This window comes from Ascaphus truei, chromosome 18, assembly GCF_040206685.1.
Source record: "Ascaphus truei isolate aAscTru1 chromosome 18, aAscTru1.hap1, whole genome shotgun sequence".
Taxonomy (NCBI): Eukaryota; Metazoa; Chordata; class Amphibia; order Anura; family Ascaphidae; genus Ascaphus; species Ascaphus truei.
The window spans coordinates 9,487,722-9,718,319 of record NC_134500.1 but is presented as its reverse complement, the minus strand read 5'-3'; the positions used below and the strand labels follow the sequence as shown (position 1 = coordinate 9,718,319).

At 50.4% G+C, this 230,598-nt stretch overlaps 6 protein-coding genes and 2 long non-coding RNA genes across 19 annotated transcripts; 2 read left to right on the top strand and 6 right to left on the bottom strand.

The window, feature by feature from the left end:
• Positions 1–4,740: 4,740 nt before the first annotated feature.
• On the bottom strand, positions 4,741–19,309 carry PAQR5 (progestin and adipoQ receptor family member 5). 3 transcript variants are annotated; one of them, XM_075575445.1, is made up of 8 exons: positions 19,017–19,309; positions 14,175–14,315; positions 13,939–14,066; positions 12,019–12,224; positions 10,041–10,167; positions 8,209–8,305; positions 6,476–6,620; positions 4,741–4,978 (listed from the first exon to the last, which is right to left on the bottom strand). In XM_075575445.1, the coding sequence occupies exons 2-8, from the start codon at positions 14,223–14,225 to the stop codon at positions 4,746–4,748; spliced, it is 987 nt and encodes a 328-aa protein (XP_075431560.1). In that variant the 5' UTR covers positions 14,226–14,315; positions 19,017–19,309; the 3' UTR covers positions 4,741–4,745. The 3 variants fall into 3 exon arrangements, with proteins under 3 accessions (XP_075431560.1, XP_075431561.1, XP_075431559.1); XM_075575446.1 differs by lacking the exon at positions 19,017–19,309 and adding an exon at positions 17,934–18,069; XM_075575444.1 differs by lacking the exon at positions 19,017–19,309 and adding an exon at positions 17,199–17,335.
• Positions 19,310–27,023: 7,714 nt separating this feature from the next.
• GLCE (glucuronic acid epimerase) lies at positions 27,024–69,242 on the bottom strand. Of its 6 annotated transcripts, XR_012788876.1 has the most exons (6): positions 69,132–69,242; positions 49,220–49,299; positions 34,134–34,705; positions 32,187–32,429; positions 30,972–31,080; positions 30,379–30,510 (listed from the first exon to the last, which is right to left on the bottom strand). XR_012788876.1 is itself a non-coding variant. In XM_075575420.1 (5 exons), exons 3-5 carry the CDS (start codon positions 34,690–34,692, stop codon positions 29,486–29,488), a joined length of 1,827 nt encoding a protein of 608 aa, XP_075431535.1. In that variant the 5' UTR covers positions 34,693–34,705; positions 49,220–49,299; positions 69,132–69,242; the 3' UTR covers positions 27,024–29,485. The 6 variants fall into 6 exon arrangements, 5 of the variants coding, with proteins under 5 accessions (XP_075431535.1, XP_075431536.1, XP_075431537.1 ...); XM_075575420.1 differs by lacking the exon at positions 30,972–31,080 and having other exon boundaries at positions 27,024–30,510; XM_075575421.1 differs by lacking the exons at positions 30,972–31,080; positions 69,132–69,242 and adding an exon at positions 65,636–65,776 and having other exon boundaries at positions 27,024–30,510.
• A 12,920-nt stretch (positions 69,243–82,162) lies between these two features.
• On the bottom strand, positions 82,163–103,416 carry NOX5 (NADPH oxidase 5). The gene is given in 19 exon segments (XM_075575405.1): positions 82,163–82,346; positions 82,429–82,595; positions 83,947–84,046; positions 84,467–84,551; positions 86,987–87,111; positions 87,640–87,684; positions 90,569–90,721; positions 91,368–91,487; positions 91,489–91,505; positions 91,805–91,937; positions 92,341–92,523; positions 93,561–93,736; positions 94,938–95,091; positions 95,583–95,817; positions 96,374–96,584; positions 97,888–98,038; positions 99,285–99,408; positions 102,424–102,508; positions 103,290–103,416. Coding segments are annotated over 19 exon segments (2,481 nt in total). The 5' UTR covers positions 103,375–103,416; the 3' UTR covers positions 82,163–82,214.
• On the top strand, positions 85,632–94,040 carry LOC142468842 (uncharacterized). Its single transcript, XR_012788883.1, has 3 exons — positions 85,632–85,705; positions 85,929–86,033; positions 91,395–94,040. It is a non-coding gene; the product is annotated as an uncharacterized LOC142468842 (long non-coding RNA).
• A 3,687-nt stretch (positions 103,417–107,103) lies between the features above and the next one.
• On the bottom strand, positions 107,104–114,365 carry LOC142468831 (uncharacterized). The gene is made up of 4 exons (XM_075575447.1): positions 114,109–114,365; positions 111,032–111,063; positions 109,645–109,747; positions 107,104–107,967 (listed from the first exon to the last, which is right to left on the bottom strand). The coding sequence occupies exons 1-4, from the start codon at positions 114,182–114,184 to the stop codon at positions 107,219–107,221; spliced, it is 960 nt and encodes a 319-aa protein (XP_075431562.1). The 5' UTR covers positions 114,185–114,365; the 3' UTR covers positions 107,104–107,218.
• A 245-nt stretch (positions 114,366–114,610) lies between these two features.
• ANP32A (acidic nuclear phosphoprotein 32 family member A) lies at positions 114,611–152,504 on the top strand. Of its 4 annotated transcripts, none has more exons than XM_075575451.1 (7): positions 114,611–114,686; positions 138,167–138,316; positions 139,375–139,497; positions 139,758–139,983; positions 143,634–143,728; positions 144,116–144,179; positions 150,408–152,504. In XM_075575451.1, the coding sequence occupies exons 2-7, from the start codon at positions 138,167–138,169 to the stop codon at positions 150,479–150,481; spliced, it is 732 nt and encodes a 243-aa protein (XP_075431566.1). In that variant the 5' UTR covers positions 114,611–114,686; the 3' UTR covers positions 150,482–152,504. The 4 variants fall into 4 exon arrangements, with proteins under 4 accessions (XP_075431566.1, XP_075431565.1, XP_075431564.1 ...); XM_075575450.1 differs by lacking the exon at positions 114,611–114,686 and adding an exon at positions 114,732–114,892; XM_075575449.1 differs by lacking the exon at positions 114,611–114,686 and adding an exon at positions 129,301–130,402 and having other exon boundaries at positions 150,411–152,504.
• Positions 152,505–156,308: 3,804 nt separating this feature from the next.
• Positions 156,309–163,443, bottom strand: LOC142468844 (uncharacterized). The gene is made up of 2 exons (XR_012788885.1): positions 162,680–163,443; positions 156,309–161,020 (listed from the first exon to the last, which is right to left on the bottom strand). It is a non-coding gene; the product is annotated as an uncharacterized LOC142468844 (long non-coding RNA).
• A 2,618-nt stretch (positions 163,444–166,061) lies between these two features.
• Positions 166,062–212,717, bottom strand: CORO2B (coronin 2B). Of its 2 annotated transcripts, none has more exons than XM_075575426.1 (12): positions 201,471–201,617; positions 188,527–188,727; positions 184,917–185,033; positions 184,408–184,557; positions 181,181–181,345; positions 179,279–179,395; positions 178,144–178,248; positions 177,895–177,991; positions 177,304–177,416; positions 177,109–177,199; positions 168,495–168,634; positions 166,062–167,005 (listed from the first exon to the last, which is right to left on the bottom strand). In XM_075575426.1, exons 2-12 carry the CDS (start codon positions 188,725–188,727, stop codon positions 166,874–166,876), a joined length of 1,428 nt encoding a protein of 475 aa, XP_075431541.1. In that variant the 5' UTR covers positions 201,471–201,617; the 3' UTR covers positions 166,062–166,873. The 2 variants fall into 2 exon arrangements, with proteins under 2 accessions (XP_075431541.1, XP_075431540.1); XM_075575425.1 differs by lacking the exon at positions 201,471–201,617 and adding an exon at positions 212,525–212,717 and having other exon boundaries at positions 166,063–167,005.
• Positions 212,718–230,598: the final 17,881 nt, after the last annotated feature.

The window sequence follows — 230,598 nt, the reverse complement described above, 5'->3', positions numbered from 1 at the left end:
ACGTACTGACCCCCCCAGCACCTCCTCAAACACTGCCCCCCCAGCACCTCCTCACGTACTGCCCCCCCCCAGCACCTCCTCACGCACTGCCCCCCAACACACACTGCCCCTCCAACACACACTGCCCCCCAACACACACTGCCCCCCCAACACACACTGCCCCCCCAACACACACTGCCCCCCCAACACATACTGCCCCCCAACACCTCCTCACGCACTGCCCCCCAGCACCTCCTCACGTACTGACCCCCCACGCACTGCCCCCCCCAGCACCTCCTCACACACTGCCCCGCAGCACCTCCTCACGTACTGACCCCCCCAGCACCTCCTCACGTACTGCCCCCCCAGCACCTCCTCACGTACTGCCCCCCCAGCACCTCCTCACGTACTGCCCCCCCAGCACCTCCTCACGCACTGACCCCCCCAGCACCTCCTCACATACTGCCCCCCAGCACCTCCTCACGTACTGACCCCCCAAGGACCTCCTCACGCACTGACCCCCCAGCACCTACTCACGCACTGCCCCCCCAGCACCTACTCACGTACTGACCCCCCCAGCACCTCCTCACGCACTGCCCCCCCAGCACCTCCTCACGTACTGACCCCCCCAGCACCTCCTCAAACACTGCCCCCCCAGCACCTCCTCACGTACTGACCGCCCCAGCACCTCCTCAAACACTGCCCCCCCAGCACCTCCTCACGTACGGACCCCCCCAGCACCTCCTCAAACACTGCCCCCCCAGCACCTCCTCAAACACTGCCCCCCCCCCCAGCACCTCCTCACGCACTGCCCCCCCAGCATCTCCTCACATACTGACCCCCCCAGCACCTCCTCACGTACTGACCCCCCCAGCACCTCCTCAAACACTGCCCCCCCAGCACCTCCTCACGTACTGAGCCCCCCAGCACCTCCTCACGTACTGACCCCCCCAGCACCTCCTCACGTACAGACCCCCCCAGCACCTCCTCAAACACTGCCCCCCCCAGCACCTCCTCACGCACTGACCCCCAGCACCTCCTCACGCACTGACCCCCAGCACCTCATCACACTTTGACCTTCAAGCATTGACCCACAGCACCTCCTCAAACACTGACCCCCCCCAGCACCTCCACACGTACTGACCCCCCCAGCACCTCCTCACGTATTGACCCCCAGCACCTCCTCACGTACTGCCCCCCCAGCACCTCCTCACGCACTGCCCCCGCCAGCACCTCCTCACGTACTGCCCCCCCCCAGCACCTCCTCACGCACTGCCCCCGCCAGCACCTACTCACGCACTGACCCCCCCAGCACCTCCTCACGTATTGACCCCCAGCACCTCCTCACGTACTGACCCCCCCAGCACCTCCTCACGTACTGGCCCCCAGCACCTCCTCACGCACTGACCCCCCCAGCACCTCCTCACGCACTGACCCCCCCCCAGCCCTCCTCACGTACTGCCCCCCCCAGCACCTCCTCACGCACTGACCCCCCAGCACCTCCTCATGTACTGCCCCCCCAGCACCTCCTCACGTACTGACCCCCAGCACCTCCTCACGCACTGACCCCCCCCAGCACCTCCTCACGTACTGACCCCCCCAGCACCTCCTCACGTACTGACCCCCCCAGCACCTCCTCACGTACTGATCCCCCAGCACCTCCTCACGTACTGACCCCCCCAGCACCTCCTCACGTACTGACCCCCAGCACCTCCTCACGCACTGACCCCCAGCACCTCCTCATGCACTGACCCCCCCAGCACCTCCTCACGTACTGACCCCCCCAGCACCTCCTCACGTACTGACCCCCCCAGCACCTCCTCACGCACTGCCCCCCAGCACCTCCTCACGCACTGACCCCCCCAGCACCTCCTCACGTATTGACCCCCAGCACCTCCTCACGTACTGACCCCCCAGCACCTCCTCACGTACTGACCCCCCCAGCACCTCCTCACGTACTGACCCCCCCAGCACCTCCTCACGTACTGACCCCCCCCACCTCCTCACGTACTGACCCCCCCCAGCACCTCCTCACACACTGACCCCCCCAGCACCTCCTCACACACTGACCCCCCCAGCACCTCCTCACGTACTGACCCCCAGCACCTCCTCACGTACTGACCCCCCCAGCACCTCCTCACGCACTGCCCCCCCAGCACCTCCTCACGCACTGCCCCCCCAGCACCTCCTCACGCACTGACCCCCCAGCACCTCCTCACGTATTGACCCCCAGCACCTCCTCACGTACTGACCTCCCCAGCACCTCCTCACGTACTGCCCCCCCCCAGCACCTCCTCACGTACTGGCCCCCAGCACCTCCTCACGCACTGCCCCCCCAGCACCTCCTCACGTACTGGCCCCCAGCACCTCCTCACGCACTGCCCCCCCAGCACCTCCTCATGTACTGGCCCCCAGCACCTCCTCACGCACTGACCCCCCCAGCACCTCCTCACGCACTGACCCCCCCCAGCACCTCCTCACGTATTGCCCCCCCCCCAGCACCTCCTCACGCACTGACCCCCCCAGCACCTCCTCACGTACTGCCCCCCCAGCACCTCCTCACGTACTGACCCCCAGCACCTCCTCACGCACTGACCCCCCCAGCACCTCCTCACGTACTGACCCCCCCCAGCACCTCCTCACGTACTGACCCCCCCAGCACCTCCTCACGTACTGACCCCCCCAGCACCTCCTCACGTACTGACCCCCCCAGCACCTCCTCACGTACTGCCCCCCCAGCACCTCCTCACGTACTGACCCCCAGCACCTCCTCATGCACTGACCCCCAGCACCTCCTCACGCACTGACCCCCCAGCTCCTCCTCACGCACTGACCCCCCCAGCACCTCCTCACGCACTAACCCCCCCCAGCACCTCCTCACGCACTAACCCCCCCAGCACCTCCTCACGTACTGACCCCCCCAGCACCTCCTCATGCACTGACCCCCCAGCACCTCCTCACGTACTGACCCCCCCAGCACCTCCTCACGCACTGACCCCCCCCCCAGCACCTCCTCACGTACTGCCCCCCCCAGCACCTCCTCACGCACTGACCCCCCCAGCACCTCCTCACGTACTGCCCCCCCAGCACCTCCTCACGTACTGACCCCCAGCACCTCCTCACGCACTGACCCCCCCCAGCACCTCCTCACGTACTGACCCCCCCAGCACCTCCTCACGTACTGACCCCCCCAGCACCTCCTCACGTACTGACCCCCCCAGCACCTCCTCACGTACTGCCCCCCCAGCACCTCCTCACGTACTGACCCCAGCACCTCCTCATGCACTGACCCCCAGCAAATCCTCATGCACTGACCCCCCCAGCACCTCCTCACGTACTGACCCCCCCAGCACCTCCTCACGTACTGACCCCCCCAGCACCTCCTCACGCACTGACCCCCCCAGCACCTCCTCACGTATTGACCCCCAGCACCTCCTCACGTACTGACCCCCAGCACCTCCTCACGTACTGACCCCCCCAGCACCTCCTCACGTACTGACCCCCCCAGCACCTCCTCACGTACTGACCCCCCCCAGCACCTCCTCACGTACTGACCCCCCCCAGCACCTCCTCACACACTGACCCCCCCAGCACCTCCTCACACACTGACCCCCCCAGCACCTCCTCACGTACTGACCCCCAGCACCTCCTCACGTACTGACCCCCCCAGCACCTCCTCACGCACTGCCCCCCCAGCACCTCCTCACGCACTGACCCCCCCAGCACCTCCTCACGTATTGACCCCCAGCACCTCCTCACGTACTGACCTCCCCAGCACCTCCTCACGTACTGCCCCCCCCAGCACCTCCTCACGTACTGGCCCCCAGCACCTCCTCACGCACTGCCCCCCCAGCACCTCCTCACGTACTGGCCCCCAGCACCTCCTCACGCACTGCCCCCCAGCACCTCCTCACGTACTGGCCCCCAGCACCTCCTCACGCACTGACCCCCCCAGCACCTCCTCACGCACTGACCCCCCCAGCACCTCCTCACGTACTGCCCCCCCCCCAGCACCTCCTCACGCACTGACCCCCCCAGCACCTCCTCACGCACTGACCCCCCCAGCACCTCCTCACGTACTGCCCCCCCAGCACCTCCTCACGTACTGACCCCCAGCACCTCCTCACGCACTGACCCCCCCAGCACCTCCTCACGCACTGACCCCCCCAGCACCTCCTCACGTACTGACCCCCCCCAGCACCTCCTCACGTACTGACCCCCCCAGCACCTCCTCACGTACTGACCCCCCCAGCACCTCCTCACGTACTGACCCCCCCAGCACCTCCTCACGTACTGCCCCCCCAGCACCTCCTCACGTACTGACCCCCAGCACCTCCTCATGCACTGACCCCCAGCACCTCCTCACGCACTGACCCCCCCAGCACCTCCTCACGCACTGACCCCCCCAGCACCTCCTCACGCACTGACCCCCCCAGCACCTCCTCACGCACTGACCCCCCCAGCACCTCCTCACGCACTAACCCCCCCAGCACCTCCTCACGTACTGACCCCCCCAGCACCTCCTCACGCACTGCCCCCCAGCACCTCCTCACACACTGACCCCCCCAGCACCTCCTCACGCACTGACCCCCCCAGCACCTCCTCACGCACTAACCCCCCCAGCACCTCCTCACGCATTAACCCCCCCAGCACCTCCTCACGCACTGACCCCCCCAGCACCTCCTCACGCACTAACCCCCCCAGCACCTCCTCACGTACTGACCCCACACTGCTCCCCCGCCCTTGACCCTGACACACTGACCTGGTCACATGTCCCTGGGCTTCCTCTCTGTCGATGGCTCCCAGTACAAAGCCCAGGAGAAGCCAGCGATGACCAGCAGGCTGAGGGTCACCCCCACACTCCAAGCTCCCAGCGAGCTGGAGAAAGAAGGCGCTTCCGGCAGCCCCCCCCGGCGTAGAGTCATGTCCATGAGGAGCCCCTCCATCTGGAAGTGCGTGCCCAGGACTGCGCACACGTGGAACAGCTGGTGACTGTGGCCTGGGGACAGGAAACCACGAGTCACACACTGCTCCTCTCATCGCACCTTTAGATTGTAAGCTCTGCGTGGCAGCCATTCTCCTTGTGTTTCCAGCAAACCATGCTGCTTGGAGTCCCCTGCAATCCCAGCAAAAATATCTGCCAGCTGGACATAAGATGGCCACGGGGTCAGGCCTGCGGCCAAACTGATGTTGTGGCTTTATATACTGTAGGTGACCCCGCAGACATGGTTGTACAAGACATTCAAATCCCTTTATCCTGGGAACCAGAGCGCCCCCTAGAGGCAGGGGAACCAGGATAACCCCTGCTTCAGGTAAATGTTTAAATGTTTCAGTTTTTGGGGGATCCCTGCTTTAATGCTTTACTCCCTGCTTGTGTATACAACTCCCTGCGTGTAGGTATAGCTCCCTGCTTGTGTATACAGTTCCCTGTGTGTGTGTGTGTGTGTGTGTGTGTATATATATATATATAGCTCCCTGTGTGTATGTATAACTTCCTGCTTGTATATACAGTTCCCTGCGTGTATGTATAACGCTCTGCTTGTGTATACAGCTCCCTGCGTGTATGTATATCTCTCTGCTTGTATATACAGCTCCCTCCGTGTATGTATAACTCCCTGCTTGTATATACAGCTCCCTGCGTGTAGGTATAACTCCCTGCTTGTGTATACAGCTCCCTGCGTGTATATATAACTCTCTGCTTGTGTATACAGCTCCCTGCGTGTATGTATAACTCCCTGCTTGTATATACAGCTCCCTGCGTGTATGTATAACTCCCTGCTTGTGTATACAGCTCCCTGCGTGTATGTATAACTCCCTGCTTGTGTATACAGCTCCCTGCGTGTATGTATAACTCCCTGCTTGTGTATACAGCTCCCTGGGAACAGTCCCGCATTGCTGTGCTGTTTATCAGTTACTCTCTGGAGCTCGGAGCGCGTTACACAGAGCGGGCCTCTGACCACCATGTGGAGGCTTCTTTCAGGGAGATTAAGGATGGACCTTTCACGGACTGTATTGGGACGACAGGTTTTTATTTTATAATAATAACTTTATTGATATAGCGCTTTTCTCCCAGTGGGACTCAACGCTTCACAGTTACAGAAAGGAAAAAAGAAGAAAACATTTAAGGTTATAAAAGAGACCAAACACAGGGAAAGATACAATGCAGTGTGGGGCGGTGCTGTGGCTATTAAATGCCGGACAGGTTGTGGGTCAGTAATTAAATGCCCGGGTAAGCAGGTCGGTCTTGAGCCTGTTATAGATTCCCAGAGAGGGGCCTCTCGGGCCGTACGAGGCAGAGTGTTCCAGAGAGTGGGAGCAGCGCGGCTAGAAGCTCGGGCGCTAAAGGAAGTCACGGGTATTCTGGGAACGTTTAGGAGTCCTTCCCCTGCAGATGGAAGTGAGCGGATGGGGGTGTGGGGAACTTGAAGAGCTAGTTTCAGGGAGTCGCCCTTATAATTAGGGAGGTGCCGTTCAGCATGCAGACTGTGTCACTCACCAACATAATCAAAGCGCCCTGGGGCCAGCCTCTCCGGGAGGTGCGTGGCAAAGAGGAAAGCGGTGAGGAAGGCGAGCACGGTGTGCTGGAGGTGCATGGGGAAGGCGGCATTCTGCGTGCAGCCATCACCGGAGCACAGGAAGAGCTGCATATACCAAAACATATTGTTATATATTATATACAGACTGATAGATCTCTATAACGCGCAGAGCGATATATATAATGTGCAGAGCAATATATATCCATAACACGCAGAGCGATATATCTCTATAACGCGCAGAGGGATATATCTCTATAACGCGCAGAGGGATATATCTCTATAATATGCAGAGTGATATATCGCTCTGTGCGTTATAGATATATATCACTCTGCGCTTTATATTATATATATATTATTTATATATATATATATATATATATGCAAATATAGCTGTATGGTCATCTGCATGTCTTAGGCAGGTCTGCAACCCCACCTTTCCCCATTATCACCCAGCATACAGCACTTCCACTGCAGCAAGGGATTCTGGGAAATGACATGCAAATGAGCACACAGTGTCACTTTTTGCCTCAATAACCATTTTTAACATGGTTCCCTATAGGCTTAAGCTTGCTGCATGGTCACAGCTTTGAGCACAGCCAGGGTTAAGGTGCATACCCAGAAAACCACCCACAGACAGCTGTTTCGACCTTGATGGGTCTCATCAGTGTGGGGTTGATTTTACTGGGAATGCAAGAGAGGCTTATGGGATAGGCTAAACCATAATACTGAGTTAAGTTATGGTGAGTAAAAAAAGTGACAAAAACCCTCCACAGGAAAGCAAATATGCAAATATAGCTGTATGGTCATCTGCATGTCTTAGGCAGGTCTGCAACCCCACCTTTCCCCATTATCACCCAGCATACAGCACTTCCACTGCAGCAAGGATGCTCATTTGCATGTCATTTCCCAGAATCCCTTGCTGCAGTGGAAGTGCTGTATGCTGGGTGATAATGGGGAAAGGTGGGGTTGCAGACCTGCCTAAGACATGCAGATGACCATACAGCTATATTTGCATATTTGCTTTCCTGTGGAGGGTTTTTGTCACTTTTTTTACTCACCATAACTTAACTATATATATATATATATATATATATATAACGCGCAGAGTGATATATTTCTATAACATGCAGATCAATAGGGGCTGAATACATATATTGCTCTGCATACACATATATACATTGCTCTGCATACACATACATTGCTCTGCATATGCACACACATTGCTCTGCATACACATATATACATTGCTCTGTATATACATACATTGATCTTCACACACATACATACATTGCTCTGCATACACATATATACATTGCTCTGCATACATATATATATATATATATATATATATATATATATTGCTCTGCATACACACACATACATTGCTCTGCTTACACATATATACATTGCTCTGCATACACATATATATATATATATATATATATATATATATATTGCTCTGCATACACACACATACATTGCTCTGCTTACACATATATACATTGCTCTGCATACACATATATATATATATATATATATATATATATATATATATATATATATATATATATATATATATATTGCTCTGCATTATGTTGCAGGCCTCCTGACATTGAATGGCTTAAGTGACCCCAAAGGGTATACGATATTTGACACAAGCTTCCCCCCCAATATTTTGAGCTCTGGACTGTACCCTGTAAAATAAGGGAATGCTATCGAACAGGTAGGGATACGCAAAGGCCGCTATTCGCATGATCTTGCTGAGCCTGGGGGATGTCCTCTCCGGGAACCTGCAGGGAGAGAGATTTATTACCGAGTGTCAGCTCTGAAGCCAAGATCAACTTACATCCTAATCACAGCATAGGCTGTATTCATCCGAGTAACGGTACACAGGAGCAGTCTGGGAATGCAGTCATCATTCTATAAAGTATGCACCACATTGCACGGGGTGTGGCGGCGGCGGCGTCTCTGGCATTCTCCGGTATTCTTCTGCAATTCCCTCTCCAACTGCAGTGAACATGGCTACGTGACATCATGGCGCTACGCGGCGTCGCGTAGCGTCCCATTGCCATAGCAACGCATGCAGTTGAGGGGACAGGGGGGTTGCAGCAGGATGCCGGGAGATGCCGCCGCAAAACGTAATGGAATTTTTTTTTAATTTTCCCCCCGGGTTGGCCTTCAGGAGAAGGTGACAAGCCTGCCTATCCCATGGTGCAATCTGGAATAAGAGACACTGTCACTGATCTGCCTGGCAACACACGACAGGAGATACGGGATTGGATAACAAAAAAACGAATGTTGAAACAAACTGCCAGTTTGAGAGACACAGGGGAAGTCCAACTGCCATTTCTGAGACATACGCACAGAAGTAGGGAGTGCCAGTCTGAGACGCCTCACAGAGAGACAGCCCGACATTCACAACGGTCAAAGAGGAGACTTGTATGAGACTGCTAGCCAAGGCGAGAGAACGTGAGAGACAGCAGCGGGAACTCATTCTCTTCTACACACAGAGAAAGGAGAAGAGCCCAGAGCAAGAGAGATCCAGATACTTGCTGAGCTGTTAAGACGCCACTGGATAACAGACAGCCGGGAGACCTGTTCCTGCAGACCTGGGTATCACCTACCTCGCAGATATACCACCCCTAACAGGCCTGAGCTGGACTATCCACCATCCTAAGATAAGAGCTCCAACACCGTGCCGGCATTAACATTGGCCTATGTGGTTGCTACATTAGACACTGAGATGATCAATGGCGGCAGCGTAGCGCCCTCACTTGCTGTGTATAATATATGTCATGTGTGAGGGTGGGAGGGTTTCTCTCTAAAAGTGTGTGTATCTATCTATCTCGTCCGCTGGGTCTGATTATAGAGTACTTAGGCCTCGTCCAGGATGGCGCTGAGCGGGCGCTCACGCTGGACACGTTGCGACAATGCACGTGGCCTGCGTGGGCGGGCGCGCCTGCTCGGCGCTCAGCCGCTTGCCGAGCAAGCAAAAATTGATTTTGCTGCTCGCAAGAGCGTCACGTGAGCGGTTTGCCCAATGAGGGCGAACCAGCTCTGTGATGTCGTGGCCGCGCCCCCAGACGCGCGCGCACCTAGACGGTCAGGAATCGCACGGCCGAGCAGGGCGCAGCGCTGGAGCGCCAGCGCGCTGGTTTCAACCCTGGACGAGGCCCAAGGGAGGATGGACTCAGGCCCTGACACATACAGGGAGATAAGAGGGGTTACATACAGAAACCTGTTGAATAAATGCCGTATAATAATGTGGCACGATTGTATTTCCGGCCTGTATATAACTAGCACTGTAATGTTTGCAATATTTAGATAATAAGCTCTGCAGGACAGAGGTTAAAATTAAACCAGTGATTTCTGTTTAACTTGAGCTCCGTATCTTCTCTATCCCGCTGAATCTCTGTGGATTTGTCGCTTATTTCTGCATATGCTACGTACCCTGTGTCACTGTGTCACTGTGTCACTGCTGTGTCCCTCTGTCCCCTGAACACATGCTGTAACTCCACTCCCTACCTGGAGTAGCAGGACACCGCGGTACACATGACGGTGTTGAGCACAGCGCAGGCCACGTAGTAGCGGTGGAAGGTGCCGTTGACCCACCGATCCGGGAAAACGTACGCAGAGTAAGCAACGGCCGACCCTGCGAAACAAACCAGAACATCGGGTACGTGGAGGGAAAGCGCGGCCCGGAGGGGAAGAGCTTATACTGAGCAAGCAGACGGGGGCAGTACTGAGTAATGTCACACAGCACACAGGCAGCGTGCAAAGTAAAAACTACCGGCAGGATATACCAAACTCCTATATAATAACATGCAGAGCGATACAATAACACGCAGAGCGATACAATAACACGCAGAGTATAATAACATGCAGAGCGATACAATAACATGCAGAGAGATACAATAATGCGCAGAGAGATATAATAACATGCAGAGAGATATAACACGCAGAGCGATACAATAACACGCAGAGAGATACAATAACGCGCAGAGAGATACAATAACGCGCAGAGAGATACAATAACACGCAGAGAGATACAGTAACGCGCAGAGAGATACATTAACGCGCAGAGAGATACAATAACGCGCAGAGATATGTAACACGCAGAGAGATACAATAAAGCGCAGAGTGATACAATAACGCGCAGAGAGATACAATAACGCGCAGAGAGATACAATAAGCGCAGAGATACAATAACGCGCAGAGCGATACAATAACGCGCAGAGAGATACAATAACGCGCAGAGAGATATAACACGCAGAGATACAATAACACGCAGAGTGATACAATAACGCGCAGAGCGATACAATAACGCGCAGAGAGATACAATAACTCGCAGAGCGATACAATAACTTGCAGAGCGATACAATAACGCGCAGAGAGATACAATAACTCGCAGAGCGATACAATAACTCGCAGAGCGATACAATAACTCGCAGAGCGATACAATAACTCGCAGAGCGATACAATAACTTGCAGAGCGATACAATAACGCGCAGAGAGATACAATAACTCGCAGAGGCATACAATAACTCGCAGAGCGATACAATAACTTGCAGAGCGATACAATAACGCGCAGAGAGATACGATAACGCGCAGAGAGATATAACACGCATAGATACAATAACGAGCAGAGCGATACAATAAAATGCAGAGCGATACAATAATATGCAGAGAGATACAATAACGCGCAGAGAGATATAATAACATGCAGAGCGATACAATAACGCGCAGAGAGATACAATAATGCGCAGAGAGATACAATAACGCGCAGAGAGATACAATAACGCGCAGAGATATAATAACACGCAGAGTGATATAATAGCACGCAGAGAGATATAATAACACGCAGAGAGATATAATAGCACGCAGAGAGATATAATAACACGCAGAGAGATATAATAACACGCAGAGAGATATAATAACACGCAGAGTGATATAATAGCACGCAGAGAGATATAATAACATGCAGAGAGATATAATAACACGCAGAGAGATATAATAACACGCAGAGAGATATAATAACACGCAGAGAGATATAATAACATGCAGAGAGATATAATAACACAGAGCGATATAACAACACGCTGAGATATAATAACACACAGAAAGATATAATAACACGCAGAGATATACTAACACTGAGACTGATCCACTGATTGAGCCACCTGTGCTGAAGCAGGGATTTCCTTAAAACCTAGCCTGTTGGTGGCCCTTGAGGATATCAGCTTAAAAATGAATTTACAGGAAAATGTGTGTCTGAGTGCAGAGCCTGTAATGTGCTCCCCCCCAAGTTGTGGGTGAATGGAATAATCTAAGTGCTGAGTGAGGAGGTGGAGTCAGTGTCTCCATGGCAACATCATGAGCCAATCACAGTGCTCTCTATATGAAAGTGCTCGAGAGCTTTGCTGGATGCTGCATTGTGATTGGTTCGTGCCCCCAGCCCTGTTGTATGAATAGGGAGGGGAGGGGGGGGGGTCGGGTCACATACCCAGACTGTAGAGACTGACCGCTCCATAGTCCAGGAAGAAGCAGATGTGCCGGGCCTTGGCAGACATGATGTTGAAGGTGTGGGCACAGCTGGACATCAGAGGGTAAATGCAGCAGGAAAGCAGGAAGACTAAGAGGGGCCACAAGATGGGGTCATTCCAGGAGCCGGCAGAGTGCAGGATGGTCAGCAGCATCCATAGGAAGTACCTGCAGAGAGGGGGGAGGACGCATGACCAGGGGAACGTTCCCTCCCGCTAGGAGCTCACCAGCTGCGGGTCCAGAAAGAAAGGGGAGGAAGAGGGAGAGTTAGGTGGGTCTTGAAATTGGAGAAACCCCCACTCCCCGCATGCAGCATCGGGGAGAGGAGCCCACGTGGCATGGAGCGGCGGGGAGAGGAGCCCACGTGGCATGGAGCGGCGGGGAGAGGAGCCCACGTGGCATGGAGCGTCGGGGAGAGGAGCCCACGTGGCATGGAGCGGCGGGGAGAGGAGCCCTACGGGGCATGGAGCAGCGGGGAGAGGAGCCCACGTGGCATGGAGCGGCGGGGAGAGGAGCCCACGTGGCATGGAGCGGCGGGGAGAGGAGACCACGTGGCATGGAGCGGAGGGGAGTGAGTCCCATATGGCATGGAGTGACAGGGAGAGGAGCCCACGTGGCATGGAGCGGCAGGAGAGGAGCCCACGTGGCATGGAGCGGCGGGGAGAGGAGCCCACATGGCATGGAGCGTCGGGGAGAGGAGCCCACGTGGCATGGAGCAGCGGGGAGAGGAGACCACGTGGCATGGAGCGGAGGGGAGTGAGTCCCATATGGCATGGAGTGACAGGGAGAGGAGCCCACGTGGCATGGAGCGGCAGGAGAGGAGCCCACGTGGCATGGAGCTGTGGGGAGAGGAGCCCACGTGGCATGGAGCGGCGGGGAGAGGAGCCCACGTGACATGGAGCTTTGGGGAGAGGAGCCCACGTGGCATGGAGCGGCAGGAGAGGAGCCCACGTGGCATGGAGCTGCGGAGGGAGGGCTCCATGTGTTATGGAGTTGCTGGGAGAGGGCCACATCTGGCATAGAGCGGCATGGAGAGCAGCCCAAGTGGCATAGAAGGGCGTATAGAGCAGCCCACGTGGCATGGATGGCTGGGAGAGGAGCCCACGTGGCATGGATGGCTGGGAGAGGAGCCCACGTGGCATGGAGCTGCGGGAAGAAGAGACCACGTGGCATAGAGTGGTGGGGATAGAGCCCCCTTGTGCCGTGGAGCGGTGGGGAGAGGAGCCTCTTGGTGCAGTTTAAGTGTTGTGGGTGGGGTATGTCAGCCGTGCGGGGCGGCCTTGCTGGAAGGGCTCGGTCAGAAGGGTATTTAGGAGGGTATAGATAGGGTGCCAGGATCCAGGTGACCATGCGGACTGGTGCCGCTGAGTTGTAAGGTTACTAGGCCCAGAAAGGCCGGATTATCGTTATGTTAGTTGGTTGAGTATAGCTGTGGCCGGCAGTGGGGGGGGGGGGGGGGGGTTACTTGGTCATGAGAAAGATGATAATAGAAAGGAAGAGATGAAAGGGGAGTGAGGTGTAAAGTTAGAGAGAGCAAGTGACTGTCACTAACACAGAAGCGAGAGCGTCACACAGACGCGGGTGGGGGGAGGACAGTTACTGGACCTGTGCAGACATATGTACCGTAGGTATGGGTATATAATGTTGTGAGGGGGTACATAATGTAATGGGGTGAGGGGGTATATAATGGTGTCAGGGGGTATATAGTGTGGTGAGGGGGTATATAGTGTGGGGGTGTGGTGTGATGGTGCAGGGTAGAATATAAGGTGTGGTGTAGGATGGGTAATATGATGCGTTGAGGGTAGGGAGGTGGGTGATGGGTCAGTGACCCCTGTGGCTGAACCAGGGAAGGTCCTTCTGGGTACCAGGAGCCGCCTCTCACCAGGTAGGTATGAAATGTGTCCAGATGTTGAGGGTCTCATTGGTCATTTGGAAGAGGCTCAGGACGCAGGCAGTGGCCGAACTCCGCGGAGAGCGATAGCCACAGATGATGCTGTCTTCATGGAACACCTGGAGAAAACAGACACTTTGTATGGTCAATATGAGGGTATTATTAGTATTAAGGGACAGTGAGGGTCAGCGTGTGGCCCCGCTGTCCCAGCCTCCTGTGGCACTCACTCTGGGCACTTGCTGGACGGTCAGTAATCGGGGTAACTTCCAGCTTAGCATGGTCCTGGGTTGGGCGTCGGACTTCACACTCCTATGCTCCGCTCTGAGTTTGCGAGGTCCCCTAACGACCTCCCCCAGCTCGTTCGGCCGCTGCAGGGACATGGGGAGCACATGTAATCACAGCTGTTGGGCTCACGTGTAACCAGCTCAGAGCTGGATAAATTCTCACATGCTTAAACCATGTTGGTGTTAGAGCGCACATCACACATCGCACAACACATATCACACACTGCACATTACATTGCACAACGCACACCGCACACCACACCATCACACACAAAACATCACAACGCACACCGAACACCACATCATCACACACAAAACATCACATCGCACACATCACATCACACACTGCACATCACATCACACACTGCACATCACATCACACACTGCACATCACATCACACACTGCACATCACACACTGCACATCACATCACGCACCGCACATCACACACTGCACATCACATCACACACTGCACATCACATCACACACTGCACATCACATCACACACTGCACATCACACACTGCACATCACATCACGCACCGCACATCACACACTGCACATCACATCACACACTGCACATCACATCACACACTGCACATCACATCACACACTGCACATCACATCACACACTGCACATCACATCACACACTGCACATCACATCACACACTGCACATCACATCACACACTGCACATCACATCACACACTGCACATCACATCACACACTGCACATCACATCACGCACCGCACATCACATCACGCACCGCACATCACATCACGCACCGCACATCACATCACGCACCGCACATCACACACTGCACATCACATCACACACTGCACATCACATCACACACTGCACATCACATCACACACTGCACATCACATCACACACTGCACATCACATCACACACCGCACCGCACATCACATCACATCACACACCGCACATCACATCACACACTGCACATCACACACTGCACATCACACACCGCACTTCATATTGCACACGGCACATCACGCTCTGTGAGAAGTTTATTTTGTTTGTCATGTTTCTCCTTCCCGTGCCAGGTACAGAGCCGTGTGACTTCACAGGCTGAGAGTAAAGTGCCAGGTACAGAGCCGTGTGACTTCACAGGCTGAGAGTAAAGTGCCAGGTACAGAGCCGTGTGACCTCACAGGCTGAGAGTAAAGTGCCGGGTACAGAGCCGTGTGACTTCACAGGCTGAGAGTAAAGTGCCAGGTACAGAGCCGTGTGACCTCACAGGCTGAGCGTAAAGTGCCAGGTACAGAGCCGTGTGACTTCACAGGCTGAGAGTAAAGTGCCAGGTACAGAGCCGTGTGACTTCACAGGCTGAGAGTAAAGTGCCAGGTACACAGCCGTGTGACTTCACAGGCTGAGAGTAAAGTGCCAGGTACAGAGCCGTGTGACTTCACAGGCTGAGAGTAAAGTGCCAGGTACAGAGCCGTGTGACTTCACAGGCTGAGAGTAAAGTGCAGGGTACAGAGCCGTGTGACCTCACAGGCTGAGAGTAAAGTGCCAGGTACAGAGCCGTGTGACCTCACAGGCTGAGAGTAAAGTGCCAGGTACAGAGCCGTGTGACCTCACAGGCTGAGAGTAAAGTGCCAGGTACAGAGCCGTGTGACCTCACAGGCTGAGAGTAAAGTGCCGGGTACAGAGCCGTGTGACTTCACAGGCTGAGAGTAAAGTGCCAGGTACACAGCCGTGTGACTTCACAAGCTGAGAGTAAAGTGCCAGGTACAGAGCCGTGTGACCTCACAGGCTGAGCGTAAAGTGCCGGGTACAGAGCCGTGTGACCTCACAGGCTGAGCGTAATGTGCCAGGTACAGAGCCGTGTGACCTCACAGGCTGAGCGTAAAGTGCCAGGTACAGAGCCGTGTGACCTCACAGGCTGAGAGTAAAGTGCAGGGTACAGAGCCGTGTGACCTCACAGGCTGAGAGTAAAGTGCCGGGTACAGAGCCGTGTGACCTCACAGGCTGAGAGTAAAGTGCCGGGTACAGAGCCGTGTGACTTCACAGGCTGAGAGTAAAGTGCCAGGTACAGAGCCGTGTGACCTCACAGGCTGAGAGTAAAGTGCCAGGTACAGAGCCGTGTGACTTCACAGGCTGAGAGTAAAGTGCCAGGTACAGAGCCGTGTGACCTCACAGGCTGAGAGTAAAGTGCCAGGTACAGAGCCGTGTGACTTCGCAGGCTGAGAGTAAAGTGCCAGGTACAGAGCCGTGTGACCTCACAGGCTGAGCGTAAAGTGCCAGGTACAGAGCCGTGTGACCTCACAGGCTGAGAGTAAAGTGCCGGGTACAGAGCCGTGTGACTTCACAGGCTGAGAGTAAAGTGCCGGCTTCGTGTGTGTGCAGCCGGGTTATTTAACTCTGCGCGTTCTGTGGGATATGATGTAATATTCTGCGTTATCAGTAAGTGTGATACAGCTGGTTACATCTGCACATTGTAGAGACCCCTCACTCCCGCGGGTCAGCGTCACACTGTAAGTGGAGGTCAGCAATAACTTGTAAGTGTGGGTCAGTATTACCCTGTGAGTGAGGGTTAGCGTTACACTGTAAGTGGAGGTCAGCAATAACCTGTAAGTGTGGGTCAGTATTACCCTGTGAGTGAGGGTTAGCGTTACACTGTAAGTGGGGGTCAGCGTTACGGTGTAAGTGGGGGTCAGAGTTACGTGGTGAGTAGCGGTCAGTGGTACTCTGTGAGTGAGGGTCAGCATTACGTGGGGGTCAGCAATACGCTGTGAGTGTGGGTCAGCATTACAGTGTAAGTGGGAGGTCAGCGTTACAGTGTAAGTGGGGGGAGTGGGGGTCAGCATTACAGTGTAAGTGGGGAGGTCAGCGTTACAGTGTAAGTGGGGTGGAGTGGGGGTCAGCGTTATGCTGCAAGTGGGGGGTCAGGGTTACATACTAACATAAGGATCCCTTGTTCCCCCAGGCTGCCCGTATCCTACCTGCTGTGAAGCCCCCGACCCCATTTTGTGCCAATGCGGGGTTCAGCCGGCTGTGCCAGAGGCCCCTGGAGTTGCAGTAATACAGTCAGACTGCCCCCCCCCCCCCCCCTGTAATATTAATGTCCGGCCGGCAGTGAGACTGTTTGTGATTTAAAGTCACGTCCTGAGAAGATTTAAAACCTGGGGAAATATTTCAGTTGTTAATGAGTAACCAGCAAGGGATGGGTCAGTTACAGAGTAATCCGGGGAGCGGGAAGCCCTGACACACGCGGCCTTTCACCTGCACAGGCCCCCAAGTTCAAGGGTGGGAGCAGGGAGAATGGGGAGGCTCAGATAAAGGGATGAGACTCCTACCCCCAAGAGCTAACACTCTAAGCTGTATGTTGGTAAATGCTTTGTAATCACAGCTCCTCGGCTGCAAATTAGGGCTGAAAATTCACAGCCCAAAAAGTATAATTCCAGACCTATTTGATAGCGACAAAATGATCCCGCGGACGCGATGTGTGTGTCGCGGACGCGGTGTGTGTCGCTACCCGAATAATCTCCGCATTCACCTGTCGTGCATGTTCCTAGCAAAACATTCAACTCTTTTAATTAAACCCGCCCGTTGTACACACCCTAACAACCTACTAAAGCAGTCACGCAGAGAAAGGTGAAGCACAAGCAAAGAATCACCGCAGAAATCATGAAAACTTGCCATTGTTTCTGGGGGGTGGGGAGGAGCTGGGTGCTTACCTGCTCAGTGGAGGGGTGAGGGGACTCAGCAATTTCAGGTGTCACTATGTGTTCAGGAGCAGCAGCCTGAGCCCGGAGGAGCAGCAGCCTGAGCCCGGCAGAGGGACAGACCTGTCACCTGCACAGCAGAAAGGTCTCAGCACTCACAGTGACAGGAACTGTCACCCAGACACATGCTCTCCCTCAGCACCCTGCCACTCTACTACTACTTCTGCTGCACACACACGCACATACACCCTCACATACACACTCACACACATACACCCTCACATACGTACACACGCACATACAATCTCACAAATATATACACACTCACATCACACACATACACACATGCATGCACATACACCCTCACATACGCACACTCACATCACATACACACACACACATACACCCTCACATACGTACACACGCACATACAATCTCACAAATATATACACACTCACATCACACACATACACACATGCATGCACATACACCCTCACATACGCACACACACTCACATCACATACACACACGCACGCACAACACACTCGCATCACATACACACACGCACGCACGCACATACACCCTCACATACGCACAAACACACATCACATACACACACGCACGCACAACACACTCACATCACATGCACGCATGCACGCACATACACCCTCACATACGTACACACATGCACATACAATCTCACAAATATATACGGACACACATTCACATCACACACATACACACATGCATGCACATACACCCTCACATACCTACACACACGCACATACACACACTCACATACAATCTCACAATATATATGCACATCACACACACATTCAACTTCACATACACACAAACATTCAACCTCACATACATATACACACACACACACACACACACTCAAACTCACATAGAGTGTAAGCTCTTCGGAGCAGGGAATCCTTTTCCCAAATGTTACTTTTATGTCTTCTTCCCTTTATTTGTTATTTATATAATTATGTCCCGTGTATTACTTCTGGGAAGCGCTATGTACATTAATGGTGCTATATAAATAAAGACATACGCACACACACACACACAGTCACACAGTCTTACCTGGGCTGTACAGTGAATGCTGCGTGATGGTCTCTCCTCTGATTCTCTCTCTCTTCTCGCTTCGCTCAGTAACGGACACTCTCTTTCTTTCCCTGTCACCAACTTTTCCTTCCTTCCCTGTCTCAGGTCTTCCCTGTTCCTCCTCTCGCTCTCTCTGTCTCCCCTCCTCCTCCCGCTCTCCCGCTACCTCTGTCTCGTCCCTCCTTGGTTTCTGTTTGTTACCCCAAACACTTTGTAACCTGTCAGACAGGTTGAGGTGGGACACCATTCCGACACCTGAGCTGCCCCATGGTGACTCGGATGGCAGGGAAGGGCAGAGGGGGTAATAGAAAAGGGTGGCTCTTCATGACACTTTTGTTTTTTAATTTAAAATCTTAAAAACACTTTTTTTCTTAAAACAATTTTACTTAAAAACAATTTCCTTTTAGTAACCATTTTTCTGTTATGACCGAGGAAATGTATCCTAAATCTCTCAGCTTGGTTTATTAGGAGGGGGTGAGAGTAAAGTTCTGCTAGCTTTATTGGTTCTGGAGAAAAGTAGATTCAATGCAGGTTGTGATGCCCTTTAGTGGCCCAACATTACAGTTTCTTATAGATGAGGATATAGTGTACAGAGCTATCGATGCCTTAGAGGTTTGTTCTCCCAGTATACAGCGGCAGCAGTGAGAACAGGGGTGGACAACACCAGTCCTCGTGACCCCCCAACAGGTCAGGTTTTAAGGATATCCCAGCTTCAGCACAGGTGGCTCGACTGAGCCACTGATTGAGCATCTGTGCTGAAGCAGGGACAGATTGAGCCACCTGTGCTGAAGCAGAACCTGATTGAGCCACCTGTGCTGAAACAGGGATATCCTGAAACCCTGACCTGTTGGTGGCCCTTGAAGAGTTGCCCACCGCTAAATTGGCGAGTGAGTGGCGAGAAGGCAGATTAGCAGGAGCTCAGTATGGAGGTGTCAGAGGTGAAGAGGCGAGATAGGAAGCAGTGTCAGTCAGGCTGTGATGCTCGCACCTACTCTAAAACACGGGGCACCGGGTATATTACACGTCGCCATAACGTGCACGGATCCGGTATCCGGATGGAAGCCATTGTTTCTAGACTCCGGACATGGGATCTCTTTAATGTCCCAGTCCTTTCTTCCTGAGCATGTTTAACATTACCTTGCAGAATGACTACACGGCTTAGTCTGACCGTGTGTCCTGCTTGGGGAAAGTGCTTCCCCTCCGGAGCTCTTGTGTTGATATCTGACAGGGTGAATATATGCTGTAGTATCCTGGTCTGTTTGGTTCCTGCAACAAGTTGATATTGGTGCATTTTCTACATTGTATTAGATACACCACATGGATGGCCCCGTTGTGATGGGGGTGATCTGTACATAAGTTTGCATTTCTTCTGATGGCAGACGTGTGTTTCCTTCTTTCTGTGTTCTGCTCAGATGCCAACCTGTTTTTGCTGAGAATATTAGACAAGTTGGCAGTCTTGTTCTAGGTCAGTGGTTTTCAACCTTTTTTTGGTTAAGGAAACCTATGTGAAATTCGGAGGAAACCCAACCCTCTCTAATATAGCGTCTGAGATCCGATGCATTGTAAGGAACCCCAACCCTCTCTAATAATGCGTCTGAGATCAGATGCATTGTAAGGAACCCCAACCCTCTCTAATAGCGCGCCTGAGATCAGATGCATTGTAAGGAACCCCAACCCTCTCTAATAGCGCGTCTGAAATCAGATTCATTGTAAGGAACCCCAACCCTCTCTAATAGCGCGTCTGAGATCAGATGCATTGTAAGGAACCCCAACCCTCTCTAATAGCGCGTCTGAGATCAGATGCATTGTAAGGAACCCCAACCCTCTCTAATAGCGCGTCTGAGATCAGATGCATTGTAAGGAACCCCAACCCTCTCTAATAGCGCGTCTGAGATCGGATGCATTGTAAGGAACCCCAACCTTCCTAATAACGCGTCTGAGATCAGATGCATAGTAAGGAACCCCAACCCTCTCTAAAAGCGCGTCTGAAATCAGATGCATTGTAAGGAACCCCAACCCTCTCTAATAGCGCGTCTGAGATCAGATGCATTGTAAGGAACCCCAACCCTCTCTAATAGCGCGTCTGAGATCAGATGCATTGTAAGGAACCCCAACCCTCTCTAATAGCGCGTCTGAGATCAGATGCATTGTAAGGAACCCCAACCCCCTCTAATAGCGCGTCTGAGATCAGATGCATTGTTAATTGTTTGTATTTGGTACAATTTTAATATTTCCTGAAAATTACAGGGAACCCGTTATGCATGCCCGGGAAACCCGAGGGCTCCTAGGAACCCTGGTTGAAAAACACTGTTCTAGATTATCATGGCCCTGGGTGGTTCTGGGGAAAGTTTTCGGTCTTTCATCCCCGAAGAGCACGAGTTGCAGATCTTTGATGATACCTTTGAATTGTGTGAGGATGGGTTTGTAAATTATAACTAGAGGTACACGTTCAGTTTTCCTTTTTAATCGGTACTGCAGTAATCTTTCTCTTGGGACTATTTAGGGGCCGTGTCTCCTTGCTCTATAAAGGCATTGCCGAGATAATTGAGGCATTTGTCCCTCGTGTTGCTGTTACAGCACATTCTGTGGTATCTGAGGGTAGGGCTGAAAATGACAGGTTGTGTGTGGCTGGAATGACAGTTTGTTTAATGTAAATATCTCTTGTCAGTCTGTGGGGTTTCTGTGTAGATCTTTATGTCACATCTTCTTTTATGGGGATTGTTCACCTTTTGTCCAGATGATAAGTATGTCAGGTTTGTATCTAAAGTTTGTGTTGTTGATCTTTCAGAAATTCCTCCTAGCCATAAAGAGATTGGCACATCGTGATACCATTCCTGTGCCAAGTATTGGCAGAGGGGGTGAGAGGTACGTGTCTCTGATGCCTCTGTATTAGGAGGCGATGAGAGGTACGTGTCTCTGATGCCTCTGTATTAGGAGGGGGCGAGAGGTACGTGTCCCTGATGCCTCTGTATTAGGAGGGGGTGAGAGGTACGTGTCTCTGATGCCTCTGTATTAGGAGGGGGTGAGAGGTACGTGTCTCTGATGCCTCTGTATTAGGAGGGGGCGAGAGGTACTTGTCTCTGATGCCTCTGTATTAGGAGGGGCCGCGAGGTACGTCTCTCTGATGTCCCAGTATTAGGAGGGGGTGAGAGGTATGTGTCTCTGATGCCTGTGCATTAGGAGGTGGCGAGAGGTACGTGTCCCTGTCTGTGTATTAGGAGGGGAGATGTATGTGTCCCTGATGCCTGTGTATTAGGTGAGAGGTAGGTGTCCCTGATGCCTCTGTATTAGGAGGTGGCGAGAGGTACGTGTCCCTGAAGTCCCAGTATTAGGAAGGGGCGAGAGGTATGTGTCCCTGATGTCTGTGTATTAGGAAGGGGTGAGAGGTACGTGCCCGTCTGTGTATTAGGAGGTGAGATGGTGTGTCTCTGATGTCTGTGTATTAGGTGAGAGGTAGGTGTCCCTGATGTCTATGTATTAGGAGGGTGTGAGAGGTACGTGTCCCAACACCCCTCTAATTGGCAATGAGTTATCAAAATGGGTTATAGGATAAGCAGACCTGGCAGAGCTCTGACTCTGGTCCCACTTTAAGCTATCCTTCATGGGAGGATTTGGTAATACTCAGCACAATTATACAGTGCAGCCTGTTATTTGAGGACAATGGGAAGCAGGAATGCCGGGTGCAGATTAAATCCGGTTTCTCCTCCCAGGCACGTTGTCAGTAACCTGGTAACACTATTTGTACCAAATATGTTATAATTAACGTATTATGTTGATCTCAGCACCGGCCTGGAGGTGAGGAGCGCTCCGATGACACACCTGTGAACAGGTAAAGTCAGAGGCGTACTGGGTCCATAGCAGGGTCACAAGAGGCCATTGGCACTATCTTTTTCCAGCACTCTGGGCCATATTTACTAAGCAGTGCTATACCACAAGACCCCTTCCAGTGCTGAAAGACACGACTGCCTGTTCGCTGGAAAGGGTCTTCTGGTGTTGCACCGCTTAGGTAATATGGGCCGTATTGTCACTCTGGCACTGGAGCGCCTAAACTGGCAGGTTAGAGCTGGCGTCAGTCTGGTCTACCTAAGAAACGTGTATTTATTTCATTTCGCTGCAGGATTGTATCACAGACATTATATAATACACGGCACCCGTTGATCCTTCTGTATAATGGACGCACAGAGCAGCTGCAGTTGTCTCATCTGCCACCGGGTGGCACATGGGAGCCAGTTCACATGCCCCTTTGGTGGCTGTGGATGTGACATCCCCGAGTTCACTGGGGAACGTGGTGACGCACCCACAAAACACGCACGGGGTGAAGCTGTGAGATGTCTAACATCACGTGTCTGCTCTTCCCTAATACCCTTAACCCAGAGGTTCTCAACTCCAGTCTTCAAGACCTCCCACTCCCCCAAAGTCAGGTTTTAAGGATATCCCTGCTTCAGCACAGGTGACAGGTAGATTGAGCCACCTGTGCTGAAGCTGGGATATTCTTAAAACCTGACTTAGGGGGTGTGGAGGGAAAGGGTCTTGAGACTGGAGTTGAGAATCTCTGCCTTAACCCTTTCAATGATGAGGCGCTGAGAATTTGGCGAAAACAAACTGCTCAGCCGTAAATAAGAATCTTGTGGGTCACTTTAAATGTCCCCTTCCCGGAGCTTCAGGATATAGTGTGCTGCTGCTGTTTTCACATCCGCCTCCTGGCATCAGTAACATGACCCAGAATACACAGAAAACATTTATTTAGGAGGTTATTAGAGAACCAGCATCTCCAAACCCTCAGATGCCTAAGAAAACCAAAAGAAGGGAGAAATTGTTAAATAGACTATTGGAGCATGAGGCAGTTTAAAGCTATAAAAAGTGTTTAACATTTGCCTAAATCTGAGATAACGGAAGCATTAAAAAATGGCAGAGTCCAGTAGATTTTCACTTTGGATTAAGGACAGATCAAGAAGTGCAAGAGGCTAAGAAAACCAAACAAAACCAAGTGTGTCACTAAAGCAGGGACAGACAATACCAGAGCGTCTACTTCAGAATTCGAGACTCTAATAAAATAAATTTAAAAAAGCAACATATTCAATATTTTGTACAATTCTTAGAAATTATCTTTTGTGATTTTTGCACATCAAAGATCAGCTAAACCGTGGAGAAAAATCAATGACTTAAAAATTAAAATGAAGACCTGAGGACTCACTCAAATAGGAATGATTTAATATTTAATGCAGAGAGAATTTCTAACAAATGCTATTTATTTAGCTACGACTAAAACTCTCGACTCAGGCCCTCATTCTCTCCCATCACGATTACTGTAACCTCCTGCTGTCCGGCCTTCCTGCCTCTCACCTGTCTCCCCTACAATCTATCCTAAACACTGCTGCCAGAATCACTCTACTCTTTCCTAGATCCGCCTCAGCGCCTCCCACTCAAATTCTCCTCCTCACTTTTACACTCTTCTGCCCCTCCTTACATCTCAGCCCACTCAGAATTGAGTGTGTGATACGGGATTTGATAGGAAGCCGGGAGAGTTATTTCAGCAGGGGAGACGCTGAGACAGATTTAGGAAAGAGTAGAGCGATTCTGGCAGCAGCGTATAAGGATATAAAGATAAATATACATACATACTAGAATCTGCATACGGTAATTAAAAACAAAACCAAACCTGCAAATATTAATTTTTATTCTTGTAAGAGCTGCCAAGTGCACCGAGAATGCAGAAATAATGGAAATGTAGGATTCTAGCCGTGTAGAGCAAGGGTGAGCAACTCCAGTCCTCAAAAGCCACCAACAGGTAAGGTTTTCAGGATATCCCCGCTTCAGCATAGGTAGCTGTCAAAGACTGAGCCACTGATTAAGCCACCTGTGCTTAAACCTGAAAACCTGCCCTGTTGGTGGCCCATGAGGACTGGAGTTGCCGCCCCCCCCCTCCCGGCTTAGGCTAAGGCCCCGCTCCCAGAGTCAGCGCACCCGCACTGCTGACAGGCGGTGCCCTGAGATACACAGACCACGATATGCGGTCTGTAGGGAGCGGGAGCCGGAGCGGGAGGGGGGCGGGTTGACAGGGAGGGGGGGCGTGGCTTGAGCGGAGGGACCCGCTACTCTCCCCCCGCTCCCTCGGGCTGGAGCTGGAAAGTAAGTTTAAACACACACACGCAGGCACTCATTCATACACACACGCACGCACACGCACACGCACGCACACACGCACTCATACACACACACACACACACAGACAGAGGCAGGCACTCAGGCACACACATACACACACAGACAGGCACGCACGCACTCAGACACACACACAGACAGGCACTCACCTGCTTTCACTCCACACTCCGCCCCGCTCCCCGAAGCCTCTCCTCCTCCCGAAGCCTCCCCTCCCCATTGGCTCACAGCCACACACGTCACGCGTCAACGCTAGGAAACACCATTCTCTGGTGTCTCCAGCGGCTGACGCGCCACAGCGTGTAGTCAGCTGTGCCGCCAGGGGGGACCGGGACCGGCTCGCGAGGATTCCCCTGCTGGTGGGGAACTCGCTACATTGCCGCCAACGAGCGCAGCGGGACCCAGGCCTTAGAACCACCTATGATTTTTACTTACTCCGGTAACAAAGAGGTTAATGCTTAACTGAAGGGGGAGGTGGATATTTCCCCCACAAATCGATGACCATTCGGTGTGAAGAAATTGAAGTGGTTTGAGCAGATTTGATGCACTTCCTGCCTCAGGAGACAGCCCGCGGCTTATAGACAGACGGGCACAGATCACAGCGCTCCTTCCCCCATCCAGGTCTGCCTCTTTCATGAACCTGGCACCAGATAGAAACCCCAGCTCAGTATACCCAGCAGGAGGGCTCTGAACACAAGAACGCGATCTCTCTCAGGGGTGGCCAGCTCCAGTCCTCAAGGTTTTCAGGATATGCCTGCTTCAGCTCAGGTGGCTCAATCAGTCCCTGGTTCAGGCATCAGCCTCTGAGCTACCTGTGCTGAAGCAGGGGTGCCCTGAAAACCTGACCTGTTGGGGGCCCTTGGAGGGCTGGAGTTGGCTACCCCTGGTATAGAGGAATAATCTCGCTGTGTTCACGCTGCAAGAGCACAGATTTTGAGCAGAAATTGAGCAGAAAATGTTCACACCCAGCACAGAGCTCTTTACATTCTGCTCCATTTCCGTTTCACCACATTGCTTAGCGGGGGGAATCAATATTTGGATTTCAGAGTCAAATCCATCTCTGAAATAGAGGGCAGCATAGGACCGGCTCCCAGCTGGTGACCGAAGGGGATGGAATATAACTCCGTGACACTTCTACAGAAATCTGACATTTATCCATGCATGCATTTATACACGCACACGCATGCAGCAGAAGGATGTCAGGAAAACAGCCAGCTAACAGAACCGGAACCAGGAGAACCTCTGCAGCTCAACTGCTCTGTTGTCAGGTCATACTTACAGCTTTAGCCACCAGTCTTCTCCCCGGGGGAACAAAATGGTCATCGCCAGCCAATAGGAAGCTGCGATGACTGGCAGCGCCATCTTAAAAAAACCCAGGAAGTGCACCGGCAGTTAAAACTAAGCACATCAGGGAGCTGGTTCTCCGGTGCTGAAGATACAGCTGTTCCCCACTCCCCCAGGATCCAATCCGGTTAAAATAAAATGATTTTTTTTTTTTCATTTTGGGCACATTGCCATTTTGTCACCTGCTCCTATTTGTGGGAATTTTCGGAGTGGTGTTGGAGCGTAACTTAGCAAGCACATGTATATCCTACATATGCTTCAACGCCACCCCGAAAAATGTCTGTAAGGTCTCTTTGCTGAAGCGGCCTCAGAGAAGCGGGTGCATCTTCCACTTGGATCTTGAGTTTACATGTTGAGCACACATCATTATGTATTATTCACTTTATTATTATCACAGTATTGAGTACAATAGATGCGCTTGGGTTCTCCACGTTTTGTACTAGTTGTGGGAAGGCCAAAAAAATTAAATAAAAACCAAAACAATCATTTCATAAAATGTTTATTTTACAATCTTATAAAGCAGCTTTACATGAAGCATGAACGCCGATCTGTTTATCTGTTCTATAAACATAGGGGTAGGTACCTTAGTCTCTGCAAAATATCTCACTGTGTATAAAATGATCATGGGCACACTGTGCTTAAGAATACAAAGTCTATACAGCTTGTACAAAAGGACCGCCTCACCACAAGGCATCCGGTAAACAAAGTATTGCATATATATATATGTGCATGTACATATCACTGAAAGTACACACACATTCAGAAACACATGGTGTATACCCCACATGTAGACGATCATGGAGTCAAACAACGAAACACGTACAGATACACCCAGGGGATGTGAAGTAGCTTCTGCCCCTCCTGGCATGGCGTGCGCACGCCTTGCCTCTGGTACAGTGGAAATTAGGCTCTCTCATTGTTTGATCATTCCAGTACAGAGCTTTCATACACAGGACTGTATAACAGACTCAGACTGGTATTAATATTTATCTGTATCCACCTCTCAGGAATACATCTATTTCATCGCAAATTCATGGGGAAGTTAAACTTACATTGTCATTGAATGTATGAATACTTTGGGTCAGTCGGCTGTACCCCGAACAGGGCAGAATGAATGGGAGAGAGGGCGAGGGTAAGAGCGATACCTGCAGTGCACAGCCCTGGGAACACATTCTGCCCCGTGTGCGTCTGCCAGCGGTGTCCCCATGTCCCCCTTAGGGACCCTACGTGGGTCAGAGTGCTTGTTGGGTCGCAGAGTATCACAGTGACTCATTATCAGAGCACCAAAAATGTAGCAATTACCTCATGGGGAACTCGTGTAAACACAGGTTATTATATCAGCATTGTCCTGACAGAGAACTCCCGCTGACCGTCAGAATACTACGCTAAAAAGAACATGCGGTGCAGTGCAGTCAGGCTGGTTGTTGCAGCTCAAATAAGTAAAAAGTCTGATGAAAACCCAAAGAATTATCCACATTGTGATCAACCAAACAAGGCAGGGCGTGTCCAGCATCACTTCCTGTACTCCCCCATGTCTGCAAATACAAGAGCACGGACTTCTGATGCATGAAAACCAGGGGGCCCTACAAACTGGACATTCAAGCCGTGACTGCTCCTCCACCAACGCCAGTCCTCAAGGGCCACTAACAGGTCAGGTTTACAGGAAATCCCCGATTCAGCACAGGGCGCTCAGCCGGACTAAGCCACTGATTGAGCCGCTTGTGCTGAAGCAGGGATATCCTGAAAACCTGACCTGTTGGTGGCCCTTCGAGGACTAGCATTGACCACCCCCTGTCCTGGATGATAACCAGGGGTTAGCACTGTTGTGGGAGATCGAGGGAAGTCCTTTCAAAGTAAAAGAAAGGCAATAATAATAATAATAAAAAAAATGATAATCAATTGAATGGAAGTTAGTGCATCGTTACCTGTGCGTTATCAGCACCGGTCACCGTGTACTGCGAGGACCTTCGGTGAATGACACTTAAGCAGCATTGCCGCTTTAAGGAGCCCCGCTGATTGTGATGGCGCAGGGGGAGTCGACCTATACTTTTTCAGTTTTACAAACTCGCATCCCACTTTTTATTTTTTATAAATAAAATCTATATTAAAAAAATAACCCGGTATCTGGTTTTGTAGCGGGTACAAAATGAGCCGGAGAGAAGTGTCCCCCTTTGTTTTAAGCAGGAACAGACACAGCCCCACTAATTCTTACAATGACAGACCAGGGGGTGCACAACTCCAGTCCTGAAGCCACCCCCAACGGGTCAGGTTTTCAGGATATCCACCAGTGCTGAAGCAGGGGGGGGGAAGCTTGAGGACTAGGGGTTGAGCCCCACTGGAGTGTACATGCTCCAGGGGGGGTTCCCGTTTTTGGGATGCGTTTCTATGCCATAACGTGGTTAAAGTGCATTAGACAGGAAGACTAGTATTCTGTGTTTAATATTAGTTCGAATACGAAAAGAAAATCCAAAGAGAAAGGTAGATTTTTTTTGAAGTCCAGTCTGTGATGTCATTGAAAGACAACTACCCCACACGATTGTCATTACAACATATTTACACTACACTACCCTACATTTCAGTCATATTATTGGAAAATCTATCCCTTCTGCCCTCATTTTTTTAAATTGACATTTTTATACATTATAACGGCCTTCTTTGCTTTAATGACATCACAGGGTCAGCAGCCCCCAGGGAAATAAGGAATAATTCAACCCAAATCTTTGGAATTTTCATATAAAAGTCTCTGGTATCTTTCTAGGTTAAACAAACCCAAACTAATATTGAATATAAATACTAGCATGTTTAACACACTTTGAGATACAGGAGGGGGGCGGGGATTCTCAGGCGTGGAACATACAGAGGGGAGAGATTTTGTAGCCAGGCAGAGAATGCACCTGTAGTAAACATGGCAGCTTTTGGTTCCTTGCTGTGATTTTTCAACCTCTCTAATTGTGCTTGGCTCTGCCCCCTTTTAGGTAAGTCTTCCAGCGCCGGATAAAATCCCTGAAGATCGGAGACCCGTCCACGCTGGCAAGGAGCTGCAGCTGGTTGATGTGGGTGGTGTGGTAGTCCCAGCGGGCAAGGTTAGGGGCTGTGCCCAGCATGAAGTGTCTCAAGTCATAGATGCTGCCGGAGCCCGTGTCATAAAGAGGCAGCATGGCACGCAGGGACTCCATCCCCCGCTCGTACAGCAGCCGCGCCTCCTTCCCCTGCTTCTCCCCTGCGGTCTCCTTCAGGTCATACAGACCCAGCAAGGAATAGATAAACCCGTTCAGTACAAAGGAGCTGGGGGTGGTGGGGTACTCCTCGTACCAGTCGTATTTATTCATGAAGGTGGCTTTCACCCCGTGCTTCTCTGAGGGCAGCTTGAACGGGGTGGTCGCTCTGAGCGCGGAGTCCAGGTACCGCTGCTCCTTGGTCAGTAGGTAGGCACGGACTAGCGTGGATATGGCCTGCCCCTGAGCCATGGCGGAGTACCACCCCGGCTCCAGTGCCTTGAAACCCTCCCCCAGCTTGCGAGTCACCATGATTGGCCAGCCGCCCTTGGCATCCTGGTTCCTCACCAGCCAATCACTGGCGGCAAAGAACGCGACGGTGTGGGCGGTGGTTGATATGGTGACATTGTCCAGGAAGCCGCTGCCCTTCACCACGATCCGGACCACCTTCTTCGGCATGATCTTGGTTTGGCGCACAGCTTTGGTGTTGGACAGTCCAACCCCCTTCTTCAGGTCTGTCACCAGGTCACGGGTCAACGTGCTCCAGACTGTTCGGGATCCCACACCATAGTAGACATCACGGTCGTGGAAGGCGATGAGCTGCGAGTTGGTGACGTAGTGTACGGTGAACAGCTGGTTCTTCTCAGTGGTCTCCAGCACCACAGAGACACTGCCGTTGGTCAGGAACTTCAGATCCAAAGACAGGATGAAGTCTCTCGTGTTCCCCAGCGTCAGCGAAGCTCCCTCCGAATTCTCTGCGGGAAAAGAAAGATGGGAGTGGTAAAGAGCCTGCAACCTGGAGATTTCAAGTGAGTCAGCAAGATGCAGGAGGGAATGAAAAGTGCCGGAACAAGAGGCCATGGCTCTGCAAACTGAAAGGTGGGAGCCTCATGGGAAAGGAATTGCTTCTTCACAGAAAGAATGGCAGATCCATAGATTAGCCTCCCAACAAAGGGTCTGGATAAAACACAAGGGTATCCCAAATATTAAGAAAAACAAAGCATTTAACAGGGTCCGGGATCCACAACAGATAGAAAAATGGGCATACCGAGTGGACCAAGTGGTGCTGATCGGACATCAATGTTTGTTTATCACGCGTGTCCACATCTCTGCCATCCAGAAGATTTAGTCAATATGTGCCTGTGTGTTCTATTTCTGTGTGTATCCCAGTCACGCCAACACCCAGTGTAATATTCTGAGTGTGCTGAGCACTTACATTTATTACTTAATTTCCTCTGGACTTGGGGTACGTGAGGGGAGCCTCCTCCATATGTACTCACAGCACCCCCTATACAACAGGGTAACACTTCACCAGATGAAGGAGCCTATTTGCATGTGAATAGAAAAGTGAAATAAACCCATTAGAGGAGTCAGATGTTTAGCCTCTGGAAGAGGACTCTATTCAATTCTCCTTCCCCCCCGTCCCCTCTTCTCTGGTTTCCGCCTCCTGAGGCCTGTGCAGAACCTCCGTCCTGTCTCACACCTCTCCCATTCTGCCTCTTTAATAAGCTTGTAATGTACTTCTGCTCCGAAGATCAATACCAGTAAGGATTAACAAGTCAATTACTTTAGGAGACGATGAAGTCTCCTTTGTCCCTCCAGCAGAGACCCTAGTGGATAAAGCAAGAGGACCAGACCTCCCCCCCCATGTTATCAATACTTAGAACAACACAGAAGATCCTCGCTGCACTTTTGTTAAATTGGGCCATCATTAACCAATCAGCTCAGTCCTGCTTTGCCAAAACACACAGTTGCCCGGTGCTCCAGGTAACGAACACGCCTGGATCAGACGGAACAGAGAGTTTACCCGTTTATATGCCGAGAGTTGGAGGATAGAAGTGTATAGAGCTACTTTGCCATCATACAGTGGAAGATGCTCTTAGCAAAGTGTTGAGCTGCAATGTACATTTACCCTGCATTGTATGTTACTGTCCTGAGGTCTCGTGCTGCTGGACCCAGGAAAGCTTTCCAGAGGCGGCCAGCCTGACCCCAGATGAGCCAGGAGAACTCGTGCTAATGACACACTGTTACTAATATATCACGCAAGCCTTGGATTAAGATCAGTAACAGTGTATCACACATTACAGTAGAGCCCTGTATCTAGCAATGTATGAAGAGAGGGAGTCTGTGGATTATCTGAGCTGTGAGAGATGATCCAGGGATTTAGAGCGGCGGCCCACATTCTCTGTCCTTATTTGGCACATTAAAGATGGTCTAACATTAGTAACCGTGTCTTATCCTGTAACCGATCACGTGCTGGTGTATCTCGCTCGGTATCCATGCCCCTGTTGGTCTGGGATCGCAGTGTAACATTGTATGGTTATGGTATCCGTGCACCCAGCATTGCTCATTCCCGGCATCGCTCTGGCAATGGTAGAGGTTGTATTCCCATTCATTAAATCCCCCCTGGCCCTTGATCCCAGTCACTCACCTGGAACCACAAAGTGCTTGACGTGGCTGCCCCTGGTCTGGTCATACACTGCGGTGACAGAGGTCCCCTTGGGGACACTCCACGCCCCCACTGTTCCCCCGTTCCTTCCACCCGCCCTCTCGTACACCTCCACGTGGGGGGCTTTCTCGGTCAAGTTCTTGCTGTAGTGGCTCAGACCATACTGGGCAATCTGGATGGGGTAGAAGTATCCCTGCGGCCCCCACTGCGTGGATAAAGGTACCCCTGTGGGAAGGCAAGAGCACAGGGAAGTGTGAGGGGGCGGGGAGAGAGTGACCATGTACACAGCACTTTACAGAATAAGCACACACAGGTAATACACAGGCACAGATAAATATAAATACAAAAAGGGAGAACACAGGCACACCGATACAGGATCGGCACACAGGAGATTGGGGAAGTTTCTGGACAGTGCCAGCCCTTCACAAGACAGTTGGCCCTCCCCTCTTCTCCACACCCGTTCTCCCTTAATCTGCATAGTTATGTGGAGCGAAGAGACGGGCACAACGGATTTATGCAAAAAAAAGGATTTAACCAGCCAAAAACACCACGTTTTGGTTGCAACATGCTACCTTTATCAAGGTGAGGGATTTGCATGTTACATCCAAAACGGCAGATTTTTGGCCGATTAAATATTTTTTGCACTTGTCCCTTGTGCCCGCCTCGTCACTCCCACACTACTTTGTTGGGCCGTCCACGAAGGCCTTACGTGAGCAGGAGAACCACTATTGTTTGACTATTTTTCCCTGGTTGTAGAGTGGCTGGAGAACCACAACTTTTCTATTTGAAACCCTGGAGTGACACATTGACAGCTCTGCCAAAGACGCTGCACGTCCCCTGCTCTGCCCTCAGGACCTACTCCTCACCTCAGTAGTGGAGGGAACATATAACTACAGCCTTCTGGGAGTTATACGACAGTAGAGCGGCCTTTGTCGTCAACACAGGCACAGTCCGCACTAATTTCTACAGGGCCATGGACACCGTCTCTGATGGCTTTGGAATGACGTTTACCGTAGAGCACAGGTCCCCCCCCAACGCGGTGCCCACCAAGCCTTGTGGGAACCAGCGACGCAGTGCTGACGACAGCTGCTGCGTGCCTCTCTCTCGTGCACTCGAGACCTCCCCAAAGCTAAGTGTAGTGTGTAAACACGTTAATTGTTTGGTGCCCGCCACTCTCTCCTGAGGTCTCAAGTGTGCCCTTGGGGACCCCCGTCGTAGAGCATTGCGTGAGACCCAAACACGTCGGCCTCAGCATGGAGGTGGGTAAATGTTGGCTCTAGTCATCTAGATCACATTTGTACCTAAACAATGTTAATGGTGAATATATTGTATTTACAGTAGCATGAAAATAAGATTTCCTTATACTGATGATATCTCTATAATCAGTGGTCGACAAATCACCAAAAAAAAAATCTACTCGCCACCTAGTACCACACGTATGCTGCTTGGGCCAATAGGAGCTCGCCACGATGTTAAATCCACTCGCCCGGGGCGTGCAAATGTATAGGTTTGTCGAACACTGTCTATTAGTGACTGAAAATTGCAGATATATATATATAAATAAATGTTACCCGCTCACGAGTCTTACAGGCGGAGAGTCTCCTGGCATTCTCCTGTAACTCCCGTAAACATGGCTGCGCGGCGTGAAATGATGCTTCGTTACCATGACGCTACATGACGTCAAGACATCCATTAGTGTCCCGTTTTCATGGCAACATGTTGACGGGAGTTAGAAGGGAGACACGGAAGTTGCAGGGGGAGAAACAGGAGAATTCCAGGAGACGCCGCTGGTATGACTCGCCCCCCCCCAGGCGAGCGGGCGATTGCATTTGTCGAGCCCTGCATATACATATACGTCACTATGTATCCTCACGAAAGACACAAAGTATCACTTTTTTTGTGAGCAGACATCTCCGGCGCCCACATTACCTTCTATGCCGCTGATGCACTTCACCCGGTCTCGGACCTCCACGTTATACCCCTCAAAGGACATGAATACCCCATCTGGGTGATAGGGCCCGCGCTGGGCATATACTTTGGAGTAGCTGTGGGAGAACTCGAACCTGTCGAAGCCGTCGTACTGAGCAATTTTACCGTACACCTCGAAGTACTTTTCCACCCAGGAGAAGGGCATGTAAACCTCCGCCCCTTCCTTCCGGCACCGCACCGTCCGATCCTCGTTAATCACGCAGTCTATCTCCTCGAACCTCAGCCCCGTCCCTTTGCTCCCCACCAGGGGCGGGGCCTTCTGCTGCTCCTGGGGTGACGCCTCCTCCGATCGAGGCTGCCCATTGGCCGTGTTGCTCTCCGAAGCCACCGCCCGCTTCTCCAAGCTGTCTGCATGCACGTCCGTCTTGGGGTCCCAGGGGAGGGGGTAGGTGTGGTCAACGGAGGAGCATTTATTCCAAAGCAGGACAGTCACCAGGGTGAATAGGGAGCAGATAAAGATAAGAGTCTTATAGTTGACCCGAGCTGCCAAGCAACGCATGTTCAGACCATACCTGGGGGGAGGCAGAGAAGGGAGGGTTGAGTATGTGTGTGCAAAGGACAGACAAATTTACTGTGTGCGTATACACAACTAATACATACACACTAACCCAGTGCTTCCCAACCTTAGTGCCGCGATGGACAGGCACAGAAAGAAGGCCAAAGTGTCAAAATAGAAAAAGAAAGGGGTTAAAAATAGTGACCGTTTTCCTGCATCAATAAACCAGTTAATATATGCCACTATGTGGAATCCTTAATCTTTAAAACTGAGGATTTTTTGGGGGGGGGACGGGGACCTATTCCTAAACCGTGGACAATTTTACGTACCAAACACACAGAATGGGGGACAAGAGCCCAAACACTTTTTTTTGTGGCGCCGGGTTTTAAAAGGATTGGGAAGTACTGGCTATTTGATGCCGGAAGGGCTTTCGATGATGAGGATGAGGAGAAGAAGGAGAAGAAAGAGAAGAGTAAAATCTTATACATCACAGTGCACATTTGTATAAACCAAGGATCCCAAAACCAATCCACAGGACAGGACCAGCGTGCTAAGGGTTAACATTTGCTTGTACTTTGTGGAAACTCAACCCCACCCACTGGAAGGTTAATGAGCCAAGAGGACAAAGAACTTTTTATTTGTAGCTGCATTCATTCTGAACCCCTTCAGTGTACATCTGTGTCTCTCCAAAGGTGGACAGCCTTTGGCATAGCCTAAGGGCAGCAAAAGGCTGTGAGCCGTTTGCTGATGCTAAAGCTTCCCTATTTCAATCTGAAACTCACCAGCCCTTTTATCCCCTGCACCCAATTTTCCAACTATCTGTCCATGAAATGTCTGTGAATTGACTGTCTAACTGTTTTTTTAATGTAATCATGTATTGTTATAACTCTGTGCCCAAGGACACTTGAAAACGAGAGGTAACTCTCCAATGTATTACTTACTGGTAAAACAGAGAGAACAAAACGAAGACAAGTAACCCAACTTGTAGCACTCAAACCCCTCTGCTTATTGGTATATGAATTAAAATTAATCTTTAATGATCATAATATCTAAAATAATGGTGATTAAAATAGATAGACTTTGGACACAAGCTGCTGATCCTATGTCAAGTGCTGGAGGCATTCTGGATCACTTATTAAAACAAATAGTTGAGCTTCATTGAATCAACGATCTGAAAGGGGTCTGGTATACAGACATCCCTTGCTGAGGTCTGACTAGGTATATAGGAGGAGTTATGGCAATAGAGGCGTGTGCAAATGTCTCATATCTCAGTATCCAAGTGATAACCTAACTTCTGTAGCAAATCTTAAGCTCTTAATTAGTTGTACGCTGTTGGTGACATAACAGCCTGTATAACTATTCGAGCTCTCCTATCCGTTGATACATGTGGTAGTGAGCTACAGGGTACCGGCACTGAATAATAGAGTGTTCTATTGGGGTGTTGCTCTAATAACCAATATGGCCACCAGAACAAACATGTGGTACTGTGCGGCAGAGTGAATGTGCCCATTGAGCTCTTTGCACTCCAGCTCTGATCACACACTTTAACTGGTGACCAAGTTGGTCTAATGTTGAGCATGTGTAATCAGTACTTCTGCAGTAATAGATGAAAGTTAGTCAGCGGTGTGGTAGTTTGTATACCAATTGCCCATATTCATGAATGAGCACTGACCGCTATAACCCAGTCCTATCTGCTAAACCAGAAACTGTATTTAGCCAGTAGACTATATTATGTAGTCTATACAAGTAAAAGAACAAACCATACCTAGTGGACCTAAAAGCGGGAGACTACCACTACCGTATACTGGGGTTACGGTCTCCCTCTGGCAGGAGCAAGAATCCAGCATCGCCGTGCGAGCAGTGTGCTGCCTTTGTGTTTGATTCCTGCTCGTGCACGTGCATGAAAGTAGCCGACGCGCGCGTTCCGCGTATTGAAACGCTTTCTCAAGGTTTCAGTCAGGGGGCTGTTACAACTCTGCCTTAAGAACTGAAGTTTTGTGAGCCTAGTAAAATAATATATCAAAATATTAGCATGGGATGATCGCTACGAAATCTATAATAATATGATTAATAGGTTAAAGCAGCCAATCGCCTGCCCCTGCACAGCACCCACCGGTGCCTCCACCCCCCCCTGCACAGCACCCATCCACAGGCGCCTCCACCCCCCTGCACAGCACCCATCCACAAGCGCCTCCCGCCCCTGCCCAGCACCCATCCACAGGCGCCTCCCCCCCCTGCCAAGCACCCATCCACAGGCGCCTCCCCCCCCCCTGCCAAGCACCCATCCACAGGCGCCTCTCCCCCCCCTGCCCAGCACCCATCCACAAGCTCCTCCCCACCTGCCCAGCACCAATCCACAGGCGCCTCCCCTCCCTGCACAGCACCCATCCACAGGCGCCTCCCCTCCCTGCACAGCACCCATCCACAGGCGCCTCCCCCCGGCACAGCACCCATCCACAGGCGCCTCCCCTCCCTGCACAGCACCCATCCACAGGCGCCTCCCCCCGGCACAGCACCCATCCACAGGCGCCTCCCCTCCCTGCACAGCACCCATCCACAGGCGCCTCCCCTCCCTGCACAGCACCCATCCACAGACGCCTCCCCTCCCTGCACAGCACCCATCCACAGGCGCCTCCCCCCGGCACAGCACCCATCCACAGGCGCCTCCCCTCCCTGCACAGCACCCATCCACAGGCGCCTCCCCTCCCTGCACAGCACCCATCCACAGGCGCCTCCCCCCGGCACAGCACCCATCCACAGGCGCCTCCCCCCGGCACAGCACCCATCCACAGGCGCCTCCCCCCGGCACAGCACCCATCCACAGGCGCCTCCCCTCCCTGCACAGCACCCATCCACAGGCGCCTCCCCCCGGCACAGCACCCATCCACAGGCGCCTCCCCTCCCTGCACAGCACCCATCCACAGGCGCCTCCCCTCCCTGCACAGCACCTATCCACAGGCGCCTCCCCTCCCTGCACAGCACCCATCCACAGGCGCCTCCCCTCCCTGCACAGCACCCATCCACAGGCGCCTGCCCTCCCTGCACAGCACCCATCCACGGGCGCCTCCCCCCGGCACAGCACCCATCCACAGGCGCCTCCCCCCGGCACAGCACCCATCCACAGGCGCCTCCCCCCGGCACAGCACCCATCCACAGGCGCCTCCCCTCCCTGCACAGCACCCATCCACAGGCGCCTCCCCTCCCTGCACAGCACCCATCCACAGGCGCCTCCCCTCCCTGCACAGCACCCATCCACAGGCGCCTCCCCTCCCTGCACAGCACCCATCCACAGGCGCCTCCCCTCCCTGCACAGCACCCATCCACAGGCGCCTCCCCTCCCTGCACAGCACCCATCCACAGGCGCCTCCCCTCCCTGCACAGCACCCATCCACAGGCGCCTCCCCTCCCTGCACAGCACCCATCCACAGGCGCCTCCCCTCCCTGCACAGCACCCATCCACAGGCGCCTCCCCTCCCTGCACAGCACCCATCCACAGGCGCCTCCCCTCCCTGCACAGCACCCATCCACAGGCGCCTCCCCTCCCTGCACAGCACCCATCCACAGGCGCCTCCCCCCGGCACAGCACCCATCCACAGGCGCCTCCCCCCGGCACAGCACCCATCCACATGCGCCTCCCCCCGGCACAGCACCCCTCCACAGGCGCCTCCCCCCGGCACAGCACCCATCCACAGGCGCCTCCCCCCGGCACAGCACCCATCCACAGGCGCCTCCCCCCGGCACAGCACCCATCCACAGGCGCCTCCCCCCGGCACAGCACCCATCCACAGGCGCCTCCCCCCGGCACAGCACCCCTGTACTCAGAAGCCCTTTTACTAAAGCTGCTAAGATTTGAACAATACTGTCCTCATATTACTGCATGGAAGAGGAACACCGCACTGGTATATATCGGCACCTCTCTGAGCAGTGAGGACGGTCTTCCCACCTGGAATGTAAAGGGTTAAGAGCGATATATAGCACTAACCTGACCAGAGAGGTGGGACCACCCTCCCTGAACCCAGATGGATCTGAATATAGCTTTCCCTGATATAAACCCGAGCCCACACACTGCGCAGGCTGACACTTCCCTAACGCATTCCTTATCCGGGATGAAGGGAAGACAGAGGAGCAGCGTTACACTGTGAAATGTGAATACAAATGGAAACTAATTGGGCTGAGCTCTAATTGAATCCAGATCAGGGAACAGTGCACTGGCGGCAATAGACCTGCAACCCAATGGCAGCCAAGCGTCGGCATACGGCTGGGGAGGGAGAGATCCATGTGCCAGGAGGAGTCCTGAAGGTCCCCACATTCTCTCTCCCCCCCCCCCCCCCCCATCTCAGCCCAGGGAACAGACATGTTCTGGTAGCATTAAGCTTTGCACTGTCCCAGAAGGATGTGGTGTGAGGAGGGAACTCTACGACAGCATCACTCCATGTGTCCGACCCAAGCCATGGGTGCGACATGGTATCCCACCTGTGTATCCAGGGCTCACAGGTACAGCTACAAAGCCCCAGTAATATTACGTGGAAAATGTGTCTTAGTCGGTGTGATTCTTCCAAGACTTTTTGCTACAGTGGAGGCTGCAACAGATATCAAAAATATGCCCAGTGCCCCCCCCCACAAGCAAGGCGCAGGATTACTGCTCCCATTAAACCCCCAATGCATGTGCTCTCGCACGGCAGCGTCTCTCAGCAGCTTCTTACAGCTCACATTGTTCTCAATATTTCCTTGCCCGATTGGTGAAATCTGCTCTGCTGGAAATGCCATCATCATGATGAGAGCGTTTAGTGTGGAGCCCAATAAATCTGTTGCCTCGGCAGATGGATTGTTAATGACACACACAGACACACACACACAGACACACACACACACACACCTCAGCAGCTGGTTACACAGGCTGGGAATACACACACTGCTCCGTGCAGCTTGTAGGAAGAGGGACATGGGGTCTGTCCAATCATTGCAGGACAGCAGTTACTCAGACTGACTGACCCGGGGCCTATGTGTGCAGTAACTGCCCCTTCGGCTGAGAGATCCTGCACGGGGGGACAGGCATCTTCCACCAGAGGTAACATCCGATGACCACAGAGTACCACTCCTCCGGGCAGAGTATTTCCGGAGTAATGAATCAGATTTTGGAACCACGGAACCTCCACTAAAATATCATCCTCTACTAATATACTCTAAAAAGCTTCATAATTCTGCTAAACCGTACCTCTATGGATGATAAAGCCTTAGTTAGTGGGAAACTAGTATATGATTTGGTTTCCTGGTATTCATCATTACATTGTAAGATCTGAATGTAGAAATGTCCACTGCCTTCTGGAAGCACTTAAGATCATTTAACCAGCACTACTAAAAGGGCTGTGCTATATTCGAGAAATATTGAATTATGACTATTTAACACAGTTTGGAACAAAGACCACCCCCAAAATGTTTCACAGCACGCAACATGCCCACCTCAGGGGTGCGAGAGTCGGTACAATGGGGCTGCCCTCGACATGCGGTCGGTGCAGGGCGTATATTAATATAAATATAATGTTACCAGATCACAGCTCTCGGAAGACAGAGAGTGAAGCCGTTTGGTCTGTAACGGGAAGCCGCCGAGCAGGAGGAGGAGGCAGGAGCCAGTGACGAGAGCAGAGCAGTGTCATGACTGACAGATACATCAGCGATACTTGCATACCTGCAAATTATCCATTCCCTGCACAGCAATATAAAACAGGTGATGCAAAGCACTGAAATATCCAGCCAGCACCCTGCAAGCCATTAACCCACGCTTACAACTCTACTCGGACTGTGAAAGGGTTGAAGGCAGAAGCCCAATTAAATGTTATTTTAATTCACGTGGCCAGAGACGTGGATCTTCTGGAGGGAAGACAAAGGGCGGACATTCTGCAAATCAGATTTTCAGCGAACAGAGATCATGATTTTATGGTGAAAAAAAAAAGGATCAGCTCGACCTGTTCTATAAAAAGGCCTTAAAAACTGTAATTAAAATTGCTGATGCCAGACATAGTCTGGCTACCTCAGGGGTGGCCAAGTCCAGTGCACAAGGGTCACCAACAGGTAAGGTTTTAAGGATCTCTGTGCTTCAGCACAGGTGGCTCAGTCATTCTGACAGGCACCTGTGCTGAAGCAGGGATATCCCGAGGACAGAGTTGGCCATCGCTGGTATACATGCTGGAATTCCTCAGGGCTTCCAAAATCTAAGAGCGGAGGAAACAGAGTACAGTGCCACCCCTTCCTAGCACCCCTTTTTCAGGTAGCAGTGTCAGAATGCCACACCCCCTGTTACCGCTGCATTGCACAAACATACTGCAGTAGTGAAATTAATGCTGCAATGCATTGCTTGCCCCTCTGACCGCATGGGAGGAAAAGTGCGTAAGATCAAGGAGAGCAGCCTGGTCAAGGAAACCCAGTGTCAGTCAACCCAACTATCCACTCCCTGTACATGCCCAGTAGTTAAAGAGCTTTCGGCTTATCCACATCCAACAGGTCCGAATGTCCTGCTCCCGGAGGCAGCGCTCATATTTAGCGGGGACGAAGATTTATACCAGGGTCTCCCACTTCAGGCACACAGGAACGTTCCTGGTGCCAAGCCTTGGGGTGATGGCATGCTTAGATTTTCTGTCAGACTAAAAAGGGCCCAAGGCCCAAGCCCTACAGAAAAAGCCATAATTCGGAGAGATGTATGATGCCTAGGAGGAACACATCACTACAGAAACCAATAACCCGTAGCCTGATCGCTACCACCGAATCAAACGGTCATTCTAAGATCCGTGCGGTCTGACACGGAAGCGCCATAGACGTCGATGTGGTTTTTCGTGTCCGCCCGCAAGGATCGCCGGCGCTTAGAGAATCTGCCCCTTACAATGAAGGCAAACAAGTTGCTGAAGTTCGCTTTTTCTGCCTCCCAAAGTTGACATTAACACAAAATCTGTGTTGCTGATCCTTTGTTGACAAACTGTTTCCCGATAAAAAAAAAAACCAAAAAGATGATTATTCCACCCCCCGAGTGATGGAGTTCAGCACCTGGTACACAGCGGGACCCTTGAGCTAATGTAGACGCAGCGAGAGGTCACATCTGTAATGCGGCATTTCAGAGTTTGAGCGCAGATAATCCAGATACAAAGTATTAACTGGCCCCAAACTTCCCAGTTCTATGGTAAGTAGTGTTGCTAAGGGGACTGGCGCTGCTCAGCGGGTAGAAACAAAAACACATGGAAATGATATGCCAGAGGCATCCTACAATCCTCAGGGAATTTCCCCCCCGACTCCCTGCCTGCACCAAGTCGTATAATCAGGCAGGCGTGAGGCTCGTTACAATCACACACCGCCGGGATAATCACTCTTCTAAATGCTGCTCCCACCCGGGCCTTCCCCTCCCTTCCAGGGACACTTGTCACCAGCCTGAATCCTCATGTCACTGGCATCTTCCATAGTGTGAATTTATTTACAAAGGGTGCCAGCGGACCTGTGGCACCAGGGGATACCCAGCACACCTGAACACATGGAAGGTGCTGGGGAAAGGCAGCGGGAGGTAACGGACGACCATTTCAGCCATGTCTTATTTATTTTGGCAAACCCGTGGACTTCCAAAGTAAAAAAAAAAAAACCGCAGCGTGAGAAGAAAACTCCTGTCTGGAGGAGAAAAAAAAACAACAACACACAAGATCAGGGGATGGAAGAGTAGATCTGATGTACAAGACTTTGCATAAAAGTAACTACTTTACACAGTATTAGGGCTAAAGGTAGCAGCTCAGTGAGTAAAGACACAGAGTGAATCAGGGGAACATGAATCAATTCTCGTGGCAGCTCCTTGTGACTTTGGCAGTGGCAGTGGCGTAGATGGACATGCGTGGGCCCCAGGGCAAAAAAATTCAGGGCCCAATTAATATTAATGCTGACTGCTATTTTTTTTCTCCCTCTCCCTCACCATCCCTCCTCCTCATCATCAACATCACCTCTCCCCCTCATCATCACATCATCTCTAATAGAGACAGGCGGCGGGGTGATGGTATGCGGTGGCGGCAGATCCCCGGTGTTAAACAGAAGCCGGTAGAGAAATCAGCACTGGCTGAGCAGGACGGCACGTGGTGAGGAGTGCGCTCTAGCAGCAGACACCGGAAGTAAGAAAGACCTTCGGGTCAGACTGCTAGAGTGCGCTCCTCCCCATGCCGGCTATAGCTAGGGCCCTGAATCTTGGGTAAGTCACTTTATCTCCCTGTGCCTCAGGCACCAAACGCATGGATTGTAAGCTCCACGGGGCAGGGACTGTGTCTGTAACATTGCCATGTGCTGCGGTACCGCACACTATACTGTAACTGTGTAACAAGCCCTTTTACAGCCCAGACTAAATAAACTTATTAAAATGCAGAAACCATGGGAGGTAATGCAGTTTGTGTTGAAATGTTCTGGCCGCCGGTTACACATTACGAAATTATCTGCATTGATTTATTAATAAAAGCTCAGACAGTCACAAATGTGGATCTCAGCGTTTTGGAAGGAGTTAAATATTCTTGATTTATTGAGGTGTGAGTGTTTGTTCTATACATAGAGTCTGCACACGGTCTCAGCATGTACCAAGGAAGCAAAGGCATCACTTGTACCTGCAGCTGAGTCACATTCGAGAGACTAAAACCAAAGACCTCCATTTAGAAGTGGAACAATGTAAGCAGCATGGGCTTTATTTATTGAGTTTGGAGGCTTTTGTTTGATAGTCACAAGCAGCTTGGTAAAAATGTGGCCCCCGAAATTGGGGCAATAACGAATGCCCCTACACAGTGACCACGGGACCTCCCCTCCCCGAGCGGCGGGGTCAGAAAGGGGTTAGGTGGGAAGTGGAAGGAGCAGGGTAAGAGGCTGGGGGGGCTCCAGGCTCGGTAAGGAGACCGGTGGGTTAACTACAAGGGACGCTGAAGGCGGAAACCATGGCGGGTAGGCTTACAATGGAGTTGCAGGTCGAAGGCACCGGGGACACCAGCAGCAGGGGACAACGAAACAGCGGGGAGAGCAGCAGGCAAAGAGCTTCTTAGGTCAGGGGTGCTCAACTCCAGTCCTCACGACCCCCCAAACGGTCAGGTTTTAAGGATATCCCAGCTTCAGCACAGGTGGCTCATTAGTGGTTCAGTCAAAGACCAGCGTTTAGGCGTCTGCCCACTTGCCCAGATTGTTTAAGGTTAGGCTGCCAGTTTGAGGGCAATTTGTTGATTAATGCCTACCCATGGGGCACGCTGTGTCATGGAGGTATCACTGAGGCATTGAGCACTTCTTGTGAGTGTATCAACTATAAGCCTCTACTTTTATTGATCTATTAAAATTGGATCACACTACGGGAGAATGCGTTCTGCCTGCCGTTTGCCTCAGCTTTTTCGGCACATCCTGGGTTAAAAAAGGAGTCGTCCCTGGTCAGCAAACTCACAGACGGCGGTTTCAAGATTTTGGGTCTCTGTAGAAGGACGGTTACAGGCTTTGCAAAGGGAAGCCGATCGTGGTAAAAATAAACCTGCCACAAAGTTACGGCGAGTGTAAAAAAAAAAAGGGTGTTACTGTACAGCGAACGTAGGTTTGCAGACTATGCACTTTGACACACGCATAAGCTTATAGGGGCCCGTGCTAAAATGGATAAGGAGCAAGAAAGCGACTCACAATGTTTATTTGCATGTGATTATCCAGAATCCCTGGCTGCAGAGGAAGCATTGCACGCGGAGCGATTATGGGGAAAGGCCGGGTTGTGGACCTGTCCGAGACACATCAATGTGCTCAGAAGTGGGATTTATTCGCTTTTGAACATATTCCATGCCCTGGGAAACAGGATATTCGCCGATCGATCGGCAGCTTGGATAATTACATTGCCATGAAATGTGAAAGACTGCTGCATTTAGTAAAACACAAACGGCGTCCTTTCCAGAGCGCAGAGCCGCAGGGGGTGGCGGCACCAAGGCCAAATGCGGACTGGTGCTGTTTAGTTGTATGGTCACTGGACCCAGAAAGGCCGGATTACCGTTATGTTAGTTGGTGGAATAAAGCTGTGACCGGCCTGGTTCCAGACGCTGGGTCTGAGTTGGTGGTGGTGATTGTTTGAGGTGGTGGTGGTGATTGTTTGAGGTGGTGGTGGTGGTGATTGTTTGAGGTGGTGGTGGTGGTGGTGATTGTTTGAGGTGATGGTGGTGATTGTTTGAGGTGATGGTGGTGATTGTTTGAGGTGATGGTGGTGATTGTTTGAGGTGATGGTGGTGATTGTTTGAGGTGATGGTGGTGATTGTTTGAGGTGGTGGTGATTGTTTGAGGTGGTGGTAGTGATTGTTTGCGATGGTGGTGGTGATTGTTTGAGGTGGTGGTGGTGTTTGAGGTGGTGGTGGCCGGGCCGGCTTACCTGGTCATGATACAGAAATACAGAACTAAATCTACCAAAAAAAAAACCAGAATTAAAAGGGATTAAAACATGAAATAAATCTAATGCTGTATTTGCCAGAGCTTTGCAGCCAGCAGACCTGCTACCAACTGATTGAGTTACTTAACCCTGTAGTGACAGATGGGCATGCAGGGTTTTACTTATTGCTGTCAGACAGCGAGGAGGTTATCATGTTGCAGACACGGACTATTTCCCTTTGGTCAAAAGGTAAGAATCCATCAGCACTAGCGTCCCAACCAGCTGCCACGGGTAAGTCCCAGAACCTGCCCCCTCCCGAGAGCGACGCTGTGCTGAAGCAGAACCTGTATGGGACAGCCGTCTCGCTGTAGCAAGTTTGGTTGGCATCAATATTTATACATGCCAAGCCTGGCAATATAGATCATAAATAATATTGTAGAACTATATATATATAATCATCACGGCGCAGACATAATGTGCACCTAGTCATTAAATCTAATGAAAATCTAGCACAAAAATCAGAGATGAAGCCGACAAGGATTGTGCATCCGGCCATACATCTCAAGCGGAACAACATCAGCACGACCAGGGAGGCGAACGCCGTTAGAACGACTCTTTAAATCACTCGTCAAAACAAGGCGTATTGATCTTCCGTAAAGCGAGCTTATTGGCAAAGCAGTTCCAAGTAGCCTTTGAAACTCCACCAACGATGAATAACATTGTATTGTTCCTGGAGCTGCAGATCCCAACTGTGGGGCTCAAAGCCGTGTGCGGTCGCAGCCCGAGGGTGTAAGCTGTAGGGTGCAACGTGAGGCAGAAGTTATATCGTAAGCTGCAAAAAGGCAGCAAAACTGGAGAGGAAGCGGGGTGCGTGTTCTCCAGCAGCATCGGCCTACACGCTATAAAGCCACTATACAGCACACATCCATTGCTTTTCAGTGCTACTGGGAATTAAGGTATCTTTCTCACTATATAGGAAGATCTCTCCCTTCATATACTCTACCAAGGAAATTTCAACTGGGGAACGAGAACAATATCACGGCCAAATATCCATAACAAGGTATCAGAACATGTGCTACCTGTTACACGTGCGTAAATGGATCTATAGCAGTATAAGAGTACAATAGGTAAAAAAAATAAAAGCTGGTTTAAACCAAGAAGTTTGAAGGAGCACTGGTTTGTAATGGTTTGTCTGGCAAGCACTGGTTTGCGGCGAATGGGACGTTAGGAGGTTATATTTTGGGGGAGAATATTCGTGGTTAGAAGGAGCACTAGTTTCGTTTACCATTTTTGCACATTCACAGTAAAACCGCTCCCCTACAAACTGCGCTGGGAGATTGGGATACAGCGAGGGTGGCCAACTCCAGGCCTCAATCAACGACAGCCACCTATGCTGAAGCAGGGATATCCTGAAAACCTGACCTGTTGGTGGCCCTTGAGGACTGGAGTTGGCCACCCCTGGGATACAGACTTCAACCCCATAAGGAGGCGTCTCTGTGTGATGAACATTAGCGGCCTGTTAACATGCCAGGGCTGAGCGCTACAAGTGGAATGATCAGGGATTCGTTTCTACAAGTTTTCTTCTGAGACAAAATAGAGAGAGATGACACTTTCAGGCTTCCTTTTTCTTTGCACATCTCCAAATTATTCATATCGGGGGGGGGGGAGGGGGAAGGGGGGAGGGGGGAGAAGGGGAAAGAGATGCAGGTGAGCTAAATATTTCTGGATCAAACAACTGAAAATGTATACGCCTGTCTAAAATGCTCATAATAATAAGTTATTCTTGTATAGCGCTGCTAGTTTTACGTAGCACTTTACAGAGATATTTTGCAGACACAGTCCCTGCCCGTAGAGCTTACAATTTATGATTTTGGTGCCTGAGGCACAGGGAGATAAAGTGACTTGCTCAAGGTCACAAGGAGCCGACACTGGGAACTGAACCAGGTTCCCCTGCTCTGTGCCAGTCAGTGCCTTTACTCGCTGAGCCGCTCCTTCTCCTTCCAATCATCTTTCTTACAGACCATGAAGTTATTGCAATTAAATCCCAAGGTATTTCTGGGAAACAATCCCCCACACAGCAGAGCTTGTCCACATCCATCACTTAGAGAGGAGTCACTTCATGAATAAACAGCCTACTACTTTTCCACCAATTCCCCGAGATGCAGCTGGAAATGACTACCTAGGACCTCATTAAAACTTCACACTGCACTCCGTTCTTCCGTGTTTACAACTCAAACCTGCTAGCACCTCCTCTGGGTTCCAGTTTAAATACCACCACCTCTCCTGCCGATTCAGATTTCCTTTTTAGGATGCATGTGTTTAGATTTTATACACAGTTTGAGTTTTGCCTCTTGTTGTTGATGCATGTAAAAAGTGTTAATAAAAAAAAATGGTAAATCAGATGGAGATCATTAAGATATAAAGATTGGTACAAAGATTGGTACAAAGATTGCTAGCACAGGACGGGGAGACCAATACATTATAAGAAGCCAACGCATTCCACGGCGCAGTATAAGGAGGCGGCGTCAACAACGGGTATTGTCACATTTACACAGTGGTACCAATGGGGAGATTATTGCAAATGAACCAAAGCGACAGATGAACGTGTCTGAAAGCCCCCACTCGTCGCCATCTCTGTACAACAGACTTAATGTCTCTGTGTCTAGCAGTCACTGCATCAAGTTTAACACAGAACTGCAGCATTTTATCAAAACTCAGTAAATATAAATGGTCTCTTATCTCAATTTCAAGCATGCTCTTCCAACCGGGAAATAAACGGTACAAAAGAATGACAAACCGGACAATGCTGCATTTAACCTTCATGCGCCGATAACGACCACACCTGCCTCCTCTCCCTCCACTTCTTCATCTATTGCTGGGGGGGGACGGACAGGGCATTTTGCAGAAATTAGGGAAAGTGTTGGCATTTTATTGTAACAGACAAGCCGTCTGGCACCCAGCTATAACTCCACATCCTTCCACTGCTGCACAATCCAACCGGATTATCGGCAGCAAACAAGCAGCCCAGAGTCCCAGAAGTACAGTGATCATTTAAACCAGGGGCGCTCAATTCCAGTCCTCAAGCCCCCCCCCCCCCCCCAACAGGTCAGGTTTTCAGGATCTCAGCTTCAGCACAGGTGGATTGAGCAGGGACTGGTTGAGCCACCTGTGCTGAAGCTGGGATATCCTGAAAACCTGACCTGTTGGGGGGGGTGGGGTGTTGAGAACTGGAATTGAGCACCCCTGGGTTAGCCTGTTCAGTGGCACAAGATCAGCAGCGCATGTAGTATTGCACAATAATTATAATGCAGGAATACTTATTAACCCCTAAACTGCACCGGAAGCTCTCACAGCTTTAATGGAGTGCGCATTTCATAGAACAAAGTTCGTTTTTTTGCGCCGGACATCCCGGGTCACAACTGAACACCCCCTCCCCCCCAGACTGAATGAACATTACACCCAATTAAATGCAATTCGCACTGAACTTGCAAATTGATCTGGAATAGTTGGTTACTTTGACAGGGCTGGCCAACTCCAGTCCTCAGGGGCCATCAACAGGTTAGGTTTTAAGGGTATCCCTGCTTCAGTATCCCTGGCTCAGACGTAGACTGCACCACCTGTACTTAAGCAGGGATATCTTTAAAATCTGACCTGTTGGTGGCCCTTCAGGACTGGGGTTGGCCCCCCCTGCTCTGAGAGAACAAGCTACATACACACATACATAAAACATGCACACGCATTATTTTGGGGGGGGATTCTGTCCTCGTTTACAACCAACCAGCGACACAAAAATGTGGGCATTTATTATGGGACGAAATACAGGCAGCCATATTAAATGCAACCAACAGGAGAAGCACATTGTGTCAGCATTTAGTGTTCTAAACAGGAAAGGCAACAGCTGAGTGTGCAATGGGAGATTCTTACTACATGCAAGTCTGAAGCACGGGCGGAAAAATGACAGAGAGGTTATACCAACATCAAGTCCCTCACAGCTCATCGGGAGGCGAGCGGAGGAGCATATGGCAGGAATACCAAACACCCCGGCTCTTACTGCCAGGAGAGAATAGAAGGTCAGCATTCAGAAGCACCACCTGACAAACCCAACCAAATAATCACTTTACGCAATGGGAACCTCGGAGCAAAAAGCAGTCTTACCTTAACTCAAAACCTGGCCTTCAAAACGCAGCATCTCGGGATTCAAACTCGCGTACAAAAAGCAGAGCAGACCCTGAACCCTGCAAGAGAAGCAGAAAGGGGTTGTTTTTTTTTTTTTTTTTGCAGTCTGCTTCCTCCCTCCTGTCCCTTCCAACAACAGATAAAACAATTGACACACGGGTACGGGGGGTTATATCGTCCCCGCTCTCTCCGGTTTCATTAATATTATGCAATGTCTCCTGGGACGCTGCTCTGCAGACAAGAGCCGCTGATAAATTGCTGGTCTGGATTCTTGACAGGTGGAATCACTGAAGGACCCACTGCACTTGTGTGCAGATCACAGAGAAGCATCTCCTGCTGTCTCAATGCAAACCCCCAAAAGAGCTGAACACTTATTGAGAGCTCACAACACACCGAGTCACGGAAACGATGTTACATGCAGAGGTGAAACCACATCATGGGCCGAGGCAGAAAGGAGGCAGAAAGGGATTTACCGGCACAAAGAGGAGAGAGGGAGGAGGGGAGGGAGGGAGTTTAAAGTCACAGTTACATGTAACTGAACGCCTCACGCAAAATAACATGAAATCACTTCCATTGTAAATAAAAGACAAGTTTTGGACGTCAACTGGGTTTAGTCCCCTGCACCGACATGCTGTATACTGGGGATTTGATGTTTTACAGTTGCTGTTCGGTATCTGCAAATCTAGGCCCCAATACCCCACTATAAAAAACCCATGTATGGGATTTCCAGGTTTGTCAGGGGTTCAAACCCAACTAAGGAAAAAATGCTGCAACCGTTATCCATATAGAACCGTGGCTGGGGACTTACGCAGGTTAGAGTGTTATATATATATATATATATATATATATATATATATATATTAGTGTTGGCCGGTATTTAAGAATTCCTACAAACAAACATTTCTCCAATTACCAATTCTCCAAAAGAGAGACCTGGGTAATATCCCAGGGAAGCATGTGACCGCTGAGTAATTACCATGTATTATTTTGGAGCAAAAGGAAGTTTACCTGCAAAAGAGCAAAAGAAACAAAAAGAGCAATGGCTTCAGGTGTTTTTGTTTTTTCATTCAGTAAGTAGTAAACGTGGTCTTTTACAAAGATTTGCGAGACGTTCTGAGGGAAAATAATATAAAAGCAGCCGTCCTTAAAGCAGGGGTGCTCAACTCCTGGCTTCAATCCTCCCCCAAACAGATCAGGTTTTCAGGATATCCCAGCTTCAGCACAGGTGGCTGTCTTCGAAGTCTGAGCCTCCTGTGCTGAAGCAGGGATATTCTGAAAACCTGACCTGTTGGGGTGGGGGGGGGCATTGAGGACTGGAGTTGAGCACCCCTGCCTTAGACCGCGCTTATACTTATGGCATCGGCGCCAAAGCAAGTACCTGAAGTCCGTCGCGGGTGCCCATAGCGGGCGCGACGGCGCGGCGTAGCGACGTGGAGACCAAAAGCACAGAAGACAAAGGATTTTGTGATACACAGCGACGGCCGCATCAGATGACTGGCGGCAAGCCAATCACATCTACATCTTGCCTTTTGTGCCCTCCCCCTGGCTGACGTCACCGCCCCTTGCCGCCAGCAAAAAATCGCACTACTCGAGTGCTACTTTCGCTATAGCGACGGCGGCGTGACGTCACATGGTCGCTACCCAGCAATGCAGTGATCACTATAAGCGCGGCCTTAAACCACACAGGAAATGCACGTCACAGACTGCGCTCCGGCCACAGCTCTGAGCAGTACGTTCCTGCTCAGACCTCGGCTCTCGTGCTTCTCGTCGGTAGCGGACAATGAAACTCTAATGAAGACCGCACATTCCGCTCTGTATAATCACCACTGCTCACTATGCCAGGGGCTACGTTTTATAAACAAAAGGCAGCTTTAATAATTCAGGCTCTCGCACCCAGCAGCTGACGCGCCTGTCAGAAGCATTCTGCATAGCAGTCAGGACATTTCACGTGCCTCTCACGGGTTTGCATGTGTTTAAAAGGATCCAACTGGCTGCTGAACACACCCCGTGCATTCCTCATCATTTACCTTTATCGTTAGGCGGCGCAAACCGCGGACAATGTTACCAAGCATACGGCAGGAGTGTTCCCCATCAGGGAAGAGCTCTACCACAATAATGGCGCGAACAAGGGGGTGCTGAACATGCCAGTGATTGGCCTCAATTGTACCATCTAACTCAGGGGCGGACAACTCCAGTCTTCAAGGGCCACCAACAGGCCAGGTTTTCATGATATCCCTGCTTCAGCACCGATGGTTCAATCAGTCCCTGCTTCAGCACAGGTGGCTCAATCGAAGACTGAGCCTCTAATTGAGCCACCTGTGCTGAAGCAGGGATATCCTGAAAACGTGACCTGCTGAGGGGGCTTGAGGACTGAAGTTGAGCCCCCCCCCCCGATCTAGAACACACTGCAGGAGATACACAGCCCCCAGCATTCAGACTACTGAGGGGTGAGGGCAATACACAGCTAAGAGTAACAACATGAAGTGAACACATTATCAACTCTTCTTCAGATCAGTGATTCAGTTGTAACTCTGAGCAGCGGCCCTCACTTTCATTGGTTTCTTTTTTCATTTCGCCTTCTGTTGCTTCGTTAAAAATAGTTCGACTTTTGCCGCAAACCTCACACCAGTAACTGGGTCACAAACGGCTGTGCACACAATATAATTCTGTACGCGGAGCAGACAGGTGTCGGGACAGAAGCGGAGAATTTCCTCATTCAAACCCGCAACGGCAAAAATCTGCAGATACCCAACAGGTCAAAGTGCCACAGTGTAAGAGGAGAGCAGCCTGACAGTATGTATGTATGTATGTATGTATGTATGTATGTATGTATGTATGTATGTATGTATGTATGTATGTATGTATGTATGTATGTATGTGTGTATGTATGTGTGTGTGTGTATGTATGTAGGTATGTAGGTATGTATGTATGTAGGTATGTATGTATGTATGTATGGTGGCTTCTTCAAAAATAACCGGCACAATGGTGAAAGGTGCAACGTGCTCGAGAGACATCTCTCCATGCTGTTTCCTCCTCACCTTGGCACAACCCCCAGGCTCCTGACACCACCTCCTGATTGGCTGCTGCTGGGTAATGTAGCCTATCAGGATGGAGGAAGCTGCCCAGCCTCCTAGCACCAGCCCTGCTCTCTCCCTGCGCACCCCTCTTCCTCCCCCCAAGTCGCTATGTCCAAAGAGGTAATACCGGACGCATACATGTCCAGAATTACCTCATTTATTACTGGACAGAGTGTCCAAATATAGGACAGACTGGTTCAATACTGGACAACTGGCAACCCTAAAAATGTATGTATGCAGACCCATGTAAAGCGCTGGGGTAGTGGGATTAGGGAACTAACCGAATCCCTTACGCAGTTCCCACAATGAGACAGACAGACAGACAGACAGACAGAGACACACCTCACTGTGAGAGGCCCAGACAGTACTTTACTCAGAGGATAAGGGTGAAGCAAGAACCACACCAATTGTTACAAGAAAATAAATATAAAAATGTATTGCACCGCAAGGGAACACCTACAAATTATTTGATTGCTACTCAGAAATAGTCTGCCATGTCAGTTCCGTCCCAGTCCCTCCCCGGTACAATCCCAGTCCCTCCCCGGTACAGTCCCAGTCCCTCCCCGGTACAGTCCCAGTGTCGCACTAGGTCTGCTCAGTGTGTTACTGCTCTGCTTGTTATTTTAACCTGTCAATGTCTTATAAGGTTGTTACATAAAAAGTATTGCTGCGGCCCCACTTAGCTGGATCGTTGTGTTCCCGAGGAGACTCCTGGGTGAGGAGTCCCGGACACTGCATACTCTGGGCTCAGTTATTCCTACCCTGAACGGGAGAGACCAAGCGACGATTAAACCTGGGATACTCTGACACTATCAGCCTGGCACACTCACTGTCCCCAGTGCTTTATTCTTTATTAAATGTTCTGGTTGTAACTCTGTGACCTGCAGCCTTTATTACGTGTTTCCATCGTCATGCGTGACCTGAATAACGCATGTGCAGATGCAGTCTATAGACGCCTGGTGCTAAATAGCTTCTCACCCCCTCTATTTTACTATATCTCTACCTAGGCATCTCCTTTACGTACACAGGTAAATATATCTATATACTACTATCAATGTGTATAGGTATATGTTACCATCTATATGTTACCATCCATCTTGCACTAGACTAATCCCTTCTCAGCTTTTCTGTCCTTAGGTTTAACTACCTATATGCTTTTCTACTTATCAGATTAACCGACCATCTACCCATTGATGTATTCCACTTAACGTCTATAATCCATGTATTTGCAAATTTTCACTTTCTCAGATGCAACACTTATTTTATCAGATTCAAAATGATTTTCTCCTCTTTCTCTCCCTTTTATCTATGTTTCCTGATCTGTGCCGGCTAAAAATAAAATAAAAAAGTGTTTTTATATCTCCCCAAAGGGCGCCTTTAACTTTCTATAGTTGCCACGGTAACCCTGGCGGGACCAGAATGGTCACCCGACAACTGGGCCAGACACGAGTCTCCCCGCCTGGGACACACACTTTAGCATGTGACAGAATGAAGGATTACTGGTGGGAGAGGGCTGCCTTACAGCATATAATTCAAGTTCCTTTTACTTTCAACACGTTGATCCCTGGGGTTCTTCTCCACAGGAGCCGAACGAACCCCAAGTACACAGCCTGCGCAGGGTGTCCTACAGGACAGTGAAGTCCCGGCAGACATAACTCCAGGCAGACGTTTGCCATGGAACGGGAAGAGCAGCGAAAGGAACGTTTATGCTAAGTAGACGACTGATGCTGGCCAAAGCGCTCACAGAAATGCCGATAAATTAGCTGGTTGGGACACCTAATGGATACACATTAATTCTGGGGCATTTACATAATGGGGACTATTGATGAACGGTCAGAGAATAACCTTGTAACATTAGCAGAGTGGCATCAGCGCTCTAATCAGAAGGAGATGACACTCCTCATCCTTCGCTAAGTAACACATTCACAATGAGATGATAAACTGCTGATCCGATACACCAGGCAGGCGATAGTCTCCCTCGCACGGCAGTAACTCACTCACTCTGGGGCATTGTAGTATTTCTGATAGGAGAATCACTTTAGTGAAACCCAAAACCTTCAAGCTGACGCCAGGCTTCCTCAGTGCATCTACCCCATTTTATTACACCGTTCATTTAAAGGGACAGACCTAGCTGCAATACATGCAAAGCACGGAGCCGTGTGACAGTTTCCATCATTCCTAATCGTTCTCAGAATGCAAAACAAGCAGAAGAGGTGATCATTTAGGAACAGAATATACCAAGTCCCAGATCCACAAACAGGTGCTACGCTTTAGCACACCTTTATTCCCATTCCTATGGCTGGGAGTGGCGGCTTGCTGACGCTTAGCACCGTATTCGCTCTGCGCATGCGCAGACATGGCGGACCCCTTCCCGGTACCGTTGTATGAGCGGAACACCGTAAAGCGGGACCCTCCTGTATTTACCTCTGTAGGGGGTGCCGGTATCTTTCTGCTGTTTAAAGGTCGTGGTCACGTGGGTCAATATGAAGCTGTACTGATGATGTCATAGCTTCCTATTGGTCTGCAGCACACGGGAGTTTTGAAGTCACCATTACATGAACCCCAGCCGGAGCGCCTACCGGCACCCCCTACTGAAGTATCTCGGGAATCAGGGGGTTCCCAGAGCTGAAATGAATGGAGTTCAGCTCCAGAGAGCCTGCCTCAATCCTATGTAAACGTCTTCTTTTCATTCCGGTATATTCTTTTTAAATCACGGCGCTCGGGTTGCCTCTTTAAGAAGCCAACATGTAAAAAGACCCTTCCTACCCACACACTGCAACATGCTGCGGGAACAAAAGACATCATTCCTACTTTGTAATTATGCACCAGTATCGATCCAGCTTTTAATTAGCTTTAACTATCAGAGCAGGGGCGGCCAACTCCCGTCCTCAAGAGCTACCAACAGTGCAGGTTTTCAGGATATCCCCGCTTCAGCACAGGTGGCTCAGTCTTTGACTGAGCCACCTGCGCTGAAGCAGGGATATGAGCCACCTGCGCTGAAGCAGGGATATCCTGAAAACGTGACCTGTTGGTGGCCCTTGAGGACTGCAGTTGGCCACCCCTGTATCAGAGGAACATGTGGTGGGGCAGACAAGTTAGACTGGACATTTTCCCCTGGCTGAGGATTGGAAGAAGTCTTCGGATTTCCAAATCCAAAACACCCTGGGAGCAGTGACAAGTTAGACAGAAGGACAGAGATATACACGTCTCAGATAACCGAAAGCAAGTTAGTCTCTTCCCCCCACTCCCCAAGGGGTGAAACTTTTCAGAAATCAGAATACATTCATAACTTGAGACACCCACAGGAGGTTGGATTTGAAGCTGGACCTGCAGGAGATTCCATCTGAGGCAAAACCAACATCATCAAAACACATCCAGACTTTCTGCGACACTTTAACAACGGCAATGTCTTAAAGCCGCAGTCCAAGCTGCCGATTTTTTTCTTTCCCTTTAATATGCGTATCAACACAACCCACACAATGATAAGTAATTAGCCAAGTTGCCGATTGATCCGTTCTGTGATGGATTGACGAAGATTCGGCTCGGGGGTTCACTAAATGGCTGTCAGTGCAACAGAAGAGGACCAAAGAGGTAAAGTTCTGTGGGGAAGATCATGTGACCAGGCAGTCACTAGATACAATTGATGCACTGCTAGAGAGCGGGCAGGGCTCAAAAAGGGGTGTGCCCGAGCCTGTTTCAGAGGAGGAAGGGGATGTGACTTTGTAAATGGTTGCTATAGAAACGAGCTTGTTACATTAAAATACATTAAAAATGTCAGTTCAAAAAAAATGTTGCTCTCATAGTATAGTACAGATAGAATATATATATATATATATATATATATATATATATATATATATATATATATATATATATATATATATATATATATATATATATATATATATACATTCCAAATAAATAATACAGCACCAGTGACACCCCCCCCTCAGTGTTGGGCTTCATTACCTCCTCACACTGAGTGCTCACTCCCAATCCCCCCCTCAGTGCTGGGCTTCATTACCTCCTCACACTGAGTGCTCACTCCCAATCCCCCCCTCAGTGCTGGGCTTCATTACCTCCTCACACTGAGTGCTCACTCCCAATCCCCCCCTCAGTGCTGGGCTTCATTACCTCCTCACACTGAGTGCTCACTCCCAATCCCCCCCTCAGTGCTGGGCTTCATTACCTCCTCACACTGAGTGCTCACTCCCAATCCCCCCCTCAGTGATGTGCTTCATTACCTCCTCACACTGAGTGCTCACTCCCACGGGTCTCTAATGAGGACCAGACAGCAGAGAGAGAACATTGCCACCATTTAGAGCAGGTGCCGCCAACTCCAGTCCTAAAAAAAAAAAAAAAAAGCTACCAACAGGTCAGGTTTTCAGGATATCCCTGCTTCTGCACAGGTGGCGCAGTTTGGACTGAGCCACCTGTGCTGAAGCTGGGACAGATTGAGCGACCCCGTGCTAAAGCAGAGATATCCTGAAAATCTGACCTCTTGGTAGCTCGGGGACGTGTGTGTGTGTGTGTTATATAAATGTCATAGTAGCAGTAACTATGCGTGCTTGGGATAATTGTGCTGGGACTGCGCAAAGTCACAATAAACTTGAGTGGGCTGTAGGGTCAGCAGTACAATTGCTGCATTTACTGCCTTCCCCTGGAAGACGTGGGCTGGGATCTGATCAGGGAACTGACGCCTTTCTCCGAGTATTTACCCTACTGCTCACCTCCCACACCATTACCATTGTTCTGTCCGTATGGCGACTCGAAGGTGTGGCGTGACTGCTAAAAACAGAAGGGCTTTTGCCATTGGCTTGAAACAATTAATTTAAGAGATTTTTTTAACCTGTAACAGACTTTGAACAGCACATTTCTGTCTTAGATTGGTCTGCCGAATGATTCAAGAAGATATCCTAGGGATTCCAAACCATGGCTGGGGAGAGGAAACGGACAGAATGCCTGAAAAATACAAACATCTTCTTCCAGAGAACGCTCTTATCTTCCCAGGCTGTGCTGCATGAAACCATTTGTAGAGATGTATAAAAAATTATTTAAAAAAATAACACGGTGTGAAGGATTCGAGCATGGAAGATTTGCCCTCGGGCTCTCCCGATGTCAGAATCAGGCGAGGGCTGGCTGTGTGGGTAGATACAGACGCAGCCCGTCTCAGGCTTTCCGCAGATAACACAATTTCCATACTCTTATAAACACAGAATATTTTAAGAGCCTCCGTAGAATGAAATGGCAGTGACGGCAGAGAATATTGCAGATTATCACAACACATCCCATCAAAAGTAACTAATCTGCCCGCTACATCTGTAAATGTTTAATCCAGGGGTGGGCAAATCCAGTCCTACAGAGCTACCAACAGGGCAGGTTATTGTGATCTCTCAGCTTCAACAAAGGTGGCTCAGTCTGTGCTGAAGCAGGGATACCCTGAAAACCTGACCTGTTGGTAGCTCGAGGACTGGGAGTTGCCCTCCTCTGTGTTTAATCTGCTCACTGCTGGCGGGCTCTGGGGAAGCATTATCCTATCCTGCACGGTCGCTCACCGGCTACAGGGCTTATTCAAAGAGCAACACCCCAGGCGCTGCACATCTGGCCCACACTGGTGACACGTCCACTAGCTCTACATCTGTAAAAGAAGGGGGGGGGGGGGCTGACCCTGCCATGTGTCACCGGATCAGTATGAGCAGCCTGGCTGAACCTTATTCAGCATCGTCTGTGGATTTCACTCTCCTGAAAAGCAGGAGTCCCTACTGGACCACCAGGTCCTAGAAGTCCTTCTGGATTAAAGACTGCCACCCCGGACTGGTGATTCTTTTGCCAGGCTTCCAAGGTTGAAATGGACGCCCCAATTGATCTGATTTACAGAGTTTGAGAGGCTTTCCTGGAATGTAGTTATTACAACGATATATATAAAGTAGCACCAAGTACCGACTGGTTCCAAATGTCCCCCCTTCCACCACCACCGGTGGTCCTACTTCCTTCTCTTTTAACTGCGCACGCTATGTCTTGTATATAATGTGTAACCCCGTTCACTTATGCAACTGTATTTGTAACCATGTATTTGTCATCTTAACTCTATGCCCAGGACAAACTTGAAAACAAGAGGCAACTCAATGTATTACTTCCTGGTAAAACATTTTATAAAATAAATTCTCCACAGTGAGGGGTGTGTACACACAGTGTTGTATTATACACACACACACACACACACACACACACACACACACACACACACACACACACACTTTCAGTTTAAGGCAACAGACCAGGATTAGTTTTCGGGAGGCTGCGAGTAGAATGATGGCCTGTATCTGAGTAGAGTGATGGCCTGTATCTGAGTAGAGTGATGGCCTGTATCTGAGTAGAGTGATGGCCTGTATCTGAGTAGAGTGATGGCCTGTATCTGAGTAGAGTGATGGCCTGTATCTGAGTAGAGTGATGGCCTGTATCTGAGTAGAGTGATGGCCTGTATCTGAGTAGAGTGATGGCCTGTATCTGAGTAGAGTGATGGCCTGTATCTGAGTAGAGTGATGGCCTGTATCTGAGTAGAGTGATGGCCTGTATCTGAGTAGAGTGATGGCCTATATCTGAGTAGAGTGATGGCCTATATCTGAGTAGAGTGATGGCCTATATCTGAGTAGAGTGATGGCCTATATCTGAGTAGAGTGATGGCCTATATCTGAGTAGAGTGATGGCCTGTATCTGAGTAGAGTGATGGCCTGTATCTGAGTAGAGTGACGGCCTGTATCTGAGTAGAGTGACGGCCTGTATCTGAGTAGAGTGATGGCCTATATCTGAGTAGAGTGATGGCCTGTATCTGACAGCAGGTTATGTTTATTTGGTGGATAACACCACAGGGGGGCACGAAGACAAAAAGGCTCCTCTCTGAACATGTCTAAATATTGATATAGTTTTAGCATCATGAAGCAGCTTCCACTAAACTGGAGCGTCTCAGACTCGTGAGGATTACAACATTATGTAACCAACACACACAATAAGGACACAAACACCCCGCCTGGGAGACTGCTGTGGAACATTAAATATTTAAAGATTAAAACTAAAGTCTACAGACATACTCAGCTCTAAAGGTTTAAATATTAAAGCAATTCTCAAGCTTGCGTTACTAATGTATTCCAGCTTCCCTTTATACTTTTCCACATGCACAAGGTTTTTTTTTTTCCTGGTAAAAGGAGTTGTAGTTGAGGCCAAGAAACCTGCTCCCTCAACAGACAGACACACAGACACACAGACACACAGACACACAGACACACAGACACACAGACACACAGACACACAGACACACAGACACACAGACACACAGACACACAGACACACAGACACACAGACAGACAGACACACAGACACACAGACACACAGACACACAGACACACAGACAGACAGACACACAGACAGACAGACAGACAGACAGACAGACAGACAGACAGACAGACAGACAGACACACAGACAGACAGACAGACAGACACACAGACAGACAGACAGACACACAGACAGACACACAGACAGACACACACACAGACAGACACACAGACAGACACACAGACAGACACACACACAGACAGACACACACAGACAGACACACACACAGACACACAGACAGACACACAGACAGACACACACACAGACACACACACAGACACACACACACCTTTTCTTGACCTAACTTGTGCATTTCTGTTTGTGAGTCTTGTAAAACAGCACCCAGCCCAATCCATACATGGGTTTACTGGGCTGTCTCAGCGGCTGGTTTAGTCCTGAAATGAGCTTGCATGTAGCGACTCCTACATCAAGGCCATACACCATCTTAATGCACTAAACCCTATAACTGAAGGGACCTGTGGGGTTATTTACTTGTGTGTATATACAATAACAATAATTTTTTTATGTTGGTCAAACAAAAAGTAACCTGTCCTGCATATCGTACCCTCCGTCATGGGCGTCCACAGAAATTTTTTCAGGGGGGGGGGGGCATAATTTTAACGGCCAGTGCCCGGCGTGAAAGGGGTGGTGAGTGCACCGTGGCGAGCGAGCCCGACCAGCATAAGGGGGGTTTCCCCCCCCCCCCCCAAGCAATATTAAATATTAAAAAAACACCATTGCATGCAGTTGCACCACATTATTCATACACACACTCTCCCCCCCTCTGCATCTCCCATCTCTCCCCCCCCCTCTGCATCTCCCATCTCTCTCCCCCCCTGCATCTCCCATCTCTCCCCCCTGCATCTCCCATCTCTCCCCCCCCCTCTGCATCTCCCATCTCTCTCCCCCCCTGCATCTCCCATCTCTCTCCCCCCCTGCATCTCCCATCTCTCTCCCCCCCTGCATCTCCCATCTCTCCCCCCCTCTGCATCTCCCATCTCTCCCCCCCTCTGCATCTCCCATCTCTCCCCCCCTCTGCATCTCCCATCTCTCCCCCCCCTGCATCTCCCATCTCTCTCCCCCCCCTGCATCTCCCATCTCACTCCCCCCCCTGCATCTCCCATCTCACTCCCCCCCCTGCATCTTCCATCTCTCCCCCCCTGCATCTCCCATCTCCCCCCGCATCTCCCATCTCCCCCCGCATCTCCCATCTCTCTCCCCCCCCTGCATCTCCCATCTCACTCCCCCCCCTGCATCTCCCATCTCTCCCCCCCCCCTGCATCTCCCATCTCACTCCCCCCCTGCATCTTCCATCTCCCCCCCCCTGCATCTCCCATCTCACTCCCCCCCTGCATCTTCCATCTCCCCCCCCCTGCATCTCCCATCTCACTCCCCCCCTGCATCTCCCATCTCCCCCCCCCTGCATCTCCCATCTCACTCCCCCCCTGCATCTCCCATCTCACTCCCCCCCTGCATCTTCCATCTCTCCCCCCCTGCATCTCCCATCTCTCCCCCGCATCTCCCATCCCTGCATCTCCCATCTCACTCCCCCCCCCTGCATCTCCCATCTCTCACCCCCCTGCATCTCCCATCTCTCTCCCCCCCCTGCATCTCCCATCTCACTCCCCCCCCTGCATCTCCCATCTCTCTCCCCCCCCTGCATCTCCCATCTCACTCCCCCCCCCTGCATCTCCCATCTCTCCCCCCCCTGCATCTCCCATCTCACTCCCCCCCCTGCATCTCCCATCTCTCTCCCCCCCCTGTATCTCCCATCTCACTCCCCCCCCTGCATCTCCCATCTCTCTCCCCCCCCTGCATCTCCCATCTCTCTCCCCCCCCTGCATCTCCCATCTCTCTCCCCCCCTGCATCTCCCATCTCTCTCCCCCCCCTGCATCTCCCATCTCACTCCCACCCCCTGCATCTCCCATCTCTCTCCCCCCCCTGTATCTCCCATCTCACTCCCCCCCCCCTGCATCTCCCATCTCTCCCCCCTCTGCATCTCCCATCTCACGGTGAGAGTGATTAGGGGTGCCGGGATGCAGGAGGGAGGGCCAGAGGGAGAGTCTGGGTGCCGGATGGGGAGTTACAGCGCGGGAGAGCGGGAGGGCACGTGGCGGCCCCCACCCCTGCCCGCCCCCCCCCAACCTCCCCCCACCCCCAATCTCCTTCGCCCCCCCCCCCCCCAAGCTTCTTTGCCCCCCCAATCTCCCTCTCGCCCCCGCATCTCCATCTCTCCCTGGTCCCACGGGTCCCTACTGTATGCGGCCACGGGTTCAGACGGACTGTGAGGCAGGAATGAAACAGACGGTTCGATTGAGGTGCTGGCTGGTGTGCAAAAGCGCGGGAGAGCGTGGCGGCCCCCACCCCTGCGTGACTGCTGCTGTCTACTTTCGCTAAAGCCCCGCCTCCCATCCAATCCCGGGCCGCGACCCAGCATATTTTATTAAATTAATGCGAGGATCCAGGGGGGGGCAAGCGCCCCCCCTTGCCCCCACCTGCGGACGCCCATGCCCTCCGTGCCACGCCTCATTCACACAAATTGGCAGAGGGGTAACAGGGAAGTGCTAAATGGTGACGGCTACAAATACGGTCTTTCAAAATCTGTCATGTTGGAGGCGAGGAACACTTCGCACAAATCCATTAGTCTTAGTCAAGAAGGATTAAAAGGATCAGTATAGGGTGTAAACTATCATTGGGTACCAACAATCCTAAGACTTATCAATACTGACAGATCAATGAGTTACATGGCAGAAGTACAGCACGGTATTGCCAAAAGAACGAGTGGATGAGGCTTCTCTGAAATCAGCAATTAGTAGGAACAGACCGTCCTGCTTGGGGAACAAAAAGCTCTTAAACTGATCGCCCTGAAATTACTTTCCATTAGGGCTCAATATATTTCATTTCCCAGCACTGACATTTGATAGAAACAAATTATTGTCAAAGCAGCACCCCCTGCCATCCTCCCCCCCTCAAAATTATTTTTTTTATTTTAAAAAACTTACCTCAACTGGGGACACCCCCTGAGCCGATTCGTGGCTCCTCAGCCTCAGAGACCCCAGAATATTTGCAGTTAGTATTTGAGAAGCACAAAAACATAGGGGGAAAAAAAACCCGCTACAAATATGTCCTACAATGAAGTCACGAGCAGGAAGACCCATCACCGCTTGCAGGTGCTGCCAACACGTTCTCTTCCACGCCAGACCGGGTCCCGACCCCTCGGCGATTAGTCTAAGAATTTTGGCCGGGGGCCGAGAAAGCGCCGCCACTACAACTCACCGCATGGCGCATTGACGAGGAGCGGCCGGGAGGCCACGGGACGAGGAGCAACCACGGGACGACAAGGAGCGGCCGAAGTGTGGAAAATTGTACAGCGCCGACATGCCAGGCGGTGAGTTGTAGTGGCAGAAGATCGCCACCGGCAGCGCTTTCCACACCAGGCTCTTGCTCTGTTGACAAACCTGCTCATTGATCGGGAACGAAGGGTCTCCCTGAGGTAGGGGGACCCCCAGTTCAGGTAAGCTTGACTGCTGCTTTAACAAGGAATAAAGATTGTCCTAAATCAGGGTGTCAACTCCAATCCTCTAGCCCCCCCTCCTCCAACAGCTCAGGTTTTCAAGATATCCCTGCTTCAGCACAGGTGGCTCAATCAGTGCCTGCCTCAGCACTGGCGTCTCAATCAGAGGCTCAGTGTTTGACTGAGCCACTTGTGCTGAAGCTGGGATATACTGAAAACCTGACCTGTTGGGGGGGGGGGGGAGGGGGGTTGAGGACTGGAGTTGTGCACCCCTGCTTGCAATTAATACACAAGTGCAGGAGAAAGATATACAGTAGTAAAAACACCAAACACACTTAGGGCCTCATGCAGAGAGCAGCGGTGGAATTAATTGGAGAAAGAAAAAAATAGTACCTTTTTTGGCGTGATTTAATCTCCATATGCAGAAAGGTCATAAAACTGCATTTAAAATCCTGTCTGCATATGGAGAGTTTCAACCGGCGATATGAGCGCTGTTGAAACTTGTTGTAAAAAAAGCGCGTTTTTTTTTCTCTCCCCCACCGGCCGCCGAGCTCCAGCTTCTTGCCAACTTTTGTTGGCGAAGCAAAATGTTGAAAATCGCGCCATTTTTTTGGCGCGAACAGCCGCTAGATGGCGTTCGCGCCTCTCTGAATACGGCCGTTTTCAACACTGGAGAGATTTAGGTTCTCGCCAGCCGCGCGGCGAGATTTGCAAATAAAAAAAAAAAATGCCGCTTTTTTCCTACCTCGCCATTTTCAGCTGTTTTTAGCGCGATTTTCTCCGGAAAATGGCGAGATTGTTAATAGCGCTGCTCTCTGCATGAGGCCCTTAGTCTGAGGGAAGCAATCTCTTGGTATTGTAAATGTCTTTAAAGATGGTGAATGCAGATAAAAAAAAATAATAATAAATAATAAACAACACAAGACGACTCCTTATAATCTTGGGCAAGTCACTTTAGGTCTGTGACATCTCTTCTTGTTTCAGTATTGTTTTAGGCAAAACAAAAATATATATAAATTATATTTTTTTGTTATATAGTTGGGTTTATATTTTCGTATTGTCTGTTTATATACATTTGTTCATCGTTTCTGTAAAACCTTAATTCTTATTAAACAGTTTGAAACTGACATTGTCTTTATCCCAGGTGTATCTGCAATCTTCCCTTTTTGTCCCATAGGTATATAAAATTGTCATTATGTCTTCTCAAAGTGCCTCATATAAGCGCACATCTTACCCCCGCTTTCTCTGGACTCCCCCACTGTTCTGAGGTCCAACCACCAGCACTGGACACAGGGCCACACAGTCAAAGATAAAGAGCCCTTTGCACATCATGCAATTCTCAGCAATGCAAACTCGAGATGGGTGATGGCCAGGCACCACAGGACACCCTAGGTGGGGATACCATCTCACATAACTGGTATCAGATTCATATGGCCGCTAGTGATTGATGTAGCAGCATAACTGCTTTAAGGATACAGCTGATGTGCTGTAGCTGAAAAGGTGTCATTATCCAAGTCAAAATAGATTCGTACACAAAAGTGGAGAACAAATCTTGTAGAAGCACAAACTACTTAAAAATAGACAATGTCAGCTGAGTTGAGTGAATGCAGGAGATCTGCAGCCCTGTGTGTGCCAATAGCAGAGGGCAATACCTCATCCTCCATCCCATCACTGAAGTTTTGCAGGGATGTAACGACAAAACGCTCATCATAAAGTGTGGGCCTTTGTCACAGAAAATCAATGCCATCAAAGAGGGGAAAATAGAAGCACTTGCCATCTGTACGCAGCCACCTTCCTGGAACAGTTACAAAGTAAACTCATTTACTTTCCTGCGCAGCCTGCAGCCCTCACGTCTCATGCAGGGCTCAGAACACAGGCCAGCTACAAGGGAGGACAGGGAAAAACAGACAACACAAGTGTGCTAAATCCTCCAGCAATGATCTATTGGAGAAAAACCCCAGAGGATTTAACAATAATCTCTGTGCCCAGATAAAACTCCTTCTCCACAAACTACATTTAAAAACAATACATATAATACATGGGTGGGCAAACTCCAGTCCTCAAGGGCCACCAACAGGTCAGGTTTTCAGAATATCCCTGCTTCAGGACCGGTGGCTAAATCAGTGCTGAAGCAGGGACATCATGAAAACCTGACCTGTTGATGGCCCTTGAGGACTGGAGTTGGCTACCGCTGATATAATCCCACACCAGATCTGCTATGTTGGTAGAGGAGGTTAGGGGTCCCTCACAGGTGGGCAGAGGGAGACCGCTGCATAACTTGCCAGCAAGCTGTGTGCCTCCATATAGATTTTCATACTTGTACTGAAACACATTCACCCAGAAGGGAAAGCCAGTTATGAAACGCTGTGTAACCCATTCACTGCCAGAGCAGCACATACATTAAACACTCACCAGCTGCAGGGTGATCCCAGTCAGATACACACGATAGGTCTGCAAACTGCAAGTATTAACTGCTAAATACATGAAGCTATTTCTGGGGAATGTTACAGCAACAAGCGATAGCTCTGCATTTCAGCAGTTCAAACACACACCCAGATAAACCTGCTCCAATCAGAGGACATAGCACGCTTCATAACCCGAGGTTAAACGCCGCTGATCCATGTGCAAACACGTTGAAAGCAACGAACACATTTAGTATTAGACCTTTGTATTTGTATCACTGTGCGAGCACGGGCAAGTACAGTTAAGAGCCAGAGGCTGCGAGATGCCGCGTTCTGTGCCGTGATATTCTGCTCATTATTTCACATGCATAAAATATCTACTGGAGTCAGTGTGGCCAGGTCAAGTACTCCCAGAGAATCAAAACACCCTGCGGTATCCAAACACGGAGCAGCATGTGCTGCAGTTATGAGCCAGAGGTCAGTTTCTAAGGATATGTTTTTGGAACCACTGAAGACACCATTTTGCCTATAACCAAAAAGTCAGGAAAAATAAATAAATAAAACAGACTTGTTGCTGGGAAGCGCAGGAATTTTATAAAAATCCCCAGCTGCAGAGTGCAGCGGGTAAAAAAAAAGACATGAATGGAGATAAATGAAAATCATTAACATGGCTAAAACGTACTGATATTATATTTACTAATATATAAGTAAATATAATTATAATACAGTAAATATGGAATAAGATACAGGACAGGTAAAAAAAAAAAACTGCAATATCAGGGACATGACTCCTGGATAATCACATGGATAGTACCCTGGACATGTGACTCCTGGATAGGCACATGTGACCCTTGACTGACGCCCGTTGCAGTGAGAGTTATATGGTTTTACTGCTTCACACACCAATACTGTTCAACGCATTGGGAACCTACAAGAGTCCTTACAGACCAAGGCCGACAGTCTGCAGGGATCAGGGAAAGTAAGGTCAGGGCGAGGAGGAGAAACCTATACGTAATAAACGTTTCATTATCACTTGTATATCTGCCAACGTGCTACAGGGAGCACTGAAATACACCGCAGGATATTTAAATCACAAGTGAGGACAGACAGCAAGTGTAGGAGCCATTACCCACAGCGGCTTCCAAACAAGATGAATCGTAGCCCATCACTTTATACTGCAGCGTGTGAGCTGCTGGGTAAGAGTCCTGGGTGCAGCTCTGCAATGTGAGCACAGGAAGCGCAAGGCGGGCATGGTTACCCGGTGCGTGTATGGAAGGTTTTATCTATATAGTGCCAACAATGTGCACAGCACTTTACAACATTACAAACAATGGGGATATGTGCAACAGGTAAATGACTACATAAGGCAAAGGGAGCCCTGTCCCAGAGAGCTTACAATCTAAGTGTTATGTTGGGAGGCTTACAGCCACATTAGGAGTGAAAGTGCATTGTTAGTAGTGCAGTGAGAGGAGGTCACCGCGCGGCACAGAGAGGTCACCGCACGGCAGAGAGGTCACCGCGCGGCACAGAGAGGAGGTCACCGCGCATCTGGGGTTTGTGACAAAGGCACATATTTATCAAAGCATTTTGCTCCAATTTTGTGTCAGTCAGTGGAGTTGTGCGCAGGGGGTGGGAATGCATTGGTGCACAGAATATGAGACGTATCACAGTCTGCGTCATTCTATTTGCCCGAAGAAATCCTGCATATCACAAGTGGTGTAAGTTTAACACAATGCATCAGATGTAAGAAACTGTTCCAATACTGCAGCTCCGCACCCCATTACGGAGCGCTGCGTCCAAACACACGTTCTGCATTGATAGACCCCATTGAGTCTACATGCACTGTACTCACAGGGTGTAACCATCAGCTGCACCAGTGCCAGCCCCCCTATAACCAGTGCCGGCCCCCTATACCCAGTGCACCCAGCACCAACCGCCCTATAACCAGCACCAGCCCCCCTAGCGTCAACCCCCCCTATAACCAGTGCACCCAGCACCAACCCCCCTATAACCAGTGCCAGCCCCTATAACCAGTGCACCCAGCGCCAACCCCCCTATAACCAGTTCCCCCAGTGCCAGCCCCCCTATAACCAGTTCCCCCAGTGCCAGCCCCCCTATAACCAGTTCCCCAGTGCCAGCCCCCCTATAACCAGTTCCCCAGTGCCAGCCCCCCTATAACCAGTTCCCCCAGTGCCAGCCCCCCTATAACCAGTTCCCCCAGTGCCAGCCCCCCTATAACCAGTTCCCCCAGTGCCAGCCCCCCTATAACCAGTTCCCCCAGTGCCAGCCCCCCTATAACCAGTTCCCCCAGTGCCAGCCCCCCTATAACCAGTTCCCCCAGTGCCAGCCCCCCTATAACCAGTTCCCCCAGTGCCAGCCCCCCTATAACCAGTTCCCCCAGTGCCAGCCCCCCTATAACCAGTTCCCCCAGTGCCAGCCCCCCTATAACCAGTTCCCCCAGTGCCAGCCCCCCTATAACCAGTTCCCCCAGTGCCAGCCCCCCTATAACCAGTTCCCCCAGTGCCAGCCCCCCTATAACCAGTTCCCCCAGTGCCAGCCCCCTATAACCAGTTCCCCCAGTGCCAGCCCCCTATAACAGTGCATTCAGTGCCAGCGCCCCTAAAACCAGTGCCAGCCCCCCTAAAACCAGGGCACCCAGTGCCAGACTCCCTATAACCAGTGCCAGCCCCCCTAAAACCAGTGCACCCAGTGCCAGACTCCCTATAACCAGTGCCAGCCCCCCTAAAACCAGGGCACCCAGTGCCAGACTCCCTATAACCAGTGCCAGCCCCCCTAAAACCAGTGCACCCAGTGCCAGACTCCCTATAACCAGTGCCAGCCCCCCTAAAACCAGTGCACCCAGTGCCAGACTCCCTATAACCAGTGCCAGCCCCCCTAAAACCAGTTCACCCAGTGCCAGCCCCCTATAACAGTGCATTCTGTGCCAGACTCCCTATAACCAGTGCCAGCCCCCCTAAAACCAGTTCACCCAGTGCCAGCCCCCTATAACAGTGCATTCTGTGCCAGACTCCCTAAAACCAGTGCACCCAGTGCCAGACTCCCTATAACCAGTGCCAGCCCCCCTATAACCAGTGCACCCAGTGCCAGCCCCCTATAACCAGTGCACCGTGCCAACCCCCCTATAACCAGTGCAGCCAGTGCCAACCCCCCTATAACCAGTGCACCCAGTGCCAACCCCCCTATAACTATTGCACCGTGCCAACCCCCCTATAACCAGTGCACCGTGCCAACCCCCCTATAACTATTGCACCGTGCCAACCCCCCTATAACCAGTGCACCCAGTGCCAACCCCCTATAACTATTGCATCGTGCCAACACCCCTATAACCAGTGCACCCAGTGCCAGCCCCCCTATAACCAGTGTACCTAGTGCCAGCCCCCCTATAACCAGTGCACTCAGTGCCAGCCCCCCTATAACCAGGGCACCGAGCTATGCCCCTTGCTGGTTGCACGGAGCTGCCCACACACCTCCCTGCTCTGCCTCACCTCCGGTACTGCCCGGGTCTCTGCGTCGGCTCCGGTTTCCTCGGGCCTGAGATCTCAGCGAGCCTCCGGAGAGGGGGAAACCCACCAATCCGCGTGCAGAGTGGATGCCACAGCGGCAAGTACAACCAATGAACAATTAGCATGCGCACGGTCATCAGCCAATGAGCGACGTAGCTGAAGTCCCTCCGTGACTCAGTTGAACCAATCAGAAGACGGCGGTAACGCCTCCTTTCACGAGTGGCAGGAAAAGGCAGGTATCTGTATGCGTGTCACGCCTCATCTCCAGAATGACAACGTCACATAACGCAGGAAATCAGGTGGTTCGTGCCACAGCCAATGAGAGAGCAGAAAAAGAGCGGGAAGCTTCGGTTTCAGTGGTGTTCTCCTGCCTTCAGGCTGCGCTTAGGCTGAGCTCAGACAGAAGGCGATGCGACAGCGCGCGCACGTCCGTCGCAAATTTGGGTTGTGCGGTGGGAGTTTTCAAACTGAAAACGGCGGCAAAGTGCAGCGTTGTCGCTGCGACATTTTGCCGGCACAACCCAAATTGAAATTTGGGGCTACAGTCGCGTGACGCGTGCTGGTTCAGCCAATAAAGGCGAACCAGCTCCGTGACGCGTTCGTTACACGTCCCTGCCACGCCCCCAAACGCCACGATCTGCCTCCTGCAGTTTGAGCACAGATCGCTGGGCTGCAAGAGCGAGCGGCGGGGGCGCGAACGCTAGCAGTAGGTGTAGCGCCCTGGCTGACGTCATGCAACAGTTGCAGGACAAATCAAATTGAAGTGACTTCTAGCGATCGCGACGGCTTAAATACATTTGTTTTGAAGCGGCGGCGCTGTCGCCGTCACTATAAGCGCAGCCTGATGAGTGCAGATAAGGCCGCGCTTATAGTGCGCGCGACGGATGACATCACCCGTCGCTGCTAGCGAAAATCATAATTCGCTTTCCGGTGACCAGGTCTTTGATTGGTTCAGAAGCTGTCACATGTGGCGACAGCCTCTGAAAAAACGTTGCATCGCCGGCAGTATAAGCGCAGCCTAACTGCGGAATATCCCATATTAATTAGGCTGCGCTTATAGTGCACGCGACGGATGACGTCGCCGTCGCCACCCGCGAAAGTTGTATTTCGCTTTGCAGTGACGTTGCAAGCGACCTGGCCATTGATTGGTTCAGAGGCCGTCACATGTGGCGACAGCCTCTGAAAAATCAAATTTCACCAGCTTCCAAATTTCGCACCGCCACGTCGCTCCGCACTTACTATAAGCGCACGCGACAGCGGCAATCCATCTGTTTTGCCACCGCGTTGTCGTAGTCGGCACTATAAGTGTCTGGTGGTTACAGGATATGTATCTTTATACATAAAAATGTATTTCTATAGTGCCCACATGGACAATAAAAAGGGAATCCTTGCCGCGGAGAGCTTACAATCTAAGCGCTATGTTGGGAAATTTACAGACAGCAGGGGAGTAAGTGCAGTAGATGGCAGTGCCTGGCCTTGATGGTGAGTAGGTGCAGTAGATGACAGTGTCTGGGTATGTGCAGTAGATGGCAGTGCCTGGCCTTGATAGTGGGTAAGTGCAGTACATGGCAGTGCCTGGCCTTGCTGGTGGGTAAGTGCAGTAGATGGCAGTGCCTGGCCTTGTTGGTGGGTAAGTGCAGTAGATGGCAGTGCCTGGCCTTGATGGTGGGTAAGTGCAGTAGATGGCAGTGCCTGGAGACGGCAGTGGTTGCTGAGTTCTTGTACCCAGACCCTGCCTTGCACATGGGGTCCTTCACAGATGGACCCAGGTCCAACCCACACCCCAGCACCCCCTCACACCCTCCCCCCACCCCCCACCAATATCATCCCCAAAAAGGAAATCAGGGAGAACATGCATATGTTCTGTAGGTGCATTAGATGTTACCTAACTTTAAGGGGGTCTCTGAATCAGCCCTCGTAAGAACATTCAATGCTTCACCAGTGAGATGTGCGGTAGGAGTTGGCGCTACCTGTGACACAAGTCCTTACGCGACAGTGACAGGGATCTCACCCAGGTGGTGATTGCGGAAGTTGGGCTCGACTTCCAATAGGACCTAACCTCCCTGTTGGGACCACCTGAGTAGGATCCCTCCACATGTAGGACCCAGGGAGGGGGTGTGCAGAGGGGGGCCTATAGAAATGCCGGAATACTGTTCCAGCTGCTAAAATAAGCATCAGAATGGTGTTCCAGTGCGTGGAGGATCGGCCACTTAGGCTACGGCCTCGCTGCACGCGTGCCTGCGAAGCTGGCGGCGCATGCAGCCGAATTCCCCGGTCTGCAGTGAGCTGCAAGGGGAAAGACGGGGGCGCGGTCATGATGTCACCCGGCAGCTCCGCCCTCATTGGTTGAACCACCGGCTGGCGTGGCCTAGCGCTCTGTCGCCCGTGTCCATCTCAATTTTCGTGTCTGGAAGAAAAACTCGCCGCGCAGTGCGACGGCCTCCCCTAGCAGCGGGCCCGGCCCCATTGAGAGGCGGCTCTTGTCCCCGCAGCGCCCACCATGGCGACAGCGCTGCAGCAGCCAGTGGGGATCAAGCCTAAAGACGATGGGCCCTGGTGCAGCCAAACCAGCTGCACAGATGTGTATGTATGTATGTCTTTATTTATATAGCGCCATTAATGTACATAGTGCTTCACAGCAGTAGTACACGGGATAATCATACAAATAACACAATGGGAATAAGCGCTGCAGACATAAAAGTAACAAGAAAAGGAGCCCCTTACAATCTAATTGGTAGGTAGGAAGAATGTACAGCGACAGTCGGAGAGTGTGTCTGCAGGGGGCCAAGCTTTATGTATGAGGTGTAAAGCCATGGTAAAGTATCAGTCATGGTGCTACTCATATGCTTTATTATGCAGGTATGTTTTAAGGTGGGTCTTAAAGGTGGATAGAGAGGGTGCTAGTCGGATATTGAAGGGAAGGGAATACCAGAGGTGCGGGGCACTCAGTGAGAAAGGTTTAAGGCAGGAGAGGGCTTTAGATACAAAGGGGGTAGAGAGAAGACATCCTTGAACAGAACGCAGGAGCCGGGATGGTGCAAAGCGAGAAATTAGGGCTGAGATGTAAGGAGGGGCAGAAGAGTGTAAAGCTTTAAAAGTGAGGAGGAGAATTGAGTGCGAGATGCGGGATTTGATAGGAAGTCAGGAGAGTGATTTCAGAAGGGGACTGAGACAGATTTAGGAAAGAGTAGATTCTGGCAGCAGCGTTTAGGATAGATTGTAGGGGAGGCAGGAAGGCCGTACAGCAGGAGGTTGCAGTAATCGAGACGGGAGAGAATGAGGGCCTGTGTCAGAGATTTTGCTGTTGAGCAACAGAGGAAAGGGCGTATATTTGTAATATTGCGGAGTAAAAAAACGACAGGTTTTAGTTACCTTTTGAATGTGAGAGAGGAGTTGAGTGTGACCCCTAGGCAGCGTGCTTGTGCTACTGGGTGAATTATATTACTTCAATCAGTAATGTGGAAGAAGGCAGAAGGGCCAGGTTTGGGAGGAAATCATACAAATAACACAATGGGAATAAGCGCTGCAGACATAAAAGTAACAAGAAAAGGAGCCCCTTACAATCTAATTGGTAGGTAGGAAGAATGTACAGCGACAGTCGGAGAGTGTGTCTGCAGGGGGCCAAGCTTTATGTATGAGGTGTAAAGCCATGGTAAAGTATCAGTCATGGTGCTACTCATATGCTTTATTATGCAGGTATGTTTTAAGGTGGGTCTTAAAGGTGGATAGAGAGGGTGCTAGTCGGATATTGAAGGGAAGGGAATACCAGAGGTGCGGGGCACTCAGTGAGAAAGGTTTAAGGCAGGAGAGGGCTTTAGATACAAAGGGGGTAGAGAGAAGACATCCTTGAACAGAACGCAGGAGCCGGGATGGTGCAAAGCGAGAAATTAGGGCTGAGATGTAAGGAGGGGCAGAAGAGTGTAAAGCTTTAAAAGTGAGGAGGAGAATTGAGTGCGAGATGCGGGATTTGATAGGAAGTCAGGAGAGTGATTTCAGAAGGGGACTGAGACAGATTTAGGAAAGAGTAGATTCTGGCAGCAGCGTTTAGGATAGATTGTAGGGGAGGCAGGAAGGCCGGACAGCAGGAGGTTGCAGTAATCGAGACGGGAGAGAATGAGGGCCTGTGTCAGAGATTTTGCTGTTGAGCAACAGAGGAAAGGGCGTATATTTGTAATATTGCGGAGTAAAAAAACGACAGGTTTTAGTTACCTTTTAAATGTGAGAGAGGAGTTGAGTGTGACCCCTAGGCAGCGTGCTTGTGCTACTGGGTGAATTATATTACTTCAATCAGTAATGTGGAAGAAGGCAGAAGGGCCAGGTTTGTGAGGAAATATGAGGAGCTCTGTTTTTGCCATGTTAAGTTTAAGTCGGCGGAGGGCCATCCAGGATGATATAGCAGAGAGACATTCAGAAACTTTAGTCTGTACAGCAGGTGTAAGGTCAGGGGTTAAAAAGTAAATTTGTGTGTCATCATCATAGAGGTGATATTTGAACCCAAGAGATGTGATTAGGTCACCTAGAGAGACTGTGTAAAGAGAGAAGAGGTCCCAGGACAGAGCCCTTGGGTATCCCCACAGAGAGATCTATAGAGGAGGAGGTGGTGTTAGCAGAAGAGACACTGAAAGTACGATGGGAGAGGTAAGACGAGATCCAGGATAGAGCTTTGTTACTCCATACCAAGAGTATGGAGAATGGGAAGAAGAGGGTGGTCTACAGTATCAACTGCTGCAGAGACGTCGAGTAATATGAGCAGAGTGTAATGACCTCCGTCTTTGGCAGCATGGAGGTCGTTAGTTATTTTAGTGTGGGCTGTTTCAGTTGAGTGAGCAGTGCGGAAGCCTGATTGTAAAGGGTCTAGGGTGTTGAGAAAATGGAGCAAGCGAGAGAATACAACGCGTTCAAGGAGTTTAGAGGCAAAAGGCAGGAGGGAGACGAGTAGTTGCGTCACTGGTGGATATTTCAGACTACATTCTCCTTTGCACAAATGAATGTATCAAAAACTTCTGTAGCTTTTGCCAGATCATTTGTAGCCAGGTTCATAAACTGGTTATTCAAACGTCTCTTTCCATCCTCCAAAAGCTTCTTCCTGTCTGCTTGAAATCTCTGCCGTCCCTGTTCCGCTCCTATCAGCTGCACTTCTTTAAACACACCTTAACGAAGCTGCCCTGAGGAGCGCTTTCTCCATTGCACCTGGCCTGTCCTTCAGCTCATTATTTGTTTCCTTAACATGCAAATACTATATATAACTCAAAAGTATATCTGACTTCTGAAAAAAACTAGAGCAAGGTCTGCTGTGTTGGACCGAAAACGTTGGATGAATAAATACTAACCACATGAGCACTGTTTTGGAATGCTACTCTTTTCGCTAGACTCTTGAGTACAGTCGAAAAAAGAAATTGCAGAACGGTAGAAAAGGAAGTTAGAAAAATAAACTTACTAAAAGTTATGAAACCATCATAATGACCACACGGATCTCCCCCCCCCCCCCCCTTTCATATTACCAACACTGATTTCTCCTCTCCCATTTCACATTACCCACCCAGACCCTTACCTCTAGCTGAGCGGAGACTCATGCTTGTCCGCCTGTGTACTTTAATGGCGCCAAACTACAGGATGAGAGCAGGCAGCGTGCCTGTCACTCACTGCCAGAGCATCAAATTAAGCACCCCACAATGCCTTGCAACAGGTCGGGTTGCGCCCCTAAAGGCTGTTTCACGTCGTAAAGCGCACAGCCAGACACATCTGCAACGGCTCAATCAAATTCCTCACTGTCTTTCCACTGTAATTTCCACTCATCCAGAACAAGGGGATTTTTCCGGCCTGAACATTACGCACACACTATTGTTTTGCTTTATTTTTCTCCTTTGCCACTTGTTGCCTCGTTCGTACAGTAGTTCCTGTCTAATTTGCATCAGCAAATCTCTGCATCCCCCGAGTTAAATGCAGACATCTCCAAGTGGGAACAGGTCCTGTCAGCATGGTGACATTTAAATTTCCTTCCTGTGCTTCAAAGCCTGACACTTTAATAATCCGAGACGCGGCCTGTGCGCGGAGGTTGTCATTACAGTGTCTGCCTCTGCTCTATGATATCTGTCTGGGAGAGGTCTGAATCCTTTTCCTGTACAGCGGGGATATGGGGTGTCACTGCACAGTTACTGGGGAAGGGGGAGCCGTGTCCGTGTGATCCAGTCACGGTGCCCAAGGAAGAAGTTGCTGATTTAGCAATGCCACAAAATGTCATTTTTTTCACTAATCACAAAAGCAACATTTTCTACCAAAACACCTACACTGGGAGCTGTAACAGCGGATTTGTAGCATGTTTGTTAAAAAGCCCAAACCCTCTCAGCCCTTATTCTTTTTCTCAAGCATCTGATCCAGGGGACCTCCTGATATTATTTATAAAATGTGCTACTAGGAAGTAATACATTGAGAGTTACCGCTCGTTTTCACGTATGTCCTGGGCACAGCGTTATGATGACATGGTTACATTAAGTGAGCAGGGTTATGATATGGGAGTCAGTTAGGAAGAAATCAGAGATCACTGAACTATAATAATTAAAGAGCTTTTCTGTCTGTCAGATCCATAGCTCAAAGGCTGTGGAACCCGGAGACCTGAAACTATGCATGCCTACTAAGGAGATCATAGGAGTGTGCACCTGAGGTGATTTAAAAAAAATCATAATAATTACATTTAAACACATTTATTTTATGGTGAAACAAAAAAACCAGCGCTCATAAGAGATCAGTGAGGGGTGATAGTGATTTAGAAAAGGTATAAAATACAACCTGATAAGGGTTTTGTGCTGCTGGTCAATAGGATGGCTCAAACACCAGGCTACATAGAAACAAAGAAATGACAGCGCAAAAAAACCATAGTGTAGCAAATTTAAAAAACTATTTATAAGGTGGGGGTGAGTATTGCACGTACATCAATAAAAAAGGTTAACAGCATGACATGTTAGGGACATGTTACCACTCGGCGGGAACAGCAGGACACGGACAGAAGTATCTTGGACGTCCTCCCTTTATCTGCTGGTATCCAGGAGCGGTGTATGCAGCTCCACTTTGGGGAACCTTCCCGTGTGCTGAAGGTACTCCAGCCGGTGGTTCAGAAGGGGTAATCTCCTAGTCGCTTCCGGGTTCGTCCACGCTTACGACTGACGTCATCTGGCGGCGTCTCTCAGCCGGTAGCTTATCGTTGAGGAGAGACGCACTAAAGACGCGACCGCGATTTTATGACTTATTAGCTGAAATATCCGGCGTTGCCCGGGATGTTAAGAAAAATGACGTTGTTGTTGAGAGTTACTAACATTTCTTTGACAAGCAAGTCGTGGCAATTGCACTTCTTACTGACAAACTCTGGAGGGCAGCACTTTCAAAGTCAAACTAAGGCTGCGCTTATAGCGACGGCGACACGACGGTCAGGCTGCGGTTGCTGGAAAAATCAAATAGAGATGACTTCCAGCGGTCGCGACCAAACCGTCGCTCCGTTGCGTCGTGCTTACTATAAGCACACGCGACTGCGGCAATGCATTTGTTTTGCCGTCGCGTCGCTGTCGCCGGCACTATAAGCGCAGCCTAATGCTGTTAGAACCATAGCTCCAACACCATGAAACCTGTGAGTAGCTAAAATTGCAAATCAGTGGTTAAAATTGGGATTACTGCAATCCCTGCGAAGCCGGGTACAGGCGGTCCTCGGTTATCCAACGGAATCCGTTCTGGAAGTAGCGTTGGATAGTGACACCGTTATAAAGTGAGTCCCATGTTAATCAGTGGCGGTGAGTGTCGGATAACGCATTCCGGCGTCGAAAAACGGCCCATAGGGTTGCATTGTAAAGCGTTGGATATGCCATTCGTTGTAAAGTGAAACGTCGGATAGCGAGAACTACCTGTACTTTAGCATAAAAGAAATAATGAACAATAAAAAAAAAAAGTTCACCCGTGCAGATCGTGGGTGAGATAAATGCATGAGAAGTGGGAGTCAGGCTAGGACCAGACAGATTTGTGAAATGCCCAATGAGGATTTTGGGACTCCCTTGTTTTCAATGAGGCTTGCAAGGTGTTGCTACTAAATGGAAAGAACATTACCCCGCTTGTCTCCAATATTAAAGGATTAATTGCTGTGCAACAGTCGGTGCATGGAGTCCATAACATAAATCAGAACAGGAAGAGGCCCGGAGGGGTAGAGACCTCCTATAAACCAACAATTGATCCCCTGAGGACAATTTGATGAGAAAACAGGCCGCGTAATACAGAGCACAGACCGATTACTGCGTGAGGAAACGCGGACTTGCTGTACATGGGTTTCGAAGATCGTCAGATAGCGTTACCACTTTTACAGAAACGGTTATATAGTGAGGAACGCCGTTACAATTCAGCAGGCAACATGCTGACCTCCGCACTGGTACATTTTACACTCATATGGAATGTCTGGATTTCATTTTCCATTACACAGGTCTTCAGAAGTGCAGTGAAAATCTTGAGGACCTGGTCTTTATTTACTATATGTTCTCAGTTGTTGATTTGAGGTTTTTTTTATTTTTGTAATCATCAACTTCTTCGGTGAGTATGGCCTTGAAATACAGGATATATAGCGGCTAACAATTAGATCAAGGCCATGTGATTGACCAATCAGTCTACTTCCAGTGACAAGTTTTTTACGAAGATACTAATTGGCTGCAACAGACCCTGGACTTTGCCCGGCCTGGAGAATACGCAGGATTTTGCAGTGAATAAAACACAATGGACCACATCCAAGTGGTACAAGAAGTGATTTCCCTAAGTAATAAATATGATCTACCGGTCATCTTGGGATTCGTATATTACAAAAAATAATTTGATTCTGTCTGCACCTTAGCGGTTCTAGGTGAATTAAGACTGTGTTGAAGAAGCGTACATTGATATTATAAAGAATATTTACGAGAATGCCACATTAACCATTAGATTACATGAAGATATAAGCAAGATAAGGAACAGCGAGGGAGTGCGGACAGGAGACACCAGGATCAGCAAGGGAGTGCGGCAGGGAGACACCGTGTCACCAGGATCAGCAAGGGAGTGCGGCAGGGAGACACCGTGTCACCAGGATCAGCAAGGGAGTGCGACAGGGAGACACCGTGTCACCAGGATCAGCAAGGGAGTGCGGCAGGGAGACCCCGTGTCACCAGGATCAGCAAAGGAGTGCGGCAGGGAGACACCGTGTCACCAGGATCAGCAAGGGAGTGCGGCAGGGAGACACTGTCACCAGGATCAGCAAGGGAGTGCGACAGGGAGACACCGTGTCACCAGGATCAGCAGGGGAGTGCGGCAGGGAGACCCCGTGTCACCAGGATCAGCAAGGGAGTGCGGCAGGGAGACCCCGTGTCACCAGGATCAGCAAGGGAGTGCGGCAGGGAGACCCCGTGTCACCAGGATCAGCAAGGGAGTGCGGCAGGGAGACACCGTGTCACCAAGATCAGCAAGGGAGTGCGGCAGGGAGACACCGTGTCACCAAAGCTTTTAACAGCAACACTGGAAGAATTGTTCAAAACATTAAATTGGGAAGAAAAAGGATTCAAAATAAACAGTGAATACTTAAGTCACCTACGATTTGCAGATGACATTGTTTTTGCCTCAAGTCCAGAATACCTCCAGCAACAAATTGAAGAACTCGCCGAAGCAAGTTAGAAAGTGGGCCATCTGTATGAATCACCAAGATCAAAATCATGTTCAACAAATGTGTCAAGTCTGCAAAGATCGAAATAAATGGAATAGAGCTAGAAGAGGTTGAAGACTATGTCTATCTGGCCGCCAAGTAACACCGGGTGGGAACCTATTGAATGAAATCAGTAGGAGAAAGAAGATGGGATGGAGGCATTGGGAAGAAACAAGACAATCTTTCAAGGGAACCTTCTACTGGGCCTCAAAAGGAAAGAGTTTGACCCGCGTATGCTGCCCACGCTCACGTATGGATGTTAAACTTGGACCCTGAATGCAAAGATAATTCAGAAACTTCAGAGAACGAATGGGTTTAAAACCAAACAAAAGTCTGTGACATCATCACAAGGGTGAAGAGATTAAAATAACAGTGGGCCGGACATATCGCAAGAAGAAATTGCCATTGTTGGACAACAATGGCACTCTACTGAATTCCAAAAGAGATTAAACGAGAAACACAACGACCAAAAGTAAGATGGGAGGATGAAATCAGAAAATGTGTTGGAGCAACGTGGAGAAGAGGCTGTAACCGCAGTACCTGGAAGATCATTGGGGAGACTTCATCCAGCAGTGGAGAGACCAGGGCTGACGATGATGCCCACACACAGACAGTATGCTGCTAATGCAGAATGGAAAACCATTGCAAGTGTATGATTCTGAATCTCAAAATGACGGAAGCTGATGTACATGTTCTTTACTGCTGTGTGTCCCTGCCTACCAGTTTTATAACGACAGAGCCTGCTGCGTCTACGGTTGGCATCTTGGTACACAGCTCCCTCTAGTGGGAGAACACGGTTGGCATCTTGGTACACAGCTCCCTCTAGTGGGAGAACACGGCAGGTGATGCTAACATCCTACGGTATGCAACAAATCTTGAACCAAGTAAAGCAGGGGTGCTCAACAACAGTCCTCGAGACGCTCCAACATGTCCAGTTTTAAGGATATCCCTGCTTCAGCCCAGATGGATGGCTCAATCAGGCCCAGCTTCAGCCCAGGTGGCTCAATCAGTCCCTGCTTCAGCACATGTGGCTTGATTAAGCTACCTTTGCTGAAGCTGAGATATCCTTAAAACCTGACATGTTGTTGGGTCTTGAGGACTGGAGTTGAGCACTCTTGGCGTAAAAGGGAGAACATTTTAATTCTTACAGAAAAGCCTCCGTTCTTCATGCTGCAAAAGTGGAACACAGATGCAAGAAACAGCACCATCTTTAACATAGAAAAACATTGAATTAAAGCCACACTCTGTCCTACACTAGTGCACTTTTTAACGTTACTTTAAGGAAATGCATTTACTGCAAGAAATATAAGCTACCTTTTATTCTACACAAAAACTAAGTTAAATACTGTCAATTTTTTTCAAAAGGTACTGACTTTTTTACTCTAACTCAGACACTGTGCATTTTAATCTCATTCACCCAGTGAAGGGAACGTATTTAACATGAACAATACAGCTGTGACTGTGAATGACCCTTAAACATTGATTCACTTCCAAATCATGCGAGTTTGTGTAGGCCGATAAGAAAGAGATTAAACGAGGAGAAGCTTTGTACATTGCATTGTTCGCAGTTCTTTGTTCTGCTGTTGGCTAAATAAAGATTGTCTTTTTTTTTTAAGCAGCCCATTGGGAGAAATACAGCACAGAAACCTTCACTTGTCAAACCATGCTGGCCTCTTGCTCATTCATGAGAGGGAATGACAGTGACAAGTCAGTGAAGGGACGATAAGTGTGATGGGTGGTTCCGGCAGCCACAAGGATGGGTATTTCCAGGGAACCGGTGCAGGCTCTCCTCTTCCCTTCATATCGTGGATGTCTCTAAGGACAGATTCAACTATTTTAGGACCGTAATCTCCCCGCTGAACATTCAACAGCAGCTGAAACTGTTCTTTCATGCGGGAGACGCATGAGAACGTGTCCCCAACCCCCACCTTCTTAGATTGTAAATTCATTGGAGTAAGGGACCTGCTTCCTATTGTCTGTGTGTCTGGTCTACTCTTGTTATTATATAATGGTCTTCTCCATTCCACCCTGTACTGTGCTGCTGAATATGTTCGTGCCATACATATAACTAGATAATTTTAATGACAACATCAATAATTGTTGAGAACGAACTAATAAGAGGTGTAAGTAGTCTTTGTATATAATTTATAAGTCGTGGTGCAAAGGCAGCATTGAGCTGCAAGGCAGTTTTTGAAGTCAAAATTCCTTGCTGGCGCCCACAGTGTGATCATGGGAAAAATGTCTTGCCGCAAATGACGTCACGCTACTAGCATTCCAGGCCGCGCAGAGGTTAGACTAAACGCATGCGCAGAAAAGGTGGTTGTGGGCTGCGGCGCGCATGCGCAGAAGCTAATAGTCACCCCCACACATGCACATTACAGCCCTTCACGCTAATCACCTACTGCGCATGCGCACAACTACCCTCGCGCTCCTCTGCACTAACGGCTGACTTAATGCGCTGGATCCCCTGACGCGTGCACACACACTCTCCCCAACCGCAACGAGCACACAACACCCCTGTCACCCACCTCCCCACAGCATCGTGTGTGTGCCCTGGCTCCCTCGAGTTCTCTTCGGACGTGAGATGCGCGTGTCCGCGCAGCTCTGTCGGATGGGGGAAGAGCTGGGAGAGCCTGTGGGACATGCTCAGCGCACCCTCCACCCCACCGCCACTCGCACACAGTGACGCATGCCCACTCACTGACGCGCACACATACGCGGAATTCACAGTTACTATAAATATAGAAGTGCAAATAGCTAAAACGCGTTCTAAGTCAAACTTCTTTGCGTTTTGGCACTGAAATTGTGTTTTTATTTCATCACAAATACAATTTCTGTGACAAAACAGTAACAAAGAACAAAGAAGTTTCACTTAAAATGCGTGTGCTTGGCACACACACACACGTTTTTGCAGGATACAGGTGTGTAACATTGCAGCTGCAATGCAATCTTGGCAAGGTTTCAATTGTGTTCACAGGGACCTTAGAATTGGATCTCTAAAATATTTTCATGTTTCCCAAGAATGTGAATCACAGCGTATTACTAACGAATCAGTGAGTGTTCACAGAAGCAGTACAGTTAATAAGTAACCCCTTCTTAGTGTGACTTTATAATTGTATAAATACAATTAATAAGTAACCCTTCTTAGTATCACCTTCTAATTGTATAAATACAATTTCAAGGGCAAGTACAGCGGTTGTCTGTATAATTGAACATCCCAGGTACAAACTATTACTTGTAAAGTACCTTGTCCCAATAAGCCTCCATGATTCCACTAAATAGAAATACAACAGGACACAAAAAGTAATTAACAGCCAGGAGTGTTTGTTCATAACCAGGAGATGACCGTTCCTTTAATTGGAAACAAACGCCTAGAAATTTTCCTTGAAGAACTTGAAGTTGAACTGCTCACACTGAGCCTTGATCTCCTTAGCCAGGGATGGGGATCCGCAGAAGAACACCTGCACCTTGCCCTTGTTTTCCTGGTCGATTTTCTGGAACACCTGGAGTAAAAAAAAAAAAATAAGGCACGGGCTGAGAATCTGCGAAAAGGGGGTGCGGATATCCCGGAATCAAGAGGTTCACCTTGTTCCAGACGGGTCGCCCTGGCTGTGTACGTGTCCTCAGTCCAGTGATGGAGTCTCGCTCCTCCTTCTGTGCCAGTAGGTCCAGAGCCATCTGTAGGCCAATGGCCTTCATGTCATTCATGCTGAGAGCCGAAGTCATGTACATGTGCATCTCCAGGAAACGGCCTGCAAGCAACGGGCACAGAGTCACCTGCATGGGGTAGCCGCTCTCATTCTCTGCCCACAAGAGCTGGCAATCTTATATTTGATGGCAGAGACACGGAAATAAAGCAACCACACCAAGCTCACGTGGAGCTCAACAGCCGTCTTAGCCCTGACACTGCCGCACCTGAGGTTCAATGCTGATGGTCATTACTTGCCAGATCGTGCCCTGTTCTTCACTTCGTTTCTGCAGGCAGTGATTTGTGTACATGACTTAACAGCTATTCTGCAACCTATGCAATGACACTTTGAGGCCCTGCTATCAGTGTGCCTGTGGAAACAAATATACAATATGAAATGCCACAGGAAGGTGAGAATAGTCCCATAGGTAACCTGGTCACTATTTGCTCATATAGGGCCTCAGGCAGAGAGCAGCGCTTTTTAAAATTGGAGAGGGGAATAAAAAGTAGGTTTAATGGAGAGTTTTTTTCTCCATATGCAGAAAGGGCATAAAACTGCATTTAGAATCCTGTCTGCATATGGAGAGTTTCAACCAGCGATATGAGCGCTGTTGAAACTAGTGGGAAAAAATCGCGTTTTTTTTTTTTTCTCCCCCACCGGCCGCCGAGCGCCAGCTTCTTGGTGGAGAAGCAAAATGTTGAAAATTGCGCCATTTTTTTGGCGCGAACAGCCACTAGATGGCGTTCGCGGCTCTCTGAAGACGGCCGTTTTCAACACTGGAGAGATTTAGGTTCTCTCCAGCCACGCGGCGAGTTTCAGAAAAAAAAAATGGCGCTTTTTTTAAAACTCGCCATTATCTGCCTTTCTAAAGGCAGATTTCGGCAAAACATGCCGCTTTCCCTGTTAGCGCTGCTCTCTGCATGAGGCCCTAAGTTTCTTCTCAAATAATGTAGTGTTTATTTTTTCTCTCAGCTGTGCTTAGAGCTCCCCCTGCACACAACCCAGGTAATAGCAAGCAGCACAGGTGTCTGCAATAAAGGGGCCTGCTCTTCAGCGAGAGGGTCCTCTCTCTCCCCCATCACCTCTTATAACGCTGACCCTGGCATTTGGACAGACCTATCACTTCAAACAGACTGAAAACTATCGGCAAATCATCTTTTAGTAGCAATGTTGCTGCATAGATAATTCTTACTGAATATGACGATAATTCATCTTTTTTTTTTTCCATCAGAGTTTTCTGGCCGATGTGCATTGTTAATGTTGCAGCGTTAATAACTAGACACAGAGACTGTGAAATATCAAAGTTTCTGTGGTCTAAAAAAAATAAATTAGCACACGCTTCTGTGGCTCTTCATCCTGTCCCCTGTGAGTGGCCGCGTGATGGGTTCAAAAGGGACAAAGCAGAGACACGTACCTTCCGGTTCCTCATCGGCCTGGTCCATCTCCAGCTTGGTCAGCAGGCTCACAAACCACTCAAAGAACTTCTGGTCCCGGTTTATCCAGATAAAGTCCACCTACCAAACATGAGCGCCCATCAGATGGGAAATTTTAATGACGTGCAGAGGATGGAATCCCCACCGGAGTCATTATCTACCTCAACCAAACCATTTTACTGTGAGAGAGGCCTGGCATGCACTGAACAGCCACGTGGAGCGGGCCATCGCAGTCATGAAAGGGTTAATTGTTTTTTGTTTTTTTTAATGATGATGTCAGTAACAGAATGTGCCGCACAAACATTACAGAGCCAAAAGAGAGAGAGAGAGAGTGTGTGTGTGTGTGTGTGTGTGTGTGTGTGTGTGTGTGTGTGTGTGTGTGTGTGTGTGTGTGTGTGTGTGTGTGTGTGTGTGTGTGTGTGTGTGTGTGTGTGTGTGTGTGTGTGTGTGTGTGTGTGTGTGTGTGTGTGTGTGTGTGTGTTTTTCTGGCAAAACCCTCACCTTTCTCAGCTTCATTTCACTGTCTTTGAGAGTCTCACACCACGAGTATTTACAGTTGGGACAGTTCTGTTTTCTCATCCGATACCTGACGAGGCACACAATGAAATAATGAATTGCTCCCTTCAGCCAAGATTCAGCAAAAGCCGATAAATGGAAGAAGAAAAAAATGGCGTTACCGGTGTTGAACACCAATTTTTTTTCACTTACCGATTGACTAAAGCCATATTGCAAGAAGAAAACAGCGATAGAGCAAATAAGCATAAAAATTAAAATGTAACTGCAAATTATTCATGTGCATGAACATGCTATTCATACTCCTGCTACCTGCAGATATATAGGGGTACCGCCAAAAAATAACAATTTGTATCACCTACCACAGGTTGACATTAGCCCTATCTATCTTGCCTATGTGTATATGTATAATAACACATAACAATGTAGAGCATATTAATAGGTTGTAAGAGTAATACTCAAATGCAGTTCACAGTCGCACTTTCTGTACTTTTTATATTTCAATTTTCTCTAAAAAAAAAAATGGGTAATTCTGTGTAGCCCAAAGTGGAAGTCAATGGGGATTATTGGGCGATAACCGCTCGGCGGCTGCTTCAGTCAATATATATTAATGTTCTTAGTAGGTAACCCTTGGGGTGCCCCATGACGTCTGATGATGCCTGTAACCGGGGGGCTTCCCTGTCTAGTTAGTTTTGCAGGAACGCCTGTGTGGAGAGCATTAAGGCCAGCACTGAGCAGGTTAATTCAGAGCAGACTGTCCAAACTAACCTGATCAGCTGGCTTGTTACTAACTAACTAAAGCATTCTGTGCAAGGTGATCATTAATCCAAGGAGACACCCTGATCTGCTGCAGAGATCACGCAGGGACTATTTCTCTCGGACCCAGGAAGATACGGGCAGGGCCGTCTTAACAGCATCACAGGCCCCGGGCAAAGCCGCACACTGGGCCCCGCCAACTCGCCGCTACAAGTCGTCATTTTCTCCTTCTACCGAGTTAGCGGGAGATTTGAATGTTGAGGCGGGTGATGGGAAAATTAGTGTTAAATTCTGGTCTGTGCATAGATTAGCGGGGGGCCCCTATGCTCGTGGGGCCCCCGGGCAGCTGCCCAGCGTGCCCATGCGTTAAGATGGCACTGGATACGGGGCCCAGATACACGAGCGAAGCCTGCACTGGGACTCTTCCCCCCCCCCCTCCTAGCCAGACTGGGGGAGGCCGCAAGCCCGAAGGTAACTGACCTCCACCTGTGAACTGATTTTCTGCTTGTTGTTAGTAAGGGGCCTAGCCCCCCCAACCCCATAGATGGTGTGGCCTGGTCAGTGCCTGTGCGAGTTAGCCTGGTTTTTGTTTTCCTTTTAACTGTGTTTTTGCTGAAACACAAGCTGTGTTTTTGTTGTTTAAACCCGCCTCCTAATCTAAGCTTATTTTTTGTTTATTTACCCTTAAAAACAGCTACGGTGCTAAAAAAAATATCTCTGCACACATCTCCCACAATGCCCCAGAGGAGACCGCGTCTTCCATTCACGTCGCCGCAGTGACATCACAATCATGTTTTCAGTGAGTATGATCACATGATCGTCACGCTGGTGCCTGGCTCCTCCCCTGCACACTAAGGGTTAACGGCGGGCACATACTGATGTGCTGCTTCTTGTATTTATAGGGTGTTTATCTCGTATGTTAATCCCTTCGGGGGCCTGGAGATATTTCTTGCAATGCATTGGTTGCTTCAGGCGACACAGGGGATAAACATTTCCTGCCTTGGGGTTTGGTGAGGAATCCTATTACATCACCTTATAGCAGAACAGTGGGATATACTTGGACACGAGAGGTAACTCTCCATGCATTTTATCAAATGTTTTATAAATTAACAAACATTCCCCCCATCCCCCCACAATTGCACCGCAAGTGAAATCTCTTACAGATTAAAGCTAAAGCCGGCATAACCAGCCTCACACAGGTGAGACCCAAAAGGTCGAAACAGATGTCTGTGAGCAGGGTTGCTGGCTCTGCGCTTCTTTAACCCGGGCTGTGCTGAAAAAGCTGTGTATTGCGACAACATAAGTTTATAGGGGGTCCCATGTTAAAATGGACATGAAGCAAAAGGTGACGCCGAGTGCTCATTTGCATTGACATTTCCCACAATCCCTGGCTGCAGTGGAAGCACTGTATGCGAAGAGATAACGGGGAAGGGCAGGGTCGCGGTGAATGAGCTCACAAGTGAGATTTTTATTTGTGGAGGGTTTTTGTCACTTTTTTTACCCACCATAAGTTATTTAACGTGCGGTTACAATCTATCTGCGGACCTGTGCTCAGCAGGGCGGCAGGAAGCTGCATGTTTCATTATCAGTCCCTCCTACCAAACATTTGTAGCTAGGTTCTCTAGGTTCTCTTGCAGCTAACGCAGCCCCCTCCTGCCAGTTGGAAGCGCCTTCCTTTCCCGTGTTCGGCCGTCAGAGGAATGAGTCGGGGGAAGGGGGGGTGTCTGTGAGGTCACAGCGTCCCATGCAAACCTGTACATGATGCTCTGCAGGATTGAAGCAAAGGGGGTGATGCCAATCCCGGCTCCGATCAGCACGGCATGGTCCGATGTGAAGATCCGGCGGGTCGGGGTTCCGTAAGGGCCATCAAAGTAACACTACAAACAAGAGAGAGCACAAAGAGCTGCCAAATGCTGCCCGCAGAAGGGACCTGGCAAGTATACACTAGGCCAGGAGGCCGCCACCACCAGTCCTCAAGGGCCACCAGCAGGCCGGGTTTTAAGGCTACCCCAGCTTCAGCACAGGTGACTCAATCAGTGGCTCAGTTGAAGACTGAGCCACTAATTGAGCCACCTGTGCTGAAGCTGGGATGGATTGAGCCACCTGTGCTGAAGCTGGGGGACCGATTGAGCCACCTGTGCTGAAGCTGGACTGATTGAGCCATCTGTGCTGAAGCTGGGACCGATTGAGCCACCTGTGCTGACGCCGGGACTGATTGAGCCACCTGTGCTGAAGCTCCATCCGCCTCCTGATGAAGGAGCCCTACAGTGTATTAATCCGAATACTGCATATAGTATATATTGTTCTGCATGTAACAGACACACAATACTCTGCATTAAACATGCTCGGACCCGTTATTGGAATAAAGCAGATTAGACATATGAACTTGCAATCGGGGCACTTACTTTTACATTACATAACCGGTGGCTGTCACTGACCGCGACGGAAATCTGCACGATACGGAAAAATTATTAAATCACCCATCGTAATCCCAAGAAATAATGATTCCGAAAATTGACTGCAGTGTGTTGAGATTCTTCAGTAATTCACTTTGGTTCTGCTTTTACTGGAGTCTTTCTACAGCTTTAGTGCAGTTGTGTTTAATACCAGAATAAGAGGACAGGTTTGTGCTGCTTTTGGAGAAACAGGACCCAACGTGTTGAGTGAGAATACAAATTACATCCCGTTCAAGTGTCTCAATCATTTTTGTGTCTCCCTGAATATATATATACTAGCTGAGAGACCCGGCGTTGCCCGGGATGTAATGTTCCCGTTCCTCTCTCTCCTCCCCCCTCTCTCTGTTTGTCCCCCATTCACATCAATCCAGTCCCCCCCCTCCCTCCCTCCTTTACAGCTTCATGTAGCGTGTGTGCGTCAGTCACTGTGTGTTTGCTCGCGCGTCAGTGAGTCTGAGGCAGAAACACAAACACACACAGACTGACTGACGCACACACAGTCAGTGTGTGCCTCAGTCAGTGTGTGCGTGCGTCAGTCAGGCTTTGTGTGCGCGTCAGTCAGTGTGTGCGTGCGTGCGGGCAGTCAGTCAGTGTGTGCGCGCGGGGCGTCAAAGGCAGGGGGGGCGTCAAAGGCAGGGGGGGGCGTCAAAGGGAGGGGGGGGGCGTCAAAGGGAGGGGGGGGCGTCAAAGGGGGGGGGGGGCGTCAAAGGGAGGGGGGGGGCGTCAAAGGGAGGGGGGGGGGGCGTCAAAGGGAGGGGGGGGGGGGCGTCAAAGGGAGGGGGGGGGCGTCAAAGGGAGGGGGGGGGGGGGCGTCAAAGGGAGGGGGGGGGGCGTCAAAGGGAGGGGGGGGGCGTCAAAGGGAGGGGGGGGGCGTCAAAGGGAGGGGGGGCGTCAAGGGAGGGGGGGGGGGCGTCAAAGGGAGGGGGGGGGCGTCAAGGAGGGGAGGGGCGTCAAAGGGAAGGGGGGGGGCGTCAAGGGAGGGGGGGGGGGGCGTCAAAGGGAGGGGGGGGGCGTCAAAGGGAGGGGGGGGGGGCGTCAAAGGGAGGGGGGGGGGGCGTCAAAGGGAGGGGGGGGGCGTCAAAGGGAGGGGGGGGGGCGTCAAAGGGAGGGGGGGGGGGCGTCAAAGGTGAGGGGGGGGGGGGGCGTCAAAGGAGGGGGGGGGCGCCTCAAAGGCATGGATTCCTCCCCCTGCATTTCCTGCAGTGGACAGGAGGGGGGGGGCAGTGGACAGGAGGGGGGGGCAGTGGACAGGAGGGGGGGGGCAGTGGACAGGAGGGGGGGGGCAGTGGACAGGAGGGGGGGGGGGCAGTGGACAGGAGGGGGGGGCAGTGGACAGGAGGGGGGGCAGGGGGGCAGTGGACAGGAGGGGGGGGGGCAGTGGACAGGAGGGGGGGGGGCAGTGGACAGGAGGGGGGGGGCAGGTGGACAGGAGGGGGGGGGCAGTGGACAGGAGGGGGGGGGGCAGTGGACAGGAGGGGGGGGGCAGTGGACAGGAGGGGGGGAAAGTGGACAGGAGGGGGGGGCAGTGGACAGGAGGGGGGGGCAGTGGACAGGAGGGGGGGGGCAGTGGACAGGAGGGGGGGGGGCAGTGGACAGGAGGGGGGGGCAGTGGGACAGGAGGGGGGGCAGTGGACAGGAGGGGGGGGCAGTGGACAGGAGGGGGGGCAGTGGACAGGAGGGGGGGGGCAGTGGACAGGAGGGGGGACAGGAGGGGGGACGCAGTGGACAGGAGGGGGGACGCAGTGGACAGGAGGGGGGACGCAGTGGACAGGAGGGGGGGGCAGTGGACAGGAGGGGGGGGCAATGGACAGGAGGGGGGGGCAGTGGACAGGAGGGGGGGGCAGTGGATAGGAGGGGGGGGGGCAGTGGACAGGAGGGGGGGGCAGTGGACAGGAGGGGGGGGCAGTGGACAGTGACACACACACACACACACCACACACACACACACACACCTCAGTTGATGCGCCCTTTCTCAGTTCGTTTGGCGCCGGAGGTGGGGGACGCGACACCTACCTGTACTTCCGGGCGCTGCCACCGTCTGACTCGGCGCCGCGAGGGAGGAAGGGGTCCGCCATCTTACGCGCCGCGTGGCAGCTGCGGGAAGCGAGGTGATTTGGAGCGGGGAGGGGGGGAGAGGTGATTTGGAGCGGGGAGAGGTGATTTGGAGCGGGGAGAGGTGATTTGGAGCGGTGAGGGGGAGAGGTGATTTGGAGCGGTGAGGGGGGAGAGGTGATGCCGCTGGGGAGGGGGAAAGGTGATTTGGAGCGGGGGAGGGGGAGAGGGAAGAGGTGATGCCGCTGGGGAGGGGGGAAGAGGTGATGCCGCTGGGGAGGGGGAAGAGGTGATGCCGCTGGGGAGGGGAAGAGGGTGATGCCGCTGGGGAGCGGGGAGAGGTGATTTGGAGCGGGGAGAGGTGATTTGGAGCGGGGAGAGGTGATTTGGAGCGGGGAGAGAGGTGATGCCGCTGGGGAGGGGGAGAGGTGATTTGGAGAGGGGAGAGAGGTGATTTGGAGCGGGGAGAGAGGTGTGTGTGTGTGTGTGTGTGTGTGTTTTATTTATTTTTTTGGACCTTTGGCCCGTCACTCCGCCTCAGGCCAATGAGAGGTGTGGGGGGCGGGCCAAGGGGGTGGTGTGAGTGTGTGAGGCCAATGAGAGGTGTGCGGGGGCGGGCGGCCCAAGGGACCAATGAGAGGGACACCGGACATCCAGGCAGGCAAACATACAGTGCTTTCACTAATATAGTATAAGATATATATATATATTTCTTTTACATTATGAAAGTACATCTTAACCTTCAACACACTTCCTCCTAATGGTGACCCACATCCCAGCCTGATGGTGACACTATTAGGAGGGTGGTTTTAATTGTGGGGTTTACCTCTCGGCTTTGTGGACTTCCCGTCACGTCCAGGCTGCTGCTCATCTCCTCCCCTGGTGGGTTTCTGCGTGGCCTATATGCCGTTAGCTCAATCTGATCATCCGCGTTGGTAGCGATGGCTCCACTGTAATCAGTGGAGCTGAAAAGGTGCTCCTGAAAAACACAATCATCTATATAACCCCCCACCCATGTCTCTTTATATAGCCATTACTCCTGCAACGCCCATAAAACTGCTCCATATAATTTCTCTCTAACTCTTGATACAGAGATTAATTCATAGCCCAATGTATCGGTCTCCATTTTGTGTTGGTATTTAAGGTCCGGAATTCGCACTTTGGTAAGCTCACCCAATACAAAGCAAACCTTTTTCACTGACTGCCCCTCACCTCTGGCATGCTCTTCCCCTCAGTACCCGACTAGCACCCTCTCTATCCACCTTTAAGACCCACCTTAAGACACACTTACTTAAAGAAGCATACGAATAGCACTGTGAACATTCTGAACACATGATACATAAAGCTTGGCCCCCTGCAGACGCACTTACCAGAACTCCCTCCTACTGTCTCTGTACGTTCTCCCTACCTACCAATTAGACTGTAAGCTCCTCAGAGCAGGGACTCCTCTTCCTTAATGTCTAAAGCACTTATTCCCATGATCTGTTATTTATATTATCTGTTATTTATTGGATTACCACATGTATTACTGCTGTGAAGCGCTATGTATATTAATGGCGCTATATAAATAAAGACATACAATACAATACAATACAAGGTGACAGTTTCCATGGCATTGCTCAAACCTGGCTGAGATATCTCTTCTTCCTCAGATTCCGGGTCAGTCGTTTTGTCTCAAGTTTGACCATCTCAGGCTGGCGGAAGTATTCGTACAAACTGTTTGTCCACTGCCCCAGTGACCGGACCGTGCAGCCAGAGGGTGTCTGCAAAAGAGAGCGGATGGAAGGTCACATGGTGCTCCAAGGACTTGAACATACCACCCCCCCTCCCAGTGCAAAGCATGAGCATGTGCCAGGATCAGGCTCGTAATAACCGCGTGACTCATAGCCGCGTCACACTTGCGTGCCAGTCACACCCGCAACCCCCAAATCCAGGGAAACTAGGAAGACGGCACAGCTGCCCCGAAGACAAATCCATATGTTTAATAATATGGATGATGTATCGGTAGCAGCCCGGTCCAGCGATGAAGGGCAGACTATCTTGCGGGCACCGCGGCTCTCACCTGCCTGCTCGGGGGCGCTGCTGATGGTGAACGGGTGCCACTCATACTTGGCGATGGCCGGTATGTTCAGGTATACGTAGTCACCAGGCTTGTACTGGAAGGACGGGGGCCTCTTAATGACGAGATGTGTCACCTTCATTCAGACCGGAGAGATGAGAGTTTAGCAAACGCAGAGGATCAGTAAAGCATGTAGCATGCAGTTCTCTACACATTTATAGGACTTGCCCTACACGTATAGGGCTACAACCGGACGGCAAAACAGCAATGGCTTAGCACAGGGGTGGAGTTAACACAACTCCAGTCCTCAAGACCCCCTCCCCCCCCCAACAGGTCTGGTTTTCAGGATATCCCTGCAACAGCACTGGTGGCTCAAAGACTGAGCCACTGATTGAGCTACCTGTGCTGAAGCAGAAAACCCTGACCTGTTGGGGAGATCTTGTGGGCGAGTTGAGAACCCCTGGCTTAGCAGATGGTTATTGAGGTGCATGAGGATGAGAAGAGAGTTACGGAGATGAATCTATTTCAAAGGGAAGCACCTTGGAGGGCAGCAGGTTCACCTCTACAATGTACACTCCCCCAATACGCGACACGGCCGCTCCAAACAGTTTCTCCAGCAGGAACATGAGACCCGGAACCAAAAACCACTTCCAAAATTTAGGCGTGTGAAGAAATAACAGGAGCCAAATCCAGACGTAGGACAAGTGGGTCCAGTAGAAAACCTGCAAGACCGAGGCTAGGTTATGGGACCAGTGGGGTAGCTGATTATCCAGCGCTTCCATTTGTTATCCAATCAGAAATGTATTTGGCTTCTATCTACAAAGGAAGGTCCATTATTAGGCCTCGATAAGACTAGATCCATGTAGTTAATTCCTTTCCCATAAAACCACCTTGTTTAAGAGCAGACCCCCCCCCCCAAAAAAAAATCTTTATGGATCCTTGGCCACCCAAACACACAACATTTTAAATTACCTATTTAAATGTAATCACGTTGGGGTCTCCAGACATTCCCATATATACGGGATTGTCCCTTATTTCATTGACTTGTCCCGTGAAGTTGTCAGGACGCCTAGTTGTCCCGTATTTTTTTGCACTCACGTGAAATGCCTGAACTTAAAATGACTGCAATGAAATCAGCCATAAAAATGGAATCGATTTCTGCTTGAGCGTAACAGTTCCCTTTTTCCCATGGATGTCCCCTTTTACTAAATTATTACAACGGTAAAGTTAGGACACTGCCTGGTCATCTCATAATACCGTGACCCCTGCCCCTATAGGCCTTACTTTTTCTCCCAGGTTAGGTCAGTGTGTGTCTTTACTCGCCCGGCCAAGAGCGGAGATGCTCAAAACCAAAGAATATAGCGGTCAAGCGGGAGATACCGTTCAGCTGGAAGCTTTTGCAAATCCGTCATCGCTCATTATCGGGTCACACTTACATACTGGATTTTGGCGTCCCGTATTATAAAAACTTAAATATGGCAACCCTACGTTCTGTCCTTTAATTCAATTATCTCCGTACGATGCAAGGGTGGGTTTAACCCTTTGGCGCCAGTGGGGTCGCTTATGCACTGCCAAGCTTTGGGGACACACACATTATCTTTCTCCTAAGGAGGAGAAGGAAATTCGCAAGGGTGCATTTCTCCCAAGTGTAAAAACTGCGGCTTTTATACAATACCCAAATGAAGGAATTATTTCCGGATGTATCAATGAAAAAAAAACCCTTCTTATTCCCGGTACTAAATGCTGGTGTAATGGTGACCTCAAAGTGACCGCCTTTCCGGACGAAGGTACTGGAGCACACCAGGGTCAGGCAGATGAGGAGCTGCAGGACGATCCCGGTGATGGAGGCCGTGCCATACACCCAGCCGATGCCCGGCTGTGTGGTGAGGAGGTATTCCCAGAAATGGTATGCGCCCGTGTTTGCGGTCAGATTTACTAGGGAGAAAGAAGTGTTCATATAGCGAGACATCCAGAGCAACACGAAAAGAATTGGGCGTGGGAACCCTTCGTTAAGGTGATGCTCACGCGTCTCGCAGATAAATAAGTTGTGCCCCGTCACCCCCCAAAAAAATGATATATTTCTATAAAAACAAGAGCAACAAAGAAATATTAAATTATTTGCCTTTCTTGGTTTTTACACAGGGAGTCAGTTGTGAGTTTGGCCCAAATTCCGGGGGATCGCATGGGGTCTCGTTAACTTCACTTACCTTGTCTATGGCGACACGTCATGGTAAGGAGGGGGGTGCGAGTAGGGGGGCAGTGCAGACAGGGGGGGGGGAGCAGGAGGGAAAGTTTGTGCACCCCTGCTACACACTACAGGCGTGCCAAACTTGTTGACAAATGAATGTCTTGTACTTGACGCCCTACAAGGGCGACCTGGTGGTAACTGTCTTATCTTGAAGTGGTTGACCCCACTTTGAATTCCAGTGTTGGGTTTCTGTGACCATGGGAAGCCAATTAATTTATCCCCAGGCATCCCAATTAAATTGCAAGATTTTTTTCTTAATCGGTTCTATTCTTTGGGCCTATTTATTATAATCAGATTTCAATTTTTTTTGGGTGTTAAACATTTTTTTGTTAAAAATTTGTACAAGTTTTCATAAAATGTGTGTGCTGTGTAAAGGCTTCAGACATGGCACATAATTCATTGTTTTAATTACATTGTAGCACATGTTAAATACCTGATGGATATATATATAAAAAAATCTGGTTTAATCTAAATTGTATTTATAACTAGTGTTTGTAATTATAAATGGTGTAATGATATTTATAATAGCCATACTGTGAAAATAATACATTTTGTTATCCTATATAATAAAACATTAGTGTTGCGTCAAACACATTTTTGGTTGATACATAGCAACTTAATTATGTGCTTTTTGGGGTTTATGCTAGATTCAACTTGGCAGACTTTTTTGAAGCGCTACTTTTTCAAGCAGAGACCATTGTAGGTGGTGACGCAGATCGGAGAGATTTTAGGTTGGTACACCGGGGCACACAAGCGTAAATTAAATAGAGATTTCTGTGTGGCAAAAAAGCTGTCTGCGAAGCTAACACAGGCCCCTGTGTGTGACTGTACAGCATCGTGTAAACTGTGCTACATAAGAGTTGTTGTAACTACCGATTTCCTGCTTACCGAAGTTTATCACGTGAGCAGCGGTGTGAACTACCGTCAGGGCAAAGATGGCGTACCCGACCAGCTCGTGCAGGACCACGTTCTGATCCAGAGGTAGGAAACGCAAGACACAGGTAGCACGCAGCCATGTTAGGCACCGGCGAAGCATCAGCACCTGAGGGCACAGAGGCCACAACACCACCATTCACCGAGAGGCCCACGAGAGGCCTTGCTTCTGTGCATAGTAAAATTCACATTGCCCCACAAATTGGTGCCACATGCATGGTGCTCCCAACGAGAGATACTTTGGAGGTGTGGCATAGTGGTTAAAACCTTTACTGCCAGAGCTACCCCCAATGAATTGCAAATCATGCTTATCATCACATCACAGCTTTATTACACAAAACAAATGACGTAATATTGGTGCGTGTCTATGCTGCAGTTTTGCAGCCAGATGTGTGATGTTGGGTGATGGAGGAGTCCGCTCAGTCGGACCTGGTTTAGATGTGTGGGTGAGTTCTGCAGGATTCCCTGGGGTGGGGGTGGGGGGGGTTCCTGCGCTATACAAGAGTATTTTTGGTTTTGTCCCTTACCCCGCTGTGACAAGGCTGTGTCTCTTTTACACCCCAGGATAAAACCCACATGGATAAAAAAGCAGCCCCTCACCACAATAAAAGTGCAGTTGAAGTTCAGGCACTGACCACAGCCCTTGGCCACCATGATCCAGCCCCCGAGGCTTGCGTGACTGACCGCCGCCAGAGTGAAGAGCAGAATGTTCAGGCACCAATAGGCGCACATGAACAGCAGCTTGCTGCGGTTGTTGTGCCAGTAGGTTGGCGTGAGATAGCGAGGTGTGTGACTCTTCTCCTCAGTGGTCGGAGGCTTCAGCCAGTTAGCAGCGCTGGACAGAAGAATAAAGAGACTCTGGTGGCTATGCATAACGTTACAAAGCTGTAATAATGTCCTAGTGTAAATCTGTCAGGGTGCTCTGATACATTGTATCTGTGCATGTGTGTCCATATTTGTATGTAACTCTGTTTACGTAATGATCAAATCTCTGTAACCCCCCTTGTACTACGCTGTGGAATATGTTGGCACTTTACAAACAAACGATAATATGGGTCAAGCTACCCAGCAGCGCATCAGTGCAATGTTAAACAGGCTCAGGCATCTGGGGCCCATGGATCAGCCAGATTAACACACACAGAACACGGAATGGTCCGTTTCTCCCGGCTGTAGTGTACAAGTAGAATCTATGTTGCTTGTTATATGGTGTAAAAAGTATGATACATCTTTAATCACAGCCATGCCAACAATTTCCAAATAATATTATGCTAATGTGAAGCTTCCTATTCAAAGTTGAAGGTGGCTTCCCATCTCTAGTTACAATGGACCCTACTAGCTCCAGGCAGTCCCAAACTCTCCCCTCCTCCACCCTCCCCCACCCCACCCCCCACCTGATGGTTAAGTTTTCCATGACTTCTGGGAACCGCTCCAGTTCCTCCTTCAGCTCCTGGAAGGTGATGGATCCACTGCTGTCCTTGTCGGCAGACTCAAAGAGGGCCAGCGTCAGGTCATCCAGCTTCTCCTCCGGGAGCGAGATGGCGCTCTCCCGGAGGCATGACTTCAGCACCGTGCGCAACTCGTCTGGGTCGATGGAACCGCTGCCTGAAAACGTCAGGAACAAAGCCCACAGCCTTGTGCATCAGCAAAGCACAGAGACGCTATGTTGGGCCAGCATTACAATGCAAAGCACAGAGACGCTATGTTGGGCCAGCATTACAATGCAAAGCACAGAGACGCTATGTTGGGCCAGCATTACAATGCAAAGCACAGAGACGCTATGTTGGGCCAGCATTACAATGCAAAGCACAGAGACGCTATGTTGGGCCAGCATTACAATGCAAAGCACAGAGACGCTATGTTGGGCCAGCATTACAATGCAAAGCACAGAGACGCTATGTTGGGCCAGCATTACAATGCAAAGCACAGAGACGCTATGTTGGGCCAGCATTACAATGCAAAGCACAGAGATGATCCCTATAAAGGCCCAGATCAGTGAGAGGTTCTAGGTCAGAAAATTGCATTTTAAAGCTGCAGTTCAAGCAGTATCCTACATTTGTTTTTGTTTTTTTTTTTAAATAAAATCCGCTCTGTACTAGGAGAAAATACTTGTAGCATTTACATTTAAAAAAAAAAAAACTATTTTAAAGACATTTTTTATGTATTCTAATATAACAAACATTTATGTTCCTATATCAACCATTTACAAAGTCACATCCCCTTCTCCTTCTGAAACAGCCCTTTTTGAGCCCTGCCCTCTCTCTAGCAGTGAACCAATTGAATCTAGTGCCTGCCTGGTCACATGATCTTCCTTTCAGAACTTTGGCAATCAGTGCAGCAGAAGAGGGCCCAGGATGCATTTAGTGAACCCCCGAGCCAAATCTTCAGCGATCGATTACAGGAGAACGGATCAATCAGCAACTTAGCTAATCACATGTCAGTGTGCAGATTGTATTGATGCACATATTGAATGATTTAATTTTTTAAACGGCAGCTTGAACTGCAGCTCTAAAGAGAAAGCACTGCCTATCAATGAGACCCTATTGATGTCTATGGGACGCTGATGATAAAAATCAGGGAGAACTTACAGATGTGACAACAATATGCCTCCTTGTTACTGAGTGGGTTAATGGGGTTGTGTTTAATGTGATAAGAAGGGGTCACACCAGATTCCTACAGAATCAAGGGATCTTAACACATCGGTTAGAGAAGCCAGTTACATAACTTCATCAGGATAGTATCAAAGGCTCACGCCTGCAAAACGGAGGCAAGGAAAACAGCACCAGATTTATCCAAGAAAAGAAAGCTCCACGGCCTTTAATTGGAGTTTTTATTTGGATAAATCCCGTGCCGTCTTTTCACCAGCCGGGGGGAACATAACACCTCGAGTTCTGCGCACGGGCCTTACCGTCCACGTCATACACTTGGAAGAGGAAGCGGAGTTTGTCGGTTTCACTTCCATGTATCAGGAGGTTCAGCGCCTTCAGTAACTCGTCCAGACTGATAAAGCCGCTCCCGTCTGAATCAAACAGGGCAAAGAACCGCTCCGCAAAGAAGGACTGCGGGACAAGGGGAGGCGCGGTCAGCGGTCTCTATGCAAGGGCTTGACCGTCGTCACTACTGTATTTGCCCTTCGTGCATTGCAAATGCTGATAATTGTTATTTATTGCACATTATACTGTAAATGTTCTTCTGTTTCTTTGTATGGCTTATTTCTGTGTCCTCGCTAAATGAATTCCCCAATATCTACTTTCTCACAGGTATTTATTATTATTTATTTATAAAATGTGTTACCAGGAAGTAATAGTATGTCCGGGGCACAGAGTTAGGCCGCGATTATCCTGGCAGCGTGCGCGTGACGTCACGCGCATGCGAAACATGCACTGCAGGCTGGAGGCGACAGGGAGGCGTGATTGTGATGTCACGTGAGCGGTTCGCCCTCATTGGCTGAACCGCTCACGTGACGCTGCGCAGCGATACAAAAACAATTTCATTTTGTCTCCTCGCCTGTCTAAGGCTGGGGCCATAGAGGGGGGTAGCAGGGCTGAGGCGCGCCAACGCTGATTTCATGCCCATGCAGGCGAGCCAGCGGGCGCGATCGGGAGGCGGGGGGAGACTGAGGGAGGCGGGGCAGTGACGTCGCTGGGCCAATCGCTGCTCCGCGCTGATTGGATGTTTTCAGCCGACAGCGCTCTGAAAAACAGCTTGGCTGTAGGCTGAAAAATCCAGCGCCTCAGCACGCCTGCGGAAGGTCGCGTGAGCCCCCTCTAAAGACATCCTCATGGAGGATGCAGGGGCTCAGCGCGGAGCGTCCGCACGGCTCAGCGCGTCCTCCCCTTCTATGGACTCGGCCTGATGCTCCGTAGGTCTTGGTCGCATGCGCGGTTGCGCACACCATATGCACCTTCATTGGCCACCATTCGTTTGTTCCGCTGTCCCCCCACCCTCCCGTCCGCTGTCCCCCCTCCCCCTCCTCCCCGCGGGAAATTTAACTCACGGGCAACGCCGGGTCTCTCAGCTAGTTATTAAATAAAATAACAAGGTAACAACACAAATGTGCCATGCAATGAGAACACTTTTTCTCTTGTTAAAGTGTCTGACCCCGTGCCAGACGTACCAGTGATGAAACTTGGACAGTTCCAGTAAATAAATTATTATTAGTCCCGGAATCATTTCCTTGTTAACATTTGAATGCCCAATTTACTTTACAGTAACAGATTTTGCATTTAAAACACACTTTTTGAAAACACTGCGGGATTGTGCATGCCACAACTCAGGGGACGTGTCGAGGACAGAGCTGCAAACCTCTTTGACTTTAAGTGCTGTCTTGAACTCTTCCAGGTCAATTTCTTTGTCTTCTCCGGCGATGCACTCAAACTGCTTGGTCACCCACTCCAGCCACTTGGAGTCATCCTCTGTACTCATGGTGCTAAGGCAGAAAACAAGGACCTCTAAGGACAGACCAGAAAATGTCCTTCCAAGTACAGCAGAGACCTAGCAAACCTCTCGTTACCCTGTTCACTAATGGAGCAATACAATGCTAGCAATACAAAGGAAAATTGGATTCAACACCAAAAAGAGAGAGAATTCAATGGGTAGCAAAAAAGGTAATTTTAATGACTTAAAGAAGTCATCGCAGAATTCAATATTTCGGTGCATACAAGCACCTTTTTTTTGGCTTCTTATTTCTGGCTATACAAAGGGACATGGACCTGTGCCAATGACTAATAATCATTCTTGTTTTTTGGTATTGAAAGATTAGTAAGACTTTCCCCCTCCCCCCCCCACCTAATTTGTTGTTTTGTAACTTGGCCATCATGTGTTCATGATATGCAATATCTGTCTCCCTGACGACAAAGCTTTTGGAATGAGCGAAACGCGTAGGCTTCACTAGGTGGAGCTGTACATTCATTCAGAGGATAGAGACAAGGATTGGCAAGGATTTTCTGGCAAGCGGCCAGTAATGACGCTAAAGACGTCAGACGTCAGTATTTGGCGTGAGAACCCGGAAGTACACAGGAGGATCGGAGCGCGGGGAGCTCGGCTGTTGCCGGCGGCTGCAGGTTTCCTGAGATGCGGATCCAAACCGGCTGCCCCTGACGCACTATCACCACGGGGTGTGGTGAATATACCGTTGCCAACCCTTGTTATCCTCTGATGCTGCACTTTTAATTACTGTCCTTTGTAAGTAAGAATAGGGGCTTGTGGCCTAATGCATATTTTGAACTTTTTCTAAGAAGGTTGTGCTTGTCTTCTTGTCGTTTGTGTATGCAATATCTGTCTCCTCCAACATTGGGAACATAAATAGAGAGAACTTTATTTCATACAACATTTTTCTCCATATGCACAACTCCAATAAAGCGCACAGCACCTTTTTGTATTCAAATTATCAGTAGATGAAATATGGCCCAGAGCAAGGATGAGGGTCATATCTAAAACAACTAGCGGGGTCTTCTGATATACCCCGAAGATTCCGATTGAACACCCTTATTGACTTGAATGGGTGTTTACTGCAGGCTGTGTCTGTAACATTCCTATGTGCTGCGTACCGCACGCTATACTGTCATTGTGACGCGCTTTGAGTCCCATTGGGAGAAAAGCGCTATATGAAATAAAGTTGTTATTATTATTACTGATAACAATTTAAAAAAATCATGGTTTTGGGAGAAAAAAAAATTGCGTGTCACAGTCGTCAGAAAATACAGGGTATTTTGGGAACTTTGCTGAATAGGAGAAGGTATCAAACGTACCTGCCCCAAAAGCAACAAGAGGTATGGTTGCCAGGGCACAGCAGCTCCTGTTAAGAAATGGGGTTCTACCTCCCTTTAGCAAACACACTGAATTAAAATATAATACAATATCTTATGACATACGTGACACTTTTGAGGATTTGGCATGGGGGTGGGAGGGTAATGAAATTCTTTGTAAAATAGGGTGCGTGGCTAGAATATATTCCTTTAATTAAGCAAACTGAAATTAAAAAAAAGGATGTTTTTTTTGCTAAGGCAGCTAAGAATCACAATGTCACAGATCAGGGGGGGCTCAACTCCAGTCCTCAGGCCCCCCCCAAGAGGTCAGGTATTCAGGATATCCCAGGTTCAGCACAGGTGACTCAATCTGATTGAGCCACCTGTGCTGAAGCAGGGACTGCTTGAGCCACCTGTGCTGAAGCAGGGACTGCTTGAGCCACCTGTGCTGAAGCAGGGATATCCTTAAAACCTGACCTTTTGGGGGTGAGGGGGACTGGAATTGGGTACCCCTGCCATAGGTACCTTCCTCTATTTGGGTGGCAGAAATGTCTAACTTCACGATTAGATGATTCCCTTGTCTGTGAATAGTTTTATTTTGGATACATTATTATTTCCTTTGGATATGGGATTATTTTTGATGTGATGTCTTCCCCCCCCCCCCTCCACCTCCTCCCTTTCCCTCCCACTTCTCCTTTGATAACACTGCACCTTCATAATGATAATAATCGGATGGTGTTTAATGAAACTGAGTCCCTGACATCACCATGGCACGTGCACCTGTGCTTAGTGCCTCCTGGTTCTGACAGCCCCATAGTTAAGCTGCCATGTGGTGCTTTCCCCACCAGGGGGCGAGGAGCACAAATACAAAGGATTTTACTTCTTGTGCTACTGACAGCTGCTCAGCAGAATGAGGTCATCCAATGACTTTCAGACCACTTCACCAAGGGGTGTGGGGTACATTTTTGAAGCTGCCATTCCCCATGGCTTCATTTTAACTATTTCAGTGCCAGGGGACCATGCAACACATTGGAGATGGCACTGAAAAGGTTAGAATACTTTGAGTTTGTATCTCCTTAACAAGCTGTAGCAAGATTTCTGCTTGGTAATGCAGGGGGCTTGTGATCACTTCTAAACTTGTAGCTATTTCTTCTTGTAATAGGTTTCAACCACACATTAAAGACGTTATGGTGGATAACGAAAAGTGACAAACACCCTCCACCTATTGCTTCTTGTAATAGGAATGATGTTTGTATCGTGAAACGATCATATTGATTCTAGCAGCGAACTGGAATGAAAAGCAAAACAGAACAAGGTCCCTATCACTGAGAGATGGCAGCCAGGGCAGGAACTGAACTCACAAACGTGTGCGTTTGAAGGAGTTCATCTCCTTACTACAACATCTAAACCCCGGGGTGGTCAACTCCAGTCTTCAAGTCCCCCCAACAGGTCAGGTTTTCAGGATATCCCAGCTATAGTCCACAAGTCCCCCCAACAGGTCAGGTTTTCAGGATATCCCAGCTTCAGTACAGGTGGCTCAGTAACACTGAGCCACCTGTACTGAAGCTGGGCTATCCTGAAAACCTGACCTGATGGGGGGGGGGGGGGGCTTGAGGACTGGAGTTGAGCCCCTCTGCCTTAACCTTTACACTGCACCTCACCCAGTGCCCACCATGCTGCCCCCTGCATCGTCTCACCTGAGTCTGTTGAGCGTTTTTGGGATTTGTTGATCCCCCCTTCTTGACGTCAGACAGGGCTCTTCTTTCCTTCGTTTTCCCCCGACTGAGTCATAAGAAAAACAAAAATAATCTCTGTTCGGGCTACATGTTCCCTACTCTTCAATGAAATGATGCTGGGTTTTAGTTTAGATTTCAAGCTGAGAATGTATTCATGTGTTTACATGATGTCAAATACACCAAGCGGGGTAGCAGTGCCAGCACTGGTTTGGCTGTGGGCACCTGGTGGAATCCCTAGTGCCAGCTCCTTGTGCCTTGGATAAATAATTCTATCATCTGGTGCATCAACAATGAGATTATCGCACACCTGGACAGGGACACAATATGCTTGTAAAAATATAAGTACCATGCTGCGTACGCTGTAGTTTTAGAAGCACAAAATGTACTACAAAGTAGGTAAGGACCACCCTGTAGTTTGAGACAGAACATCTTACACCTTAGCCATTCATTAATTTAATTTACACAAATACAAGACTTCACATGTAACAGTCATAAGAGATGTTAGTGCATAGAGAGCCTTGAAGCAGGGATATCCTTAAAACCTGACCTGTTGGGGGCGGTGGGGATCTTGAGGAACACTTTTCCTGTTTTGGACAGGTTAAAATAAGTCCCACACACCTGATGAATTCTAATATTCCTTGCAACATATGATCTGGTGTCTTTTTTTGCGATGATAGCTGCGAGAACACCATTCCATGTTTCACATGACGCATTTGATGATTTCTGCTAACGCAAGGATGCTCATATTAAATAACATGAAGAAACATAGCAGAACAAGGGATGACACTTACAAAATTAAGAAGAGAACAAAATCAAGCTTGACTCACATTGAAGGCGGAGTGGGAGATTCTGTCCTTCCGTCAGCGTTGTCTTCTGAGAGAGCGGACAGCTCCAGTGCCAATTCATTCTCATATTGTCCGCTTGTAGGTTTCATTAGAACAGTCTCCCGTAAATTATTTGTGTCCAACCTACTGTATTGTGCTGAACCGCAAATGGAAAACCGTTCAAATGTCCGACCAGCTGTTTTTTTTTTTTTTAAAGGAACATATGATTGTGACATAAACACAAACATAATTTGCTGTGAAAATACGAATACTCAGTAGATGGATGAATGGATGGAAAGATGAATAGTGTCACAACATAAAGGTGCTCCATGTACAGTATTGTATTTGGAAATGCAGCGTGGCATGGGTGGTCAACTCCAGTCCTCAAGGGCCGCCAACCAGTCAGGTTTTAAGGATATCCCTGCTTCAGCACCGGTGCTGAAGCAGGGATATCCCCAACACCTGGCCAGTAGGTGGCCCTTAAGGACTGGAGTTGGCCACCCATGCAGTATGACAATAAAGAAGTTAACCGGGAAAATGTGAACTGCCTTCCTCTGGCAGTGAGGGTGTTAATGCTTTGGTCAGTGTGATCTACAAGAGCAGAACACACACTTCCCATTCCAATGCTTAATGATGTATCACCGTTTGATTGCACAAGCAGGACACATGTATGTGTTGTGGGGCGAAAAGAACTGCCTATGCTTAATGGCACTAAAGATTTGGTTGAGCTCCTCCAGACCTCAGGTTGTAAAACTCAAATGGCTAAGGGGGAGTGACAGGTGATTGCCAGGGCTCGTCGCTGCAGGTTAGGTCATGAAATGGGATTTTTGCACAGATCAGAGGAGTTGGGTATAAATATTAATCTGAAATTTACAGATAAGATACATTCTGGGGAAACATTTGTACGTGTGTGAATCATACATTTCTTTCCTCACGAACCTCAGGGAGAACCTACTGCGATGGAATCTGTGTTATGGTCACTGTGCTACTTTTGGTAACGTACCTGTATAGGTCTCTGTTGTATTCCCGTTAACTTAATAAACGGTCTGCCCTCACGTTACTGTATGTTATTCTGTAATCATTTGGATTGTCACTGTAACGCTTCTCAAATGTTAAGTTACATTTTTGAGCTCTAATTCAGCGATTCCCAACAAAGGGTTTGGAAACTTCAAGGGGTTCGTGAGGTGTAATGGCGGATCCCAGGTAATATAGCGGGTTCCTGAGACTGCGCACTTAGTAAGGCCCCAAATTGCACCTTGGCGTGGTGAGTATCGCTGTCACTTGCAGCAGGAGCTTCCAAAGTCTCTCCCCACAGTGAGACATTGTGGAATGCCTTTTGAAGCTCCGCAGTGATTGACAGCTATACCCCCCCCCCCCATGGTGCCTGCACACACTGAGGGGCAGTTTGGGGCCTTATTAAGCGTGTGTTCTCCCCACGAGCTCAGGACACTATACGGTCTGGGATCGGTCACACAGTTTTATAGCAATAGTCTGATGAGTAGGTAATAAGATTAATTAGGGGTTCGTAGAACCAATATTTTCCAGCTGGAGGCCCACAATGTAAACAAAAGTTGGGAGCCACTGCTCTAATTGAACCGGTTTAGCCTTGTGTGTCCATATTTGCATCCTGTTGTGTTACAATTGCAATTTAGTACATTTGTGAGATTTTTGGAACAAGAGTACAAAGGACCCTTTGCGTGTAAACCCTCAATGTTACCCTAAAATAATCATTGTGGTGATTGTGGTGGTGGTGGCAGGAACTGGGGTGCTGTGGTGTGAGTGCTCATCTCCATATCCTGCAAGGAGGTGGGACACTGGACACATCCAGGTGAGTGAGCATATACATGACAAATATATAGAAACGGACTGACAGACAGGTGAATAGAAAGGAAAGAGCAGCTTTGTGGGGGCATCACTGCCTGCATTGCATGGATGATCACTGCCTGCATTGCATGGATGATCACTGCCTGCATTGCATGGATGATCACTGCCTGCATTGCATGGATGTTCACTGCCTGCATTGCATGGATGATCACTGCCTGCATTGCATGGATGATCACTGCCTGCATTGCATGGATGATCACTGCCTGCATTGCATGGATGATCACTGCCTGCATTGCATGGATGATCACTGCCTGCATTGCATGGATGATCACTGCCTGCATTGCATGGATGATCACTGCCTGCACTGCATGGATGATCACTGCCTGCACTGCATGGATGATCACTGCCTGCACTGCATGGATGATCACTGCCTGCATTGCATGGATGATCACTGCCTGCATTGCATGGATGATCACTGCCTGCATTGCATGGATGATCACTGCCTGCATTGCATGGATGATCACTGCCTGCATTGCATGGATGATCACTGCCTGCATTGCATGGATGATCACTGCCTGCATTGCATGGATGATCACTGCCTGCATTGCATGGATGATCACTGCCTGCATTGCATGGATGATCACTGCCTGCATTGCATGGATGATCACTGCCTGCATTGCATGGATGATCACTGCCTGCATTGCATGGATGATCACTGCCTGCATTGCATGGATGTTCCTAATTCTGAAGGATGTTTGCCTTTTTTTAACGTTCTGTTTCATTTTAGTTAATATTTGAGTTCTCGGGGGAGTCATTATGGGCCATTACAGGTTAACACACCCCAGTTGGCATTAACTCCAATTGATGGAGAGTCAATGCCGGATCAGGGGCGTTAACCTGTAACAGATTTTAATAAATAACCCCCACAATTGTTCTTTGTGACTGTTAAAAAGCAAGAATAGGAGCGTGCACTTTGGGCACAATTCCATAGTGTCAATCCCAAGGAAAAACTGTGCTAACTCCAGGAATCTTAAATTAAGCAGCTCCAAATCAACAGATTTACTGAAAGTCTGTCTGTTTGTGTGTAAAGAATGACATCGATCTCACAGTTTTTCACTGGCCATGGAATCCATCCAGCTCTGAAGCTTCTGAAGTCATTTCTCTTTTAAGGCCTCGCTTTTGTCAAGCAAGAATGATACCTCTGTACAGTAGCAATTTCACAAATTCAGTTTACAAGTGATTCTTTAAACAAGAAAAAAATGTTTAAGTTAAACTATATTCAACACCCAGGCTTGGCCAAAATGTGAAAATATTGTGTGTTTGGGTAAAAGATCTTTCTAATTTACCCTTTTGTTAATCCTTTGCCCCCCTCAACAGGTCAGGTGTTCAGTATATCCATGTTTCAGCAAAGGTAGCTCAAGCACACATTCAATTTCTGACCGAGCCTCTGATTGAGCCACCTGTGCTGAATCGGAGATATCCTGAAAACCTGACCTGGGGGGGGAGTGGGGGCGGCTTGAGGACTGGAGTTGAGCACCCCTGGTTTATAGGTCGTGAAAGTCAAGGCATGCGTCTGTCTTAAACTCTTTCACCAGGTCCCAAGTATGTGTACATATGTTTATTTATATTTCTATACAGTAACTACTGAGCACTGTGACATGTTGGAGGAAGTTGTATTTTCAAAGAACATTCATGTGAAGCCGGCCTGGTCTGGTAAATCAGTGTCATTTACATGAATCGTGTAATATGTTTCCTAGAGTGAAAGTGTAAGCAAAGCCCCAATCCGTATTTTGTGTCCCTTGCATTTACTGTGAAACATTCCGGCCTCTATGTACTAGTTACTAGTCCATAAAGTTACACTACAGCCCAGATTATCCACTTGTTGTATCAGTCTAATTTGAAATTATATTTAGTTCATTAATGTTCCGAAACTGCAATGGAATTTTTGTGAAGAAAATAAAATTAAAATAAAGCACCGCATTAAGAACTAGAGTGGAGTTTTAACTACAATCACTTTAATTGTAATATAAAAACCATCACATTATACACAGGTGTAAATGACACGTCACCCAAGGCTGAAACATTAAGCATTACTGTAGATTCAGAACCTAGCTGTTATTTTCCAGGAGAAGTTCTAACACCTTTGCTTCATCCTCCAGGATCTTGTTCAGAGCCTCCCGTGTGCTTTCCTTCATTTCAGGGTTTCTTGGGTACAGGAAATTTTTCAGAACAGCAAGTGTTGCAAATGCTTCTTCTGTGGCATTCATATCAGTGCTTTTTTCAACCAAAGATTTTATGTCTGGAAAGTATTTTTCTAAAAATGCCATTAATTTGTTGAACTCTTCGAGATTATCGTTTTGGGTCTTGTTCTTCGGTTTGGCGCTGCGGGAGCCAGCTCGGGTTCTAGCTGGAAATGTTTCTGTTTCTTGAAAGCTGTTTGAGATGTCCTCAGGATTTGGAAGACTATAACTTGGTGCATTTTCTATATCTGTGTAGGTTTTCTCAAAGTTTTGCAGATCTGTATGTTTATCTTCTGTCCCTGATGGTTCACTCTCCCCATTGGTGTGCTGGAAGGGCTCCATGTCAAGATTAAAGAACGTGTCAACAGAAAGGACAGGGGTATTATCCATTATTGTCGCAATGCTAGTAGCTAGGATTGTGTTTAACTCAGTGATGGGTTTCTTTCTTGTAGTTTTCGTAGTTGTTGTCGTCGTCGTCCTCTTCAATGAACTTCTATTCTTCCCACTTTTTTTTGTCTCCAATTGAGGGAGATCATTTAGCAAATTTACTAAAATCTGTCTGAGGCGTTTAAGAGCTTCTTGATCTTCCATCGCTGCCATAGTGTCAGTTGGAGTTCCTACAAAATATTGAAACATATTATAAAATGAGATGGAATATTAAAGAGATTTTGGGATTATTTGCAGGGCTACCTAATGCAATTCAAACTGGTATCAATTACATTTCTTGAGAGGCTGAAACATTAACAACACACAAAACCCCAGCAAGCTCTTTTTTTTTTTTTTTTGGGGAACCCCTGAGCCCCCACAATATATATATCTATATGTATATAAGTGTCAAAAAGGAGAGCTATTGAGCGTGGCATATGTATACTGGCTGAAACATTGCATTAAGGTATTACAGATTTGAATTTCTTTTGTGAAGGAACAGATCGAGAAGTTATACAAATTTAACAGATTTGACACAGACCCAAGCTTTTGAACTACTGTATATAAAAATCAACACAGATATTCTTACCACATTGTATAGCATTGTTTAAGAGGAATTGTAGATATATTACTTTACAATATCATTTGAAAATAAGATCTCAGGATAAAGGAGGCTATTAATTAAACGTTGATGGTGCAGATTGGGAACTCCCGTAAACTTCAATCTGAGTTTCCATGCAATATTGCCCAACTGCACTATTCAGTTTAATGAATGACCCCCTTCAATGTACATTGCTGCTGTAGTAAGATGCCAAGTAATAAATATTGGACATGAAAAGGATAACTGTAAATGATCAAATTCAGAGAAGCCTATGTTTAAACACACATCAAAAGTGATTTTGACACACTGCCTCAATTTTTGCTGCAAAATTCTGTCATAAAAAAGCCTTTGGTTCTACATTCTTACATCACGCCCAGATTTTTATGCAAGAAAGTTATCACCTCCGACCTGGCGTATTTTTGTTGCGCAGATTGAAAGCACAGTGACACTCAGAGGCACAGGATTTGATAGATCTCATAATCTGCGTGCCCTGTAACAACTCCTTCACGACACTATAATTATTACTTATTCTCTGAAGAAGTAGCGTTCGCACTACAAAACGCGTTGGATTTATGCCACATACTGTGTAAACAGTTATCTTTCCATTTTTTTGCTTTAGTTGCATTGTCCCCTTTTGATTTGTCCCCGCTCGGTCTTACTGCTGAGTTATACTCCTGGACTACCATATCAATTGGACTGTCATCTAGCCTGTGAGAGAGGCTTATTACGCGCGTGACGTCATCAGCGGGCGCCTGCTGCGCCCCAGTCACGTTATCGGAGGTGCGGTTCACGTAGTTTGGAGCAGGAATCAGGCGAACTCACGGGACTTCACTCGGGGGAGCCTACCTACGGCCCCTTCTGACATCGCTGCTACGAGTGCTGTTGGACTTCAGAGGAGCTCTTTGAACGGTGCCTAGGAGGATGTACGCCTCCGCTGTGGGACTACTGGTATCATTATCATCTACGGTTTCCTGATCCGGCGAGTGGTAACCCTATTATGCCTCGATGATTGCTTACTGATTTTTTACTGATGTACGCAGAACCTTTAATGTTTTAACATATATTCAATTTATTTCATACGTCACTATTTTGCGTTGTGCGCTGTGTTTTTGTCTCACTCTCCTAGCTCCAGGGGTGTTGAGCCACCCCATATGACGGCTGCAGACGCAATCTAATACACCAAATATTGTAAGGTTTATTTACCTGTTTGCACATAGTGTATTGGCATTATTAAGGCAATTAGTTTGTTACTTTTGCCATTACTCACGTGATTCCTGTTGTAGTTGCTCCTCTCTGTCTTTTTTCCTTTTTTTGTTACCGGAAGTAACACTCTCTGTTTGTTCAGGTAAATTTAGCGGCAAAGTAAAGATCTATCAAAGAAACAGCAATCAGCACCAAATCATGTTAACTATTCCTCCTGCTTAATCCAGAATATTCTCTTACTTGACCTTCAAATTAACAAACTAAAACATGTAATGTATCACAAGACAAATATATTGTAATTGGTTAATTACTAAAGATACTGCAGGTAGAATAATTCATGAAGATAATGGCACTTCATTGAAGTTTGGTTAATTGCAGATTCGTAGCCCCACCACTTGGCACTTTCTGCAATATCAAATTCTGCAGATAATCAAACCAATATTCTTCTAAAGTTTCACGAGAGTTTACTGATCCATTGGTTACTGACTAATATGGGGTGTAAGGTTCCCAAAGTCTAGGGCCGAGACCACAGGCCTAATCATGTCATTATCCCTCCAGGAAAACACTGACTCACAGAATCACCAGCCTTCCAGAGCTGGTATTTCAGGTCGGTATTTATCCTGCCAGACAGACCTTCACACTGCCTAGGTTATTCCTGGTTTTACATGTACAGTAGGTGTAAAAATATCTTATGTTCAGATAGGTTACTCAATAAGGTCAAACTAAAATGTTTCATACTCTACAATTTCACCAACTGTTCTTGATTAGGTGCCTCGGAGAAAAGGGAAGCTATTTTGTAGATGGTGATAAACTTGAACACACCAACATGAGATTGATTCATTGGAGAAGCTTTAATAAGACCTAACAAGGCTTTTAGAGCTTTTCATTTGTAGTGGTTCTTTAAAGCTGCAGTTTAATCCCCCCCCCTCACCCCCACACACAATCTGCACACTGACAAGTGATTAGCTAAATTGCCAGTCGATCCGTTGTCCTGTAATCGATCGCAGAATCGGGGGTTATTTAATTCACTGTTGGTGCTGCACAAGAGTACCCACAATGCAAAGTTCTGTGTGGAAGATGATGTGACCAGGCAGGCACTAGATACAATTGGTGCACTACTAGAGAGAGGGCAGGGCTCAGAAGAGGAAGGGGGTGTGACTTTGTAAATGGTTTCAATAGAAACAAAAATGCTTGCTACATTAGAATACATTAAAAATGTCTTTAAATATTATTTTTTAAATGCTACATGTATTTTCTCATAGTACAGAACTGATTAAAAAAAAATGTAGGGTTGAACTGCAACTTTAATGGTGTTCCATAAACATTCAGCATGCTTTCATTGATTTAGTTTCCTTCCATGTACATACAAGAATAAAACAACCCTTTTATAGTATCACAAACCCTTTAAACATGTACAATAATGTACTGAAATAATGTCAATTAATATTTACCTGTATAGTTTCACTTTCAAAAGACTGTACCGCTGGAAAAAGAATAAATGATTATTGTATATTTTATTAGCATTTATTTGCTGAGCTCAAACACAGCAACATACAGCACAATTATTATTATTAAATTATCCTCTGATAACATAGCAGGTACATGGTGTATGAGTAACCCACAACATTTGCTGTATTTAGCCTACTGATAATTTTATTATTTTGCAACCACGGTCAGCATAGAGTGTTGTATTGTGCAACCATCCAAGATAAAACAGATCCCAGTCAATGTTCTCCACAGGTTGGGCTCCAGTGACAATAAACAAACATGTGTGAGACAGCCCCTCACCAAATCAAATTGTATTTCATAAAATAACTACATCAGAACATTGATGCAAACATTGTTTTCTCTCTAAAAGAAACCCTTTTATTCATTATAACATAATATTGTTATAAACAACTAAAGGAGCAAATCAGGTAGCCAAATCTTGCAAGCACCTGACAATCTCTAAGATTCCCATAAACTCCACATATTGCTCTCCCCCCCCCCCCATCATAGCAGAATAGTCCGCTAAGACCGCGCACGTGACATCACGCACGCCTGTCGTCCAAGTGATCTGTGACTAAGAGGCGTGTCCATGACGTCACGAGCGGCTCACCCTCATTGGCTGAACCGCTCATGTGACCCGGCCGCCGCGAGACAAAGACAAAAACATTTGTCTCGAGAAAAAGCAGCCACACAAATCCCCCTAGCAAAATAAGCGCCGAGTGCCAGCGCGCTCTTATTCACCCTGGCCGCAGCCTAAGAAATGCCTCCTTATAACATGACAAAGTGTAGTTACTAAAAGCAGTTAACATCCCCTTCTCCCCCCAATATACATTTTTATACCTGGCCTCGGAGCTGATCAGTCATCCCCGGCCTAAGGGGGCCCACTGCTTGCTGGCAAAATAAACCTTTAATTTTTTTGTACTTTATTTAAAAAAACAAAAAACAATATGGCAGCAGGGTCACCAGCAGAAACTCGCAGCATCATCTCCTGATAACGCAGCTTTCCTCCTGATCGCTGGAGCAAGCCTGGCCCCACTGCCATTTTGTGTCCCATGGGCAAGTTTTCTTTCGCACCTTGAAGACCGAGGGGCAACGGGGTCAGCTCCAAGAGGCCTCCTGGTTCAAATAAGTGGGAGGAAAAAAGCAAGCACCCAGGACTACTGCTTTAATTTTCTATCCCTTTGAAAGTACATCAAACATTACTGTGATATTTAATTTCACACGAGTTGAACAAGGCAAGAGACACTCATAGGGACATACATTAAGCCTAAAAATAGTAGAAAACATGATACAGGGCACAAGGTGGCAGGGGTGGTACTGAGAAGATAAGATGGGTAATGGGAAGATATGGGGTTACCCGGAGAATATGCCCTGAAAGGTATCAAAACAAGAAAGTGGTAATTTATAGAATCATTTTACATAAGACCTCAGACATGGTGATAAGAAGAGCGCTGAGCAGCACTGAAGCTCATGCTCTCCTGCTCAAGCAGGAGCTTTTTTGTGTCCCTGCATGAGCGTCAGCGTGCGCGCTTGTGAGCCGGGTGGGAGGTGGGGCTAGTGCGCCGACGTCACGGACTGCGATTGGCTTTTGGCAGTCATGTGACCGGCCCTGCGCTTCCCTCAGCGGGAAAACGTAAATTTGTCTGTTGGCTGCAATTCCACACGCCTCTGCATGCCTGCGGAAGCGCCATCTAAAGCCGCGCTGAAAGGGATGATTCCCCTCGGCGCGGCTCAGCACAGTCTTTTTGACCATGGCCCTGGCCTAAGGCTACGGCCCCAGTCTCAACTGGCGGCGCATGCAGTTTAAAGCCGCGATCGGCGGTCTGTAAGGGAGCGCGGGGGTGGGGGGGCACGACCATGACGGGGCATATCTGCCCTTCCATTGGTGTGTCCCGACCACGTGATTGCGTCGCAGCAAAACAAAATTCTTGTCTTCCCTGCCAGCGTATGCGTCGCAGCGCTTTATGCGCCCACACACACAGCCACTGGAGACCGGGCCTAAGAGGTCACGGAGCTTGATGTGCACCCCTATAAGGCTGCGGACATGGTGCCGCAGTCCGCGCGGAGGCTGAGGGAAAGCGGGTGCTTTCCCTGGCCATAGTTCAGGCCGTGGGGGCGTTCCTGGGGGCGTTCCTAGTGACGTCACAGAGCTGGCTCGCCTTCATTGGGCAAACCGCTCACGTGAGCGCCCTGTCGCGTGAGAAATCAGTTTTAACTGATTTCTCGCAAATCGCGCACCCCTCCTGCCTCCACGCGCACGCAAACACTGCCTTAAGGCAGTCTGTTCGCTCAGCGTGCAGACACGGCCGTGCTGTCTGAGGTACCATGGACGCAGCCTTAGGCTGCGCTTATAGTGCCGGCGACAGCGACGCCGCGTCAAAACAAATGCATTGCCGCCGGTGCGTGCGCTTATAGTAAGCGAGACCCGACGGCTTAGTCTCGATCGCTGGAAGTCATCTCAATTTGATTTTTCAGCGACCGCAGCCTGACATTGCGTCGCCATATGCGTAGCCTAACCTTTGTAAAATCATATAGGTTCTGGATTTGTTATAAAACTTCTTGGGCTGTATGTCAAAGCAGATGAGTGTTTCACAGAAAAACTGGCGCTAAAAGCTATTTTTGAGCGTGTCTTAGAATCAATATATCCAACTATTTTATTCTGTGTGTGTCTGCCCTGAAATTGGAGAGTCTAGAGACGATATACAGTAGGCAGAGGTTATATGGGACAATATAGGGAGTCATAGGGAGCCATTATATGGGGCAATAGGGAGAGGTTACATGGCCAATAGGAATTATAAGGAGCAAATTATATGGGGCGATATGAGGAGTTATAGATATGTAGAGGTTATATGGGGCAATATGATGAGTTAAGTGGTACAGTCACATTCTCCCAATTTACCACAATCCCCTCCTCCTTGCGGGATGTTACCACTGTCAGCTCCCTCCCCCCCTCCCCGTGTGTAACAAGGCCGCTGCTCCTCTTAATACCCCGAATTAATAAACCACCCCATAGCGCTGCGGCCTCCCCCTCAGTTCTCACCGGCGGCCTCGGCAAGGCTGGGGCCCCAGACACAGGCCGCCAGGCCGAGCAACAGGAGAACCGGCGGGGCCGGCATCTTATTCCCGGCCTCCGCGAAACATCAACGCCCGGCGCGCGAGAGACCGTTACATGGCGCGAGGCCCGTGGGGGGAGAGGCCGTTACATGGCGCGAGGCCCGCGGGGGGGAGAGGCCGTTACATGGCGCGAGGCCCGCGGGGGGAGAGGCCGTTACATGGCGCGAGGCCCACGGGGTGAGAGGCCGTTACATGGCGCGAAGCCCGCGGGGGGAGAGGCCGTTACATGGCGCGAGGCCCGCGGGGGGAGAGGCCGTTACATGGCGCGAGGCCCGCGGCCGTTACATGGCGCGAGGCGAAAGGCCCGCGAGGGGAGAGGCCGTTACATGGCGCGAGGCCTGGGGGAGCAGAGAGGCCGTTACATGGCGCGAGGCCTGGGGGAGCAGAGAGGCCGTTACATGGCGCGAGGCCTGGGTGAGCAGAGAGGCCGTTACATGGCGCGAGGATATTGCGCGTGGCAGGAAAAAAATGGCGGGATGAGAAGACAGAGGCCGGGGCAGACATGTAAGGTCTCGCTCACTAATAATGGAAGTTTCGCTCACTGAGACGGCAGGGGCACTCACTAATAATGGAAGCCTCACAAGAAGACAGAGGCACTCACTCATAATGGAACTCTCACTCACTGAGAAGACAGAGGGACTCTAATAATTGAACTCTCACTCACTGAGAAGACAGGGGGACTTTAATAATGAGACTCACTCCCTGAGAAGGTAGGGGCACTCACTAATAATGGGAGTCTCACTCACTGAGAAGGCAGGGGCACTAACTAATAATGGGAGTCTCACTCATTGAGGAGGCATGGGCACTCAGTAATAATGGGAGTCTCACTCACTAAGAATACAGGGGCACTCACTAATAATGGGAGTCTCATTCACTAATAATGGGAGTCTCACTCACTAAGAATACAGGGTACTCACTAATAATTGGAGTCTCACTCACTAATAATGGGAGTCTCACTCACTAAGAATACAGGGGCACTCACTAATAATGGGAGTCTCACTCACTAATAATGGGAGTCTCACTCACTAAGAATACAGGGGTACTCACTAATAATGCGTCTCACTTGGCTCAGGCTCGCTTATCAGTTAAATACTCATGTGAGGGTGGTCTTACTCCTTAAATTGACTAATTTGTCGGGTCATTCCCTCCTAGCATCAAACCTGCATTTATGGCAGTGACATGTTTAAGGGTTAAATTTAGCCGTGAAACACTTCTCCCCCTTCCCCCCCCATCAATATAAATATATAATAAGAGTATTTAAATACTGGTATTTAAATAATTGGTTTGTAAACATGCTGAGCTGGGCCAAGTAACAGCACTTCTTTCCTTTCTATTTATTATTGTTGTTCATTTGTAAAGCGCCAACATGTTCTGTAGCGTGGTACAATAGGGTGCAGAGTTACGTATATGATTGAGACACCTGTGCTGAAGCAGTAATATACTTAAAACCTGACCTGTTGGGGGGTCTTGAGGACTGGAGTTGAGAACCCCAGGGATAGAGTATGGCTCGGGTTGGAATATGGCCCATCCATTAAGGTTTTTTTTGGGGGGGGGGTGGGTTTGGTCCAGCCGCACAGCTGGTTTTCTGATAAGGGGAGGAAATGACTGTTTAAAGCAGGGGTTCTCAACCTTTTTTGGGGCAGAGGCACCCCTGAAGAACTCTTAAAATATTGGGGCACCCCCTGCTCTTCCGACCTCACTGATCCCCCTCCTTGCTTACACACACACCTTTTCACAAGCACCCCCCCCCCACACACACAGTCGCACACGTTCTTCTTACACACGCCACATTCACCCTTTTACTGAACACATACTCCACTTTTATCACCCCATCTCACAGAGCACGCACCCTCTTTATCACAAACACCACATTCACACCGTCCACTTCTCTTACACCACATACCTTCCTCCCTACATCCGCTGCTCAGCAGCATGTCCTACACGGAGTAGCAATGGAGACTCCCCTCTGTGCCAGGTGCTGGGAGAGGAGAGACGGATCCCAGCCTCTAGCTCCAGGCAGCGCGGGAGGTGCCCCCTAGAGTCGCGACACCCTTGACAGAGGGTTGTGGCAGACATGGGGTCCCGGGGCACCCTCGTAGAGAAACACTGGTTTAAAGAATATGATTAGTTACATTATTTCATTTGTCAGATACCAAGGATTGCACTTTACAGTCGCACCCTTTTGGGAGACCCCTCACAGTAGGGCAGTATCACACAATTACATGGATTCTTAGGCCCAGATTCATTAACGGGCGCTTCACTTTAGCATTTAAATGAATGGAAGTGAAGGCATGCTAAAGCTTAGCACCCTTGAGTAAGTCACGGCATAAGCTACTAAAATTAATGCATTAAAACTTTTTTCTTATCCAGCCCTAGTCCGCCTCCCCCAGTCTCAGATTGGTGACCCTGACAACAAGGAATGACCGTTCTGGGCAGAGACCTCTGTATGTGGCTTCAGTAAAGATATATGTTTATTCATGTTACACGGTTCTCACTGCTGTCCCTGGGTTCGTTTGCTTCTCACCACCCACTGTGCTTACAACACATCTTGTATATAATTTATATACATTTTATTTACATTCAAATCTTATAATACAGCCAATAAACTCAAAAGTATAATATATACACAGTAAGACAGTGAGGACCCGCAAAATGCTTCGTCACGCACCTCGCGACACATGCCTACCTCAACCCGTGACCAAATGCCCCACTGCCAAAGGTGGGGACAGTGCAGGGACCCTTTCCGAACTCCGCTCTCGTCGCACATCCCGTGGTGCCACAGGTGTCGCTCTTCAGCCTTGGCCCACGCGCGGGTGTCGCGCTGTTGGGGATACTGATGCTACTGGCCCAGCTTCCAGGCTACGCTCCCGCAGTGACGTCAGCAGGGCGCAACGCACATGGACTACGCGCAGGCAGCGCACGCACGCACCTACTCAGAGACTGGCTTCTCTGCACTATGCCACAGCTCCCCTGTCTATCACAGCAATGGTTACTGGTAAGTCCTCTTCCCTGCAGACTTCCTATTGGTTCCTAGCACTATATATGCTCAGTCAGCCCTTGGCAAGATGGCTCAGCATTAAGACTTCATTTGTGCGAAGTGCTTACTGCAATCCCTGCCTCCTTGTCTTGTACCTTGTTTCCTAGTACCTGTCTCCGTATCTGACCTTGGCTAGTATCTGGACTCCTTACTTCTCTAGTCCTGACCCCGGCATTACCTATGACAATCCGCACCTCTCCAATCTCGACCACGGCAAGTACCTACGACTATCTCGGCTTCTCCGACCCGGCTACCCACTACCAATCTACACTCTGGACACAATCTCACAGCTGGAGGTCGGTTTATTCACAATCCCCACCTTGGCCCCGCGGTCGCACCCTGTTCGTGGTGAGCACTCCGTTACAGACATGGATTTATACAATAGAAAAACAAAAAGAACGATTCCTGCGCACCTACCAACTGGCTAAAATAAAAGAATGATCTCATGAAAAAGGGTTATTTAGTTAAACCCTTTGGCCAAAGCATTTATAAGCCTGCATGCCCCGCCAAGGCATAACCGTATGCAGGTACCTACACTGAATACATGTAATAATTGTCCCATGGCTAGTGAAAAAATGTGTGAAAGCCCTGAAGGGGTTAAATAAAGCATAAGCTTATGTGAATAGTGCAATTAAAATCTGGCTAAAGCCAGTATCATATAGTTACCTTACTATACAGGTAAACAGTGGGTGCACAAATTCCCTGACGTGAATATGATAAAACTTACACATATTTATTTCTGTTAGCCTTATACATTCACCTACTCTTGAAAGAACAGTGATGTCCACACTGACACTGGGGGTGTATTATACCTGCACGAATTGGAAAATTGGTAGGGGCTCTGTGACAGCTATGTAAAGCAGATGAGCCAATAAACCTACCCCTATGACGTTTCAGTGATTCTATATTAAAATGCCCTTAGGGATTATGCAGCAAGGAAAAGGATTGCCTAATATTTGTGAGAAACTGTACATAATACCGTGCTCCTCCCTATAGAAGTTTGCTGCTGGTAAAAAGATACTTGCTGTGCGGTATCATGTAATTTTTCTCACAAATATTAGGCAATACTTTTCCTTTCTGCATACTCCAGTGATTTCCAACCTCTTTTGTTTGGAGGAACCCTTGAAGTATTTCGAAAAATCTCGGGGAACCCCTATCTGGCTGACACATAATAGGTTCAACAGGGGTCAGTCACAAAATTTCACACCTGACGAGCCACCTCCTATTTCCCACAATCTACCCATGCATTTCTCTCCCATCTGTCTTACTAACCTTCCCCCCTTCCAGCCTTGCATGTATTTCTCTCCCCTGCGTCTCACTCTTACTCCCTCTTTTCCTCACTCCCGCCCCCTCCCTTCTCTCACTCGCCCCTACCTTCTGTCAATAACCCCACTCACTCAATCCACCATACAAAATACATACCAAAAAAAACCACCACCAGGGGGGGCTCTGTGGTCCTGTAGGAGGAACCCCTGAGACTGCTTCAAGGAGCCCCAGGGTTCCACGGAACCCTGGTTGGGAATCACTGGCATACTCCCTAAGGCTTACATTTTTTGTAATTATGATAACAAATACAAAAACTTGGCCTATAATACAAAATAACTATTTACCAAATGTGTGCAATGTAATATTGTAACATGTTCATAATAATAATAGCATGTTCTTGTATAGCGCTGCTAGTTTTACATAGCACTTTAGAGACATTTTGCAGACACCGTCCCTGCCCCGCAGAGCTTACAATCTATGTTGTTGGTGCCTGAGGCACAGGAAGAAAAAGTGACTTGCCCAAGGTCACAAGGACTGCTTCAAACTCTGTGCCAGTCAGTGTCATTACTCACTGAGCCACTCCCTCTCTCTGTTATCCTTTACTATTCCTTTTGTTCCTCTATCTTATCTAGCCTGTAGTATACCATTATATTCCTAAACTGTTAGCATATTGAGGCACAAAAGGTATCCATTTATAAACTTTAAGACAGACAGACAGAAATCAATCTCAGCAGGAAGCGGAAAATTCAATCTCAGCAGAAATGTATTTTCTTCAACACAGATTCTTACATACTCTCGCACCTGCTAAATCTCTCCTAGAAGTAACATTTGGATATTGTAATAAGTGTCCTCCAAAACTGCTTACATACTGCAGATCCTGAATCAGACCGAGCATCATTTCCACTAATGCTGCTGAGGATGGCATTTTCACAGGCCCTCTGTGCCTGACGTTACTATCTGTTCCAGTGCAGACATCACGACAATGTTTGCACAGACCACTGTAGGAATTCCAGACAGCTTTTCAGGATCTCACACTGGAAGAAATGTCAATATTCACGGTCTTGTCAAAACTGAGCAGCTGCAGGTCCAGAGTTTTTAGGATCGTTACCTTATCTTATCTCTTGTGGTTTGATTGTTTGCAAACTGCTTGATGTTTATGACGGAAAATTGTTGATCCAGACTTTTATTTTTAAATCCTTTTGTTACTTGGTTACTGTCGGTAGTTTGAGAATAAGGGAAAGAACAATAATTGGATGGAAGAAAAAAAAAAATAGAACAAGTGCACATATGTCATGATAATATCATGAGATATTAGGTCATTTAATCCCTTTGGTGCTTGAGGGGTTAATGAGCTACACTTTGAAACAGGTCAGGACTGTTTCTTTGGTATGCTCTGAACTTCAAAGGGATATAATTGGGACGGGGGTCCACCCTGGATAGCTCACTCAAGGTGTCAACTGTTTTAATCAAGTTCTATAGACATGGTCTGGGTAAAATCAGATCTCACCAGAGGAATGCTTGGAACAAAGCATGTGAGAACTCATATATACAGTATACTCTGAACCAGCGACCTCTCTGGGGAAAATCCATAGCATTTGGTAAAGTATAGGATCTTCTGTCTGTTTTACCCTTTTATTTTAAGAAGTTGTTCTGCCTTTTATGGTAACTATGTTTTTTTGGTAATCCCTTTTCTGTAATCTAAGCACTGTATTTTTATATATATTAAAACATTTACTAAGTAATGCTTTGGGCTCTGAATGAACTGATTGCACGCTCTGGGGAGAGTAATTACGTTTCGGACACATTGTGCTACAGCTGATTTTGGTGTGTTTAAAGTGGGTTTTTTCTATAATAAATAGGGATCTGGGGCCCTAGCAAATATTAATCTGATATCCTTTATCATATTTGCATACCCTCAGGTGGCGGCAGTGGATAGATATGATTTGCAATTGAGTAGGGGGTTAATATTAACTAACTGGTTCATTGCGGAGGAGAAAGGTGGGGTGGCTAGAGTAGCCGTGTGTATTAACCCTGGTTGCATATCTAAGTCACGTGCTCACTTGTGTGCTGTTTATGGCGGGGTATATTGGGACGGATTGAGGATGGAACTCATTTGAGGGACCTTTGCAGAGGTGAAGAGTGGGGCAGCTGGTGAGCTGTGTATTAATCCTGGATCCGGTGGGGTTATTCTCCATTTGATGGACCTTTGCGGTGGTGAAAGGTGGGAGCGCTTGAGAGCATCAGTATTAATCCTTGTCCCCTATGCAGGTCACGTGCAAGTTGGTGTCAGGATCCGTTATCCTCGGTGCGCTCCTCTTACCCCAACCCACGACAGAGTGTTCCGCTTCTCCTGCCTCCTGCAGCACATCTCGCCTGCCGGCGAATACCAGCATTCCATCTAGGGGTACGCGCAGACCACACTCTGCACTAAATGCGGGCCCCGCCTCCAGGTTATGGTCGCGCGGTGACACCTCCCTCACGCAACGCGCACCCGCTATGCACGGCACTCGCACATATGCGCAGAATCTTTCTTGCTCCTCTGCCTATACTACACCTGTTGCTGATTCCTCTGCCTAAGTATACACCTGTACTAATATCTCCAGCCAACCACAGCCAGGCATACTCCTGAGTATGCTCCAACCTCATTGGGCTATCTCCCTTTATATGCTCAGCTGCTACACTGGCAAATTGGCTGAGCATAAACCTTCCTGCTAGCGAAGTGCTCACTGCTGTCTTGCCTCCAGTCTTGTCCTGCTCCTTGTTCCTGACCTTGGCTGCTCTTCCGGACTCTGCTCTTCTGTTCCCCTGACCTCGTCTACGTACGACCATCCGCACCTCTCCAATACTGACCTCGACAAAGTACCATAATGATCCGCCTCTCTCCAATCCAGACCACGGCTAAGTACCTCCTACGATCCGCTACTCTCCAACACCGACCTCGGCAAGTATTACTGACCATCCAGACCTCTCCTACCCCGACCCAGCTACCTCGACCAATCTACACTCCAGATGCGCCCACGCGGCTGCGGGTTGGTGTTATATCAAATCCCCACTTCGGCCTCGCGGTCACGCCTTATTTGTGGTGAGCACTCCGTTACATTATGCTCAGCCCTACAAACATGGATCCCGCTGAGGTGGGGCGAGTCTTGAGCACGCGTGCCAGCATGTTTTCCAAAATTTAAAAATACTTTTAGCAAAATGATCATCGCATGGATTTATTGCACCAGAATCTCATGGCCCTTTCTGACCGGGTACAAACCCCTCCTCTTAGTCCTTTCCCTTCGGGGCCTTCTGCTGCAACTATTGCTACTATGCCTCCCTCATCTGAACCCCAACTTCCCACACCCAACCGATATGGTGGTGACCCCCATGGGTGCAGGGGTTTTCTGAGCCCACGCGGCTGTGGGTTGGTGTTATATCAAATCCCCACCTCGGGCCTGCGGTCACGCCTTGTTTGTGGTGAGCACTCCGTTACAGCTGGGTGTCGTACGTGACAACCTAGTTAATGAATAAATAATAATTTTTAAGGCAGCAATCCCATTTTTTCTTTTTTAATAGGTTTGAAACAGGGTTTCCGGAGCTGAACCCCATTAATACTGCCTCCGTAGCCCCCAATTCTCACATACCCATAAGAGAGACTAAAACAGCTATAAGACCTCGCAGCGTGAAAGCAACGCAGTTAGCAGAATAGCAAGGTTAATTCCGGAAATAGTATTACAGGGCAGCATTTATCTTTTAGGGTCCTGTGACAGCCAGATAATACAGGATTTTTTTCTTCCATGCCGTTCCACATCGATATATTTCAATACTTGCGTAATCCTTGTATTGTCACTGTGTTGTCTCCAGTGAGAATTGTGGGCTATTTGAAATAATATTAATTCACTAACCTGTAATGCACTTTTTCTTCATTTGACTCTGAGAGTTTTGCAGAGATGGAAAAACCCTGCTTTTGAACCTAGCTGCTACACGAGTTGTATGGACTTTTTATGAGTATTTCTTCATTTGTTTAAATTGTATATTTTGCATTTTATTTGGATTGAGCACAGTACATATACTTATAAAGAACAATAATTACCAGATAATGTAAGGATTAAAGCAGCTGTCCCTGCCACGAGCCCCTTTGAGCTGAACCACATTACTTTCAGCTCCAGGCTCCCCCTGCAATACTTAGGGGGCGGCCCCAGTCCCTTCTGGCGTGCGCTGTGCGTTCAAGCTCCGACCCCCCAGTTAGGCCGGTCCCAGTTAGTACCCTGTTGCGCACCTTTCCCCAGCGGTGCACGACAGGTTTTCAGGCAGGCAGGGAAATTTAAACTCATAGTTTGCGACGGAGGCGTGGCCACGACCCCGCCGGCGGTTCAGCCAATGAGGGCGAACCAGCCGCGTGAGGTCATGGCCACGCCCCTGCAAACCCACCACCACGCCCCTCCCGTCGCAAACGCTCCCCCAGACCATAGTACCCCCCTGCCGGGCGCGCACGTTACAGTGCTGACTGGGGACTCGCCCTTACCGGAGAAGGTAGCACCGGCACTTCCCTGTATTTAAATTCCCCGCATCAAGCAGGCCAATAGGAAGCCGCAGCAGATATAACCCTTTATTTTGTTTCCCCTGGAGGGGACTGCTGGGTGCTACCTTCACTGGTAAATATCTCAGGAACCAGAATATTCTCAGAGCTGAAAAGAGTGGTTATAGTCCTGCATGTAAAACAAATAAAGGGGCGGGCGATACGGGGTGACTGCACCTTTAAACAGACCCCACGAAACGGAAACATCTATTTTTACACAGGAAGAAAAGAAGTGAAAACGAAGCAGATTGTCTCTCAGGAAGCCTAGCTCTGTGTAACATCTGTGCGCATGCACAATATCCTGATGCTGTGTCCCAGTGTCATGATAAAAAATGGGTTGTGTTGTTATGAAATTGGAAGTAGAGCAAAAAGCAATGAAAATACTGAGGAAGGGGAAACTGGAATTACAAACTGGCCTTATTTAAAAAAAATAGGACACGATACAAGGTGGAAATCAAGAATAAGTAGGAAAATTGTAACTTCAGTACCTTTGGAGTATGGATACGTCATGAAATGTCAAGATTGATATGTAAATGGAAGACTTTATCTTAAGTATATCTTTGTCATGCTGTATCTATTAATTATAGGCTAAAGCTTTAAAATTCTGGGCATTATTGAAATCCCTGCTCTCTGATTGGTTAAAATTCCGGGCATTATTCATTTAGTAATGGCCGGAATTTTTGCAGCTTGCAATGTGTTTATTTCCAGCCAATCAGCTTTCAAAACAGTTCTGAGACAGGGCAGGGGATTGGTCAGGAGGCAGGAACAGCTCTCACAGGACAGGGGATTGGCCAGATAGCAGCAGGCAGTGACTCCTCCCCCTCCCTCCATGAACAGAGATGACAGATTCAGTTGAATTGGGGAGGGAGAGTGTTTGTGTAGCTACAAAGTAAGTGGCTGTCTGCAGTTTGTAGCTGCAGTTCCTCTGTGTGTGTGTGTGGTGTGTGTATGTATGTAGCTGCAGTTTGTGTGTGTGTATATGTATATGTAGCTATAGCCAGTGTGTGTGTGTGTGTGTGTGTGTGTATGTATGTAGCTGGAGTTTGTATGTGTGTGTGTGTGTGTATACACAGAGGGGGCGGCAGTGTAAGCGTATATAGAGGTGCTTTAATGTATTAACCATTTATTTTAATTTAAAAAATCTATATAACTATACAAAAGTGTATTATTTATGAAAAAAAGCCTACATTTAGCCTCTAATAGTCATAATCCCCTCAGAACAGCGTATTACTTCCAGCCAGGGCATTATTGGCCAGTAATGCCCTGTTCTTCAGGAATTATTACTTAAGTATATGTATGTCATGTATGTGTTTTCGTGTGTGAATAGCAGCCATGTATGTTGTCACATACACGCTCGCCCATGTGTACACCTTTGTTCCATTAGAGATCAAAGACCGTACTTATTACATTTAATATAATAAGTTAATGATTACAAAATAACATACAGTAACGATATCAGATAGTGATCAAATAAAAGGGAATAATACAGAAATCTATACAACCAATATACACCAAATGAAGGTGCAGTGAACCAGGCCCTTCAAATGAGTCAGAGTAAGTTCCTCGTGGGGAGAGGAGGGGATTTGTGACAAATTCATATGTAATGTATTCGATATCTTGAGAGATGTTCTACCGTTTGTCATACTGGAATCCTATGAATTCTGATAACCAAATACACTGTTTTATATATGGTACTGTATATGCAAGTGTTGTACAGAATATACATTTTTGTTCGTGTTAATGATAAAAAGTATACTGTCCAGTGGGGAGCCTTCAGCATCTGGTTTTCGGGGATTTTTATGACTCGCTGCTTTTAGACATCACTTTCAGTTCTCCGTAATTGTAAGTCACAGGATAAAAGTACCTGCATTTACATGTGTTGGAAAAGAACAACCAGTGTGGGCTTGTAAGATTCAGGTGTTCATGCCTTTTTGATGTTTCTTACCAATGTATTGAAGCTTTAGTATTTTACACATTTTTACATATATTTTCAGGCTTCAGTGGGTTAAACAAAAAAATCTTACAGCAATTTTACCTTTCTGAACAAGTGATACTTTTGCTGGCCATAGTTTAGGGATATATTCAATAAAGTTCAAAAGTTGTGTGTGTGTATTGCTATATTCATATATTTTTCGGTGACAATAACATGTGTTCCCTTATAGTAATATTAACGTGTTTAATCGTTTATTTTAATACAATTAATTTTGATTATATTTCTATTAAATGTTAACTACTGAAAATTGTTTAACAAAGACCAGTTTGTGTGTTTGATGAACTGCATGCAAACTGACTGAAATCCGTGCAGCTACTGTACATCATATGATGCACGGATTTCAGTCAGTTCATCAAACACACGAACGAGTAAATCTCAGATAAGTGGTTTTGGGTGATACAAGTTCCCAAGCAGTTGTGTATAAAGCAGCTATTATTTGATGAGAAATTGGGAATTCACACAGCAAGCTTTCTGTGTTACCCGAGTGCTTAACCAATCCTGTATTCTCCAGGAACACGTCCTACAAACGTCACCGCGTGAAATGCAACAACATGCGGATTCCCCAGGAACGCGTCCCACAAACTGCACCGCGTGACATACAGCAACATGCGGATTCTCCAGGAACACGTCCCACAAACGGCACCGCGTGACATACAGCAAAATGCGGATTCTCCAGGAACGCGTCCCACAAACTGCACCGCGTGACATACAGCAACATGCGGATTCTCCAGGAACACGTCCCACAAACGGCACCGCGTGACATACAGCAAAATGCGGATTCTCCAGGAACACGTCCCACAAACGTCACCGCGTGAAATGCAACAACATACTGATTCCCCAGGAACATATCCCACAAACGTCACCGCGTGAAATGCAACAACATACTGATTCCCCAGGAATGCGTCCCACAAATGTCACCGCGTGAAATACAGCAAAATGCGGATTCTCCAGGAACGCGTCCCACAAACGGCACCGCGTGAAATACAGCAAAATGCAGATTCCCCAGGAACGCGTCCCACAAACGGCACCGCGTGAAATACAGCAACATGCGGATTCCCCAGAAACGCGTCCCACAAACGGCACCGCGTGAAATGCAACAACATGCGGATTCCCCAGGAACACGTCCCACAAACTGCACCGCGTGAAATGCAACAACACGCGGATTCCCCAGGAACGCGTCCCACAAACTGCACCGCGTGAAATGCAACAACACGCGGATTCCCCAGGAACGCGTGCCACAAACTGCACCACGTGAAATACAGCAACATGCGGATTCCCCAGGAACGCGTCCCACAAATTGCACCGCGTGAAATGCAACAACACGCGGATTCCCCAGGAACGCGTCCCACAAACGGCACCACGTGAAATACAGCAAAATGCGGATTCCCCAGGAACGCGTCCCACAAACGGCACCACGTGAAATACAGCAAAATGCGGATTCTCCAGGAACGCGACCCACAAACTGCACCGCGTGAAATACAGCAAAATGCGGATTCCCCAGGAACGCGTCCCACAAACTGCACCGCGTGAAATGCAACAACACGCGGATTCCCCAGGAACGCGTCCTACAAACTGCACCGCGTGAAATACAGCAAAATGCGGATTCTCCAGGAACGCGACCCACAAACTGCACCGCGTGAAATACAGCAAAATGCGGATTCTCCAGGAACGTGTCCCACAAACTGCACCGCGTGAAATACAGCAAAATGCGGATTCTCCAGGAACGCGACCCACAAACGGCACCGCGTGAAATACAGCAAAATGCGGATTCTCCAGGAACGCGTCCCACAAACGGCACCGCGTGAAATACAGCAAAATGCGGATTCTCCAGGAACACGTCCCACAAACTGCACCGCGTGAAATACAGCAAAATGCGGATTCTCCAGGAACGCGTCCCACAAACGGCACCGCGTGAAATACAGCAACATGCGGATTCCCCAGGAACGCGTCCCACAAACGGCACCGCGTGAAATACAGCAACATGCAGATTCTCCAGGAACGCGTCCCACAAACGGCACCGCGTGAAATGCAACAACATGCGGATTCCCCAGAAACTCGTCCCACAAACTGCACCGCGTGAAATACAGCAAAATGCGGATTCTCCAGGAATGCGTTCCACAAACTGCACCGCGTGAAATACAGCAAAATGCGGATTCCCCAGGAACGCGTCCCACAAACGTCATAGCGTGAAATGCAACAACATGCCGATTCCCCAGGAACGCGTCCCACAAACTGCACCGCGTGAAATGCAACAACATGCGGATTCCCCAGGAACGCGTCCCACAAACGTCACCGCGTGAAATGCAACAACATGCGGATTCCCCAGGAACACGTCCCACAAACGTCACCGCGTGAAATGCAACAACATGCGGATTCCCCAGAAACGCGTCCCACAAACTGCACCGCGTGAAATGCAACAACATGCGGATTCCCCAGGAACGCGTCCCACAAACTGCACCGCGTGAAATGCAACAACATGCGGATTCCCCAGGAACACGTCCCACAAACGGCACCGCGTGAAATGCAGCAACATGCGGATTCTCCAGGAACGCGTCCCACAAACGTCACCGCGTGAAATGCAACAACATGCGGATTCCCCAGAAACGCGTCCCACAAACTGCACCGCGTGAAATGCAACAACACGCTGATTCCCCAGGAACGCGTCCCACAAACGTCACCGCGTGAAATGCAACAACATGCGGATTCCCCAGGAACGCGTCCCACAAACTGCACCGCATGAAATACAGCAACATGCGGATTCCCCAGGAACGCGTCCCACAAACGTCACCGCGTGAAATGCAACAACATGCCGATTCCCCAGGAACGCGTCCCACAAACTGCACCGCGTGAAATGCAACAACATGCGGATTCCCCAGGAACGCGTCCCACAAACGTCACCGCGTGAAATGCAACAACATGCGGATTCCCCAGGAACACGTCCCACAAACGGCACCGCGTGAAATGCAGCAACATGCGGATTCTCCAGGAACGCGTCCCACAAACGTCACCGCGTGAAATGCAACAACATGCGGATTCCCCAGGAACGCGTCCCACAAACTGCACCGCGTGAAATACAACAACATGCGGATTCCCCAGGAACGCGTCCCACAAACGTCACCGCGTGAAATGCAACAACATGCCGATTCCCCAGGAACGCGTCCCACAAACGTCACCGCGTGAAATACAGCAACATGCCGATTCCCCAGGAACGCGTCCCACAAACGGCACCGCGTGAAATACAGCAAAATGCGGATTCCCCAGGAACGCGTCCCACAAACGGCACCGCGTGAAATGCAACAACATGCGGATTCCCCAGAAACGCGTCCCACAAACGGCACTGCGTGAAATGCAACAACATACTGATTCCCCAGGAACGCGTCCCACAAACGGCACCGCGTGAAATACAGCAAAATGCGGATTCCCCAGGAACGCGTCCCACAAACGTCACCGCGTGAAATGCAACAACATGCGGATTCTCCAGGAACGCGTCCCACAAACTGCACCGCGTGAAATACAACATGCGGATTCCCCAGGAACGCGTCCCACAAACGGCACCGCGTGAAATGCAACAACATGCGGATTCCCCAGAAACGCGTCCCACAAACGGCACCGCGTGAAATGCAACAACATACTGATTCCCCAGGAACGCGTCCCACAAACGGCACCGCGTGAAATACAGCAAAATGCAGATTCCCCAGGAACGCGTCCCACAAACGTCACCGCGTGAAATACAGCAACATGCCGATTCCCCAGGAACGCGTCCCACAAACGGCACCGCGTGAAATACAGCAAAATGCGGATTCCCCAGGAACGCATCCCACAAACGGCACCGCGTGAAATGCAACAACATGCGGATTCCCCAGAAACGCGTCCCACAAACGGCACCGCGTGAAATGCAACAACATACTGATTCCCCAGGAACGCGTCCCACAAACGGCACCGCGTGAAATACAGCAAAATGCGGATTCCCCAGGAACGCGTCCCACAAACGTCACCGCGTGAAATGCAACAACATGCGGATTCTCCAGGAACGCGTCCCACAAACTGCACCGCGTGAAATACAACATGCGGATTCCCCAGGAACGCGTCCCACAAACGGCACCGCGTGAAATGCAACAACATGCGGATTCCCCAGAAACGCGTCCCACAAACGGCACCGCGTGAAATGCAACAACATACTGATTCCCCAGGAACGCGTCCCACAAACGGCACCGCGTGAAATACAGCAAAATGCGGATTCCCCAGGAACGCGTCCCACAAACGGCACCGCGTGAAATGCAGCAACATGCGGATTCCCCAGGAACGTGTCCCACAAACTGCACCGCGTGAAATGCAACAACATGCGGATTCCCCAGGAACATATCCCACAAACGGCACCGCGTGAAATGCAAACAAATGTTGATTCCGCAGGAATACGTCAGACAAATGGCACCACATGAAATGCAACAACATGCGGATTCCCCACAAACGGCATCGCAGAAATGCAACAACACGCTGATTCCCCAGGAACGCGTGTCACAAACGGCACCGCGTTAAATAGAACACGCTGATTCACCAGCAACACGTCCCACAAACGGCACCGCATGAAATGCAACATGTGGATTCCCCAGGAACATATCCTACAAACTGCACCTTGTGAAATGCAACATGCCGATTCCCCAGGAACACGTCCCACAAATAGCACTGCGCGAAATACAACAACATGCTAATTCCCTAGGAACGTCCTACAAACTGCACCGAGTTAAATAGAACAGCGTGCTGATTGCCCAAAACAGGGCAGTTCTGGGATACATTAAAGGGGGGCAGTTGTAAAAATGATGACACTATATTCACTAAAGGGCGCTGAGCCTTAGCAAGTTTAACGCCGATTCATGTGACGGGGAGTCTGACGTGCCCTTTAATGCACAGTACGTGGCCTCCGACTGTACACTAACGTGTGCGCTGTAACGGGATATACGTGCACCGTATTTGACGCAGCGCTGGTCCCTGCAGTGTACACAGGAGGTTGCGGTGTCCGGGGTGTGCGCAGGTCGGTATCCTGCCCGCGGGTGCCACCCAGATTCCCTGTGCCAGGCTCCCCGCAGTGCGCCCTCTCCGGGCGGCGCTGGCACCTCTGCCAGGCAGTGAAGCATAGAAGGACCCGGGGGGGCTATTGGCCGGCGCTACCAATCCCTGTCTCCTGATAGGACAAATGTGCCGTCAGTCACAGCCATTGTGCCCGCCCCCTGAGCCAGCAGGTTAGTGTTCGCCGCGGTGCAGCGCAGGACCCGGATCCGGGTGAGCACGGAGGGCGCAGAGACACCCGCAGGATGGAGATGAAGAAGAGGATCCACCTGGAGCTGCGGAACCGGACGCCGGCAAACGTAAGCGCAGATAAGCCGGCTCTGCGCATAGCGCTTCATGTAATAAGCCGGCTCTCCCTATAGCGCTTCCCGCCGGGTGTGACTGCCTGTATGTGCCAGGCCGGGGGTGCACGGGAAGCGGTAACCCCGGGGGGGAGGGGGGAAGGAGCGCCGCCGGGTGTACACCCTGCTAGTGATCGGGCGGGGAGCTATAACTTTGTATCCGCAGGAACGCGCCCTCCTGCTGCTCACACTCCCCGCTCTGCTTACACGCTCACTGCTCACACTCCCCGCTGCTCACACTCCCCGCTCTGCTTACACACTCCCCGCTGCTCACACTCCCCGCTCTGCTTACACGCTCACTGCTCACACTCCCCGCTGCTCACACTCCCCGCTCTGCTTACACGCTCACTGCTCACACTCCCCGCTGCTCACACTCCCCGCTCTGCTTACACACTCCCCGCTGCTCACACTCCCCGCTCTGCTTACACGCTCACTGCTCACACTCCCCGCTCTGCCTACACACTCCCCGCTCTGCTCACACTCCCCGCTCTGTTTACACACTCCCCGCTCCTCACACTCCCCGCTCTGCTTACACACTCCTCGTTGCTCTTGCTCTGCTTACACACTCCTCGCTGCTCTTGCTCTGCTTACACACTACTCGCTGCTCTTGCTCTGCTTACACAGTCGCTGCTCTTGCTCTGCTTACACACTCCCCGCTCTGCTTACACACTACTCGCTGCTCTTCTCATAGTCTGCGCTGTTATTCATCTTCTCCATTTATTGTTTTCTTCTGCACCCCTCTCTTGCTCACCCTTCTCTCTCCCTCATCCTTGTCTCTTGCTCACCCTTCTCCTCTCTCCCTCGCCCTTCTCCTCTCTTCCTCGCCCTTTTTCTCTCTCCCTCGCCCTTCTCTCTTCCTCGCCCTTCTCTCTTCCTCGCCCTTCTCTCTCGCTCACGCTTCTCCTCTCTCCCTCGCCCTTCTCCTCTCTCCCTCGCCCTTCTCTCTCGCTCACGCTTCTCCTCTCTCCCTCACACTTCTCTCCTCTCGCTCGCCCTTCTCCTTTCTTCTCTGACTTCCACCCTGAGGACACACAGCGACCCCTCGCAGGGTGTGCAGTGCATTAACCCCTGCAGTTCCCGACCTCTCTGCAATATTTGGCATTGTGTTTTAAATCGTGTGGCACTGACTCAATCGTGTTTTCCAGTATTCTCTCTCTTACACATTGCATGGATATATATATATATATATATATATACACACACACACACACACACACACACACACACACACACACACACACACACACACACACAGTGTTATGGAGATATATAATATACATATACATACATACATACATACATACACACAGTGTTTCCAGTTGTTAGGAGGATTTCTATTTTCTGTTGTATTTGTATTATTTTTGGTTGGTCGCTGCTTCATTTTAATCTGTCTTTTTATTAATTTATTGTGCTATTTTTCTTTGTTTAATAAATGTGTTCTTTGATTATTATGATTTTCAGAGTGCTTATTGTGGGAGTTTATTTTCTGTGGAGATATATATATATATATATATATATATATATATATATATATCTCTCTCAACCCCGTTATCTCGCGATCCGCTATAACGCGGATCCGCTTATAACGTGGTTTGAGCGGGGACCCCGAATATTTAAAAAAAAAAATAATAATAATTTTTGCACACACTGGCAGGGGGGGGGGGGGTCGGTGTGGAGCTGCTGAGGGAAGTGTGAGGGGATATGTAGGGCTGCCGGCCACCTCTTCCGCCCGATCGTGCGCGCGGCGGCCATTTTTAATTTTTTTCCATTAGCGCAACCCCGTTATAGTGCGGTTGGATCGGGTGGCCCCCGAGGACCGCGCTATAACAGGGTTGAGCTGTATATATATATATATATATATATATATGTCTGGTAGGCGGCACTCTGCATAGTAATATATAGTGGCGGTGCTAGTCCCATATAAATAATGTATACAATATTACCATTCTTGCGTCTGGTAATAAGAGACCGCACTCACGTCCTGTAATCCAAAATGATTGTATTAGGCATATACAAAAAGACGCCCAATACGTCGAATGGGGTGTGTTTTTGTATATGCCTAATACAATCATTTTGGATTACTGGATGTGAGTGCGGTCTCTTATTACCGGACACGAGAATGGTAATATTGTGTGTTTGTGTGTGTGTGTGTATATGTTCAGTTGTGTGAAAAAGAAAGTACACCCTCTTTGAATTCTATGGTTTTACATATCAGGACATAAAAACAATCATCTGTTCCTTAGCAGGTCTTAAAATTAGGTAAATACAACCTCAGATGTACAACAACACATGACATATTACACCGTGTCATGATTTATTTAACAAAAATAAAGCCAAAATGGAGAAGCTATGTGTGAAAAACTAAGTACACCCTTACTGCTTCCATATGAATTAAGATGCTACGTAGCAGACAGGTGCTGCTAATCAAATGCCCTTGATTAATTGATCATCAGCAAGTGTGACCACTTCTATAAAAGCCAAAGTTTTAGCAGTTTTTTGGTCTGGAGCATTCAGGTGTGTGTTAACACAATGCCAAGGAGGAAAGACATCAGCAATGATCTTAGAGAAGCAAGTGTTGCTGCCCATCAATCTGGGAAGGCTTGTCAGGCCATTTCCAAACAATTTAAAGTCCATCATTCTACAGTGAGAAAGATTATTCAAAAGTGGAAAACATTCAAGACAGTTGCCAATCTTCCCAGGAGTGGACGTCCCAGCAAATTCACCCCAAGGTCAGACCGTGCAATGCTCAGAGAAATTGCACACAAAAAAAGTTACATCTCAGACTCTACAGGCCTCAGTTAGCATGTTAAATATTAAAGTTCATGACAGTAAAATTAGAAAAATACTGAACAAGTATGGTTTGTTTGGAAAGTTTGCCAGGAGAAAGCCTCTTCTCTCTAAAAAGAACATGGCAGCACGGCTTAGGTTTGCAAAGTTGCATCTAAAACAAACCACAAGACTTCTGGAACAATGTCCTTTGGACAGACGAGACCAAAGTAGAGATGTTTGGCCATAATGCACAGCGCCACGTTTGGCGAAAACCAAACACAGCATATCAGCACAATAACGCCCACGAGCAAGACAGGACCCTGGTACTGAGGTGGGGAAGTGGCAATCCTCCACCCCATACCTCCCCCTACAGCAGCGAAAGCGTGCCTGGCAGGCGTACTGTCAAACGTAGCCAGGTCTGGGTTGGAGAGAGTGGGTTAGTCAATACTTGCCGAGGTCTTGTAGTATAGAGTTCAGAATAGTCAAAGTCCGTTAGCCGTGGTCTGGGGTTGGAGAGGTCAGAATAGTAGATGTCCGTATAGCCGTGGTCTGGGTTAGAGAGATCAGCAGAGTCAAGGGTAAGCCGGGGTCAAAAGCCAGAGAGATTCCAAAGACAAGCTGGGTCGGTACACGAAGGGTTAACTGCAAGAAAAACAGGACATGGGGCAAGGCACCACGGATGTAGGAGCTCATGGCTACAGGGGGTTATGCTCAGCAAGGTATGAGAGGAATTGCAGGGTTTAAGTAGCACACGGGAACCAGTAGCAAAGGAGGCGGAGCAGAGGCGCGGCCTCCGCAGAGGCAAGGATTGGCTGCAGGAGACAAGTGGGCTAAGCAAGTACTTTCCACGCAGCTTGGGAACGGTGCACGTCGTCACGAGTGCGCCGCGCGTGAGAAGCGCGACGCGTCCGAGGGGGCGGAGCTAAGCTCCGTGGCACTCTAGAAGAGCTGTGCGTGCGCTCTGTAAGCAGAGCGGAGGTGCGCGCATGCGCTGGTGCCAGAGCGGAGGTCTGAGGTAAGACCGGTAAGGAGGGAACACGTCGCAAAGGACGTATTCCCCGATTCCTTACAGGCATTGAGCGGTGGCGCGGCAGATCACAGCAAATACTCTGAATGTATATTTTCGCGCTGCTGCCGTGCCACGTGACTGCCAAGCCAATCACAGCGTGGCTGGGATAGGGAAGGGGGGGTTTCCGGGGGCAGGAGGAGCAGGGCAAGTTTTATAGTGTGGCGACACTTTGAGACAAGCACTCCAAGTGAATAGTGAGTTCAACTAGACCAATCTACATTGTTTTTTGTTTATCAACTGGTCTCCATTATAAAAATTGAGCTTTTTCCATGTTTTATGATGTTGCTGGAAGTCCTAGTTTGAGTACAGGCATACCCCGCATTAACGTACACAATGGGACCGGAGCATGTATGTAAAGCGAAAATGTACTGAAAGTGAAGCACTCCCTTTTTTCCTCTTATTGATGCATGTTCTGTACTGCAAGCATTATACACGTGCATAACTGATGTAAATAACGCATTTGTAACAGGCTCTATAGTCTCCCCGCTTGCACACAGCTTCGGTACAGGTAGGGAGCCGGTATTGCTGTTCAGGACGTGCTGACAGGCGCATGCGCGAGCTACCGTTTGCCTATTGGCGATATGTCCTTACTCGCTAGTGTACTTAAAGTGAGTGTCCTTAAACCGGGGTATGCCTGTACATGGCCACTACTGACTTTTCAATATTGGAGGGTCACCATTTGAAAAGCGTCAGTCAGTTCTCTGTTGCTTTGCACGCTGGCCTAGAGCAGTAATCGTATGGCTGACACATTTGAATCCGTTGTTGGTTACAAAAACCATGAAATCGAGACGGTTTTCACTGTAGAGACTGTGCTGTGCAGGTTGTGTGTGAAGCCGGGTGTGACGTCATAGCCACGCCCACCTGCCGCGCACCGCACAGACCTGTACACAGAAAAAGTGTGCTTCACGTGCACGAGCATTAGCACACGCGCATGCGCGAGCGCGCCAACTATAAGACAAGCCTTAGAAACAAGTACTTGTCAAAAGTATCAACATTATGTATATGCGAGAGAGAGCTTGTACCCCTCTCTTTTGTGTGGGCTCCTGTATTTGAGTCATTGCCAGTCACCTTTCTGTCATTTATTGCACAATGATCACATTTCAAGGTCACCGTGAGAACAGGATCTGTTGCAGAGTGGTGTGTGAGGAGTCTGGGATAATGAAGCTCGATAAGGAGATGGAAGGGACGCTCACAGTGCTGTGAATTTGTATCAGATGGTTCTTATTAATATTTTAGGAGGAAGCTTTGATGGTATCCGTGGATGGGAGGAGGCTGTACTTTAAAATGTGCTTCGTTTCATGCTTGAAAAAGGTCTCCACGCAGCCTGAAACACTGCACCATCTGCACCAATGCTGAAACGTGAAGTTAATATTATTCCAGCATTGCAACTCCCCCCGTTATGTGCTCTGTATTATATAGATTTGGGATCTGCCTGTTTGATGGGCTAGCATCCATTACATAGATATGAACGGCGTTGGCATACTGACAGTGTATGCAGCACTGTACTTATAATTTCACAGGTACAACGAGTCTCTGCCACATATATCTTATATAATTTGTGGTGCCTGAGGCACAGGGAGATAAAGTGACTTGCCCAAGGTCACAAGGAGCCGACACCGGGATTTGAGCCTGGCTCCCGACCGATTTAAACTTTGTCCATAGTTTTTTTATTTTGGGAGCATTTACTTTGTGGAAAGCAGGAGCTACTTCTTTCTGAAAAATAACGATTAATCGGTTGTGCTTTGCGCTACACTTGCGTAACTCCCTGAGCCCGCTGTCCTGAACTGGTGCTGGCTGCTCTCACATAGTAGATTTTAACATGTGACACACAGTAGAAAGGTAGTGGATGGCACACTTCTTGTACAGTTTCCACCCGGATCCTTGAGAAGTGTGGTGTGGAAAGATTGAGGATTTGCTGCGTTCTGTGTGATTAGGGTGGCAGCCCGCGTCCTGGGCGACTCAGGATTAGGCCTCGCCCTTGGCTCTGCTCAGAGTTACCCCTGTGTCACTCGGGACATTTGCTGAATAGCCTTGTGTAGCTGAAGTGTGAAGACTCAGTGTTTGGAAATGAGAGGATCTCAATCAGTGATTCTAATTGCATAATTACCACAAAAAACAATCTTGGGTTTTCGAGTGAATATTGGGCTTTTAGTACAATAATGCAGACACAAAGGGATGACTCGAGGAGCTTGCATTCTCTTTTTCACCACATAAAGTTGAGCTTTAATTTGCACTGACCGATGGATTGAGGAAATCTTTTGAGACTTTCACTAATATTAAGCAATACAAAAAGAAGTATAGTGTGACACGCCTAAAAATGTTGTCGACAACATAAAAATGTATAGAACACTGGACGCGTGTGATCGGGTGCTAGGTGAAAATCTGGCCCATCACGTGTGTGTGTGTGTGTGTGTGTGCGTGTGCGTGTGTGTATGTATAGTAGCATCTATCATAAAAGCATGTGTTTTCTTTTTCCTTATCCCAAACTGCTTATCAGGGAGCCAATAAAGATATGGGGGGGGACGGGGGACTGGCAGCACAAGCGCTGCTTGTAGATCGTACAAAAGGGAGCAGCAGCCAGAGGGAATCAAACCCCTCCCAAGTCTCACTTCAATAAATACATTAAATATACTTGTAGGTGGATAAAAAAGTATCAGCTACCCAGGTGACACCCCTTAGATGCCCGATGTTGTAGGGGTGATCGTACTTAGTGTGCCACACATGACCAGGTCAGCAGAGGGGCAGAAGATGAGGACCTCTGTTCCCATCATCCGTGACGTTGCAATCCCATGATCGCTCCCGTGAGGGGTCACGCAGCCACGATGTCCCGGGCGGGCGGTGGCATTGTGGGTCTGTGACCCTCTCTAGCACTCAAAAAGTGTTAAACGTGTTACTGTAACTGGTTTATTCTGGTCCTGGGAGGGAATGCCGCTTTAAGGAGTGCACAAGGAGATAGTGTGTGTGTGTGTGTGTGTGTGTGTGTGTGTGTGTATTCACTAAAATTAACAACACTGCTACTAATTACATTTACAAGGAGATCTTGCATTATAGACATCAGTCCTGTCTGTCCAGGTCCAAATATTCACTCGTATTCCTTTCTATGCACAAGAAGTTTCTGCCTGCTCTGGTAATAGGCGAGTGAGGTATAACTTTCAGTACAGCCAATGTTCATATCGCCTGCATATTGACCCTCTGCTTGTTTTATGGGATTCAATCGAACGTTGAGAAATAGCCAGTAAAATATCCATCAAACCGGGTCATCGAAAATTGGACGATCCAACTGAATTATTTTATGTTAAAATTTAATATTATACAAGTCTTCTGAATTGTTATAAACATACGTGTGTGTGTTTGTGTGCGCGCGCGTTAGTTCTATACTGATCCTCTCATTTCCTGCCACTCCAGGTCTGGAAACTAAAGACCTAGTATTTATATCCTGGCTAGAGAGACATCCCGCACCACTCCCTGCACAGGAATCTGCAGAATGGGCATTTCTATACAGGACAGACCCACTACTTCCTGAACAAGGAACTGCAGGCCTTGCGCTGTGTTTCTGAGATTCAGTGTAGTGCCATGTTACATCATCTCATTTTATCTGGGCTTCGCCAACTCCTATAAAATAGCATTTCTAGTGCGCTTATGTGTATAGAAGATTAACGTTAAAAGTGAATTGCACCTATAAATATTTTATATAAACAAGATCTGAGTCCATGCATAGTAACAATACCTTGATATAACTTTGGATTTATATCCGCTGTGTGTTCACCTCCTTTCCACTGGGAAGAGCATTATTCTAAAATAATGATTGTTTAGCTCAGCTGTATGGCAGCTTCTCACACGAGGGTCCTGGGCTTGGGGTTCACTGCTGTTTTATTTTCTCCCAGATGAAGGAGCTTGTCCTGGACAACTGCCGCTCAAAGGAAGGCAAAATAGAAGGTCTGACGGATGAATTTGAAGAACTGGAATTTCTGAGCACAATTAACGTCTGCCTCAGCTCTGTGGCGAACCTACCAAAGTTAAACAAACTTAAAAAGGTAAGGAGAGCATTGGTAGCATCACTGCGCCCCGCAAAGCAGAAGTTTGGCAAAGTATGTGAAATTGTGGCAGTTAATGTCTAAATCTTCCTCCGTCACTTTGCTGCTCTGCGTTCTCAGTACAAACCAGCTGAATGTGCTGATTCACACAGGAGGACTCTGGTGCTCCGATTTCCCACGTCCCCAGTGATAGTTACACAATAATAATTCTCAGGAGGACAGCTGGCCTCCAGGTACAAAGCTGGCTCTTCAACTTAGTGTTTTGACCATGAATGTTCTATTGATCCAACAAACAGACCGCTGCTGGATGGAGGGACAGGTGCATCGTAATGTACACGGCTTGTATTAAGGAGTGTTTAGGGGGGCAGCCTGTAACCCATTCAGATCAAAACATATTACACGTAGCCCTTTGTAAATTCAATGCTGCATCTTCTGTGCCGAGATACTCGGGGTATTACAGTCTTCATGGTCTGTGCATCAGAACCAGTTCATCATGACTCACCGCCTGCGTATGTGATGCAGGAACCTTGCTGTTCATCACCCCGCTGCCTCGTTCCTATATATAACCTCTCTGCTATTTGTTTTCTGTTATAGGTATAACAAATCATCAGGGTTATTCACAATGACTTTTAGTGTGATTTTACTGATTAGAGCAGCACTTCACAAATGTTCTGTCCAGTACTACTCTAACATAGCGCCTGAGCACCTACCTACACAGCGACTTACATCATCACAACTGCATCTACCACCCACATTTGGTTTTACTTAGTTATTACAATGTAACTCTCAAACTAAAGGTAAAATGAATGTTGTGCTTTGTTTTCTGCGTGCCTCCCACCTACCCATCAGCATCTCGGGGCTGAAAGACACAGGAGTATGGAGTACCGTGTTGTAGGACATGGGTATCTCCTGTGGGATACCCTTCTCTATGTGATTGCATGCCGCCCTTGTATCTTATTCCGCCCTTCCCTCGTAGGGCTTGTGATGCAGCCCCGGCACCTCCCCGGTCACGCGGCTGTTACCACAAACCCTCAGCGGCTGTTTCTTTGACTTTGCAGCTGGAGCTGAGTGATAACAATATCTCCGGAGGACTTGAAGTGCTGGCGGAGAAGTGCCCCAACCTCACACACCTTAACCTGAGCGGGAACAGAATAAAGGATCTGAGCACAATAGAACCTCTGGTGAGACGGCTTCCCTCTTTGGGGTAATCTGGGGGATTATTGGTGGGGTGTCGCTCACAAACCACAGAGCTCTGTCTTTGCACATTTCCTGCATGATGCACCTGTATTCCTGAAGCCTGGGCTTTATAGGATGGCCGATTTGATTGGCTCAGTTCTCAGCCCCCCTTTAGGGTTTTCGGGTAGAGTGGGGGGGGGGTCTACATTGAGCGCTAGGCGCGTATCCTATTCGCTGCTTCTCACGCCATAACTACCACTTCCAGAAAAAGTTAGAGAGCTTGAAGAGCTTGGACCTGTTTAACTGCGAGGTCACCAACCTCAACGATTACCGGGAAAACGTCTTCAAGCTCCTCCCCCAGCTCACCTACCTGGACGGGTACGACCAGGATGACCAGGAAGCCCCCGACTCTGATGCTGAGGCATACGTGGAGGGCTTAGACGACGATGACGATGACGATGATGAAGAAGAAGAAGATGATGATGATGACGGTAGGTGTTGGGCACTGGGTTTTAGGCTGAACCAGGACTACTACCCGAATATTTTATGTGCCGTTATCCTGCGCCAGCTGCAGTGTTGTACCTGTAATGTAGCACAGCCGGGCATACAGGTATCGTTCAGGCCTTAATCTGTGGCCTGGGTGCCTCTTGAATTGCTCCTTTCTGTTACTGGAATCTCTTACGCTGATCAGGCAGCATAATAATATATAATAATAATATGGGGTGCTTGTGACCCCGAGATACAGTCACTCTATATCTCCCGTATGGATCCCGTACATGGCTTCTACCTGCTGCTGCAGGATAAGGCTGCAGCCCCAGTGTGGGCGCCCGTTACCCGAGTCATCGCGACCTGGTGGACTCCAGGCACCTCGCGACGGGGAGGCGCGGCCATGACATCACGCGGCTGGTTCGCCCTCATTGGCTGAGCGGTGACGTGGCCACAAGAAAAGACACCATCTTGTCTTTACAAAATGTGGTCGCGCATCGCGATATCGACGCGCGCGGGCAGGCGGCTACTGGGCCCGGCACCATAGAAAGGCGGATCTTGTTCCCGCGGTAGCGCGCGCAGCAGCTGACAGTGGGGACGAGGCCTTACGTGTTGGGGTTGTTTGCCGTCCGTTTGTCCCTCATCACTTACCAGCTGGAAGTCCGCTCTCCCGCCCCAATTCTTCACAGTAACAAAGAGCCGCGAGCCTCCTGCGTCAGAGAGGCCCGCAGCGCAGTGCCCGGGGTGTAATTCTATATTGCAGACCCCTCTGTCACGGAAGGGGCTAATGGGAGCTGGTAACTACAAACGCAGCCATGATATAGGAATAATCTGTTTTATTCCCGGAGCCAGTTACCTTGGAAACTATTCCCCCTTCCCTACAGTGCCCTAGTTTTTATTTTAACCCATCCTTGCCCTGAGTACTTGACAAACCCCCCATCGCTAGCCAGGACCGTACTATCCGATGTGCGCATAACGTCAACCTAACATGCCCTTTAACCCTTTCAGTGCTTTGCGTAATGTGCATTGTGCTGTTTCAACATTTAAGTGGTTAAGGACAAGCGGCCGCCTCAGTGAAGGGGTTAATATTAAAAAAAAATTCCTGTAAGACATTTCTTTTAAATAAGTAGAACATTAAAAAAATAAAATACAGTTGTACAATAATATCCCGCAGTCTGTGGGGTTGTACAATAATATCCCGCGCTGTCTGTGGGGTTGTAGTATAATATCCCGCAGTCTGTGGCGTTGTACAATAATATCCCGCAGTCTGTGGGGTTGTACAATAATATCCCGCAGTCTGTGGGGTTGTAGTATAATATCCCGCAGTCTGTGGGGTTGTAGTATAATATCCCGCAGTCTGTGGGGTTGTAGTATAATATCCCGCAGTCTGTGGGGTTGTACAATAATATCCCGCAGTCTGTGGGGTTGTAGTATAATATCCCGCAGTCTGTGGGGTTGTAGTATAATATCCCGCAGTCTGTGGGGTTGTACAATAATATCCCGCAGTCTGTGGGGTTGTACAATAATATCCCGCAGTCTGTGGAGTTGTACAATAATATCCCGCAGTCTGTGGGGTTGTACAATAATATCCCGCGCTGTCTGTGGGGTTGTAGTATAATATCCCGCAGTCTGTGGGGTTGTACAATAATATCCCGCAGTCTGTGGGGTTGTACAATAATATCCCGCAGTCTGTGGGGTTGTAGTATAATATCCCGCAGTCTGTGGGGTTGTAGTATAATATCCCGCAGTCTGTGGGGTTGTAGTATAATATCCCGCAGTCTGTGGGGTTGTAGTATAATATCCCGCAGTCTGTGAGGTTGTAGTATAATATCCCGCAGTCTGTGGGGTTGTAGTATAATATCCCGCAGTCTGTGGGGTTGTAGTATAATATCCCGCAGTCTGTGGGGTTGTAGTATAATATCCCGCAGTCTGTGGGGTTGTAGTATAATATCCCGCAGTCTGTGGGGTTGTAGTATAATATCCCGCAGTCTGTGGGGTTGTACAATAATATCCCGCAGTCTGTGGGGTTGTAGTATAATATCCCGCATTCTGTGGGGTTGTAGTATAATATCCCGCAGTCTGTGGGGTTGTAGTATAATACCCCGCAGTCTGTGGGGTTGTAGTATAATATCCCGCAGTGTGTGGGGTTGTACTATAATATCCCGCAGTCTGTGGGGTTGTAGTATAATATCCCGCAGTCTGTGGGGTTGTAGTATAATATCCCGCAGTCTGTGGGGTTGTAGTATAATACCCCGCAGTCTGTGGGGTTGTACAATAATATCCCGCAGTCTGTGGGGTTGTACAATAATATCCCGCAGTCTGTGGGGTTGTAGTATAATATCCCGCAGTCTGTGGGGTTGTACAATAATATCTGCAGTCTGTGGGGTTGTACAATAATATCCCGCAGTCTGTGGGGTTGTAGTATAATATCCCGCAGTCTGTGGGGTTGTAGTATAATATCCCGCTGTCTGTGGGGTTGTACAATAATATCCCGCGCTGTCTGTGGGGTTGTACAATAATATCCCGCAGTCTGTGGGGTTGTAGTATAATATCCTGCAGTCTGTGGGGTTGTAGTATAATATCCCGCAGTCTGTGGGGTTGTAGTATAATATCCCGCAGTCTGTGGGGTTGTAGTATAATATCCTGCAGTCTGTGGGGTTGTAGTATAATATCCCGCAGTCTGTGGGGTTGTAGTATAATATCCCGCAGTCTGTGGGGTTGTACTATAATATCCCGCAGTCTGTGGAGTTGTACAATAATATCCCGCAGTCTGTGGGGTTGTACAATAATATCCCGCAGTCTGTGGGGTTGTAGTATAATATCCCGCAGTCTGTGGGGTTGTACTATAATATCCTGCAGTCTGTGGGGTTGTAGTATAATATCCCGCAGTCTGTGGGGTTGTAGTATAATATCCCGCAGTCTGTGGGGTTGTACTATAATATCCTGCAGTCTGTGGGGTTGTAGTATAATATCCCGCAGTCTGTGGGGTTGTACAATAATATCCCGCAGTCTGTGGGGTTGTACAATAATATCCCGCAGTCTGTGGGGTTGTAGTATAATATCCGCAGTCTGTGGGGTTGTACAATAATATCCGCAGTCTGTGGGGTTGTAGTATAATATCCGCAGTCTGTGGGGTTGTAGTATAATATCCCGCGCTGTCTGTGGGGTTGTAGTATAATATCCCGCAGTCTGTGGGGTTGTACAATAATATCCCGCGCTGTGTGGGGTTGTACAATAATATCCGCAGTCTGTGGGGTTGTAGTATAATATCCCGCGCTGTGTGGGGTTGTAGTATAATATCCCGCGCTGTGTGGGGTTGTAGTATAATATCCCGCGCTGTCTGTGGGGTTGTAGTATAATATCCCTGATAATGAAAGCAATTGGATTTTACTCTTTGCTAAATCTGATGCAGGTTTGGGCAGCCGTTACTCTTTAATACGTCTGCAGCCTTTATTTGAAAGCTATCGGGAACACGCAGGTAACCCAGAGGTTGTAGGGCATAAAACAATCAAACCCACGTATTTGTGCAATTACGACTAGCACTTAAACTAGTACACAACGCCCCTTCCTTAGTTGTGTTACCTGCCCCTCACATCTACAGTGTGTTAGTGACTCTGGCTGTCCCCTTCCTCCTCCTCCCCCCCCCTCCCCACAGAGGAGGACGAGGAAGCTCCGCCGGGCAAGAAAGGGGCAGAGGAAGACGATGAGGAAGACGAGGGAGAAGAAGAGGATGTGAGCGGAGAGGAGGAGGTATAGTTCAGGGACCCTTCATGCATTTTGCTGTTTTAACCCGCGCCATTCTGCTAACGCACTGTGGTTGGAAACCCCCCAGTGATTGTACATTTGGTATTCCTGTAAGAGAGAGGTGCAAGCTGCTGCATCGTGTTTTCGGTACTGGGGAGCTGCAGCCAGGTGGAGACATTTGCAGAAGATCAGACTGAGAATAAGAGGCTTTTTATATGCAAAACCAACGCCTTATCCATTGCATCTCATCTCCTACCCTGGGCATGTGTTGGGAAAGAAAGTTTAACCCTTTGAGCATTGCTGGCCTCTGTGGTGCTCCAGGGGTTAATCTTTATTGGTTGAGCTTTTAAATTCCAGCGATAATCCGTTTTGTTTCTCCCCCCCCCCCCATAGGAGGATGAGGAGGCTTTTAAGGATCGAGAAGGAGATGAGGACGAGGATGAAGATGATGAGGATGGTATGCTATTAATTTATTGTATAAACCGTTTCCTGATACAGATGTTACATGCGGAGCTCTAATCCTGTACAACATCTGGGAGGGGGTAGGAGGGTGTGCACCCACAATGCTCTCTTCTCAAACCCCACTAATTCTTCTATGTGAAAGCACAGAGATTACACTGGCAGGGCTGCAGCCTTGTGTTATGGTTCACGTTTTGTGGTGTAACACTGCAGCGAAGTGCTGACACTTTGCTGAGATGAAGCGCTGTGCTTATTCAGGGTTCCTCTGTTGCGTTAGGGCAGCGCTGTGCGTATTCAGGGTTCCTCGGTTGCGGTAGGCGGGCAGCGCTGTGCTTATTCAGAGTTCCCCGGTTGCGTTAGGGCAGCGCTGTGCGTATTCAGGGTTACTCGGTTGCGTTAGGAGGGCAGAGCTGTGCGTATTCAGGGTTCCTCGGTTGCGTTAGGCGGGCAGCGCTGTGCTCATTCAGGGTTCCTCGGTTGCGGTAGGCGGGCAGCAGTGCGTATTCAGGGTTCCCCGGTTGCGTTAGGGCAGCGCGGTGCGTATTCAGGGTTCCTCGGTTGCGGTAGGAGGGCAGCGCTGTGCTTATTCAGGGTTCCTCGGTTGCGTTAGGCGGGCAGCGCTGTGCGTATTCAGGGTTCCTCGGTTGCGTTAGGCGGGCAGCGCTGTGCTTATTCAGGGTTCCTCGGTTGCGTTAGGCGGGCAGCGCTGTGCGTATTCAGGGTTCCCCGGTTGCATTCGGCGGGCAGCGCTGTGCGTATTCAGGGTTCCTCGGTTGCGGTAGGAGGGCAGCGCTGTGCTTATTCAGGGTTCCTCGGTTGCGTTAGGCGGGCAGCGCTGTGCGTATTCAGGGTTCCCCGGTTGCATTCGGCGGGCAGCGCTGTGCGTATTCAGGGTTCCTCGGTTGCGTTAGGCGGGCAGCGCTGTGCGTATTCAGGGTTCCCTGGTTGCGTTAGGGCAGCGCTGTGCGTATTCAGGGTTCCCCGGTTGCATTAGGCGGGCAGCGCTGTGCGTATTCAGGGTTCCCTGGTTGCGTTAGGGCAGCGCTGTGCGTATTCAGGGTTCCTCGGTTGCGGTAGGAGGGCAGCGCTGTGCGTATTCAGGGTTCCCCGGTTGCGGTAGGAGGGCAGCGCTGTGCTTATTCAGGGTTCCTCGGTTGCGTTAGGCGGGCAGCGCTGTGCTTATTCAGGGTTCCTCGGTTGCGTTAGGCGGGCAGCGCTGTGCGTATTCAGGGTTCCTCGGTTGCGTTAGGCGGGCAGCGCTGTGCGTATTCAGGGTTCCCTGGTTGCGTTAGGGCAGCGCTGTGCGTATTCAGGGTTCCCCGGTTGCATTAGGCGGGCAGCGCTGTGCGTATTCAGGGTTCCCCGGTTGCATTCGGCGGGCAGCGCTGTGCGTATTCAGGGTTCCCCGGTTGCATTCGGCGGGCAGCGCTGTGCGTATTCAGGGTTCCCCGGTTGCATTAGGGCAGCGCTGTGCGTATTCAGGGTTCCCCGGTTGCGTTAGGAGGGCAGCGCTGTGCGTATTCAGGGTTCCCCGGTTGCGTTAGGAGGGCAGCGCTGTGCATATTCAGGGTTCCCCGGTTGCGTTAGGAGGGCAGCGCTGTGCGTATTCAGGGTTCCCCGGTTGCGTTAGGCGGGCAGCGCTGTGCGTATTCAGGGTTCCCCGGTTGCGGTAGGCGGGCAGCGCTGTGCGTATTCAGAGTTCCCCGGTTGCGGTAGGCGGGCAGCGATGTGCGTATTCAGGGTTCCCCGGTTGCGTTAGGGCAGCGCTGTGCGTATTCAGGGTTCCCCGGTTGCGTTAGGGCAGCGCTGTGCGTATTCAGTGTTCCCCGGTTGCGTTAGGGCAGCGCTGTGCATATTCAGCGTTCCCCGGTTGCATTAGGCGGGCAGCGCTGTGCTTATTCAGGGTTCCCCGGTTGCGTTAGGGCAGCGCTGTGCGTATTCAGGGTTCCTCGGTTGCGGTAGGAGGGCAGCGCTGTGCGTATTCAGAGTTCCCCGGTTGCGTTAGGAGGGCAGCGCTATGCGTATTCAGAGTTCCCCGGTTGCATTAGGCGGGCAGCGCTGTGCGTATTCAGAGTTCCCCGGTTGCGGTAGGAGGGCAGCGCTGTGCGTATTCAGGGTTCCCCGGTTGTGTTACGGCAGCGCTGTGCGTATTCAGAGTTCCCCGGTTGCGTTAGGCGGGCAGCGCTGTGCGTATTCAGAGTTCCCCGGTTGCGTTAGGCGGGCAGCGCGGTGCGTATTCAGGGTTCCCCGGTTGTGTTAGGCGGGCAGCGCGGTGCGTATTCAGGGTTCCCCGGTTGCGGTAGGCGGGCAGTGCTGTGCGTATTCAGGGTTCCCCGGTTGCGTTAGGGCAGCGCTGTGCGTATTCAGGGTTCCCCGGTTGTGTTACGGCAGCGCTGTGCGTATTCAGGGTTCCCCGGTTGCGTTAGGCGGGCAGCGCTGTGCGTATTCAGAGTTCCCCGGTTGCGTTAGGCGGGCAGCGCTGTGCGTATTCAGGGTTCCCCGGTTGCGTTAGGGCAGCGCTGTGCGTATTCAGGGTTCCCCGGTTGCGTTAGGGCAGCGCTGTGCATATTCAGGGTTCCCCGGTTGTGTTACGGCAGCGCTGTGCGTATTCAGGGTTCCCCGGTTGCGTTAGGCGGGCAGCGCTGTGCGTATTCAGGGTTCCCCGGTTGTGTTAGGAGGGCAGCGCTGTGCGTATTCAGGGTTCCCCGGTTGCGTTAGGGCAGCGCTGTGCGTATTCGGCGTTCCCCGGTTGCATTAGGCGGGCAGCGCTGTGCGTATTCAGGGTTCCCCGGTTGTGTTAGGGCAGCGTTGTGCGTATTCAGGGTTCCCCGGTTGCGTTAGGAGGGCAGCGCTGTGCGTATTCAGGGTTCCCCGGTTGCGGTAGGCGGGCAGCGCTGTGCGTATTCAGGGTTCCCCGGTTGCGTTAGGGCAGCGCTGTGCGTATTCAGGGTTCCCCGGTTGCGTTAGGAGGGCAGCGCTGTGCGTATTCAGGGTTCCCCGGTTGCGTTAGGGCAGCGCTGTGCGTATTCAGAGTTCCCCGGTTGCGTTAGGGCAGCGCTGTGCGTATTCAGGGTTCCCCGGTTGCGTTAGACGGGCAGCGCTGTGCTTATTCAGGGTTCCTAGGTTGCGTTAGGCGGGCAGCGCTGTGCGTATTCAGGGTTCCTCGGTTGCGTTAGGCGGGCAGCGCTGTGCGTATTCAGGGTTCCCTGGTTGCGTTAGGGCAGCGCTGTGCGTATTCAGGGTTCCCCGGTTGCATTAGGCGGGCAGCGCTGTGCGTATTCAGGGTTCCCCGGTTGCATTCGGCGGGCAGCGCTGTGCGTATTCAGGGTTCCCCGGTTGCATTCGGCGGGCAGCGCTGTGCGTATTCAGGGTTCCCCGGTTGCATTAGGGCAGCGCTGTGCGTATTCAGGGTTCCCCGGTTGCGTTAGGAGGGCAGCGCTGTGCGTATTCAGGGTTCCCCGGTTGCGTTAGGAGGGCAGCGCTGTGCATATTCAGGGTTCCCCGGTTGCGTTAGGAGGGCAGCGCTGTGCGTATTCAGGGTTCCCCGTTTGCTTTAGGCGGGCAGCGCTGTGCGTATTCAGGGTTCCCCGGTTGCGGTAGGCGGGCAGCGCTGTGCGTATTCAGAGTTCCCCGGTTGCGGTAGGCGGGCAGCGATGTGCGTATTCAGGGTTCCCCGGTTGCGTTAGGGCAGCGCTGTGCGTATTCAGTGTTCCCCGGTTGCGTTAGGGCAGCGCTGTGCATATTCAGCGTTCCCCGGTTGCATTAGGCGGGCAGCGCTGTGCTTATTCAGGGTTCCCCGGTTGCGTTAGGGCAGCGCTGTGCGTATTCAGGGTTCCTCGGTTGCGGTAGGAGGGCAGCGCTGTGCGTATTCAGAGTTCCCCGGTTGCGTTAGGAGGGCAGCGCTATGCGTATTCAGAGTTCCCCGGTTGCATTAGGCGGGCAGCGCTGTGCGTATTCAGGGTTCCCCGGTTGTGTTACGGCAGCGCTGTGCGTATTCAGAGTTCCCCGGTTGCGTTAGGCGGGCAGCGCTATGCGTATTCAGAGTTCCCCGGTTGCGTTAGGCGGGCAACGCGGTGCGTATTCAGGGTTCCCCGGTTGTGTTAGGCGGGCAGCGCGGTGCGTATTCAGGGTTCCCCGGTTGCGGTAGGCGGGCAGCGCTGTGCGTATTCAGGGTTCCCCGGTTGCGTTAGGGCAGCGCTGTGCGTATTCAGGGTTCCCCAGTTGTGTTACGGCAGCGCTGTGCGTATTCAGGGTTCCCCGGTTGCGTTAGGAGGGCAGCGCTGTGCGTATTCAGGGTTCCCCGGTTGCGTTAGGGCAGCGCTGTGCGTATTCAGAGTTCCCCGGTTGCGTTAGGAGGGCAGCGCTGTGCGTATTCAGAGTTCCCCGGTTGCGTTAGGCGGGCAGCGCTGTGCGTATTCAGGGTTCCCCGGTTGCGTTAGGGCAGCGCTGTGCGTATTCAGAGTTCCCCGGTTGCGTTAGGCGGGCAGCGCTGTGCATATTCAGGGTTCCCCGGTTGTGTTACGGCAGCGCTGTGCGTATTCAGAGTTCCCCGGTTGCGTTAGGCGGGCAGCGCTGTGCGTATTCAGAGTTCCCCGGTTGCGTTAGGCGGGCAGCGCTGTGCGTATTCAGAGTTCCCCGGTTGCGTTAGGCGGGCAGCGCTGTGCGTATTCAGGGTTCCCCGGTTGTGTTACGGCAGCGCTGTGCGTATTCAGAGTTCCCCGGTTGCGTTAGGGCAGCGCTGTGCGTATTCAGGGTTCCCCGGTTGTGTTAGGAGGGCAGCGCTGTGCGTATTCAGGGTTCCCCGGTTGCGTTAGGGCAGCGCTGTGCGTATTCGGCGTTCCCCGGTTGCATTAGGCGGGCAGCGCTGTGCGTATTCAGGGTTCCCCGGTTGTGTTACGGCAGCGCTGTGCGTATTCAGGGTTCCCCGGTTGTGTTAGGGCAGCGTTGTGCGTATTCAGGGTTCCCCGGTTGCGTTAGGAGGGCAGCGCTGTGCGTATTCAGGGTTCCCCGGTTGCGGTAGGCGGGCAGCGCTGTGCGTATTCAGGGTTCCCCGGTTGCGTTAGGGCAGCGCTGTGCGTATTCAGGGTTCCCCGGTTGCGTTAGGAGGGCAGCGCTGTGCGTATTCAGGGTTCCCCGGTTGCGTTAGGGCAGCGCTGTGCGTATTCAGAGTTCCCCGGTTGCGTTAGGGCAGCGCTGTGCGTATTCAGGGTTCCTAGGTTGCGTTAGACGGGCAGCGCTGTGCTTATTCAGGGTTCCTAGGTTGCGTTAGGCGGGCAGCGCTGTGCGTATTCAGGGTTCCTAGGTTGCGTTAGGCGGGCAGCGCTGTGCTTATTCAGGGTTCCCCGGTTGCATTAGGGCAGCGCTGTGCGTATTCAGGATTCCTCGGTTGCGGTAGGCGGGCAGCGCTGTGCGTATTCAGGGTTCCTCGGTTGCGTTCGGCGGGCAGCGCTGTGCTTATTCAGGGTTCCCCGGTTGCATTAGGGCAGCGCTGTGCGTATTCAGGATTCCTCGGTTGCGGTAGGCGGGCAGCGCTGTGCGTATTCAGGGTTCCTCGGTTGCGGTAGGCAGGCAGTGCTGTGCGTATTCAGGGTTCCCCGGTTGCGTTCGGCGGGCAGCGCTGTGCGTATTCAGAGTTCCCCGGTTGCGTTAGGCGGGCAGCGCTGTGCGTATTCAGGGTTCCCCGGTTGCGTTCGGCGGGCAGCGCTGTGCGTATTCAGAGTTCCCCGGTTGCGTTAGGCGGGCAGCGCTTTGCGTATTCAGGGTTCCCCGGTTGCATTCGGCGGGCAGCGCTGTGCGTATTCAGGGTTCCCCGGTTGCATTCGGCGGGCAGCGCTGTGCGTATTCAGGGTTCCCCGGTTGCATTCGGCGGGCAGCGCTGTGCGTATTCAGGGTTCCCCGGTTGCATTCGGCGGGCAGCGCTGCTCGTCTCTGTGTTTATATTGTAGCACACTCGGTGGTTTATTTTTTTGAAGTGCTAATATCCTCCAGCATTTAGTGAGTTAACGGCCTTGTTAACAAAGCAACACATGGGCATTAACCCCTTGCGCCCGTGCCCTGGTTAATGTTATTCTGCTGCTTGACATGGCCCTCTGTCTGCAAAGCTTTAACCCGTTCACTGCCGGAGGAGCCTGCCGTGCATTGGGATCCGTTGCGGCCTCCTACAGCCGGACCCTCAGCCTGGACTGCAGACCCCGACTCATTCACCTAATCTTTTATTGTCTTTCAGAAGAACGGGGGCAAAAGAGAAAGCGAGACCCTGAGGACGAGGGGGAAGAGGAGGAGGAGGAGGACGACGATTAAAGCCAGAGACCTTTTCACAATTTCCTATTGTTATTTGACTGTTTTTCCCCTGACTTTTCCTGCGTTTTTTTCTGGTAGTATCTTTGCTGTGGGCAGGACCGTCTCAGGCCGCGTGCGAGCAGATCCACACTGACTCTACTGCCTCTCCTACAGGGTTTTTTATAATGATTACTTGAGGTTTTCTTTGTGTTTAGCAGAGTTCCTATTCCAGGGGCGGCCAACCCCAGTCCTCATGGGCTACCAACAGGTCAGGTTTTCAGGATATCCCTGCTTCCGCACAGGTGGCTCAATGAGTGGCTCAGTCTTTGACTGAGCCACTCATTGAGCCACCTGTGCTGAAACTGGGACTGATTGAGCCACCTGTGCTGAAGCTGGGATATCCTGAAAACCTGACCTGTTGGTAGCCCTTGAAGACTGGAGTTGGCCACCTGTGTGCTATACAGTAGGTATAAACCTAATGCTATTGTGTTTGTTTTTATGGAAGTAGTTTGACATCATTAGTCCTTTCACTGCTGGGGGAGCAACGTCTCACATGTGTAATCACATACAACAAATACCACGTACCTGTTGATAAAAGTGCATCAAAGGAATGCAGTGAAATAATATATTATTTTTTAAAATAGCATTTGGGTGAAAGATGCTGATTGGACTACAGGGAGGAGGGGCGATTGTGTATACAGAATGCAGTGAAGGGGTTAGCTGTACAGATCACCGCTAAGGTGCAGCGAAGGTCCCTTGGAGACAGCGAAACGTTGTGCTTTTGGGTTTGTGTGAGCGTTCAGGGTCCAGTGATGATGCACCTACAAGGCCAGTGGCTGTTTATTGCAAGGGTGGCCAATTCCAGTCCTCATGGGCCATCAACAGGACAGGTTTTCAGGATATCCCCCGCTTCAGCACAGGTGGCTCAGTTATTATGACTGAGCCACCTGTGCTTAAGCAGGAATAGCCTTTAAAACCCGAGGACTGGCGCTGGCCCCACCCCTGTATTTATGCAATATAGTAATGTGTCCACGGTGACACCCTGAGGGTACGTGGCTGGAATCAGACCCGTGAGTGTCAGTATGGAGAGGGGGGAGGGGTGAGAGACGTGCAGGAAATCATTTCTATTCCAGCTCTGGAAGGAAGGGAGATAACGGCTGGGTTTGCATCCTCCTCCTGTGCTTTTAAGTCTGGTAATGTAACTCCTTCGCCACACGAGATCCAGACCGTTCTGACCGTCCCAGATCAATAATACCAACATGCAGGGCTTATGTCTCAATGGTTCCTCAACCCAGAGGTATCAAAACATCAGGGACTCCTGACAAAGCTGTACAGCCCAGCTCATACGGGAGGAAATAGTCCCAATACTGTCATAAGGACTGAGGAACCTGCATCCGCATGGTTACAAGGAGCTGCTTGTAGACACCCTGCATGCCGGGGTTTAATAATCTAGGGAATGTTTTCTGGTTGGACATAACAAAAAGCAAAGTCTTGCTGAGCACCCCATCTTCTCAAGACTAAAAGCAAACGTCCAGCTCAGCCAGAAACGGCAGGCAGATCTGTCGGTTCTGTCTGCCCCATATTCTTGCGTGAATAGTGATTGACACGGTGTAGCAAACGCACACATTTATACCAAGCAGGGAACATGCTGGCCTAGTTCTGGTCTCATTTGATTGATTCCCTGTGTAGTTTTGCTTGCAGATTTCCCCAGCGGTGAGGCAGTGCTGTATACACCCGGGCAAATCGTTATCTGGATGATATATTAGGCAGTCGCTGCGTATTGGGGATATGATGTCACTTCCCTTCGCTCCAACACCCAATATCAGGCAGATTTAGTAGAATTCTGTGTAAGTAGCTAAGGAAGCCGGTGAATGTTAGTTTTCCTTTCAAATCCCCCTTTTCCTCTTTAGAAGTGACGTTTCCTGCACCCATCTGTACAAAGCATTAGCAGGTAATCCGAAGGCCCCCCTCTCCCCAGGGTAGACAAACACTGCGATTTCTGTCTGTCATTGGTAAATTTCAATAAACCTGTTTTTGTTTTTTATACGTTTCTGTGTTATTTGAGTGCAGATGCAGCGTGGGGGGGAAATCCTTTGCGTAACATGTTAGCCATTGTGACTTCACCTGGGACTTGACGCGAGCGAGACTTGTTTCTTACAATTCCCTTTTAGAGCAAGTTAACACCAATTCCTTATACTGATATTGTTCTGGAAGATATGGCCCCTAATGCAGGCTGAGGTTACTTATAGGAGCAAGCCACGCTCCCTTAGTTTTTTTTTAACATAGTTTTGAAGCAGGGGTTCTCCTGAGCTGATCCCCACCCTGCTTCCAGAGGTACGGACCTCCACACCTGGCGCCGGTATCCCGGCTCAGTAGGAAGCCCACCCCGATGACGTCACGGCTTCCTATTGGCCCGCAGGAGCTATGGAACTTGCCCACTACGTTGACCCCTGCTAGCCGGCACCCCCTACGGAGGTAAGTATCTCCGGAAGCAGGGGGTCCCCGGAGCTAAAATGAGTGAGGTTCAGCTCCGGAGACCCCGTGCCTCAATTCCACGTTTAAAAAAATGCCAAACAAATTGCCGTGTGGGTTGCTGCTTTAAAGTAATTGGGGGAGAGGGGGATACACACCCCTCTAATTAGGTAGTTGATTTTGTTCCATGCTCCTTCTAATACTTTACTCTTTGGGCGTAGCCACGTGATGGGGCCGGCACCCATGGGGCACTGTGGCGTAGTAGCTACGTAATATTAACCCTGCTGGTTCCAGAGGAGCGGACGGTCAATGGAATGGGAGGAGAAGCAGTCACGTGTGCCGGTGTCACTGGCACGCAAAGGGTTACCGGAGCAATTCTTTCTACTCCACCAGGGATCCCCAGGGTTGGAACGTCACTATTTTCAGCTCGGGGGACCCCTTGTGTTCCTGAGATAGCGAGGACCCCTTGTGTTCCTGAGATAGCGAGGACCCCTTGTGTTCCTGAGATAGCGAGGACCCCTTGTGTTCCTGAGATAGCGAGGACCCCTTGTGTTCCTGAGATAGCGAGGACCCCTTGTGTTCCTGAGATAGCGAGGACCCCTTGTGTTCCTGAGATAGCGAGGACCCCTTGTGTTCCTGAGATAGCGAGGACCCCTTGTGTTCCTGAGATAGCGAGGACACCTTGTGTTCCTGAGATAGCGAGGACCCCTTGTGTTCCTGAGATAGCGAGGACACCTTGTGTTCCTGAGATAGCGAGGACCCCTTGTGTTCCTGAGATAGCGAGGACACCTTGTGTTCCTGAGATAGCGAGGACCCCTTGTGTTCCTGAGATAGCGAGGACACCTTGTGTTCCTGAGATAGCGAGGACCCCTTGTGTTCCTGAGATAGCGAGGACCCCTTGTGTTCCTGAGATAGCGAGGACCCCTTGTGTTCCTGAGATAGCGAGGACACCATGTGTTCCTGAGATAGCGAGGACCCCTTGTGTTCCTGAGATAGCGAGGACACCTTGTGTTCCTGAGATAGCGAGGACACCTTGTGTTCCTGAGATAGCGAGGACCCCTTGTGTTCCTGAGATAGCGAGGACACCATGTGTTCCTGAGATAGCGAGGACCCCTTGTGTTCCTGAGATAGCGAGGACACCTTGTGTTCCTGAGATAGCGAGGACCCCTTGTGTTCCTGAGATAGCGGTGCAATGACCGCGTTTGCATTTCTCTTGGGCAAACAGGATCACATGTGGCTTCCTATTGGATGGGCTTATAAATCCCCCTTTTGTAAGGACAGGAAGTGATATCAGTAACTTCACTAGTATCGCAGGAGCCAGGAGGTCCCCGGAGCTGAGAATGGTGCAGTTCATCTCTAGGACCCCAGGATCCAATCCTGTATAAACAGGATTACACAGAAAACGAAGGACCACCTCTTACTGCTAATCCCCCCCATAATGAAGCCATATATGTAACGCCCGCCCGAGTTATCTGGGTGTATGCCAGTGTGCTTACCTGCCTTGGCAGAGCACCTCCCTGCCACCTGATGCTATAAGGCAGGAGCGACCAACTCCCGCCTCAAGGGCCACCAACAGACCAGGTATTAAGGATATCCCTGCTTCAGCACAGCTGGCTCAATCAGTAAGACTGCGCCACTGATTGAGCCACCTGTGCTGAAGCAGGGATATCCTTTGTGGCCCTTGAGGACGGGCCTTGGCCAGCCGTGGTATAGAATGACCGCACGGCCGCCACGTCCTGGTATTCTGCGCAGGTTGTGAGAACGTCTGTTGGTCAATTTAAAGGAGCAATCCCGGGTAATCACCAATATGTTATGTTGTGCGCTGTTTAAAAAGAAATGTTATTTAGGCGGGATTGCGGACCCCACACAAGTATATTTCGTTAGGATGTTGCATTCTCAGTGGATTTGCACACAGGTGTTTTCTAGAAGTGCAGCGGCTCCTTCCCAAAGGGAATTATCCAAATCAACTCATACAATACAATGTATCTGTGTGCATCGTGTGTACTTCCTGTGTGTGCATCATGTGTACTTCCTGTGTGTGCATCGTGTGTACTTCCTGTGTGTGCATCGTGTGTACTTCCTGTGTGTGCATCGTGTGTACTTCCTGTGTGTGCATCGTGTGTACTTCCTGTGTGTGCATCGTGTGTACTTCCTGTGTGTACATCGTGTGTACTTCCTGTGTGCATCGCGTGTACATCATGTTTACTTCCTGTGTGTATTTCCTCAGTGCATGGTGTGTACTTCCTGTGTACGCCCGGTGAAAGGTGACACACGGTGCGAGGGATCGTCACATTGTGTGATAATCTTTTATTGAACCAGAAGGAAACTCTGAAGTTGTTTTGAAACTTTCAAAACCACAAAATCGCTTCATACCAAAAGGATACCGGTATACACATACACACCCAGAGAGGTAATACCGGTAATCACATACACGTCCAGAGAGGTAATACCGGTATACACATACACGCCCAGAGAGGTAATACCGGTATACATGTACACGCCCAGAGAGGTAATACCGGACACATATACGCCCAGAAAGGTAATACCGGTAATCACATACACGTCAAGAGAGGTAATACCGGTATACACATACACGCACAGAGAGGTAATACCGGTATACACATACACGCCCAGAGAGGTAATACCGATATACACACACACACCGAGAGAGGTAATACCAGTATACACATACATGCCCAGAGAGGTAATACCGGACACATATACGCCCAGAGAGGTAATACCGGTATACACATACACGCCCAGAGAGGTAATACCGGTATACACATACACCCCCAGAGAGGTAATACCGGTATACGCATACACGCCCAGAGAGGTAATACCAGTATACACATACACGCCCAGAGAGGTAATACCGGTATACACATACACGCCCAGAGAGGTAATACCGGTATACACATACACGCCCAGAGAGGTAATACCGCTATACACATACACCCCCAGAGAGGTAATACCGGTATACACATACACACCCAGAGAGATAATACCGGTATACACATACACGCCCAGTATTACCTATAATTTGTTACTGGACAGAGTGTCCAAATATAGGACAGTCCGGTTCAATACAGGACACCTGGCTACCCTACTTCTAATACTACACATTAGTGTAGGGTTCTCCACCAGCCCAGCATGATTTAACCAACATCATTTTACCACCCCTGTGACATGCCGCCCGTAGGCAGTGCCTAACCAGCTTTTCGCCATGGGGCGGTCCTGGTGCTGAGGTATAAACAACACACTATGGAAAAAATGGTAATAACTTTGAAGTCGTTTCAATGAGTAGTGGATATTGAGGATAAACCAGAATTACAACTGTAATGGGTTCTTCCTAGAGGCAAGATGTTTTACTAACAGCAACTTAGCATGAGCCTTTAATACACTGACAATCTATATTTATTTATCAAATGTGTTACCAGGAAGTAATACAGTGAGAGTTACCGCTCGTTTCCAAGTATGTCCTGGGCACAGAGTTATGGTGACAATACATGGTTACATTAAATGAACAGAGGTTATGCATAATATTTACCGACATTTCATGGACAGTTAGAAATAATATATGTTATAGGCGTATGCAACCGTTAGAGAACCGAGTAAAATGCGAGGCAGCTGATGTCTTGAAGGAACTTAAACTGGTGGCGGCTGTGAGAGTCTCCGGTAGACTGTTCCAGTTGTGGAGTGCACGGTAAGAGAAGGAGGAGCAGACGGATTATTTGTTGAACCTTGGTATCGTGAGCAGTCTTTTGGAGTCAGGTCCCAGATAGGTGCTGCGTGTGGTAGGGGTGAGGAGCTTGTTCAGATAGGCGGGTAGCTTGCCCAGAAAGTATTTGAAGGCAAGACAGGAAAAAATTATCTACTTTGCGCCTAGTCTCAAGTGATGGCCAATCTAGTACTTGAAGCATTTACAGTAGTAGTGATGTGTGTTGTAGTTACATTGTAGGCCAAAGCGACATATTGAGTTGTAGAGAATGTCTAGTTGGCGGGTGCTATACCATATACAGTACTATGTCCCCATAGTTTATAATTTGGCATTAGCATCTGCTGTGCGATGCTCTTTCTGACCAGCAAACTTAGGTAGGATTTATTCATGTAAAGTACACCCAGTTTGGCATTATCCCAAATTATATACCATAAATAAAAGGAAACACTTAAAATAACTTTAAGGCACTTTCTTAAATAACTAAAGTGCATTTGACTGGCATTGTCCATTAAAGGTCCCCCCTCCCCCTCCACACACACATTTTGGCGTTGGTACCAAAGTTGAGTTGAGTGATGGAGAGGGTTAAATTTGTGTAAAATTTATTATTAAAATTAGTGGAACAGATGTAGTCAAAATTATACACAAGCAGATCCTCACAATGACAGAAGTAGAGAGCTCATGGGAGCAGAACGCCTCTCTCACACATCTCCATCATGGGAGCAGAACGCCTCTGTCTCTCACATCTCCATCATGGGAGCAGAACGCCTCTGTCTCACATCTCCATCTCATGAACCAGGAGGTCCCGGGAACTCTGAATTGGTTCAGCTCCAGAAACCCCCTGCTTCATTACCATTAAAGAAATGGGGATCTTAGATGGAAACCTGCTTCAACTTTCCCAGAAGTTTCTTCTTTATTAGCCAATCACAGGCTCAACTGTTAAGTGACTTCTCTGCTGATTGGGCCACACTGTCCAGTCTTAAAGATGGCTGCTGAAGTCACGGATGAGAACACTGGATACGTCAGCAAAGGCCCATGGGAATTGTAGTTTCTGCTACTTGACTGGAGATGTCTGACTATGACCAAACCATCATTAATTTGTTGCGTTGTTCTCTCACATTGTCACATTCTAACCATGAGTTACACAAGTTGTATTGTTGTATGGTGAGGTTTGTTTTTAGATTTTAAAGCAGCAAGGCCAGAAAATTGCACATTTAAATGTTACATAACTGGAATCAGGGCCCCACTTGCGCTGAAACGAATTATTTTGTTCCGAAGATAATTACTATGGAAGTTGGCGGTGTTGCTGCTCCTCCCGGACAATCCAACATGGCCGCCACTGCCAACCAACATGGCCGCCACTGCCAACCAACATGGCCACCACTGCCAACCAACATGGCCACCACTGCCAACCAATTTGAAGCTGCAACATCATATTAGCTGGTCCTATGAGATTTGAACAGCCCAGCACTGGCAAATAACCCAGTAATTATCTCGGCAACTGAAAATTCAGCACCGGAGGAGCCCCATGGATACAGTTAGGTGAAGAAATCATGTAAAACAAAATCCCAGGTGGCTCTTGTGCTTTAAGTTTTGATGTGTACCCATCTGCTTGGGGGGGTAAGAATGAATACAAAATGGCAGGGGGGGGGGAAGGGGCACACAGGACCATGCGGATTGGTGATATTAGTTTGGTGGTGGTATTGATGGATCGAGCAAGACCGGATTTTCCTGTTAATAAGTAATGGTCGAATAAAACCAATGTCAGTAGTTATTTGGGTTGGGGTTCACTGTTGGGTGCCGGGGTTGACCTGGTCAAGTGAGAGAAGCGTTCCATAATATTACTTATGCAGAATGATGCCCTGCCAGGTGATGATAGTAACCCAAGGTACGACACTAAGAGGCACCCTCTCCCCCTCCCCTCAGGTGGGGGTCATTAGACAGGGTACCTAGAATTTCTAAGATGCCCTAGTTTGGCGCAATAAGAATATGAGAGCACCCTACGTCTCGCACTGTGCTAAAGATAAGGAGGTGCATATCGGAGGGCATGGCTAGGTCAGCTGAACAGCATTTTGGGGGGTGGGGAGAGAAATGGGGAGGAGGGGGCAGTGATTGGAGTCACTGTCAATAACTGGGCCCGGTTATAGAGTGGGAGTAATATTTATTTTTTTATAGTACATAGGATAGAACAGGGGGGCTCAACTCCAGTCCTCAAGCCCCCCAAAGGGTCAGGTTTTCAGGATATCCCAGTCAAAGACTGAGCCACCTGTGCTGAAGCAGGGATATCCTGAAAATTTCACCTGTTGGGGGGGGGGGGGGGTCTTGAGGACTGGCGTTGCGCCCCCCGGGGATAGAAGATAATGGGAAGGGCGAGAGGTCGTTTCACAGTGTTTGTATCACACTACTTCATCCCTTCAGACCTAGTTACATTGTTAATCTGAGAGGTGCCAGGCCCCGCCCGCCCAGTCTCACCCATTTGGTATGTAGCCCCCAGAATCTTTGTATACATATAAAGGGACAGTGCACCCGTGGATGGAAGTGACCCAAGAACACTGGCAAGTGAAATAGTTTCAATGTCGCTGTCACCTTCAAAAAAAAATGAAATCATTTGAAACGTGTAACATTTCCATGGTGAGCTAAAGGTGTAACGATGTTTGGCAAACGATCTGATTACTAAAAGACATTTTACCGTCATTAACAACGTTAGTTGAGCTTTTATCTTTTGTTGACCAAGTAATTCTGGTGCCACGATGACTCACAACGAAAGATGGAAGCCCTCTCTTGGTCCTGCGACAGCGGAGTTTAATTAGCAGGCGGTGAGCGTTTCCGTGCCTACCTCGTCTTGAGAAAAGGTCCGACCACGTCTAATTAAACGCCACTTTCACAAGCCCGTGACATTGCTTTCTGCTCGTACCGCACGGATCTTTCCCTGCCGCCACTCCGCGGCAGAACGCTACAACACATCGCCTGTCAGCCATCATTAAATCACAGACAGAAGCAGCTCGCAGGCGTGAGTCCGTGTTCCCAGCACAAAAACATTCATAATCCTTTTTCACAAGATATAAAATAAGTAAGACACTTACTTTAGGATGATCCAGTCTTTCTAAGGCAGCTGTTTACACCCGCTAAATTGAACGGCCCCTTTAACTATCTAGTCCTAGAGGTGCTGTGTGCCCCTGCATGCCATTTCAGCGGTGTCATAGCCCTAGAGGTGCCTCTGTATAATCATCTCCGGAGCTATGTATCTTAGGAGGTCCCACATGTGCTGAAGCGTGTAGGGGCATATTTAGAGTTGGCTAACGGCAGGGGAGTCGCAGCGCACTCATTGCGTGGGCGCAAATGGCCGGTGTGCAACGCGGAAAAAGGACGCACTTTAAAGTTGGCCAAAATAGGCGCCAGAGTTTGCGCGAGGGTCGTTAATATAATGACGACAGGCGAATTCCTAATTTATTTCAATGAGCGCTACATGGCCGTACACACGTTAAGTATCGCCTGTCCTGTTTTAGTGTCCAATTTAGAGTTGGATTAACAGATGTTCTTAATTGAAAGCAGCGTTACCTCTTGGGGGGGGGGATTCTTTGGGTGACTAGGAGGGATGCAGGGGGTCTCTGGCGCTAAGCCACGTTAATTTCAGCTCCGGGGACCCCCGTCTTCCTGAGAGACAGACCTATAAAGGGGCGGAGACTTGCAACGTCATCCTTTGCGGCTTCCGTGACGCGGGACCTTAAAACAGAAGAGATGGCGGTACCCTCTATCTCGGGGAACAGGGGGGCCCCGGAGCTGAAATGAACGCAGTTCAGCTCCGGAGACCCCCTACCTGCCGCCGAAGGGAAAATATCTACATTTTTGTTAAGGTATAGATCCTTTAAGACCCTTCTTGTGTTGTGCGAGTGTTAAGGGGTAGTGGAGGTGCGTGGGTGCACGTGCAGGGGGTCATAACCTTACGCCAAGCGGCCTTCTTTCTGCAGTGTGGCGTTGTCATGCAATGTCACAATACGTCATGGCGCAGCAGGACGAGAGGCCCCGCCAAAAGGCAAGGCCGGCTTCGGCATAGGCGTTACCTGGGAATGCTCAATATTCCTGAGAATACACCACCCCGGAGAAGGGCAATTATTTGTAGGGTGACAGTATATTTGGCATGCGTGGTGAGGGGTGCTCCCAACACCTCCCATCATCACGGAGCTTTGCGAGCTTATTAAGCTGACATGGACCCTAAACTACACAAGACTCCAGCTCCTCCTCCAATGACCAAACTACTGGCAGTGCTGCATTTCTGGTGTTCTGGGTCATTCCAGGGGACAGTGGCAGTTATTGCCGGCATTTCCCAAGCTGCCTTACCTACATTTTGAAGTCGGTATGGAGGAAGCCGCTCTCTAGAATTAAAAGAGATGAATCAAATTCCCTCAAGAGCAACAGACTATCACCGAGACAGGAATGTTAGCAGCTAGCTCACCCCACAAACCGCTGCAGCTCACACGGAGGGGCGAGCGGTGCGCAGACCGGAAGGCGTGACGCTGCATGAATGTCCCACCCGCATTTGAAGATCAGCTGCTAACGACTGCGAAGCGCGTTGGCGGGCAACTCCAGTCCAACGGGTCAGATATTCAGGATAGCCCGCCTTCAGCACCGGTGGCTCAATCAGGGGCTCGGGCTTCAATTGAGCCACCTGTGCTGAAGCAGGGCCGACCCCCTTAGAGCCTCACAAGGTTCTTCAGATCCAGTACGAGTTTTACAGCAAGGCAGAGATCAATCAGTCTCAGCTTCAGCACAGGTGGCTCAATCAGTGGCTCAGTCGAGCCACCTTTGCTGAAGCAGGGCTATCCTGAAAACCTGACCTGTTGGTGGCCCTTGGAGGACCGGAGTAGCCCACCCCTGCTGCAGCGCCGGGCTCCAAAATGCCGAAATGATGGTGGCGCTGCGCTAACAAGTAACCGCCGCCAGTAGTCCCGTGATTTAGGGGCCTATGCAGAGAGCAGCGCTATTTCGAAATTCGCCATTTTTGGAGAAAATCGCACAGAAAGCAGCAGAAAATGGCGAGTTCCGAAAAAACGCGCCAATTTTTCTTTTCTATTTGTAAAACTCGCCTCGCGGCTGGCGAGAACCTCAATCTCGCCAGTTTTAAAAATATCCTAATGCAGAGAGGCGCGAACGGCATCTAGCGGCTGTTCGCGCCAATAAAATGGCGCGATTGTCTCCTTTTTGCCTCGCCAGAAAAAATTGGCAAGAAGCTTCCGCTCGCGGCCATTGCAAAGGGAAAAAAAAGGCGCGAATTTGTTTTTACACGTTTCTGAAGCGCGCATCTCGCCAATTTAAACTCGCCACACGCATCCATGTTAAACCTAGCAGAATTCGCACTTTTCTGCATATGGAGAATAAAACTCTCCAAAAAAGCTACTTTTTAATAAATTCGCCAATTTTAAAATTCGCTGCTCTCTGCATAGGCCCCTAAGTCTAAACTGGAAATGGCGCTCGTGCTGGAGAGATCTGTGCGTTATGGAAACCGCTCCTGGGGCCTCATGCAGAGAGCATAGAATTTTAAAAATGGCGAATTTCATAAAAAGTAGCTTTTTTGGAGAGTTTTATTCTCCATATGCAGAAAAGTGCGAATTCTGCTATGTTTAACATGGATGCGTGTGGCGAGTTTAAATTGGCGAGATGCGCGCTTCAGAAACGTGTAAAAACAAATTCGCGCCTTTTTTTTCCTCTTTACTATAGGCGGCGAGCGCCATCTTGCCATATTTTCGTGGCGCGGCAAAAATGCGAGAATCGCGCCTTTTTTTGGCGCGAACAGCCGCTACTTGCCGTTCGCACCTCTCTGCATTCGGAGAGTTTTAAAAATGGCGCGATGGAGGTTCTCGCCAGCCGCGAGGCGAGTTTTAAACATAGAAATAAAAAAATGGCGCGTTTTTCGCAACTCGCCATTTTATGCCGTTTTCTGAGGGAAATTGAACAAAAAATGGCGAGTTTTGAAATAACGATGCTCTCTGCATGAGGCCCCTGGTGCCTCACACCCCTTCTGCCGTCGCACGAACCTCCACGGCGCCCGTTATCGATGTATATCGGCGGCAGGATCCTGCAGCGTCCCTGGTACGGACTGTTCCAGTTTAATCTGAGCGGCTAATGACTTTAATGTTCCACTTTGCATAGGTTAGTAATAAATAAAAGGCAGACGCGCCCGGGACCCGCCTCCGAACGTCCCCCGATGGACGCGCCCGAGACCCGGCCTCCGAACGTCCCCCGATAGACGCGCCCGGGACCCGGCCTCCGAACGTCCCCCGATGGACGCGCCCGGGACCCGCCTCCGAACGTCTCCCGGGACCCGCCTCCGAACGTCCCAGATGGACGCGCCCGGGACCCGCCTCCGAAAGTCTCCCGGGACCCGCCTCCGAACGTCCCCAGATGGACGCGCCCGGGACCCGCCTCCGAAAGTCTCCCGATGGACGCGCCCGGGACCCGCCTCCGAACGTCCCCAGATGGACGCGCCCGGGACCCGCCTCCGAAAGTCTCCCGATGGACGCGCCCGGGACCCGCCTCCGAACGTCCCCCGATAGACGCGTCATGTTCTGGCTTCTCCTCCGCCGCGGGTACCAGGTTATTAATGTGTAATTAACCCCTGCAGTGCGGGCGGGGGTATATCCTTCTGGCAGGTGTCGCAGGCACCTTGCAAGGTTGGTAGGGAGGGCGGGGAATTGGGGGTGTCACAAATCCGGAAGTCACCTGCCCAGGTGAGGAGTCTGGGAGCAGGAACTGGGAGACCTTCCTCCACATCCACTCCCCTCCCCACACATCCACTCCCCTCCCCACACATCCACTCCCCTCCCCACACATCCACTCCCCTCCCCACACATCCACTCCCCTCCCCACACATCCACTCCCTCCCACACATCCACTCCCCTCCCCACACATCCACTCCCCTCCCCACACATCCACTCCCCTCCCCACACATCCACTCCCCTCCCCACACATCCACTCCCCTCCCCACACATCCACTCCCCTCCCTACACATCCACTCCCCTCCTACACATCCCCTCCCCTCCCCACACATCCACTTCCCCTCCCACACATCCACTTCCCTCCCCACACATCCACTTCCCCTCCCTCCCCACACATCCACCTCCCCTCCCTCCCCACACATCCACCCACTCCCCTCCCCAAACATCCACCCACTCCCCTCCCCACACATCAATCCCTCCCTTCCTCCACTCCCCTCCCCACACATCCATCCCTCCCCTCCTTCCCAACACATCCATCCCCTCCCTTCCTCCACTCCCCTCCCCACACATCCATCCCTCCCCTCCTTCCAACACATCCATCCCCTCCCTCCCCACACATCCATCCCTCCCCTCCTTCCCCACACATACACTCCCCTCCCCACACATCCACTCCCCTCCCTCCCCCACACATCCATCCCTCCCCTCCTTCCCCACACATCCACTCCCCTCCCCACACATCCACTCCCCTCCCCACACATCCACTCCCCTCCCACACATCCACTCCCCTCCCTACACATCCACTCCCCTCCCTACACATCCACTCCCCTCCCTACACATCCACTCCTCTCCCCACACATCCACTTCCCTCCCCACACATCCACTTCCCTCCCCACACATCCACTTCCCTCCCCACACATCCACTTCCCCTCCCTCCCCCACACATCCACTTCCCCTCCCTCCCCACACATCCACTTCCCCTCCCTCCCCACACATCACTTCCCCTCCCTCCCCACACATCCACTTCCCCTCCCTCCCCACACATCCACTTCCCCTCCTCCCCACACATCCACCCACTCCCCTCCCCCAAACATCCACCCACTCCCTCCCACACATCAATCCCTCCCTTCCTCCACTCCCCTCCCCACACATCCATCCCTCCCCCTCCTTCCCAACACATCCATCCCCTCCCTTCCTCCACTCCCCTCCCCCACACATCCATCCCTCCCCTCCTTCCCAACACATCCATCCCCTCCCTCCCCACACATCCATCCCTCCCCTCCTTCCCCACACATACACTCCCCTCCCCACACATCCACTCCCCTCCCTCCCCACACATCCATCCCTCCCCTCCCCACACATCCATCCCTCCCCTCCTTCCCCACACATCACTCCCCTCCCCACACATCCACTCCCCTCCCCACACATCCACTCCCCTCCCCACACATCCCCTCCCCTCCCCACACATCCCCTCCCCTCCCCACACATCCCCTCCCCTCCCCACACATCCACCCACTCCCCTCCCCACACATCCACCCACTCCCCTCCCCACACATCCACCCACTCCCCTCCCCACACATCAATCCCTCCCTTCCTCAACTCCCCTCCCCTCCTTCCCAACACATCCATCCCCTCCCTCCCCACACATCCACTCTCCTCCCCACACATCCCATCCCCTCCCTCCCCACCACACATCCAGTCCCCTCCCCACACATCCATCCCTCCCCTCCTTCTCCACACATCCCATCCCCTCCCTCCCCACACATCCCTCCCCTCCCCACACATCCATCCCTCCCCTCCTTCCCCACATATCCATCCCTCCCCTCCCTCCCCACACATCCACTCCCCTCCCCACACATCAATCCCTCCCTTCCTCCACATCCACTCCCCTCCCCTCTCCACACATCCATCCCTCTCCTCCCTCCCCACACATCCATCCCCCCACACATCCACTCCCCTCCCCACACATCCCATCCCCTCCCCACACATCCCATCCCCTCCCTCCCCACACATCCACTCCCCTCCCTCCCCACACATCCACTCCCCTCCCTCCCCACACATCCACTCCCCTCCCTCCCCACACATCCACTCCCCTCCCTCCCCACACATCCACTCCCCTCCCTCCCCACATCAATCCCTCCTTCCTCCACATCCACTCCCCTCCCCCCACACATCTACTCCCCTCCCTCCTTCACTCCCTACACATCCACTCCCCTCACATCCCTCCCTCCCCCCCCACCAATCCCTCCCTCCCCCCCACACATCAATCCCTCCCTCCCCCCCACACATCAATCCCCCCCCCCCACACATCAATCCCTCCCCACACATCAATCCCTCCACATCCACTCCCCTCCCCACATTCACTCCCCTCCCCACATTCACTCCCTTCCCCACATTCACTCCCCTCCCCACCCCACATTCACTCCCCTCCCCACCCCACATTCACTCCCCTCCCCACCCCACATTCACTCCCCTCCCCACATTCACTCCCCTCCCCACACACATCTACTCCCCTCCCTCCACCACTCCCCACACAGCCACTCCCCTCTTCACACATCCATCCCTCCCCCCTAATCACACATTCACTCCCCTCCTCCCCTCACACATCCACTCTCCTCCTCCCCTCACACATCCACTCCCCTTCTCCCCTCACACATCCACTCCCCTTCTCCCCCCCACTCCCCTCCCCCCTACACATCCACTCCCCTCATCTCCTCCCCACACATCCACCCTCCTTCCTCTCACATCCACTCCTCCCCCGCCCCTCTGAGATGTAGCTTTTCTATGTGCCCTGGGTGAGGGGGTAATAAGCTGAGGCAGGGGCAGATACACAGGTCTTGGGACTGAGCAGGATTCTGTTATGAGGCAGAGAGAGGTGGGAGACCGTTGAGGGTCTGGGCAGGGGGATTATTACAGAAGCCACAGACGGAGCAAGTGCAGGGGCAGTTAGTTTGGGTATATACAAGACCCCCGATGGGTATAGGGGGGTTAGTGCAGGGTCTGTTATCCGGTCTATTTACATTTCCGCTGGCTGCCAATGAGAGGCAGTATAGGGGCAGTTAGTAGGTCTATATACAGATCCCACAAGAGGGCAAGTGCAGGGGGCAGTTAGCTGTCCTTGCCCTGTACAGGACCCCCTGGGGAAGGGGAAAGGGGCAGTTAGCTGTCCTTGCCCTGTACAGGACCCCCTGGGGAAGGGGAAAGGGGCAGTTAGCTGTCCTTGCGCTGTACAGGACCCCCTGGGGAAGGGGAAAGGGGCAGTTAGCTGTCCTTGCGCTGTACAGGACCCCCTGGGGAAGGGGAAAGGGGCAGTTAGCTGTCCCTGCGCTGTACAGGACCCCCTGGGGAAGGCGAAAGGGGCAGTTAGCTGTCCCTGCGCTGTACAGGACCCCCTGGGGAAGGGGAAAGGGGCAGTTAGCTGTCCCTGCGCTGTACAGGACCCCCTGGGGAAGGGGGAAGGGGCAGTTAGCTGTCCTTGCCCTGTACAGGACCCCCTGGGGAAGGGGGAAGGGGCAGTTAGCTGTCCTTGGGGCTGTTCCGCAGGTTTCTAAGCTCCAGCTCCAGCTGTCGGACGAGGAGATCTCTTTGCACCAGCTGCTCCTTCAGACGCCGAATCTCGTCCTGCTGCCGGTAGAACATGCGAAGCAGCTGCAGAGGGGCACAGGGCATGAGTGGGGGGGGGCACAGGGCATGAGTGGGGGGGGGCACAGGGCATGAGTGGGGGGGGGCACAGGGCATGAGTGGGGGGCACAGGGCATGAGTGGGGGGGGGCACAGGGCATGAGTGGGGGGGGGGCACAGGGCATGAGTGGGGGGGCACAGGGCATGAGTGGGGGGGGGCACAGGGCATGAGTGGGGGGGGGGGGCACAGGGCATGAGTGGGGGGGGGCACAGGGCATGAGTGGGGGGGGGCACAGGGCATGAGTGGGGGGGGCACAGGGCATGAGTGGGGGGCACAGGGCATGAGTGGGGGGGGCACAGGGAAGTGGGGCCGAGTGGGGGGGGGAGGTTACATGGGACGAGTGGGGGGCACAGGGAAGTGGGGATGAGTGGGGGGCACAGGTCACATGGGATAAGTGGGGGTACAGGCAACATGGGATAAGTGGGGGTACAGATAACATGGGATAAGGGGGGTAAAGGTCACAGACACCTGAGAACATTAATGGGCAAACACAGGAATTACCACAGGATGCTGTGTGTGCAGAGAGGGGCTGTGATTAGTACAGGATGCTGTGTGGAGGGACAGGCTGTGATTAGTACAGGATACTGTGTATGCAGAGAGGGGCTGTGATTAGTACAGGATGCTGTGTATGCAGAGCCAGGCTGTGATTAGTACAGGATGCTGTTTGGGCAGAGAGGGGCTGTGATTAGTACAGGATGCTGTGTGTGCAGAGAGGGGCTGTGATTAGTACAGGATGCTGTGTGGAGGGACAGGCTGGGATTAGTACAGGATGCTGTGTATGCAGAGAGGGGCTGTGATTAGTACAGGATGCTGTGTATGCAGAGAGGGGCTGTGATTAGTACAGGATGCTGTGTATGCAGAGAGGGGCTGTGATTAGTACGGGATGCTGTGTGTGCAGAGAGGGGCTGTGATTAGTACAGGATGCTGTGTATGCAGAGAGGGGCTGTGATTAGTACAGGATGCTGTGTGTGCAGAGAGGGGCTGTGATTAGTACAGGATGCTGTGTGGAGGGACAGGCTGTGATTAGTACAGGATTCTATGTATGCAGAGAGGGGCTGTGATTAGTACAGGATGCTGTGTGGAGGGACAGGCTGGGATTAGTACAGGATGCTGTGTATGCAGAGAGGGGCTGTGATTAGTACAGGATGCTGTGTATGCAGAGAGGGGCTGTGATTAGTACAGGATGCTGTGTGAAGGGACAGGCTGTGATTAGTACAGGATGCTGTGTATGCAGAGAGGGGCTGTGATTAGTACAGGATACTGTGTGTGCAGAGAGGGGCTGTGATTAGTACAGGATACTGTGTGGAGGGACAGGCTGTGATTAGTACAGGATGCTGTGTGTGCAGAGAGGGGCTGTGATTAGTACAGGATGCTGTGTGTGCAGAGAGGAGCTGTGATTAGTACAGGATGCTGTGTGGAGGGACAGGCTGTGATTAGTAAAGGATGCTGTGCTCACCTCGTTCTCTGTTCGGGGTGGGATATTCTCCAGTAAATCGATACCATTCACCACCAGACTCTTCTTGTCTCTCACTGGGACTTTAAATATGGCTTTGGACTCCTTCCGGTACCCCTCCTTCAGGCTCATCAGGACGGGGTCTGGGAGGGAGGGGGAAGCTTGTTACCGTGTGCTGTAACCTGGACTGTATGTATGTCTTTATTTATATAGCGCCATTAATGTACATAGCGCTTCACAGCAGTAATACACGTGACAATAATACAAATAACAGATCATGGGAATAAGTGCTTCAGACATAAAAGTAACATTTCGGAAGAGGAGTCCCTGCTCCGAGGAGCTTACAATCTAATTGGTAGGAAGAACGTACAGAGGCAGTAGGAGGGCGTTTTGGTAAGTGCGTCTGCAGGCGGCCAAACTTTATGTATCAGGTGTATAGTATTATTTATTTATAAAATGTGTTAGCATGAAGTAATACATTGAGAGCTACCGCTCGATTTCACATATGTCCTGGGCACAGAGTTAAGATGACAAATAATATAAGATTAAAATGTGAGACCGCTTTAGTTTTGAAAGAACTTAGACTGGTGGCGGATGTGAGTTTTGGGGGGCACGGTAAGAGAAGGAGGAGCGGCCAGATACTTTGTTGAGCCTTGGGACCATGAACAGTCTTTTGGAGTCAGATCTCAGATAAGTGCTGCATGTGGTAGGGGTGAGGAGCTTGTTCAGGTAGACGGGTAGCTTGCCCAGAAAGTATTTGAAGGCAAGACAGGAAAGATGACCTTTGCACCTAGACTCAAGTGATGGCCAATCTAATTCTTTGAGCATTTCGCAACGGTGTGTTGTAGTTACTTTGGAGAACAAAACGGCATATGGAATTGTAGAGGGTGTCAAGTTTGCTAAGGTTGGTTTGATGTGCCGAGCCGTATACTAGGTCCCCATAGTCGATAATTGGCATTAGCATCTGCTGTGCGATATGCTTTCTGACCAGGAGACTTAGGAAGGATTTGTTCCTGTAAAGTACACCTAGTTTGGCATAGGTTTTGGATGTCAGGGAATCAATGTGCATCCCGAATGTTAAATGGGAGTCAAACCATATGCCCAAATATTTAATACTAGTAACAGGAGTTAGGGTGTGTAACAGGGGAGTTATCCCTGTTCAGGTAATGTGCCTCTAATCCAGCAGTGTGGTGGTTAACTGCTGGTAGTCAATTAACAAACACCACCTGCCTGATTAGATGGATTAGAAAAGCCTGTCTGTTGAGACAGGAAGAGAGACTCCTTAGCTCACACCTGAGCTGAACTTGGAGACACTTGTCTTGAGCCCTGCCAGAAGAAACAGCAGAGCTGCTTTCAAGACACAGGGGAAACTTCTAAACCTGAATGCTGACAAACCCTGAAGAAAAAGTAGCAACCAGGGACAGAGAAGATTTTCCCTCCAAACCACAAGGAACAGATAAGACTTTTATTTACAAGACTTTTTATATCTGTTCATTTCATGCTATATGTTTGGGGCTGGGAGACATGCTTATCTAAGGGAGTTGTGAACTGCATAGTATTTAACTAGAAATACTCCCAAGTGAATAGAAGCTTTGTTTACCCCTTGTTTGGATGGTTTCCTGATGTTAAGGAAAAGGCGCAATAAAAGGCTTATTTAATTTCACTATAATCAGTCTCCCTTGCATACCTCTGTGAGCGTCCGCCTACATATGGTGTCAGAAGTGGGATGAGAGGTGGTCTTTGAAGTTAGAAAGGACCGGAGATTTGTTCTGTGAAATTTTTTTTAATGCTTTTTGCCTACAAACAGTCTGAGCAACTTTAAAAAAAAAAAAAATCTCATGCAGCAGAGATCAGAGTTAAAGTGATACACACCACTGCACTGAAACGTACAAAACCACAGATGGACTCTTTTCCCCAATCCCAAGAGGAGAGAGAGAGAGACTGCTGAAGCAGGTAAAACCTTATTTGCCTATCACAATAAAGTGTAATATGGTCATTGAAATAGGGGGTTTGCCTTCCAGCCATAGTCAGGGTTCAAGAAGTGAGTTAGCCCTTGAAAGGGATAGTCGTTTGTTATTTTCAAATGTTTAGCTGAAGCAGTGAATACAGATGGTGACCCATGAGCTGTACTGATTCTGCATGTAAAGGCTGCCACACCGCATAGGACTACCAGTTGTGAATGGAGTATATGCAGAAAAATGTGAAAATTGATGCAAGACTGTGCTGAAGCAGGGGAATTTTCAGTAAACAAGTGCTGAGGGTAAAATTGCCTACGAGAAAAAAAGGAATTGCTGAACTGTGTAAAAGGTATCCCAAAGTGTGAAGAGTGAATGTCATAATACCCAAAGTTGAGACTAAACTCAAACAGAAAATCACATTATTTGGCTGAAGCAGAGAGATTGCACCTAGCAAGTAAATGGTGTAAAGCAAACAGAAGTTTTTACCTAGCAACTGCACATCTTGTATACCTAATAAGAGAAAATGCATGCACAGTACTGCTGATATTGTAAAACTTACCCAAGAAAGAAAAAGTCTACAGAGATGCCTGTGAGAGCTACGACCTCTATGAGCAAAATATGCCCACCTGTAGGACTACCACAATTGGGGGTTCTAACAAATACAGTGGCAACAGCTGCAATAGCGCCTCCTGAGGTCAGGAAGAAAATTACACCTGATAGCCTAAAAATGGAGGACAAGATGCAGCGTTCCTGTAATGAACCCTACCCCACGGAAGAGTGGCCCTTCTGGTCCAATAAAGAGGAAGACATCTCTTACGGGGAACCCGAACCGAGTCACACCCACAAAACACCCCACGAATGGTGGGGGTGCCTGAACTCGGCACGAACCGAAAAGACCGCTCCCTTTGATGACGAATATGATCAGCAGGAGAAAGAGCGGGAGCAGTGGATCACCGAATATTTCCGTCAGCTATTACAGTTGCAAGAAAAGCCGGGTGAATCCAAAGACACTGCTAAAATTTCAAATGAAGATGGAGACCCCAGTATCCCTGAAGGGACGGTGTCATCCAAATCAAAAAGGCGGAAAAAGAAAAAGAAAAGCGGTTCTTCACTTACCGTGGAAGTAACAGACACGTCCGCAGATCCTGTGGAGGAAAAGGGGGCCGAGTTGCCCTGCAGCCTGGAGAAAATGGAGAATTCGTCCCGCGGTTAACCGAATATCCAGAGGGCCCAAGGCAGAAGTCGTGTACCCCAAAGAAGTGTCTGTCCGGTGCCAACAGTGAGGAACCCTCAACCAACCATCCCAGGGAAGTGGAGCCGGAACCAGTGAGTGACGATCCCTTGACCTGCCCTGAGGATGCCCTGAAAAATGCCAGGCGTGACTGTGATATACTCCGTGAACAATTGAAACAAAAGAAAGATGGTTACGCGGAGCTACTGACGTGAAGCTACAGGAACATGTGCTCGCAATGTACTCTGCAGCCAGGACAGAATTGGACGATCTCAAGACTGAGCTAGATACTGCAATGCTACTATTTCCGCCCTGGATGAAAAGCAGAGCCAATCTGATAAAATGATGACTAAGCTGAAGCGGAAGTATGAGGAGGCACTAAAGCAGATGACAGTCTTTCAGCAAGAGGTTCACACTCTTCGTGTGGAGCTGAATTTCTCACAACAGGAGGTCAACAATGTCCGGACAGACGTGGACGTATCTCAGAAAGAGGTTCAGACACTCCGCAGAGCACTGGATGCCTCACATCATGAGACCAACAGCTGCCGCACAGATCTGGAAGTTTCTAGAAAGGAACTACACAGTCTCACTGAGGAGCGGGACATATCTAAAGAAACTATTGTCAATCTTGATACAGATCTCAAAGTCTCTCAGAAGGAGCTTCAGACCCTCAACCTAGAGAAGGAAGTCTCACGCCAGGATTCTGTCATTCTCAAAGCAGATGTGCGTAAATGGAAGGAGGACTGCAAAGAAGCCCTGAAGAATACAGAGACTGAAAAAGGAGAAAATTCAAGATTAAAAAGAGAAAACTTAAAACTGAAAGAAGAAAATTTTCAGTTGACAGACGAAGTCAAGGAAAAGAATGAAAAGCTACACGAGCTTAAGGAAATAAATAGACTTTTGGAAGGTGAGAAGTTTGAAGCAGAGCACCGACTGCAGAACCAACTGCAAGGTCTGCGTACGCACCCCGAGAAGGCCAAGGAGAAGCAGCGAACTCTGCAGGAAGAAAATCTGCAGGCTGTTAAAGAAATTCAAGTGCTGCAGGAACGTCTGATGACCCAGTATGTCCCCGCAAAGCAGCATGAGAAACTGAAGGCTACCCTGAGCGTTACCAAAGCAACGCTAAAGGCCAAGCTTAGTACCCAGGTGACCCGGCACAAAAGGGAGCACAAGAAGGTCCAGAAACTAAAACAAGTAACTGTGGCCCGAGCAAAGAAATTCATAGTGCTTCACAATGCAATAAAAATGTGGAAGCAAGCACAGAGGAAGCAAAGCGTGCAGATAAATTCCCTGAGAAGAGACTTGCAAGACGCAATCAAAAAACAGGGATCTCTCGCGGATGAGATTACAGTCCTACAAGGACAAGTATTGACCCTGACTAAGCGTCAGTATCCCACAGCCTCAAAAACCCATGAAGACAAGGGTACAGTGAGAGCTGCGAATACCGCTCATCTGAAAGACAAGGTTGCAAAATTTGAACCACCTAAACAAGCACTAGCAAAACCTTCAGCCACCCAACAGGCAACAAAAGAAGGTACACGTGCTGAATCAAAACCAGAAGAATCCTTAGCTGATGAAGCTGAAAAGATGGGACATTCTCTGGAAGTGGGTGTGGAATTGCAACTTAACCCCAAAGAGGCTGAACTAGCAACCCCATTGAGTGGGAAAAGGGCAGAGAGACAGCTTCAAGAGCGGAAAACTCAAAGGGCTGTTTTTAAACGCTCTGCAACTACTGCCATACAATATGCCTACAATAAGACGAGCACCCGACGTGAGGGAAATCTCATGACCGCGCACGTAGCAAAAAGACTATACTTAGAAAAAGTCCTCCTCGAGCGACTGAGGAGTGCTGATCTCAATCACCTTCAGGAGGAGACATGAATAAACTAGAGAAAGGGCTCCAATCCCAGCAGGACTGAGGGTTCTCTTCCTCCATCCACTCTCATTCAAGTCACAGAGATATCTAGAATGAGAGTGGAAGGATTGGCTTTGGCCGTGGCAAGCCCGAGCTTCCCACAAACAGGGGAGGTATGTAACAGGGGAGTTATCCCTGTTCAGGTAATGTGCCTCTAATCCAGCAGTGTGGTGGTTAACTGCTGGTAGTCCATTAACAAACACCACCTGCCTGATTATATGGATTAGAAAAGCCTGTCTGTTGAGACAGGAAGAGAGACTCCTTAGCTCACACCTGAGCTGAACTTGGAGACACTTGTCTTGAGCCCTGCCAGAAGAAACAGCAGAGCTGCTTTCAAGACACAGGGGAAACTTCTAAACCTGAATGCTGACAAACCCTGAAGAAAAGGTAGCAACCAGGGACAGAGAAGATTTCCCCTCCAAACCACAAGGAACAGATAAGACTTTTATTTACAAGACTTTTTATATCTGTTCATTTCATGCTATATGTTTGGGGCTGGGAGACATGCTTATCTAAGGGAGTTGTGAACTGCATAGTATTTCACTAGAAATACTCCCAAGTGAATAGAAGCTTTGTTTACCCCTTGTTTGGATGGTTTCCTGATGTTAAGGAAAAGGCGCAATAAAAGGCTTATTTAATTTCACTATAAATCAGTCTCCCTTGCATACCTCTGTGAGCGTCCGCCTACAGGGTGGTATTAGCGTTGGTTCTGATCTGGAGCTGTCATTGGAAGCTTTAAATATTTAGCCGTGGTCCCAAATACCAGTGTTACAGTCTCGTCAGTGTTTAAAAACAGTTTGTTTTGTGAGATCCAATTTTCAAGTCTCAAAAAGTCAGACTGAAGTATGTGTTGAAGGTCAGAGAGGCTATGGCTGTGCGCATATAGGATTGTGTCATCTGCATACATGTGTATTGAGGCTTCCTTACAAGCTGTGGGAAGATCATTTATGAACACTGAGAAGAGTAGGGGCCCCAGAACAGAGCCTTGCGGGACACCACAGGTGATATCCAGGGGGTTGGAATTAGATACTTCAAAACAATTAATTGTAACGGCGCTTAAGTGAATAGCGTCCTATAATAATAATTAAATGTAAAATATATAATATAGTAAAGTGATTTTTTAAACAGCAGGTTGCTGTTTGGGCAGAGCCGGGCTGTGATTAGTACAGGATACTGTGTATGCAGAGAGGGGCTGCGATTAGTACAGGATGCTGTTTGGGCAGAGCCGGGCTGTGATTAGTACAGGATACTGTGTATGCAGAGAGGGGCTGTGATTAGTACAGGATGCTGTTTGGGCAGAGCCAGGCTGCGATTAGTACAGGATGCTGTTTGGGCAGAGCCGGGCTGTGATTAGTACAGGATACAGTGTATGCAGAGAGGGGTTGTGATTAGTACAGGATGCTGTTTGGGCAGAGCCAGGCTGTGATTAGTACAGGATGCTGTGTGGAGGGCCAGGGTGTGTATGTGTATCCTGCACAGGGCGTGCGCGTGTAACATATCCCATGTGTATCCGGCACAGGGCGTGCGTGTGTAACATATCCCATGTGTATCCGGCACGGGGTGTGCGTGTGTAACATATCCCATGTGTATCCGGCACGGGGCGTGCGCGTGTAACATATCCCATGTGTATCCGCACAGGGCGTGCGCGCTCTTCTGATAGTAAATGGGATCATGTAACATATCCCTCCACAGGAGCAGCTCCAAATTGGAGAGATACGTGATGGGCGGGCCGCCCTCCTCTCAGCTGATTGCACCTTATAAAGAACCTACTGCTGATCCCATTAACCCTTACAAATCTGATCAGGCGCGGGACAGAATATCGCTTTGTTCCCCTCCCATACTACATCCCCCCCTTCCCCGCTCAGCACCATGTCCCCCCTTCCCCGATCAGCACCATGTCCCCTCTTCCCCCCGCTCAGCACCATGTCCCCTCTTCCCCCCCCCCCCGATCAGCACCATATCCCCTCTTCCCCCCGCTCAGCACCATGTCCCCTCTTCCCCCCCCCCCGATCAGCACCATGTCCCCTCTTCCCCCCGATCAGCACCATGTCCCCTCTTCCCCCCGATCAGCAACATGTCCCCTCTTCCCCCCCGATCAGCACCATGTCCCCTCTTCCCCCCGATCAGCACCATGTCCCCTCTTCCCCCCGCTCAGCACCATGTCCCCTCTTCCCCCCGCTCAGCACCATGTCCCCTCTTCCCCCCGATCAGCAGCATGTCCCCTCTTCCCCCCGATCAGCACCATGTCCCCTCTTCTCCCCGCTCAGCACCATGTCCGCTCTTCCCCCCGCTCAGCACCATGTCCGCTCTTCCCCCCGATCAGCACCATGTCCCCTCTTCCCCCCCGATCAGCACCATGTCCCCTCTTCTCCCCCGATCAGCACCATGTCCCCTCTTCCCCCCCTCTTCCCCCCCGATCAGCACCATGTCCCCTCTTCCCCCCCGATCAGCACCATGTCCCCTCTTCCCCCCGATCAGCACCATGTCCCCTTGTCCCCCCCCCGATCAGCACCATATCCCCTCTTCCCCCCGATCAGCACCATGTCCCCTCTTCCCCCCGATCAGCACCATGTCCCCTTGTCCCCCCCCCGATCAGCACCATATCCCCTCTTCCCCCCGATCAGCACCATGTCCCCTCTTCCCCCCCCCGATCAGCACCATGTCCCCTCTTCCCCCCCCCGATCAGCACCATGTCCCCTCTTTCCCCCGATCAGCACCATGTCCCCTCTTCCCCCCCCCCCGATCAGCACCATGTCCCCTCTTCCCCCCCCCGATCAGCACCATGTCCCCTCTTCCCCCCGATCAGCACCATGTCCCCTCTTCCCCCCGATCAGCACCATGTCCCTTTGTCGTCCCCCCGATCAGCACCATATCCCCTCTTCCCCCCGATCAGCACCATGTCCCCTCTTCCCCCCGATCAGCACCATGTCCCCTTGTCCCCCCCCCGATCAGCACCATATCCCCTCTTCCCCCCGATCAGCACCATGTCCCCTCTTCCCCCCCCCGATCAGCACCATGTCCCCTCTTCCCCCCCCCGATCAGCACCATGTCCCCTCTTCCCCCCGATCAGCACCATGTCCCCTCTTCCCCCCGATCAGCACCATGTCCCCTCTTCCCCCCGATCAGCACAATGTCCCCTCTTCTCCCCGATCAGCACCATGTCCCCTCTTCCCCCCCCGATCAGCAGCATGTCCCCTCTTCCCCCGATCAGCACCATGTCCCCTCTTCCCCCCCCGATCAGCAGCATGTCCCCTCTTCCCCCGATCAGCACCATGTCCCCTCTTCCCCCCCGATCAGCACCATGTCCCCTCTTCCCCCCCGATCAGCGCCATGTCCCCTCTTCCCCCCGCTCAGCACCATGTCCCCTCTTCTCCCCGATCAGCACCATGTCCCCTCTTCCCCCCCCGATCAGCAGCATGTCCCCTCTTCCCCCGATCAGCACCATGTCCCCTCTTCCCCCCGATCAGCACCATGTCGTCTATCCCCCCTCCCCCACTCCCCACCAAATCCCACCTCTGTTGATACCGCTCAGCCACTCGTCAGGACTCAGTGCCGGCTCCGTCCCCGAGGTCATCGGATAAATGTCCTCTTGATAAGTCTCCGACTGCAACGAGAAAGGTCTGTGTCATTGTGTCACCCTGCGGGAGCGAGGAGGGAAACGATAGATCACCATGTGTCACCCTGCGGAGGGGACAGGGTGGAACTCACCCTCCTCGGCACTATCATGGATATTGGTTCTATTAGCCCCTTCAGGGTGACGAGCTTGTAGAATCGGAAAATCTCACACGCCGACACGTCCAAACCGTGCTTCGGCATCACCCCTGGGAACAACATCACCCGGTCACCCTCCCATGTGTGTGACTGGATCACCCTGTCACCTTCTACATGTGACTGTGTCATGAGATGCCAAAGTCTGGGGTGTCTCACCCTCGGTAAGTGATGGACAATGATCTGCCTTTGTCAATCTCTGTGTCCCCCTTACTTGTCCCCTCTCCCTTTACCCCCCCCATCTCCATCTCTTTCCCCCCCCCATCTCTCGTCCCCTCTCTCTTTCTCTTGCCCCCTCTCCCGCCCCCTCTCCTATCTCCTCTCCATCTCTCTTGCCCCCCTCTCCATCTCTCCCTCGTCCCCTCTCCGTCCCTTTCCCCCACCTCTCTCTCCCCCTTTTCCCGTTCCCTCTTTGTCTTTCCCCCCTCTCCGTCTCTCTTACCCCCACCTCCCGTCCCCTCTGTCTCTTTTCTCCCCGTCCCGTTTGCCCTGTCACGGCTTTGCCCCCATATTCCCATTTCGGGGTCTCACCGAGCCCTTTCTGGGGTGCAGCGGAGCGGAATTCCATCAGGTATGCCAGGAACGGCTTCTCGGCTTTGATCTCGTAATATCGAATGTTCCCGTCCCCCTGGAGAGAGGGGAGGGTGGGGGTGAGCGCGAGAGACAACACGTGAGGGGTCTTAGGAGGGGAACGTCTCATTCTGAGGTGAGCATAGATGGGGGAGGGTGGCGGTGCGGGAGTATGGATGATGGGTGGAATGCTGTAGATTGTCAGCTCACCTTCCCAGCCAGGTACAGCATGTGTGTGTCCACATCATAGAAAGGGAAGAGCAGCCCAGAGAGTCCGTCTATCTCTTCCTCCGTCAGGGGCATGGACAGGTCCTCCTGCCGGGGTAAGACGTCACAACCAAACACCTAACACCTAAGGCTGGGGCCATGGCGACGTAAGGCAGCGATCGCGTCCATGCGGTGTGCGCGCGAAAGCGGGAGGGGTGCGTGCTGCGCATGAAATCAGTTTGAAACTGATTTCTTGGTGCGACAGGCCGGTCACGTGAGCAGTTCGTCCAATGAGGGTGAACCAGCTCCGTGACGCCACTAGGCACGCCCCCCACCATGGGCAGGGAAAGCGCCCGCTTCACTTCCCAGCCTCCGCACACATCCCTCACTGACTGGCTGGTCCACCCTCAGTCTCAGCACGAAGGCTGGCAGAGAGAGGTGAGGCTGGCGGGACGGAGAGGGGGGGCTGGCAGAGAGAGGTGAGGCTGGCGGGACGGAGAGGGGGGGCTGGCAGAGAGAGGTGAGGCTGGCGGGACGGAGAGGGGGGGCTGGCAGAGAGGCGAGGCTGGCGGGACGGAGGGGGGGGGCTGGCAGAGAGAGGTGAGGCTGGCGGGACGGAGAGGGGGGGCTGGCAGAGAGAGGCGAGGCTGGCGGGACGGGGAGGCTGGCAGGTGAGGCTGGCGGGACGGAGAGGGGGGGCTGGCAAAGAGAGGCGAGGCTGGCGGGACGGGGAGGCTGGCAGGTGAGGCTGGCGGGACGGAGAGGGGGGTCTGGCCGGGCGGGAAAGGGGAGCTGGCAGGGGGGGAAGGGGAGGCTGGCAGAGTGTGAAGGGGAGGCTGGCAGAGTGTGAAGGGGAGGCTGGCAGGGCGGGAAGGGGGTGCTGGCAGGGCGGGAAGGAGGGGCGGGAAGGGGGGGGGCTGGCAGGGCGGGAAGGGGGTGCTGGTAGGGCAGGAAGAGGAGGCTGGCAGGGGGTTGGAATGATGGAGTGAGGTAGGGAGGGGGGTTGGAGTAATTTAAACATTTTGTATGGGTCCCTGTGAGGGTGGGGGGGGGGGGGGGTTGTGCTGTTGTCCCTAACTTTGCTGGTTAATCGTGCAGTCCCAGGCACACAGGCACACAGACTGGTCCTATCACCCACCTGGTCCCACAGCGCTATCTGCCTCGTGTTCCACCTGGAGACGCCCGTCGTGAGCAGACGCTTCATGTTCCCGAGGAAGACGACGCGAGTCACCCTGTGCGTCTTACAGCTCGCAACCTGCGTGGAGGACAAAACTGCAGAGCCTTCATATACAGAGCCTCCATATACAGAGCCCGCTGAGCCTCCATATACAGAACCTCCATATACAGAGCCCCCATATACACAGCGCTGCAGAGCCTCCATATACAGAGCCTCCTTATACAGAGCCTTCATATACACAGCACTGCAGAGCCTCCATATACAGAGCGCTGCAGAGCCTCTATATACAGAGCCCGCAGAGCCTCCATATAGACAGTACGCAGAGCCTTCATATACAGAGCCCGCTGAGCCTTCATGTACAGAGACTCCATATACAGAGCGCTGCAGAGCCTCCATATACAGAGCCCGCAGAGCCTCCATATAGACAGTACGCAGAGCCTTCAGGGTATACAGTACATATGATGGGTGTGGGCGGGTGCAGGGTATACAGTACATATGATGGGTGTGGGCGGGTGCAGGGTGTACAGTACATATGATGGGTGTAGGGGTGTGGGCGGATGCAGGGTGTACAGTACATATGATGGGTGTAGGAGTGTGGGCGGGTGCAGGGTATACAGTACATATGATGGGTGTAGGGGTGTGGGCGGGTGCAGGGTGTACAATACATATGATGGGTGTAGGGGTGTGGGCGGGTGCAGGGTGTACAGTACATATGATGGGTGTAGGGTGTACAGTACATATGATGGGTGTAGGGGTGTGGGCGGGTGCAGGATGTACAGTACATATGATGGGTGTAGGGGTGTGGGCGGGTGCAGGGTGTACAGTACATATGATGGGTGCAGGGTGTGTGTAGGGGTGTGGGCGGGTGCAGGGTGTACAGTACATATGATGGGTGTAGGGTGTACAGTACATATGATGGGTGTAGGGTGTACAGTACATATGATGGGTGTGGGCGGGTGCAGGGTATACAGTACATATGATGGGTGTGGGCGGGTGCAGGGTGTACAGTACATATGATGGGTGTAGGGGTGTGGGCGGGTGCAGGGTGTACAGTACATATGATTGGTGTAGGAGTGTGGGCGGGTGCAGGGTATACAGTACATATGATGGGTGTAGGGGTGTGGGCGGGTGCAGGGTGTACAGTACATATGATGGGTGTAGGGGTGTGGGCGGGTGCAGGGTGTACAGTACATATGATGGGTGTAGGGTGTACAGTACATATGATGGGTGTAGGGTGTACAGTACATATGATGGGTGTTGGGGTGTGGGCGGGTGCAGGGTGTACAGTACATATGATGGGTGTAGGGGTGTGGGCGAGTGCAGGGTGTACAGTACATATGATGGGTGCAGGGTGTACAGTACATATGATGGGTGTAGGGGTGTAGGGGTGTGGGCGGGTGCAGGTTGTACAGTACATATGATGGGTGTGGGCGGGTGCAGGGTGTACAGTACATATGATGGGTGTAGGGGTGTGGGCGGGTGCAGGGTGTACAGTACATATGATGGGTGGGCGGGTGCAGGGTGTACAGTACATATGATGGGTGTAGGGGTGTGGGCGGGTGCAGGGTGTACAGTACATATGATGGGTGTAGGGGTGTGGGCGGGTGCAGGGTGTACAGTACATATGATGGGTGTAGGGGTGTGGGCGGGTGCAGGGTGTACAGTACATATGATGGGTGTAGGGGTGTGGGCGGGTGCAGGGTGTACAGTACATATGATGGGTGTAGGGGTGTGGGCGGGTGCAGGGTATACAGTACATATGATGGGTGTAGGGGTGTGGGCGGGTGCAGGGTGTACAGTACATATGATGGGTGTAGGGGGTGTGTAGGGGTGTGCATAGGACGTGTTCAGAGTCCCCCTCACCTGCAGCACCCTCCCTGAGCGCGGTTCGAGCACACGCAGCTTCTTGTCCTTGCATGTGGTAGCCAGGAGACTCCCATCCGTGTTAAAGGACATGCAGAGAATGACATCCGTGTGACAGTCAATCATCATCACCGCCTCCCCGATGTCCAGGTTCCAGATCAGGATCTGCGGGGACAGGACACGCAACAATGTGTCACATGGGGATGTATATTTCAATGTTTCGGCATGCAACATATATACAGATATAGCTATATATTCCTGGATATTTAGTATTATTATTCCAATTTATGACACCAACATATTCCCCAGCGCAGTATAACGGGGTTTATCAGAAAGCTGCAGATTTGTGCATAGGGTCGCCAGGTGTCCTGTATAGAACCGGACTGTCCTGTATTTGGACACGGTCCAGTAAAAAGTGAGCAGTAATACTGGACATGTATGTGTATACCGGTATTACCTCTCTGGGCGTGTATGTGTATACCGATATTACCTCTCTGGGCGTGTATGTGTATACCGATATTACCTCTCTGGGGGTGTATGTGTATACCGATATTACCTCTCTGGGCGTGTATGTGTATACCGGTATTACCTCTCTGGGCGTGTATGTGTATACCGATATTCAGTGGTTGACAAATCACCAAAAAATCTACTCGCCACACAAAAAAATCTACTCGCCACCTAGTACCAAACGTGTGCTGCTTGGGCCAATATTTACTCGCCCGGGGGTTAAATCCACTCGCCCGGGGCGAGCAAATGTACAGGTTTGTCGAACACTGCCGATATTACCTCTCTGAGCGTGTATGTGTATACCGGTATTACCTCTCTGGGCGTGTATGTGTATACCGATATTCAGTGGTTGACAAATCACCAAAAAATCTACTCGCCACACAAAAAAATCTACTCGCCACCTAGTACCAAACGTGTGCTGCTTGGGCCAATATTTACTCGCCCGGGGGTTAAATCCACTCGCCCGGGGCGAGCAAATGTACAGGTTTGTCGAACACTGCCGATATTACCTCTCTGGGCGTGTATGTGTATACCGGTATTACCTCTCTGGGCGTGTATGTGTGTACCGGTAGTACCTCTCTGGGCGTGTATGTGTATACCGGTATTACCTCTCTTGGCGTGTATGTGTATACCGGTATTACCTCTCTGGTCGTGTATGTATATACCGGTATTACCTCTCTTGGCATGTATGTGTATACCGGTATTACCTCTCTGAACGTGTATGTGTATACCGGTATTACATCTCTGGGCGTGTATGTGTATACCGGTATTACCTCTCTGGGCGTGTACGTGTATACCGGTATTACCTCTCTGGGCGTGTATGTGTATACCGGTATTACCTCTCTGGGCGTGTATGTGTATACCGGTATTACCTCTCTGGGCGTGTATGTGTATAGCGGTATTACCTCTCTGGGCGTGTATGTGTATAGCGGTATTACCTCTCTGGGCGTGTATGTGTATAGCGGTATTACCTCTCTGGGCGTGTATGTGTATAGCGGTATTACCTCTCTGGGCGTGTATGTGTATACCGGTATTACCTCTCTGGGCGTGTATGTGTATACCGATATTCAGTGGTTGACAAATCACCAAAAAATCTACTCGCCACACAAAAAAATCTACTCGCCACCTAGTACCAAACGTGTGCTGCTTGGGCCAATATTTACTCGCCCGGGGGTTAAATCCACTCGCCCGGGGCGAGCAAATGTACAGGTTTGTCGAACACTGCCGATATTACCTCTCTGAGCGTGTATGTGTATACCGGTATTACCTCTCTGGGCGTGTATGTGTATACCGATATTCAGTGGTTGACAAATCACCAAAAAATCTACTCGCCACACAAAAAAATCTACTCGCCACCTAGTACCAAACGTGTGCTGCTTGGGCCAATATTTACTCGCCCGGGGGTTAAATCCACTCGCCCGGGGCGAGCAAATGTACAGGTTTGTCGAACACTGCCGATATTACCTCTCTGGGCGTGTATGTGTATACCGGTATTACCTCTCTGGGCGTGTATGTGTGTACCGGTAGTACCTCTCTGGGCGTGTATGTGTATACCGGTATTACCTCTCTTGGCGTGTATGTGTATACCGGTATTACCTCTCTGGTCGTGTATGTATATACCGGTATTACCTCTCTTGGCATGTATGTGTATACCGGTATTACCTCTCTGAACGTGTATGTGTATACCGGTATTACATCTCTGGGCGTGTATGTGTATACCGGTATTACCTCTCTGGGCGTGTACGTGTATACCGGTATTACCTCTCTGGGCGTGTATGTGTATACCGGTATTACCTCTCTGGGCGTGTATGTGTATACCGGTATTACCTCTCTGGGCGTGTATGTGTATACCGGTATTACCTCTCTGGGCGTGTATGTGTATACCGGTATTACCTCTCTGGGGGTGTATGTGTATAGCGGTATTACCTCTCTGGGCGTGTATGTGTATAGCGGTATTACCTCTCTGGGCGTGTATGTGTATAGCGGTATTACCTCTCTGGGCGTGTATGTGTATACCGGTATTACCTCTCTGGGCGTGTATGTGTATACCGGTATTACCTCTCTGGGCGTGTCTGTGTATACCGGTATTACCTCTCTGGGTGTGTATGTGTATACCGGTATTACCTCTCTGGGAGTGTATGTGTATACCGGTATTACCTCTCTGGACATAGTGACCTGACCGGTTGGGGGGGCCGCGGGATTTCCCTGAGCAGGGAGAGAGCAGGGCTGTTGCTAGGGGGCTGGGCAGCTTCCTCCATCCTGATTGGCTGCTGGTGGGTAATGCAGTCAATAAGGAGGTGTCAGGAGCCTGGGATGGGGCTAAGGAGAGGAGGAAACAGCATGGAGCGGAGAGAGGCGAGAGGGGTGTGTGTGTCTCACCCTTCATCCTTGTGTCCAGTAATATTGGAGAAGCCGTCTGGCACGCCTACTTGCGGTCAGATGGGTGCTTTGCCCTTGAGATTGGAATCTGTGGTCAGACCACAGGAGTTCCCAGCAGGGCCGCGCCAAACACCCATTCCCAATCTCTCCAGGCAGCGAGGGCAGGTGCGTACACTCCTCGTTTTTAATCTGAGACACCCGAGCATCTTTGGATCGGCGGTTCTGTTTAGAAACTCCAGCTCCCTGGATGCTGATGGACCGGATCTAAACCCTGGACCGGAACACACTGCGCTGGGGAGTTGGGTGGCACCGTGTAATGACCCCACCAGACCGGCGCTGACCTTGTAGTCGTAGCCAGCGCTGAACAGGATGTTGTTGGTGGTGGGATGCCACTCTATGAGCCCAACCCGGCGGCGGTGCCCGTACAGCTCCAGAACCGCCTCGGTCATATTCCGCCTCAGTCCGCCCTCCGGAATTTCCCATATCCGCACCTGGGGAGAGTGACGGAGACTTACAGACTGTGATGGGGTGTCCTTATAAAGGGGGGTGTCCTTATAAGGGGGTGTCCTTATAAGGGGGGTGTCCTTATAAGGGGGGTGTCCTTATAAGGGGGTGTCCTTATAAGGGGGTGTCCTTATAAGGGGGGTGTCCTTATAAGGGGGGTGTCCTTATAAGGGGGGTGTCCTTATAAGGGGTTAGTAACAGAGAGGTATGTCAAGGCTGTTTTTCTCATAATGGGGGTCCCTTCTTAGGAAGGCGCACGCCGGGGGTGTGATGCATCCACGGTTACCCATCTCCTGGGTGCCTCTTTCCCTGGTAGTAACACGCTGTGATGTGCAGGGAGACTTACTGAGGTGTCTTCCGAGCAGGACGCGATGACGTTATCAATAAACGGGTTCCATTTAATGTCCAGCACGGTGCCCTGGTGCCCGCACACCTTGGGGTAGTTAGGCTCAATGCGCCCAGTCTGGGGGAAACACAGAACATTGTACAGATAAGGGGGTCCTCCTCCCCCGCACACACCCACCACACCCTGCCCTCCTCCCCCGCACACCCACCACACCCTGCCCTCCTCCCCCGCACACCCACCACACCCTGCCCTCCTCCCCCGCACACCCACCACACCCTGCCCTCCTCCCCCGCACACCCACCACACCCTGCCCTCCCCCCCCGCACACCCACCACACCCTGCCCTCCTCCCCCGCACACCCACCACACCCTGCCCTCCTCCCCCGCACACACCCACCACACCCTGCCCTCCTCCCCCGCACACACCCACCACACCCTGCCCTCCTCCCCCGCACACACCCACCACACCCTGCCCTCCTCCCCCGCACACACCCACCACACCCTGCCCTCCTCCCCCGCACACACCCACCACACCCTGCCCTCCTCCCCCGCACACACCCACCACACCCTGCCCTCCTCCCCCGCACACACCCACCACACCCTGCCCTCCTCCCCCGCACACACCCACCACACCCTGCCCTCCTCCCCCGCACACCCACCACACCCTGCCCTCCTCCCCCGCACACACCCACCACACCCTGCCCTCCTCCCCCGCACACACCCACCACACCCTGCCCTCCTCCCCCGCACACACCCACCACACCCTGCCCTCCTCCCCCGCACACACCCACCACACCCTGCCCTCCTCCCCCGCACACACCCACCACACCCTGCCCTCCTCCCCCGCACACCCACCACACCCTGCCCTCCTCCCCCGCACAACCACCACACCCTGCCCTCCTCCCCCGCACACACCCACCACACCCTGCCCTCCTCCCCCGCACACACCCACCACACCCTGCCCTCCTCCCCCGCACACCCACCTCACCCTGCCCTCCTCCCCCGCACACACCCACCACACCCTGCCCTCCTCCCCCGCACACACCCACCACACCCTGCCCTCCTCCCCCGCACACCCACCTCACCCTGCCCTCCTCCCCCGCACACCTACCACACCCTGCCCTCCTCCCCCGCACACACCCACCACACCCTGCCCTCCTCCCCCGCACACCCACCACACCCTGCCCTCCTCCCCCGCACACACCCACCACACCCTGCCCTCCTCCCCCGCACAACCACCACACCCTGCCCTCCTCCCCCGCACACACCCACCACACCCTGCCCTCCTCCCCCGCACACACCCACCACACCCTGCCCTCCTCCCCCGCACAACCACCACACCCTGCCCTCCTCCCCCGCACACACCCACCACACCCTGCCCTCCTCCCCCGCACACACCCACCACACCCTGCCCTCCTCCCCCGCACAACCACCACACCCTGCCCTCCTCCCCCGCACACACCCACCACACCCTGCCCTCCTCCCCCGCACACACCCACCACACCCTGCCCTCCTCCCCCGCACACACCCACCACACCCTGCCCTCCTCCCCCGCACACCCACCACACCCTGCCCTCCTCCCCCGCACACACCCACCACACCCTGCCCTCCTCCCCCGCACACACCCACCTCACCCTGCCCTCCTCCCCCGCACACCTACCACACCCTGCCCTCCTCCCCCGCACACACCCACCACACCCTGCCCTCCTCCCCCGCACACCCACCACACCCTGCCCTCCTCCCCCGCACACACCCACCACACCCTGCCCTCCTCCCCCGCACAACCACCACACCCTGCCCTCCTCCCCCGCACACACCCACCACACCCTGCCCTCCTCCCCTGCACAACCACCACACCCTGCCCTCCTCCCCCGCACACACCCACCACACCCTGCCCTCCTCCCCCGCACACCCACCACACCCTGCCCTCCTCCCCCGCACACACCCACCACACCCTGCCCTCCTCCCCCGCACACCCACCACACCCTGCCCTCCTCCCCCGCACACACCCACCACACCCTGCCCTCCTCCCCTGCACAACCACCACACCCTGCCCTCCTCCCCCGCACACACCCACCACACCCTGCCCTCCTCCCCTGCACAACCACCACACCCTGCCCTCCTCCCCCGCACACACCCACCACACCCTGCCCTCCTCCCCCGCACACACCCACCACACCCTGCCCTCCTCCCCCGCACACCCACCTCACCCTGCCCTCCTCCCCCGCACACCCACCACACCCTGCCCTCCTCCCCCGCACACCCACCACACCCTGCCCTCCTCCCCCGCACACACCCACCACACCCTGCCCTCCTCCCCCGCACACCCACCACACCCTGCCCTCCTCCCCCGCACACACCCACCACACCCTGCCCTCCTCCCCTGCACAACCACCACACCCTGCCCTCCTCCCCCGCACACACCCACCACACCCTGCCCTCCTCCCCCGCACACACCCACCACACCCTGCCCTCCTCCCCCGCACACCCACCTCACCCTGCCCTCCTCCCCCGCACACCCACCACACCCTGCCCTCCTCCCCCGCACACACCCACCACACCCTGCCCTCCTCCCCCGCACACCCACCACACCCTGCCCTCCTCCCCCGCACACACCCACCACACCCTGCCCTCCTCCCCCGCACAACCACCACACCCTGCCCTCCTCCCCCGCACACACCCACCACACCCTGCCCTCCTCCCCCGCACACACCCACCACACCCTGCCCTCCTCCCCCGCACACCCACCTCACCCTGCCCTCCTCCCCCGCACACCCACCACACCCTGCCCTCCTCCCCCACACCCACCCACCACACCCTGCCCTCCTCCCCCGCACACCCACCACACCCTGCCCTCCACCCACGCACACCACACCCTGCCCTCCACCCACGCACACCACACCCTGCCCTTCTTCCGCACACCACACAGGGAGCCTGGCACTGTTACCCACACAGAGCGAGCCTGGCACTGCCCCCCACACGCACAGCGAGCCTGGCACTGCCCCCCACATGCACAGCAAGCCTGGCACTGCCCCCACACGCACATCGAGCCTAGCACTGCCCCCCCCCCCACACGCACATCGAGCCTGGCACTGCCCCCCCCCCACACGCACATCGAGCCTGGCACTGTTCCCCACACGCACACAGCGAGCCTGGCACTGCCCCCCACACGCACAGCGAGCCTGGCACTGCCCCCACACGCACAGCGAGCCTGGCACTGCCCCCAACACGCACAGCGAGCCTGGCACTGCCCCCCACACGCACAGCGAGCCTGGCACTGCCCCCCACACGCACAGCGAGCCTGGCACTGCCCCCCACACGCACAGCGAGCCTGGCACTGCCCCCCACACGCACAGCGAGCCTGGCACTGCCCCCCCACGCACAGCGAGCCTGGCACTGCCTGACCACACTGCTCCTGGTTTGCAGCGGTGGGGGGTGTGTTGGGTAAGGCGGTCACTGTAGGAGGCTCTAGCAGAGAATACTGCCCGTCCAGACCCTTATTTCGGACAAACATAAACCCAGGGACATGGCCCATAAGTCCCTTCTGCCCGTGTCACCGTGTCACCCTGCAGTGAGAGGGACAGATGTCATGTCCTCTATACGTCACTCACCTGGTGCAGGGGGATAACGAGGAAGGCCCCGCCTCCCGCGCTCTCGGTGACAATGGCCAGGAACTTGGGGTTGACGGCACAGAAGTGGTTGTCGTGCACGTTCTTGGTGATGGGGATACAGTCGTAGCCATGCTCCCGGCTCGCTACCTTACCGTACACGTTCTGGAACTTGGAGCTGCGATACTGTGGGCGCCATGACATCTGCAGGGGGGGAGAAGAGACTGCGCTAAGCTCTGCACTGAGGCACCTCGTACATGGCACCCAGCACTGGGTGTAGATCTCCGTGCAATAAGGCACTCTTTAGATAGCAGGGGTAATAATATGTCCCGGCGGCGTGCAGGGGGAGGGGGAGCGTGCAGGTGAGGAGGTACTCACAGGGGAGGGGGAGCGAACATGGGAGGAGGTTCTCGCTGGGGGAGGGAGAGTGCGCAGGCGGAACTGGGGCAGGAAATCACATCTAAAAGTATTTCAAATTTATACCCAAAATTCTAACTCCAAAATCAAAACAACAAATCTGGTGACACTGACACACACACACACACACACACACACACACACACACACACACACACACACACACACACACACACACACACACACACACACACACACACTGACACACACACACACTGACACACACACACACTGACACACACACACACTGACACACACACACACACTGACACACACACACACTGACACACACACACACTGACACACACACACACACACACACACACAGTATGCAGCCACGTCACGGCATGACCAGTATGCAGCCACGTCACGGCATGACCAGTATGCAGCCACGTCACGGCATGACCAGTATGCAGCCACGTCACAGCATGACCAGTATGCAGCCACGTCACGGCGTGACCAGTATGCAGCCACGTCACGGCGTGACCAGTATGCAGGCACGTCACGGCATGACCAGTATGCAGCCACGTCACAGCATGACCAGTATGCAGCCACGTCACGGCATGACCAGTATGCAGCCACGTCACGGCATGACCAGTATGCAGCCACGTCACAGCATGACCAGTATGCAGCCACGTCACAGCATGACCAGTATGCAGCCACGTCACGGCATGACCAGTATGCAGCCACGTCACGGCATGACCAGTGTGCAGGTCCTAGCACTACCTGTGAGTATTCTCATTAACCTCTACAGTGGAGCGAGAATGGTCTCAGGGGACCTGTCCTGCACAGGTACATGGAAACACCTGCTACTTCAAAAGTGGGGAGGGGTGAGCTTAAACCCAGGGCGGAGGGGTCACCAACCTCCAAGCAACTGATAACAGTTGAAAAAAAAAAAAGGCAGAGGTTCCAAGATGTGGCCGTCGCCCACATAAGGGCTGTTGGGCCTCCAAAGCGTTTGCGAGCCAGGATGACCGGCTCTCCTCTCCCCCTCACCACGAGGGTTCAAGGGTCGTGCGAGCACCAACGGGGGTCTCGGGCTGGTGCGGGGTATTTAAACTCTGCGCGCGCTCGGAATCCGGCACTAATTTTTTAGGGACACCGCGAAACACCCGAAAAGAGGCTCCAATTTATACGGTTGGGTTTCAGACGTCGGTCGCCCCGAAGAGATTGTGCAGGCCGGAGGCACCGGCGCAGGCGGTCGGGCGCTGTATCCCTGGCGCAAGTCTTAGGAAGCTGAGCTCTAATATATACGGCTAGGCTCAGATGGCCAGAAAGGGGGACCAGGTTAACAGGGCGGTTCGGAGAAGGGCCCCCCCCGGACGATACCGAGAATAGGGCGGTTTGGAGAAGGGCCCCCGCTGGACAATACCGAGAATAGGGCGGTTTGGAGAAGGGCCCCCGCCGGACGATACCGAGAATAGGGCGGTTCGGAGAAGGGCCCCCGCCGGACAATACCGAGAATAGGGCGGTTCGGAGAAGGGCCCCCCCCGGACGATACCGAGAATAGGGCGGTTCGGAGAAGGGCCCCCGCCGGACAATACCGAGAATAGGGCGGTTTGGAGAAGGGCCCCCGCCGGACAATACCGAGAATAGGGCGGTTCGGAGAAGGGCCCCCGCCGGATGATACCGAGAAACGGGCGGTTCGGAGAAGGGCCCCCGCCGGACGATACCGAGAATAGGGCGGTTCGGAGAAGGGCCCCCGCCGGATGATACCGAGAAACGGGCGGTTCGGAGAAGGGCCCCCGCCGGACGATACCGAGAATAGGGCGGTTCGGAGAAGGGCCCCCGCCAGATGACAAATGACTAGCGACTGGCTGACAGTTTAGTTTCAAATATTGTTACGGTAATAAAGCGGTGACCAATTTTTTACTTCCACAAAACCGTGTCGTCTCAGTTTGTAGGTGGGGACCGGGCCGGTGGGGACAGGGTTTCACGCGCCCCAGGCGAAACGTAAAATTTACGCCCCAGTTGTAGTCTGCCTTGCCTGCGCCGGCCGCCTCCATTCTGCCGCCCTGCTTCTCCTTCAAAGAACCGTGCGTCAAATGATGCAGCGGACGTCACGCGGAGTCTCGTTGCCGTGGCAACCGGGACGGTGGCAACGAGGCTCCGTGCGACGTCATGTTCGTGACGTCCACATTTGACACTGGATTCTGCAGGAGAAGCAGGGCGGCGGGGGCGCAGGAAAGTGCCCACGGATTTGTAAATACGCCGCTGGGCGTAGCTATCAGGGCGTCAGAGGGAGCGATTATTATTGATACGCCGCCAGGACCGTTGCTCCCCAGGATGGGCCGGCCCTGGGTGGGATGGGGGGGGGGGGGTTAATTAAACCTTGCGGTGGGCTTTATTGGGTTACTACTCAGTCGGGTGCGGAGGTCCGTGCCCTGCGCCTGACGTCGTTGAGCTGCTTGATGTACACTGAAAGCTCTACGGCTTTGGGAAACGGTCCCACGCTGAGGATCAGGTGGAGGCACTGGCCTTTAAAGTGGGAGACGCACACACACAGCTCTGTGCGACCCTGAGCCCCCACACGGGAGTAACCTAACTCTGAGAGCGCTTTTATGCCCACCGGGCGCTCTCGTGTGGCGCGTCACATGTATGTCCTGGCTCACGCGTGGTGCTGCCGGAGCGAGGGGTTACAATGGATCACTGTCTCCAGGGCCTCCACACCCCACCCCCACACCCCACCCCCACCTCCCTCAGCCTCTCTTTACAATGCTCCTCTCAGTGCGGCGATGACATCATAGCTTCACCCACTGACATAACAAGCCCGTACACTTAACCATTCCATGCCCACATGAAGGATGTCGGGATTTCGCTCAGAGAGTGATGCTCCCTGGATACAATACAGACATTTAAAATCAATGACAGAGCAGGGACTTGTAGGCCGCAGAGGCAATCTGTTACCGCCTCCATGTTAATGCATTGTCTAATTAATATTGCATACGTTAGCGATGCATTACCCCCCCACCCCCCCAACCCCTCCTCCCGGGGGCAAAATCAATGAGAAGTGTCTCCTGTTACCTCTGGCGCTATTGTTTTATGTATGTCTGGGGGTCTCTGTTACACTAATGGTGGTAAAAATCAATGCAGAACACACTCCAGGCCCTCCCCCCCCCCATACATCAGCTCCAGTCCTCAAGACCCCCCCAAACAGGTCAGGTGTTCAGGATATCCCAGCTTCAGCACAGGTGGCTCTCAGTCAAGGACTGATCCTCTGATTGCGCCACCTGTGCTGAAGCAGGGATGGATTGAGCCACCTGTGCTGAAGCAGGGACTGACAGCCACCTGTGCGGAAGCTGGGGTGTACTGAAAACCTGACCTGTTGGGGGGGGGGGGGGTTCTTGAGGACTGGAGTTGAGGACCCTTGACTCTTCCCAGAATCCCTTGCTGAATTCTCCTTGCACATGATAATCTCCCAGGCTCCTGCAGGATTCCGTCCCAGAGGAAGCCAGGTTCTGGAGCGCATATCCTGCAGGCGTCGGTGAGGCTGCAGCGACTCCAGCGTGGCACGGATTTGGCTGAGGCATGTCTCCCATGTGGCCGAATTATTTAATCGGTTCCAGTGAAATTAATGCGTGCGTATAGACGCAAGTCTCCCAATATACCCTTTAGAGAGTGTAAGCTCTTTGGGGCAGTCTCTCTCTTTGCCTTATGTCATACTGTCCTTGCTGCTCTGATTACCATAGTATCTACTTTATCTCTCCTGTATTGTAACGGAGTAAAGAGCCGCGTACATTACACATACATTATCTCTCTGTATTGTAACGGAGTAAAGAGACGCGTACATTACACATACATTATCTCTCTGTATTGTAACGGAGTAAAGAGCCGCGTACATTACACATACATTATCTCTCTGTATTGTAACGGAGTAGAGAGACGCGTACATTACACATACATTATCTCTCTGTATTGTAACGGAGTAAAGAGACGCGTACATTACACATACATTATCTCTCTGTATTGTAACGGAGTAAAGAGACGCGTACATTACACATACATTATCTCTCTGTATTGTAACGGAGTAAAGAGCCGCGTACATTACACATACATTATCTATCTGTATTGTAACGGAGTAAAGTGCCGCGTACATTACACATACATTATCTCTCTGTATTGTAACGGAGTAAAGTGCCGCGTACATTACACATACATTATCTCTCTGTATTGTAACGGAGTAAAGTGCCGCGTACATTACACATACATTATCTCTCTGTATTGTAACGGAGTAAAGTGCCGCGTACATTACACATACATTATCTCTCTGTATTGTAACGGAGTAAAGTGCCGCGTACATTACACATACATTATCTCTCTGTATTGTAACGGAGTAAAGAGCCGCGTACATTACACATACATTATCTCTCTGTATTGTAACGGAGTAAAGAGCCGCGTACATTACACATACATTATCTCTCTGTATTGTAACGGAGTAAAGAGACGCGTACATTACACATACATTATGTCTATGTATTGTAACGGAGTAAAGAGACGCGTACATTACACATACATTATCTCTCTGTATTGTAACGGAGTAAAGAGCCGCGTACATTACACATACATTATCTCTCTGTATTGTAACGGAGTAAAGTGCCGCGTACATTACACATACATTATCTCTCTGTATTGTAACGGAGTAAAGTGCCGCGTACATTACACATACATTATCTCTCTGTATTGTAACGGAGTAAAGAGACGCGTACATTACACATACATTATCTCTCTGTATTGTAACGGAGTAAAGAGACGCGTACATTACACATACATTATCTCTCTGTATTGTAACGGAGTAAAGAGACGCGTACATTACACATACATTATCTCTCTGTATTGTAACGGAGTAAAGAGACGCGTACATTACACATACATTATCTCTCTGTATTGTAACGGAGTAAAGTGCCGTGTACATTACACATACATTATCTCTCTGTATTGTAACAGAGTAAAGAGACGCGTACATTACACATACATTATCTCTCTGTATTGTAACGGAGTAAAGAGACGCGTACATTACACATACATTATCTCTCTGTATTGTAACGGAGTAAAGTGCCGTGTACATTACACATACATTATCTCTCTGTATTGTAACAGAGTAAAGAGACGCGTACATTACACATACATTATCTCTCCTGTATTGTAACGGAGTAAAGAGACGCGTACATTACACATACATTATCTCTCTGTATTGTAACGGAGTAAAGAGACGCGTACATTACACATACATTATCTCTCTGTATTGTAACGGAGTAAAGAGACGCGTACATTACACATACATTATCTCTCTGTATTGTAACGGAGTAGAGAGACGCGTACATTACACATACATTATCTCTCTGTATTGTAACGGAGTAAAGTGCCGTGTACATTACACATACATTATCTCTCTGTATTGTAACGGAGTAAAGTGCCGCGTACATTACACATACATTATCTCTCTGTATTGTAACGGAGTAAAGAGCCGCGTACATTACACATACATTATCTCTCTGTATTGTAACGGAGTAAAGAGCCGCGTACATTACACATACATTATCTCTCTGTATTGTAACGGAGTAAAGAGCCGCGTACATTACACATACATTATCTCTCTGTATTGTAACGGAGTAAAGAGCCGCGTACATTACACATACATTATCTCTCTGTATTGTAACGGAGTAAAGAGCCGCGTACATTACACATACATTATCTCTCTGTATTGTAACGGAGTAAAGTGCCGTGTACATTACACATACATTATCTCTCTGTATTGTAACGGAGTAGAGAGACGCATACATTACACATACATTATCTCTCTGTAGCGGAAAACTCTGAGCTGCAGAGCAAGTAAACAGTGCATGCTAAGTGCAGAACAGCGCCCCTGTGCCCCACAACGCCCGTCTCCGTCTCCCCCTGCCTCCCCCGACACACCCGGCTCCCTGGGTCCCAGATCAGGTCTCTCCCTGGAGGGGTTGCATGCCGCTCCTGGGTAGGGAGGTGCAGAGCTGTGCAGGATACAGTCGTGACCTCTGCCAAGGTCATTGGCAGCTTGCAAAGCAGTGAAGGGCAGAATCTGTCTGACGAAGAGGGGGGGGGCATCACAGGACAGGGGCACGCGAGGGGGTGGCATTTTCTTAACCCCTTCAGTGACTTCACATGGCAAAGCAGTGAAATGGTTAAGACGTCTCCTCTCTGGGAAGACAAACAGTGATGATTTTACTATATTAAACAATCCGGTTCAGAAATGGCCCTTTAGTCCTAATCCCGCCCTGCAGTGTTCAGTCCCAGAGACGTGGGAAGCCATTTTTCTCTCATGGTAATTAATTATAGGGGGTGGGTCATATAATTCAGCCTAAATCACAGCTCCTTTAAATCTCTGGTCATGTAACAAGCCCCCAGTAAGAGCAGCGTGGTTTATACCAGGGTGGGGAACTCCAGTCCTCACAGGTCACCAACAGGCCAGGTTTTCAGGATATCCCTGCTTCAGCACAGGTGGCTCAGGCTTCGACAGGGGTGGCCAACTCCAGTCCTCAAAGGCCACCAACTGGTCAGGTTTTCAGGATATCCCTGCTTCAGCACAGGTGGCTCAATCATTCCCTGCTTCAGCACAGCTGGCTCAATCAGTAAGACTGCGCCACCGATTGAGCCACCTGTGCTGAAGCAGGGATATCCTTCACATGTGACCACTTGGTGGCCCCTGAGGACGGGCCTTGGCCAGCCGTGGTATAGAATGACCGCCAGGCCGCCACGTCCTGGGATTCTGCGCAGGTTGTGAGAACGTCTGTTGGTCAATTTAAAGGAGCAATCCCGGGTAATCACCAATAGGTTATGTTGTGTGCTGTTTAAAAAGAAATGTTATTTAGGCGGGATTGCGGACCCCACACAAGTATATTTCGTTAGGATGTTGCATTCTCAGTGGATTTGCACACAGGTGTTTTCTAGAAGTGCAGCGGCTCCTTCTTCCCAAAGGGAATTATCCAAATCAACTCATACAATACAATGTATCTGTGTGCATCGTGTACTTCCTGTGTGTGCATCGTGTGTACTTCCTGTGTGTGCATCGTGTGTACTTCCTGTGTGTACTTCCTGTGTGCATCGCGTGTACATCATGTTTACTTCCTGTGTGTACATTGTGTCTGCATCGTGTGTACTTCCTGTGTGTGCATGGTGTGTACTTCCTGTGTGTGCATGGTGTGTACTTCCTGTGTGTACATCGTGTGTACTTCCTGTGTGCATCGTGTGTACCTCATGTTTACTTCCTGTGTGTACATTGTGTCTGCATGGTGTGTACTTCTTGTGTGTATTTCCTCAGTGCATGGTGTGTACTTCCTGTGTACGCCCGGTGAAAGGTGACACACGGTGCGAGGGATCGTCACATTGCGTGATAATGTTTTATTGAACCAGAAGGAAACTCTGAAGTTGTTTTGAAACTTTCAAAACCCACAAAATCGCTTCGTACCAAAAGGAATCGCAAAGCGCACAATACGGAGGGAGAAAAAGCAACAGCAAATTCATTGAATAATTAAAAAAATAATTATATATATATATTTTATTAGTTATATTTGGTTCCATTTAATACAAGTCCATTGTGTATTTAACACAAATCTAATTAACCCATTGCTGGACCATCCAGCGGTTACAAGGGGTTAAGGAAATGATGCGTGCTATGTTCTGGCCCAGTTAGCGAGCGAATGAAATGTTCTGCACACACTGCGTGTCTGCCCAGCACCGGAGGGATTGGGTTTTTAGTATAGTGTCCGGTTCTTGTTCTGTCTTCCTCTTCTAGATAGTTTGATTGTTAGGATTTGGCTAACAATCTGCCCCCCCCCCCCTTTCCCCTCAGGATCAGCCAGCTGCAGACCCCACAAATGCGTGAATGGGATCTTTCTCTCTCTCTGGCTTTTGTTCCCGCTGTGATCATTAGAAGCCTTTCATTTCATGCAGCTTAATGCGCAGAACGGGAAGGCTTCCGCTCAGCGCCAGCTCACAGCTTTGTGCTGGGCATATCCCAGGCCCAAAATCCCAGGCCACAGAATTCAGATGGAGGGAGCATGAATTACAGGCGTCCTGCCTCAATCTCCAGGCAACGCGCGCCGCTGACACTCAGCCAAGGGCGGAACAGACACGCAGAGAGGATGCGAATTAACCAATGCAGCACCGAGGGGTGCTGGGGGAGAGACAGGTGAGACCCCAATACATGGGACAGTGAGGAGACCCCAGAACATGGGACAATGAGAAACAGGCGTTACTAATTAGAACATATACTCTGACGATTACGCAAACATTAATGATATCATTTGTTATCACACATTAGATAAGTTATGGTGGGTAAAAAAAAAAGTGGCTAAACCCCTCCACCGTATAGCATACAGCACATGCTGCCTTTCCCCATTATCTCCCAGCATACAGTGCTTCCACTGCAGCCAGGGATTCTGGGAAATGACATGCAAATGAGCACTCCGTGTCACCTTTTGCTTCAAACCCATTTTAACATGGGGACCCTCATTGTGATTTCTTCTGCTCACAATTGCTCAGCGTTACAACGCACTGGGGCAGATCATGTAAGTGGGCGCTGCAGAAAGGCAGAGGTCCGTCACCCACATAAGGGCTGCTGTGCCTCCAGAGGGTGGGAGCTGTGGCTGGCCCAATGAGGGCGAACCATCTCCGCGATGTCACGGCCACGCCCCCTCTCCCCCGCGTGCGCAACAAATTTCACATGGCCAGGAATCGCCCCCGCCTCTTCAGCGAGTGAGGTCACGGCGCTCGTGCGAGAGTGCGCTCGCTTTCACCCTGGACACGGCCTATAAGGTACAGTCCATAGTGTGTAATGTATTCCCCCACAAGTCAGTGGGGGTAATTCATTAAACTGCTATAGTGCCAGTTGGGGCTATAACGCATGGAGACCCCCTTGAAGCCGGCGGATAATACTCCCCGTGTGCCTGGGCGTGGCCTGATTGTAATAATATTAGAACACAGCTGCATGTGCAGACAGTTAGGCCGAGTCCACGGTCCCTGCTGGCGTGCTGAGGCGCGCTGAGGCGCAGGGAAAGCGGGTGCTTTCCCTGGCCTTGCGGTTGCTTACCGCAAGCGCTCTCAGCAGCCGTCAGGGGGCGGTCCGGGGGCGGTCCGGGGGCGGGCGCGTCACTGGCCGGGGGCGGGCCAGTGACGTCACGGAGCTGGTTCGCCCTCATTGGGCGAACCGCTCACGTGACCGGCCTGTCTCGCCGGCAAGCGGGGGAATTTTAAATTCCCCCAAGACCTGCGCTTCCGCAAGCGCGCGTAAGCGCAGGTGAGCCCCTACTAAAGCCGCTCTAATTGCGGCTGTAGGGGCTCAGTGCTGAGCGGGAGCGCGCCTCAGCGCGCTTCCGCCAGCAAGCAAGTAACATGGCCGAGGCCTTATTCTGTATCAAAGTCTCTGCCCCATAATAACATTGCCACCCCACAAACTGCCCTACAAACAGAGACCTGGAGCAGGGGGCCCCCACCCAGCGTCCAGCTGGGATCCCGGCTTTAGTGCTGATAATCCCCTGCAAGGATTTATTTTATGCAGGTTAGCTGGGTGTGTGTGTGTGTGTGTGTGTGTGTGTGTGTGTGTGTGTGTGTGTGTGTGTGTGTGTGTGTGTGTGTGTGTGTGTGTGTGTGTGTGTGTGTGTGTGTGTGTGTGTGTGTGTGTGTGTGTGTGTGTGTGTTAAAGGGTCTTATTGAGTAGCACCAAATATCATGGCCCGTTGTGTTCAAAATTCTGTAGGGTGGCCTGGTGTCCAGTATTGAACTGGGCTGTCCTGTATTTGGACACAGTCCAGTACAACATTTGAGGTAATACTGGACATGTATGTGTATACCGGTATTACCTCTCTGGGCGTGTATGTGTATACCGGTATTACCTCTCTGGGCGTGTATGTGTATTATTACCTCTCTGGGCGTGTATGTGTATACCGGTATTACCTCTCTGGGTGTGTGTGTATACCGGTATTACCTCTCTGGGCGTGTATGTGTATACCGGTATTACCTCTCTGGGCGTGTATGTGTATACCGGTATTACCTCTCTGGGTGTGTGTGTATACCGGTATTACCTCTCTGGGCGTGTATGTGTATACCGGTATTACCTCTCTGGGCGTGTATGTGTATACCGGTATTACCTCTCTGGGGGTGTATGTGTATACCGGTATTACCTCTCTGGGCGTGTATGTGTATACCGGTATTACCTCTCTGGGAGTGTGTGTGTATACTGGTATTACCTCTCTGGGCGTGTATGTGTATACCGGTATTACCTCTCTGGGCGTGTATGTGTATACCGGTATTACCTCTCTGGGCGTGTGTGTGTATACCGGTATTACCTCTCTGGGCGTGTATGTGTATACCGGTATTACCTCTCTGGGCGTGTATGTGTATACCGGTATTACCTCTCTGGGCGTGTATGTGTATACCGGTATTACCTCTCTGGGCGTGTATGTGTATACCGGTATTGCCTCTCTGGGCGTGTATGTGTATACCGGTATTGCCTCTCTGGGCGTGTATGTGTATACCGGTATTACCTCTATGGGCGTGTATGTGTATACCGGTATTACCTCTCGGGGCGTGTATGTGTATACCGGTATTACCTCTCTGGGTGTGTGTGTATACCGGTATTACCTCTCTGGGGGTGTATGTGTATACCGGTATTACCTCTCTGGGCGTGTATGTGTATACCGGTATTACCTCTCTGGGTGTGTGTGTATACCGGTATTACCTCTCTGGGCGTGTATGTGTATACCGATATTACCTCTCTGGGCGTGTATGTGTATACCGGTATTACCTCTCTGGGTGTGTATGTGTATACCGGTATTACCTCTCTGGGCGTGTCTGTGTATACCGGTATTACCTCTCTGGGCGTGTCTGTGTATACCGGTATTACCTCTCCGGGTGTGTATGTGTATACCGGTATTACCTCTCTGGGTGTGTATGTGTGTATACCGGTATTACCTCTCTGGGCGTGTATGTGTATATCGGTATTACCTCTCTGGGCGCGTATGTGTATACCGGTATTACCTCTCTGGGCGTGTATGTGTATATCGGTATTACCTCTCTGGGCGCGTATGTGTATACCGGTATTACCTCTCTGGGCGTGTATGTGTATACCGGTATTACCTCTCTGGGCGTGTATGTGTATACCGGTATTACCTCTCTGTGCGTGTATGTGTATACTGGTATTACCTCTCTGGGCGCGTATGTGTATACCGGTATTACCTCTCTGGGCGTGTATGTGTATACCGGTATTACCTCTCTGGGCGTGTATGTGTATACCGGTATTACCTCTCTGGGCGTGTATGTGTATATCGGTATTACCTCTCTGGGCGCGTATGTGTATACCGGTATTACCTCTCTGGGCGCGTATGTGTATACCGGTATTACCTCTCTGGGCGTGTATGTGTGTATACCGGTATTACCTCTCTGGGCGTGTATGTGTATACCGGTATTACCTCTCTGGGTGTGTATGTGTATGCCGGTATTACCTCTCTGGGCGCGTATGTGTATACCGGTATTACCTCTCTGGGCGTGTATGTGTATACCGGTATTACCTCTCTGGGCGTGTATGTGTATACCGGTATTACCTCTCTGGGTGTGTATGTGTATACCGGTATTACCTCTCTGGGCGTGTATGTGCATACCGGTATTACCTCTCTGGGCGTGTATGTGTATACCGGTATTACCTCTCTGGGCGTGTATGTGTATACCGGTATTACCTCTCTGGGCGTGTATGTGTATACCGGTATTACCTCTCTGGGTGTGTATGTGTATACCGGTATTACCTCTCTGGGCGTGTATGTGTATACCGGTATTACCTCTCTGGGCGTGTATGTGTATACCGGTATTACCTCTCTGGGTGTGTATGTGTATACCGGTATTACCTCTCTGGGCGTGTATGTGTATACCGGTATTACCTCTCTGGGTGTGTATGTGTATACCGGTATTACCTCTCTGGGCGTGTATGTGTATACCGGTTTTACCTCTCTGGGGGTGTATGTGTATACCGGTATTACCTCTCTGGGGGTGTATGTGTATACCGGTATTACCTCTCTGGGCGTGTATGTGTATACCGGTATTACCTCTCTGGGCGTGTATGTGTATACCGGTATTACCTCTCTGGGTGTGTATGTGTATACCGGTATTACCTCTCTGGGCGTGTATGTGTGTATACCGGTTTTACCTCTCTGGGGGTGTATGTGTATACCGGTTTTACCTCTCTGGGGGTGTATGTGTATACCGGTATTACCTCTCCGGGCGTGTATATGTATTCCCCATGCCCGTGAAGCCGCTTCCCCATGCACGTGAAGCCGCTTCCCCATCCCCGTGAAGCCGCTTCCCCATGCCCGTGAAGCCGCTTCCCCGCATCCCCGTGAAGCTGCTTCCCCATGCCCGTGAAAGCCTCCTAGCTCCGTTCATCTTGATGGTGCTCAGATCTTCCCTGTCCGGGAGAAGTCGCCTCACAGCCTACGGAATGAACTCTCCTTCCCGGGGAAGCTTTCCAATAATAAGCACACACGCGACAGAATAGGAAGTGTCCCTACCTTCGAGCCCCGGCCGCCTCCTGAAACGCATTACCACTGTGCTTTCAGTAGTAACAACGAGGATTAGAAGTACTGATGGGGTGAGCAGAGCAGCAATCAGCAATAGGATCCCACTCCGCATGCGTGATCCGAGTCTCACCTCCTAATGCTGGGAGCAGATATCACGGGCTGTCCTATCTCATAGATACTTTGTCCTATACAGTGGGAGGGATTAACCATTTCTTCTGACAAAGGTGATAGGAACAAGAGATGCTCTTATATCAGGGTCCCTCTGCTGCAGACACCCCCCCCCCCCACACACACATACCCCTTACCCCTTACCCCCACCCCCTCACCCGCTGGGTAAATAGGATGAGACTATTTTAGGCATAAATGTCATGACTTGTTCTTCCAGACATAGCCAGGGTATTATCAGCAGAGGAGCAGTGACCAGCCCCAAGTTAGAACATAAGGGCCCATTCACTGCCCAGAGTATGTGTGACCTTATGACTAATGCATAGGTCTCACAAGACCACCACAAGCCTTTCCTCATCAAGAGGGTCTTATTTTGCTTAGGGAGGGGGCATTTCTAAAGCAAGAGGGTAACGCAGACTTTACCATGTCAGAAAAATCTGCTTGGCGCAAAGGCTTCTGGGAAACAAGACCGCACCTTCTGGCATTCTTATCGTCTTTTATTTGTATGGCGTCAACATAGGCCGCAGTGCAGTACCACGTGGGAGGGAGGACAATAACATGGTATGGCAAAAGGGTACATATATGTTAAGACAACCTGAGACAATAGGAAGGATTTGCCTGCCCCAAGGAGTTTACAATCTAGAAGCCACGAGCAATCTCAATCTGCAAAGTCTGGGGATTCCATGTATCTGTCTCCCACAACAGTCAAGCTAAGGAGGAGATCTGCTCATCTTCTGATCATTTATACTGGACATGGAGAACTTTTATCAGGGAGAAAGTTAAAAAAATGGAAAATTTTCAGGCAATTATTGTGATAATCAGCACAAGACAAAAATATAATTCTCAATAAAGAATAAATAAGTATGAGGTCTCTCTGGCGATATCACCCCGTAACGAGAAGGACGTACTCCGTAGATCTCTCTCTCATTGCCCCCTATACCAGGGGCGCTCAACTACAGTCCTATATCCCCCTCAACAGGCCAGGTATTCAAGATATCCCAGCTTCAGCACAGGTGACTCAATCAGTCCCTGCTTCAGCACAGGCGGCTCAATCAGAGGCTCAGTCTTCAACTGAGCCTCTGGTTGAGCCACCTGTGCTGAAGCTGGGATATCCTGAAAACCTGACCTGTTGAGCACCTCTGCTCTATACCATATGGTAGCCAGTAATTTCTGTACAGTTAATGATGAGTTAATCAAAGTAAACCAGTCACTCTTGCATGTAACATCTCCCAATATCAAAATCCGTCAGCTGGGTGGATATTTCAGTATTTTCTGTTGATTATGATTTCTCATTCCCAGGTTCTCATGATGCACATAAAGCTCTCAGCAGGATTACGCGGATTAAGGATTCCAACTCCATGTGTGAGGTCGAGGAGAGCAGATGGAACCTCAGAGCATTAGACCACAATAGGACCAGGAGGGGATCAGGAGAGGACCAGGAGGGCATGTAGAGGGGATCAGGAGAGGACCAGGAGGGCATCAAAAGGGGATCAGGAGAGGACCACGAGGGCATCAGGAGAGGACCACGAGGGCACCAGGAGAGGACCACGAGGGCACCAGGAGAGGACCACGAGGGCACCAGGAGAGGACCACGAGGGCACCAGGAGAGGACCACGAGGGCACCAGGAGAGGACCACGAGGGCATCAGGAGAGGACCATGAGGGCATCAGGCGAGGACATCAGGCGAGGACCATGAGGGCATCAGAAGAGGACAATGAGGGCATCAGGAGAGGTCCACCATGAGGGCATCAGGAGAGGTCCACCATGAGGGCATCAGGAGAGGTCCACCATGAGGGCATCAGGAGAGGTCCACCATGAGGGTTTCAGGAGAGGTCCACCATGAGGGTTTCAGGAGAGGTTCACCATGAGGGTTTCAGGAGAGGACCACAAGGGCATCAGGAGAGGACCATGAGGGCCTCAGGAGAGGACTAGGAGGGCATCAGGAGAGGACCAGGAGGGCATCAGGAGAGGACCAGGAGGGCATCAGGAGAGGACCATGGGGCATAAGAAGAGGACCACGAGGGCATCAGGAGAGGACCATGAGGGCATCAGGAGAGGTCCATAAGAGGACCATGAGGGCATCAGGAGAGGTCCACCATGAGGGTTTCAGGAGAGGTCCACCATGAGGGATTCAGGAGAGGTCCACCATGAGGTTTTCAGGAGAGGACCCTGAGGGCATCAGGAGAGGACCATGAGGGCATCAGGAGAGGACCCTGAGGGCATCAGGAGAGGACCAGGAGGGCATCAGGAGAGGAGCAGGAGGGCATCAGGAGAGGACCATGAGGGCATCAGGAGAGGACCATGAGAGGACCATGAGGGCATCAGGAGAGGACCATAAGAGGACCATGAGGGCATCAGGAGAGGTCCACCATGAGGGTTTCAGGAGAGGTCCACCATGATGGTTTCAGGAGAGGTCCACCATGAGGGTTTCAGGAGAGGACCACGAGGGCATCAGGAGAGGACCATGAGGGCATCAGGAGAGGACCATGAGGGCATCAGGAGAGGACCATGGGGCATCAGGAGAGGACCACGAGAGCATCAGGAGAGGACCATGGGGCATCAGGAGAGGACCATGAGGGCATCAGGAGAGGACCATGAGAGGACCATGAGGGCATCAGGAGAGGACCATAAGTGGACCATGAGGGCATCAGGAGAGGTCCACCATGAGGGTTTCAGGAGAGGTCCACCATGAGGGTTTCAGGAGAGGTCCACCATGAGGGTTTCAGGAGAGGACCACGAGGGCATCAGGAGAGGACCACGAGGGCATCAGGAGAGGACCATGAGAGGACCACGAGGGCATCAGGAGAGGAATGGGAGGGGGGATCTGAGAGACTGACATTTCCCGTTAACCCCTCACTGCTGGGAGAGCATCTCCCACTAGTTAGGGCAGGGCTGCTTATAAACTCGTTTTACCCGAGCCTCTGTTAACTCTTACAGTGCTGGATTGGTTAGTGCCACATTTCAGCACGCAGTCATTAGTATTAATTATGCAACACCATGGCCAGTACATATCCGCCCCGGGGGGACACGTCCACCCTGCCCTCTGCTGCTGCTGCCTGTGACCCTGCAGAGCATTGCACGCTGCGCGCACGCAGCACATCGCGCCGCCCTGGCTTCTCCGCTGTGTATCCGGTATTATACTCTGCCTGTTTGCTGCTGACAGGCTGGGGAAAGGAGCCCCCCGCTGCAGCATCACCCACACAGAAGCCACGTGACACAAAGACGGGGGTACTTTCACCATCACACCCACACCATGGAAACTACAGCAGAGATTCGGGAGCTTCCGGAACCTGTTCTGCATATGAATGGAGGTGCCCCGCAGACGCCCACCCTGCGCCCACTGAACCTCCGGCCAGGGACTCGCCACCCTTAATAATACTGTTGAGATTTCTGCGTTAGGAAAGTCGCTGACTTATTGGGATCAGTATCTCAGGACCCGGCTGTAGGGAAGACGGTGCACTTTTGGATACATTGGGGCGTTTAAGGGGCGTTTTCCCAGGCTCCATTTCTTTTGTGTTGATAAATGCAGCCGTTCTTTGCCTTTACGTCAGCGGTGGGCAACTCCAGTCCTCAAGGGCCACCAACAGGTCAGGTTTTCAGGATATCCCTGCTTCAGCACAGGTGGCTCGGGCCACCAATAGCTCAGGTTTTCAGGATATCCCAGCTTCAGCACAGGTGGCTGAGTCAAAGACTGAGTCACTGATTGAGCCTACTGTCCTGAAGCAGGGATATCCTGAAAACCTGACCTGTTGGTGGTGGCTCTTGAGGACTGGAGTTGCCCACACCTGCTTCCCCGGGCACGCAGTATGGGCGACCATTACAAAAGAAGAGGTGCCGTGGCTTCCTAAATAGTTGCCATAGCAACCCAGGGAAGCTTAATACATTAAATATCATAAAGAGTGAAAACAAATGCAGTATGATCTAATACTACGCAACGGATTTATGTTCCAAAAAACAAAGGATTTTGAATGTGGGTGGGATATAACTTGGGGAAGAGTGAGAGGACCCAATTAAAATGGATTTGAAGCAAAAGGTGACATTGAGTGTTCATTTGCATATCATTTCCCAGAATCCATGGCTGCAGTGGAAGCACTGTATGCCAGGAGATAATGGGGAAAGGCATGGTAGGAGACCTGACAGCCATGAACACACCTCATCGCTCCATGCTGTTTCCTCCTCTCCATGGCCCCACCTCCAGGATCCTGACACCTCCTCCTGATTGGCTGAATTACCCAGCAGCAGCCAATCGGGATGGAGGAAGCTGCCCCGCCCTCTAGCAACAGCCCTGCTCCCTCCCTGCTCGGGGAAATCCTGCGGCCCCCCAAAGTTGGTCAGGTCACTATGTCCAGAGACGTAATACCGGTATACACATACACGCCCAGAAAAGGAAATACTGGTATACACATACACGCCCAGAGAGGTAATACCGGTATACACATACACGCCCAGAAAAGGAAATACTGGTATACACATACACGCCCAGAGAGGTAATACCGGTATACACATACACGCCCAGAGAGGTAATACCGGTATACACATACACGCCCAGAGAGGTAATACCGGTATACACATACACGCCCAGAGAGGTAATACCAGTATACACATACATGCCCAGAGAGGTAATACCGGTATACACATACACGCCCAGAAAAGGAAATACTGGTATACACATACACGCCCAGAGAGGTAATACCGGTATACACATACACAACCAGAGAGGTAATACCGGTATACACATACACGCCCAGAGAGGTAATACCGGTATACACATACACACCCAGAGAGGTAATACCGGTATACACATACACGCCCAGAGAGGTAATACCAGTATACACATACACGCCCAGAGAGGTAATACCGGTATACACATACACGCCCAGAGAGGTAATACCGGTATACACATACACGCCCAGAGAGGTAATACCGGTATACACATACACGCCCAGAGAGGTAATACCGGTATACACATACACGCCCAGAGAGGTAATACCGGTATACACATACACACCCAGAGAGGTAATACCGGTATACACATACACCCCCAGAGAGGTAATACCGGTATACACATACACGCCCAGAGAGGTAATACCGGTATACACCTACATGCCCAGAGAGGTAATACCGGTATACACATACACGCCCAGAGAGGTAATACCGGTATACACATACACGCCCAGAAAAGGAAATACTGGTATACACATACACGCCCAGAGAGGTAATACCGGTATACACATACACGCCCAGAGAGGTAATACCGGTATACACATACACACCCAGAGAGGTAATACCGGTATACACATACACACCCAGAGAGGTAATACCGGTATACACATACATGCCCAAAGAGGTAATTCCGGTATACACATACACCCCCAGAGAGGTAATACCGGTATACACCTACATGCCCAGAGAGGTAATACCGACCGGTATACACGTACACGCCCAGAGAGGTAATACCGGTATACACATACACTCCGAGAGAGGTAATACCGCTATACACATACATTGTATTGTATTGTATGTCTTTATTTATATAGCGCCATTAATGTACATAGCGCTTCACAGCAGTAATACATGTGGTAATCCAATAAATAACAGATAATATAAATAACAGATCATGGGAATAAGTGCTTTAGACATTAAGGAAGAGGAGTCCCTGCTCCGAGGAGCTTACAGTCTAATTGGTAGGTAGGGAGAACGTACAGAGACAGTAGGGGGGAGTTCTGGTAAATGCATCTGCAGGGGGCCAAGCTTTATGTGCCATGTGTTCAGAATAGCCACAGTCCTATTCATATGCTTCTTTAAGCAAGTGTGTCTTAAGGTGGGTCTTAAAGGTGGATAGAGAGGGTGCTAGTCGGGTACTGAGGGGAAGGGCATTCCAGAGGTGAGGGGCAGTCAATGAAAAAGGTTTAAGGCGGGAGAGGGCTTTAGATGCAAAGGGGGTAGAAAGAAGACATCCTTGAGAAGAACGCAAGAGTCTGGATGGTGCATAACGAGAGAGAGAGGTAATACCGGTATACACACACGCCCAGAGAGGTAATACCGGTATACCCATACATGCCCAGAGAGATAATACCGGTATACACGCCCAGAGAGGTAATACCGGTATACACACACGCCCAGAGAGGTAATACCGGTATACCCATACATGCCCAGAGAGATAATACCGGTATACACATACACGCCCAGAGAGGTAATACCGGTATACACATACACGCCCAGAGAGGTAATACTGGTATACACATACACGCCCAGAGAGGTAATACCGGTATACACGTACACGCCCAGAGAGGTAATACCGGTATACACATACACGCCCAGAGAGGGAATACTGGTATACACATACACGCCCAGAGAGGTAATACCGGTATACACACACACGCCCAGAGAGGTAATACCGGTATACACATACACTCCCAGAGAGGGTAATACCGGTATACACATACACACCCAGAGAGGTAATACGGTATACACATACACGCCCAGAGAGGTAATACCGGTATACACATACACGCCCAGAGAGGTAATACCGGTATACACATACACTCCCAGAGAGGTAATACCGGTATACACATACACACCCAGAGAGGTAATACCGCTATACACATACATGTCCAGTGTTACCTCTCATTTTTTACTGGGCAGAGAGTCCAAATACAGGACAGTCCGGTTTTATACTGGACACCTGGCCGCCCTCATCCTCCTGTTGTATCATATAGTACATTATAGTGTAACATTGTGCGTTAGGGACCAGGCCTGGAAGGAAACTGTCAGTAAAGTGCTGCATGGTCTGTAATATACAAGTACAAATCTGCACCTTACATCCCTCGCTGATAAAACCGCTCCCTGCATCACTCGCTGCAGAATACTGTGATATATTGATGCTGCAGGTAACGGCAGAGTAACGGCAGGAGTGGCGGCAGAGTAACGGCAGAGTAACGCCAGAGTGACGGCAGAGTAACGGCAGAGTGACGGCAGAGTAACGGCAGAGTGACGGCAGAGTAACGGCAGAGTGACGGCAGAGTGACGCCAGAGTGACGGCAGAGTAACGCCAGAGTGACGGCAGAGTAACGGCAGAGTAACGGCAGAGTAACGGCAGAGTGGCGGCAGAGTAACGGCAGAGTAACGCCAGAGTGACGGCAGAGTAACGGCAGAGTGACGGCAGAGTAACGGCAGAGTGACGGCAGAGTAACGCCAGAGTGACGGCAGAGTAACGGCAGAGTGACGGCAGAGTGGCGGCAGAGTGACGGCAGAGTAACGCCAGAGTGACGGCAGAGTAACGCCAGAGTGACGGCAGAGTAACGCCAGAGTGACGGCAGAGTAACGCCAGAGTGACGGCAAAGTGGCGGCAGAGTAACGGCAGAGTGACGGCAGAGTAACGCCAGAGTGACGGCAGAGTGGCGGCAGAGTGACGGCAGAGTGACGGCAGAGTGACGGCAGAGTGACGGCAGAGTAACGGCAGAGTGACGGCAGAGTAACGCCAGAGTGACGGCAGAGTGACGGCAGAGTGACGACAGAGTAACGGCAGAGTGACGGCAGAGTGACGGCAGAGTGACGGCAGAGTAACGGCAGAGTAACGGCAGAGTGACGGCAGAGTAACGGCAGGGTGACGCAGAGTGACGGCAGAGTGACGGCAGAGTGACGGCAGAGTGACGGCAGAGTAACGGCAGAGTGGCGGCAGAGTAACGGCAGAGTGACGGCAGAGTGACGGCAGAGTGACGGCAGAGTGACGGCAGAGTGGCGGCAGAGTGGCGGCAGAGTGACGGCAGAGTAACGCCAGCGTGACGCCAGAGTGACGGCAGAGTGACGGCAGAGTAACGCCAGAGTGACGGCAGAGTGGCGGCAGAGTGACGGCAGAGTAACGCCAGAGTGACGGCAGAGTGACGGCAGAGTAACGCCAGAGTGGCGGCAGAGTGACGGCAGAGTGGACGGCAGAGTGACGGCAGAGTGACGGCAGAGTGACGGCAGAGTGACGGCAGAGTAACAACAGAGTGACGCAGAGTGACGGCAGAGTGACGGCAGAGTGACGGCGGAGTGACGGCGGAGTGACGGCGGAGTGACGGCGGAAGTGACGGCGGGAGTGACGGCAGAGTGACGGCAGGAGTGACGGCAGAGTGACGGCAGAGTGACGGCAGAGTGACGGCAGAGTGGCGGCAGAGTGGCGGCAGAGTGACGGCAGAGTGACGGCAGAGTGGCGGCAGAGTGACGGCAGAGTGACGGCAGAGTGACGGCAGAGTGACGGCAGAGTGACGGCAGAGTGGCGGCAGAGTGGCGGCAGAGTGACGGCAGAGTGACGGCAGAGTGGCGGCAGAGTAACGGCAGAGTGACGGCAGAGTGACGGCAGAGTAACGGCAGAGTGACGGCAGAGTGACGGCAGAGTGATGGCAGAGTGAGGGCGGCACGGCACAGATCTCACTGTATCTGAATTAGAGCTAAGAACATCTCCCAGGACCCAGCACCGCGCCGCAATATATTACCTAATGCGTCGTGTGGCTTAGCACTGCTTAGTCAATGTGGACTTAACAAGCCAGCGATTTACAATATGCGCAACAATGTACGTTGCTGTTAAACTGCCCCACGTACAACCCCAACCCTGGCTCAGGGCAGCTTCTTCCCCTAGGCCCAGATATACTAAGGGGTGCTAAGCTTTAGCATGAAATGAATGGGAGTTAAGTTGTAACGCTGGGCCCTCCCTGCCAGCTGTGCAGTGCAGAGACTGTAACCCTCGCAGAGCAGGCATGTGCAGGTGAGTGAGTGTGAGTGTGAGTGTGAGTCTCACGAATTCACATGAAACCGAAATTCCGGACAGTTCCCGTGGACGCTGAAGGAGAGAATATTAAGTAGATTAAGTACTGCGTGGAGTTAACCCTGTGACTACCAGAGGGGCCAGTGACAGATGGAGGGAATTATACTGATTCTCAATGTGTTGCTGGCCCCTCTGGCAGTGAAGAGGTTAATGAGTACTGCAGCCCAGTCTCCTGTGAGGATGAGCGGAGTGTGACTCTGCACAACCTTATACTGCTCTATTACTAGCAAGCATCACCCGCTGACCACGCCCTCACCTAGCCCCACTCACCCACTCCCACCCCTCGCCCCACTCAGCACTCTCACCCCCTCACCTAGCCCCACTTACCTCACCTAGCCCCACTCACCCACTCCCACCCCTCGCCCCACTCAGCCACTCTCACCCCCTCACCTAGCCCCACTTACCTCACCTAGCCCCACTCACCCACTCCCACGCCCTCACCTAGCCCCACTCCCACCCCTCGCCCCACTCAGCTTCTCTCACCCCCTCACCTAGCCCCACTTACCTCACCTAGCCCCACTCACCCACTCCCACCCCTCACCTAGCCCCACTCACCCACTCCCACCCCCTCACCTAGCCCCACTCACCCACTCCCACCCCTCACCTAGCCCCACTCACCCACTCCCACCCCCTCACCTAGCCCCACTTACCTCACCTAGCCCCACTCACCCACTCCCACCTCACCTAGCCCCACTCACCCCACTCCCACCCCTCGCTTAGCCCCACTCAGCCACGCTCATGCCCTCACCTAGCCCCACTCACCCCCACTTACCTCACCTAGCCCCAATCACCCACTCCCACCCCTTGCCTAGACAAACTCACCCATTCCCTCGCCTAGCCCCACTCACCCACTCCCCACCCCCTCGCCTAGCCCCACTCAGCCACTCTCCCCCCTCACCTAGCCCCACTCAGCCACGCTCACCCCCTCTCCTTGCCCCACTCACCCCCACTTACCCTCACCTATCCCCACTCACCCTCACCCAGCCCCACTGACCCAGCCCACTCCCTCACCTAGCCCCACTTACCTCACCTAGCCCCACTCACCCACTCCCACCCCCTCACCTAGCCCCACTCACCCTCACCTAGCCCCACTGACCTAGCCCCACTTACCCTCATCTAGCACCATTCACCCAACTCACCCTCATTCACCCCCACTCACCTAGCACCACTCACCCCACCCAGCTCCTCTCACTCACCCTTACTGCCCCCACTTCCTCAAGGTGTCCATCAACTGAAACATGTCACATCACAAGGGTCCCGGGAGGGTCGGTGGGGGGTCCATGTGCTCTCCCTACAAGTGTGTCTGATTTGGGGAGGGGGCAAAGGCGGAACCTGTCAGATGCCCCCTATATATGGAAGCTGTATTTTGTTAACGCATTATCAGTACAAACAGAACTAACCCTTTCACTGCTGAAGTGGATCCCCGAGAGTATGTGGGATTGTTGGGGTGCAGACCAGTCGTGATGCTTTTATAGACCCTCTCAAATCATCCCATGGACACCCTCCCCTCAAATCATCCCATGGACACCCCTCCCCTCAAATCATCCCATGGACACCCCTCCCCCCTACAGATCTAAACCCACTTTCTCTCTCCCTGCTAGATTGCAAGCTCTTCGGGGCAGATATCTCCTGTCACATACTGCAACTGTGTCACAAGCTGCTACAATGTTATCACAATGTTATCACAATGTTATCACACTGCTCATGTTACTGTCCTGTATCCCACTCTCCTCTCTCTCTCTCTCTCTCTCTCTCTCTCTCTCTCTCTCTCTCTCTCTCTCTCTCTCTCTCTCTCTCTCTCTCTCTCTCTCTCTCTCTCTCTCTCTCTCTCTCTCTCTCTCTCTCTCTCTCTCCCCTCTCTCTCTCCTCTATCTCTCTCTCTTTCCATCTTCTCTCTCTCCCCCTCTCTCCATCTTCCCACTCTCCATATTCTCTCTCTCTCACACTCCATCTCTCTCTCTCTCTCTTTCCATCTTCCCTCTCTCCCCATCTTCCCCCTCTCCCTCCCACACACCCCAGCTCCTCCGTCTCCCACGTACAGTTGGAGGTGACAGTGTGCTTGGCTGTACCTTACCTTGGTTACAGTCATACAGAGCGGTGTCAGTGCATAGGGAGCAGGAAGCCTGATCTGCTGCTGCTGTATGTCTCCTGACTGCAGCAGCCTGCGCGTGGCTGTTACACACACTCACACACACTCACACTGACACACTGACACACACTCCCCTCCCATGCGATTATTCCCCCGTCCTTTGCTAACGGAGCCGTGATGTCACTGTGCATCCATAATGAGCAGGCAGGACAGGGGCCCTGGGGGAGGCTGCTGGGTAAACCCCTCTCCCCGGCAGCACGGCCATCATGCAAACACATTGTGCAGCGCTAAGCAGCTCTCATCTGCAAAATGGGTACCACAAAGTACCACGGCCTCTGAGACGGAAGCAATAGATTGTGTTTGATTATTCCGTGGATGGCGTGAAACCTTGTGTATGTCACCGTGTGGCCTGAGCCACAGAATCCGTGAGCCCACCTGCAGGGTGACACAGGGACCTATCACGTGAGCCCTAGGAGTGACACGCGTGATCGGTCCCTGTGTCACCCTGCAGGGCCCGTGTCGGTAAGGTGATTTCCCATCTCTCGGTGACCTTGGCCGGTGCAGGGTCAGTGACCGCACAGACCGGCTAATACAGGCAGTCCTCGCTTTACAACGAATGGCTTATCCAACGCTGTGCAATGCATACCTGTGTTCATTTTTACATCGCCAAAATGGCTTATCCACCGCTCTTACGACGCTTTGCAACGTTATTTATGTGTATGTGTGTGTAAACAACGTTGCAAAGCATCGTAAGAGCACATATATTATATTATACTATATCATATTATATTATACTATATAATACTATATTATATATTATTTATTATGTAATATTATATATATATATATAAGTTAAATATTTGGTGTATTTTAGTGTTAAAAATGCCTTCAGGAACGGAACGTTGGATTTAAACAGTGCTCCTATGGGAAAACGTGTTTCGCTTTACAACGTTTCGCTTTACAACGTTTCGCTTTACAACGTTTCGCTTTACAACGTTTCGCTTTACAACGCCATTTTGAGTAACGCACTGTGTCGGATAACTTATTATCAGCACAGAGTCACAGAGCAGGGAGTCACAGGGAGTCACAGAGAAGGGGGCACAGGGCGTCACAGAGCAGGGAGTCACAAGGAGTCATAGAGAAGGGGGCACAGGGAGTCACAGAGCGGGGAGCACAGGGAGTGACAGAGCGGGGAGCACAGGGAGTCACAGAGTGGGGAGCACAGGGAGTGACAGAGCGGGGAGCACAGGGAGTCACAGAGAAGGGAGTGACAGAGCAGGGAGTCACAGGGAGTCACAGAGAAGGGAGCGCAGGGAGTCACAGAGCGGGGAGCACAGGGAGTCACAGAGCAGGGAGCACAGGGAGTCACAGTGGGGAGCACAGGGAGTCATAGAGCAGGGAGTGACAGAGCAGGGAGTATCACAGGGAGTCACAGAGAAGGGAGTGACAGAGCAGGGAGTCACAGAGAAGGGGGCACAGGGAGTCACAGAGCAGGGAGCACAGGGAGTCACAGCGGGGAGCACAGGGAGTCACAGAGCAGGGAGCACAGGGAGTCACAGAGCGGGGAGCACAGGGAGTCACAGAGCGGGGAGCACACGAAGTCACAGAGCGGGGAGCACAGGGAGTCACAGAGCGGGGAGCACAGGGAGTCACAGAGCGGGGAGCACAGGGAGTCACAGAGCAGGGCGCACAGGGAGTCACAGAGCGGGGAGCACAGGGAGTCACAGAGCAGGGAGCAAAGGGAGTCACAGAGCGGGCAGCACAGGGAGTCACAGAGCAGGGAGCACGGGGAGTCACAGAGCGGGGAGCACAGGGAGCCACAGAGCGGGGAGCACAGGGAGTCACAGAGCGGGGAGCACAGGGAGTCACAGTGCAGGGGGCACAGGGAGTCACAGAGAAGAGGGCACAGGGAGTCACAGAGTGGGGAGCACAAGGAGCCACAGAGCGGGGAGCACAGGGAGCCACAGAGCGGGGAGCAGAGGGAGTCACAGTGCAAGGGGCACAGGGAGTCACAGAGAAGAGGGCACAGGGAGTCACAGAGCGGGGAGCAGAGGGAGTCACAGTGCAGGGGGCACAGGGAGTCACAGAGTGGGGAGCACAGGGAGCCACAGAGCGGGGAGCACAGGGAGTCACAGAGTGGGGAAAAAGGAGACCAAAAGCGCACCAGCACAAACGGAGCAGGAAGGACCCAAAACGAAAAATAATTAAAAGGGCACTTTAATGTGACAAAAGACCCATCCAACGCGTTTCGAACGTCACAGCGTTCTTTTTCAAGGATAAAACACAATGTGATAACATCCATTATATACCCTCTTACCTGTGGGCCGTTTCGCGCCAAAAATCGGAACCTGATGACGTCATGACGCTGCGTGCGTCATCGCGCATGCGCAGAGCGACTCAGTGCCGATCTAAGGGTAAAGGGAAGTCCCACAAGCAGTGTAGCCATTTTGGATAAGGGCAGGTATAGGAACACACTACAAATGCATTACTAAACATCCCTGCAAGACAGAGGTATATTGCTACTCACTGGGCATGCGCATTACAACGAAATAAAGCTATACAAGGCTAAACTAACACTTATTAAAGAATACTAATATATCAAAACGAAAAACATAAGAGAAGTAAATTAAAAGACTTATTGTGTTACAACTAAGCTATTTTTAAAGAAAGTAAGAATGTAGAAAACATATAAACATAATTAAGGTTAAAAATGTACAAAAAGATAAGCTTAAAGACATATTAAAACATATATACTGCATAACACAGATTGTGGACCTAAATCCTAGGAACCAGGGAAATATAACAATTATCATATATAAAACACATTGTATAGAATATTATCAACACAATACATCAAAGAACCAATTTATACTAGAACTTTATAAGATTCATTTATAACATTTTCATAATAAAACTTGAGTTCAAGGGTTATTTTTGATCAGAATAAATGTCTGAAATATTGTCAGCTGATCTTATTAAACCTAAATTACAATATAGTAGAACAATTGTAAAATTCTTTTACAAGAAATGTGTTAGTTGCCAGTCAATATTAAAGCCCATAGGGAAGCGCGTTTGGAGAGTAAAGATCCAATACGCCTCCCTACGGTCCAGAAGGTTGACGTGATCACCTCCTCTAGATTTAGAACTAACTGATTCAATCCCCAGGAAGGAAAAATTACTAGTTCCTCCCTGACCACATTCAGTGAAACGTTTAGAGACTGGATGATTGGTGTCTTTCAATCTTATGAGCCTTAAGTGCTCTAACATCCTGACCTTAAGGGCCCTAGTCGTCCTCCCCACGTACCTCTTGCCACAACCACATGTTATGAGATAAACCACAAATTGACTTTTACAATTTATAAAACTGTTGATCTTAAATTCCTTATTCATTAATCTATTCACACCATGTGGCTGTGGCAAGGTAAACGGAAGAAAACTTTTTGCCGGCTTCATGTGTTTGCATGCACTACAAGAGCCACATTTGAAGGAACCCCTAGTGATAAAAGGTTTTGTAAACCCAGAAGTTTTGAGTTCACTTGGTGAAACATGAGATCCAATTGTTCTCGCTCTACGATATAAAAAAGTAGGACCAGATTCCACATTTTTTTAAGGTCAGGGTCCATGGATAAGATATTCCAATGTTTTGAAATTATGGAATTGATTTTTCCACTTTGTTTATTGAATTGTGAAATAAAAAGAGGACATTTGTTTTTTGATTTTATCAATCCATGTGTGTCCTGTTTGATATCAATTGTCTCATTATTGTTAACAAGGCGAGAATCTCCAATTGAATGTGCGGGCAACAGAGTGGGGAGCACAGGGAGCCACAGAGCGGGGAGCACAGGGAGCCACAGAGTGGGGAGCACAGGGAGCCACAGAGCCTGGAGCACAGGGAGCCACAGAGCGGGGAGCACAGGGAGTCACAGAGTGGGGAGCACAGGGAGCCACAGAGCCTGGAGCACAGGGAGCCACAGAGCGGGGAGCACAGGGAGCCACAGAGTGGGGAGCACAGGGAGCCACAGAGCGGGGAGCACAGGGAGCCACAGAGCGGGGAGCACAGGGAGTCACAGAGTGGGGAGCACAGGGAGCCACAGAGCCTGGAGCACAGGAAGTCACAGAGTGGGGAGCACAGGGAGCCACAGAGCGGGGAGCACAGGGAGCCACAGAGCGGGGAGCACAGGGAGCCACAGAGCGGGGAGCACAGGGAGTCACAGAGTGGGGAGCACAGGGAGCCACAGAGCCTGGAGCACAGGGAGCCACAGAGCGGGGAGCACAGGGAGCCACCGAGTGGGGAGCACAGGGAGCCACAGAGCGGGGAGCACAGGGAGCCACAGAGCGGGGAGCACAGGGAGTCACAGAGTGGGGAGCACAGGGAGCCACAGAGCCTGGAGCACAGGAAGTCACAGAGTGGGGAGCACAGGGAGCCACAGAGCGGGGAGCACAGGGAGCCACAGAGTGGGGAGCACAGGGAGCCACAGAGTGGGGAGCACAGGGAGCCACAGAGCCTGGAGCACAGGGAGCCACAGAGCGGGGAGCACAGGGAGCCACAGAGTGGGGAGCACAGGGAGTCACAGCAAGGAGCACAGGGAGCCACAGAGCCTGGAGCACAGGGAGCCACAGAGCGGGGAGCACAGGGAGCCACAGAGCGGGGAGCACAGGGAGTCACAGAGTGGGGAGCACAGGGAGCCACAGAGCGGGGAGCACAGGGAGCCACAGAGCAGGGAGCACAGGGAGCCACAGAGCCTGGAGCACAGGGAGCCACAGAGTGGGGAGCACAGGGAGTCACAGAGTGGGGAGCACAGGGAGCCACAGAGCGGGGAGCACAGGGAGTCACAGAGTGGGGAGCACAGGGAGCCACAGAGCGGGGAGCACAGGGAGCCACAGAGCAGGGAGCACAGGGAGCCACAGAGCCTGGAGCACAGGGAGCCACAGAGTGGGGAGCACAGGGAGTCACAGAGTGGGGAGCACAGGGAGCCACAGAGCGGGGAGCACAGGGAGCCACAGAGCGGGGTGCACAGGGAGTCACAGAGTGGGGAGCACAGGGAGTCATAGAGTGGGGAGCACAGGGAGCCACAGAGCGGGGAGCACAGGGAGCCACAGAGCGGGGAGCACAGGGAGCCACAGAGCGGGGAGCACAGGGAGCCACAGAGCGGGGAGCACAGGGAGCCACAGAGCGGGGAGCACAGGGAGTCACAGAGTGGGGAGCACAGGGAGTCATAGAGTGGGGAGCACAGGGAGCCACAGAGCGGGGAGCACAGGGAGCCACAGAGCGGGGAGCACAGGGAGCCACAGAGCGGGGAGCACAGGGAGTCACAGAGTGGGGAGCACAGGGAGTCACAGCAAGAAGCACAGGGAGTCACAAAGCGGGGAGCACAGGGAGTCACAGAGCAGGGAGTCACAGAGCGGGGAGCAGATGGAGTCACAGTGCGGGAGTATACAGTAGTTTGATTAGCTATATATTCATAATGACTAGTGTTACATTAGCACGTGGTTAGAATATTTTCTTAGGAGTATTTTAATGACAACTGGTTAGCTTTATATCAGTGCTTGGTTGGCACTGGTTAGCTTTATATCAGGGCTCGGTTGGCACTGGTTGGCTTTATATCAGCGCTTGTTTGGCACTGGTTGGCTTTATATCAGTGCTTGGTTGGCACTGGTTAGCTTTATATCAGGGCTCGGTTGGCACTGGTTAGCTTTATATCAGTGCTTGGTTGGCACTGGTTGGCTTTATATCAGGGCTCGGTTGGCACTGGTTAGCTTTATATCAGGGCTCGGTTGGCACTGGTTGGCTTTATATCAGCGCTTGTTTGGCACTGGTTGGCTTTATATCAGTGCTTGGTTGGCACTGGTTAGCTTTATATCAGTGCTTGGTTGGCACTGGTTAGCTTTATATCAGGGCTCGGTTGGCACTGGTTAGCTTTATATCAGGGCTCGGTTGGCACTGGTTGGCTTTATATCAGTGCTTGGTTGGCACTGGTTAGCTTTATATCAGTGCTTGGTTGGCACTGGTTAGCTTTATATCAGTGCTTGTTTGGCACTGGTTGGCTTTATATCAGTGCTTGGTTGGCACTGGTTAGCTTTATATCAGCGCTTGGTTGGCACTGGTTGGCTTTATATCAGCGCTTGGTTGGCACTGGTTAGCTTTATATCAGTGCTTGGTTGGCACTGGTTAGCTTTATATCAGTGCTTGTTTGGCACTGGTTGGCTTTATATCAGTGCTTGGTTGGCACTGGTTAGCTTTATATCAGCGCTTGGTTGGCACTAGTTAGCTCTATATCAGTGCTTGGTTTGCACTGGTTAGCTTTATATCAGCGCTTGTTTGGCACTGGTTGGCTTTATATCAGCGCTTGGTTGGCACTGGTTAGCTCTATATCAGTGCTTGGTTGGCACTGGTTAGCTCTATATCAGTGCTTGGTTGGCACTGGTTGGCTTTATATCAGTGCTTGTTTGGCTCTGGTTAGCTTTATATCAGCGCTTGGTTGGCACTGGTTAGCTCTATATCAGTGCTTGGTTGGCACTGGTTAGCTTTATATGAGCGCTTGGTTGGCACTGGTTAGCTCTATATCAGTGCTTGGTTGGCACTGGTTAGCTTTATATCAGCGCTTGGTTGGCACTGGTTAGCTCTATATCAGTGCTCGGTTGGCACTGGTTAGCTCTATATCAGCGCTTGGTTGGCACTGGTTAGCTCTATATCAGTGCTCGGTTGGCACTGGTTAGCTCTATATCAGCGCTTGGTTGGCACTGGTTAGCTCTATATCAGTGCTCGGTTGGCACTGGTTAGCTTTATATCAGCACTTGGTTGGCACTGGTTAGCTTTATATCAGCGCTTGGTTGGCACTGGTTAGCTTTATATCAGCGCTTGGTTGGCACTGGTTAGCTCTATATCAGTGCTCGGTTGGCACTGGTTAGCTTTATATCAGCGCTTGTTTGGCTCTGGTTAGCTCTATATCAGGGCTTGGTTGGCACTGGTTAGCTTTATATCAGCGCTTGGTTGGCACTGGTTAGCTTTATATCAGCGCTTGTTTGGCACTGGTTAGCTTTATATCAGGGCTCGGTTGGCACTGGTTGGCTTTATATCAGCGCTTGTTTGGCACTGGTTGGCTTTATATCAGTGCTTGGTTGGCACTGGTTAGCTTTATATCAGGGCTCGGTTGGCACTGGTTAGCTTTATATCAGTGCTTGGTTGGCACTGGTTGGCTTTATATCAGGGCTCGGTTGGCACTGGTTAGCTTTATATCAGGGCTCGGTTGGCACTGGTTGGCTTTATATCAGCGCTTGTTTGGCACTGGTTGGCTTTATATCAGTGCTTGGTTGGCACTGGTTAGCTTTATATCAGTGCTTGGTTGGCACTGGTTAGCTTTATATCAGGGCTCGGTTGGCACTGGTTAGCTTTATATCAGGGCTCGGTTGGCACTGGTTGGCTTTATATCAGTGCTTGGTTGGCACTGGTTAGCTTTATATCAGTGCTTGGTTGGCACTGGTTAGCTTTATATCAGTGCTTGTTTGGCACTGGTTGGCTTTATATCAGTGCTTGGTTGGCACTGGTTAGCTTTATATCAGTGCTTGTTTGGCACTGGTTGGCTTTATATCAGTGCTTGGTTGGCACTGGTTAGCTTTATATCAGCGCTTGGTTGGCACTGGTTGGCTTTATATCAGCGCTTGGTTGGCACTGGTTAGCTTTATATCAGTGCTTGGTTGGCACTGGTTAGCTTTATATCAGTGCTTGTTTGGCACTGGTTGGCTTTATATCAGTGCTTGGTTGGCACTGGTTAGCTTTATATCAGCGCTTGGTTGGCACTAGTTAGCTCTATATCAGTGCTTGGTTTGCACTGGTTAGCTTTATATCAGCGCTTGTTTGGCACTGGTTGGCTTTATATCAGCGCTTGGTTGGCACTGGTTAGCTCTATATCAGTGCTTGGTTGGCACTGGTTAGCTCTATATCAGTGCTTGGTTGGCACTGGTTGGCTTTATATCAGTGCTTGTTTGGCTCTGGTTAGCTTTATATCAGCGCTTGGTTGGCACTGGTTAGCTCTATATCAGTGCTTGGTTGGCACTGGTTAGCTTTATATGAGCGCTTGGTTGGCACTGGTTAGCTCTATATCAGTGCTTGGTTGGCACTGGTTAGCTTTATATCAGCGCTTGGTTGGCACTGGTTAGCTCTATATCAGTGCTCGGTTGGCACTGGTTAGCTCTATATCAGCGCTTGGTTGGCACTGGTTAGCTCTATATCAGCGCTTGGTTGGCACTGGTTAGCTCTATATCAGCGCTTGGTTGGCACTGGTTAGCTCTATATCAGTGCTCGGTTGGCACTGGTTAGCTCTATATCAGCGCTTGGTTGGCACTGGTTAGCTCTATATCAGTGCTCGGTTGGCACTGGTTAGCTTTATATCAGCACTTGGTTGGCACTGGTTAGCTTTATATCAGCGCTCGGTTGGAATTGGTTGGCTTTATATCAGCGCTTGTTTGGCACTGGTTGGCTCTATATCAGTGCTTGTTTGGCACTGGTTGGCTTTATATCAGCGCTTGGTTGGCACTGGTTAGCTCTATATCAGTGCTTGGTTGGCACTGGTTAGCTCTATATCAGTGCTTGGTTGGCACTGGTTAGCTCTATATCAGTGCTTGTTTGGCACTGCTTAGCTTTATATCAGCGCTTGGTTGGCACTGGTTAGCTCTATATCAGTGCTTGGTTGGCACTGGTTAGCTCTATATCAGCACTTGTTTGGCACTGGTTAGCTCTATATCAGCGCTTGTTTGGTACTGGTTAGCTTTTGGCACTGGTTAGCTCTATATCAGCGCTTGTTTGGCACAGGTTAGCTCTATATCAGTGCTTGGTTTGCACTGGTTAGCTCTATATCAGCGCTTGTTTGGTACTGGTTAGCTTTTGGCACTGGTTAGCTTTATATCAGCGCTTGGTGGGCACTGGTTAGCTCTATATCAGTGCTTGGTTGGCACTGGTTAGCTCTATATCAGCACTTGTTTGGCACTGGTTAGCTCTATATCAGCGCTTGTTTGGTACTGGTTAGCTTTTGGCACTGGTTAGCTCTATATCAGCGCTTGTTTGGCACAGGTTAGCTCTATATCAGTGCTTGGTTTGCACTGGTTAGCTCTATATCAGTGCTTGTTTGGCACTGGTTGGCTTTATATCAGCGCTTGTTTGGCACTGGTTGGCTTTATATCAGCGCTTGGTTGGCACTGGTTAGCTTTATATCAGTGGTTGGTTGGCACTGGTTAGCTTTATATCAGTGCTTGGTTGGCACTGGTTAGCTTTATATCAGGGCTTGGTTGGCACTGGTTGGCTTTATATCAGCGCTTGGTTGGCACTGGTTAGCTTTATATCAGTGCTTGTTTGGCACTGGTTAGCTCTATATCAGTGCTTGTTTGGCACTGGTTGGCTTTATATCAGTGCTTGTTTGGCACTGGTTAGCTTTATATCAGTGCTTGTTTGGCACTGGTTGGCTTTATATCAGCGCTTGTTTGGCACTGGTTGGCTTTATATAAGTGCTTGTTTGGCACTGGTTGGCTTTATATCAGCGCTTGTTTGGCACTGGTTAGCTTTATATCAGTGCTTGGTTGGCACAGGTTAGCTCTATATCAGTGCTTCATAATTCACAATATCACAATAATTCACAATTATTCACAATATCAATAAATACTCACACGGCCCAGTGTGAGTAAAGGCGCAGGGCAGATGTCTTTAAGGTATACACCTATGTTCCCCGTCAGAGGTATTCCTAGGGGTGCTGCGCACCCTTCTGCTGGCAGGCAGGGAGTTAAATGCGGGTCTCTCTCCTAGTTCTCCCGTTCTGGGCTCCTTCCCCTCCCAGTTTCAGTAAGGGGCGTAGGTGAGGCAAAATAATATAATGGGATCAATAGTGCTCTTAAAAACATCAAAGTTTATTTCACATAAAATAGGATCCACAAAAATGCACTCACATAGTCTAACAATGCTCTGGTGCGCTCCCGTGGCTGTGGTTAGCAGAGTCGGAATAGGTGGCTCCAATGAGATTTCCCCTAGAGACACAGGAAGATGCAGACAGGCATACAGTGCTTTCACTAATATATAATAAGATGGTGGGGCTTGGGGTTATTGTTATATACAGTGGTTGACAAATCACAAAAAAATCTACTCGCCACCTAGTACCAAACGTGTGCTGCTTGGGCCAATATTTACTCGCCCGGGGGTTAAATCCACTCGCCCGGGGCGAGCAAATGTATAGGTTTGTCGTACACTGGTTATATGTATTGGGGGGCTTGGGGGAATTTTTATATGTATTGGGGGGCTTGGGGGAATTTTTATATGTATTGGGGGGCTTGGGGGAATTTTTATATGTATTGGGGGGCTTTTTATATGTATTGGGGGGCTTGGGGGTATTTTTATATATATTGGGGGGCTTGGGGGTATTTTTATATGTATTGGGGGGCTTGGGGGTATTTTTATATGTATTGGGGGGCTTGTGGGTATTTTTATATATATATGGGGGGCTTGAGGGAATTTTTATATGTATTGGGGGGCTTGGGGGTATTTGTATATGTATTGGGGGGCTTGAGGGAATTTTTATATGTATTGGGGGCTTGGGCGCTCCCGGGGGGGGGGGGGGGTGAAAGGGGGATGCTGCAGGGGAAGCTGAGCGCACTAGAAAGTTTTAAAAAGTTGTTTACCTAAGTGCCAAGCGCCGGTGAGCGTGTGTGCCCGCGCATACGCGCACATCGCGTGAGCGGGGACTTGTGAGCGGGGAGTCACCTCGCCAAGCGCTGCCCGCTCAGCGAGCTCAGCGCTGGCGGGGACGCAGCCTTATAGTCTGGTGAGTTCCTTCTCCCTCTGCCTTGTGTCTCTTTTGCCTGTCCAGTTTTTGAACAACACCTCTGCTTCCAATATTTGCAATTCACCAATATGAATGTGTATGAACGTACTTTCACTGTGTTTTTACAGTGTGTATATCAAGTCAATTTATATATTTGTTTCATGACATTTTTATGTAATACTCTCTCCCAATAAATTGCATATTTGCACTTCTAAATCCCTACAAGGCATCCATCTATCCATTATATACTACCATTGTGTATCTATTGTGTTGGTTCTGTTGATTTATTTTACGCTAGCATTTTTTAATTATGTATTAGCTATTTATTAATTTATGATTCTTTTCAGTATTCATTTAAGAAGTTCTTATGTTTATTTATTTTTCTTTAATTAATATTGTATTTTAACAATTTGTAGCAGGTATTCTTTACCAGAGTTTATATTTAGGTGTTTTATAAATTTGAGTAGGCTATTAAGTCATATGATTGTCCGGGTTGCCTAGCAACCCGCAAGGTATAAATGACCACTAGTGCGATCAGACATTCATACACCTTTGACAAAGTCGCCGTAGAGTGGCGAAACGCGTCAGGAACACACGCAGCGTCATTACGTCATCACGACGAGCCAGACCGTGGCCGGATCGCGTCTGGAGCTGCCGGAGGCCAAGAGGGCGAGGTTTACTACAGCAGGTGTTCACACCAACTGACCGGGACGGGTGCCGTAAACTCCCCGCTGATCCTGAGATCTACAACACCGCAGACGCATAGCCTGGACTTCAACCGCGGACCGAGGACTTCCAGAGCTGGCGGTGACACTGTGCTCACTAATGCGTGATTTTATTCTCCCTTTGTGAGTGAGTCATTTTTTACGCTATGGGCTGTGCACGCTTTCTCCCTTCATATATATATGTATGTATGTATGTGTATATATATATTGTATATATATATATATATATGTGTGTATGTGTATATATATATATATATATATATATATATGTGTATGTGTATATATATATATATATATATATGTATGCGGTAGGTGGTTTTTTTGTATGCATTTAGGGGGGTGGGGGAGGTTGTATATATTTGGGGGGTTAGGGATTTTTTTTGTATGTATTTGGGGGATGGGAAGTTTTTTAGTACAGTTCAGTACAGCCGGGCCCCGCTTCTCGGCGCTTCGCTTCTCGGCGATCCGCTGACACGGCGGCACCGAGAAGGGGGCCGCCATCTTGATTTGTAACTCGCGCATGCGCAGAACGGGCGGGTGCGCCTGGCGCGCATGCGCAGACCGCAGGTTGCGCGCACATACCATAGGTTGCACATGCGCAGAAGTGAGAATCGCCGGATCCGCTTTCCGGCGATTTTCAGTATACGCCGGGCCTCTGGAACGGAACCCGCCGTATACCAGGGGCCCTGCTGTATATATCTTGTGGGGGGAATTGTGTGAGGGGGGAGGGAATGAATGAGCGTGGGATAATTGACGGAGGGAGAGAAGAGAAGGAGCGAGTCAGGAAAAGAGGGAGTAAGAGTGAGACGCAGGGGAGAGAAATACACCCGAGGCGGGAGAGTGAGATGGGGTGAGACGGAAGGGAGAGAAATACAATTAGACTGTAAGCTCCTCGGAGCAGGGACTCCTCTTCCTTAATGTTACGTTTATGTCTGAAGCACTTATTCCCATGATCTGTTATTTATATTATCTGTTATTTATTTGATTACCACGTGTATTACTGCTGTGAAGCGCTATGTACATTAATGGCGCTATATAAATAAAGACATACAATAAAATACATGGGAAGAAGGGGGGGAGAGAGGGGGCTCGTGAGGAGTTAAATTGGGGGGGGAGGGGCGGCTCGCAATACCGCTGACACGGGGGGGGGCCCTGCTTAAAATGTTTGTCCTGTGCCCCACGATTTCTGTTGGCAGCCCTGCAGAGCTGTATAATACCACCTGGTCAGCGGTGTACAAGTTGGTTAGTTGTGTATTAATGCTTGGTTAGGGGTATGTGAGTACTTGGTTAGCAGCACGGATTCGCTCACCCTGAGATTCATGCGCCCTCATGTGGCCATTGATATTCACTGCACTCTGGTGACTTTTCATCATCTTATTTATTTATCTAATATTTTAGCAGGAAACAAATGACATTGTCGCCTCTCGTTCCCAAGTATGTCCAGGGCACACGTTACAAGCATTAGAATACAGTACAATAAGTGCCGCAAACATACACAGTCAAAATAGGGATTCCTGCCCTGCAGAGCTTACACTCTAAGAAGGTTATTCCAGTCACTGGCAGTGGACGCCCATTCGGTGCGCTAACCTGGAACGGACCTTTAGTGATGTTTTATATTGAGTTTAATCTCACATTGAAACATTGCACTGACATTTATACCCCACGGGGGCAGACTTTGTACAATCGGTTATATTGATGCTTTTGCATTGAGAGCTGCACTGCAGCGGCTCCCTCCAGTGGTAGAGATGAGGCACTGCAAGTCCTACCCAGACATCCCATACCCAGACAGCTGTAAAAGCTTCATTCTTCCCCGGGGGGGCGCCCGGTGTCTGCCCGGTGGAAGGGGTGAGTCATGTCTACGCCTGTGATGCAGGGAAAGCTTTTCCTCGAGGTGTCCCAGCAAATCCAGGAGACACAGAGCTGCCAACCAACTGAACACCCCCAAGTAACCCCCGGACAGCACCTGCACCCGTTAACCCCATTCAGTGCCAAGCATTGCTGCAGTGCAATATAGAGTCACAGTGATCTACTGGCAGATATGTGGTTAATTCTTGGTGATTGATCTATTTACACAGATCAGACAGGTGTGACCATTTGAATCCTTTTGCATTGTAATTACTGACCCCACTCACTGAGCACTGGTGACTCAATCAGTCCCTGCTTCAGCACAGATGACTCAATCAGAGCCTCTGATTGAGCCACCTGTGCTGAATCTGGGATATCCTGAAAACCTGACCTGTTGGGGGGGGGGGGGGGGGGGGGGGATTGGGGCATGAGGACTGAAGTTGAGCCCCCCTAGGTATAAACCATCCACGCAAGCCCCGCACAGCTGGAAGTTTATATGGCGTTTAAGCTGACATTTAAACATTGCACAGACACGGGCACCCCACGGGGGTCTGCTTTGTCCCACGGGGGTCTGCTTTGTCCCACGGGGGTCGGCTTTGTCCCAGCGGTTATTTTGATGCTGTCGCAGTGAGAGGCCGGCTCGTGGAACGGGAATGAGTTAGGCCAGTAATGTACAAGGAGTTTCCTGCAGCCGCTGGGCAGTAATTACTGAGATATTACACTTATATTTGGGGGGGGGGGTAAGTATTTGGGGGGGGGGTAAGTAATTCTGCAGCAGGGCCTGGGCAGGGCTCCCGCTGCTCCCGCGATGCCGGATTCCTGGTGATGTAATTGCCGCGGCTCAGCGGGGACACGGCTGCGTGCCAGGTGGCTGGGTGTATTTTCAGTGTGTTCACTTGTGTAATTCTGACCGCAGAAATGTTTTGAAGTCGTTGTCTCTTTGAAGCTTTGTTGGGGGGGGGGGCTCACTTGGGGGCCAGGTGGCTCCTTAACTCCTTCATTGCCTTGCCGGAGAGGCCCTGCAGCACGTTTATGATCTGCTGGCCCCTCAGACTGTCCTGTTAAAGCAGCAGTGCAAGCTGCCGCTTTTTGTGGTTGTTGTAATTCCCCCTTTAATATCTGCATCAATACAACCCACACAATGATAAGTAATTGGCTAAGTTGCCGATCGATCCGTTCTCCTGTGATCAGTCGGCGAAGATTTGGCTCAGGGGTTCACTAAATGGCTGTCAATGCAGCAGAAGAGGACCAAAGATGTAATGTTCTGTGGGGAAGATCATGTGACCAGGCAGTCACTAGATACAATTGGTGCACTGCTAGAGAGAGGGCAGGGCTCAAAAAGGGGTGTGCCAGAGCCTGTTTCAGAAGAGGAAGGTGATGTGACTCTGTAAATGGTTGCTATAGAAACAAAAAATGCTTGTTACATTATAATACATAAAAAATGTCATTCAGTATTGTTTTAAAAAAAATGCTACAAGTATTTTCTCCTAGTACAGAACTGACTTATAAAAAGAAACACGTGTCGGATATTGCCCGGTCTGCAGCTTTAAAGGGACAGAAATACATATATTAGAGTGGGTCTGGGATTGGAGCTTGCTAACATTGGGTATGTGGACATGTTAAAGGGCAGCACAGGGGTCTGTAGTACCAGCACCAATATAGACGTGTTTAACCAAATGTTAACTAAAGATCTACATGAATTACCCGTTCTAAAGAAACAACAAAATCTGACTTTTCCTGAAAGATTGGCCCCTAGAGACCTTGAATTAGATGAAAATATTGTAATAAAACCATCAGACAAAGGGGGAAACGTCGTTATCCTTAACAAAATAGACTACATACAGGAATGTCAAAGAATACTATCTGACAAAAAACGTTATACCATCTTACCGACCAATCCTACCTTTGATTATCAAAAAACACTTACAGATATATTAAAAGAAGGTTTGGAACAAAAACTAATATCTAAGAATGAGTTCGAATACATGGCAATTAAAAATCCTAAAGTGGCGACGTTCTACCATTTACCAAAAATTCACAAAAAGCTAAGTCCACCTCCAGGCAGACCAATCGTCTCTGGCATTGGGAACTTAACCTCCAATGTGAGTGCCTATCTAGACTGTGTTTTACGCCCTTTCGTCGAAACACTCCCCTCATATGTGAGAGATACAACTGACGTGTTGCGTAAAATCGAGGGTATAACTCTTGATCCAGATACATATCTAGTGGGTCTTGATGTTGAGGGTCTTTACTCTAGTATCCCACACAACTATGGCATTGATGCAACATCACACTTTTTAAGAGCTAGAGACACAAAATATGTACCTCATAACAATCTTGTTCTGAGACTGCTGGATTTTGTCCTGACCCATAACTTTTTCTATTTCCACAATACCTTATACCATCAGGTATGTGGCACAGCTATGGGGACCACCTGTGCTCCCACCTACGCCAATCTCTATCTAGGCTGGTGGGAGGAAACGGTGGTCTTCATAGAAGCAAAAGAGAAATTTACAGAACACGTAGAGTTATGGGTCAGGTACATAGACGATATTTTAATACTCTGGAAGGGCACTGACAAATTGCTTTTAGAGTTCATTGACTCCCTGAACCATAACCCTTACAATTTAAAACTTACATTCCAAATGGACAAAAAACAGATAGAATTTTTGGATATCAGCATCACTAAATCAGCTGAAGGACATCTTGACACCAGCATTTATAGAAAACCTACAGCCACAAATACACTACTGCTGGCTACTAGTCATCACCCCAAACACGTCACGAACAACATACCGACTGGCCAATTTCTTAGGCTACGTCGGAACTGTTCGACCACATCAGAATTTGTTCTACAAGCCAAGGACATGTCAGAAAGATTTAGAACACGAGGGTATAGTAACACCCTAATTAAGAAAGCGTACTACAGGGCACTAACCTCACCAAGGTCTAATCTTCTGATAAACAAAGTTAGAGAGTCAAAAGACGAAACCATCAGGTTTATCTCCACATACAATAACCAGTGGCAGAATATCAAAAATGTGTTACAGAAACACTGGCATATTCTGTTAGAGGACAATGACCTACGTAAAATCTTAAAAGATAGGCCAACGACTGGTTGCAGACGCAATACAAACTTAAAAGATAGACTTGTACATAGTCATCTCCAACCACGACCATCAAAAACTTGGCTTGGTCCAAAACCACAAGGGTCATTCTCTTGTGGTAGGTGTAAGGCCTGTAAATTCATGCCAACCACTAAAACATTCACCGGTGCAATTGATGAGACTCCCTTTAAAATAAAAGACTTCATCAATCGTCTAACTTGCGGTACAATCTATCTAATGACATGTGTCTGCGGACTAAAATATGTGGGTAAAACCCACAGACCTCTAAAAACTAGAGGGCTAGAGCATGTGGGACGTGTACGAAATGCAGTGGACACGCCAGTAGCAAGACATATCCTGCAAAAACACAAAGGTGACTCCAACGTGATGCGGTTCTGTGGAATTGATTCAATCCCAAGAGATTCTAGATGGGGAGAATGGGACAAAAAATTGCTACAAAAAGAATACCGCTGGATGTACCAGCTTCAGACCCTATCCCCCCTGGGACTCAATGAAGGATTCATTTATTCCTCATATTTATAAAAATTATATTTTTGCACAGCAGCTCTATCAGTAATATTTAGAGATATGTGGCATCTATCACTAATCATCACAGCACCTATCTATTAGTATAAGGGTATTTATATGGGGATCCAGGGTATATAGTTTAAACACCACCTAGATCTGTATTGACCACTTTGGGCAGATCGCACAGGATACTCTCACTCTTACACCGCACATATATTCATTAGTAAATATATATAAATAGATTATAATTAGCACTGTGTTATCACATTATTATTATTTATAATCCTGGTTTTTACCAGTTCTAACAGTGTTGCCACCTATCTCTAATCATTACCAGAGAAGAATATAGCTCCCCTAACGATGCCGCATTTAAATTTTTTTTATTTTTATATATAAGTAATTAACAACTGATTGAAATAACCATACACACCATCGCTGTCACCTAGATCAACACAACATACGCATATCCGCAGACACAATTATGACAAGCAATAAAGACAACACAGTCCACCTAACAGATTTAATTCTTTTATTATGGGGAATAAGAAATAAACATATAGAAAGAGTTCCAAGGAGATCCCAATGATATATCCGAGGGATCTCGGATATAACCTGCCCCCTGACGCATAAAGGGGCGGGATATGCGAATGACTTACCACATAAATACTCACCAATAAGTCCTTAGAATGACTCCTCCTCCCCTGAAGAAGCGTAGCCATACGTGAAACGGTCGTCGGGAATTGACGTCAGCAGCTGACGTCATCAGAGGTGGCAGCATCCAGTGATCCTGTGTATCGAGGGAAGACAGGCTTGTATCTGCAGCGGGGCCCTGACACTTACAGAACTGGCTGATGGCCACAGGGCACGGACTTATATTGTTTGGCATTTAACATAGACCGAGTGATTGTACAACTGCGCACACGGGTTTAACCTAAGATCCGCTGTGATCACGTAGCCTTCTTACGAACACACCGCACGGCTCCGTACATACAACCTGATGTATATATGTGTACACAATATATTAATATTGCCTGGTCCAGACATTGACCGAG

Coding starts and splice junctions, on each gene's coding strand:
- CORO2B (XM_075575425.1), bottom strand. Junction 168,635..177,108: donor GCTGAGCGGTATCAACAGAG/GTGGGATTTGGT, acceptor CCTCCCTCCCAG/ACCCCGTCCTGATGAGCCTG. Junction 167,006..168,494: donor CACCCCGAACAGAGAACGAG/GTGAGCACAGCA, acceptor GCCCCTCTGCAG/CTGCTTCGCATGTTCTACCG.
- GLCE (XM_075575420.1), bottom strand. CDS start 34,692: ATGCGTTGCTTGGCAGCTCGGGTCAACTATAAGACTCTTATCTTTATC. Junction 32,430..34,133: donor GTGCATCAGCGGCATAGAAG/GTAATGTGGGCG, acceptor GCCTTCCCACAG/GGGTACCTTTATCCACGCAG. Junction 30,511..32,186: donor CAAGCACTTTGTGGTTCCAG/GTGAGTGACTGG, acceptor CTTTTCCCGCAG/AGAATTCGGAGGGAGCTTCG.
- LOC142468831 (XM_075575447.1), bottom strand. CDS start 114,184: ATGCCGGCCCCGCCGGTTCTCCTGTTGCTCGGCCTGGCGGCCTGTGTC. Junction 111,064..114,108: donor CAGCCTTGCCGAGGCCGCCG/GTGAGAACTGAG, acceptor TTCTTTTTCCAG/CGGTACAGTCTTTTGAAAGT. Junction 107,968..109,644: donor GCAACTACAACAGGAATCAC/GTGAGTAATGGC, acceptor AATATTTTGTAG/GAACTCCAACTGACACTATG.
- ANP32A (XM_075575448.1), top strand. CDS start 130,349: ATGGAGATGAAGAAGAGGATCCACCTGGAGCTGCGGAACCGGACGCCG. Junction 138,317..139,374: donor AGTTAAACAAACTTAAAAAG/GTAAGGAGAGCA, acceptor TTGACTTTGCAG/CTGGAGCTGAGTGATAACAA. Junction 139,984..143,633: donor AGAAGATGATGATGATGACG/GTAGGTGTTGGG, acceptor CCCTCCCCACAG/AGGAGGACGAGGAAGCTCCG.
- PAQR5 (XM_075575444.1), bottom strand. CDS start 17,222: ATGGGGTCGGGGGCTTCACAGCAG. Junction 14,316..17,198: donor GGTCGGGGGCTTCACAGCAG/GTAGGATACGGG, acceptor ATGTCCCTGCAG/CGGCCGAACGAGCTGGGGGA. Junction 14,067..14,174: donor CCGTCCAGCAAGTGCCCAGA/GTGAGTGCCACA, acceptor TGTTTTCTCCAG/GTGTTCCATGAAGACAGCAT.